Source organism: Pempheris klunzingeri, chromosome 5 (genome assembly GCF_042242105.1).
Source record: "Pempheris klunzingeri isolate RE-2024b chromosome 5, fPemKlu1.hap1, whole genome shotgun sequence".
In the NCBI taxonomy this organism is placed as follows: Eukaryota; Metazoa; Chordata; class Actinopteri; order Acropomatiformes; family Pempheridae; genus Pempheris; species Pempheris klunzingeri.
Genome location: NC_092016.1, coordinates 2,011,312 through 2,270,000, shown reverse-complemented (window position 1 = coordinate 2,270,000; position 258,689 = coordinate 2,011,312). Strand labels below are relative to the sequence as shown.

At 42.7% G+C, this 258,689-nt stretch overlaps 10 protein-coding genes and 3 pseudogenes across 10 annotated transcripts; 8 read left to right on the top strand and 5 right to left on the bottom strand.

Moving 5' to 3' along the window:
* Positions 1–87,426: 87,426 nt before the first annotated feature.
* On the bottom strand, positions 87,427–88,358 carry LOC139201164 (cyclin-dependent kinase inhibitor 1B-like). Its single transcript, XM_070830418.1, has 2 exons — positions 87,710–88,358; positions 87,427–87,542 (listed from the first exon to the last, which is right to left on the bottom strand). The coding sequence occupies exons 1-2, from the start codon at positions 88,290–88,292 to the stop codon at positions 87,427–87,429; spliced, it is 699 nt and encodes a 232-aa protein (XP_070686519.1). The 5' UTR covers positions 88,293–88,358.
* A 9,292-nt stretch (positions 88,359–97,650) lies between these two features.
* ptdss2 (phosphatidylserine synthase 2) lies at positions 97,651–122,087 on the top strand. The gene is made up of 13 exons (XM_070831536.1): positions 97,651–97,819; positions 98,238–98,621; positions 102,800–102,901; positions 108,511–108,593; positions 110,810–110,877; positions 111,691–111,825; positions 113,719–113,769; positions 114,571–114,684; positions 116,010–116,128; positions 117,036–117,150; positions 117,952–118,097; positions 118,857–119,042; positions 121,921–122,087. Exons 2-13 carry the CDS (start codon positions 98,398–98,400, stop codon positions 122,084–122,086), a joined length of 1,509 nt encoding a protein of 502 aa, XP_070687637.1. The 5' UTR covers positions 97,651–97,819; positions 98,238–98,397; the 3' UTR covers position 122,087.
* Positions 122,088–126,110: 4,023 nt separating this feature from the next.
* tmem168b (transmembrane protein 168b) lies at positions 126,111–130,837 on the bottom strand. Its single transcript, XM_070831534.1, has 4 exons — positions 129,689–130,837; positions 128,763–128,905; positions 127,876–128,150; positions 126,111–127,312 (listed from the first exon to the last, which is right to left on the bottom strand). The coding sequence occupies exons 1-4, from the start codon at positions 130,823–130,825 to the stop codon at positions 126,765–126,767; spliced, it is 2,103 nt and encodes a 700-aa protein (XP_070687635.1). The 5' UTR covers positions 130,826–130,837; the 3' UTR covers positions 126,111–126,764.
* Positions 130,838–132,567: 1,730 nt separating this feature from the next.
* On the bottom strand, positions 132,568–139,273 carry samtor (S-adenosylmethionine sensor upstream of mTORC1). Its single transcript, XM_070831540.1, has 5 exons — positions 139,055–139,273; positions 135,945–136,086; positions 135,690–135,818; positions 134,747–134,861; positions 132,568–134,104 (listed from the first exon to the last, which is right to left on the bottom strand). The coding sequence occupies exons 1-5, from the start codon at positions 139,212–139,214 to the stop codon at positions 133,472–133,474; spliced, it is 1,179 nt and encodes a 392-aa protein (XP_070687641.1). The 5' UTR covers positions 139,215–139,273; the 3' UTR covers positions 132,568–133,471.
* Positions 139,274–147,606: 8,333 nt separating this feature from the next.
* On the top strand, positions 147,607–175,096 carry lamb4 (laminin, beta 4). Its single transcript, XM_070831533.1, has 34 exons — positions 147,607–147,637; positions 147,876–148,042; positions 150,678–150,813; positions 151,483–151,556; positions 151,944–152,132; positions 152,241–152,304; positions 152,542–152,756; positions 153,948–154,068; positions 155,018–155,206; positions 156,970–157,125; positions 157,233–157,333; positions 157,496–157,575; positions 158,544–158,763; positions 159,490–159,621; positions 159,735–159,920; positions 160,240–160,352; positions 163,685–163,805; positions 164,291–164,471; positions 165,460–165,603; positions 165,724–165,955; positions 166,848–167,005; positions 167,151–167,375; positions 168,260–168,477; positions 168,729–168,825; positions 168,929–169,298; positions 169,427–169,587; positions 170,008–170,210; positions 170,800–170,997; positions 171,133–171,277; positions 171,512–171,719; positions 172,273–172,408; positions 172,517–172,687; positions 174,087–174,240; positions 174,421–175,096. The coding sequence occupies exons 1-34, from the start codon at positions 147,616–147,618 to the stop codon at positions 174,558–174,560; spliced, it is 5,427 nt and encodes a 1,808-aa protein (XP_070687634.1). The 5' UTR covers positions 147,607–147,615; the 3' UTR covers positions 174,561–175,096.
* A 3,457-nt stretch (positions 175,097–178,553) lies between these two features.
* lamb1a (laminin, beta 1a) lies at positions 178,554–208,272 on the top strand. The gene is made up of 33 exons (XM_070831532.1): positions 178,554–178,584; positions 180,685–180,884; positions 182,748–182,886; positions 184,265–184,338; positions 184,817–185,005; positions 185,105–185,168; positions 185,271–185,473; positions 187,459–187,579; positions 187,801–187,989; positions 189,242–189,418; positions 189,568–189,680; positions 190,217–190,296; positions 191,076–191,211; positions 191,607–191,765; positions 192,245–192,372; positions 193,175–193,295; positions 193,582–193,783; positions 195,510–195,653; positions 195,961–196,192; positions 196,882–197,045; positions 198,791–199,015; positions 199,685–199,902; positions 200,157–200,253; positions 202,104–202,473; positions 202,969–203,153; positions 203,741–203,982; positions 204,629–204,838; positions 204,922–205,066; positions 206,032–206,239; positions 206,417–206,558; positions 206,683–206,859; positions 207,034–207,193; positions 207,371–208,272. Exons 1-33 carry the CDS (start codon positions 178,554–178,556, stop codon positions 207,508–207,510), a joined length of 5,385 nt encoding a protein of 1,794 aa, XP_070687633.1. The 3' UTR covers positions 207,511–208,272.
* Positions 208,273–209,702: 1,430 nt separating this feature from the next.
* LOC139202064 (E3 ubiquitin-protein ligase TRIM21-like) lies at positions 209,703–212,233 on the bottom strand. Its single transcript, XM_070831535.1, has 2 exons — positions 212,212–212,233; positions 209,703–211,336 (listed from the first exon to the last, which is right to left on the bottom strand). Exon 2 carries the CDS (start codon positions 211,317–211,319, stop codon positions 209,703–209,705), a length of 1,617 nt encoding a protein of 538 aa, XP_070687636.1. The 5' UTR covers positions 211,320–211,336; positions 212,212–212,233.
* A 1,217-nt stretch (positions 212,234–213,450) lies between these two features.
* LOC139202061 (NACHT, LRR and PYD domains-containing protein 3-like) lies at positions 213,451–223,637 on the bottom strand (annotated as a pseudogene).
* A 4,664-nt stretch (positions 223,638–228,301) lies between these two features.
* LOC139200897 (gamma-crystallin M3-like) lies at positions 228,302–230,112 on the top strand. The gene is made up of 3 exons (XM_070830067.1): positions 228,302–228,334; positions 229,042–229,284; positions 229,834–230,112. The coding sequence occupies exons 1-3, from the start codon at positions 228,302–228,304 to the stop codon at positions 230,110–230,112; spliced, it is 555 nt and encodes a 184-aa protein (XP_070686168.1).
* A 4,143-nt stretch (positions 230,113–234,255) lies between these two features.
* Positions 234,256–235,488, top strand: LOC139202021 (gamma-crystallin M2-like; annotated as a pseudogene).
* A 3,488-nt stretch (positions 235,489–238,976) lies between these two features.
* On the top strand, positions 238,977–240,215 carry LOC139202022 (gamma-crystallin M2-like). Its single transcript, XM_070831483.1, has 3 exons — positions 238,977–239,009; positions 239,558–239,800; positions 239,937–240,215. The coding sequence occupies exons 1-3, from the start codon at positions 238,977–238,979 to the stop codon at positions 240,213–240,215; spliced, it is 555 nt and encodes a 184-aa protein (XP_070687584.1).
* Positions 240,216–243,827: 3,612 nt separating this feature from the next.
* LOC139201997 (gamma-crystallin M2-like) lies at positions 243,828–245,121 on the top strand. Its single transcript, XM_070831456.1, has 3 exons — positions 243,828–243,860; positions 244,466–244,708; positions 244,843–245,121. Exons 1-3 carry the CDS (start codon positions 243,828–243,830, stop codon positions 245,119–245,121), a joined length of 555 nt encoding a protein of 184 aa, XP_070687557.1.
* Positions 245,122–252,020: 6,899 nt separating this feature from the next.
* On the top strand, positions 252,021–253,429 carry LOC139201996 (gamma-crystallin M2-like; annotated as a pseudogene).
* The last annotated feature ends 5,260 nt before the right edge of the window (positions 253,430–258,689 follow it).

Here is a 258,689-nt window from a genome sequence, read left to right as displayed (position 1 = left end):
CTATTGTGTCTTTTAATCTGGAGGGCTCGTTGCCCTTCCTGGTAAATTACGATATCGTCCACGGTTTTTACTGTAACACAGCCTTTTTATTTACTATACAAGTCCCCCGGTGATGTTACACAGCGCGTGTTAAGTAAGTAAGTAAGTAAGTAAGTAAGTAATGCATAATGAAGTGAAATGGCGTTTCCGTTGGCCTTGACGATCACAGTATGAACAAGTGAGTCAGGGTTGTGCCGAAAAAAAGAAAATGCACACACCCTCCCAGAGATTTGGTGAAACACATATCAGAGTGTTAGAGGAGAACCTCCCTCCCTCTCGCTGACATGATGTAGTGTCTGTGTGGGGTTTACAAACCACAGTGCGTCTCGGGACCAGTGGGGCTCCTGCTGGTTGTTTCTCTACACGTTGTGTCACATATCTCAGCCATAATTTAGCTTTAATTACAGATTAACTATTGTTGAAACCCCACATTCACCGCACGCCTCTGTCCCCAGTGAGTTATTGCTGCTTCTTTGTTGTTGAGTGAACTCAAATTTAGCTGCACGTGTAGATAACATCTTAATAATACGTGTCATTCACATTCATACGGTTTCATACGGTCTCTTAACTCTGTTTCAGAGTGTGTGTGTTTTTTGGTTTACTGCTGTTTCTGCTCAGTGGCCTCACATTTTCCATGCTGCCACATGGGAATAACATCAAGTCTCTACTAATCACCAGCGAGTAGCTCTCCCAGATCATAGATCAGATGCCTCTTTAATAAGGAGCCACTGTTTTGCTTTGAGATAAGTGTTTGATGGTTTTCTTGTCTGAAGAAATTACCATCCAGCATGCTTTGCTGATTCTTTGCAGATGTCGTCCCTTGCCGGTCCTCCAGCTCCTCGTGAGGGGATCCTGCAACCAGCACCGTGAGTATAAACGGTAGGAGAGGGATCCTAATCAGGTTTCCTAACCAACCCAACCCTCCAAGAGGTCGTGGTCTTCTTCTAACCTGCAGGGTGCCGATGTGAATCCTTGAATATGTTTCAAAAGTTTATCACTGTGTCTCACTTTCATGAACACACACACATAAACACACTCAACGGGGCTGAAATACAGACCACTTTGTGCACATCGTGCCCTCGCTGTCATGGACACGGTGTGTACAAGTGTGAAATATGCATCACTTCTTTCCACGTCTCCCCCCCCCCCCCTGGGCCGTTTAGTGTGTGCGTCCTCACTCAGGTCCTCAGTGCACCTGCGTTGGCATCGACCCACACGCCTGATCCGGCCGCCGCACTGCACTGACATCACGCCCTACCGCCACATCCGCACGGGCCCGGTGCCACTCTGCCACTCCGCCGTTGCCCCCTTTTTGCAGAAAGGCCCGCTCTATGAGGGCTTTCATGTCTAGTGGGCCATGTCATGGGTTTAGCCATGAGTTCATTTCCCAGGCAGGGATCCAGGGGATGTTTAATTTGGCCCCCGAGCTCTAATCATTTCACTGAAGTGGAGGTGATGGCGACGTGTTTATACACTGCTCATTTAGAGGAAGTGTGTGGACTCGTGTTTGCCGAGGGAGCTAATGTGCACGAGATTAGAGGAGTTTGCACACGTTTAAAAAGCTGCGGTGAAAGTTGTTACTAGCTGTGTGAAGAGAGGAGAGGTGCTCGTTCTTCTCTAAGTTAGTGCGGTAAGCGCTGGGTGTGTGTCTAATTAAAGACTTAGAGGGTGATGTAATGTGCATGTGTAGCAAACCTGTGAATGGCAGGGGGCAAAGGTCGTGTTTTGTGCCTTGCAAACACACACACACACACACACACACTCACACACACTCACACACACTCACACAAACACAGTGACTCTTGAAATTTCCCTCCAATTTCCCCCTCCTTCCCGCCCTCAGCGGTTCAGAGAGGATTAGTGATAAGTGACATCAGGCTCAAAATGTGGACCTTGACCTCATGAGTCAACTGAATACACACACACACACACACCCACACACACACAAGCAAAATGTTGAGTCTTGCTTGTATAGCAATGCTACAGAGGCAACGAAAGATGACATCATCTCAAAGTGTGTGTGCAGGGGCAGGGGGGCAATTACAAGGGGTGCGGCTATTGTTTGGTATGAGTGTGTTTGCTGCTACGCTGTGGGGGTGTATCTGAGAGTGTGTGTGTGTGTGTGTGTGTGTGTGTGTGTGTGTGTGTGTGTGTGTGTGTGTGATGCCTTCACATCCGAGCTCTGCAGCTGTGTGTGACATGTCAGTGTGACTCAGAGGCTGCAGCTCTGACTCACCCGCCGTCTGCAAGAGGTGACTTTCCAGGTCTGTCTCAGTTTTCCCGCCAAAATAATCCCCCCCCCCCTGTTTTGTTTGTTCCTCCTCCACCCCCACCACCACCACCTTTCCCTCCCTCACCCCCTCACCATCATCTTCTCTCCTTTGGGCTCCATTCAATCAGTTGTGACCTCTGACCTCCTGCCCCTGTTGACTCAAGAGGCCAAGAGAGGCCACAGAGAGCTCCTCGTGCCTCTGGACAGAAATAGAGATTCTGTGTGTGTGTGTGTGTGTGTGTGTGTGTGTGTGCAATAAAAGGAAGGTGCCTTATAAAGTTTTTGGAGGAACACACAAAGTGATGAACAAAAATAGGTAAAAACGTCTTTTTTTTTACTCGTGTGGGAGATAATCAGCAACTCTTTTCCATTTTCTGCCACTTTTCTCTTCATTTTCTAGCCTTTCCTGAGCTCCAGACTCTTGTTTACTGTAAACTGTAGTCAACAGTATCTTCTTACAGCGGGGAAGCAATTTTGAATCTATTTTTCTTTTGTTTGAAAGAAAAAAAAAAAACAAGTTTAAACTAATCTGCTCCACTTAAAACCCCCCAAACAGTGAGTCTCAGATTTAACTCTTGAAGCAGACTCAGACTGTATATAGAGATGGATGCCATCTTGTGCTGGTGACTTCATTTGGAGGCAGCCGCCAGCCATGATCACTACTGTGCAGACTCTGGCTCCACATACACCCACCTGATCTAACCGTGGGCCAGAGTTGGCTGTTAATCATGACGCCACACCCTGTTTTATGGCATTTATAGCCTTTCTATAGCAATTAAAAGCAAACTGATCAGAAAAATGAACCCTTGAACAGACCAGAGTGATAAGAACAACCAAAAATCTGTCCATCTTTATATGCAGTCTATGGGCAGGAGAGGGGGAGACTATGGGGGGAGATTATGGGGGAGGAACTGGTAAAAGAAAGATAAGAAAAAGGGCAAAATTCTGACTTACCCATTCAAATTTCTGTTCATTTTTTCCAGGCTGTCAAAACAAACATTTAGCCTCGGAGATGCACAAGTTTCATAGTATCAGTCGTTGCATAATTATTCGATGACACGAACCTCAAACTATTCTTCCTCTTTGGTTACTGAATGGACTTGAAATGCAGGTGTGGAGAGATTTCCAAGAAAACCAAGTGAGCAATGAAATGAAACAAAGGACGAGGAAACTCATGAGGAGAAGAAACTTATGCAATAGGCTACATGTCATCACCGAGAGGCACGGACGCACTTTTGTTCCCGCTTGACTTGGTACAGTCTCACATTCAACAACAGCAGCAGCAGCAGAGTGTTGTGTTTCCAGGTCAGGAGTCAAATCTCCAGCATATACGTTTCATTTATGCAACACAAACACAGTCGGACAAAAGCTGAGGTTTTTGTTGGAGGGGTTGTTTGTTTCTCATCATCTTGAAGACGGATCCACTCGCAGAGTTTTGTGTCACAACATGTCTTGACAAAAGGGCGAATAGAAACTCACCCGAGTCCGGTCGCTGCTTCATTGTCATAATGACACTCGTGATCACATGTCAGGCTCCGTCGTGTCTTTTTATTACTTAAACTATTATTACTTAATGCTATTTCTCCTTGTTCTGATTCTCTGCTTTACGTTAAATGAATTGCGCCACACAAATAAAGTTTTATTATTATAATATGGACATTTTTACACAAGTATTGCGACAAATGGCTTCAGAGAGAGCTGAATCCCCTTAACCCTTTCATGCATAGAGGTCACTGCAGTGTACAGCTATTCAAAAGCTGTTTTCTTGTATATGCATGAGTTTTGATGGCACAGTTGCACATCAGCCACTACAGTGAAGCTACTGCATCATCTCATACACTGACTGCTACCAAGTGGGAAGCCATTGCAAGTGGAAAAAAAAAAAAAAGAGTGAAACCAAGATGGCCGACAGACAGCCAGAAACACCAAGTTGCTCTTTTTTTTCTGTTCAAACCTTCTAGAAAAAGAAACTATGCAGGTAAGAAAAATATGGTGACATCAAGTAACATCTAAGGAGTCATGCAATTGCTAAATTTTCCAAGTATTGATTATTTATATTGGGAGGAAATTATGATTAATCACATCATGCATCAGTAGCTAGATTTCAACTACTGGACATGTAAATATATCAGTATAAAGTTTGGGTTGAAAAAAAGTTCAAATCTTGTTTTTCATGCCTAAAGATGAATAAAAACACTTCCTGTCTGAGGTTATCATAATTTATGCATGAAAGGGTTAAAAAGACGTCACCTGAGTCATGTTTGAGTTTGCATGAACCCCCGTAGGTGTGGAGTTACAAAGAGGTGAGCTGACCAGACCTCAGGATGCTGCTCCAGGCCGCCAGGTTTGGGCAAAAAGAAGATCTCTGGTTCTACTGCATCAACTTTCATTAACTTTCTGGTGTTTGTTTCGTGTGGAGCCTTTTCTGCCTGGAGCTGTTTCCACCAAACAGAAGAGAGGCTTTATTTTCAGTCTAATCTCCAGGCATACACATCAGTGAAGAGCTCTTTCAAGGCTCTCACTCGTAACCTGCCAACAGTTTAAAGGGAATTAAGTGTTTGTTTTAGCATTCGTTTCTGGTTACTAAAAAAAAAAAAAAAAAAAAATCTCTATTTGCTGTTCAGCTGTTTGATCACATCACTGTGGGGTGAGAGTAAAACCTGCTTTAACCTGTTTTAATGTTAGAATAGAATTTGATTGCCATTTGTGCAAGCTTAAAACCATGTTAAAAACAGGTACATGTCCCTGAGTCAGTGATAATAAATAACAGACAGACAAACAAGCAAACAGCATTAAACACAATGTGCAAGGTGCGTAGAATGGAGAAACTTCAAATTGTAAAGAGGCAGTAATAAATAGTGTCTATTGCACATGAATAGGTTAAATGTTAATATCTATATTTCACATCCTCATCATCAGTCAGCAGCTGCATCACATCACTGTTCAACCTCTCACTTATACATTTGTTTTATTTGGCGAGTGTTTCAGACAGTAAAATCAAATTCAGGGGAGGAGAGCGGGAATGAAATGATAAAAGAGAGTGAAGTGATGAGACGAGAGCGAGCCTGAGCAGAAGGAGAGTCTCTGGGATCAGAAAGCGAGTCGTGAAGTGAGTAAACCACCTTATCAAATGATGTCATGGCCGAGTGAAGTGATAACTCAGTCGTTCTTGGAACGAGTGTCAAGTTAACCATCAACAGTGTTACAGGAGTGATGTCATTTTCAGGGACGAGGAGACAAAAAGGAGACAAATAAGTGTTACAAGACAGATAAAAACATCCAAACACACACACACACACACACACACACACACAGTGTATGACTCACATGACCACACACACACGGTGCCTCTCTGAGCAAACAAGCCTCTCGCTCCTCCACACTCACTCCTCGCTTGTTTGGAAAGTCCACTGAATAATCTTGACCTCCTCGGTTCACGAAAGACGCACGAGAGCCAGTCTCATGATGTCATCGGGGTCGAAGGGCAGGATTGTGATGCCTACACGGCCAGACTGCCCGCGGCCTTCGAACAAACCCCGACTCTATTCGTCCTGACCTACTGGTCCACTTACAGGACTGAAGAGAAACAAAGACGCCGGAGCCAGAAACACAGAATGGATCATTTTCTACTCAGCTGTCAAGTTTGTCGCCGGGCAGATTCACTGATGTTCAGAGTTACTTTACTTAACTTTTATCATTTGTGTTTCCATCAGCACATAAAACATATTTTTTATAGCAAAAACATGTGTCCCCATTGAAAGTAAAACATTATTTTATGGTGACATGTGAGTAAACGTGGTTTAAATGTTGCTTTTATTTATTCCACGCTCTGCATTCTGTGTTTGAACATTTGGGGAGAAACCTCACCGCGCTGCAACAAAAGTCCCCGCTTGTCGTTATCACAGTGAGAGGCAGTAAACCAAACGCAGTAAAGCAATAAAGAACTGGGAAAGCAGAGAAAGATAACTACAGACAAACATGGAGAAACTCACACAAGGTCTGTCACACAAAGAGACAAACAGAAGCAAATTAAAAAACCCAGTCAGACCAGATTATTTTCATGGCGTCGCTGTGATCAGTGGATTTGTTTGTCGGGGGGCGAAATACAGGTGTGATATTTTGTTGACAGCGCTGAGTGATGAAGCTGTGTTTGTCTGATGGCTGCAGACAGATAAGAGACAGTAATTGATGGAGCGCAGTCCCTTGAATAAACCGTGTTAGCTAGTTTATTAGCTGGGAGACCCTCCAATAAAGTGTTAATATAAAGAGCACAGCTTTTAAAAAGGGACGTTTCGCACTAATATCGGCACATTTTAAGGTTTTCATGTGTCATTTATCACCGTTTTCCTCATCCAAGCGTCCAAACGACACACTCAAGTTAGAAATAATAGATATGCAGGTGATGGAAAAAGTTTAGGTTTAGGACCCAAAGTTTAGTTGGTTAAAATGACTCCACGAGCTCTGTTCTCCTGTGTTGGGCTCATCTGGCCACCCTGACCTTCTCCCCACGCGCCTATCAGCACTTTGTCGCCACGTTCGTGTTGTTTTCTCTGAGATTTGTGTGTGAAATGATGCCGTCTCTGCACAATATAAGTCTGTAGAGACTAAATAGCGTGAAAAGACGTATAAAAAATGTGTAGCATGTCAACGCATCATGTCCTTGTGAGACGCTGTGAGCAGTCACTCTAATGCAGTGTGTCAGTGTCACTGACAACAAATGGAGTTTTCTGAGACAGTATCAAATAAAAAAAAGACAGAAAATCTTAAGAAAAACATTAAAATGTCACTTTAAAGCGAGAATAAACGTGGCTGAAACAAAGAATAGAGAACTTTGCAGAAATCTGACAGAGCAGATAAAAGCCAGAGCGATATAGGAGGAGGGTGTGTCCCGGCTCTCTCCTCACACAAAGTGCCTTTGTCCTCTGAGCCGCGCACACGTCAACAATGGGTTTGAGTGACAAGACGGCTCCCAAAAAACCTCAGGGTCCGCAATGGCGCCTTTGTTTCCCCCGGCTCACATTGTGGTGGACAAAGAGTGCACTGCAACAGGCAGCGTGGGGGGAGGCCACTCCGAAAGTGTAGTTTTACAAGCAGCCACTTCACGCTGGAAGGTCGGTCAGCAGGGGAAGAAACTGCAGGAGGTTGCGCCGACTTGGTTGCTGGATTACACACTGAGATTTGGGGAAGGTGACGGAGATGTGTGCACCTGAATGGTCTGTACATGTGGGTGGATGTGACCCAGACCGGGAGCAGTGGTGGAATGTAACTGGTGCATTTCTTCAAGCACGACACCAAAGTACAAACTCAAGGTGCTTTTTATATTTCATGCAACTTTATACTCAAAGTTCAATTCAGCTTAGTTAGATTACAGTTCTTCATCCTGCCCAGTGGAAGAAAAAAAGCATCTCCACATGTGAATAAACTGTTTCAAACCCTCCTGAATCTGCTGGAAACAGGCCGTTTCTCTGAGCTCTTTAAAAGTTTAACGACACAGTAGAGATGCGTGGTTCTCCCACTATAGTGACACGACTACCCAACATTATATAAAGTAAAACGTGCGTTATATATTATTTAACAGCTTCGTTCGACGCTGTGCAAGAACATCTTTCGTATGAAATGAAGAGTAAGTTGGGATCGCTGTCTGTCCATGCAGATAATAACGACTTGTCAGGACTTGGTCCTCCAACAGCAGCCTTATATAAAGCCTCTGCTCACACATGATTACCCCACGCAGGTGTTTTCACTTTTCAGGCTGATTACACCTCCTCTCAGGGCTGAGTGGGAACGTAATGATTTGACTGACGTGTCTGACTGCTGTTGGTTTTGTTACACATGTTAGGGCTCGACACTTTCAATCTCTCTTTGTAATAACGTGAGCCTGAGCAGAGGCCTCTCCACCAGGAAACGCTGAACACACCAGTGTGTTTGTGCAGGGGCATTTAAAATTAGAGCATCTGAGAGCGACACATCAATCTCAGTGGAGTTTGTTTGAGGGAGCAGAGTGGAGTTCTGGCACAACTCCACCTACTTCCAAGTACTGAGCGTCCAGTGTGTCGCGTGTGAAACTTAAATACAGTCCAGCTTTGAATGTAGAAGCTACAAACCTCCACGATGAAATAGCTGAACACTTTCACGGCAGCTGTGGTTTCCGGTGACGTCGCTGTGATGAAAGATGACTCGCTTTAAGTCAGGAACGCCCCTGCATGTCGTCAGGGGTGTCCGGCCTGTGGGGGCACAAATTTGTAGTAACCATCTGTTAAAGAGCATGGCTTTGTGTGTGTGTGTGTGTGTGTGTGTGTGTGTGTGTGTGTGTGAGTAAAACACCTTCACACACACTCAGTGACACTACGTGCATGAGTGAAGCCTCCAAAAAGATGCATGTGTTTGTACGTGGGGGACCACTTTGCTACTCTAGAGCTTCTCTTTTGATACCGGTCACTAAAGCATGACACAGCTGGCCTACGAAACCCACTCCCCCTTGTCCCCACTATCCTCCTCACCCTCCTCCTCCTCCTCCTCCTCCTCCCCTGTCTCACTCAACTCGCTGATCCTGTGGACACCGCCTGGGCAAAGTCCCCCCCGTCAGATGTGGCCCAGCCGAGTGTGGTGGAGCTTGCCTGGTTTAACGCGGCGGGGATCAGCGCAGGCTATTGTGCATAATCTTGCAGCGCAGCAGGTAGCCGGCAGAAGCCGCATGGTGGGAGCCTTTGAAGAGAAGCCAACAGGGGCCAAGTTTGTGGGGATAGTCGGGGTGTAGAGGAGAAAAGGAGGAGGTGGAGAGCCAGCCGAGGGGGAGCCCCAAAGCAGCAGTTTAATAAAGATATTTAATACCTCAGTGAGGCCCTGCTTTGACTCTTTGAAGGAACACGGGGATGAAAAAAAGGGGGCCAGACAGCTGATTGTACGCCCCGATTTAGGGAAAAGAGCGACAAATGAGCAGAGTGACTGTGGAGCACACGGCGAGGAGGAAAAATAAACCACAGGAGACTCAGGAGTTCAAACATACAGTGAATTTACATGCACCAGGTTACATCAGGTTATGTAGGGAATTCATTTACCTGCACTGTACATCCACATATACATGCCCCCCCCCCACATCTCTGAGCGTATTTAAGGGCAGAAACGTTTCCTACAGAGCAACTGTGTCAAACTGTCACATTCCCAGCAGTGCAAACATATTCTTGTCTCTCACAGAGACTCTGCAAGCTTCACAAAGTCAGAGGTGTTTGCTGCTCCTCAGTAATCATCTACAGGCACAAAGGTCTAAAAATCTTAAAATCTCTGGTCCATCAAAAGTTTTCCTCGGCAGCTCTGACGGAGCCGTGAAATAAACAGCTTCCCATTTCTGCATGGTGAAAACTTTAGTAGTATTTTTAAATACCTGACACTTTATTCTTATTTCACACGAGACTTTCCTCCTGTAAGTATCTGCAATTTCTTGCTGGGTGAGGATTATGTGTGTTTTTCTAAAATCCCTGTTAGGACAAATCCAGAGGCGCACTGATACGTGTGATACCTTCTCCTTTCATCCCGCTGCTCTGCTGTCTCAGCAATACCGGCTGAAATCTTTGCCATATGTTTGAAAGTCACGCTGATACATGGCAAAGACATCAGCTTTCTGCTGGAGAAACCCAGCTGGGGGAAACCAGGTTAATCCAGTCCCCCTCGCTCTGGATTATGGACACCACGTTTCTCATTTACTCGACATTCAAGGAATCGAAGTTTAGAGGGGAAGGTCGACAGTGACACATAAACCATAAATGCACTGATCACCTCTGGATTTGTGTGTGTAATCCTTTTCATGAATATGACAGCAAGTTCAGCGGCAAAGTGAGCAAACATTGGGTTTTTGTTTTACTGATAATTCATCCCTGGGGATCGAAAAGACAAACAGCTACCAGCCACTGTGGACCTCCAACTCACAGACTGAGGAAAACATAACTAGTGAGTTGCCAAACTGTCCCATTAACATTCACAGATTCAGTCAGTTTTTCTGCATTTAAAAAGCAGTCGTGATTAAACGACGATCAGCCGACTGCCCCGCGTTTCCAGGAGAGCTGAACGCACAAATACACAGACTTTGCGCTGCCAGAGAAGAGTCTGGGCTGCCCCGCCGGCTGAAAGACCCTTGTTGTCTCGTGGAGTGGCCGTGGGCAGAATTTTCAATCCATGACCGAGCCTGATGTGCAGCCTCGGACAGGAGCAGGGCATTGTGCCCCCAGCGCCGGCCCTCCTCCATATTCATACAACCAGGGTGGAATCTAATAAACGTGGGCTCAGGGGAATCAATTGTCTGACATGGGAAAAGCAGCTAACTGTGCAGCGTCACAGGCAAACAATGGCTGAGCTATGAGAGAGAGCCGATTCTGTATGTGATGCGTTCACTGCCGAGAACGTAAAGAACGCCGGCGAGGGTGGACGTGTCCGTGAGAACGGGCGTGTAGGCCGAGCTGTGCCTCAAGGCGGACATTTCTACGTCTTCAATACACCCTGTTCTCACGGTTCTCTCTGCCACACTTTTGCTAAATCACTGACGTTAAATGCTTTACCCACTATTCCAGAATTTAAATGAACCTCTCGCGGTATTAACGGAGGGTTTGAGGTGCTCCTGGAGCTCCTGGAGCTCCACAGGTGATCCTGGGCCTGTTTCTGCCCTCAAGTGTCACATCTGAACCGAGCGACACGACAACTCATCCGTTTCCTCCATCTCACGCCGTCCCGTGCAGAGTTATGTTACTCATGTGAGCGTGGGTTTGTTCGCTGCTGTTTGTTGTCATTTCAACTTTGACCCAGTGGAAACTTTCACCGCTGTCTGTTCTTTTGCCTCATCGGGAATAAACCATCTTCTCACGTGGAGATTACTGAATTCCCTTCAGGAGGAATAAGGAGGCAGAAGAATAAATAAAATCCAAGACAAACGATCTGGATCTTACTGTTATCCCCACAGCTGATTATCTCAGACGAATAAACATCAGAGCAGCGAGAGAGAAAACCAAATTCAGCATCTCTTGTGTTTCAGAGCTTCCTCTCCTGTGGGGAAAGCTGTTGTTAGGACCGAAACTCAAAGGTGAAACATGAAAATGAAAAACAATGTTGAGGTGGCTGCACTGTACCTGAATGTTTCCGCTCTCTTCCACTTTCTGTTCTCACTCCTACGCTCAGAGGGAAACCGTTCCATCTGCTCTACTTCGTCAAAGTCATTCATTTGGTATCTTATCTAAGTGTTAATGCTTCATTAATGAACGAGGCCATTCTGCACTAAGAGGAACTTTATTGTTGATGCTTTAAAGGGGCACTTCACAGGTTTTTTTTTTTTTACACATGCTGCCTGTTGTAGGACTTCTTCTGTGGCTCTGGAGAAATTAAGGTTGGAAAAAAAACCCCACCTCTAACGATGAAGGTCTGATGAAACATGGCCCCCCGCTGCATGATGGGAGTTGTTGTAAAAATCTCTGCCTCTAATATTTCAATTTTTATATTTCTTCTTCTATTTTTATTTTTCTTGTGAGCGCCTCAGCGCCTGACGACATCCAGCTCTTTTGGAGGTCTGACACACTTACTGTACGTTTCTACAACACATCTGCTAAATAAATGCAGAATACACGTCGCTGTAACTTTATTTAGTGCTCCAGTGCTTTGGTAAGTGATGTACTGCTAATTATGCTCATATAAAAGCTGTGGCTATGTTGTGCACCATTGTTTAAAGAGTGATTAGGAATATCCTGTTGTTCCTGATGTGTTGCTCAACACCTACAGCTTCCTCCTCTCTGGAATATTGGCAGAAGCCACACAGTTGAGTACCGCGCTAAAGGGAACATCAGTTCAGTTCGATTTTTGTTTTCTTTATATTTAGTTTTCTTTATATTTAGTTTTCTTAGATGTTCATACTGCTCTCGTGTGTAAATGTGTGCTGGTAGGACAATAAAGTTCCTTGAATCTTTGTATATGTGCAGATAAGAACAAGTTTCCCCGCACAATGACATTCTTGCTTTGCCCTTTCAGCTTCAATGTCGCTCCAGGATTTTTTAAAAAAAATAGAAAAATAAAGAGCAGCTATACAGAAAAACTATGCACAGTTGAAGTGGTAAGATGCCTTAAGATGCCTGAATACACCAAATCTGCAATAATCTCCATTAACTCTTTTATTTTTTTATTACTTAATTGGACAAAGTGTATCCATTGTTTTATTTTTACTGGAAATCATGTCAGCGCTGCCATTTAACACAGCAGTGAACATAATACAAAGCCACATAGACAGAAATATGACGTAAAGTCACATTTGCTATGTTATACAACCAAGTTTTAAGCCTCTGCCTTCTAAGTTTCAGCTCACTACACTGTAGCACGCACAAACTATTTATCACCCAGAGGATCTAAATGGCCTAGTTAACTGAGGATCCCATTACTGGCGCTGCTGCAACTCTCACTTTCCTCCCCTGTCGAGCTTTGATTTGTTACCTGGTAATCTGTCTCCCCAAGGCGAACATTCCCCCCCCACCCCCTGTATCATTTCTCCTGTGGTATGTGAGAATATGTGCAGCGTTACAGTTGTAAAAAATCTGCCCGTGTATGGAGGGAAGAGCTGGAAATCACACGAAAGGTTTCAAGAAAGTTTGTCTGCATCCTCGGACGGTGTTCTGTGAGACAGCACTGACAAAAGTTTTACTGTTTTATTGTTAAAGAGACATTATTATTATTATTATTATTATTGAATTATACAACAATGTGTCGGTATGTCACCTTTCTTAAATGTGATGTATACCTCTGCACACTTGCACTAGATAAATGCCTCCACTGTACATACTGTTGTTATTATGTTTCACAAGATGGATTAAAAACATATTTCTGTGGCACAAAATAACGTTTACTCTCCTCTCATGTCTTCTTATATCTTGTGAATTACCAGCCTGTTCAGGGCATCAAGTTATGACCCCTTATCAACGCCTTTTGGCATCCGAGGCAGACGGACAAACCGCCAACACGACCACCATACGATCTAATATTTGTGTTGGACATTCGTCATCACGGTAACAATAAAAAAAAAACATGGTTGATGATGGTTTGCATTAGTTCCACTATCAAGTTCACCTTCCTCTTCTGCTTCCTGAGTCCAGAGTTCAGTCCGTCCAAACACCCTCGGACCTCCAAACCCACACGTAGACTTTTATTGCTGTTTTATTACGGCGTTGCCCTTTAGTGTGTCTGATAGATGGACTGGGCATGGGAGCAATAGGCGCCAAAGGAAGTGATGTTTTTCTCCTTTTTCAAGTCTTTGACAAATGTTGACAAGGAAAAACAAGAGCAGAGCAAAACACTTTCTAGTCGAACTGGTTACAAGCAGAACCACGTAAAAACTGGCGATGAGGGAACGTGTTAGACGCCGACCTGAGCTACATTTCACCGTCAAGGCCTCCCAGACTTGACTGACACACCCACTCCTGCAGAAAGCCCTGGTTTTACAAAGTGTGCATTTTTCTGTCAGAGCAGCAGAAACCAACAGGTAGAAGGCCTCGCTTTAAAACGCCCTGATTACCACCAAAATACCTCTCTGACTCGTCAAGATGCAGCAGAGATACGGCAGCCTGAATGGCCCTGTGTCCATTGTGATTTTGGCTGCTGAATTCTCTCATTGTGGGACTAATGGAGGAAGAGATAAGATTTTTTTTTTTTTTTTTGGTGCTGTTTAACACCGCAGTCCCCCTGGCTCCAGCACTTGTGGCCGGCCAATGGGCTGTCTGGCTGGAGGCAGGGAGGTGTAGGGTTACGAGACGACGAGAACAATGGGGGCCGAGGGCCTGAGTCAGCACTATCTCCCTGCTACTCGCTCGCTTTTTATTTTTTTTCCCTCCAACAAATCTGGCCAACCAATGGCAGCTTTGTGCTGTGGAGGGAGAATACACACACTTATTGAAACACACACACACACACACACACACACGAAGAAAGAAGGAAGTCAGTGGGGGTTGGGCGGATTGTGAGGCAGAAAAAAAAACAAAAAACCCATTGCAGGCGCTATTGTCTGTGCAGATGTGAAATGGCCAAACTTTTCACTGTACGCTGCCATAACAGAAGCTGTGTGATAGAAATCTTTATTTTTCCATCATCTTAAATGAGGAATTTACTTTTTTGTTGTCTTCTAATGTGTTTCTTTTATTTTATTTCCTTCAAGTTTGAAAATAATGTCCATGTTTCACACACAGTGTTTCATGTTGTGTCCTACAAAACTACACTGTAACTACCAATAAAATGTTTTCTACCTCTTCTCATGAAATGATTGTGACAATATGATTTATTCTTGATAAATAAAGTGTTTATCTTCTCAACTTTATTGATCAAACTCTTCCACAACATATCACAGTGAAACTTAAACCACTTTGCAGACTGTGTATTCAGGCTTTAACTAAATTGGGGGTATTGAACAATTATTCCAACTTTATGGGCAACAGTGTACAAAAGATTTACCAGGAAATCTTTATAAAATGTGCGTCGTTGTTTGTTTTAAGTTGTATTTTTATTATTAATCCACTGTAAAATGTCCAGGAACAATCAGTTATATATCTATTTACTTTGTGGGACTTACCTAAACTACTAAAATACTTTAATTATAGTGCAAGATAAAGGCAAATTGAGATCTACACCTGATGTTTGGGGTTTAATTGGACTTTTAATTGTTCAGGACAAACCACAAATAATGGTAACGTGACACAAGAACAAGAATAATCCTGTGACCAGGTAATAAATTAAAGAAACATTTAGGAGAATAATATCATGGTCAGATACAAAGTGGGGCTCTCGGATTACACAGCAGACATGATGCTGCTTACAGACGATCATCTCGTGGTCGTTAAAGCGGAACAATCAGACCCGAAGCACCTGGCAGGAATCAGGGGGAGAATAATGGCCGACCATTTTAAACAGACGAGTGGTGAGATTTCAAGGCTCAACAGATATTTTGAAACAGTATCCACGTCTCCATGTGGATTTGCTGTATGAGGTTACATGTTTAAAGGCATCTACCCAAGTGTGTGCATACCATCTGCTGCTAAATGGAACCCAAACCCCGATACATATTGAATGTCCCCTACAGGAAAGACGAGCCGGCGAAGGTTAACAAAACAAATCTGAGCCGCCTCTCAACAAAGATATAATGTTAAAACTGAACATTAATATCTACAGCTTCTCTGTTATTTGATGTTTGATTCATTTCTTCAGTTATAGATAGTCTATTTAACTTTATGTTATTAGTAGAGATAATATACAGTATATATTTCTACACACACACACACATATAAACAACCACCAAAGTCATGACGTCCTCTTTCCTGCTCTGGAGCTCTGGCTGGTTTCCTGCACTCTGGATCTCCCCCCCATCCTCCCCCAAACCTCCCCCCCATCCTCCCTCCATCCAACCCCTGCTGAGTGTGTAATAAATCTACAGCAGCTCTTCCTTCCTATCCTCAGTGTGTTGGGGGCCACTAATAATACGAACTCTCTAAAAAGGAGACTTTTGGAAACGCTGCTGGACACAGGATAGTATTTTAGTCTGGAGACTTCTGAATACAATAGTTCCTTTTATTGATCCTTCACAGGAAATTGCTTTGTTGCGGCAGCAGTACAGACAGACAGACAGACAGACAGACAGACAGACAGACAGACACCCCACAAGACAACCAACACTTAAGGCACAAAAACAAGAGTAAAAATAGAAAATATGTACAATCTATAATAGAATAATATAACATAAGACCAGTATACATTATAAAAAATATAAAATATCTTGTGCAAATACAAAAACGATGACATAAACTCCTGCATTGCTTTTTTATTAGTTCACTCAGACACATCACTTTTATTAACTGGACACTGAACATCATGATTCAAGGATTCAAGGAACTTTATTTGTCATACCAACACACGTTTCCTACGGTGGCCGGGAGGTGCAAAACAATTTTACAATACGAGAAACACTTTTACAAAGCTGGAGACAAATTTACATTTGAGAAAACAAATTTACAAGACGTGAAACACTTTTACAAACGCAGAGACAAATTTACAAGTAACTTTTTCAACCGGAAAGGGAATGTACCAACTGTCGAGTAGAACCGGAAGTGATAAGGAGTTCATGGCGACCCACGATGGACGGCAGTCAAGCGGTCTTTTGCCCATTTTGTGGCGAACATATGAGCCGATTAACGCGGTACATTCCCTTTCTGGTTGAAAAAGTTACTTGTAAATTTGTCTCTGCGTTTGTAAAAGTGTTTCACGTCTTGTAAATTTGTTTTCTCAAATGTAAATTTGTCTCAGGACTTGTAAATGTGTTATGGCAATGTCATTCTGTTTTCTGATTTGTAAAAATGTTTTCTCAAATGTAAATTTGTCTCCAGCTTTGTAAAAGTGTTTCTTGTATTGTAAAATTGTTTTGCACCTCCCGGCCACCGTAGTTTACACATGGGGAGGTACGAAATTACATTCTCAGGTCCCGTTTTAAGCCAAGAAAACTAAATCAATATAAAATGAAATAAAATAGAAGTGCTTGGTGCAGGTAGGTGTGTAATAACTTGATCTATTATATTAGTTTTTTGTTGTATGTCCTGTATTTCTCTTGTGTTTCTCTGTTTCAGAGCAACTGTAGCGCCCAAATTAAATAAATAAAGTGTTTCTGATTCTGATTCTTGTTGATCCAAGCACAGAAATCTCTGGTCGTACTCTAAAACCATTTACTTTTCTTCCTCTGTTGTGTTTTCTGCAACTCCTACAACCTGTTTACACCTGCATGTGTGTGTGTGTGTGTGTGTCTTCAGTGTTTTTAGTATGGACGGAGTTTATTTCTGTAAAAGAGATTATTTTCCTTTCATAACACTGATGAAAAGTAGTGTGTAGTAGTGTTAGTAGTGTGGAGGGAGTGTGTGGGCGTAGTCTGAATGAAAAGGCTCCATAAATACAAACGTCTCCAAGTCCTGCACTCGGTGAAACATTACAGTGTTTATAGAGGATATTCTGAAATAAGGGACGTGTTAACCTGACCACAGCTTTTGAGCATCGCTGTGACTTTCCCTTTCCTCAGATTAAACTTTTACTGAGTGCATTTAACTCCAGAAAATGACCGAAGACACCAAATCCTGCGGGCAGCATGAAATAGCGGCGCCCGCTCTAACTTGAAATGAAGTTATTTTACTCCATGACTTAATGTGACTTAAAAACCCCGGGGAGGCACAAACTTTTGAGCTATGACATCATTCTGTTAAACTCTCTTTGCACTCAGGGAGCTTCAAACGGCAACAAGAGGCAAACTGTCGTCAAATTAGAGCTTGAATGCCCTGAAATCGCGATGAAAACTGTGTATTTGTGCCGCGATTTGTTTAAAAATGGAGCCTTTGTTTTGCTCTTATCACGTGAAGAGGACAGAAGAAGTTCATTTCATAACTTGTGACAAAACATTTGTGTAGATTAAATATAATAAATTCATTGCTGAGATTTTAACCTCTGATTTGCTGCTGCTCACGATACTCGAACATTAACAAAACACGGGGGGTTTATTCATGTCGTTTGTGGGTCAGAACACGTTAATCTGCACATGATTTGGTTCTATATGTGGTTATGGACGGTTTTTAAGCTGCAGACGGACCAAACTCATGCTCCCCTGCAGGTTTACTCCAGGTGGAGGTCATAAATCAGATGTTAGAAACAACACATTGTGAGTTAATCCCAAATGTTCTGTATTTGTTTAGCACTCAGAACTCTTTAACATTACATCTTCATTCGCAAAAGAGGAATCGAAGTTGGAGGAGACGCTTCTTTCCCACTCAAGTTGGGGTTCAGTGTCTTTCCCGTGTGGACTTGGAGGAGCCGGAGATCAAACCTGCCATCCTGCCGCTTGATGGACGGCCTGCCTCTTCCTCTGCTTGTACCTCTGAGCCACAGCTCACCTGACGTCCTCTGTGGAGGCAGAAGTGTATATGGTGTATGTCAATCAACCAATCAATCAATCTTTATTTATAAAGCGCCAATTCATAACAGCGTTATCTCAAGACTCCTTCCATAATTTCTCTGTTTTTTCACTTTAGACACTTTACTTTTTACACTTTGTACTTTAGATTTGTGTTTAATGTTTGTATTGTTGAGTCAACTGGGTCCTCTGGCAAAGCAATTTCCTTCAGGATCAATAAAGTGATCTTCTTCTTCTTCTTCTTCTTCTCATTATTATTATTATTCTTCTTATAAAGAGCAGCTCAGACCAAACTCTTAATTAAGAGAGAAAACCCAACGATTCAGGAATTCAAAGTTAAGGATTGAAGAATCCACCCACTAACAGAGCAGGGAAGTGGGATCCAATCACACACTTTGATTTTGATCCGATGGCCGGAGACTCATGTCCCTGCCGGGTATGAAGAGGGCCTCTGTCAGCCCGTCTGTCTGCCTGTTTATCCGACTGTCTGTCTGTGTGTTTAGCCGATTGTCCGTCTGTCTCGGGGGCTTATTACTAGTTGATGGTTAGCTAGCGGTGGAGCCAGCTGGACTCCGGCGCTGGCCTCCGCTCGTTGCCTCCAGCCTCCTAAATCAGCCCTCACACACTCCGGCACGAACACACAACCGTCACACACATTTCTCTGGCTGCCCGCGGTCCTAAATGAGCGCCATAAAGCAGAGAGGGGGTCGGCTCCAGCCCTCCCCGAGGGCCGCTGTCGCCTCCTGATACAGATTGTTGCCTCACCCCGACTAAGAATGCCTTGTTCAAACGCTGTGCGTTTATGGCAGGTGATACCAAGGGGAAAGGTCAGAGGTCGGGTCAGAGGGAGAGATTGTGTTGGTCAGTAGGAAGTAAAAGGCCGGCGAGCGAGTAAATACTGTGAGATGGATGTGGAGGCTTACATGCACTTAAATAAACCTCCCTGTGTCTGCGGTTGAGTCGGGTCGCAGTCTGAATAGTCTGGAGTGTAGGTGTGATAACAAACCTCTGTAGTCTCATTCATCTCTAACATAGATCTGTTTTTTATCTTCACAGTGAATCTTAAACAGCTTTGAGTCCTTGACACACAAAATACAGTCATCAAAGGTGAATTTACAATGAACAACCTCCTCTTCGTCGTCATTCGGTGTTTTTTTTTGTGTGTCTGTAGTTTGAAGAGTGTGTGTTTAAAAGATGAATGTATTCATCTGTATTATGTTTTATTGTGAGTTTATTCAATTTAAATGAACTGTAGAACTGAAGAAGCAGAATCAATCAGTTAATTATAGTGTATATTATTATAGTGTATATTACACTTTGTATTTATTTACCTTTACATTTTTATTTTGCTTATTTATTTGTTTGTATTCGTGGTGGTGGTCACTTTAACTTCTATCTATCTATCTATGTTTATATGTTTACTGGCTGTATCACATGACAGCAGCGGTGAAGACGAGGAGAAAGAATGAGTCTTATCAAGAACAAAAGGGCGTTTAAAATACATAAAAGGGAAGAAAAGATAACGGAGATCCATGAATTCATTATCAAATAGTCAAAAGAAACACATTATAGTGAACTTCTGCATCATACATGAATATTTTTCATCAGATAATCCTGTTTATATCTTCACTTCTTGGTTCCTGTTGGACCTCAGAGCTCCAGATGTGCCCGGCGGTTCACCACTACATAATTAATGTGCAGGCGAACATGAACACGCTGTAGATGTGTCAGGTAATATCTCAGCGTCTGTGCTCAGAGTGCCAGCGAAGGGAACAGTGGTACATTTGTCAGAGCTTTGACTCGATGACTTGACTTTTCCAGCCTGTAGGGGTCATTTCTACAGAGGCTTAAATCACAGGCAGGTTTACTGGTGAGGTGGGGGAGCCCACAAATCAGCCCCATAACACCACTTACATTATATCAGTCAATACGGGGGGTTTCTGAGACCACATGACATGATCAATAATTACCTGGAGGTCCCTAAAGGAAGGAGAGGTGTGTCATTATCAAACTGAAGTTCATGTTTGTACACGGTTTTGATTTATTCAAGTAATGATTAAAACTGACACACTTAGACATTTGGAAATCGGGACACACACACATATAAACATACGTGTGTGTGTGTGTGTGTGTGTGTGTGTGTGTGTGTGTGTGTGTGTGTGTGTGCGCACAACTGACAAAGAGCTATAAATCAATGCACAGAGTGCCAGTTTTCGAAAATCATAACGTAATAAATCAAAGCCAAAGGTGTTTGATCTTCTTTGAATGTACCGCATGTGACTAGTGTGTGTGTGTGTGTGTGTGTGTGTGTGTGTGTGTGCATGTTGCCAATACATAGTGTGTTGGCAAATGGTGTGTTGCGTCACCGCTGTGGTGTGGACTGATGCTGGGTCGATGTTGAGCGAGATGTCGCCTGAAACACAAGGTTTTAGTTTGAATTTTCACGGCTGCATCGTTCTTGAGACGTTTGCTTAGGGGTGTGTAAACACTGGAGCTGGTGTGTGTGTGTGTGTGTGTGTGTGTGTGTGTGTGTTAAAGATCACCCAGCTCTTTCCTTTCCTTCCCGGCTGCCCAGCTGTGTGGATACAACGCCGCGTCCAACAGCACTTTGTTGAATAACTGTGTGCTTTTCATGGTCACTTTGGATCTGAAAGTGTCACATTTGAGGATATTCACATCAATTCTGTTGTCTAACAGTGTTGGACTCATATTAGGACAGTGACCCTCACACATAGGGAGCAGATGACGATGATGAAGATCAATCAACTGACCTAAATCCACCTCAACATGTGTTTGACTTGCTGGAGACCAGATTGAAGGCGAAAAAACTCCCCGTAACTAAGAAGATCTGAAGCTGGCTGCAGTTCAGGCCTCGGGGTGACGACCCTGCTCGTCCTCGGTAAGAACAGTGTTTCTATAGCACTGATGTGCTTCTCCAAATGTGTGCACAATGAAAACTGTGCTCTAAATCAGCTCAGTAGATTCATTTACTGGAGCAAATCAAAAGTTGATTAAAACAGGAGAAGCTATAATAGTTTATTGTTACAAGACGAGAGACAAAAGTCCTGAGTTAAACTGTGTAAATTCAAGCGAGCTAATTAGTTTGCTAACTGTTCCTGGCAGGCTGGCATGTTAGCAGCCCTGCGAGTCGTCCCAGCGCCACTTCTGGTGTTACCGGGCCGTTATAGTGTGTGTAAAAACATGTGCTTCATACCACAGAATATATAACTGAACAATAATACAGCAATATCCCAACCAGAATACCAAAAAGAATCCATAATCCACATAATGGTTCTAATTATTGTATTACTTGTGTATATAGTGTTTCTTTTTGTGAATCTAAGGTTTTTCTGTATATATTATGTTTATTTAATCTTCTCTTTCGTTAACTGTGAGCCACATGTCCGTCCTTTGAGCTGCAATAACAGCGAACTTTCATCAATAAAAAGTTTTATCTTATCTTAAAAATAGAACAAAGCAGGAAGTAAAAGAAGTATGTGAAATAACAAAATAGAAAATATGTGTATATAAAGAATTGTTACTGTCCTCACAGTGTGTGTGTGTGTGTGTGTGTGTGTGTGAGTGTGTGTGTGTTGTCTGCATGCCAGTCCCAGAGCGCTGAAGCATTACACTTGGGTACACATTGACCAAGTGCCCAGCAGCCAACGCCCTGGAGAACAGACTGGGCAGTGTATGAGCCCTCAGGAAATGTGTGTGTGTGTGTGTGTGTGTGTGTGTGTGTGACTTGGAGAGAGGAAGTCAGATGGAGAGTTTGCACAGGTGTGTGAGGGGTGTGTGTGTGTGTGTGTGTGTGTTTGAGGTCTTGCAGCCGAGCTCGCCCTTTGAAAGTCCCATGTAATGCTCTCTCTCCTTCCATCTTTGAACAGATCCCGTGCAGAGGACCGCTGTGCTGAAGCCGAAGCCACAAAGAAGGGACTCTTTGTGCGTGTCAGCAGCTGCCCGGAGCCTCGCAGCAGCTCTAGCTCTGGTTACTGCTGATGTTGAAGCACAAAATCAAGGTGAGGGTCAGGAAAGTGAGCAGGAAACGCTCTCTCTCCTTCTGCTCACAGCTGCTGCGCTTCACATTCAAAGCGGCTCAAAAGCAGCAGATCCGTCTTGAGATGTCACGATGCGCTGACACTTCCTCACACACTTCCTCAGATCTAAATCATAACCATTTACACGTGCAAAAGCTGTTACAGAGTGTGTTTAGTGTGCTGCATCCACACATGTGGAGCTGTTTCCCAGGAAGCTGCAGGTGTGCTGCCACTCTCAGCTCCTCTGTTTGCTGCTGCTCTTCGTGAAATCAAGCAGCTCACACATTTCTGTGAGCTGCACTGTAACTTTTATTCTTTTTTTTTCTCATCTCTTCGGTGGATTTAGAATTGCCTTGTTGTTGAAATGTGTAATTATACGAATAAACTAATAACTAAAGTTAAATCTCCTGCTGTGGATTTCAACAACAATCTTTTTCGTGTTACTGTTTTTCCTCTTTTCTTTTTCATTCTGATTTCTGAATATCAGTAATATTGTAATTACATTTTGCTCGTGTGTTTAATAGTTATGCAGATATTCGCTATTTCTATTATTATTTTATCCGATTGTATCTTGAAATCCATACTAATGTCTTGTTTTTGTCCATTTACATTTCTGCTAAAACCCAATTTCCTGGCAGTGTGCATAAACATGAGGGACAAAAGAGAAATGTGTAGGTCAAAGGCAACGCTAGAGCTTAACAGGTTCACCAGAGGGGCACCAGAGGGGCAGTCGGGCCAATCGGAGTCAACCAAAGAGGTCTTTGGGCCAATCAGAGGGCATGTGGGTCCTCAAGTGACCGTCTGATGGGTCATTAGGGTGAAAATGAAGCACGGAGGTGTCACGTTAGGGCACAGACGTCCCCTACAACACCCCAGCTTCATGTCATCTCATAACTTTCAGTTTATCCTGACGACATTTTTTCACCGACCGTTTCCCTCCGTTTTAAGTGCCGTGCGTCGCCATGGTGATACAACGCGCCGCTCTCATCCACTCCAAGGACAGATTGTTGTCTTAGCAGTATAAACGGACAGGCTGGAGTGGACAGATAACACACAGCACAATGCAGTCTGCAGGCCACACACACACACACACACACACACACACAGCTGAACATCTGGGTGGTCTTTCAAGAGCTGTGAGGGTTAGTGACAGTCCTGTTTGGGGGGGATTGACTGCTAAGCCACAAATACACACACATGGTCATGTGGCCGTTCAGTCAGACTTTTTGCTTGTTTGCTTATTATTTTTTCTGTGTATTTTTGCAGACAGTTCAGCGTCAAACATTTCAAACATAATCCAGGATTTTAGATGAAGATGAACGATCATTTTATTGGAGAGGATAAAGAAAAGATGGTGAATTATCACTAAATAAAAGCTTCTCTTGAAGACAGTGGATCTGATGATGACGTCGGACGTGTGTGGAGGGAGCAGGGAGGGAATTACTAGGAGTTAAGCTGTTTTACACTTTGTCACATTGTCAGATTATCTGTTCAGATTACTGCCAGAGATCTCAGCTGAGGGTTCTCAATGTTTTGGCCACACTAAGCCGGCCAAACACTGAGCTTTGTTTGCAAAATGATGACACAAGTGAGTCCAATCATGGAGGAACATGTGTTGTGTTGCATATTTCAGCTTTTCCTTTTCCTAACTTGCTCCATCATCTCACATTAGAGACACACGGCTTGCTAAACTGGAAACAGGGCAACAAAAGGGGAATTCAGCTGTTGTAGTGTTTCAGTGTGTGAGTGTGAATCTCTGCGTCCTGTTCTCACACGTAAACAGCATTTTAAACACTCGATCAAAAACTCAGGAGGTCATCTGAAACAAGAGTGCAGATAGCGAGACAGAGCTGTAACGACGTGTAGACGCTGTGACGTCAGAGCGGCTTTATGTTTCCAGACATCACCAACCCGTTTGCACAAACTTATCGACAGAGGAGGCCTCTACATGCTGCCATATTAGTCACGGTGGAGGTGACGGTGCAGCCAGAGACACTTTTAAAACCAGCTGGAGCCACCAGACCATCCAGACTGAGCTGCATCTGTAGGAATCTGATAAATTAAACCACCTCCAAATGTGTTTGCTGAAATTTCATTTCATGTGGGGTAGAAAGCTTTAGAGAAAACAGCTGAATTTGACGAAATCTGGATCAGAAATGTGGTTTTACATGTTTTCCTTTTACTTTCTCACGATATGCAAGAGAGTTTCTTTATCAAACTGGGCTCAACATGCTCCCAATATATTATATTTGTACTTCTTCCTCTCCTGTCTTTAACATCCTGTGTTAAATCTGCAGGTTTTTACCAGCTCGTTCGCTGGTGAAGTCGTACAGTTTTCTGACAAGAGATGTTTTCAAATTGTACAAAGTGGAGTTTTAGCCAAACAATGTGACTGGTCACAGATGTGGTACCAGCTGTAAACCTCAGGGAGCTGTTGCACTGGTTGCTATGCCGACTCCACCGGTCGCCGTGGCACTACTGAGCGGTCGCTGTCGTCTCCTCTCTGTACATACTCACACGTACGTGCAGGTCTGCAGCACAGATGACTTCTTTGAGTCGGTAGCTGCAGATTAAAAGGATCTAATGTCTCTGTACTCTGCTGTGGTGTGAATATTGTGTTTTTTTATTTTTATGATAATATTTAAAACTTCTTTTACTGTTGTTTATTTGAAAGTGTAAAGAAAGAGGTGGAGGGGGTCTAAGATGACAACAGATGAATGGGTTTGTGTGTCAGCCTGAAAAAACAGCTGCGGGTTTTGTTTTGGGAACCAACATCATCACCACACACACACACACACACACGCACACACACACACACACCTCTGTACTAACACACTGACTGGGCCACAGAGCCAAGTCGCCCAAAAGGGGAGAAACAAGCTTGTCACGCACTTTCCCCACCCACTCCTTCGAAAAAACAAAAGCCAATCACTCTAGGTTTGCATTCACACTGAGGTACACACACACACACACACACACACACACACACACACACACACACACACAAACACAAAATACTTAAGGCCCTCTTGTCTTTCCCCTCAAACACTACGACATATTCTTTGCCTTTCATGCATACAAATGCACACACATGCAAACTCAAGCACGCCCCTCCCACACACACACACACACACACACACACACACACACACACCACAACATCCACAAATAAACACTCACTCTTGTTCCTCCATTCACTGACTCATTTCAAATAAAAGCTGTTGGAAACTCTAACCACGCAGAAACCCGCTCACTGGGATCACATCTCACTCGTTTTAATGAGCATCATCACATATTTTCTGTAGCAACGTGTGTTTTTAATTTGTTTGTCTGCAGGACGTTCAGCAAACACACTATTCTTAGCAAGGTTACAATTATATTTTGTGTGCGTGTGTGTGTGTGTGTGTGTGTGTGTGTGTGTGTAGGTGCCAAGGGCTGGTCCAGGGCTTGGTGCCAGCATGGATAAAGAGCAGATGGCGACCCTGACAGGGCAGAAAACCTCCAGTTCCCACATTCTCCTGCTCTATTCAGCCTTCACTCCTATACTTCCACTGGCAGCGTGGCATGTGTGACGGGGATAGCTTACATTTATACTTGAATGCACAGGAAACAAAACACTTCTACTATTTCTTTTCATTCAGTAATCATACAAGTTGTGTGGGAACGGGGCGATCTTAAAAACTAGAGAGACCCAGACTGCAGGTTGGCCTCTGTCTTTATTAGGAGGGGAGGATCAATGTATTTGTTCTGTATGATACACTTATTCTCTCTACTCTCTATATAAGAATATATATATATATATATATATATATATATGTGTGTGTGTGTGTGTGTGTGTGTGTGCAGATCAGTTTAGTCTTGTTTTGTAGCACACGTGGTGCAATTTGGAGTTAAAGGTGATTTTTACCAATCTCGTAACATATCTGACTATAAAACACTTTTTTTTAAACTATGACTAAAAAAATCAGGTGCTGTATTTACATTTAAGGCCTTGACATTAACATGTTGACCAAATGTGATGGTGTGAGCGTTGGTTAAGACCGATTACCAGATTCTCTGAATCTATAGATCTAGTTTCTTTTAGAGTTAGTCAGGAAAGGAGGGAAATACATCCCAAAAAAGGAGGGAGGAGCAGAAAGTGCTTGTGTGTCACTTTTACATGACGAGGAATCTAACTATCTCAAATTAATTTATTTATTTATAGATATATATATAACACAAATTAATATATATATAATACAAATACAAATTAAACATTGTATTATTATTTATCAGGCAAATAACACACTGGAACAACTAAATAGTCCTTATTCACATATTTTAACCCAAAATCTTAATATCTAGTTTGACCTCCCTGATTGTTTTCATGGACTTTTCCACCGTCTCTTTTGTTATTGAGCTCCAAATAGTTCCCAGCTGTTCCCACAGACTTGCTTTGGATTAAATGTGTGTGTGATCTATGTTTTAATCCAATAAATCCCAGATCTGTTCGATAGGGTTCAAGTCTGGACTTTGACTTGTCCAGTCCATCAGTTCCTCTACTCCAGATTCCTTTTCCATCATTTCAAATCCATCATTCTGATTAAAGAGCTGCACATACTGGAGGGTTAACCATCACAGGAACTAAAGGAATATTCTGGTATACAGTTAATTTAGGGCAGGGGAGGCAAACACTTTACACTGGCTGGAGGTCTAATACATTTGTTAAGCTCTGTATGTATATATTAGCCTGGTTCCAGCCTCTGAATCACCTCCTACATCTCAGATATGTTCAGGTATTCAGAAGTTATGTTTGTAGTCATGATTAAAACTGTGGATTTCTTTTTTGAATTTCTTTTCCGAGAACTGGATGATATTTTTCATTCAGAAATAAAGAGAAACACACAGGCAGCAATTTCCCAAAAATGTCTGTACAGCTTCTATCGCGGTCAGGAACAACATGCTTCATATTTAAAAAGGTAAGTGGGGGGTTTATCTCGCTGATCCACAGGCATCGCTTCACATCCTGTTGCTCTGGACAGAAGAGGGGGATCACTGGGGCAGACAGTGAAGAGGACACGAGAGATACAAGAGAGGAAATGAGGGATGTGTCCGAGGACGAGGACAAAGAGCAGAATGACTGAGGGAGAAGTGGATCGTGACCCGGCGGTCGGATTCCCGAGCTAAAAGGGCAACTTGTGCTTTCAGACGGACACAGTGATGTGTAACTTACTGCCACTTCACTTCACTTCACTTCACTTCACTTTTCAGGCACCTCTAGGGAGTTTCACTGTTCACACATGCAGCTACATTCAGGAACATTTGCCTTTTCACACACGCCGTGGCAGTAAATGGGGCAACAAGGGACAGCCCCAATCTCCATAAGACTCACCAGAAGAAGATAAAGCAAGGACGGATGTACGTGTACGGGGCGAAGAAGCATTTTCAGGAAAATTGTGGTTATTATGGATTTTGAAAGAAGACGTGGACACAAATCTGTTCGCTTGTTCCACCAGAAAGCATCAACGGACAAAACCCTTTACCTGAAGAGTTTCTAGGTCAGGAGCTGTTCCCATTCACACACACCCCATGCAGGGAAAGTTCCTGAACATTTCAGGGACAGACTGCATGTGTGAAAGAGGCTAAAGAGATTCTATGTTTTAGCAGTTGAATCTGAGCGACTGCAGTTGAGGCTCCACATCACAGCTGGTGTCAATAATCTGTCAGAAATCCAATCCAAATGTTGTGTGATGTGTTTTTTAAAACCCACTTCTCCTCACAACAACACGTTTCTTGATAAAAGCTCAGTAGTGTTTTCTACACCAGTGTTTCCTGCATGTTTAGACCCTGCTCCAGCACACCTGACTCTAATGCATGGCTCGTTATCAGGCTCCTGCAGAGCTGAATGAGGAGCCGATCATTTGAATCAGGTGTGCTGGAGCCTCTCGGAGGAAGACTGGGAAAAACTGGCAGTAATATTAAATAAATTCACTCACTTTTTAATTGTTGATGGACACTTTTTTCAACACATAATGGAAACTTAAGACACTCACAGCTGGAAAAAACACTACAAAAGACGAACATTTCTAATCACTATTTCTGATGTTTTTAAATTTGACATAAATGTAGTCTTCCATTGTCACAGTCTGATGATTGTATTTATTATTTCCACCACCTCCCACAATAGCTCACTGTCAACATTAATAGTCTACATTGCTGTATACGCAGCAAAACCAGCATTTTCAACCGTCAATTCTTGATAATAAAATGAAATCTGACATGTTTGTCCCGTTATTTTAGTTGGAAAAGTTTTAAAAAGGCTCCAGCCTTAAAATATAACTTTGGTATTTCTAGCTTTAGTATTTTGTGTGACATAAATATAATTTTGGATCTAAACTAACCGTTTAAAACACCAAAGTCACATCGTAACACAGACTAACTAACTGCTCGAGGCATCTGTACACCAGCAGCTTCTGTGCTCTGCAAAGTAAAATCCCTGTTTTTGTGAATGTAGTCTGGTGTGTGTACAGAGAGCGATATAACGGCTGTTTGTGGTTAAACCAAAAGGATCTTCCAGGTCTCTCTCTGTAGGGATCCTTTCCATGATGCTGTCACACACTTAGAATAACACTCTGAGCCTGTCAGTGGATCAAACAAGCTCTTTTAGTGGACCTACTGTGATCAGGTGCAGTTGTCCCAAAGGATCACATTGCAGCCCGTTTGGCGGCTGCCGGCTGAGGAGATCTACTGGACCAGTTCCACCACTTTTAGTACCAACCAGTCATTTAGACACCAGAGTGTGAAGTTACCCTGTAAGATTTGTTGTCCTCTTCATACTACTATGAAAAGAAGCACCATTATAGACAGCTTACCTTTACTATTAAACCCTAATTATATTTTCTTATATAACCATAAGAGTTAAAATAAAGTACTACATCTCTTTTCTGCACCTTTTCTGTCTCTTCTGCTGCAGTAACAAGTGAAAAGTCTCTCTTATCTTCTCTTAAGACTCTTAAGTTGACACCTGTGATCATAATGGCTGCTTTGCACCAAAGATGTGTTTTGGAGAAAATACCACAAGATCACATGTCTATGTATGTATGTATGTGAATCAAAGAGCACGAGAGAGAGAGACACAAAGAATCAAAGAACCAAGGGAGGAAAAGAGACAGACAGATGGCCGTGTACTGTATTACCCATCCAAACAGTGATAAACAATAAAACCATAGGCTCTTGGCATGAGGAATACCTAAAGAATCTGATTTGATGCCCGTGCTTAGGTCCCTCCACCCTTTGCTCCCCATCTGGCCTCTATTGTCTGGTAACCCTGAGCGACAGGTGGTATTGTTCCCACGAAGACAGTTGCCGTGGTGGCACACTCCTGAGGGTGTAGCCTGTCCACACACACACACACACACACTCACCACCCGCTTTACTAACCTGTTTCCTGTATGTGTTCCAGCCAGACGGGCGGTGTCGCGCCAGGAAGCGCGCCGTCTCACCAGGTCATGTTGCGTCTCATCAGGCTTGCAGGTGTCTCGTCGTGAAATTTCCCATGTGAAGCAGACGTGGCGGGATGTGAGTTCGTCTCCGCTGGTTTCCTCAAATGATCAAGCGGCTTTAAATTGTTTGGTGACGTTCTATATTCTTCTAAGTGACGCTTGAACAACATGTTTCCCATTTGTCTGAACATGGTCAAATAAACACAGCGAGCTCTTAAGATTAACATGCAAGGTCGACCAGCAAAAAGAAAACTAGCTCAGCTTATCGTTGGCGGTTTGAACCCAGCTCCTTCTGTCCACATGTTGACGTGACCTTGAGCAAGACGTCACATCACAAGTCTCCAATTTGCCTCCAGAGACTTTACACCCTCCCACTTCAGACCCTTTAACTCCCCCCAGATAAAGTGTGTAACAGGGACAAATCGTGGAAGCGTGAAAGAGCAGCGATCTTTCTCCCGGGACATTCAGACACGTAATAGATGTCGTGTGTGCAAACAGACCAACATAGTAGAAACAATCGGATTATTCCATATAATGGACTGTATTTGATTATCTCATGTCTTCTTGGGGCAACACGACCCCACCGATGCTGCCCCATGCTGTCTTTTAACACGAGGCTGAATTCTTTTCTGCTTTTTGGTCGTCTGCTGTTAAACGAGATGTTTCTCTGTGCTGTTGGAGAATTGGGTACTGATACATAGCATGTACGCATTTTACCTCACTTTTAAGTTCCAGCTAATGCACTAATGCCTCTTCAGCCGTCAGCTCTCATGATGAACAATGCAGAGAAAACATAACTCTCCTCGATGTGCCGAAGCAGAAAAGGCAGCTATGAAGTTATCAAGTGAGTGAACGCAGGTAAACTGAAGCTCCTGTAGTCAGCTGACGTCATGCTGTGATTTATAATATGATAAGACAGAAAGAATCATACCCAAGCTGTGTGTGTGTGTGTGTGTGTGTGTGTGTGTGTGTGTGTGTGTGTGTGTGTGTGTGCTGGTGTTGCAGCCAGACTGACTTTAGGCTGTCAGTGCTCATTAGGATAATGACTGTGGGACCTGGCAGGTGTCCAAACTGAGAGAGGGATGTTTGCAGGGAGGGAGGGGGAGCGCCAGTGAAGAGAGTTTTAATGGTCTTGGGGGGTGGAGGGTGGAGGGTGGAGGGGTGCTGCTTAATGGGATCACATTTCATCCACTCACTACCCCCCCCACACACACACACACACACACATTCCTCCTCCATTTTGTCTGTTATAAACAGACAAAGACAGTGACAAACTGTGATGCTCCAGCAGACACAGATCAGCATGAACTGTAAAGTACAACACGACAAACATACCATAAGATTTGGGGCTCGGTTTCCTCCTCCTCATGTTACCTGTGCAGCAGCTACACACCTGGTTTGTGTTACGATTCCTCATGGTGGTAACGTACAGATTAGATTAGATTGTGCAGCTGTGTCTTTATTATGTGAGGCAGGAAAAGTGTTTTTGAGACCTGATCTATATCGTTACAGACCTGATCTACATCTTTACAGACCTGATCTACATCTTTACAGAGACCTGATCTACATCTTTACAGACCTGATCTACATCTTTACAGACCTGATCTACATCTTTACAGAGACCTGATCTACATCTTTACAGACCTGATCTACATCTTTACAGAGACCTGATCTATATTGTTACAGACCTGATCTACATCTTTACAGAGACCTGATCTATATTGTTACAGACCTGATCTACATCTTTACAGACCTGATCTACATCTTTACAGAGACCTGATCTACATCTTTACAGAGACCTGATCTATATTGTTACAGACCTGATCTACATCTTTACAGACCTGATCTACATCTTTACAGAGACCTGATCTACATCTTTACAGAGACCTGATCTATATTGTTACAGACCTGATCTACATCTTTACAGAGACCTGATCTATATCGTTACAGACCTGATCTACATCTTTACAGACCTGATCTACATCTTTACAGAGACCTGATCTACATCTTTACAGAGACCTGATCTATATTGTTACAGACCTGATCTATATCTTTACAGACCTGATCTACATCTTTACAGAGACCTGATCTACATCTTTACAGACCTGATCTACGTCTTTACAGAGACCTGATCTACATCATTACAGAGATCTGATCTACATCATTACAGAGACCTGATCTACATCTTTACAGACCTGATCTACATCTTTACAGACCTGATCTACGTCTTTACAGAGACCTGATCTACATCTTTACAGACCTGATCTACATCTTTACAGACCTGATCTACATCATTACAGAGACCTGATCTACATCTTTACAGACCTGATCTACATCATTACAGAGACCTGATCTACATCTTTACAGAGACCTGATCTACATCTTTACAGAGACCTGATCTACATCTTTACAGAGACCTGATCTACATCTTTACAGACCTGATCTACATCATTACAGAGACCAGATCTACATCTTTACAGACCAGATCTACATCTTTACAGACCTGATCTACATCTTTACAGACCTGATCTATATCTTTACAGACCTGATCTACATCTTTACAGAGACCTGATCTATATCTTTACAGACCTGATCTACATCTTTACAGAGACCAGATCTACATCTTTACAGACCTGATCTATATCTTTACAGAGACCAGATCTACATCTTTACAGACCTGATCTACATCTTTACAGAGACCTGATCTATATCTTTACAGACCTGATCTACATCTTTACAGAGACCAGATCTAGTCCAACTTTTAATGAGAAGATGAAGACCATAACATCATCGTCACTTTCCTGTTGCCGCCGTCTAAATTCATCCAGTTTCAAGAAATGCAGCACTGAATTATTTCCTGACTGTACATGTATATAATTAACTGTACATATTGTAACGTGCTACATATGAATAGTTAAATATCCTTTGATCTTTCTATATACAGTCCTGCCAAAAAATCATGGAAACAAAACCTATAAAACAAATCAGTTCAGCAGCAATTCAGAATTGAGCATAAAAACTGTTGAGTGTGATTAAAACCTTAAGGATCTGTGTTTAGACAAGACATTCCTTGATGCATTTACATACCACCTTAAGTATTTGGCTCACGTTCAGGGAGCCGGCAGGTAAGTTCACGGACTTGTTGCAGAACAGAAAATCTAAAGATGTTTTGCTAATTCAGGGTTCAGAGTTGTGACCTTTGAGTTACACGATGGGCTCTGTTATGGATAACCTTCGCTGGGAGCTCTAAGCTCACACGCTGCACACCGACTGGTACCAGTCACACAAACACAGACATACAACCCCCGGGCTGGAGTCCAAACAAGACGGATAAATGTGAAACTCTAGTCGTCTCCCACGTCTCTTTGAAGCGGTTGTGTGGAGTCAGACGCTGGTGTGAGGTGGCGTGTTTGTCACAAAATCCTTCACCCCGGCGGATCAAGGGCGCTCGTCACACACTCAAACATTGCACATGTCTGAGGACAGAGGAATTATCTGCTCAAAACGAGAGGTCAGAGTGAGGGAGCAGCGCAGATCAATGGATCGTCAGGCACACAAAGAGGTTCAAGAGGAACAGATTACTTTTGAAGGGATTAGAGTCACAAGGAGCATCGTTGTATAGGAACGATGTTGTGTTGAACAGAAAACTGGTCTTTACATTATTAATCCAAACACAAACCTTTGTTTTTGTCATTTTTGCCGCATACATTTCTGACTTGATCCCACTTGCACTCTGTTTTACCCTGATAAGAGATAATAAACCTGATTAGAGTGATCTAATCCACTCCACAGAACCCTTGTAGCTGTCCTCCACAATAAGAAGCTAACAGCAAGGTCTGAACCACTGGGGAAACATCCCAAAAAATACCCCCCCTTCCCTTCAAACCACTGCTGGAGGACGAGTCCACGGTGGTGATGAACAAATCTGAGATGTCAGACAGCAGATTTTATTCTTTCTGTTAGGCTGTTATGAGAATTTCAACAAAATAACTCAGACTTTAATGAAATGAAACAACGTCCTGCAGTGCTGCTGTCGATTGCGAATCAAAGTGTCGTCACATCCCAGCAAGAATAAACAGAATGTCTGAGGTTTGGTGGAAAATGGGAAACAATACAAAGCTCAACAGCTCAAGAAATTATATAACTATGACGTGGTTCAAGCCAGTTTGGGACACACAGACAGGATTGTGCCAAGTGTGCGAAACACTTATATCAGCACCACCTCTTGCGTTGCCGTCTGTCCAAAAGCCTTTTTCATCACACATATTCGATTTGTGGCAGTGACGTCAACTAAAACCTCAAAAAAGAGGAAGAAGAGGAAATCTGGGTTTGTAAAATGAAGTGGAAATATGAGAAGAAGAACCTAAAAACCTCACGGGGTTTTTGAATGTCCAGGTGGTGAGAGGCCCCCAGGTTACTGCTCAGTAGGTGTGAATGAGATATTACTGTACAAATCACTTGTAAAAACTAGTATTTTATATCTAAATGTGTCTGATTTGTCATGACATCAAATCTGGCCCATGCATTTCATGATCATTGTGTGTGTTTTGATGCAGATGTGGATCCAGATGCAGATGGGAACCATTTGCTTGTCAGTGCAGGGATTCTTGAGCACTGTACTGTGCATAAACCATCTAACATTTACATAAATTCTTCCTTCCTCATTAAAAATGAGCTTTCTGTTTGAGTTCCAGAGAATAAATGACTATGAATGAGGCATAAAACTGCCAGGAATCATCTTGTTTATGCATTTTGTCGGCGTGAAGGTCTTTCAAATGCTTTAATGTGCAAACAGACACATGCCAAGTGAAACTGGCATCTTCCCACGAGTCCCTTCACGCCGCACAATGTATGCGAGAGCCTGCTCACCTCGTCTTGAACATCTTGATGGGTGTGTGAGAGAACGCAGCTCGCTCGCTGTTCTCCGCTCGAGCTGAAGGAAAAGCGATCTGTGGCCTCGAAACAATGGGGAGCAGGCAGAGGGGGTCAACCCATTAGCAGGTTAATATAGTGTGTGTGTGTGTGTGATGTGAGAGGGATGGTACGTGTTGTTACGTGCACGTCGCAGGCAGATTGTGAGGTTATGGGTGGGAGCCTTTTCTTCATTTAGACCCGGGTAAAAAACCCTTTTCTAACACGCCTCACTCTGAGAGAATAGTGGCGAGGTCTCCCAGGAGAGCTGACCTCTCTCTGCCGGTGGGAACCTATTTGTCTCCTTCCCTCTTTCTCTGCCGGGCTCTGAAAGGACGATGCTTTAACCCACGCTACACTAACTAGAGATCGTCTTAAGTTTCACCTTTCGCTGGGGTCCCAGGAGGATGCGCTCGGCTTTCTCAGGTTGAGGAAAACATGACAACCTTTTTTTTTTTTTTTCCGAAAAAGAAAATGAGCAGGACAGAAAGGGCCCTGACATGTGTTTGAAAGAAAGCATTCATTTACTGTTCAGTTCAACACTGCGTTTAGCTGAGTTATCTGCTAATAGGCAAACTAGTGTTGTAGCACAGGTGACTTACTGTCTGCCCTGACACCAGCGCTCCAATCCAACATTATTGTAAAGTTTGTGAAGAGTCATGGAGGAGCGACGTTCGCTGTGGCTGATGTTTCTGTGTACAGCAGTAGGCGCCTCTGATTTATGGTTCAGTGTTGGGTTTCACCTGGTGTTGACACCACCGCAGGTTGTACATTATCAGGCTGAATTGTGCTCTGAAGGATGTTTTTCATGGCTGACTTATTGCCCACAGCGCTCACATGTCCATAAGCTGCAGGTATAAACCAAAGTTACACTATTTCTAATACAAACTGCCCCCTTTGAGTTTCCCCGGCTGAGCTGCAGCAGAGTGACTCACCGAGGGGAGTTTAAACAGAAGATACATGCTTGATTTGACTGAGTCAGACCTCTGAAGTCTCATATTATCTTCAGCTGAACTTACATTTCTTCACAGAACAAGCGTCATAAATTCTGTCCCCCATTTCTTACACAAGGACGGGATCAGTTTACAGCCTTCTTCTTCTTCTTCTTCTTCTTCTTCTTCTTCTAACACCAGCAGACTCTCGCTGTGCATGAGGGCATGCGGGCATCGTGTTAAACTTGAAATTGCAAACCTATTCTTTATTTACACACCACAGTACATTGGTATGAACACTCTTTCATTCACACTGTGATGAAGAGGAATGATGGCAGCGGGAGCAGGAGGCGGTGATTCTTCATTCTTCATTCAGTCTCTACCGCCATTCTTTCAATCAATAAATCAAACTTTTATCTATCTAGCACCTGTCAAACAAATCAGATTCAATTCAAACTGCTTGACACGCAAAGACACTAATGATAAACAATAATAAAACTACAAGCTATGATAAGAGATAAGGAATAAAAGATGATACGAGCACTAAAGTGTTTTTCTTCCAGGTTATTAATTGCGTTCACAGTTTTCTATTGATTGCTGAAGGATAATCATGTTTATAATCAGTGTTTCAGTTCTTCTGCGCTGTAATATAATGCATACACTGAAATACATACAGTATCTATGAGGGGAGAAAAAAAACAAAACAACATCCAAACAAGAAGAAAAGAAGGGAAACTAAAGAGGAGAACAATTGTCAGCTTGTCTCTGGGGAGGTCCTCCAGTCATATCCCTGCCACAGACAGGAAGTCACACATAATGTTGGCCAAACGGAAAGATACCTGGGGTTCCCTGAAGGAAATCTGAGATTGCAGGACACCGGATCACCGAGGGGGCCCGGGCCTCCTTCTCTATATCTGCAGGCACAATAGAACCTGCTGCACTAAGTACCATTCACCACAGGTAAGGGATATAGGCCACCATGTATGCTGAATAAAGTAGACAGGTAAGTATCCGCTGCTCTGTATTCAGAGGGGATTATGTCATTGGCAGCGCAGGAAGAAAAGGAGGAGATCTCAGGAACAACAGTGTCTCTTTCACCTGCAGATGACATCACTGGACAGTGGACGCTCTTACCTGCGTCAAAGACTGTAAACAGGATCATATAATGCACTTATATAAGTTCTGGTTCCAATATGAAGCACTCCAGGTGTTACAGAGCTCTGGGTACAAAAAGAACCAGCCCCTCGTTTGTTCTGACTGACATCCTCTCTTCGTTTTTCCATCTGACAAACACTACAAGCACTGACACACAAGAAAAAGAGCCGTCTTGAACGTAACGTTACCTTTTAGCTCGTAGCCGACCACCGTCTAAACATTGTGCACAGTAAATCTGAAGTCACAGTCACAAGACGCAGTGAAATATAAATAAAAGTGGCATGATTTTTTTTAAAAAGTGGTTCAGGTACAATTTCTCACTGATATTAATCCTTGTTGAAACTTTGTTTAAGAATACTTTAAGATTACCAGTAACTGTTTTGGTCCTAATTTTATTAGGGATTATCAATAAAATAAAAAGAACCATCAGCACTCAGGTAGTAGGAATGAATTTCACCATATCAGGCATGTTTGATGCAAAGTGTGACTCAGTGATTGTGAATCAATGAGGCCGATCTGACAGATGTGTATTCAAGGAAGATGACCTGAGCCTCATGAGAGCCCCCTTTAGAGCTTTAATTCTTGAATTTAACTCCAGAAGTCCCTCAGTGACAGATACTGAGCTTCCTGACTAACACCTGAGACACAACCAGCTGATTTTAAATAGTTTTAGTTACTAAAAGGTGAGTTTGAAACACTTTAACAGCTCTAATCCTGTTTTTATATTATGTGAACCTGACACAACAACCTGAAACAACTTTGAAAAGTAAAGTAATGACATATATTTAACTTATTTAACTTTATCTAATTTCAGATTTTGGACAGTAGGGGTAGGATCTGTTCCTTGAATTTATCCCCCATAATCCACTGCTCACCTCCAGCAGAACATTAATTTCCTGTTAAACAAACAACAACAGAAGTGAGCTGAGTGTCTTTCTCCATCATTAACAACATTATATGAAGTTGTGTAATGTTTTCTTCCATCATTAACATAGCTGCCTTTAAATCTGTGCAGAAAGCATTTCATAAACACATGAAATAGTGTTCACGATGTGTGCGTCGTGCTCCTGTACCAAGCTGAGCAACATACCATCAGCCGCTCTTAACATCCAGCCACACTCGGCCTGGATCGTTAGCACCGATTAGCACGTGAAGCTCGTCGCCTGGATGACGACGGCGACGTTTCAAAGCGAGCAGCTGACTCCACCGGCGCTGCCTCCTCCTCTCACTTTTGTGTCAAACAAACGAGTCAATCAACGTCGCCTTTTGTCTCTGTAGTGAAAGTAATCATGTCTGTCACACTGTCAGACATTCCTGCATAGATAAAGACATCAGTGTAAGTAATGAGGTTCTATTTATCACAGCTAAGCGAGTGCCAGTAAGAACCCCAAACTGTCGGAAATAACACCAAACCACCACAGGCCACCTCTGGAACCTGTCCTGAATAAGCACAAGTAAAAAATACTTTAAGACAAAGGCGTCAAACTCAAATCTTGTCTTGTCTTTTGGGCTCTGGCCCATTGTGGCATCATTTTCAACATTTCTACAAACCAATCAATCAACTGTACACAATAAAAACGAAACAATAAAAGGCTTTACTGGTAGTAAACAGAGAAATCGTTCCGCTTCTACTTTTATCAGCCATGTTTTCCTGGTTATACCGACAGCAGCATCCTCAGTGTGGTGTTGGTGCTTCCTCCACCTCTGCTGCAGTCGTGTTTATTGGACGTTCTCTGTGGTTTGTCAAAGGGATTTCTGGTGAATCAGCGGCAAGAAATAAATCACAAGACCGTGTCAAAAAAGAAATCCTGGAATTCGAAGCAGAGCACAGATTGATGATACGCCAGCGCCTGAATATCTGAGTGTGATTCCTCTTTAAATCAGCAGTTCAGGCCGAGTATATAGAAGGATTATGTACTTGTATGCACACTGACCTGGACTGTATTGGAACAGTATCAGACTTTTGGATACCAGATTCCTGTTTTCTGACACCGACACACATCGCATGCGTTGAGGGATACAGAAAGTGAATGTGCAGAGGGGTTTTTTCTTTTTCAGGCAGCTAATGTTGAGATTATTGCTTTATTACTCACCACAGGCCTCTGGGTGAGGCTGCATCATGCTGCGAGTCATCATCGCGGGAACATTTGTGTTTTTTACGGGGGAGCAAACGTCGTGGACCGGACGGAGGAGAGGAGTGTCACTGCCGGGAATTTCCAGTCAAACTGAGTGATCAGAAAGTCCCGTCACAAAACCGGTTATCTGACATCTAAGGCTGGGTCTATCTCTCTCCTCTTAAAGTTCATGTTATACTGCTTCATTTCCTTCCACCTCCGCTTATCTCGTCCAATCTGCTTGTCCCTCCGAGCCACGAAGGCCTGTTTCCAGCTGCTGTGCACTCTCGTCAATCTGTCTGATTAATCAACTCGTGCAGGACTTTTCCCAGACTGAAGTTATCATCAAAAACCTCTCCCGTTGAGTGAAGTGTCGTCCAGCCTGTCGACACTTCAAGACGCTTTGGTGGTGAAGTTATGTGTCTCCCTTTACCGTTTTACACTTGGTTTTCTGTACGAATTAAACAAACAAGATTCTGTCTGACGTGTTAATCAGTGAGTTTCAGCGTCTTACAATCCCAGAATTGGATCGCAGTGTTGTTCAGCCCGTAAGCAGTAACAGAGCCGAGTCTGCATCTGTGTAATAAGGGTGTAAAGGACGGTTACCATGTTATTAAGATGGGTTCTCCAACTTTCTGTGAAACACTAAAATGTCCTGGGTTTCAACATTCAGCAAGAAATTGTCCAGATTTCACAATTAAAACAGTAATTGTAATGTTGTACCTGCTATACTAGATAGATAGATAGACGTGTCTCTCTCTACAAAGGACTTTTGTTCCTTTATTTAGACAAAACCAGGCTGTTTCCTCCCGTTTTCAGTTTTTGAGCTAAGCTAACTTAAGCTAAAGACATGAGAGTTGCTATTAATAGTAAACTGGTAGCCGGTCTGTTAGGTTCTTATATTGGCAGCTCAAGAACTCAACGGAGGTTTTCAGTCTGGTCTCACAAGCAGTTTATTCTGGTCACAGGAGTCACAGGTAAAGTACTCACAGCGCTGGGCTCATGACGGACCCCGAGGGGCCGGTCAGAGGAGCCCCCTCTGGTGTGTGTGTCCCTCTGGTGTGTCCTGTCCTGTTTCTGTTTCTGTTTCCAAACATCTCATGTTTAAATGCTTGTTGGATATCATAAAGTACGTAACCATTTCTGGTTAACTGTTTAGGTTGGTGCGTCACAGATAGCACGTTCCTGTGGTGATGTTATGGTAATCTAACAGTTGGATGTTGGTTGCAAGGCGTGTATCTATAATCAAACTTCAGAATATGTTTGCACAACAAAAGCACTACAATCAAGGTCTGTGTGGTACATTCTGGAGGTCAGATTGACATATTCTGTTCACTCTCATGAGGAGAGAGTAACTTTATTTGAGAAGGCCTGAAACATTCTATGGTCATATTAAATTCTAATTCAACAGGTCTATATTTCTATTGCGCCTTTCTAGCACTCAAAGCATCTAAATTGGAGATTATTCTTTCACACACACTGAAGCTGCTTCAGGAGCAAGTTGGCGCTCAGTGTCAGTGACACTTCGACACGCTGACTAATCCTCCGACTAAAGGCACTAAAGGCACTAAAGACACTCTGAGCCGCCCACAATGACGACAGTAAGCATATTTCCCCAAATGTTGAACTATCCCTTTTCCACTGAATGCCACGCTAGCGCGACGCGATCAGTCCAAACGGCACCGGTGGCCACGAGCTGCTTCAGAGGAACAGCTTTGACTTCTTGCTTTGGTATTTTTTCTACTTTTAGGCCTTTTTCCTGAGAGGAGACTCTCAGTAAACAGGCTTCAAAAGTCAAATATCTTAATGCAGTTTCAGTGCAGAGCAAAGTGCCGCAGCAAATTTAGATAGATTAGATAGATCTGATTTATGGTTTTTCTTTTTAAATTTGCTGTTGTGTAGCCTCAAAGTCTCCGGCAAAAGCCTGCCAACATCTAATCTTAATCACATCTAAATCTTCCACGGCAACTTCCCATCGAGAGGGAGCCATTTAGGCCTTGATGAAGTCATTAATCTGCCAACATCATGCTCATCCATGAGTGTTTACATTGCCGGGCTCCTGGGACCGACCTGCGGGAACCTCAGTGGTATTTTCGGCTCAGAAAACTGTACAACGGCTCAGCGTGAGGCTATTCTTCCTCATTCAACACAGAATTCATCATAATTTGGACAACTTAAAATATAAATTGACTCAGAGCCACCAGTCATATAATTATGTACAATCTTCCTCCATCTTTCCCTCCAAAGGTTATTGCACTATAAATCTTCTGTGCATCTGATTTATTAACAAAAGCCCATTAAGGACAGAGGCTGCAGCTCAGCTTGTGTTATAAACCTCCTGTTTTGGGACTATTTGTTGCGACGTGTGTTTAGATATCCATCTGTTTTCAAACAAACAGGAGATAAAAAGTCTTATCTTGATCTTTCTCTCTCGTCAATCTTTACTCCTGTCACTTCCCCCGTCTGCCTCTTCTGCATATACCTGCTCCCCTTCTTCTTCTTCTTCTTCTTCTTCTTCTTCTTCTTCTTCTTCCTCTTCTTCAGCCGCTCTTCTGGGCTCTCCTGTGCGTGTTGGATGTGTTTCAAAGTGCAGGAGTCAGCAGGAGACGGGGACTTTGTTTATTCTTGTAGGGCCTCAGGTGATCCAGCTGCTCTTAATATTAACTGGGAGATGTTTTTTAGCTGCATCACATCAGAAGTCTGATGTTGCTGACAGACGTTACTCAGGTGGGATTCTTCTGGCTTATGGCTTTAAAATCAGCTTCTCTTTTTCCAGGGATGCTTTTGGGATTTACATGTTTTTAGTGGCTTCCACTTTCTGGTTGCTGCTCGTTAATCTTACTGATGAGTGTACCGATGTGTAGAACTGGCAAAAGTCAGACTTATCATAGAGTAAAACACATCACCATCATGGTAAGCAACACAACCGAAGCCTTAGTGCATGAATCTGGTGATTTGATGTGTCACAGGAAACTAGGAGGACGTCACGACTGCTGCAGGCATCTGTGGCTCAGAGGTGGAGAGAGCAGCTCGTCCTCAGATCAGTCCTCAGATCAGTCCTCAGCTCCTTCAGTCCATGTTGAACATCACCTGTGTGAATGGTAAAGCCGACGGTGGTTAAATGGCGGTGACTTAACAAATATCTGCTGGAGCTGACAGGTCGGCTGATGAAGGGGAAGGGAGATGAGTAATCAATGAGATCTGAGGTTATATAGATCTCATTATTTGGCAAGCAAGAGGACGCAGTTGCCATTTTTATCTAATGTGTTATAAGAGTTTCATTAAGTATCAACAACATTTATAAATCCTTGATAGTTTATTCTTATAGTCTTGTTGTAATGTGGTACCAGAAAACATCAGTAGTTTTCCTGTGATTGTCAGTTTTCCATTGACAAAACAACCAGATAACTGAGCCTTTGACGAGCTGTGATTTGACGTTTTTAAAGTTTTGCGAAGGCATTTTGATCTTCAGTGACACTCGATCATCTGGACTTCAGATGCTGCTTCTGAGCGGAAACTAAATGTGGGATTTATTCTATTCAAAACAGGAAGCACAGACTGATTTGGGATCCAAGTTAATGAGCGTTGTGCACGAACGTTATCTTTACAGAGAAGTAAGAAGCCGAAGAAGAAGAAGAAGAAGAGTTTGTTATTCAGTCCAGAGGCGACGCCTGCGAGCACCCGTCAGTCACACAGATACTTTTTTATTACTTTTTATTGCTGTGTTTATGCCAAAAGCACATTTACAGGCACATATTGATGATGGGTTTGTCATTCTAAGTACTAAAAGACACTCTGAAGCTTCTGCAGCTCGTCTGCAGGTGAAAACAAAAGAATCAGAATCAATCAGCTGCACAATCATCAAAAGAGATTAATCAACCTTCACCTACTGTCTGTTACTGATAAACATGTGGCAGACATATTGCAACATGTCCACTTTAAGAGCAGGCTGAACACACACACACACACACACACACACACACACACACACACACACACACACAGATCTGGAATTCCCTCGTCTCCACCTCCAGTCGTAACTCTAATTGAAGCCTCATGCCAGCAATTGCTGCATTTGCTTTTATAGCCCTAATTCAGCAAATGATTTTAATGAGAGGGGGACAAAGGTTGAGTGATGCTTGCAGTTTAAAACTACTGTTTTAGTGGCCACTTGATTCCAGACAAATGTTTTTTATTCAGCTTCTCCCTCAGCAGACTGGGCTCCGTCTCACAAAGTAGAACATGGCGACTTTAAAAAGAATAGACGAGCACATAAACGAAACATAAAAATGTTCCCGACTCTGCTGAAGAAGCTCTACATGTAAAGTCTTTTCTTTTTTTAATTAGTTATTAATATTTTAAGATCTTTCTTTTGAATTCTGAGCCACTGAAACTCTTTTAAGTCAAAGCTGAAACGACCTCAAAGAGACTAAATGCCTGTTTTGGGGAGGCTGGTGGAGCACGGAGCACATTGGCCCCCGGGGGCAGCTCTGTCTGGGGAGGGCTGCGCTCCGGCTCCAGCGGTCTACAGTTAGCTGGGGAGTCTTCAGACAGATGTGGCGAGCTGCATGTGATCAGTGCCACTTTAATTTGAGTTTAGTCATCGTGTGGTGGTGAGCGAGGCCGACTGATGCCAGTCTGGCAGGAGGAAGGAGGACGGAGGAGTCCAGCTCTGCTTTCTCTACGAAGATTTGATGTTCTGGCTCTTTATTTCAAATGTAGATTGAAGTTGAATACAGTTTGAAGGCCTAGACTCTTCTCTTGGACAGTTATTCCATTCAGCAATCGATCTGCGATGGGTTTCCAGGTTCCTTTCAAACTGCCTCATCTACTTGAGTGATTCCCTTCATCCTTTGAAATGGAGGATTTTCCCTGCATGACTTTGAACACCGGCACAAATCTGCCAGTCTGGAGACTCTTTCATGCCTCTTTGATTCTGAGGGAGCGACTTCTTCCAAGTTGTTGACATAGATAAACTTTTTCTTCTGCACAATGTCAATACCACACGCACATATCGTAGACATTAACCCTTTCCCTGTCCCGGCAGAACGCCATGACACTGTCCGGTCTGTTTCACAGTCAGTCAACAATCAATAACTCCTGTAAAATTTAGTCCATCATCTGTCATCTGTCCTAATTAGGACCAAGCGGTTTAGAAGATGAATGAAGGGACGTATGTAATGAAGGCCAGTCTGAGAGCTGGATCTTCTCTGCTACGGGTCAGTTTCAGTTTATATCTACTAAATAAAGGGATATTCTGGGATGGGGAACAGGACAGGAAGGGATATTCGACTCCATTCAGTGCAGGTCATCAGAGGAAGGTAGAGACCACACATGTATTGAATGTTCCAGTTACTCTGGTCACTTGTGTGCAGTATTATAATATAATATATTATAATATATTGTGTGCATCACTGTTTGTCACCTATTTGCATTACTGCTGTTCATTTTTATGTGTAATACCAGCAGTTATGCAGCCAACATATATCGTATATATAAAGTATACTATATCAGTGTTGCACCCTTAAGACGACAGGACTCAGTCTTCTGTTTGGCAGCTTTATTCTCCTCGGTTCTGCATATTTTTTCCTACTAGTTTCTACAGTTTTTACAGAGAAGAAGACAAAAAAAAACACAAAAGGTGGCGCCCCCTAATGACATCGGTCGCTCACTGCTTATCACACTCTTCATCTGTACAAACAATGAATTAAAGCTGGACAATAAACAAAATCGAAATGTGTTGCTTTATGCACAACATTTTCAAATGTACTATGTTGCATATTTCTAGGTCGCAACATGTGTTTAGCATTGTTAATGTAGGTAGATCATTTTGACCTGGTCATTGTAAAAGTAGCTCGCAAGCCGACAAAGTGTGGGCCCCCCTGCCCCAGAGCCACCTCAGCTGGAGTCAGGCGTAAACAGCTAAACAAGCTGCCTCCCAACACCTCTAAAGCTCATTTATCAACCCAAAGATGTAAAAAGATATACATCCTCAAGACGACTGATCGCCAAGGAGTTCTTCTTCCAGCAAGGCCAATAAAGCAAATCCACATTTTTCTAAAAAATGTCCAACTACTCCTCTACATTTCCACTACGCCCACCTTCCTTCCGCTGTCAGGAGGCTGATGAGTGTGGGTGTCTCTGACCCTGAGTGAGTTACTCCTGTAATGACAAGGCCCTGCTTCAGCGAGTGGGAGGGCAGCAGCTGACCATGAAGCAGCGCCGTCTGGGTCGGCCTATAATTAGCACCTTTTGGCAGGTCGAAGTGGAGCGAGACGGAAGTGCGGCTGCAGCCTAATCAGCTTTACATCGGAGCGTGGGTGGTGCAAGGGGGCGCGCTGGATATATGGAAGGTTCAATTACAAGCTGCGGTTACATGCATCACACACACACACACACACATATACACGGGCCTGATCTCTGATCTCAGCTCACCTCTCAGTTTGTTAGTGTTACGTGTATTTGGTGGACTTTTGCTCTTCTTGGTAGCATCGTGAAGGATTTAAAACTAAGGAAACAGCCCAGTCTCGTCCTCTGTGGCCCTGCTCCCTCATACAGGTGGACCATCCTCCACTCTCCTGGTGTGAACTTGCTCCTCGGTCAACACTGTTGTTGGACAACGTGTCCAAAATGCCACCAGTGTAATTATGGATAGAGAGTCAAAAACAGGCTCCTCTCAAGGTTCATGGTTGTTTATTGGTCACATGCACACAGTGAAAAGGAGGAGATGCTCAGTTAGAGCAGCGAAAGGACAAACAACACTGGACATCAGAGCAAAGAGAGCCGCACCTTGATAGTCTGTGCTTTTGGTTTCTGTGAACATTAAAACATTACTGAATGTGATATTTATCCATCTGTGTTCTTTGCTCTCATGCATGTAATTCCCCCCTATTGTATAATCTTGACAAAGCACTATTAAGAAACTCCTCTTCCGTCTTTCGGTTTCATCCGTGTGACTGCGGAGGCGTCTGCCAGACCTCATCAGTCCAAACAGTCCACTGTGGGAAGCGTCTCTGGTGATATTTCGGGCCTCCTGCTGGAGGTGCCCTGCAGGGTGGGAAGACGTGGTGTGCTGGTGCAAACGGCAGCACAGTAAGGTTAAAGCTGCTCTGTGCCTGTTTATATCACAATATCATAATCTCCAATCACTGTTCTGGGTCTGATCTGTTGTGAATACACATTTTGTGCAGAAATAAAGAGTTTTCTTCAGTAAAATCCAGACTGATCTCACAGAAATACATGAAATCACCACCGCCCCACTGAAATATGTCACTTTATTTACCTTAACATGAAGTAAGTTACACAACTTTTAACCCAAACCATCATCTTCGCCCAAACTTGTACTTGTACTTGAAATCTGGTATTTGCACAAGATATTTTTTATTTTTTATAATGTATACTAGTCTTATGTTCTATTATTCTATTTTAGTTATCTAAAATATATCTATTTTTTGTTTTTGTGCCTTAAGTGTCTGTCTGTCTGTCTGTGTTGCTGCCGTAACAAAGCAATTTCCTGTGAAGGATTAATAAAAGGAACTATTGTATTCAAACTTAACCATATTTTCATATTTGTGTGACACAGAAGAGCTGGGGGGGGGGGGCAAAGCGACAATGAATGTGTACAGGCTGAAATAAAAGCCTGGTTGCACAAGGAACAAACTACTTAAAGGTGTTTACACCTGATTTGAACAGCCGCACACAAAATACCAGCTGTCATTTTGAGGAAGGAGGGGTGGAAATGTTCCAGAGAAAAGCTTAAATAAAAACAGAGGGTGTGTGGAAGAAGTTCCTGTCTTCCTGCCGGTTTCAGAAAGGTAAAGACGCAGCCCCCCCCCCTCAGGTGTGACATCAGGTAAGGTGTGGGGGGAGGGGTCTGGGACACTAAAAGGCACCTCTCCTGGGCTGCTCTGGCCCGTCAGGACTGTGATTGTTATGGTGATGGATAAATCTTCCTCTCAAGTGTCCCCTCGTGCCAACACAGCCTCAATCACAGTTGTTTTACTCCGGCAAACCAAATTACACTTGGCCTGCGACGCAGCGGTTCGATCTAATTCGAGCTATTGTCACATCGTTTGTGGACAGAGGATCATAATCATCACGTCGCTTGTGTGAACAACATGTAATCTGTGTGTTGGGGAAGGTGCTCGTTTCATCTGCCATAAGTTTAAGGAGGGAGGAGAAAAAAAAAAAAGAGTTATCCTCCCTCTCCCACCGTATCTGCTCTTGGCTATCACTTTCTCTGTATCTGTTACAAATAATCCTCTCTTACACGCTATCTGTGCACCATCCCTGCTCCCTCCCCCCTCCTCCCCCCTCCTCCCCCCCGTCCCCTCTCCCTGTTCACTGTGGTGATTGATGTTATCTGGGCTTCTGCAGCCAAAGTGGTGCAGAAGTAACAGCGCAGACAGAAGGTTTGATTGGCTCGGTGCCCTAAAACCAGAACAGAGCTGCGAGTGTGATTACAACACTCCAGCTTTGTGTGTGTGTGTGTCTGTGTGTGTGTGTGTGTGTGTGTGTGTGTGTGTGAGAGAGAGAATGTGTGAAATGGGGGCTGATTGGTGGAACCGGCTTCTTAATGTTTGCTCGGAGCGATTGGACATCAGCCAGGTGCCTTAAAGTTTAGAGTTACTGGAGAGCACTCTGACACTTAATGGGAGGATGCTTGTGTGTGTGTGTGTGTGTGTGTGTGTGTGTGTGTGTGTGTGTGCACCATCATATGCAGTATTGTGAGACAGCCACATTAAGTTAAACTGAAATTATGCTTCTGCAAACTTAAACTTGCCTCCAGTCTTCTGGGTGAACTGCAGGTGACACCTTTCCAACAGGTTGTTCAGACGTTCACATTAATATGAAAGCTGATCAGTTGTTTTATTGATTTTCTCCTGTGTGCAGCCCAGAGAAGCACCTTTTAGCCTTAAGACATCATGTGTTTCTCTTATTTTTGTTCTGGATTAAACAGTATGCTCATGGTTATAGTAACATAAGTGGATTAGGATTTCCTCTGCACAGTGTTTTCTCCTCTCAAACCGAAGGAAAAAAGTTTGTTAGCAGTCATTTGAACTCGTGGCTAATTTTAGCGGTTAACTGGGAGCACGACACACATCCTGGTGTCGTTGCTACGGGTATCTGTGGTTGGACAGAACTATTTTGGGAGCACCACTGCCCCCAGACGTGAAAGTCTCATTGTCTCTGCAGGGTGTCGGGTGAGTAACAGACAAATGACGATTTGGATTTACAGGATTGTTACATTATCTTTGTGGAGGAACATTCAGGATGTCGTTGAAATGAAAACCAGACTTTGGTATTTAAAGTGGGAAAAACACACCAGAAACGTAACACGAAGCACAAGTGCTGCTGCCACAGTTATCTGAAGCTTAACTGATCTAGAGTGGAGACGGAAAACTGAGTTTGAGGCGAGACAGTCGTGGACTTCAACAGAGACACGAGTGCAGCACGTCCATGCTCCTCCACAGACTCTACCTGTTCGGTGTTTTTAGGTTAGATTGTGTCTCATCCGACTGAACCGTGTTGTGATGCCTAACAGACCTGAAGGAAAAAGTCATCAGCCTGACTCAGTGCTGACACAGGGTTTCTCACACTGTACCAGCTACCGACCGACACAGTCAGTCAGTAGCTGACAGCTCCTAAATCCTCCCACTCGCACACCTGCACACCGACTCCCACAGAGACAACTCTCGCAGACACCCCCCAGCCCTCCCCTTCATCAGCAGGCTGACCTTCGCCCCCAGGGCCCGGCGGGGATGCAGCCGACAGGGGCTCGTCTGGACGTCTGGATGCTGCGTGAGTCACTCATAAAGCTCCGGCAGGGGGAAAACACTGGGCTGATTGTCCTCTGACTTCACCCACAGTTTACTTTTGGAGGCTTTGTTTAGGCTGAGACGTGTTACGCAGCTGCAGATGAACAGAGGGAAGAATTAAAGAGTCACAGTCCAGATTTTCCATGTGAACCAGTTGATTGATTGTCAGTTTGGGCTGAAGAGCCATTTATTTAAAAAGGGCTGCATTGTGGATAAAGACAAGACGGGCAGGTTTCTTGAGGGAAAGTAGCCAACTTAGAGAGGTATTTCGAGACCTGCAGCCTCAGTTATTCTTACAAAGACGGGTCGCTTGCAGCCTTTTTGGCTCATGAGCCCTTAAAATGAAGCAACTTTCCTCTTTTGACCCCTCGTCACAGGGTTTGGGGGTAAGTGTGGAGCATTTTTCCTCGTCAGAGCGACGTTATGCAGAGGATTTACGGAGGCCCAACCCCTCAGGTTTTCTGTAAATCCAGAGGTGAGAAGATGTGGATTTATTCAGTATAACAAATGAAATAATTTTCTGTAACAGATCTTTTTCTTTATCTCTTTAATTTCCTGGTGACTCAGATTTATTTTGGGGACTTCCTGTCTGATGGAAACATTTTAGTTTTATGACATTTAAATCATGCATGTTTGTGTTTTCCACAAGCTTAATAACGTTGGTGGGACTGAGCAGCTCGAGCTTCATCATCGTGCTGGATGTTCAAAGGACACACACACACACACACACAGACCCTGATGGCTTTGAAAACCTAAAAATTAGCTGCATACCATGCACTCATGTCCTTTTTTGTTGCAGGTTTTATATGATGGAAAAGGGTGGGGACAAATATGAGATGTTATGAGGTTATGAGTTTTATATAAGCCGCAAAGTTACCATTAAATATGAATATATAGTTTTTCCAGACTGTAAAGGGAGTTCAGTAAGAAAACAGAAAAACACAAGATATATATATATATGTAGAGCAAATGTCATTTCTCTTTGAATAAATGTAAAAATACAGAGAATAGTGAAGTGAAACCTCTTGATGTACTCTCAACATGAGTCAAACTCTAATGTCTGACGTTCGTAGTCCCACTCAGTAGATGAGCGGCTCAGATGACCTCTCCTGATGGCCGGGGGGTGGTGGGGGGGGGGTGAACAAACAGTGCCCCATAAATAGATTTCAAATATAACCAAAAGACAAACAAGCTGCAAATCTAAACATGTGTTGTGTGAAAGGCTGCATCACATCACAGCGTGTCCTGACGGGCGCTGTGGTGGAGCTGAAGTGAGACAGCGCCCAGATTAGAGCCGTGTGGGAGGATCCCACAGACGCTCGTTCCAAGAAAGAACAACGACAAAGTGGCTCCAGGAAACTTGAGTTCATAAGAAAAAAAGAGAATAACATAATGAAATATCGACACACGTGCTGTATCACTGGCACAACATAAAACCAGAGATGGAGTTTCCAAAGCTAACTCGATCCGTTTGGGCTGAGAATGAAGGATAGGATTTTAGTTGATTGAGGTGGATTCGTTAAATTGAATGTCACCTGGAATAAGTTACACATGTTCCCATCTGTGCACAAACCATGTTTAATCAGATTTATTTAGATTCACGCTGCCCAAATATAATCCAGAGCATTGATCAGGTTAGAGAATTAATGTTGGGATCTGTTTTAAACCTGCAGGTCTACGTCTTTGTACCACTCATTGTTTATGCTTAACCTTCACTGACAATTGATCGCTGTCTTATCAGATACGATCTTCGTGCAGATGGTGATTGTTTGTTTTGATGCACTGATTCACCAAACGGGCGTCTTCTTAGCCGACTCCTAGAAATATCTCTGTTTATTTAAATCATGTCTTGGTCTTTTCTACCTTGAAAAGAGAAACTTGATCTCTATGGGACTTTAGTTTAGTAAAGTAAAAACAAAAAGCTCTGTTTCATTTTCTGTTGTTGTGTGATGGACTAAAATGCTTTAAAGACTTAAGACGAGGCTCGTGTTGATGTTTTGGAGCATTAAATAACTCGTCATTAACGGGCCTACCGAGCCTTGAGGGGCCCCGAGGCTCAGGGGCAGAGCCTCTGTGTAAAGTCCCCGTTATTAACTTTTGGTCGCATAGTCAAAGGGCTTAGTGCTTCACGGCAATAACAGAGCCCCAAAAGTGCTGCTGCTGGAAAACTGAAGGAAAAATTCACTTTTAAGGCGTCACAAGAAAGAAACCATGACGATCTAAAGGGTTTTAGAGGTGCTGAGTGTCCGGACGCTCTGTCTGAAGAGGCCTTCAGGTACATGTGATTGTGCTCGGCAGTAAGTCAGCGAACCCGCCCTCCTGTCGCTTCACTAGTTCTCGAGATCCAGATTAGAAATATAATTATTTTACCGTTTGACTCCAAACGCCTCTGCTACCCCTCAGACTTTGCTAATTGCAGTGGCGGTCATGTGTGGCACTAATCCCGCTGTCTCTGAGGACAAGCGGTTACTTCTGGAGGGTGTCAGAGGGTTCATTTTTTTCTTCGCTGACCTCTGACCTTCTCTGAGAGGAGCTGGTCCAGGTTGCCTTGGCGATGAGGAGAGGAGACGACTTTCTAGACGCTTGTGCACTTGACGCTTTGAGCTGCTGCACAAATCAGGTTAAACTTTTTTTTTTTTTTACGTTGACCTCAATGTCCTCCGAGCGGTGATATTCGGTGACAGACGACAGGAAGCGGTGGTTTGGTGCGAGCCGACAGGAGCCTACAGGAGCCTACAGGAGCCTACAGGAGCCACGGGTTTACTGGAGGCTACTCATTAGCCCAGTCCTAATCACTCGGCTGGGTTTTCTCTCGGCTGGGGGGCCGCGTCTGTCTGTGTGTATATATATGAATTTGCAGGCTATGGAACAGTGGCTAGATATCTGCCCACCCGCGGTCGTCTAAGTGCTGCTATTTAGGGGTCTCCTGTCTGCTTCGGGGGGTTATTACCGTGGAAGTGGGGTCGGGCCAGAGCTGGGGGCGCGCTGCCAGATAATTGGGGTCCTTGTTGGGGTGGTCACGTTTTACTGAGTAGGTTCTAAATTGCTGACTATTTCTTTTTTTTAAAAATCCGGTAGAAAGGAGGCTGTGATTGTAATTATTTGATAGTCCACTAATTTAGCTGAGTTACAGTCCTCAGTGGGGTTGTATACTTCTGATCCACAGCTGCTCTGGAGCACAGTGTCTCACTTGTTTTCACTGTCGTCTGGGGGTCACGACATTATTAATGACGCTTGCGAGCCTTTAAGTGACATGGGTTGTATTATGGATTTGCTATGTTGAAAAGGAAAAAGGCTCCTCTGTGTATAGAAGCAGAACTAATGGAAAAGAAAAAACCCCACTCGCTGTGTAATCGCACCACCGCTTCAGTCATCAATACAAAACAAGTAACAAGTCGTTTTTGTCCCTTTAACAGCCTAAAATAAACTGATTTACACAACTGTAAGTTAAATGCTGCTGTAACAACAATGTTGGGCAAAAAGTAAGGGGTTAGTGAGAGAGATTATGATTTAGAAAGTATACCAGCTAAGGTCTGTTCGGCTTCTTTCCTCTCTTGGAATATTTTAAGTTGTTTAAAACCACCTTTGACACTTCCACAGAGCTGAGTCTACTTACGTGTGCTGTTGTGTGATTATTAATCAGTTACATTTTTCATGTCACTTGCTGGCCGGTGGTCGTCTCATTGGTGGCTCCTCTGCTCACGCCAGGCTGCTCAGCCTATCAAGATAAAATGCTGAGGCCTCTGCAGGAGAGCTGTTTCTGGGGTATTTTAAGGTCCTAAAAGCACCTTTGAGGGCTGTTGAGGTGGTTATTCTCAACCACCAGCTGTTTATCGAGTGCAAACACGCATTTGTGTGTGCAGGGAGATTCTGTGTGTTGACACTGTGAGCGTGCTGCAGACTTGCCTGTGTCTTTTCAGGCTGCATCCTTATTTTACTGAGTTTCTTAAAATAGCTCTGGCCCCAGTGTGATTGTGTGTTTATGTGTGACGGACACTTCTAAAAGCGCAGGGGGTGGGTGGTGGTGGTGGTGGGGGGGGTAGCTAGCCTGGCAGCTCGAGCTGTCCCGGAGCCAAACCTCCGGCTCAGTGTGTGGTTAGCCTGCACGACTATACTTAGCGTAGCGAGCCCCATGTGTGTGTTGGTGTGTGTACATGTGTGTGTGTGTGTGTGGTGTAGGGTCTGCCAGATAGAGACAAGGGGATGCCTGTGTCCACCCCAACCTATTAATTCTCTTGGGGTGGGGGCTGTGGCTAACGGTTAAAGCTAACCACAGCTAAATTGGGCTGTTTGTAAATCCAGGCCTAGAGCGAATTAGTGGAAGATATGTGTGTAAAACTGTCAGCTTAGTTCAGAAACTGTCTTGAGGTTGTTCGGTCTATTTATGTGTGGGTGTGTGTGTTCTGACTAAGGGTACCTTTGGGGACACATTTCAGGCTAAAAACAGATCGTCCAGAAGGGGACAGTAGCTGATCTTTAGGTCCATGGTTAGATTAGAGCCTTAATATTTCCATAAAGTGTTTTCTAAAAGAAATGGTCACTGTCTCTCTGTCAGGGTGGTCAGATGAACATGAGATGTGCCTTTGTGTTGAGAAGCAGATAGATTTTTAGTTTAGTTTAGTTTATTTGAAAGGGGACAATACGATTTCATAAAACACATGATTACACATGGTTAAAAAAGCCAGAATTAGCCAGAAGGCTAGTTTTCATCTGTAGTCCCCTGTAGTAAAATACATCTACAAGAGAAAAACATGGTTAGACGCTAATGTAAATAATAACAAACTGTTAAGAAAGCCCAGAGCACACAATACCTATACAATATAATACAAGATACAACACTTACTATACAATTAAGAGAGAACAACACACACAGGAGATAAAGATGTGATGTTCTTGATTGTAAGAAACAAAGGTGCTTGTTGGATGGCGCCTACGCAGACAACGCTGGCGGCTGGTGGAGACTGCGACGCACGAACCTCAGCGACCAATTGGTCATGACCCCAGCGCTGTATGCATGTGCATGTACTTTAATGTTCTGTACCTGTGACCCTGAATTAAAAACTTCTTCTGAGACCGACTGAACCCTCCGGCTGTGAATGATCTTGGGCTGTCAATGAGAAGGACGGGGCTCTGACATTAGGGTTAGGGTACGCCTGCGTCAACAGGAAATGAATGTAAGTCTATGAGAGAGAGAGTTTGGGAGTGGTATGCAGCATGTTTGTGTTTGGGTCCATATTTACAACCCATCGGGGAATCGCCGAGCGAGCAGCGTATGAAGAGACGCCGAAAGAGACTTCAAAGGAAACAAATAGCAGCACAAGATGAATGAGGGATAAAAAAAATTTTAAAAAACCTGAATGCTTCTCTTTCTGTCATCAAACGTACTGTATGTATGTTTTGCTACAGCATCAAAGGCATTCCAGCTCTTGTAGGTCAGCATACATGTTATGTGATAAAAGCAGGCAGTTAGGATGAAAACCGTAATGCCTCATTCACACACATGGACTAAACCAATGGAGACGTAACAGGATAAACATTAAAACACACATGATGGAGCTGCCCACCAGGACTCAAAGGCACCCGGCAGCACAACGTGGGGACGCTGAGAAGCTTCAAATGTCTTATTTCCTTTTCTTTATTTCTATGTGTGTGTTAGAGCCCCTGGTTTCTCTCAGAACATCAGCGTGAAACAAGGCTCTCTGTAACGTAGTCACTTAAAGGTTCCCAGTATGATATCTAAAACATTAAAATGGCTTTAAACAACTATTTTTATCTATGTAACATCTTACTACTGTTCTTAAACTTGAAGTTTGTCACTTTACACTTCCAGTACATTTCTTTTTTATAGTTTATTTTTACACTGCAGTGTTCATTTTGTACTTCTGTATATAGCATTTTGTATTTATTTACCTTTATGTTACTTATTTATTTATTTTTTTGCTAATTCTTATTGTTGATCTGGTACTTACAACATTTTTTTTACATTTTTTTGCTTATTTGTTCAATCAATAAAGTATTTCTATCTATCTATCTATCTATCTATGTAAGGATACAGTGGAGTAATGGTGGCCTGAGCAGTCAATGGCGCCACATTCACTTTGTGTGTGTTAAAGTGTGTGTAGCTTTGTTGTGGTCGTCAGTAAACGTCCACAAAGCGAATCCGTCGCATAGCAAAACCAAACCGAGAGAGCCGCTGCTCAGCGACAGACTCAGCGAGGCTACTGAGCTAGCGCAGTAGCACAGAAGCTAAGAGAGGCTGTCAGCCAGCGGTTGTGTGCAGAACGAATGAAGAATTGCCGAGAGACCTGACCGCGGAGCTGCAGAATCAATGCACTTGTTTTGAGTCCCGTGTGAACACAGAATTACTGCAATCAGCAGCGTCCCGATTCTGTGCATGAAGTATAATTCATCTGCAGTTGCTCACATTGTCTAATGAAAAATGCTTTTAACTAATTTAATTGTCCCACTATAATGCAAACGCATGCTGAAGACGTCCTTCGTGAGCTTGTTGTGTTGTAGCTGATGCTGAATGACGACATGCCAAAGTACTGTCAACTTGTTCGATGTAACAAAGACGGAGGCGGCTTGCTCTCGAAGATAAAAGCTGTGTGTTACTAATGTGGCTCCTCTAGTTTCTTCGTGGTTTAATATTTTGCAATAGGCTACTAATGAAACCCAGAATTTTGCTCTGACCTCTTTATTAACAACGAGGAATTACGCTTCATGCACGAACCTACAAACTACGGGAGCTTTAATATAAGAAACAACGCATGGAGACACACTGCAAGTTAAGTGACCTCATGTTGTGTTATTTGTTGTTGGATCAGGCTCCACGTTAGCAGGACTGACTGAGATTAACCAAACACAATGAATGCACGCAGATGTAGTGAGTTTATTGGAAGGTAAAGGTAATTTATCATTAGCTCAAAGCACAAAAGCAGTTATAATGTCCTTAAATCCTTAAACTTGAGTTTTTTCCTCCCATGCTACAAAGGCTTCATGTGGTTATTGCCAAAGCTGAATTACATACGATTGAATAATTATGTTTTACGTAAGAAAACTAAATAATCACAGGATGCAAATACACAATACACATTGAGTTGAGCTTCGACTACAACCACAGGTCACCTGATGTTTGCCAAGACTTGCACCACAAGCGTTCAAAAATGTAAGGTATGAGTTATTATAAGACAAAAGCAAATGAGAAGCAGGAGTGCGGAGAAAGAAGAAGAAAGTGTGAATTCACACGTAACGGGCTTAACACTTTTTAAGGCTTTGGCCCTAGGCTCAGGTTTAGGGTTAAGATTTGGGTTCATTTAAGGGTTTAGGGTTAAGGAAATGGGATTTGCTTCTAAAATAAATCTTAGGTTCGGACAATTATGTCTGTGCGAGTGTGTCTGTGTGAGTAATGTGCGTCTGCGAGGACAATGGCTGTTGCCTGCATGCCTTCACCTCGGTACAAAGTGTTCTGGGTCAGGAGCGCTGGCGTTAGACCAAGTCTTGGGACCGGAGTAACCTTACTACCCTGTAACTCCCTCATTCTGGCTTCATTATTACAGTTATAAATATCCACGTATGTAATTTTCTATTCATGTTTAAAGAACCAAATAATACAATAACATTTGTGTCTCTCACTCTTTCCCTCCTGTAAAGGCTTGTTCACTCTGACCTTTGACCCCTGCTGATGAGGGAAGTGAAGCTTGCTGCATTGTCTCTGCTGTCGTCCTCCTGGAGTCGAGATCTTTTCCTCTTGCAGTCAAACATGAGAAAACGCAGCGCTGCCTTTGACTTTAGCCAGTCATAACATTGTTCTTGGGTGGAGATGGAGCTAACGATCATTAATTCCATGAGCTGTACAATAAAAAATTCCATAATATGCTCATTATAGTTTAGACGCTGCCAAACATTTGTTCAGTTTGGAGGAGGAACTCTTCTTCTTCTTCACATCATGTAATCCTTTTATTTGTATCACCATAGAAGCTCTGCATCAGGAGTTCCCAGTGATTTTGGGTTGTGAAGCTCCTTTTTCTAAATTTCTGCGAGCCCCTGATTTACAGATTAAGTGCTGGTTAGTTCACGACACTTGGGTGTGCAAGAAAACAAAAAATTACATGTTTTTAAGACTCGTCTGGGATCCCAGGAAGATTTGCGACTCTTCATCACCGCAGGGAGTCACAGCAGGAACAGTGGGAGGCTTGTGGAGCAGCAGAGGGATACTTCATAATCACCCATTTACTCTGGCGGGTTTTGGTTGACCATTTTATAACTTCGGTGGCCCAAGTTGTGGATTTGTGAATGTTCCTCTTGTTTTGAACGGACAAGAGAGAGCAAAGGGTTTGACTTCGGTGATGGATGGTTGAGGTCTGGAGGCCGGAGGGTCCTGTGGTCCGAGTAAAGCCCCTTCCTCCTTTGCCATTAAACTTCAAAAGTAAAAAAGGGTTTGGTACATTCTTTGTGCTGAACAACTGTTGGTTGGAGCCTCCTGAATCTATGTGGTCCTAACCTATTGTCTCAACCAGCAGGGAAGCACTGCCGTGTTTTCACTTCCCTCTTGTATCCACTGGGCGAGCGGTGGTTGTGTGCATGTAGGTGGCCTGATGATCATCTACGTTGATGTTGGGGATTTCATCGTCTCCAGAGCGCTGACAAATCCACAGCAAGCTCGGAAAAAGGTCATTGATCCTCTTCTGTGCTGTGGGTGACGTGTTTGGCTCTCACTGCTTTCGTGTGTCTGCTTTAGACATCACTGGAGATCACCTGTCAGCGCCAATGACAAGTCAAGGGACCGAACCTTTACTGCACAAGTTCTATTATTAAATAAAGAGAGTTCACAAACAATCAAAGCAGCAACGAGAAATCTGTTAACACCTTAAAGTACACTAGATTTTAGCACATAAGGAGTAGTGTGTCAGGGTTAGGGTTAGGGTTAGTAGTGTGTCAGGTCATAAGAGCTTCCTGTAGCTTTGTGTGTAAATGTGGATGGATGTTGATGCATCATTAAACCAAATATACTGAGCCTGAATGAAGAAGATACAGCAGTTGTCTTCGTATTTTTGGCTCTAAGTAAGTAGCTTTACGGAGATCACAAAATAAAAGCTCAAATGTAAGGCAACATAAGGTAAACATGGATGACTTTTTTCTTTCACTTGCAGTTTGAGCACCAAGAGGAAGACTCACATGGAGCAATCAGCAACTTCCACATTCAGAGTCACTGGTAAAGCCGTAGATATTTTTCTCAATATATCCTTATATTTCAGATAGACGGTATAATTTATCCTGGATTCTGCCCAGTTTCTGTCGTCGTCTCCCTCCTGACAGAGCCATCCCTCTGAGGGGTATTTGACAGACGGAAAAACTGTGACTCTTCATCATTTCGGCTCTCGGCCCGCTACCCAGCAGCCACTGCAGCCAGGTGGGACACGAGCCTCCACAGACTCTCCTGTGTAGACGCGGCGCTGCCTCGGCCTGCTGTGCAGCACCAGGCTGCAGAGGAATTTTCATTATTTTCAAAGAAGGCTGCTCCTTCTTGGGTGGTCCTTCGCCATGTGTCGGCCCTCAGTATGTGTAAATATGTGCGTATCCGAGTGTGTTTGTGTGTGTGTGTGTGTTTTTGTGTGTGTCGGGGAGTTTGCGTCTTGTTGCTCGCACGCTTTGTGAATAAATTTTGTCCGTGTGGCTTTTGTAAGTGCGCGTTTTTTGCCCAAAACTGCACAAGTCACGGATTCCCTTCCCACGTAATTAGCCGTGTCTGCTTTTTACGAGGGTGATAATCTAAACTGGGCGGCAGCCAAGTGGTTAGGACACCGCTAAATACAGCTGTTGTCCTCAGCTTTTTCTTTTTTTCCTAGAAAAACCAAACAGGTATTTGACTAAAATCTGATTAAGATGCCGTCTGGTTTCACAGCTAAAAATAATACTGCAAATATTTACAGGAGGTCTTTACCAGGTGAAACTTACGACCCGTCTCAGTCTCCTCTGGGATAACCGCTCCCTTCTCAAAGAGAGATGTTGGGTAACATGTTCAGGGTGTTGGGAAATCAGAGTGTGTTAGATAGAAAAGAAGCACAACTCACCTATTTTTACAGGATTATAGTGATGATGAACAAATATGTGAGAACACTTTAGTGATGCTTCGTCTCCTGTGTGCACATTTCACTATAGATGTGCAATACCACAAATTTCCTTTACGATCCGATACCAAGTCAAATTCAGCCGATACTTTGTGCAGAAACTTAATGTGATTGGAAAACCAAAGTAAAAAGTAAAATGTATTTCATATTATAGCTTCATAATGAACGTAAGACGTCACATGACTCGTTCTGATTGTTTAATTATGAAGAATTATGATTCAAGAAAAACTAAATACTGAAAAGTTGCATGTTAATTGACGGCATCTGAGCATGAAGATCTTAAAATGAACGTTTTAACACAAACATTCTCACTTTTTCTACCTTTCCTCAGATTTTTCCTCATTTGAAAGTTTTTGTTTAGGAACATCAGCATATTTACAGTTTTTTCCTTTAAGTCTGCTCCGTTTTTTGGCTCACAACCTCTCTGGCCTTTGAAAAGATTTGTTTACACAGCCGTATTTCACACATGACTATGACAGGCGGAAGAGAAAGTAGTTCCTACCAGCTGGGTGTCATTTAGACGAGATCCTGATGTTAATGATGAACTACACATTTACTCCAAATGACTAAAATATCGATATTTTAATGTGAGAATTGACTCTAGAACATAAATATCTGGTATCGGAGGCATCGATATTTCAGTATTGATCCACTAGTACATTATTAAAAAGGTCTGGATGTGGTGTAATGATTCATCCTTAATGCCAACTCCTCCATGTAGCGCCTTCATAGAGGACGTCGGCAAAACTGTTGACACGATTCCAGAAAAGGTCAGTGATTATTCTTATTCTTTAAAACCTCAAGCACTTCCTTAAGAGCCCAGGAAGATCAATAATCAATCAATCACCTCAATGTAAAGTGTTTAGGGCGAGAGGTGGGGGCCAGGGAAAGCCAACCAGGAAGAGAAAACACTTGTGAGATGATCCGTCTTCTTGATATTTGTGTGTTAAATAACAAAAGAAGTTACCTATGAGCACTTGGAGCAGATCTTTGTCCCCTCTAACTCAGTTAAAATCCATCTAATTACCTCTTTAGTGCTTTATTTCATCATTCATTATCTATTATCTGATTTAAAATAGTCTGGGTATGATCCAAAAGACATTTAGCATAATAAAAGTCACGGCAGCTCTCTGATTTATGTTTTAAGTCCTCAGTTTGCTGAATATATGCCCAATAAGAGCAAACCATCAAATACCAAAATATTTGTGGTTGTTCGAGGCTCAGAGAGAGAAATCTGACTCTTCTGCTTCTAAATGATTTTTCCATTGTTTTGGCCAATTCCACAAAACAGGGAACCTGAGCCAAAGCAGCCAACTGTTAGTCCCAGTCAGGCTGCAAATGGGTATCCACCGGCTGCTTGTGCCATCGTACCATTAACTAAATACCAAAGTAGCACACGGAGAAAATGCAGCCAGCTTTCTTGTCCAATTTGCTAAAAAAAAAAAAATACTGCACATTCAAGCGTGGGAATAATTGAATAAGGATCTGAGCTGAAGAGTCAAACAATCTATTACAAGCATGAAGTTCTACCAAATATAAAAACTCCTCAGATACGACAGACCAGGTAAGAATGGTAACTAGCAGGAACAGATAACAGAAATTCACCTATAGAAACAAGAGACACAGCCAGTTTGTGCATGCCGAATACCAACTACAACAAACTGCAGACTGGGCCGATCAAACACCTGATGTGTGCTCCATTGTGTGACTGGAGACAACTCAAACTTAGACTCCCAAATATCATTTTGGAGGCCTCCTCTTCTTCTTCAGTGTCTCCAGAGGCTGGCTGCAGACTGAAGGCCGAATGAGAGAGGAGGTAAATGTGATAATGTTCACAGATATACAGTGAAGTATCTGACAGCAGTAATCTGATCCGGCACAACACTTTCTGCTCTTACATATCAAGTGTTATGGCCGCAGTGTGTGTGTGTGTGTGTGTGTGTGTGTGTTCCCTCCCCTCCCTGCAGCTGTGAGTGGTCACACACCTGAGTCCACTCAGTGATCAAGGCCTGCAGCATAAAGACTGGAGGGAGACTACAGATGTGGCCAGTGGCCTTGCTGAATCCCCTTTTCTCTCTTTTTTTTTTTATTTTTAGAAAGAGTTTGTTGTCTTTGTCGCCCCTTTAAGTGGGTTACTTTTAATTTCTTTTACTTTGATATCTCAGTTTCCTGTTCCTGCAGCATGTTAAAGAAAGTGGTGCACAGACAGCAAACCCACTGGTGGAATATGGAGAGAGTGGAGTGGGAGAAGCAGCAGTGCGACAGGAGAGACTGAGGGTGTGGAGCCTGCTGCAACAGGCTGGTTTACTGTGTTTAGCAGAATACAGAAACACGTAGGAGTGAGTGTGTGTGAGTTCGTAGGAAATGTTTTTCAGGTTTGAAAGTGTGCTCGTGTGAGTGTCAGTCTGAGTGAGTTTGTCCTTGTTTGTGCGAACATGCCTCCTTCTCCCCCCCCACCGGCAGGAACAATGGGCTGCGGTGAAGTCCTGAGGAGCAGCCAAAGCCAGGAACAATGCGAGGGGCGTCGCGTGCCTCAGCGGGAGGTGGTTCATGCCCGGGCCTCTTGTCGGAGGGCGGAGGGTGGAGGGTGGAGGGGGCATTGAGAGTCCCTACTAGAACCAGGTGAAATGCCTGGCATGCCACAGTCCCATCTGGCCTCTTCCTGCAGTGGAAACCCAGAGAGGGAGAAAGTGAGGGATTATGTTCACCGTCCAGCGGGGTGGAATGTCGGGCTGGGAAGGACGGAGACGAGCCAGCGGCACGCAGTGACCAAAGAATCTGGCTTTCACGTCACTACGGGAGGTGGGAGGTGGGGGTAAGAGGGCAAGGCCAGGATATCGACTCCGTCAGAACATGTCCTCCACCACACTGACTAATGGGCTGCATGTACGTTTTTGCTGAACTTGGAAATTAAGTTGATGAGTTCAAAGAGTCTCTGAATCAGTGTTTTCTACTTCATGGTTTCCATCCACCTTCTCTTTCTTTCTTTCTTTTTCTTTTTTTTTTTAAATGTGCATTTCAACTTGTGGAAAAGGCGGCACATCAATGGAGGATGCTGGAAACATCTTTTTCAAATAAACAATTTGTTTGGCAGTGTGACTCCTGCATCTGGTTCTGTTACCGCAGATAAATCACCTGCTTTTGAAGAAGGCCGAGAAAAAAAAAGAGTCAAAAGAGCAAAGCTGGGACTCACATCTACTGTGCAATCACAGAGTCCTTTAACAAACTAAATAGTTTGTCCTGTGGAGCAACACATGTTCTCTTCCTATCTGACATCCTGACGTTACTGTTGACCCATCCGTCCATCCGTCCATCCATCCATCCGCCCGCTTCCCTCCGTGATACGTTAGCTCGTTAGCTCCCATCACGCTATACGGCTTCGTCACCTGAACGTTTGTCATTGTTCTAGACAGCAGAGACTCCAACCATTATCTGATAACTGTGACTTAATGGTGACATTTACATTATTATGTGTCAATAAGACTAAACAAGTGTTAATGAACACTATGATAGAGGCTTTATTAACCTTAATAAGACACTCCAGCTGCTAAAAGCACAGTTAATAGCTGATAATGCATATCTGCTTGTGTATTAATAAAGCAACAGAAAAGTAAAGGTTAGCAAGACTTAAGGAAAAAATCTGTAATGCAACAGTTATAAGAAAGAAAGCTTTTATTTTAGATGTAATAAAAGTGCTCAGATTTTTAGTTACAGCGTTCATTATGCCATTAACACATAATAATGGTTATAAGTTACCTATTAATTAATACTTAATATAAAGACCTTAATATCTAGTGTTACCAATTTTCTCTTCTTTTTTAGTTTTGAGGCATGCTATTGCCAGAAAATAATGAAAATTAACCAACAAATAGACCAAACCCAAGGTGAGATATTCAAGTTTTGTGTGAGCAGCAGAACAAAGTCAAACGATATTCAGTTTATTTCTAAATGTGACAAAGAAAAGCATGAAACCATCACTTTTTCAGAGCCAAGTGAGCGAAAACACAGATGAACAATCAGCTCTCTCTGTCTCTCACCCCCACTTTTCATTTCATTGCTTTATCATCGACAAAGGGAGGGAGCGCCCGGTCTTTATTGCCCACTTGTCTCCCTGTAAACCTCCATGTATATTGCCAAACAGCTTTGTGTTGTTAACACACACACACACACACACACACACACACACAAACACATGAACGGGAGGCCTCGCCCAGCCCCCGACCACCACTTTGCTGATTTGACATAAACAGCTGAAAACAAGCCAGGACGCATCATGTTATGTGCTCACTTTTCCTTTTTGGCGCCGCTTCATGTCCCAGATCTCTCAATCATTCACACCGAGGGAGGACGAAGAAGGAAATCATTTGATGAAACTTTTTTTTTTTTTTTTACACTTTCCATCAGCCAGGACGAGTAAATCCTCCAAACATAAAAGCAAACTCAGTCAAACTTTTGACCAATCTTTTATTTCTTCTTTGGCCTTTTCTTGCTCTCACTTTTTTCCCTCCTGTCTCTTTCTCTGCATCACCCTCCGCGTCCTTCCCTAAAGTTTGAATTTTATTAAAACCACATGTGCTGCATCGGCCTTGAGACGTAGCCAGCTTTTTTTTTTTTTATTTTATATCATTTTTAATCCGTAGTCCCCGCAGAGAAGGAAAGAACGGGACGCCAAAAACACCTGGAATTGCTCTGAGAGTTTTAAGATGGACAGGTTGTGCTTTCAGTGCCAATATTCATGTGTGTGTGTTCTGTACATGCTTGTTATGAGCCATTATATCTCCCTCGTCTTGTAAAGTGCACTTGAACGCCTCTGTATTCGCTCTTTTCGTGCACAGCGGTGTCAAAATTACTGAAACATCGACGCAGTCAAGTCAAAAAGTCAAATTCAGTCAGAGCAGTCGGCCAGTTAAAGTATGACACACTGAGCTCTGGAGGAAAAGGAATACATGCATGAAGATCTGAACGTTTGATCTGACTGAAAGTTGAATCAACAGTGAGAAAAGAGGAGCAAATAAAGAGATTATTTTTAAACCGGCTTTGCACCCGTAACATGTAGGCAGCACATGCAAATGATCGATGTTTAACTTTCTCCCGTGTTGCCTGCAGCCGGAGCTGCTCTGTGGCTGTTGTTCATTTGAATGTCTGACTTAACGATAATGATTGTACAGTTAAGTCCTCATCAGGTTACAGTACGTGCTGAAATGCTTGAACATGGTGGCATTAATTTAAAAAAAAAAAGAAGCCAGTAGATGAAATAGGTTGTGAAAAAAAAAAAAAAAACAGCGCAGCCAAAATTATTTGGAAGAGAAAACCTGTCAGAGTTTACAGACTTCAGGCCTCCAGGTTCTTTTATTGTGCATCTGTTCCAAGTTTCATCCAGGTAAAGTGGCTGCAACAGAAAAGGGGCTTTAAAATAGCAAAGCCAGCAATTCTTTGACGAGTAAAAAGTTATTTTGCTCTGTGAAATGCTGTTTTAAACTAGAGCCAACGTGAAAACACGATCATCCTTTAAAATAAATGTGAATGTGTCATCGATTGTGCTGTTTTCTGATCATATTAACACAATACAGAAACAATATCCACCCGTTTCTGACGCAGAAACACTTCTATGCTGCAGGTTTTTAAAAAATGCAGACGGTTAGTGAGGAAAACACTTTTTTATATAACTGTGTTTCCAGTTTTTGCATCAAAGGGATTCTGTTTTATATATCAATGTTAGATTTGAATTTCAAAAGGAAGCCGCTGAAGCTCATTGACTTGCAGAGAATAAAATCAATGCATTAATTTGCATCACCAATGTGTGAGTCAAATTAAGCTGCGTGTTATTGGCACCTGTCCCTGAAACCCCAGCCGGTGATTTCATGGCACCGCTTCCTCTGAAGGTCGACCTTAAGAGGAGCTTTGGGACGTGTCGAACACTTCTGTCCCAGCGTCCTGGAGCCCCGGCTTTTGTGTCAAATCTCATTTAATCACCGTTATTGATTGCTCTTAATCACTGCTTTTGGTTTCATCTCATTATGTGATAGGTTTTGCAGTAACGATGATACGCCCCGTGCCATCTGTGCAGAGCGTCGGGCAGATCTGGCTGTCGGCCATGTGGTGCCGAGTCCCGGTGGACGTGCCGGCACGACGCCGCTCATCCAGTGAGGAGATCCTGCAGCCCAGCAGCTCACTGTGTCTCCTGCAGGATGTGTTCTAGTTCTTGGAGGGGCCCAAAAACTGGGAGCCCACAGGGTCTTGTGGGGACATTGTGTTGGACCCCACTAGGAGAACTAAACCATGTTGTTGTTGTTGACAGAGCATTTGTTAGGTTGTTAGGTTAGAGATAAGGAAGTATTCTTTAGTTAAAGTGTTGTGCAGCTTAGATTTTAGACACTAAATTGAGTCTCCATGTGGATTTCCTTTTGCTTGTGAAGAAATAAATAGAACATTTTTCGACATGTTGTTACATTAGAATTGAATATTACAACAAAATGTTTTCAATGTTAATTAAAACTTTAAATCATAAAGTGTTTCACATGTTTCTCAAACGTTGTTCAGGTCAGTGTGAGCTGACAGACTGGTGTCTCCTCTAGTGTTTTAAGCTGCCTGAACCCCAGCGTTGTATTGCATTGTATTTCAATGTGAATCTGAATTAAAGGCACTTCTGAGACCCGACTGAACCCTCCGGCTGATCTGTGAATAATCTCGGGCTGTCCATTAAAGAATGTGGGTTCTTTACAACGTGAAGCTACTGATTTGCACGGCTTGTGTTGTTGGAAATGAAACGAATCCCATTTCTGTTCCTTGTGGTGCTTTTTCTTTAGAAGAGCTTTCTACGGATGCCGTCTCCAAATCTCATTCATCATTGGATTTTTATGGCGAACCTTCAGTGCGAAGTGATAAAACGCAAAACCGGGGGGGGGGGAACATCCAAACTCCGTGGGTATCCGTCAAACAACGTTCCACAACAGAGACAAACAAAACAAGCCGCGGTGACGAGCAACTGAATTGTCATTTAGGGTGGGTGCTCGGGGCGAGGACACTGAGCTGATAATGGGCGCTCTGTACTGGGCCTGACGACCTGCAGCTTTACGGCCTGTTACTATCTGGTAACTCAGCGCCAACAGATGTGTTTACACAACCTTTATTACCTGCCATTAACGAGCTGTCAGCATGTGTGTGTGGAAACAATTGCAGGTTTGCCTCAGAGACACGTGTGTGCAGAGGTTGTGACTTAGAGCCGGTTTGTTTCTGTGCATCTGATCTGAAATAAGACTGAATATGATTCAAGAGGAAAACTTGAGGTTAATCAGCATCTTGGGAGATAACCTTGTCTACTCTCTGACCTTACATAAAAGAAGCTAACTGAAAATATTGATATCAATTTCATGCCTGTGCAGCCAGCAGAGAGGGCTGGGACATGTTTAGTCTTGCATTAGCTTGGCACAAACACTGGAAGCAGTCAGGAGAGCGTTTAAATTCAGGAAATTGACTGAAAGGGGGGGCTGCAAGTCTGAGATGTGAACTAAATCTGTCTCCTGTTGAGTAACGAGTGAAGCGACTGCATGGGGAGAAAGAAGACTGATTAATAAGGAAAGTGAGCAGCCGCAAACTGACGTGGTAGGTTTGTGTTTCATTTGGATCCTCCTGTAAACTTCAGTAAACATATTTGTTGCAATAACCTTGCAAAACACTATTTTGTTCCCTTTTTTACGAATGCAGCGTGTTGCAACAGGCTTTGTCTATGAAAAACATGATTTTTCACGTAAGCTTGGTTTATTTTTTCGTATGTAAAGGTTGTAGATAGTGTGCACATCCAACCACAGCTGAGTGCGGGGGGGCTGGGCACAGGCAGCACACAGTTGAGAGCTCGCATCTTCAGGGTCTCTCAGGAAAAGCTCTAATTTAATATGCATTATTCATCCTGTAGTAAAAAATTAAAGTCCCGCCCAGATACACTACACTGTCATATATATTGCACAATGTTTGTCTTTGTACTGTGTCTTGTGTGTTTTTATCTATCTATCTGTTATCAGTCTGTCCGTCTGCCCCCACAGTGAGATCAGAGTTAAGGGCTGATAAAGAGGTGAGGACGATACAAGAGACTGATCTCCACAATCACACCTGCACACTGCACAAGATTCAAGGTCATCGCATCGCTGCACCATTCACACTACACAACTTTCTGTCTCGTATCTGGAATCAAGAAGTTGTGGTTTGCCGCAGGAGTTCGCTGATGACGAGACCTCTTTCACCAGGAGGAATCCCAACAAGTCGGTCTGCTCTCCAAACCGAAAACACATGCGAGAAGTGACTTGGGGAAACCACGTGACGGACAGGAAACGTAAAAGTTCAAGTCGTTTGAGTGCCGATCTGCAGAGAATAAAGGAAGAAATCTCTCCTCCCCAGAGGACTTCAGCGTACAACACCCTCTGTCTGTAAGGTGTGTTTCACCCGTCAGAGAGCTCAGTGCTGATAGACTGTCCTGACGTCCTGATGTTGGTGTCTATGATATCACTGGTAGACCAGACAGAGGAGGAGGGGGGCTTGGACGTGATTCTACCTTTCAGTAAAACAGGTTAGCACAAGCACGAGCTCCAGTGAGCGCAAGCAGGATACTCACATGAATAACAGGATCAAATTCGAGCGAGTAACACTTTGGTGGCTTTAGATCCTTCACCTGGAGCAGAAAAGAGGTTTAAAAGAGAGAAACCTGAGGAAGAGCAGCAGAAGATGGATCCCTCAGGGGGACAGATACACAGCAGAGACCAACAAACTCACAGTTTATTAACAAATCTCCATGTAAGTTAGGAAATCTATGTGATGAACGTGGATCCAGGAGAACAGACCGGAGCCACAGAGACCAGGGAGAGGACAGGCCTCGCTCAGAGACAACGAGAGAAAGTCCCACAGCTTGGATGAGTGTGGAAACAGAAACAGAAACAGGGTGAGAGACACGCAGGAAAAGAAAGAAATTCCGAATAAAATGTGTGAAGAAATGATTCACAAGGACCTGAAAATAGCCGCGATGAGGGAAGTGAGAGCGTGACTGAGTTTCTGAAGAAGGAACTTAATGACCTGCTGCTACTGCTGTCGGCTACACAACAGCCTCCTCGTGTTTTCCGATGATTCAGTGTGATAAACTCACTCCATCTAACTCCAAAAATTCCTTTTTTGAACGTGACTAATTGCTCCTGTTGCACGCAATGTCCCGGCGCTGCTCACCTCTCTGTGCACACGGTCTGAAAAAACAGACAATCCTCTGAAAAGCTGCAGGGGGAAAAGGAGAGGGGAGGCCGTGCAGGAGAGACTAAAAGTGTCTGTTTATTTTCTGCCTGTCCAGAGTTTGTTGCTGTTTCTGGTTGGCTGCAGCCTTAAGCTTTGGAAAGGTCCACAGCTGCAGACTGTAGTGCACCGAACAGACCGCTGCAATCATAGTGGAGCATGTCAGCCAAGCAAACAGCTACAGTGGACACTCCAGAGAGTGTGTGTGTGTGTGTGTGTGTCTGTTACATTGTGTGTTTCATTATGGACAGCTGCCAGTGGAAGGAGAGAGCGGCGAGGGGGGCTGGTTGGATATCACTGTTTGCTCTGGCTCGGCGCCAAAAGACTCCTCTGTTTTTCTCAGCTGGCGATAATAAATGGAGAGGAGAGAGAGAGAGAAAGAGCGACCAGAAAAAAAAAAAAGTAGATAGAACAGAAGAGGAGAGGAAGACGGAGAGGGGTCAGGAAAAAGGGGGCAAAGACGAGAGAGAGAGAGGAGAGTTAAAACGCAGAGAAAGAGAGAAAAGACGTCAAATAACACTCAATAGAAGTGGGTTGACTGTCCTATGGTAGGTGGGGGGGGGGGGTCGGAGCAGCGGGAGGACGAGGAGGGAGTCAAAGGAGTAAGAAGGAGGACATGACAGGAGAGTGAAGAGCAAGAAACAGGAAGAGGAAAAGAAAGGGAAGAAGAAAATGGAGGAAAGGGAAGAAATCTGTTCCAGAAAGTTTCCTCAAACTGATGCTGAAGGCTGCGAACAGAGAAGTTTGTTTTCATCTTCATTTTGATTGACAGAGTCCATTTAGTTTACAGCTTCCCCTCCAGCAGAAGCACCGATGAGATGAGCGATGATGAGTTACAGTCGGACCGAACAGCAAGACGGCAAAACAAAGCATTTAATGTCTGCAAAGGCTTGAATAAGATATATTAGATATATTTAAATATATATATAATGGTTTCATGTCTATTATTTCATGTAATTGTAGTAACGCAGGTCGACCTCACGTAATTTCACCGTCCTGCTCTCACGCAGTAAATTGTGATCCGGCTCGCCGTCGACCAGCTGCCTGAATCCCTGTGAAGAGCAGCAGTGACCATAAAGTGTTGCAGTGCAGCTGCTCTGGGATCAGCTGCAGAGTGGTGCACCGATCCTTCATCCACAGACTGGAGAGGAAATTCATCACTTTTTGCTGATTCAAAACCATTTTGTCGTCTTGGTACGAAGCCTCAAAGAGTCGCAAGTTTGTTTTGTCAGGTGTGCCGAGATGAGAGAATAGTCTTTTCACACCACGAACAACAAACCCTCCAAATTAGAGGACAGAATATGTTATTTATCGCCCATGAATGTCTTCAAGAAGAGACCATTTCAACCACACCGGCCTCTTGTTTATAATGCTTTGTTATAAAAGCCTTAATCTGTGAGATCACTAATTAGTTTATGTGGTGTGACTGGGACAAAACCAGAAGAATACAAGCATCTGTGCTCTTTTCTCCACTGTTTTCTGATATTTCAGATATATGTAGTACTGATGTCAACGCAAAATCTTCTTCAGTTTGCTGTAAACTAAACTTCACAGTACTTTTTGCATCATTTCCTTCCTCCTGCACACTCTACAGTCGACAGCCAAGACACAGACGACCATTCACCCTCACACCAACGGGTAGTTTAGGGTCACCAATGAACCTGCATGTCTTTGGGCTGTGGGAGGAAGCCGGAGTACCGAGAGAGAACCAACACAAGCACGGGGAGAACATGCAAACTCCACACGGAGAGGTTGAAGGCTGCTGCTGTGAATCCAGACCATCTGTTGTGCACGACATACCGTGTCAGTGTCAGTGGTCAGACTCAGTCCAGCTGGAGGATTGAGTCCACAGTCCATCTTCACAACGCTCCTCCTCAAGGTGGGCCACACTCCCCAGCTTTGGTTAACAGGTGTTTGTTTGTTTTTATGTTATTGCCGTCAAGAAGGAGCACAGAGATTTGAAGCAGGACACACACACACACACACAGAGTGCGTCAGAGGGTGGCACATTAGCGTCATGTTCGCTCATCAAACTGTGCAGCGGCTATAATCATAAAGAAGCACAGAGACAGAACCCATACATTACCTCCTCTCTCTCTCCCTCACACACACACACACACACACACACACACACACATGCAGCACCAGACCTATCGTCCCATTTGTGACTTTGATGGCAGCGACCACAAATCCAGCCGGGGCGGTGTTTATAGGGTGTAGTTGTCGCCTCTGTGCAACTTTAGAGCCGAGGAGGAGGGCGTGGCACCGAGCGACACGACTTCCAACTTCATAAAGAGCAGCCAAGCGCAATTAGTACTGTTTTTACACTCTGGCACGGCTCCCCAGCAGCCCCTGGCCTTTTCATGTGGACCTCTGTGTCTGTCTCCGCTCAGAATGAGGGGGTGGGAGGCTGCGAACCAGCCACGCAAGCTAATTGAGGCCCACATCTGACAGAGGCCTCAGCGCTGATGTCAGATCCCAGCCCAGATGTGACGTCGCGGGCAGATGAAAGAGCTCGACAGACGTGATTTGTTTTCCATCCGCTGACAAAGAGCGAGCGGAGGATTTGGGTAGAAGAAGAGATAAAAGATTTGGGGGCCATAATGGCTCGATAACGCCGGACTCCTCCTCTTGAGCCACAGTCCCAACACAGCGACGGGAGGCAGATGAAAGAGGCTCCCGGGGTTCGCCTGGATGTTCAGGATGTTTGTTGTTGTTGGTTTTGAAGTTGAAGATAAGAGCGTCCTCTGATCATAAGGCCTCATTATTGAGCCGGCTCATTACGGCCATCTGATTAAAAAAAAAAAAAGAGCAAAACAAAAAGGCTGATTTGTGTTTTCATAACAAAAGATAAACACACAGCATCTCAGTCCCGGAGGCTTTGTTTGCTTGCTTTGCCTCCCCTCCTGTCCGCGCTGCTGCAAGTGTCTCTTGAGCCTGGCAGTGTCTAATTCAGGGCTTTAAACTCTTAATGCTCCGTCTTTGTTTTAATCAAAGGGGTGAAAATCCTCTTGGATGCAGGAGAAGCAGGGATTGGATCTGTTACTGAGACCGTCAACAAGCCACTCAGCCACCAAAGAGCCAAACCCTCCTCAGGAAAACAGCATTCAGTTAGTGCGCTGAGGGGAATGAGACTTTAACCCACGACTGCCCGAAGCACAAAGTGTGGCGTCTCTTCGGTAAATGTTAATTATCAGAAAAAGCCCCTGTGCTCCATCAAGGTTTAATGTTTTAGCCAGATTCCGGGCCAACAGCAGCTCTTTTTACTGACCATAACCACAATTCTTGCCCAATTTTAACCAGATGTTCAGTTATCTAACCATCACCTTCCCTTTATTTACCATAACCATGACTTTAGTTGCCATGCAGACATATTGTTTAATGTGATACTTCTAATTGACTTCAACAAAACCTTCAAAGTCATTTTGCAAATCATCCAAATACTGGCGACAGAGATGATGTGTGCCAACGTCTGCCGCAAACCTCAGAGTCACCAGATCTCAACCCAGCTGAACACCTGACAAATTCAGGAATATGTTTTGGGAGGATACTGTTCATGCCTCCGGCAGCGCTCCAAAGACAGGTGTGTTTAACCTCACTTCAGCTGTTCTGGCAGCAGCACCTCACTAACTTTATGTCGGTTTGTCCCTCGACTTGTCACCTGTGGCTACGAATGGTTTCTCCCAATTTGTATTGATCCTCGGTTTTGTCAAAATCTGATTTTCTGATTTTCCATCTGCAGTTTTTGGTGGTAAACTTAATTAGTGAAATGCTAAAAGTGCCAAATGAATCTAGATCTTTACTGTGGTGAAAGGGCCGAGGCTGCAGGGACACAGCAGGTGCACCGTGTTTGGAACATATTGTGTATATATATATTAGAAAACAGGCTCAAGAGAGCTGGTCAATGCATTATATCATAAATCACTAAGAGAGGAGTGAATGGTAACAAAAGAGTGCCGTATGAATAAGGTGCTGAGGGACAGGGAGACCTCAGCCATGGTGGCGATGAGAAGGAGGAGAAACCAAGAGAGAGAGACAGGTAAAGGTGAGGTCATATTGAGCTCAAACATCCTTCTGCTCGCACCCTAAAGGCTCCTCACATAACAGGCCTCTCCATCCCAGAGTCCCAGCACGTCCGTGAGCAGCCAGATCCGATCACACGAAGACACAAAGATCCCAAAACAGCCAAAAGTTATCGACATCAACAGAGAAACTACGACGGTGTGGAAGCGTCTCTGGTCCCAACTTTCTACTTCTCTCAGCCGTCACATGGGGGCATACTTGAACCGAAGGACTGCTCTTTCTCGTCCACTCTGGGCTGTAGTGACACACACACACACTCATGCACACACACACACACACACACACACACGCCTTCGCTCACAGAGGGCTCCGACATTCACTCTCACACAGGGAGACACCCCCTCTCTTTTGAAAATACACAATCACCATTCACTCTGCAAAATCCACACACACCACGTCCTGTCTGCTTGGGTACACTTCATCAACACACACACGCTCCCGCACACGCACACACACACACACACACACACACACACACACTCCACAGTGGGCCCCCCTCTCCTTATTGCCTCTCCATTTGGCTGGTGCCATTTGTTCCACACGTTTTGTCGCTGGCTGAGGAAAAGCTGCTGGGAGCTGGTGGTGCTGTGAGGCCGCATGATGGAGGTGTTCGTCCGGCCTCGGGGAAAAACTCATGGCGTGACTGAAAGTCTGCTTCAAATATAAAGAATTTAAACTCATCCTGCTGTTGTTTCTTCTGTCTGAAATAAAGCCTGTAGATAAAGGAGCAAACCACATGACAACACTGTCAAGTCCAAGCTCAACTTTCTGTCAAATCCATAAACAGATGTTTTATAACTGACCTGTTTTATATGAGAAGTTTATTCTACTGGTGTGTAATGTGTGATGGACGTCTGTCAGAGGTGGGCACGTCCTCTCTTAATGTGTTTAGGTATATTTATACATATGGAATCTTTGTACATGGATGAGTTTGAAGGTGAAAGGATCCCATTTGTGTGCATATTCAGGAATAAAGTTTTGCTTTTTAGACAGATCAAAATGATTTGACGTGTGTACGATATTGTACTGACTCTCCTCCACCATCATGCAGTTATGGGCCGTATTTAAGAACTATTTTTCATTTACATTCAATCGTTTTATCGTCATATGTGCAGATAAAAACAGGTTTTACCGCATAATGAAATTCTTATTTTGCCTTTTCGCCTTCAGGATAAAACAGAAAATGGACAGATCAATAGAAAAAGAAAGAAACATTTCCCTTTATGATTCTTATACTTTGAGAAAGTTTGTTTGTGCTGAGGTGATGAGTGTGTGGGGAATTTTTCTTTTGGACCTGGTGTAGTTTTTACCCCTGAAGGTATCAGGTGGTGGAGATGATGTGAGGAAAAGATGTTTCCAGAAGCGTGTATATGATGAGTTTGATCTGTTTGAATGGAGCTGGATTGAAGGTGCTTGTATCAGAATTAGCTTTATTCATGTGTGTGTGTGCACAATACAATTACACACAATACAGTTCTTACACAGAAACAGACAAACAAGAGCAGGAAAAACATAAAACATTTTGAACAAGAAGACAATGGTGCAAAGATGCTGGAATAATTATGGGATGCTAATAAACAGGATGAGGATGGTGGATATGACAACACGAGGACGTATACAGTAAATACAGTGTGCTTACATTTATATTTGACACTGCTGAAATGTTAAAAACTGTGTTTATAAACTAGAAAATATAATTTAGCATAAAGAAGTACAGCGGATGCCTGGTGAGCATCACATTAACTGAAGAAATGTGGAAATAATGGAGTTTGTTCACTCCTTAAGCTAAACTGAGAGAACGCAACCTTCCTTTAATTTAGTTTATTCACATTGAAATAACACTAACATCACCAGAATATACTGGTGTATAATAATATCATTATTATTATTATTACATAAACCCATAAATCCCATTCCACCTCACCCTGTTGTTGTTTTTTTGTAATTATTGTGCATTTAATTGTTTCTTTGTGTATACAGGTTTTTCCTCTGTATATATTATATTATTGCTATTTAATTTTCTATTTCTTTAACTGTGTGCTTCTGTTTGTCCCCTTTGAGCTGCTGTAACAGCAAACTTTCCCCACTGAGGGATCAATAAACGATATCTAATCTAATCTAATATTATCAGATGCACTGATGTCTGATCACACGGTCAGTTCGACTAAATCCTCATGGCCGGTAGTCTGAATGCTCACTCGGAGAAGCTCCTTGGACGGTCTGAGGAGTATAAAATTTCAGACGAGGAGGATCTGTGCTGCCAAATTTGTGTAACTTTCTGAAAACTGACAATGCAGCTGTCTCACCCAGTTTGGTCCCCAGTTTGATCATCGCTGTTGTGATTTCATGCAACTGGGAGGGAGGACTGCAACTGGAATCAAGGTCAACCTCTGGACACACCTGATGTTTCCAGCACATCCCCAGGAACTGTGGCTGAATCCATGCTGCCTGTAAATGTAATATTTTACTTTTTATAGTTCATTTATTCACCTGAATGTGTGTAGAAAACTCTGTAAAACAGTTTTTTTGATTCAGTGGATGCCGGGTCGTCCAGAGAGAGAGAGAATATTTGAGCGTCTTTAAACACAGCAGATGCAGCCTCGGTCTTATTTGTGGTTTATGGCTGCAGATGCATTTCTACAGCCTCACACACACACACACACACACACACACACACACACACACACACCATGCTCTCTCACTGCTTGTGGATGGAAAAGCTACATTTATTGTTTTCCATGTGTGTGTGTGTGTCCAAGAAAACCATCTGATTGTGCTTGCATGAACTGGACGGACCACACACCAGCATGCACATGTGGTGAACACACACACACACACACACACACACACACACACACACCTGAGCCACACTTGACTCGGTGGGTGGTGGGGATCTCACCAGATTTCACCTCTTTAAACAGCGCAGCAATGTGCAACAAGGTGGAGAAGGGTGTGCTGTTTAATCAGGGGCTTAAAGAGTGAGAGTAAAGAGAGAGTTGGCACTGCGATGAAGGTGGAACATGCTACGGCCTCCACCGCCATCTTTTAAGTGTTCCATCTCTGTGCCTTTCATGTCTTTCCAGCGGCAAAACTTGTAGCAACACAACCAACGCAAAGACTAAAGCTGCTGCAGAATCTCAGAAAGTCTGTGTGGTGATAATAATAAGAGGAAGAAGAAGAGCAATAAACTCTACAAAGTGCTTGTATGGTTGAAACAGGATGGAAAACGTGGCCTTTAAGATAAAAAAAGAAAGAATAAAACATTCAGTAATGGAGATAAGAACAGAACAGAAGTGACGGAGCTTCATGCTGAACCATGAAGAGCTTTAAAGGTGATCAGCAAAATCTTAAAATCAGCTTTTCTTTCCTCTGAAACTGTTTTTTGGCTCAAAAAGTTAGAGTGATGCAGCCAAGAGTTAAAAAAAAAAAAGGATCAGGGCCGGAAAGACAGGATGGAGAGTGACTACCGAACATCACATCCAGGTTTAACATTAGAGGACAAGAGGAAAAGGTTTAGTTGTATAATAAAGAGGAATACACTGATTTAACCCTTTGAGGGTCTTCCGCACTTTCTAGTGTGTTATGATTTTTATTTTTAGCATATTTTATCAGTTTTTCATGCATATTGCTTATAATTTTGCAAGATGGTGAATTTTTCAGAGTTCTCAATTTTTTTCATGTATTTTTTGTGTATTTTAGACCATAAAATGATGCGCATCATGACAAAAACATGGCAATTTAAGGGTTAATTTTTTAAAAAACTAATTAAAATTTGATATGTATGATTAGGGCTGATGCTGGTCTAAAAAACTATTTTAAAAAAATTTTAAAAAAAGAAAGATTTTTAACATTTTTATGGCTTGTTTTTATGCATACACATTTATGTGTGTAAGGATCTTTAACGTGATTATTTCTGAGGACCTTCAAGGGGTTAAATCTGATGAAATAAAGATTTTAAAGTCTGTCAGTCTAATTTTCAGTATTCAGCATTATACCATCTCTTGCAACATGTATTTCCAGCGGGTTTATATGGAAAATCAGGCCCCAGTCTGCAAACCAAGAATCCTGCTCAGAGGGCTGTATAGACTGAACCCAGTGACCCCGGGTCTGCACTGTCCCTGCTCAGAGTAACCAGTCTGTCTCTCTCTCTCTCTGTCCCGGGGTTATGTTTTCAGGATTGTCCTGCTCCCAGAGGCAGGACGTTTGCGAGAAAAGAAATGTGTGTTATTCAGATGTTTTTTAGAGTTTTATAACCAAAACCACCTCTAACCTCAAACCAAAGAGTTGAAGCTATCTGGCAAATAAAGTCTTTCGGGACTGTGTGACTTCTGCAGCACTGAGAATACAGTTATTTTGATGATGGCTAAAATGTAAAGTTCCTGGAGAGACCGATGGGAAAAGACACCACCAACATCAAATCTTAATGATCTTACTGGTGTCACCTGTTTTAAACTTGTTTATTCCTTTTTTTTTTTTAAACTAGCAAGAAGTAGCTGAGATTTAACTTTTGTCAGACAGTTGGAGAGCAGATGTGCCCGGCTGGGTTTTTTTAGATTCAGTGAATATTTACACCAAGTTACACTAACTTCTGTACTTATTTTATTTAATTTGTTAGGCACTATTTCTCTGTTTTTCACTTTTCTCTTTAGACACTTTACACTTTGTATTTAATGTTTGTTTTGTTGCGTCAACTTTGTACTGTACTCTGGCAAAGCACTTTCCTTCGGGATCAATAAAGTTGATCTTATCTTAAGAAGTACATATTAAGTAATACTAATACAACTTATTTCTATAATTTTGATACATTTTCTTGTGAAAAACTTTATACTTTGACCTGTTTTGGCCTTTAAAATCCCTACAGTGACACAGTAAAAGGGAAAAATTCCTCTTCACAAATGCACGTTGCTTAATTTTGAAGGCTTCTAAGAGAAAAAACATAGAGAACCATTGATCTACACTGTAATTGCTGGTCAAACATGTGCTTTTAATGCACAGTGTCACCTTGTTTCATACATTCCTGCCTGATTTTCTCAGGTGAAGAGTTAAACGATTGGTTGACATCATTTTAAACGTGACAGCTTTATTCCGGTGGAGATGCTGAACTTAACAAATCAGATGATGCTGATTCTTCCCAGCAGCCCCCTGTGACTCTCCAGGAATGGCTCAGGGATCACAAGGAGGGTTGAAGGTGTAAGGGGGGATGAATTTGGGGGGACGGACAGGAAAGGGGGGTGCCGGCGGTGTCTGGGAGCAGATGGCGTGCCTCTCCCTCTCTCTCTCTCTCTCTTTTTGGTGACGTCCGCTGGGAATTGGAGAGGCCTTTAAGCATTCCTTTAGAGGCCAGAGACAGATAAGTGAGTTATGCAGTTCGCCACCATCTGGGCTCAGACAGCGCCTGGCCTGCAGCTGACAAGTGTGTGCGTGTATGTGTGTACTATAGTAATAGTAGTGGGGAGGGGCAGGGGTAAGGGTAGGGGTGAGTTTCCATAGCGATAGGTCCTATTCCTGGAGAGAGGGCCGTGCATACGCTCGCCCTCCTCCCTGGTCCTGTGTCGTCATTGTAAACTCAGATGCTGACTTTGACGACGTTTTTTTGTTTCTTTCTTTCTTTTTTTGTCCTTTTTTTTTGTCCCCACCATCATTGTCAACAAATTTCAGTCCATTCTTGTGCAGCTGACAGTGTCTTCATGGAACATAGCATCTGTTGTGAAACAGAGGGAGGGAGCGAGGGACGATGGCAGGGGACCATGTTAGGTTTGCCAATTTCCCTCTTCCCATCGTTCACGGCTTTGTGTGCATTGAAAGACGCTGCGCTGTGCTGCCAATTCTGATCTGCGCTTGACCTGCTGCGTATCTGCCTGTTGTTATCAGTGTTAGCTCTTTTGTTTCACTCTGGGATAACATTGTGCAAATGCATGCATCTGTGTGTGTGTGTGTGTGTGTGTGTGTGTGTGTGCAGCTCTGGAGACTTTTCTTTCTTTTTTTTTTTTTTTTTAATTTAAATCTGCATTTTGTTCCTTACCTGCCTTGTTACTTGAAACCCTTTAACAGTTGCAGTTCCAGTGAAACAACAAAACAGCTGCAATCACCGCTGCTTCTAGTGCGGCTACGATCTCCACCCCAGTCAGGTGGAGCGTGACACCCTGCCACGACTGTTACATTAGAATTGAATATTACAACAAAATGTTTTCAATGTTAATTAGAAGTTTAAATCATAAAGTGTTTCACATGTTTGTCAGACGTTGTGCAGGTCAGTGTGAGCTGACAGGCTGGTGTCTCCTCTAGTGTTTTAAGAAGCAGATGTAACATCTTGATTGTAAGAAACAGAGAGTTCTTGTTCTGTAAACATATTCCTGCTAGACACATGCCTACGCAGACAACCACCGGACCAATCGAACAATGGTTACGTGTGATATTGTGATACTCTGCCCTTTAAAATCTGTTGGAAAACCCAGTTCTTAGCTCCTCTGGCCAGAACCTCCCCCCAAGGTCTGTCACGAGCCCCAGCGTTGTATTGCATTGTATTATTCCACCTGTGAACCTGAATTAAAGGCGCTTCTGAGACCCGACTGAACCCTCCGGCTGATCTGTGAATAATCTCGGGCTGTTCATTAAAAGAATGCAGGTCCTAACGTGACTGTAGAAACAAAACTTTAAATCCAACAGAGGAAACGAAGGAAAACGATCGTGAGGAAACCGTCTTCTTGCAGCATCTTCCCAGAGGACGAGGACAGCAGAGCGGTGCATGCTGGGAGTCCAGGTCTGAGCTTTTCAGCCTGGATGTTCAAAAGCTCTTAACATTGATTATCTCAAATCTACACCAGCTTTTTAAATTGATTACGTGGTCTTGCAAGAGACGGATTTGAAAGAAAACGATGTAGCTCTCTTGCAAAAAAAAACAACAAATCCTTTATGCAGATGATCAACAATCATCAATCACTCTGCAGAACAAAAGCACGGTCACACCCTCCGAGCATCACCCTGTCGTGGATCTGCATTGGAAAAATGTGGCCATATTCATCCTTGTCAGGCGTCTGCTGGTATTCTGATACAGTGGCATCTCTGTGGAGATAAGCCGCCCCTCGATACATTGATTTCCATGTACACAATGTGGAGTGAATGCCCACTGTGGACGTACAAAACCCCAAACACACACACTGCGACAGTTCCCCTTCAGGCTGCCTCTCTCCCTCTTTCTTAAGTCTTCTTCAAAGCAGCTACCGCCACATCACCTGCTTCTCTTTCCCTACTGAGCAGACTATTCATCCACCCATCTATAAACATTTATGTGTGTGTGTGTGTGTGTGTGTGTGTGTGTGTCCTGCTGTGTAATTGCAGGCTGCGCATCAGTCCAATGGTGTTTCCCTGCACGGAGACTAAAAGATGTTGCTAATCCGCCAACAGAATACAGCAGGTCAAGCAGCCAGCGGCGGCTGAATTCAACCGCAGGACCACAGCCACAAATTAGGACGGGCTGACAAGGCCCCGCGGCATTCTGGGTATTGTTGTGAGCTGCCAACAGGCCTCCAAAGCCTCTGGCCTCGAGTGAAGGAGCAGCCAAGGAAAGGTGAAGATTAATAGTGGCTTGGTGACCTTGGGGGTACGGCTGTAAATCTATATCGCCACCAGACGCTCAGTCATAGTGCGTGTCTGTCGTACACACACACACACACACACACACACACACACACACACACACACACACACACACACACACACATCAGCACAGATCAAACTTCCTGCAAACAAAACAAGAACATTTTCTGACATTTCAGCATCTCCTCATCAACTTTTCTCAGCTTGAAAGTCGCCGTTTTTTTCAAAAAATAAAGTTTCCACGTCCGTCCACGGATGCTAGCAGAAGCAGCCGAGGGCTCGCTAGCGGGACGAGAGCAAGCTCCTCGGCGCTCTGCTGCCTGATGAATGATGGTCCTTTGTTGTGTGTCTCATAAAGGCTGCCGTGGCCATCCCTTTTCACAGGACCTGGCGAGCAAATGTGAGGCGTGAATAGCATTAGTCCGAGTCAGTGCACCCATAGCGGTGTAGCCAGCCCTGAAAACACAGCCTGCTCGCCCTCCTCCCCAAGTTTTATGAGCCAAGATGATTGAAGGAGAAGAAAACTGCCCTGCCAATGGGAAGGGACAGGGAGGAGACAGAGGAGCGAGGAGGAGAGGCGTCAGAGATGGATGGACGGACAGATAAAACAGAGACAGCAGCCGCTCAACAGAGGACTCACATCCCGTGCAAAGGAAGGGATGTGAAGGGGAACAGGTTTGTTTCAGAGGGCCTGAAAAGCATCCAGACAAAGGGAGAGAGGGGAAGAATGGAGGTGGAGGACTCTGGCTGTCAGGACTGGCGCTGGGATGGAGTTAGATCTCATTTCTCAAGTGTCATCGCACTATCTGTGTCTCCTCCTCTCTCCTCTCTGTCCAATTACCGCCACAATGAGGCAGGCCCCTTCCTGCAGAGCTGCATATGGCTCTCTGGTTGTAAAGCCATCGCTCCCGAGTGCAGCTATGCGGCCCGTGATAGGTACAGTGTGTGCGAGGCTCAAAGGGCCGCAGTGGGCCGCATGTTGTCGGCCTGAGCGTGGGCCGCCGCTCTGACGGCTTGTCTCAACATGACTTCCTGTGAACGCTGACATGCCGCCAGCCTTTCAGCGACCACAAGCAGCACAGTCGGATTAAATCATCTGCTGTCAGCTTCGGCCTCGGAAACTCTCATTGTTGAGGTTTCTCCCGTGCAAACAGCCTCACGATGCAGAAACTGACTTTTGAGAGGAAGTTAAAGATCAATCAATCAATCAATCAATCAGTGGGAGCTATTAGTAGATAACACAGGGCTTTTTTTTTTTTCAGGAGCATCACACTCAAATTCAGAGGCCTTTTCTTGAGCTTCTCTGTGTGGTTGGTGTGAAAAGGAAGAGCAGGTTTCAGCGGCTGCTCTGCACCTTCATGTGTCAGCTGAGACAAATTTACGTGACCTCTGTGCTGCGAAGGCGTTCAATAGTCGCGCTGTGTGTCCGGCGTGGGAGTCCAACACTCACCAATGTATTGATGGAGCCACGGAGGAGACCAGTGTCTGTGTGTGTGTGTGTGTGTGTGTGTGTTTACAGCTGACTGGGGTGTTAAAATGTTGACATATTTCTAATCAATCAGAATTATATTTCTGTGATCTCTCGTGTGCTGCTGTGAAATATTCAGGATATTATAAAAACACCTAACAACACAGATAAGCAGCCATTATATTCCTGTTTTTCACATTTTAACTTCATCATCAGGTGAAAAATTTGCAGGTGTGGCTCATAACATTAAGATGGCCGCATTCCATTTAGCTGTTTTTATAGTAGACCCCTGTGATGCCTCCACAGTGTGTGTGTGTGTGTGTGTGTGTGTGTGTGTCTTCAGACTTTTGTCCATTTGAATTATAACAAAATATATAGATTTTTTCCAATATTTCAAAATGTTTTTGGGCGCTTCAGTGGCAGATCTTTACTGCTGTTTGGCACCAAATCCCCAACATGATGCTCTTTAACCTCTTTAAAAATGTCCACCTTAACCCTTTCATGCATGAATTATGATCCTTTACTAAGTTTTTCTCAGCCCATATTTTATAAAGATATATTTACACTTCAGTGGACATGTGATTAATCATAATTTCCTCCCAAATTTTAGCAGTTGCATGACTCCTTAGATGTTACTTGATGTCACCATATTTTTCTTACCTGCAGGGGTTTCTTTTTATAGAAGGTTTGAACAGAAACTCTGTGTTTGTGGCTGTCTGTCAACCATCTTGGCTTCACTCTGAGTGCATGAGATGATGCAGTAGCTTCACTGTAGTGGCTGATGTGCAGCTACGCCATCAAAACTCATGCATGTACAAGAAAACAGCTCTTGAACAGCTGCACACCGCAGTGACCTCCATGCATGAAAGGGTTAAGTTAATTAAACTGGTGTGGAAATCTCTCTCTCTCTCTCTTGTGTCCTTTGGTTATAATTCTGTAAAAGTTTATCTTAATCTGCCTCACAAATAAAAAACTCAGCATGTTGGAGAGAGAAACTGGACCAGAACACACCTCTCTTTTGTTTTGGTTTTTGTTTTTTTTGCAGTGTGCATGCATTCATTTCAAATTCTTGCAGGTCAGTGGTGAATCATTTCAAATGGAAAACCTGCAGAGTTAATGCAGACTCTCTGGGGCCTTCCAGCCACTGGTGATGAAACGGAATTAGTGGGGGGAAAATACAAAAATGTTAATTTCAATGAGTCCAGAAGGGGTTAAAAGTCGTTCATTCATCATATCCTGCATCAATAAGAACATTAAAGGCTCCAGAAGTATGTGAACATGTGAATCAGTGTCACCTCTCCGCCACCAGTCGGACCTGCAGCCCAGACTGGACGTTAAGCCGCTCGCGTTGTGAAACACTGTAAAGGATCTGCTTTTCTTCTGGGCAGCGTTAAATCCGATCCCCTTGATGCGTGGGGAGAGCAAAGTGAATTAGAGATTGAGGTGGGAGGCTGATTAAGCCTCCTCCTCCTCCTCCTCCTCCTCCTCCTCCTTCTTCCAACCGAGACCAAAGTCGAGATGCAAAGAAAAGGAGGAGACAGAAAGAAGATATTTGAAAAGCTGCCACGAGTTCCCTGTCACACCGCCTCCTGCGTGGATTGAGCCGCGCTCTTTGTTATCCACGGGCATGAATACTGAGTGGATGTAAAGGGAGAAAGGCCCAGGAGAGGCGAAGAAGAAGAAGAAGAAGAAAAAAAACACAGTCTGCATCCAGAGGAACCAGAACTACCCTGACCTGCTTCCTTATCGGGACTTTTACTGTCTCCGTGATAATCACAACATGTGGAAGGTTTTTTTATGCAGAGCTGATGTTTCCTGCAGGGTTTGTTGTGTTTTAATCCACTGATGTGTTTAGTGTTAAACTCCTGTGATGCACTTTAGGTGCACTTTTTGTTTTTTTTGCGCACTCTCTCTCTCTGTCTCTCTCTCTCTCTGTCTCTCTCTCTCTCACACAAAGAAAGAAAGAAACACACAAACAACAGATCCCTCCTCCGGATACAATCACCTTTATGCAAACACGTGGGCCTCTGTCTGCCCACTTCACTCCTGAAGTGTGTGTGTGTGGGGGGGGGGGGTCCACAGGTGTCCAACACCCCCCTCTGCACACACACACACACACACACACATCACCCACTTTCATGTCATTGGCTGCAGCATTGACGCAAACAAAGCGTTTGGAGAATGTGGATGAACTAACATTATTATCAGAGAGTGAAGTCTGATCAGAGTCCTTTATTAATGTTATTTTTACTCCTGAAAATCAGAGCCAGGAGGAATAATTAGCTTTATTTGGCGTTAATAACTCAGACAAACCTGCAGAAACAGACACCGTGACTCTGAAATTCTCATTTAATTGAACGAAAATCAGATAATTGGACGCAGAATCAGCTGAGTTTGCTCTCTGCAGTGAATCACTTGTGGACAGTTTTGATCTGAAGACACTCAGACCTGAGCCCAGGCCTCCATCCTTCACACTATAGGTTAAAAAAAAAAGTCTTTTTTTGGGGATGGGGGGGTAAAGGGGGTCAGGGAGCTTTAACTCGGTGACAAAGCCTCATTTGCAGGTCAATGCGATGGCACACTCGCCTCTCCTCTCCATCCTTTGTTCCCTGTCGCCTGCGCCGATGCCAGATGGTCATGGAAAATGCTAATTCCCCCCCCACACACACACCCCCCACCCCCGGCTGATTTTCCTCCTTTCTATATTTAATTGCAGTCTTTGCAGACCGTCCTGATAATTGTGTGTTTTGGGAGGAAAATGTGGTTTTCTCTCTCTCTCTCTCCCTGAAATTATATTTTTAGTTGCAACATTTGCATGAAGTCCTCTGCTGCCCCCCCCAGCACCACCACCCCCCAGGCCCGGAGAGGAAGCAGCGTTTTGGGGGAACAAGCGACGCGTTTTATTAAACACTGATGAGATTTTATTAGATTTCAGCCTCTCTCTCTCTCTCTCTCTCTCTCTCTCTCTGACACTGATAAAAGGGGAATTAACAGACTCAGATGTGAATTTATTCGTTTCTGTTTCTTTTTATTACTCATTTCCAATAAATAAAAACTGTTTTACTTTCATTTGTGTGCACAGTTTAAACGCCTGAAGGCCTGTTAGAAGCTCCAGAGCTCATGTGTAGATTTATTATAGTCTTATTTTAACTGATTAATCCCAATTCAGATAACATCAGATTGGGATTTTTTTCTTTCCCCCTGCTGACTGAGACAAAGGTCACCAGGCTGATTCTCTCCATCAGCAGCTGCTTGGGTTGATTCTGTTGTATTGTGCTGGGCCTGGTAATGAGCCCTGTATGTTAGCTGTCATCTTTTTCCTCCGTGTCCATCACACATACAGCAGCGGGGCTGGATGAAGTCATAATTGTCATGCAGCATATTCTGTGGAGTGTGATGAAGATGAAGCTCTGGATCATTTGTGACAAATCCAACTTATCATGCATGAGCGGCCTGATGAAGATGATTTACTGTTTTCTCTCTCTCTCTCTCTCTGTTTAAAGAGAAGCTTACTGAGCTGAATTTCAGGCCTTAACCTGCGACCTTCCCAGTGGCTCGAACTCAAAACCCTCTTTTGAGGAAACCCAATGCGATTTTGAGTTCTATTTATTGGGGCAATTTCTATATAGTTGCACAGCTGTAGGGACAAATAAAGGCAGATGACCCCTTTAACTCCGAGGGGGGACCTGAGCCCTTGAATGTGTCCAGTCTCCAACATAGACGGGACTTCATTAAAGTAACACATGAACAGCTGTTGTCTTTAACATGTAAACTATTGAGAATTTAAAACTACACTGAATGGCCCCCGCAGCTCCCCGCGGGCATATGGGCGTTAATTAGCTGGATATAGCCATAGATTAATTATAATATTTTTTTCGCCCATCCGTATCAATAGAGCAGCCAGACAAAGTGTCTTTTGTTCTGTGATGCAGGACATTCTGTGGCTGACTGAATGGGTCTTGGCTATGTCTACATGGATTTGCCATATGGCAACAAAAAGGAAAGAATGGAGCCGGAGAGCGCTTTGTGTTGGAAATCAGAACAAGCCCGTCGGAGCTTATGGCTGCGCGGAGCTGACAAAGTCACTCTGGCCCATCAAAAGTCTCCATTTTCATCCAAACACTTCGTGTCAGACAAGTCGGGGCGACTCGAGCACACGGAGAAACTCGCGGAATAAAATGATGAAATGCGCCTTTTGTTTTGAGCCGCGCACTGGCACACGGTCCGGGGGGGCTGCTGCTGCGTTTGGCTTCTTTCAATTAAGGGTAAACTTGCAAGTATGACCTGCTGAATGGTTTGTTTCAATAGACGAGGACAATTACAAAGACTAGTAGTTTTCTTTCTGCAGCTCTGGCAGGTGGCCTCCACGCCCGGTGTGTCCACGGAGGGGTAAACACTGTGTGTGAGTGGGTCTTTAGAGGGCTTGTTGAGTGCGGGTGGATGTGGGGGTGTCTCCGTGGCGGACAAAGCGGGGATCCAAAGGCAGCTGCTGCTTCTTTAGAGGGGCGAAAGGGCCTTTAAATCCCAGCCTATATCCCGCAGCTGCCACGCTGCACGTCTGAATGCGTTTTCCCCCCGCAAGGTATATGAGAGCCCACAGAGGGAGACAGATACAGGAGGAGCTCAGAGAGAAGTAATGTACCTGCGTCTCCCCCCTCCCTCCCCAACCTCCCACCACACCGGGGGAGGGCAGTCATACGAGTCTGTGATAACACTGCGTGGATTCATTGTGCTTTTCTTTGCAGAAACATCATAAATCACCTCTAAAATTAGATCCACTGCACATCAGGAGCCAGAATCCACGAAAGAAAGTCCGAAACAGTCTCTTCTTCTTCTCCATATGTTAATAAATACACATACAGGAAACACTAAGGCTGATTTAAAAACACAAACAACAGGCTGCTTAGAGTTGAAGTGAAAAATATTTTATTCTCATCTTTTGCGAGACATAATTAGGGCACTTGTATGAAAACACACACACACACACACACACATTTGCATACACACACACACACAAAACGGCTCAGAAACACAAAAGAAACCTATTTTTCAAGTGTGGACTACTATGAAGGAGGGTGGGGGTGGGGGGGTGAGCTACATGATTGCAAAACATCACAATACAAAAATAAATGGAAATAATAAAATAAAATAAGAATAAAAATAAAAATAACAACATGCCCTTTGGCTAAATCAACAAGGCATTGAACAAATATAAAGAAACATAAATAAATTATAAGTTAGAATAGTCTTAAAAATATACATTTACAGGAGAAATAACAGAACTGAACAGAAATAAACATTTATAAGCTACTGTCTCTATAAAGCTGTACACTTTTGGCCAGTGTAGACAATTCTTTTAAAGTAATTTAGGATTGCACAGATGTTAAAACATTTAACACTGTCGAGTGGCTGTATGCAAAAGCAACAATGAATGCTACATTTGTACTGGATAGAAGTCAATTTCTCTCCCTTCCCTTCCCCTTCCCTCCCCCAAACCGTTCAGTCCTGAGAGGCTGAGGCTCCGGTGCTCGAGGCTACGCTCCGCCGGGGCGCACCGAGCCGAGGCGGCACCAGCAGCAGCCAGCCGGTCGGCCGGCCGGTCGGGCTCCGTTCTCCCACACCGTCCCCTCTTTTCTCTTAGTAGCAGGGAGACACGTCCTCAGCGTGGTCCTCGAAAGAAAATGCGCAGGAAAATAGTGCAAAAAAAAAAAAAAACACCTGGAGGGAGAAAGGAAGGAGAGAAACACGGTGAGTCTGCGGCTCAATCCGGAGAAAGACGCGAGTCAGTCTTCCGAGGAAACCGGAGACGTAACCTCAGCAGCAGGCGTCACCCTTTACCCGTGCCTTTTCCCGCCACATCGTGACGCACGTCCCCCCTCCCCCAACCAGCAGTGTTACTACAGCTACTACTATCACTACTACTGCGATTTCACCACCACAAACCTCCCCCCTCCTCCCCTCCCTCCCTCCCTCCCTGATAAGACAGCCTGCGCTCTCTGGATCACTTTTACATTTTACGCATGAAAAACACAACAGAAGTAAGAATTATTACAGAGATGTGTCGTCCTCTATAAAGAGAGACATCTAATAATGAACTGTTTGGTGTGTAGAGAAGCAAAGCTGCCACTTAAGATTTGATTAAATGGGTTTTAAAAAGAGAAGAGAAGCTTCGTACCTTCAGCGGATCCTCTTCCGTGGAGTCTGCTCCACCGGGATTGGAGACTTGGAGAGGTGGCAAGCGCTCAGATCATTAGGTTTTCTATCAGCGGCCCTCCTTCGTTTCACGAAGAAGTCTGAGGGGAACCAGAGAAGCAGGGTTAGGACACAAGAATCCACTTTGGGTGACACCGAGAAGAGCGTCAGACACACTGGGGGAGGGAGGGAGGGTTTGGGGGTCATCATCTGGACACGGAGCGCAGAGAGCGCACAGGTTCCAAATGTGAGGCTTCACCATATTTACCTGTGATGTGCGTGTTGCTGTCAGCACTGGTCGTCCTCTTGCGTCTGGCACACTGTCTGTGAGGCGGCTTCCCTGAGTTCAGCTTGTCTGTGCGGTTCTCCTGGTTGACCTCCGCCGGGCACGGGCTGCTGCTGCTCTCGGGCAGAGCCAAGCGCTCCAGTACATCCATGCGGGGGCTCTCCGGGAGGGCAGAGTCCGAGGAGGAGGAGGAGGAGGAGGAGGAAGAAGAGGAAGAGGGCGCCTGCTTGACGGGCGTCGCGGGCACCCTGGTCCTGTCGTCCTGTACAGAGTCCTGATAAAACGCCGGGCTCTTTTCCACGGGCACCTCTTCCCACTCGTAATCCCCAACCAGCGGGGTGTTGGCCTCGAAATTAAAGTTCCATCTCTGCTGGTCCCGCTCGGAAATCTCCCGCAGCTTGGCTTTCATCTCCCGGTTCAGCTCGTCGTGGTCCACCGGGCCGAAGAGGTTGCGGCAGACGCTGGTGCGCCTGTGGAGAGGGAAGGTCCTCCGGGCCACCAGCCTCTCCAGCGCGATGCTCGATAACTGGACGTTGGACATCTCCAAAATATCTCCAGCAAGCATCCAACAAAAACAAAAAACAAACTCCCTGATCGATCCCTGATCGGAGAGAACCAGGTGGTGTTGTTGTTGTTGCTGCTGGTGTTTGTGGTGCTTCTTTCTCCTCGTCTCTCTCTCTCCGTCACTCAGTCCCGTTTAAATGTACCTCCGTGCTCAGAGGTGGAGTATATAACCTCAGGACAGCTCGTCAGTCAGAGCTGCTACCTCTGGCCACTTTCTCATTGGCTGCCTGAAGCCCGACCCTCTCCAAAAAAAAAAAAAAAAAAAACACACGCACAACCCCCACCCTGATTTCCCATCGGCCCCTGGTGTTTACTTGGCTGTGCGCCGAGTGAAGCGCAGCGTTTTGATTCCTTCTCTCAACCTTCTCTCTCTCTCTGTCAGGACTTTCCCGAAGTCTCCGTCAAAGTGATGAGCTGCAAGTTTCAGGTCGCTCTCTGGGGGGGGGGGGGGGGGGACCTGTGGTTCCTCTGCACCCATTATCGGACACGGCTGTCCCATCAAACTTCATCCATTTTCTCCATCTTGATAGAAACAAATCTAAAAAGGAACTTAACCTCCTTGGATGAAACCTCTGTCCGATGTTTGACCCCTTACTGTTGCTCCACACATGCACAGTGCATGCACCCTCCCCTCCTCCTCCTCCCTCTTCCTCCCCTCCCTCACCACAACAACACCACCACCTATGAGCTCTTCGGGTCACGTCTTATCTTCACTCAGGACTTTCACACCAACATCACCGCTCTGGCTTTTACGCACAAGCAAGAGCGCAGAGCTGCAGTGAGAGGAAGGGAAGTGACAGAGAATGAAAATGAGTCAACAGGATCGATCTTAGATTGTGATCATTTATGTTGTTAGGGTCAGATTACTGTAATCTGATTAAACTGTGAATCACAACTCACTTCCACACACTGACAGACAAAGAAACGCAGCTTGAGATGTTCACTTCTCTGTTCAGCTCTCAGGTGTGAATCACCACTAATGTGTGTGTGTGTGTGTGTGAGGCCTGGAGGAGGATCACGGGCTGGGACGTGGATCCTTTCGATCACTGATCACTTACTGGGCTTCAGCTCACTGTGGGCTGAATATCACATCAGATAAAGTTAGAATGAGCTGCTGATCTCAGGTCAGACTGTGGTGGGTAATGAGGCCACAGCGACCTGAAGTGGCTGGAAACAGAACTGCAGCATCAGTGCTGAAGTAAAGACTTATTGTTTTCTTTATTGATCCTCCATCAGAAAAATTAAGAAACAGAACACACAGGAATGAAAACAGAAAAAAATACATCAAATAAGTGAAGTGAAGCCAAACAGGATGGTAGAAAGTACAACCATCAGGAAAAAGAAAAGAAAAACTTAAAAACAATCTGAAGAAAATCCAAAAACCTGGAGATGAACTGAAACAGGAAGGAAACCTGAAGAAACAACAGAACAAAAGAGAGTAAAGGAAAACTAAAATAATAATAAGGATATTAATAAGAATATTATTAAGAGGAAGCTGAAATAGAACAATGGACAAGTAAGACTTTAGACTTTTCTTTATTGATCCCCAAAGGGGGAATTCAACATGTTACAGCAGCAACAAGTAATAGAAAAATAAAGAAAGAATAAAGAAAACAACAGTAGAAAATAAGCAATAGTAAATAAATATATGTTGTAATGATGAATAAATATTTACACAAGTCTGGACAGGAATATGAAATGAGTATTGATCCTGATCTGATCACGCTTTCATTTAACACACTCTGGTCTTTTATAACATGCTGCATAAGATAAGATAAGAACTTTAATGAATAAAATAAAGATCAGGTAAATAAATAAAATAGAAATGAAGCGAACTCAAAACTTAAATAAAATAAAGTTTAAAGTACTCAATCAATCCACGGACAGCTGTGCAATAATCAATAATCCACATAATGTTTCCATCCCGTCCCACCCTGTTGTTGTTTCTTTATAATTATTGTATTACTTGAGTAATCATCATGGTAAAAACACCTGGACACACACAGAAGGACTCATCGTCCGAGTGATCAGTAATCAATAAAGGAATCTCCTGACGTCATTGATCAGCACGTTGGCTGATGAGACATGATCAGGTTCTTCTACGTCTTGTTTTCTTCATTGTTGCTGCTCTTTTATTGATGAAACTGATACGATCAGACTGTCTTTGTTCATTAATCAGTGATTAATGTCTGAAACATCACACACACACACACACACACACACACACACACACACACACACACACACACACTATGTGTTGTGTGTTGGCTCCCTCTAGTGGTTCTTACACGTTAAAGCAGAGTGAGTTTTCAGTGAAAATACATTTTATCTCATTGATTATGAAATAAAATATCCACTTTTATCCCTTTAATATTCCCTGTAATTACTCTAGTAAGAGTCAAAGACATCATTTTATAATTTACTGCTCAGTTTTTAGTTTTCTGGGCTGTTTTACTTCCACGACTTTCAAACTAGTGGAGAGAAAACATCCAAAATACACATTTAGCTGTTTATTTTACTTAACTTCATCTGTTTGTCTTTGCTGATTTCTTCTTTTTTTTCCCAGCAGAACATGCAGACACCAAACTCTGAAGCTTTATAAAGACGGCTTTGCTCACAGCTGAGTTTGAAAAACATTTTATTCCTAAAAACAGCGAAAACTGTATTTTTTTTTTTTCTGATTTATGGATGAAAACAAGAATTTGGAGCCTGTTTTTATCTAATGTTCAGATTCCTGTTGTGGAAATGTATGTAAATTATCATTATCATTAAATAGATAATACATAACTTGCATATTTAATCATTAGACACAAAAAGTGATTGTAATAATGTAAAGAATCAAGTTAGTCAGACTTCTGTTCCTCCTTTATCAGCTGAAGGCCGTGAAAAAAGGGAGAGAAAGTAAAAAAAAAAGCTCAGATTCCTGAAGTTCAACCTGCCAAAGATGATGATGATGATGAAGGTGCACTGCTACACCTCCACCACGATGTCCTTCCTCACTTCCTCTGTCACCAGGAGGGCAGATATGGTTCCCCCTGCTCCAGTATCTACCTCACTACCTGCTCACCTGTGCAGCGTTCGACTCATCTGTGCTTGTAGTAAGAACCTTTGTTTTCTTAGTGTAAATAGATGATTTTCTCCTCCTGTCTTTCTTTTAGCCCGGGGAGGCAGCTCTGGAGTGTGTGTGCTTATGGGATTAGTCAGCACTCTATTTTTCAGGATCTAGGACTCTTTGGTTTGTTGTTTTGGCCTGTGTTCACCCTGCAGCCAGTGCTTCCTATTCAGTTGTTCCTCCTGTAATAAATGATCTAGCTTGTTGTTTAACAGTTGCTTCTGTAATTGGGTCGGGGAGGGAACATCTTCTTCCTAGACGGGGACTCGACACTGTGCAGCATCAGGCTGGTGAATGTGTGCTAAATATCTCTATCTGATGATGCATATATAATTTGCTTGCAATGTGAAGACTTAGTGAAGCTGACAGTGATTTCAGATGGGAGATAATGTCAGAGCTGTCAGTCAGCTCCGACCTGCCTGGATTCTTTTGTCTTTAAACACACACACACACACACACTCATACCTCCACTGCCTTGAGGGTTAAACATAAACCAAAGACCCAAAAACAGGTTTGGACGGCGTGTATCTGAAATCAAAGAACAAGTTAAAGGTAAATCAGATTCACATGAAACATTCTGCTGAACAGAAGCTCCTGTTGGGTTCAATCACATTTCTTTTTATTCAATTTAACGTCCAGTAAGTTTCCCCGATGACTCGCTGATGAACGTGCACGTCGTTCTCTGTTAGGATCGACAACAGGACGAAGGAGAGAACACAGAGTGCATGAAGCCACGTTTTCAGGAGAAAGTGCTTCATATATGAGAAAATAAAGTAAAGTTTTGTTTTTTTTTAATGTGAAAACTGGCTTGTGTAGCTTTTCTCTACTGTGTGTGTTGATGCTGCCGTCTTGTCCAGGACCCCCTGCAAGAAAACATGTTGTATCTCAAAGTGGGACCTTCCTCAAGGGATAAATACACACCAGAACATCATTGGACTCCCACTAACCACACTGGATGACATCTTCACTACAGACTCATCAGAGGAGCTTCAAACTGATTCAAACATCTCATTTTTAAATGCTTGTTGGACATCCTAAAGTACGTAAGCTTTTCTGATGTGCTGTTTAGGCTCGTGCGTCACATCCTGTAGTGATTTTATGGTAATCTAACTGCTGTGGGTGTTGTTTGCAAAGGCGTGTATCTATAATCCAACTTTAGAATATGTTTTGCACAACAAAAGCACTACAATCAGGGTCTGTCTGGTACATTCTGTCCATCTGCTTCTCAAAACAATACAGGAGAAGCCACTTCTGTGACCTTATCTTAGTAACTTATTTGAGAAGGCCTAAAACATTTTATGACAATATTAAAATTCTAACTCAACACCACCATCCACACACCTCACAGGTGACCTGTGGTCACTGTGTGCAATAAATAAATATGAACATTACAACACTTGCACCACTCACTGCTGCTGCTCTTTTATTTTTATTGTTAGTTATTATTGGTGCACAAGTGAATGAGTGAATGTCTGTTTGTATGTGTCTCATTTATAAATATAAAAATAAAAGCAAACAGAAGCCACTTCATAACTTTATCTATACGGCACCTCTCATACGTAAAACTGCTTTACAAGCAACTAAATAAAATCAATAACACAGGTATCAAAAGAAAAGACAGAAGAAGTAAAACATGTACCAATAAATAAGAACAATAAAACAGTAAAATAAAAAAGGTCAAAGTGATTCAAAGCCAAGATCCTAAAGATAACGTCTGATTCTGAGGTTAGTTTTAGCAGACGGCTGCTCTCTGAGGTTCATTTTTAGTAAATCCAGGACAACATGACCTGGAATAAGGTGTGAAGGTGCTAAAACACTGCACAGACTTTCAAAATCAGCCCCCAGTGTTGAAGGTAATGATGCTAAAAGTGCTCTCACGTGTTCTCTCTTCCTGGTTCTGGTTAGAGCTGCTGAAATCTGTGCAGGCTGCAGCTTTGTTAGAGCATCATTATGATCCAGGTGAGAAAACACAGAAGCATCCTCCAGGTGACAGGAAGTTATTCTGTGGAGCCAGACTTCCTACTTTGTACCACTTACTAGTATTTCTCATTTAGCTTCATTTAATTTAAATCGTTGCTCATTAACTGTTCAACTCTTCATACAGTCTCAGAATCAGCTCACACACCTGAATGCACCCAATAACCAACACCAACATCATCAGGGAGCTTTATCTGTGAAGTTTAAAGGATTTTTTAAAGATATAAATCAGTAAGAAAAACATCTTTTCCCTCCTCCAACATCCTTTATTTCCCTAAACTTCTGCATACAGTCGCTCACTTTTGGTAAATGAAGATAATACTGACAGAAAACCTGTGCAGTAAAATCCCTCGCGCTGTGCTTTGGTCTGTTTCAAATGGTTATCATTTCATTTCTGAGCGAAGATTCTTCTAAGATTTTCTGTATATTTCAATCTGGCTCCTGCAGAAATGCACAATAGTCTGTGTGTTTGCATGTGTGTGGATTTTGGGACACATGTTTTGTGGAAGCGCTGAAACCAGACTGACGGTTTGTCCACAGTGTGACTTCAGTCTGAGCCGCAGACAAACTGTCAGGTGGTGTTTTAAAACTAATAATTAAACTCTTTCCCAGAGTTGCTCATGTTTTTCACCTGTCAAGCACTGAACTAGAGGCCCCCACCCCCCACCTGGACCTGTCCCCTGAACCAGCTCCTCCTTTTGATGTCTCAGAGGAGCTGCAGGCGTCGCCACAGGGCCCTTTAGGAAGAAGATAAACGGCCATTTGATCCCACAACAATATGAGGCACCTATAAAACAGTTTTCTCTGCGTGCTGCCTCCCAAGTTTGAAGCTGGCACACCCGACCGCAGTGATTTCCTGGATGAGTTAGCCACTGTTTCCTCCCTAATGATGCACTCCGCCTGCAACTGAAACATTTCACTGAACAGCTTCCAAGTTGTAGATCTCCTTCAGATTAATGTCTCTCCTTTGTATATATTCTCCTCTGCTGTGCTCATTTTCCACTGTTTTTTGGGCCGAAACAGAAAGAAAACTGATTGATTTACAGTCGAAACTCAGTTAATTGTAGAATACACACAGTGTATGGTGGTGGCAGATTGTTTCAGTGCACATATACGTCCTTTAACACAACGTATAACACTGCTGACGTAGACTTCAGCGAACATGAAGCCCTGCAGCCACATTTCTGTGTCTCCTCTTGGACTTTCATGAAATCACTCTGGATAGTCGCCTGTTATTTGACACAATAAAACTAGAACAAACGAAGCTCTTACAACACTTAAGGACGGTAAAAGTCATCGATTCTTTCCAACAGCTTCAGTCATCATCATTCACCAATTAAACCTTTTTCCAGTTGTTCTAAATCACTCATTAAACATCCAGCGGAGGGGGGGGTGTTTCAGCTCTGAGACGCAGCAGCCTGCAGAGTGTCCAGTGCCTTGAAAACAGCTGAAAGTTAGCTGAAAATAGCTCTTGGGATGTGTTGTGTAACTCTTTTTCAGAGGCAAAGAGCCAAACTGAAGGAAATAATGAGAAGGCAGCTATGTGCTGGTGCAGGCAGCACATAGCTGCGTGTGCTGCTCCTTTTGAAGATAAGACTTTATCTGTGTGCTTTTGTCTCGCTGTCCCTTGAACTAGATCTGAACTCTATTTTAGTTCCCTTTTACAGTGTGTGAAGGCCACATTTGTGGTGTTGGAAAGCTTTGAGATTTCTTTGTAATTCAAGAAGCTGCATGTTCTGCTCTGAATCACAGAGACTGTCGGTATATTAAGAGAATATTCGTTGTTCAAAGGAGCAGCGTCTGTCAGGGCCTTTGTCTCTGAATGCTAATTGTTTTATAAGTCACATAGTCAAACATTGTTTAGACAAATCCTTAAAGCCTCGGGCTTCTCCTGCCATTCATTCACCTTTACAATAACCAAACGCCTGTTCTCACTGTTTATGACCCACAGTGGTTCTCAGGCCTCCGTCTGCCTCATCCAGCCTGCAGAGAACGTCGCCTTTGGCACACTCACACTCACACACACTGGCAAAGGCAGTCATGAAGCAATATGCAAAATAAACTGCTTTGATCAGTGGCTGAAAAACCATTTGAATCCTATAAAAGCAAAGCAAGACAACTTTATTTCCAGAGCACGTTTCATTAGAGTGAAACTAAATATGCTTTACATGTAAAAAGAGACATAAACATCAAGCATTTTGAGGACAAAAGAGAACAACATCAATACACTAACACTGCTCGTAGGCCTGAGAGGACAGGAGGGTTTTAGGTTTAGATTTAAATGTACCGGTCTACAGTAAAGTAACTAAAGGCACCTTTTTAGATATCAAATATGAGCGTTGAATTAAAAAATGCATTACATGTACAGAAGTATTCGCAATGAACTCAACTCATCTACACCTGAAAGTATTTTGGAGAATGTTTTTTACACTTTCAGAGTGTAACATTGAATGATGGATGCGCCCTCTGAGTGGAAAACCTAATCTAACCACCAACAGGCCAAAGTACAACATTTTCTCAGCAGATGCAGACGAGTCAAAGTATGAAGTCTTCGTCTAAAATAAGAATAAGAATAAACACTTCAGAGCAGAGAGCTTTTGTCTTGTCACCTCTGGCCTGGCCTGGAGAGATGAAGGTGGTTTTGCCATGTGGTGTCAGCTGAGGGATTTTCCCAGCTGGAAAATGAAGCCTCGAGAGGAATCCTCTGAATGAATCTTTGAAGAACCGAACTTGGTGTCTAATCGACAGTTACGGTGACTGTGTGGAAATTTCCTCAAAGCACAGAAACACCTCGAGGCAAATCAACCTGCTGAAGACGGCTGGGTGAGTTTTACACCGTGTGATCTTCTCTGACACTGAGGGGAATAAATGCTGTAATCACAGCGCTGCAGTGCCATAAACATGAAGTCAGAGCGCGCTGTAAAGGGTTTAATGATATCTCAGTAACTAATTGCTTTATTAATAGTCAATAAATCACTTTTAGCCTTGTAGATCAGTCATAAGGCCTTTATGAAAATAGTATTTGTGTTGCCAGGTTGTGAAAATGTGATGGGTGTTTATATTCTGCAAGCACAAGAAATGCTTTTAGCTTTTTGATAAATCAAGAAATCAACCTCAATGTACAAATTGATAACTATCTTAACGAAGCACATTTATCATTAGAAAGTGGAAGACCTCTGAGCGTTATTGATTCAAACATTTATCAGGTTAAAAAGCAGCTAAAAGGGTTCTTTACAACCTGGCATCACTAAAGCTGCTTTTATCATTAGACCTCTAACTGATTCATAAAGTGTTAGTAATTAATATAATAATCATCAATAAAGCCACTGTTTATGACTTAGAACCCTTATTTAATATTTATTATTATTATTATTGCCCATCCTGCACTGTGCCTTTTTTCTGATTCTCATGAGTATGATGATAAAAATCAGCAACTGGGTGGTATCATTATAATCATTTATTACATATAGTATAATAATAATATTACTTAGATATATTAGATAATAATTAGATAATAAATACTACTTGTTAGATTTATTTCTAAAAATGTATTTGTTGTACTGAAAATGTATAGAATGAATTACCAGTCTTATTGTTATTTAATTTATTACATATAATGATACTAATATTTATTACATTATTAGATAATAATTAAATAATCAACAATACATATTAGATTTATTTGCTTATTTTTTAAATTTATTTGTTGTATTTAACAATTATAAAATGGATCATTGGTGTTATTCTTAATCATTATTATTATTTCTTATTATTATTCGTTAATGTGTTTATCATGGCTAATGACGTCTGTGGCGGAAGTGACGACACACAAATGACCCAAAACATGTTGCAAAGCGTCGGTTATTTTTAACAGCACGTTTTTAACGGCTCGGCCCGTTAAACGGTGCGTTGGCGGCGGAGTTACTTGCGTGTCACGTAAAACTACTGCGGGACTTCAAAAAAGTTGAACTTTACCGCATCGGCTGTGACAGAACGAGGCGCTTTTAACGGACGATCCTCGGCTAAACCCGCCACACAGCTCAGGCCGTCAATACACACAAGATGGCGGAAGTAGATGCAGTGCGACTTCCGTGTAGCGATTTCAAAATAAAACCACTTAAACACGACAAGACGGCTCTCTTTTTATTGTGAAGAAAAACAACCGGATGCTGTACGGTTGCTGCTGCTAGCTTGACATCGCAGCCTCCTGCCCCCATGTGATGTGTGTCTGGAGTGAAGCCTGCTCAGTCTGTGGGTGTAAAAAGCTTGTTGTTCTTCGTGTATCTGCGGCACAGGCTGTCTCCAATCGGACCGGGACACACTTTACCTTCCTCTCTACCAACAAAACGGACTTCCACCATTTTTTCCCCGCACTGATGTAGCGTTAGCAGCGGCTGAACTCACCCGGACCTCAGTCAGTAATCCTATAAATTCAACTGGTGAGTAATGTTAGCTTAAATTTAACAGATAGCGAAGCTAGAGGCACATTTTAAGGCTTAAATTATGAGGGGAAGGTCTGGGGTGGTGGTGGGTTTACGTCGGTTAATTGTTAACAAGCTTGTCAGTTAACTTAGCCTCGATAGGAAGGTCAAATAGTCCCAAAAACAGATAGCTAGCGCAGTTAGCCGAGCTTCCTCCCATCAAGTGCTGCTGCTGTGATTTGTTTACCACCTTAAAGCCATTAATGAGTTGTGCTAAAACAAGCTACATGTCAGTGTACGGAGCCGTGCTGCGTTCAGGGACCAGCCTCTAAAACAACACCGGGTGGTGGTGGTGTTTTTTTTTTTTTTTTTTTTTTTAGGTTGTCCTCTCCTCCCTCGTAATGTGCATTTCGTTTATTCCCACTGACCGCCTCAGGATGCTGACAGCCACTTGGGTGGGGCAGACGCGGATGACAGTACTGAGGAGCAGAGCCCACGAGGATAAACCTTAAACCCCCCTCCGGATCCGTTTGCAGCACCGAGGAGGCGGACGGTCGGGTCGGGTCGGTCGGTCGGTCGATCGGTCGGTAAAAGCCATGACCAAGCCCGAGTCGAAGAAGAGCAGCGTGTCCGCGATCAGCGCCGCCGGCAAGTGCGCCACAGCCGCCGAGCAGGTGAAGAACGGCTCCGTGGAGCCGGGCTGCCCGGACCAGAGCAGCCAGATCCGAGCCAGCGTGATGAGGCAGACCTCCAGGGAGAGCCTGCACCGGAGGAACACCGAGTGCGAGGTCTACGACGACGGAACCAACACCTTTTTCTGGTGGGTGCACCTCTCCCTGACAATGTCAACAGCATGCATGTCATATATAGTCATATAAATATATATGTTAAAGTGACCGTGTTCTGATCAGTGGCTGCAGGAAAACACACAGTTCCTGCAGGAAAAACAGGGTGTGTTAGAGGTTTGAAGGTGAACTGAAAGACGAGGCCAGGTGACCTCCATGATGCACAATAAATACTGTGACCCTGCTCCACATAGGAAGTCTGAGCCTTAGCTCTTTTTTTTTTTATTTGGGTGAAATTGCTCGAATGTAAAATGACCCACCAGCCTCCTCCACAAGGTGTCAGCTGTAAAGGTGCTCCGCTAATGTGTGTGCCAGGCTGCCATGGATGCTTACATTGCACGTCCGAGCTCAGGGCTCGCTGGTGACGAGCCAGGAGCTAATATCCCAGGGCTGCACCTTCAGCAGAAAGAGCTCCTCGACAGACCTGAAGTCAAAACAGATATTGTGTCCATGCGGTTAACTGGAGGAGTGAGTTCTGTATGCACCCACTCATGCACACACACACACACACATGCAGACACACACACACGCAGACAGAGTGAGCGACCATGTCGACAGATGCAAGGTGCAGGTGGAGTGACGTGAGGGAATGAGGCTCATCTGGAAAAGTGACATTGTCTCTTCTGCAGTTCTCTTGAATTTACAGCTACAATGGCCCTTCAGCCTGTCGCTCCAGGAATATTTAAGCCGGAGTAAGTGTGTGTGTGTCTGTGTGTGTGTGTGTGTGTCTGCGTGTGTGTGTAAAAAGCACGGGACATTGAGAATCTGCTAAGCTATCCAATATCTCTGGCAGCAGAGGAGGCTGGTGGTCCCAGAGGGAGATGTTAATGAGAAATTCTCATTACTGTGTTACAGCCTTGCCATGCAGGTTTCCTGTTATTCTGATACTCGGCGGCTTTAAGAGGACGATGCTAAGATACACGTGTCTGTTCCTGTAGACCTGCAGCATGTAGAGGAGTCTCTAATGTATGGCCACGCCAATTATATCAATTATGGTAGATTAAATTCTAGTTTATGCAGTGTAATTCAGCAGCGGTGCAAAGTACAATTAGTTAGTTTTATCCTGGTGTACCTAATAAACTGGCACCTCAGTGTTCAGCCAGATAACAAGCTCTGACTAGCACTTCTGCAGAGTTTTCGGTTTGATACTCCCACTTTGTTATAATGCAGAACTGATAAGGAAGAATGGCTTTGTGGAGCTGTGTACCTTGTGGTCAACAAGGAAACCTGCAGCCGCCATGAATCACACGGCATCCTGGATATTCATTGGGCTTGTATCCAATTAGAGCTGCATCAAGAGATTATTTCTACAGATTAGTCAAAAAGTGTTGTTTTCTCCGTCAGTGTTTTGTCCTGGAGCCCAGTGTGACCTCTTGTCTGACAAATAGTCCAAAACATGAATTCTATTATAATACAAAACAAAGAAGCAACAAAGTCTTCATATTTTGAGAAGCTCGAACGATCAAACTTTGGGAGTTTTTGCTTGAATTTTGATTTTTAGCTGGTCGATCATCTGACTAGAGGCCAATTCATTTTCTGTCGGCTCGCCTAATGGATTAATCGACTAATGTGTGCTGCTCTATGCAGAAACACTCTGAAAACAAGGGGGAATGAGATAAAAATACATCTGTGGAGCATCAGAGTCATGAGGGAAAGTTAGATACAAACCAGGACCTCAAATTCAACCACGATGGACAGATTTTAAGAGCTGACTCGAGCAGACCGCACATGTAGAAGAAGTAAAGAGTGAAAACGCTGGTTGCTTGTGGTGGATTCCTGATGAGTCTCCTGAGTGTTACAGAGATGGTGGCAGCCTCCTGTGGTTGTTAACCCTGTGGCATGAAACCTGCCTTATTAGCACAGATTGGAGTTGAGGAAGTGTTTTTTTTTTGTCTGAGAAAAGAGGAATAGCTTAGATAGACCATATATAGAGCTCGGCCTGATGAAGCACAATTTTGTGCTGGTTCACTGCTTTTCATTTGTCCTTAAATAGCATTGCTGCCCACACATTTCAGCTCTCAGAGCCTTCTGAGAAAGCTTTGTGGATTGTGACGACAGACAGTATGTTGGAAAAAAGTTTTATTTTTAGATGCATTTTGAGAGACAAACTCTCAAGTTGGGGTGGTTCTACCGCTCAAAGGAAATCTGAGCTCTTAGCGGGATTTAATGTGATCCAAGTGTCACAAGGCCGGTGAACATGTGGCGTAACAAATCGAGATCATGGAGGCCAGAAGCGACTGTGGCAACATGCTGCGTGACACTGACAATCGAGCTTGTTGTATTAAATAAAGTCACATTCGGCATCAGGACAGCGTTAGGCTATTTTTCTGTGATTGGCTGTTGGACTTTCTTCCACCAGCAGCTTTGTATTTATCTGGATGCTCAACCTCAATCGCTATAGAGCTGTACGTTTTCTTTGTAAGCACCAGGCAGGTATTTCCTGTGCTGTGTTTTCTCTCCCGGTGGTGTTGTGCGGTTGTCAGGGCAGGGAGAAGCCAGGCCCTCTCCCGTGTCTCCTGCCAAACAGGTTGGGTAAGGAGGTGGAACAGGGAGAACATGCTAATGACACCCGGCGTGCCGTCCCTGTGACTCAGACTGTGCGCCAAAGGGCTGGCAGAGCGGGTGACAGTCTTCAGTTTGACGGATGACAGATGTGGCCTTAATACAAAATGAGCGTTTTAAAACCACGGCTTTATTTCATTATTAAGATCCTTTAAATAATGACTCTTGTGATGTTTTTATCTTTTTATTACCAAGTCTCCTGAAGCGACTATTATCTGTGCAGCTGTAGCGGCCGATGGAGCGGATGCCTCCGTGCCTCTGACCTCGATCACCATCCCAAAAGTGTCAAAAACGGATAAAACGGCCACACGGTTGCACCGGGTGACATTTGACTTAATGGCAGTAAGCGTGGGCAGTGGTTTTGTTCTGAAAATGACAGCATTGTCCATCCCTGGAGAGTAGCTGTGTCAGGAAAATGTCACTGAACATGCTCGGGGACGTGGTTTCGTGTTTGTGCATTGCTTTGCTGGTTTGATGAGGTGAGGGAAATGCTGACAAGTTTATTTTACAGCTGTGAAATGTGTAGTTTAACATGTATTGGTGAGGAAAAAGTGATATTTAAGGAAGGCTGATGTTAGAAAAAACGACTAACCAGACTAATTAGACAAGATGCTGAGATTCAGCAACAGTTTAGAGGTGTTTTGCTCCTGCGACATGTTGCTTTGTGATATTCTGTAACAGCACATTGTCATGACATGGGGGTTGACTGACGTTGCTGGTTGCTGTGTTTTTACTTCACAGTTCACGTACAGGTCACACCCTCACAATGCTGTTTGGTGTCAGTGTTTTAACTCCGCTCAGGGGGGTGTTTTTGACAGCTGGCATACCCCAAGCAGGACAAATACGGGGCCGGTAATAGGTCAGGCGTTTAAAAGTGCCTGGATGGGCCCTGAGCATTGGCCTTTGGGACGCCCCGAATCATAATAAACACTGGCCGATTCATTTGGTCGGTCTGAGCGTCCCAAGTATAGGATTAAACCGTGAATCCCACTCTCACAGTTATCTGCTTCTCAGCTTTTCAAATCCCATTCGAGTGCCGAATCCTGTTCCCCTCTGGCTAACTGAGAATTCGGCTGGTTGTCCGTATGCATGCTGTATGTTCATGTGACTCGTATCGGTAGGCAGACGCATAAAAACTTTGCCCCTTTTGTCGAGATAACTCCCACAGATAGCCGAGCCAGTGTAGTCCGGTCAGAGGCCAAGGTCTGCTCTCTGGGAGTTAAACTCCAGTTCAACCTGTCGAACAAAGTATACTAATTGTTTTTTAGTTCAGAGGGTCAGATGCATCCTGCTGAGGATTTAGTCTGTTCACCTGAAAAGCTTTGTTTAACTTTTCCTCTCCCATTAAAGAAAAAGAAAGAAAGAGAATTCTTTTGTTGCTCACACTTTTTGTAACTCACATTATATTTACTTGTAATAATTATTAGAGGTTTGTCAGTCATAAGCTTTGTGTAGTAATCTCTGTTTAGTAAATCTCAGACTACAATGCACTGACACAGCTAAGCTCCCCTCATATGGTGGCATCAGGTAGCATCTGTGGATTCTTCTCTCCTTACTGAGTTTAACTTTGTCCCTCTGTGTCCCTCTGCAGGAGAGCCCACACTGTGACCGTGCTGTTCATTCTGACCTGTGCTCTGGTCTACGTCACGCTGCTGGAAGAGACCCCCCAGGACACGGCCTACAACACTAAGAGGTCAGTAGGCCGCGCTCGTCACTTCCTCTGTGTGCTCAAAGCTGAAGCGCTGCAGGACCCAGCGGGCAGCCCCCCAAAAATTCCATTTGATCCCCTGTGATCTTTTGAAGGGACTGAAATAATCGTTTCAGCAGCAGAAAACTTTCATCTTGTTTTTATCAGTAATCAGCGACACGAATAGTGAAATGATTTGTATCCCTGCCTCAAAAGAGTTGACCCCACTTTTGTCCTTCTGTAGCAGCCAGAGCTGCACAATTAATCACATATTCATCTTGATCAGGACTTTCAGCTTCCCACAATTAAATGCGATTACAAATGTGTGCTCTGCTCTGCTGCATATCAAATCAGAACTTCCTAAATGAACAGTCAGCAACGGGCGGTCAAGCTGCTCCGGCTTCACTTTTTTGGGGAGCTGTCGTGCCGCTCCGGGGGGGCGGGTAGAGTAATGTCCAACAGAGACTAGACGGCCAAAACCAAACCAAATGTCTGGAGCAGAAGGTGAAGAGCTGAATCTTCAGTATTTCAGATTTAGGACAAGTATTGAAGCGGGAACAAACGGTGAAGTGCCCTAAAGCTGCACAGCATGTCACCAAATCTGTTCAATTTGAAATAAAAAGTGTTTGTGGCAACTTTATTCATATTTCCCTTCCAGCAGACACCCTGTCGATGAGGAGCAGCCTTACTTTTATGCATCAGCAGCAGTGTAGCCCAACATGGAGGTGAAAGGCTGTTCTGTTTGTTTAAATGTTAAAGTCCAAAGAAATATCTTGTCCCTCATTTCAATTAATAATCATGATGAATAATCAGGATCTAAACAATCACGATTATCATTTCGATTATAATCGTGCAGCCCCAGAACTCACAGATTAGAAGTGATTAAAGGGAAAAGGCAATTGAATAGTGTGTGTGTGTGTGTGTGTGTGTGTGTGTGAATGTTTTGTGGGTCACATTGTCATTCAAAGCCCGGTGAACAGAACCGGCCAATGAGAACCGCACTGTTTATCTCACCTTTGACACCATTTGGCACGAAGCCGTTCAGCCGCGGCGAGGTGCACAATTCATCGCTTGAAATTTAATTACCTCCGTCTTCAGTGGCGCTCACCTTGAGCCCAGCTGGCCCTCCGCCGAGGACACGAGCGGTCAGATGTTGCTTTTCACAGAAACATGAAACCCTGATGTCGTGTAGCACTGTTTATTTCACCATTGTATCTTAAATATTAAAACTAAGAGATGAGAAAGAATTATGGATCGACGGCTGTTTATTTTTTGGGAGGCAACGTGTTCCAGCTTGGAGTTTAACAAGTAAAACTTTCCCTGTTGGATAATATAAGTAAAACTGTATGAATTAGAATAAAAGCTCAATCTGCGCAGAACAATAAAGTTATATATGCTGGTGGAGCAAAAATCTGTTTCACATGTGTGGTTGATCTCCTGCGTAACACGTGTTGCAGTGTGTGCGGGTTAAATTACAGATTTTCTGCCTCGGCATCCTGTATGCTGCAGGTTCCCATGACAACGCGATGCTACAGTTTGCACTGCTGTAACTGCACGGCTTCGCTCGGGGGCGTCACTAACGTGCGGCTCAATACGTTTGTCTGTCTGTAACTTGTTCCTTCAGGCGGGAAGCTAGAATATCATCATGGGAAAGATGGGCGGCGCTTTTTACACTTTGATTTAAGATGAAACTCTTAAGCTGGTTAGCATCAGTTACCATGGTGATCTAAGCAGTTAAGAGAGAGCCACCCGCAGCGTATAAAGTCCGGTCTTGTCTCTACGGACAGATGTTAGCCCTGTTGTGTCGCCTCCCTCAGCTGTCTCCTCGTGGCTAAATTGTTCGTGACCCATCGATCAAACTGTACTTGTTTGCGTCATCTGATCATCTCTTCTGATTAGCATGTAACGAGACCACTAATCACACAGTTTAGTGCGAATATCAATCGATAAAGATCTGTGGCAGATTGATTTGAGCACCCTTAAATACCGTTTGATTAGATTAAGACTTGGCAAATAGGTTTCAGCGCCCAGTCAACACATTTTGTTAGATTGTGTTGTCTGTGCTTCCTGAAAAAGATTTTAACTTCGTCAGTAAGCTCACAAATGTGCCGTGTGACTACTTCATGCAAGAGCTGTTGTTGGTTACGGCTAATTTTGTTTGTGGCAAAATGGATAATGAAGAGGAAAGCTGCCTCTAGTTCTGCTGAGCAGCGTTTTATCAAATTAGATGTGTGTGACAAAGCTTCTTTTATTATGAATATCTGTCTGTTCCCTCAACTCCTGAAACATGTGTGTCAAAGTTCACCAGATCTGACACAGTGGAAAGCAGCAAGCAGGAGGAGGAGCAGGAGGAGGAGGAGGAGGAGGATGAAATGAACTGAATTTGGTCAGAAATGGTGCTGCTGTAAATGCTGGTGTGTCTGGATGTTGCTGAGTGCTGCAGAGATGACGTATTTTTGTAGGCAAACCCAGAAATTAGCAGCAAGTTACACTTACATGTTTTGTTCTGCAAGATAATCGTAATACGTTTTGTTATTTCATGAAGCGTCGTCACCAGAAGTAAAACACCACAAGTTGATAAGTGGGAAAGTTTGAGTTAGAAAAGTTTGCAAGAGCGAGTGTACAAACACCTCTAGAGGCTGTGAAGGCCTCACGAGTGAGGTGTTTCCTGATGTGTTTTATATTGTAGAACAAAATAACGTAAGAACCTCAGAAGCCTGTGTCGGCAACAGACCTTTAATTTCAGGCATTAGAGCCCACTGACGTTGAGACGAGGGCAGCGGAAGTGCAAAAATACCAACTCACTTCCAGGTTTTAGGACTCTTTCCTGCAGCACTCTATTGTGGTCCAGCATCCCTTTTGTGGTAAGGCGCCATAAAATTACACAAGTCTGTTCCTTCAGCACACTACTCTACTACTAGAGTCCTGCTTTGTGCTCCCAGTGGTCCACACAAGTCTGCTGACCGCTGACTGAGCTCCTGTCTCCAAGGAGAGTTTAGAGTTGTTTAAGTTAAATCCACTTTGAGGATATAGACTTTATTGTGATTTAATATTCAGTAAAGTAGATTCTCATAGGATACCCCACTTATTTTTAATCCTTGGCCCCTGGTTTTACATATTTTGTGTTTTGAAATGACTGGTTAGTGCAAGAACCTTGGTCCAATAGATATCCTCATCCAGCAACTGGAAACGGAGCAGGCAGTAATCCTTTAGGGCAACTAAACCTGATCAAAGTAGGTCCACTAAAAGTGCTTGTTTTAGCCACTGACAGGCTCAGATTGTAGGGATCCTTTCCATAATGTTGTCAGACACTTCAAATAACAGAGATAGACCTGGAAGATCCTTTTGGTTTGACCACAAACAGGCGTTATGCCGCTCTCTTCAAAGCCACCGGACTCCATTCACAAAAACAGGAATTTTACATGGGAGTTACTTGTCTACTGCTGCCATGATGGGATGTCTTATTTGTGTTATTGCGTGACTTTGGTGTATTAAAGGGTCAGTTCAGATCCAACACAATATTTGTGTCACACACAATAACGCAAACAAACTAACTGATGGAAGCAGCAGCAGACCAGCAGCTCCTGTGTTCTGTGAGGTAAAATCCCTGTTTTTGTGAATGGAGTCTGGTGTGTGTGCAGAGAGCGATATAACGTCTGTTTGTGGTTAAACCAAAAGGATCTTCCAGGTCTCTCTCTGTAGGGATCCTTTCCATAATGCTGTCAGACACTCCTCCATTCACAAAAACAGCAGTTTTACCTTGCAGAACGTGGGAGTGGCTGGTCTGCCAAGTTTGTGCGTTACACAAACATTTAATAGGATCCGACACTTTGAAATATACTATAAACTCAAAATGATACGTTTCTCTTAAGCAATAGTGGCTGTGTATTGGAGCGTAATTAGAATAGCACAAGTTATGCCAAGCACAAGCAAGCTGTGTAAATGGTGTGTGAGTGAGTGTAGGTTGTGTTCATGTGTATGTTGGTGTTTGTTAGGGATTGAAGGATGGCTCTTAACAGGATTTGCTGCAGTCAGCGCAGTCCGGCTCGCCGGGATAAAGACCCTTGAGCTTCTTCCTGGCGGTGGAGCACACACACACACACACACACACACACACACACACACACACACACACACACACACACACACACAGTCTGAGTCTTACTCATGTACTCATTCACACACTGTTGGATACACTCCTTCTTTAACATCGTCGTCTGGGTCATCAGTCACCCTCACCAGTCTCACCCACACTTATTTTCCCACCTGCACACACACCCCCAAGCTAAACTCTCATTGTGTGTCCCGTTGCTAAGCTTCCCCTGTTCACCTGCAAGTTCAGAGCAGCGTCCTCGCCTGGTCTCCTGGTTTTCAGATCTCAACACAGCAGCGATTTAAAGGAAACACAACCTGAGAGAGTTCGAATGGCCTCAATCTCTCAGTGAGCACACGGGGCATCGTAATGAGCAGTAATTACCTGTGGTCGGCTGCTGAGACGGGGCCTCCAGATGGATTTCCCCCTCCTGCTCTTTCTGCTCATAATTACGCTCAGACCGCCGACATCACACGTTTTCAATTAGCTTGGAGCTGCTCTCAGTCCACAGAAAGAAATGACTGATTAGTTTATAGAAAGAAACACTGTCGTTAATCTAGATGTCGCCGTCTGTCCTGCAGACGTAGTCATCAAATTACCTGAAAATACACGTTGTTATCTACAAAACTTAAACTTCTCCGTGAAGTTTAGTCCAGTTTTCAGCAGCTCCAACGACAAACTGACAAGAAAACTGAGAGTAAAAGCCAAAAGCCTCTGCTTCATGAAATAAATGTAATTTCACTAAAACACCATTTCTGTTAAACCCTCACGTTTAAATCGGATTCTGAGTAGACGACTAGTGTCTGTCGCTCACTTTTATTTAATAAATGACAAGTCATGTAGGTCTAATTCACCACTCCCGTGCTCCTCAACAGTTTTTTTTTTTAATACATGATGTTTTGTTATTGATTAAAATACCCAATAATCAGCTCTTTTGTTGTCATTTTTCTGTGTCTTAATATTTTGTGGTTGCAGCTTCTCAGATGTGAAGGTTTGCTGGTTTTCCGTTGAATGATTTGAATCGTCTGACTCTGTTTTTAATAACGTTTGGACTGTTTGTTGGCTCACTGCGACGCCATTTCTCACTGTTTTTACAAACCGAACAATCAGTGGATCGATGGAGAAAATAGTCAGCAGATGAATCCAGAATGAAAATCAGTGAAATCCTGCTTTTCCGTGATAATAATGAGGACTAATAATGTAATTTTATAATAGTACAACAGTCTTTTCAGCACTTAAACTCTATTTTCCTCATTATTCTTCTACTGATTTACAGATTTTTTGCTTGTAACAGAGTATTTTCACCGTGTGTTGTTAGTACCTAAAGGATCTAATCACCACTACCTTCATCTGTTGGAGGAGACAACTGCGATGACCTCAAACATCTCTACTTGTACTGTCCACATAAATATGTTCGGTCATAATGACGCCACCGCTTGAGAGCACGGCTCGTAAATCAGCCGCTGGATTCGTCTGCAGATTCGCATTAAGTGGCGTTTCTTCTGTGTTTGTGGTTCTTCAGGGGGATTGTGGCGAGCATCCTGGTGTTCCTCTGTTTTGGAGTCACACAGGCCAAAGATGGACCCTTCACCAGACCACATCCAGGTAAGAACTCTTCCGTGTTTTATTATTTTAAAGAATGTGAGCAGCTCAGGTGTTCACAGAGCTGTTTTATTGTCAACGTGACATTTGCTTGCATTGTTTTAACTTCCAGATAAGTGAAAAGGTTAAAGAAAGCACTTGTTTACAAACTGAGATATTGGAAACACATCTGCCGTCACAGTAATGGACGTGAAGGTCACACCGTCTTCAGTGTGGAGTCTGACTCTTAATGGCACATTTACTGTGTCTTTGTTGCTGTAAGAGACAATTAACGCAGAGCGCCTGAGAGCAGTTACCTCTAATTGGATCAGTAGCAGAATTTGAGAACGTCATGTTGGCTCCTAAGATGAAACAAAGATCCTCTGAGTGCTGGGAATCAATGCGCACGATGGATAGAGAAATGCATATGTCATAATAAAGGAGACGTCGGAGTAAATGGAGACTCCAGGGATTGTTTTCCTGCCATCGTTTAGATTGTTTGTACCATGTAAGGTGCTATATATAGATATTATACGAGCTATTATTATTATTATCATCCAAGTTTTCCACAAATACTGAATCAGAAAGCTGTTTGAGGACTTTATAGCAGTGTGTGTTGCACATAAATACACAAATTAAACCGGACGGTCCCTGAACACAGCACAGCATTTGGATTTCTCTGTTAATAAATTCATATGAGCCTTTATTCAGGAGTTACAGAGCACCGTTGCTCTTGATGAGGCACGTTGGGCAGAAGACTTATCTTGTCACAAAACACTAACTCTAGTGGGAAAAGAAGGGAGGAAGATAGCAGGGTTTGGAGGTCACATGGAGACACACTGTGAATGCTGTTGAGTCTTGAAGGCGTGAAGTGTCCGGGCAAGAATTTGGCCCGCTGTCGTTGCATTACTTCTGCCTTCTTCCCCCCCCCCCTCCCTCCCTCTGTGCAGTGAAAGACAAGGAGGTTTTGTTTGATTGTGTTCATAAAAAGAGAGAGAGAGAGAGAGAGAGTGTGTCGTGCTCCCTGACCTGTTGAGCCAGCCAAGTAGGTTCGGCTGTTGTTCACCTTGTTGCAGCCGAGCTGAACCTCTGTGGGAACAGACCCCGGGGGCATTTATAGATTTACTACCTGCTGCTCCCCGCTGGATCGCCGGCTGGGTGTGGCTCAGCAAACACACATCCACAAGAAATTAGAAGGAGGGTAACAGGTGAATTGAATCCTTTCTGTGGGGCGTTTATCACGAGGTGCTGCTCTGACGGCTTCCTGCTTTTACCACGTCGAACTGTTAGTCCCTAAATGTGACTTTAGAAAAGAGATGGAAACCAGATTATCTGTTGAAATCCCTCTGATTGTTGCACTTAATTGTTACTGAATTTCCCCGTATTCTTAATAAGAGGAAAGTCACGCTGGGATTTATGTTTTATTTATTAAGATAAAATTCAGGGAAATTCTACAACATCAGCTAAAAGACTAAATGTCAAAGTCAGGATCAGAACATAGAAGAAGAAGAAGAAGAAGAAGAAGAATATCTTATCCTCGTTCAAGTCTGTGCAATACTGCTTTTCTGCCTGGTGCAATAATTCATCCCATCATCCGTTCTGCTACAGTGCAGTCTCTCTTTTTTTATTCTATTTATATTATATTCTACTTATACAGGCACCTGTTGTTTAACTTATCTTTGCACTGTTGTTCGTTTTCCCCCAACGTAGGACGAATAAAGGTTTATCTTATCTTTTATGATGTCTTTTTTTAAAATAGATATATTGAAGTGTTGCCTAGCGATGGCTAGACTTGGAGAGAAGATGATCTTCTCTCTTTTTCTCTTGCTCCATCTTTCAGTAAATATATGTGAAAATGCTCAGTTTAGAGTAGATTTGGCTCCCTTTGTGATGTCATGTTAGTGTTTTCTCCCCCTCACTAACTTCAGCTCCTGGTAACACGAAGCCGAGAGCGAAGCAGCAGCCATGTCTGTTTAAAAGAAATAATGTGTTTTATGTAGAATATATGGGACCTTTGAGGTGACATAACCTTCACAAACTACTACTCCAGACTGTGTAACCTCTACGTTACCTTTGACCTGCTCCCTGTAAACAGCACGCAAACTATAACTAATCTGTCCGTTAACATGCTCTCTCTCTCTCTCTGTGTGACACACTGATGTCCTGTAAGCCAATTAGCCACACATGCTAACGCTTCCTTCTCTCTCTCTCTCTCTCTCTCTCTCTCTCTCTGTCTGTAGCTTACTGGCGGTTCTGGCTCTGCGTCACCGTTGTCTACGAGCTCTTCCTCATCTTCATCCTGTTTCAGGTTGGTGTGTTGATGACACTGGTGCCTCGATGGGCTCAAACACTTGCATTTAAAACATCGTTGCCGAAGGGAGATCCATATAGCGATCACACACATGCACGCAGAAAGTGCGTCAGTTACCCAGCATGCTCGTCTTCCTTGGGGGTTTTACTGGACTATTTTGGTGTCGCTGGCAGCAGAACTCCTGCTCTGACGTAGCTACATCCTTGAAAAACAATGTGATGGAGCGCATAGAGGCATCCTAAAAACGGGCCCGAGCACCGGCCAAAATGTCGGATTTTACTGCTCTAATATCTTTTCTGCTGTGATCCTCCTACATCTGGAGCCCTGGAAGCCTCTTTGCTCTCCCCCACTTTAATTAAAATGTCACTGAGCCAGACCCTTTTTTTAAAACAGCAGTAGTTTACAGCTGCTAAACTCTCTCTTAATCAGGTCTGGACACTGTGGTGGGGGGAAAAAGTTTAAATGCGTAAGCCCTCTTTATCATGCGAGGAAAATTAAAGTTGTAGCTCCATTTAAAAACTGAGATGTTGAGCCGCAAAGATTCAGTTTAAACACATTGAAGTGTCTGTTAATTAGGAGATGAGTAGTTTGTAAAAGTGACCTGCAGCCAAATCTACACAGAAAGTCTTCACAGGTGCAGCTGAACTTATTTTGGCTTTGCTGCCATCATGGTTGCTTTGATCTGTGGACAGTATGATTCTTATGACGCTGAATATTTGGAAAGTCTACCTGCAACATCCAGCGTCTCAGTTTCACTTCTAGTCTCCTGTTCAGTGGACGAAGTGCTGATTTCTGTTTCTGTGTGTCTAGACGGTGCACGATGGGCGACAGTTCATGAAGTACATCGACCCCAAGCTCGGGGTCGCCCTCCCGGAGCGGGACTACGGAGGAAACTGCCTCATATACGACCCCGGCAACGCCACCGACCCCTTCCACAACATATGGGTGAGTGTTAGAAAGAGCTACTGACCAAAGATTTTCCTACTTAACTAGTAATCTTTAGTTCAAGCCTTTGATATTTCTACATTTCTGATGTTCATTTCATTTTTTGCACAAGTGTTTTTTGGCGGGTATCACAAAATGGTTTGAGTTCCAGAGCTGAGAACAACTTTACATTATAGAGAAACACAAAACCATTAAAAAAAACTATACGTTTTACAAGCGCAGACACAAAGAAGAGCCTGGTGAGAAAAGTGAGAACGACTCTGAACATTTTGTTGATTTATTTCACCACAGTTTCACGTCTGGAACTGATCCCACAGGCTGGATTTCAACATAAAACTATCTGTAAATAATCATCTTATAACCGCAGGGAAGCACTTATGTCAGTCAGTGTCGCCACTTCCTGCGACACGAGGTCCTTCCTTTCAAATTAAAAGCCCTCTAGCATAAGAGTTTCGGACATAATTTATTACAGTTACAGCGCCTGAATGGACTTTGACTTGTTTTGCTTTTGCAACCAATTAAAACTTGGTTGATTAAGACTCGACTATCAGCTCTACATTGAGGTAACAGCTCTGTTGTGCTCTTTGAAATATATGATGAAGTACCTTCATACTGACAACAGATGTTTATTTTCTGATTTACTGGTCATTTCTCTTGTGCTCCATGCTGCCCTCACTTATTACTGATAAAGACCTTAAATGGTCTGGCAGTCTAAACCTTCTGTGTTACTGTGAAATAGATAAAATCATCTCCTCCTCCTCCTCCTCCTCCTCCTCCTCCTCTCATGTGTGCTGACTGGCTCCAGAGGCTTGTGTCTGGTGCAGATTATAGCCCGTCAGTAGAATCAGGCCGCCCCCCGCTCCCCGCCCCTGGGGAGGCAGTCTGCTGCTGCTGCTGCCTCCGTGACCCAGACCCCGTCTCCACAGTTGGCCTGATTTCAGTCTCTCAGAGTGGGTCGAACCACCACGTCCTAAAACTTAATCACACTCCGCCTGTGTGAATAACCTTTTATTAAAAATCTCAAATTGTGGCCAGATGATATTTAGAAAGACATTTCATTTCAAAATAAGACGTTTTAGGTAAAAGAGCATGAAACAGGCTGCACTGATGAAGAACTGAACACGAGTGCTTGATGGCTGAACTGGTTTAGGATGTGTTTTATCTCTGTGCCTTATGATGCCCGGCCAGGTTTTATTCTGCTCACTGACCCAGTACTCACTGTGCTCATTTCTGGTTGGTACAAATGTGGACCAGATACTTTATTAGACCACAAGAGACTTGTGATTAACAGCCGGGCTGCAACTGCATCTAATGATTATTTTCACAATTAATTAATGTGCCAATTATTCCCTTGATCGTGGTTTGGTTCATGAAATGTGTGTAAAAATAGTGAAAACTGCCTTTAATGCCTTAGAACTGCTCACAATCCAATCGTTTTTATTTGACCGTATGTCCAAAACTATCATATATGACAAAAAAACATATAAAATCCTCCCACTTGAGAGGCTGAAACCAGACTAAATAACTAATTACAATTAATTATCAACATTTTGCAGATGAATCTTCAGTGTCAGATACTATTTTAGTTTCCTAATGCTTAGTTACATCAGAGCCAAAACTATTTCAGGAGTAAAACACAAAAGGTTTTGTGGTGTCGGGGAATAAAATCCTCATATTTATCATGACTGCATTGCTTTTATTAAAAAAAAAAGTAAACATTTCAGTCTCAAGGATCTTTTTTAAGACATCTTGAGGTGATACATAAGTGTGATAATTGACTTTTCTGTAAATGAGCTGCGTATTTAATGATCTTTGTGTGTAAGGACGTGATGAACAGCAGCTTGTTTGTGAAGAGAACTTGTTGTTAACTTAACTTGTGGTTTGTCTCTACAGGACAAGATGGACGGCTTCGTCCCGGCTCACTTCCTGGGGTGGTACATCAAGGTGGGCATGAAGTAGAACGCTGTTTTCACTGAAATACTGAGAGATATAATAATAACACAGTTCTGAATTATCAGAGAGAAGTAAACATTCAGACCATAGCGATAATTTAATTTGGACAAACGTATACTAAAGCTGCAAACAAAGGCGGTTGCATGACGTTATTAAGTATAAGTTTGGTAGTTGTGGACTAGCTAATGTTAGTTTTCTGAATTTGGAACAAGAAAAGGTATTTGTGTTGATTTTCAGTGGAAAGTAGTTTAAATGAGGTTTTTCCTGCACAGTCTGACGTCTCTGCTCCTCTGTTGCTTCGGAAAAAGCTAAAAATACGACACGGGTTCCATATGAACGCTGTATTTCAGCATTTTGCCCCTTTTTCTAAAACAAACTGACCTCAGTGAGATGACCCAAAGCTTCTCAGGCGTCCCACAGCGGTGGATAACGTAGGATTGGACAGCGGCGGTTTAGCGATCTAAACTAAATCAGTTTCAGTTTAAAGGAGCTGAGCCTGTGACAGAGATGAGAACGTCAGTCCTGTTTGCACGCCGGGCAAAAGTTTCAGAGCGATTTAATTCCAGAAAACAGACATTTAAATATGATGAAGAGATTTTAATGAATCTGCAACCATCTGAATCATTAAGTACAACCTCATATTATTAAACTATCATCATCTGTCCTTAACTAACAGCTCTGTTGCCTTCGCAGCAGTGAAAAAATCAGTTTCTTTCTTGTCTTAACCATCTTGCCGACCTCCTCCTCCTCCTCCTGCTCACTCTCCCTCCTCTGCTCTCGTGTCCCCCTCAGACTCTGATGATCCGGGACTGGTGGATGTGTATGATAATCAGCGTCATGTTTGAGTTCCTGGAATACAGCCTGGAGCACCAGTTACCGAACTTCTCAGAGTGCTGGTGGGACCACGTACGTACAAACATCACCGCTCTTCTCCTTCACCCCCCTGCAGGTCAACAGGTCGAATCAGAAGGACAGAAACACTAAACTTTACAGGGTCTCAGCTTATAAATGAATGAAATACATAACACACTGTCACACTAATAATAATAATGTAGATAAATGTGTCACATGACTCTTTTTGGTGTCATATTGGGCATTAAACACACTGGTGAATAAAGCAAGTTGTACTGAGGAAAAGTTGTACAAACATTTTCAGCTATTTTGACTTCATTTGACGAAAAGCTGCTTTCATTTTTTGTTTTTGTTTTTTTTTTGACTTGGATTAACGCTCTCGCTGATTTTTTCCTGATGAGTTTCTGATCTCAGTCGCTAGTTTACAGTCTTCTTCAGCACAGCAGGACGTTCATTTAGTAAATTATGGTCCATTTAGAGGAAAATATGATAAAACACACATGCTTTAGGGCAGGGCTACCAATCACTTCTGGCTCCAGAAAAACCAAGATGGCAACCGCCTATGAAGCCAAATTTGAAGCTTCATCCACCTCTCATAAACCGTCTGTGGCTCCACCATTTTTACCTCTGTGGACAGTCCGTAAAGTAGCAACCAGAGAAAACGCTGCCCCTCCAAAACACTGTCAGATGTGCATTTTTCAGAGTTTATTTTAGCGGTGAAACAGACGTAAACAAGCCGTTTTGCAGACGTCAGAGGGCTGCGGTAAAGCGAACAAGGCTGCGCTGTGACGATCACATCCAAACCTGCGATTTGTGCTCTTAAGCAGCTGGAACTCGCTCTCGTTTTTTTTTCCGTGAGCTGTTCAGCAGGACAGGTGCTGCCGGGCTGCTGCTGCTGCTCTGTCGTACATGAAGAGCTGAGGAAGCAATGTGATTCTGTAACATCCTGGCACCTGATGCCGGCTGCTGCAGCATTACAGCCGTTTCATTTTAGCCGCTGAGGTTTATGACGGCAATTAAATGGTAATTTGTTTGCATGATGTTTATGGTAAGATCCTTATACCAGTGAGGATAAGTGATAGCAGGGAGGAAATCATGAGAAAAGCAATAAAAGGACATTAGAAAGTATAAACAGACAAATAGTATCATAGAAGGATAAGCTGCTGTCTCTAAAAACATATTAAGTAGACTGTGTCAATAGAAAGTAAGGGGCGTTAGGGTTAGGGTTATATGTTTGTCTTTAAGAATATAGACAACAAGGTAAAAAGTTGACAGTAAAAACAAGGCCCAGCACACACACTGGGCCTTAAGAGCAAACACAAGTGGGTGGACCACGTTTTTAACCCTTTAATAAAGTTGTTGTGCTTTTCTCTCTCCAGTGGATCATGGATGTGTTGGTGTGTAATGGTCTGGGGATCTACTGCGGCATGAAGACCCTGGCCTGGTTGTCAATGAAGCCCTACCAGTGGCAGGGCCTGTGGAACATTCCTACATACAAGTACGACTTCATGTGCTTCACGCTGTGTGTGTTTCATTAAGGGATAACTGGGGGAAAGGATCATTTTGAACCCCGCCTTCTCTTTTTTTGGGATATTTTGGGTTCGAAAATGACTCTGAGGAACTTTTGGAATTGGTCCAGTAGATCAGCAGGCGGGAGAGAACAGCAAACAGGCTGTAATGGCTGCGGTATAATCCTTGGGGATAAGTGCAGCTGATCAAAGTAGATCACCACTAAAAGTGCTTGTTTTAGCCACTGACAGGCTCAGATTGTTATTCTAAGTGTCTGACAGCATTATGGAAAGGATCCCTGCAGAGAGAGACCTGGAAGATCCTTTTGGTTTAACCACAAACAGCTGTTGTGTTAAGCTGTTCAAACTGACCAGACTGCATTGACAAAAACGGTAATTTAACTGCCCAGAATATGGGTGTTGCTGCCCTCAGTCAGTCAGTTCGTCTGTGTCACTGTGTGTTGCACAAGTATTGAACTGCATCGTTGTGTTTCAAGTCGCACAGTAACACAGACAAACTGACTGAGACGGTGGACACGGTGGTGGTAGACCAGCAACTGCCATGCAAAATTACCGTTTTTGTCAATGGAGTCTGGTGGTTTTAAACCAAAAACTGTCAGACACTAAAACAAGCACTTTTAGTGGATGCACATTTAAATTTTGCAGCTGCCCTGAAGGATTACATTAATTGTAGCTCGTTTGCTGCCTGTTTTCGGCTGCTGGCTGAAGCAATCACTCCAAAACCAAGATATTAAAACAAAAAAATAGGCTTATCCTTAAAGGTAAACTGTCCACGTTTGAATAATATTGACTGCTCTTGAAACTGAACTTGTTTAACCTTTGAAATGGATGTGAATTAATGGGCCTCTGACTCCATCTCTCCTGTCTGGCTCCCAGGGGGAAGATCAAGCGTATAGCATTCCAGTTCACTCCGTACAGTTGGGTGAAGTTTGAGTGGAAGCCAGCTTCAAACCTCCGGCGCTGGCTCGCTGTGTTAGGCATCATCTTTATGGTAAGAAATGAGATTAAAACACAATGATAAATCACATACATGTCCTCGACATATCACCAGGAATGAGTCCGTGTTAAGCTTCTTAACCCCCAAATGTCTCCTCACCATGATGAGATATTAATTCATACTTACATAGTGGAAGGCAGAAGTCTAATCCTGCCATCTTCAGTTTATTAAAGGGAAATGGCTTTGTGTCGTTACAGCGTGGCTGTTATGTGCAAGTGTGTGATGTTTAACTTTAACAGTTAAACTCCATGTTGCCTGCAGCCAAAAGTTCCCCAGTCGGTGTTTACAGGTTCAAGTGCTGCTGCATGATTGAATAACTGACTTAACAGTAAAATAACAGCAGTGATTTTATTGCTATGTCAGTTATTCAGTCGAACAAGGCCTTAAAATGTGTTTATTGAATGTGATCTACAGTCCACTAATGTAATGTGGGACATATTAATGTCTTCGACTCTTCGGCTGTAGGACAACTGTAGTGATTTAATATCATTAAGGACGAATATATTATTTTCACATTGATGAACATATTGCAGCACATGTTCTTTAACTGAACCAGTTGTTGTCATTTTGTCCTACTTAAACCTTTTGTCCTGACAGCGTCTGCATTTGTACGACTACATTTTCACGTTTTATTGCAAAATTGGCCTTAAATCTAATTAACTGGTGGATTAAAACGTCTTAAAGCCTTAAATTCCACTTGCAGATTCATGCAGACGCCCTGGAGACATTGTTCATTTGTATATACAACCCACGTCTCATCCTATGACTCCTCTATTCATCTCCTCCACTCCCCAGTTCCTCCTGGCAGAGCTGAACACCTTCTACCTGAAGTTTGTGCTGTGGATGCCCCCCGAGCACTACCTGGTGCTGCTCCGCCTCGTCTTCTTCGTCAACGTGGGGGGTGTGGCCATGAGGGAAATCTACGACTTCATGGACGACCCGTAAGTAGCTTGGAAGTGCAACACAAGTCTGTCCATCATGTTTTAGAATATTAGAGCGAGAGCTGCACATGTAAGAGGATTTCTAACATTACAAACACAAGAAGAGTGAAGAAAAGATGAGAAAAAGATTTATAGATCTTGGAAACTCAACATATAAACATATAAAGGGACATTTCACAGACAAATATCTGTACACAGATGCTCAGCCTGTGCTTTTTATCTGTGCAGGCCATCAGAACTCACATTTCCAGTTTAGTGCTAAGAGAGAAACCTTTAGCACGATGCCTTCATGTGTCCGTACGAACTGCACGACTGTTGCTCCTGTTGGCAAACTCCCAGAGCAGCTCTTGGGAAGGGAGCGTGTTTACAGACCGATAGCACGAGCCTCTAATCACATCTGCCAACAGCAAGCGAGCATTTCTTTGTTTGTCTGACCGACGTGCAAACAGTGTTGCACCACCTTTATTTTGATTGGAAAGGCTGCACGGTTTTCTTTAAAGTCATCCGTGTGGAAAGGTTTTTACGTTTCCCGTTGTCACAAACACACTAAAACTAACAGAATGTCACAGAAACAGTTGCTGCTGTCAGTCCACATGTTGTATTTTATGTTACTGAGTGTTGTGTGAGTCTAAATTAGAGCACCAATATGGTCTAATGTGTGTTTTCACACTTCCCACGGCACAAGCTCACCTTTAAACTGTACAAACATCCTCCCAGTCACGTGACTTTTCCACAACTATGTGCACATTTTCCCATCAGGAAGTTCCACAAGAAGCTGGGCCAGCAGGCGTGGCTGGTGGCCGCGATCACGGTGACCGAGTTCCTCATCGTGGTCAAGTACGACCCCAACACCATCATGCTGCCCATCCCCTTCTTCATCATGCAGTGCTGGTTTCTAGGACTCGTCCTCATCTTCACCTGGACCCTGTGGCGGTTCTTCATCCGGTAAGATGAAGATGGCTGCTGTTCGTTTAATAAGCCAGGTTTTATTTTTTTTTCACTGTAAATACATGAAGGGGGAATCATAATCTGATTCCTTTTTAAATGTTCAGTAACGTCTGAATTAGCTGAGACGAGATGAAAACCAACTTTACCTGAAAGGATAACTCAGGTGTTTTTAACCCTGGGCCCTTTTTTCCCACATATTTTGGTTTTGAAATGACCAGTGGGCACAAGAAGTGTTGGAATTGGTCCAATAGCCTCCGCTGGCAGCCGTGAAACAGGCTGCAGCAGCTGTAATGTGATCCTTCAGGGCAAAGTGTGTCCAGATAGATCAGTAAGATCCTTTTTGTTTAACCACGAAGAGCCGTTAAAGCGCTCGCTTCAAAGCCACCAGACTCCATTGACAAAAACGTTAATTTTACAGGAGTGGCCCAGCTGCTTGGCTAGTTACTGTAACTTAAAAAGAAGAGAAGAGGTGATGAAAAACTGGTTAAATTGCTGTTTTAAAGGATCTTCAGCACCTTAAATCTTCAAATACAGGAAGAGTTCAGCTGCTGTTTTTCAGTTTAAACATGAATGAATTAAAAACAGTTTGCTCGACTGTAGCAACACGGTTTTGGGTTCCCTTTGGTTCCTTGGGTCGAGCGGTGTTCCTGCAGCCGTGCCGCCGCCTCTTAAGCTTCTCGTCTATTTTCTCCCCCTCCTTGCCTCCCCCATCCTCCCTGTCGCTCTCCTCCCTCCCCTCTGGCTCACGCTCAGCAGTAATGTCCAATGAGGTAGGTACAGCAGAGACTGGCGGTTGTTTCATCTCTAATATTTCACTGTTTGGATCCATAACTACCTCTGGGAGATGTTTGGGATCCTCCAGAGGGATCCAATATTTCTCCACACGCTCTCCCGCATGGCACCTCTCAGTGTTTTTGCTGTGGTGGATTTTTATCTTCTTCTATTTAACCTTTTCCCCTCACGTCATGTTTTTATTCTCAGTAATACAGAGCGTAGTGCTGACACACAGTGCAAGTGATAAAGAGCCCAGACACACACTGTTTACCAGTCAGCATGCTCTGATGACAGCCAATCAGATCAGCTCTACCACTCACCACAGAGCGCCTCCACCAGTCGCAGTGCATCGTGGGCACCAGACACTAAAGCATGTTGTCCCACAGTCAGATCTGGGTAAGATGGTATTTGCTATTCGTTTGTTTTAGGTTTCCCCCAAAAGATAAACGGGACACTCGACTGTCGTTATCAGTCAAACCAAATTCAAGCAGCTTAAACTAAACGGAGAGCAAAGAATTATCTGCAAATACTGTTTGACCCAGTGGTGCAGGTTCAGGTGTGTGTGTGTGTGTGTGTGTGTCCCCTCCTCCGTCTCTCTTCCTCCTCCATCAGCATCAGCAGGTGGAGGTGAGTACTGAGTCTTGAAATGGCGTCAAAGCAGGATCAATATTTCTTCAACAGCCACGTTAATGAGACTTTTCCCCACAAACTTAGAGTCTGAATGTCTGAATGTGGTTCCTGGGACATTATTTTACCCCTCAGACGGTTCCTGCTCCAACAGCTGGAGCTTTTTTCACACTTCAGACTGCAGCTGAAGTAAAATGCTGCAAGCGTTCAACCAATCAGAGGCCTCAGACCGTCTGGATGTTCTGTAGCGATGCTGGACACGTGATTTGGCGTCTGAATGGTCGTTGCAGGAGATTTCTACAAACTCAGGACACCAGTGGGATCTTTCCAGTCACGTTTGTAGATGAGACCAAGTTAACGGATCCTGGATGGATTATAAGAACGAGTGTCGGCTCGTTGTCGTGACTGAACGCTGCTCTACGAGACAGTTTTATTATTTCAGCCACTGCAGGACGTCTGCTATTAATCAGAATCTTTATGATTTGATCTGCGGTCACTAAAGTTCAGTTTATTTCATGTGAATTTGTGCTCAGAAACATCAGCATGACGTAAAACCAGCCGTTTATTTCTCAAACAACAGCAGAACAGTGTGTCTGAACTCTCTTCAGACCGCTGAAGGAACCTTTTAGTCCCTTTTTTAAAAAGTTCAGGGCTCTTTGGGTGAAAATGCGTCTGTAAACGGACACGCCGGAGTTCCTGACCTTCATCGTGACCTTAAAGGAAAGTAATCATGGCTGCTGGAGCAGATAAAAACAGTCTCGTGGATTATTTCCACACGCAAACAGATGCTTCACATTTCTGAGAGTTCAGGTGACCTGATGAGCCGAAAGTCCAAACCTACAGACGCTTCTTTTACTAACTGAAGGAACACAAGGAGCTTTCAGTCCTTCTGGAAACCTCCAGGAGTCGGCTGCTCACTTCACGGCTCTGCAGAAACACTTAATGAGACTCTAAAACTTTAATAGATTTTGTTAAAGTGTTTATTAACGTACAGCGTTTGTCAGTTATGATGTTTAAATAATGGCTCTTGTGTTTAAGTCGTCCGTTTACATTTGAATGTGCTATGAACCTTTTCTGAAGTGTTGTTATCGTGCTCATGGATGCTAAATGGCAGGAAGATGGACAGAGAAGCACAGGGAGTAAAGGGCCAGTGTGGCTATTTGTTGGAGCATGTTGGACATATATAACCCAAACCATCATCGTCAGTAGTTCTGGTGCCTGAATCAAACCAAACTACGGCTCCAAACTGATAATAAGAAGAGAAAAAAGTCCACACATGATATGAAATGCTGTTTTCTCTCACAGGATTTTGACCCTGTCCTCTTCCTGTGACTAAACCATTCACCGCACTGCGTGAGTTTTATGTTTTCAGACTCTTCAGGGATGAGAAACGCCGATAAAAGTGAGTGAAATAGAAAAGAAATGATCCCGAGCGTCTCCATTAACTGTGTTTCTGTGTTTCCCCCCCTCACAGTGACATCACTCTCCGCTACAAAGAGACCCGCCGGCGCAAACAGGAAGTCCCCACGGACCGGGACCGGGACCGGGACCGCCCCCTGGGCAACGGCAGCACAGCCACCCCGTCCGGGAGGAGCAAACTGAACGGCAGCTCGGAGACGCTGCGGCAGAGGAAGTCCTGAAGGGGGGAGAGGAGGGAGAAGGATCAGGGCTGATGACTGAAGGAGGGCGGGGACACGTAGAGGCAAAAAGATGGACACATGTTCGTGATGTGTAGACTTTTTTTGTGCCTACATGAACCAAGTAGTTATTCAGCAGAGGGAGGGAGGGAGGGAGGGGGTCATTCGGTGCATTGTCTAGTTATTGTCTTACTACAGGGATTTACCTCATTCTGTTTTTTAGGAGCGTTTGGGGAATCACACACAGGACAGGATACATGTTTGTGTTATTTATACTTTACAGTGGCGATAAGGGGGAGAGAGAGGAGAGAGGAGAGAGGAGGGGGGAGGAGAAGAGACGTAGACACTCCGGACCAACGATCGACAGCAGTTTCCATTCTCTCAGCTGCACGTGGTCTGTAAATAGGCGCCGCTCTTGTCGTGCAGGTGAGAAAAAGGCGACTGGTGTTGAGAATCAGCCGAACAGAGCGAAGGACACAGTTCACTTGTGCTCAGACTGAACGACAGCTCGTCTGTGTGGAGTCGTTCTCCTGCGTTTTCTGACAGTTTTAGAGTTCTTTTTTCTTAGATTTGGCTCCTGACACGTCGTTTACTTGTGTGTGTTTTGGGGGGGGAGTTCGGGGCTCTCATCCCTGGAAGCGCTGAGCCTCCAGGTCCTGGATAGCTGCTAGGATTCCTCCCTCAGTCCGACTCAGAGAGGAACAACTGGCCAAAGCCTTTTCTCTCCTCTCGGTTTGTAAAAAGAAGAAAAAAACCAAGATGTACCATATTCTAGGTATTTAACTGCTGATGCTCTACATGATATATGGGATATAGTTGGGGTGTTTTTTTTTTTTTTTTAGCTGTTCTGTCATCACTATAGTTGTTTCTTTAGGGTGAGTTGATTATGAACACTAGGTTGTACTCTGGTTCCTCTTTGTGAAACGGGGCGCTGACGGATCTGCAGCTCTCTGATGAACACGTCCGCGACAATCACAGTGACAGAAAGCTGCGCCGCCTCCCGACCGAGACGCTCTCATACGGCACGACGGGCACGTAAGTAAGGCGAGCCGCAACCTGACGGCTCATTCAGTCACATCAGAGCGTGAAAGTCTGATTCCTTTTCCTGCCGAACGTGTGGGTTTTTTTTTTGTTTTTGTTTTTTAATGAAAATGTTCTGCAGTGTCTGAATTAGACGAGACAACTGAAAACCAGCTTTATCTGAAAGGATAACTGGTTAGTTTTAAACCTGGGCTCTATTGTTGCATATTTTGAGCACGAAATGAGAAGTTGGAACAAAACATTTTGGAGTAGGTCCAGTGGATCGAAACTTTTCTTTGGGAGAACTGCCCCTGATCACAGTAGATCACCACTAAAAGTGCTTGTTTGATCCACTGACAGGCTCAGAGTGTTATTCTAAGTGTGTGACAGCATCATGGAAAGGATCCTTACAGAGAGAGACCTGGAAGATCCTTTTGGTTTAACCACAAACAGCACACACACCAGACTCCATTCACTAAAATAGTGATTTTACTCTCTCAAAACAGAGGAGTTGCTGGTGTAGCTGCTGTGACTTTTGGTGTTTTAGCACATTAGTTTGGATCCAAACTAACCGTTTAAAACACAAAAGTCACACAATAACATAAACAAGCTAACTGCTTGAGGCAACAGCAGACCAGCAGCTCCTGTGTTCTGCGAGGTAAAATCCCTGTTTTAGTGAATGTAGTCTGGTGTGTGTGCAGAGAGCGATATAACGTCTGTTTGTGGTTAAACCAAAAGGATCTTCCAGGTCTCTCTCTGCAGGGATCCTTTCACTCTGAGCCTGTCAGTGGATCAAACTTTTAGTGGACGAGCTTTGAAAGTGTCCAGAGGTCCCAAAGGATCACGCTGAAGTGATCTGCTGGACCAGTTCCATGTTTTGTACTGACTCATCATTCCAAAGCCAGAACATGTGAAGAACAGAGGTTTAACTGAAGGTTTAAGGTCGGTCGTGTTTCCTCTCCAGCTCTGTTGGGTTGCCATATTGCACATGCAACAAGCCAAAGCTTCGATCTCATTCTCGCTAAAGCCATAAATGCCACCCAGACCCACTGGAGCCACTCAAACAGCTGTTCAACCTCACTAAGATCCCTTTTAATTTCAGCCAAAGCAGAGTCCCAAAGCCATCGAGATCAGCCACATCAGCGCCCGCACCGACGGTCACGGCATCGAAACCAAATTCACTCGAGCGTAGAAGTTATGCCAACTCCCATTTTTCTGCAGCATTGAACGCCTCTCAGATGCACAGCTGTTAAACGTAAAGCTGCGGCGATCAGTCAAGAGTGTCGATTTAATATTGTCAGTGATTTGTTCCAAGCAGAAACGCCAAAAATCCTCTTTGTGTTTGTAGTCTTGTGTGATGTTAACTGAAAAACTTTGGGTTTTTTGGCCTGTTGGACTCAACAACTAACTTTTTTTTATCCTTCTTAATCAGTTAGCTAAGAGAATAATCAGTAGCTGCAACCTTAGTTAGAATAAAAGCTTTACACTGATTAAAAACAATCCAACATGTCAAAGTGACTCTCCGGTCGTCTCGTGGCTGTCGGGGTTGTAGATTCGTGTTTCTCTTCGTGTCCCAGTGGCTTCACACTAAAGTAGACGACATCCGTGACACCAGAAGCTCCCGTCGTGAACTAGGCTGATGTTTAATGACGCCGTCGTAGCTTTCTAGTGAATGTAACTCCAGCAGAATGTGCTGCTCAGTTTAGTGTTTCTGGTTTTAAAAAGAAATAGAATAAAAAACAACAGATCCACGACGAGCAGACCCTCCCCCCCCCGTCTGAAAGGCTCGTTCTCCAGGCCGCCGCTGTTTGCATCTCACGCCCTCTTGTTTGATTACAGATTGCTGTGCAAATGTAAAACCCTAAAAACAACGTGTAGCTGATAAGTCTGTACTTGTTATCCTGTGCTGTGTACATTCAGTCGCTTGTGAACTTGGTAGAAGTTCAAGAGGGTGTTTGTGGTTTGTTTTCCTCCCCCTTTTCTTTAAAAAAAAAAAAAAAAAAAGAACAGAAGCTTTGTAGACGTGGGGCTGAGGATTCACTGTGTTCGTGCCTTGGATTGGTTTTTGTTCATCACTTCACTTGGACCAACCCAAGTCACGACTCTGAAATCACCTCGCAGTGAATTCGGACGGTGTAACTGAGGAAGGAGCCTTTTTTTTTCCCCCCGTGGTGCGTTCGAGGGCTCGCTGCAGTTCCACCTGCGGCCACACGGCGGCGGCACACTTTGTGTTCTGGTCTCCTACAGACGAGACGATCGCTCGCAACTTGCTGTAAAAGCCATTTTCAACATGGTTTGTGTAAATGTGAACATGTTAAAGATCATAAAAACTTAAATATGCTGCTGCACCACATAATTTTATAATGTTTTCAATAAAATCAACTGAAAACCTGAATTTCACACAGTTTTATATATTATTCTAGTCTCTGTTGTGTGTATGTGGCAGTGAGCATCTTTACATTAGTGCAACAGTGTCCGAATGTTTCTGTGCCTGTTGAAACTATTTCAAGTTCCTCGATTTCCTAACAAGTTTCCTGCCAAGTAAATATGTAACGTGGTACTTTTTCACGTCGCTGGTGAGTCGTTCACTCATCAGAAGAGTTATGGCTCAATTCCAGGCTCCTTACAGACACTGAAACCTGTTAGTTTAGTTAGTTAACACCTCAAAAATGCTTAAAAAGTAGTTGGGGGCTCAGTTTCGTGTGTTCTTGTGCGTCCTAAAAGCCAAAAACGTGTATTTAGTAGCATGAAAACTCAGAGCTCTGTTGCTCTGGAGCACCTGGTAACGTCCCATCAGACGAGAGAGGCTCCACAGGAAAGCAAACAATTAAAGTGATAGGAAAAATAATAAATCAACAACTCAGCAAAACTAAATTAGAACTTTGTTTTTCCAATAATTAGCACCAAGTTTCTTTTGCAGGTTCAATAAAATTTTCAGCCTCAAAGAAAATATAAAAAAAGATCAGATTCAGTCAATAGCAAAATGAATTCAATGTTTTGTCCCATTTCTGCTTTTATTGCATAGTTTCATCCACCTTCTGCCTGACACACACACGAGTGATTAGAGTGAACTTGTGTATCCCAGTAAACTTCATTAATTAAACTGAATTCCTTGAGTTTATTGTGACGTGAATACTGTCGTTCTCACTCATCTGCAGAACGGTTAAAACAGAAAAGTTAAGGACTCCCTGAAGCAGCCGGAGAGTCTTTATAAATAAGACAAAGCTCAAACGTTACAGTGCACTGGATATCATCAGTGGAAGATGCATAGCAAAGTCAAAATACAAGAAGAGTTCTAGAAACACGCTGCTTATTTATGCCTGAGACAAAAAGGTACCGCGGCCACTTTGGTTTAAGGTTCAAAAGATCAGAAGATCCGGCCGAACAGCTGGAAGCTTTTTGGTGATTTAGGATTTAAAAAAGGCACAAACGCTCTTAAAATCACGCCGGAATCAGAACTTATGATGCAAAAATGTGCAAAATGGCGTCAGTGTGCTCGGCGACGTCTCTGTTCGAGGAACAAACATCAATAGAACAAGTTGCAAAGACTATAAAACCCAGTAAAAACAGTCAGTAAACTAAATAGCTGCCCACTCGGAGGGTCGCTGGCTTCTTAAAAAATATTCTGTGTGGAATCGACCGAAGATAAAAAACCGTGTTTCTAAGAGCGCACCAGTTTGAAGCCCTGGCCCGTGTCCAGGACCGCTGGTGGGAACCAGTTCAGTTTGACTCTCCTGAGGCACCGTAGGCAGACGCCGCAGAGCCACAGCAGGTTCAGACCGCCGCACCACAACGCCAGCTGCACCACCGGGTAGGTCACCCGGGGGAAGTACAGCCTCCAGTGGTTGGTGACGTCACTTCCTGTGGGCAGGTGCAGCGTGTAGTCGCTCCAGTGTTTGGAGACGCCGTAGGCGGCGCAGACCGACCTGCCCCTCTCCGCCCACTGGATGCTGGCGTCGGGGTTGCAGTTGTACTCCACCCACTGAGAGGTGAAGTCTCCGAGCTGCGGGGGGTCCTGCAGCTCCACGTCCGTCACCCGGGCGAGCGTGGCTCCCTGCACCGCCACGTGCACGCCCTCCACCCTCCGCACCGCCTTCACCCACGGCAGCGAGTCGTCGCAGTCGAGCACCAGGATGAGACGCGAGCAGAAGCCGGCGTTCTTCTCCCTCCACCAGTCCAGGACCTGGTCCAGGCGGAGGACGTCTCCTCCTGGTGGCAGACAGAGAAGGAGAAACTGAAACAGCGCCACCTACCGGGCGGAGGTGGGACCACAGAGTGACCAGTAAGACTGCAGACGTTTTTCTCCCTCATTAACCATTAAAACTGTATTTCTCTTAATTTACTGATTTAACCACACAGATGGCAGGTTTTCACTTCTCATTTCAAGCCGCCCTGCAGAAGCTTCGCCTCCGTCTTCTGGCAGTGAGAGAAGAGAGTGGCATTTTATCTGCCCCGAGCCTTATTGTAACTGAAACACTCACTCTCGTTGTGAGTTGCTTTGTGTTTAGCTCATTTGTTACCAGGTTTCCTGTGTTCAAAATACTGTTTGAGACTCTTTTCCACTGTGAAAAGTGGAAAACTGGAAACTTAGAAAAGAATAAATGAATAAAAAGCCAAAAAAAGTTATTTATTTGGAGTAATATTTTTAAAAAAAACTATATTATCCTGATGATGAAGCAGAAACAAAACATTACACCTAAATCCAGATTCACTATGAAAGCCAAAATTCTGATCATGAAATAAAAGAAACTGAACCCGACGCCTCAGCTCACCTGCCAGCGCCCACTCCCCGGAGCGGTGCGTGTGCCCGCTGTAGAAGATCACGTAGGTGTCGTGGCGAGGCCCGTCGGCCGTGCGAAGCTCCAGGAAGGATCTGATCTTGGCCTGCAGGGCCTCCAGGGTCACGCCGCTGGTGGAGTAGTCGCAGCCGAACGTCTCGATCAGGTGGTGGGCGAAGAAGCGCTGCACGTTGTTCAACATGCCCGTAGAGCGCCGGTTCAGCTCCTGCACCTGGCCGGGAGGCAGCAGGGTGGGCTGACCGTCGGGACTGAGAGGCAGAGACAACACAGGAGGAGGGTCAGTCAGTCAGTCAGTCGGTGAGGCAGTCAGTCAGTCAGTCAGGCAGTCAGCCAGTCAGTCAGTCAGCCAGTCAGTCAGTCAGTCAGTCAGTCAGTGAGGCAGGCAGCAGTGATTTACTGACCAACACACCAAACACACACACACCCACAGACGTACAGACACACACAGACACACACACCCACCCACACACAGACACACACACACAGAGACAGACACACACACAGACACACACACGCACACAGACACACACACACAGAGACAGACACACAGAGACAGACACACACACAGACACACACACACACACAGACACACACTCACAGAGACAGACACACAGAGACAGACACACACACACACACACACAGACACACACACGCACACAGACACACACACACAGACACACACACACAGAGACAGACACACACACAGACACACACACACACACACAGACACACAGAGACAGACACACACACACACACACACAGACACACACACACAGACACACACCAAACACACACCAAACACACACACAGACACACACACACACACCAAACACACACACACACACACACTCCCTCTCTACCTGCAGTAGTTGGTGGGGATGACCACGGCGTAGCCCACACAGGTTCCTCCCAGGCTGGTTCCCAGCTCGTGGAACAGCCCGTGGAACAGAGACTCCAGAGGGAGGACGAGCAGGAAGAGGCTCACGAAGGTGCTGCTGGAGGCCTGCAGAGCAAATAAGATCAATAAGTACTGAGAAGAGCTCGTACTGTTGAGTTCGATTTATAGGACTCAAAACACAGAGGAAGCTCAGGAAGTGTGAATGAACTGGTTTCCAAATTGAGGTCCGAGACCCCTAAAAGGGTCACAGGATGATTAACAGGAGAAAAAAATCTATTTCTGCAAAAATAAAGACTTTTCTCAAATCAAACACTTGTTTAAAGGGTTATTCTCTCAATCAATCAATCAATGCCAGCTGATATTCGCTCTAAACAGCTGGATTGTTGGTTTCCTATAAACGCTGACATGTTGCTTTTATTCTAGTTTCTATTTTAGAAAATGTCATTTATTTTATCCCACAGGAAAGTTTCATCATCCGGGATGAGTCTTGATGTTCATACTTTATATACACTGCTGTTCAGAATAGTTTAAAAAGAAGTTTTAATGTCTTTCCAACATGAATACGCGTCCCTGATGTGTCTAAAGACGAGTGACAAGACCTGTAGCTGCCACGTCTTCTGAAATAATGTCGTTTTGGAACATTAAACCTGCTACATGATAAATAGAGGGATCATATTGGTGATCAGCCTGAAAAATCCAGACTCTCTCAGATGTTGTGGTTGAAATGATGTCAAATAAAAGAGCAGCTGGGGATCAGATATTAGTTTTATCCTTCTGTGTGTGTGTGAGATGCTTTGCAGCACATTGGATCCATCGATCCTGTGACATCCACTTGATCTTGTGCTTGATGTCTCCACCAACAGACCGAGGCGGGAGCCGTGTGGTTACCTGCCAACAAAGAGCGGCCACGGCGGCGGTCGACAGCAGCGTGAAGAGCACCAGGCGCTCAGAGATGAGGCAGAAGTGTCTCATGCCCTTCGAGGCCATCACCTTGTCCAGGCCGCTGACCCCTGACCCCTGGGACAGGCACAGCCGCTGGCAGTCGCTGAGCTTGGTGTGAAAGCCCCACACCGTGATGACAAACACCATGTGGCAGATGGCCCAGAAGAGCAGGCACACCACAAAGCCGGGGATCATCAGGTACCACTGCTGCAGGTCGGCCAGCTTCCGGGAGGCCGCGGCGACGAAGGCCACCTCCACCCCCAGCAGGGGCAGCAGGGACAGCCGGCGCCACAGGCCCCGCCACAGCAGGAAGGGCTGCCAGCGCTCGGTCACGGAGAGCCCGCTGAAGTAGACGTCCAGCAGGGGGTCGCAGATGAGCTGGCTGAAGAAGCAGCCGAGGGCGAAAGGGTTGGTGGTGGTGCCCAGAGACCGGAAGAACAGCAAGGCGGTCGTGACGGCGAAGAGGACCAAGTTGGGGAGAGCCAGGAGAGCCTTCATCCGGAGGGCGACCATGACGGCGGCCAGCGCCACCACCAGCACCGTCACGCTCAGGGACTTCTGGATGAGCAGCGCCGTGCTGGCGGTGGCGAAGCCCGCCAGCTCCAGCCGCTCCGCCCAGGTGAGGAAGGCGGGACGGTACCTGGTGCAGCCGAGCATCCGGTCCAGCAGAGCCCACAGCGTCCTCAGAGCCACGCTGGCCAGCAGCAGGTAGTTGGCCGCCCGCTCCTTCGGGTCGCCCTCCAGGCCCGGGCTGCTCAGGAAGCACTGCAGCCCGAGCAGGAAGCCGAACCACAGGTGCAGCAGCCCGAGGCTGAGCCGCTCCAGGCTGAAGTAGTAGTACACCACGCTGGCTACCCCGAGGACGACCAGAGCCAGGACGAGGATGACCAGCAGGGTGGACTCGGCGGTGCGCTCCCAGCGGGCGTACAGCCCCAGACACAGGGCGACCAGCAGGTTGAGGCCGGACAGGTAACCCAGCCACCGCACGGACGTCCACATGCTCACCTCCCCGTTGACCTCCTCCAGCCGGGTCATGGCTGCCCGGAGACAGTGGCTGACACAGTAGCGCAGAAAACGACACATTTTGAGCTTTAACGCCGCGAAACTTCACTTTTTCTGAGTATTTTCGGTTTAGCCGCGACACCAAAACAAAGTTTAGCTAGCTAGCTAACTTGTTGAAAGTAGCTAGCTTAGCCGCTGTTAGCCACCGGCGCTGCATCGTCAGCGCGCGTGAACGTTCAGCCGGTGACATCCTGTCGGTGGAGAGGTTTTAATCCGGTCATGTCTCGGTAAAAAGGAGGTTAAACTCGGCCTGGGAGCAGCTGTCAAGGTGAGCAGACATCCGTTCAAAAAGTTTGTCACGTCAAAAGTTTAGTATCAGGTGACCGAGGGTTTCTACTACGGTGAGCGCCGAGGGTCAAAAACGCGTCGTTGCAACGTTAAAGGTCCAGTCCGTGTAAAACAATGACTACTTTTAGTCATTTTGTTGATTTTAATCAAGAATAAGATTGTTTTTTTTAACAAAATGTTCATGTATGAGCGTTTTTACTATAAGATCTTAGTTTGAGTTGTTTTTTTGTGGATCACAAATTAACTTTATCTCAGGTAAAAATTTTTAAAAATAAGTTCCTATTTTTTCTCATATTGTACTTTTTAACTCCACCGCATTTAACTGATATACATGTTCAGACTAACACTGTAATCTATAATCAATTAATTAAGTACAGTGATAATTTACCTGATGTTTTCGTGCAAATGTTTTAGAGTACAAGTACCATAAAAGTATGCAGTTTACATTCAACCCTCCTGATTTTAATTGTTAAAAAATAAAAACACACAGACGTCTTACATTTACTTTCATTTATAAAAGAGAAATACAACCATACTATAAGCACACATTGTTCTGCATTGTTGAAAATGTTGAAAAATGAAGATGAACCGTCTCATGCAAATGGGCGAAAAAGAAACACTGGAAGACAAATGCACCAATTAAATCACAAAAACACGCTTCTTCAAAGTCTGAATATGTGTAGTACTGTGAAATGTTCTTTTTTTTTATATATATATCCCCTTTAAAAACCAGAAATACCAGCAGAGAGATGTGTGTTAACTTGGAAATGATATGGGAATGGCGACCACACACTGAAATACACCAAACACTTGAGTTGCTTCTGGATATATACGACAAAGTATGTGTTTGTATGTGCTGTTTGGCCGAAGAAGCTTGAGATCTTTTTGTTTAAAAAGGTCCGAGTTTCATTTTTCTCCAGGGGGGAACGAACGTCTGCTTGCAACACACATTTAAAAGTGAACAAAGAAGGCACCTTAAACTCACTGGTATCATCTTACGGGCCCATCGTACTGTCATCGTAGGAAAATAATTACATTTTGTGACACCCTTTGGGATCAATGATAAAGTGCCACAGACAAAAAAAAAACAAAGTCATCATTCCTTCATTCACACTGACGAACCCACCCACACATTCAGCCGGGATCACACGCTAACATTTCAACCGGTAGTGTCTTCAGCTAAACCTGCACGTCTGGTCTCGCTTGCTATTGCTAAAAGCTAATCGTTTCTCACCTTTCCAGAGGTTCTGTACGACAAAAACAACAACAACAACAAAAAAAACCCAGTCAATTAGTGCAAATCTTGAATTTTTCTGATATTTTTTGGAGTATTTTTTTGGACACTGACTTGCAGTGTTGTGTTATTTCTCTGCATTGGAAGTCTTAACAGATGCTTCAGTATTTAATATTTGTGAGGATAAACGGAGAGAGAGAGAGAGAGAGAGAGAGAGAGAAATAAAAGGTGTTATACCTACTTTTAAAACACTCGTACCTTGTTACACAATGAGTCAACACAGTTACAGCTTCACATTAGTAAACCTAGTAATACTCCTACCGTATGGTTCTGAAAATGTTTAAAATGCTACAAATACCACTTCCTTGTAAAAGATACACAAATCATTCAGGAGGATGCCAAATTAAAATGGCATTGCCGACACGTAACACTGGACAACACCAATGTTTTGTTTTGTTTTGTTGAGAATATATATTTCAAAACAATGAACTTCTTCTTTTCTTTTTTTCTTTTTTTGTTTTTGTCTTGGAAAGCTAAATGCACATCAAGAGTTTTCCGGAGAGTCTAGCTGCACGGCCGTGATAGAAGCAAGCGTACCGGTCCAGTCATTCCATCTCAGTCTCTCCAGTGCAATCAAACTCCAGCCACACACCGCTCCGGCCGCTGTAGTCGTCTGTTTTGTACTGAGCAGCAGCTCCGCTAGCTTATTCGAACCGAGACTGAGCGCAGAATGTAGACAAGCTGACTTTTGTTATTGAGAGCTGATTGGAAGATGGGGGTGGAGATCGAGGAGAAGGGAGTTTAGATATCTCAAGGGCATTCGCTTTCCAACTCTTAAAAAACCTAGATATTTATCAAAATATATCCATCTTAGTGTGTGCTATGTGTGTGTGTATATATATATATATGTGTGTGTGTGTGTGTGTGTGTACTCTCAGAGGAGTGTGGATATGAGAAAATAATCTGTAAACTTCTCTCTTTCACACTGTGCAAACTGCATTATTTTGAGGGGAGGGAGGAGGAGTGGGAGAAGAATGCAGCAGGTTACATTTGGCAGCGCAGCAGTTGAAGGGGAGGTGACAGTTACGTAGAGGAGGAGGAGGAGGAGGAGGAGGAGGAGGAGGAAGAGGGGTAGCTGGTGTAGCCTAGCTCTGAAGCAGGATGGGGTCTTCTAGCTCGTGGAATCCAGGCACCGAGCTGCTCTGGCTCTCCCCAGAATCTGAATCGTAGGGCGTGTCGGGCAGCTCCGTGAAGCCCCAAGCCAGCTGGTCATCCTCAAACTCGGAGCGCGCCTGCACGGGCACCTCGGCGCACTCTTCCTCCTCGTTGGAGTGGAAGTCCTGAGGGATGTAGAGCATCTCAGGATAGTTGCGTGACACCAGGTCGCTGGTGGTGGCCAGACACACCTTGCGGAAGGCGATGAGATGCATGTGGGAATACTTGACGTATTTGTAGCGCTTGAAGCCCAGCGACTCCACGGCGACGCGCCAGCTGCGCATCATCAGGGCGTGGCGGTTCTGGTGCGAGGAGTCGGGCGTGATGATGAGCAGCAGGCCGTGCAGCTCCAGCAGCTCGTGGGCCTTCTTGCAGCAGATCCAGCGCTGGTATGGCGAGGGGAAGTAGGACAGGAGCAGGGAGAAGACCACCACGTGGAACAGCTGGGCGGGCAGAGTGTCGATGGGGTTGTGGAGCTGGCGGAGGAAGGCCTCCACCGCGTCGCCCGCCAGCTGGAGAGGCTGCTGGAGCTGGAGGTTGAGGAAATCACACTTGTACACACTCTGAAGGAGAGAAAAGAAGAGAGCTTACTTCACTCCGATGCATTTTTTGTTATATTTGTTGAAATTCTGGTAAAAGAATGACAGCAACCGATAAATCAAGTGGTTTGACAGAAGAAAAACATCCGGTATCTGTGCCAGTCTACCTGTCCACGATCCCTACCTCACTACAGACTTCCACGAGGCTAAAGCTAGCATGATTGTTGCAGAGAAAGTGCAGCCAAAATTTGAGTCGGGGCTCACAGCCACAGACGAGACCTTATCCAGACAGACAGACAGACTGTCGTTCGGTGAGCTAACCTGTGTTTATATGACTGTGGCATTTCACAGAGTTGTTTCTATGTCATGTAAAAAGCTGAGAGACCCGACTGTGGAGCAAAATCTAGCTTCTTTTCTAGTTTATCTAATGTTACTGCCACCGTCATCCCACCGGTGGCGTCTCTTTACTTGCAGGACGCTTCTTGTTCTCTGCTTTCTGCTGAATGTGTTCACGCAGACGGTCTAACCACAGCGCTGATGCCCCCGCATGAGTCACTTCCGCTGTGTGATGCCAGCACTGAGGCACCAGACAGGAAGCCCTTGTGCATCTTATTTGCATCAGCGAGGATGCAAAACAGGTTTTTGTAAGAAAATGAGCACTCGTACCTCAACTGCAGGCACTATGTCAATACCGACTGTAAGGAATTCATCAAACTTCAGGAAAGGGTTGAAGCAGCTTCCAACGTCAAGAAGGCGCATTTTCCCCAGCTGAGAGATCGAACTGCGACAGAAATGTGGAAGAAGTGTCAGGTGTGTCAAACCAACAGGTAACTTCCAACAGAACAACCACAGTGCTGAGTTTAAATCCACAGATGATTTGCATTTCTTCTTCCACAACAAACAAGTGCAACATTACCTGCACCGGCCCCTCACACTGTGGCAGCTACAAGCAACGAGAACGTATAGGTGCACAATAATAAAATATAATATATTATAACACTATTTCATACCTGCCAATAATAATATAATAGCTAATAATACTATAGTTATAATAATATACAACAGAAGATTTTCTACAACTGTGTTTTGGTATTGAAGATGATTATTATGACAAATATATGCAGCAACTCTCACATTTAAGTTGTGATTTAAACAAAAGCTTTTAGCAAAACTTTTTTCAGCTCCGTCAAAGATAATTTTATTTTCTGTTTCCATCACATCACTGATTATTTTCATGCCGCCTGATTGATTAACGTGACGATCGTGAGATCAAAATGATATGGACGTTTAGGTATTCGTCACTTTTATACAGTGTTTAATTTACATCTCAGGGCTTCATGGAATCGTAGACTTGCTGCGAAGTTCGTCTGAAGGAGCTGAAACTGAATTTTTGCATTTAGGTTTTGTAGAAAACCTTTTTTTTAAAAAAACTTTGCTTTCTTTTTCAGAAGTTTGGTTTGTCGTAAAAGCGGTGCAGGTATTGTTTTGTTTTCTGTCGCTATGAAACACTATAAAGTCTGTGGATTTTCTTGAACATTAACAACAAGAGCAGCAGACCACACAGGTTACTCTACAGTATGAAACTGGGACAGCTCTTACTACGTCTCACCTGGGGATGGTGCTGTACGGCTGGGCACTTACAGACGCTGCAGTCAGACCCATGGCAAGCGTGGCACTTTTCTGATCCTTTTCTAACATTCGTTTCATCCCGCCGTCCAGAAAATATTCCTGACAGACGCTGTGGGAAGTGGAATCAACACACCTCGCTGTCAAAGCACCAACGACACGTCACACTAAAGCACGTCCTACGTCACCGGGCCGAGAAGCTGCAGCTGAAAGAAAACACGTCTGGCGTCGGTCGTACCTGCGGCACCATTCGATGCGTCCCTCTCCTTCGCAGTTTTTGGTCCAGTGGTTGTCGGCGAGGTTCTTCATGGCGAGGGCGTACTCGCTCAGCGTCTGCTCATCCTCGCAGTGCTCGCGCCAGATCTTGTCAAAGTCGCCCACTGAGGAAAAAACAAAACAACAAAATAAAATCAGGACAGAATTAACAGCTAGAAACAACACAAGGCCTTCAGAGTGAGCTCAGCCTGATTCCAGTCTTCTTTTAGCTTGACACGACTTTCTGCGGCAAACATTCACCACCTACTTGCCACCTTCGGTCATCCCCTGTGGCACCAAAACATGACAGTCCTCCTCTGGAAGTAGAAAAAGCTCAAGCAACATTTGCTGCTACATTTCCTGCACGCTCGCTGCTCCCTGCACAGCACGCAGGTGAAGCCGTTTCTCAAAGCAAAACCATCCTCCAAAAAGGATGGAGGATATAAGTGCAAACTGCAAAAAATAAATAAAATAAAATAAAAAATCCCTTCAGCACATCTTCTCAGTTGCTCAGAAGTTTACAGCCTGCGGTAAAGAAGCAAACACGCTGGTAAAAAGGAGAAACCCCATGACCGAGAGGAAAACCTCTCTGTCAGATTTTGCAGAAATGAAAGGACAACAAGAGGAGAGTGGTGGTAAACAGCAGCGCTCTGGAGGCATGACCGCTGTGACTCAATGCCAAGCCTACCAGATCATGCTTTACTTATTAACCAATCATGAGGTCTGCTAGCAGGACGGCTTCTCTGTGCCGTCCGGGCCTCCAAAAACAACCAACTATAGTCTCTCTTACTCTCAACGTCGTCTGATTTAACATGAGAGTCTTTTAAAGGTGGAAAAGAAGGATGTGGCCGCGTGTGACTGACTCCACAAACATTAATCAAACTCCCTTTTTGCAGCGTTTGATCGTTTTAACCTTGCAAACATCCTCTCCTTCTGCTGTTTCCTTTGAGATTAGAGAGCGGCGAAGTGCCAAATGCGTGTTTTTCGGTTCAGGCGCAGTCAAATGAAACAATCTAACCAGGCAGACAACCTAAATCACGACATTTGTGCCTCCACCAACGGTCACGTGAAGTCAAATAAATCCTCGAGGCTAAAAACCGTCCTGCTACAAGTGTGCCAAACTTTGTTCCCCAGGATGACAACCCTCCTACACAGTCTGCATTCATTTCCTCAGAAAGAGAGAAACAGAAATGAACAGCACAAAGCCTCTGTGTGGGTCAGCTGTGGGGCTTTTCTTTCTTTCTTTTTTTAAATCCAGGGCTCTTCAGCGTCGCTGTAGGCATCTTTAACTGCAAAACAATTTTCCAGCTTTGAGCTCGTCGCTGCCTGTCAGAGCTGGAAAGTCAAATGTCAAGTTTGTTCTTGGAGCCATTAAAGATGCCGACTGACACCCAGATGTCACACGTCAGCGCTCATGTGTTGCAAAAGGGATTTTCCAAACTTCCCGTTTTACACCATGCTCTCATCCAGCTTGACTCAGGATGGAGGAGAAGCAGACAGATGTTTGTGCTCATCACAGCAAACAGCTGCTGATGAATCCAGCCCTGATTCAGCCTTCGCAGCTCTGAAAAGATCCATTAACTCGTTCTCACGTGAGAAGGTGAGGCTGCGGACAGGCTCATCGTGGTCTGTGTGATTTAATTAGCAAATAGGAGGTGATCGAGAGCAACTTAAACATTTTGTTTTGGCGTAATCACAGTCTGATCTGCTCCTACTAAGCCGGTTACACTTCTGCTTTTTTGCACTTCCCCAAAATCGAAGAAAAGCAGAAGAGAATCCACCCGAAAGTCGTCTCCCGAGTGTCGGTTTGGGCCTTAATTTCATTTATGTGCAATAAATGGAGAACACTGGCCGAAAGAGCAGAAACAAAGAGCAACAGCTTTAGTTTCTGATCTGAATTTAACTTTACTTTCTCCTCCTGCCTCTAAAAAGATTCTTTCATGTGACATAAGCGATTAATTTTCCTCCTATGAACACACGTGAACCGGGTCATAAATCAGACTTATGGTCGGTGCTAATCTTAAGTGTGACCACATGTAAGTAGATATTTATAAACCTCACTTTGACGTGGAAACGATCTTATCTCTGCACAAAGTCTAGACTATTGACGCACGTGAGTTTCCTGCAGGTTATGGATCAATGTTAAGTTTCAGACACACATTAATTCACCAAACTACTAACTCTTCTTTTGGTTCATGGCCATTTCTGACTGAACCCTCATTTAAAGCTCGCTATTTTAAGAAGAAACAGCTGATTGGAAGGCAGATGCTGTCAATTTTAGGCAAATTTTAGATTCACAAAGCCACAAAATGGACTTCTTAGAACCTGCAAGAGCAAGATTCTTCTGGTCGGTAACTTTTTATGAGTAGGAACTGATAAATACTGCAGATATACCATTAATTTGTCTGAAATCGGCGAGAAAAGACTGCTTTAAAGATGCAACACGGTTTCTTTTACAGGTCAAACCATCCAGTTACTTCATCTATAACAAGGTTTTCCACATTACGATACAAGTTATTTGTGTTTGGAGCTGTTCTGGTATTTAAGACCCCTTTTTCAGCACACCAGTCACAAAATATCTACCTCAAATCACTTTTCTTACCCTTCATGTCCTCTCCTTTGGAGATTAGACCCACTTGCTCTGCAAAAAACCACCCCCCAAAAACTGTAAAGATGTTTGCTCAGTGCACTGAGGGCTCATTTAGAGGCAGTTCAGGGTCAGTGAGAGGCAGCAGACTGGCTGCAGCTAGTGTCTCACATTAGTAACCTATTAAAAGGTGGGAGGTGCACAGGCTCCAGGGGGGAGAGATAATGTGTTTATGCTACTTTATGAACATGCAATAACACTTAGAGTAGTGTTGTTACTGTAAGTTTAGCTGTGAAAGGCCTTGCCTGCTGGATGTGACCCTCATTACTGGCTCCACTGCAGCCAGCCAGCCCTGAAGACCCACACCGTTAGCAAGCAGCTAGCATGAAGAACATCTTTACCGAGATTACGTGTAAAATAAAGGGTTTAATTATTCTTTTTTTTTTAACAGCTAATGTTGAAGCTAGGAAGGGGCCGAAGGGGCCCACTGAGGCTGCTCAACGAACCCTCTCTGTATTTCCTGCGCAGTTTTCTGTGGACGTTTTTGACGACCCCCGACAGCTTCTCCTGCTCCCGCTTGCAGGGCGCCTCGTCCGGGATGGGCACGTAGAACAGCTCCGGGTGGTTTTCCGTCTCCCCCGTCTCGACATTGTCCCTGAGGTCCATAGCACCGCACCGCACCGCCGATGCTGCCTCCGCCGCCAGCTCGCTTCCCCCTTTCTTTTTTTTTTTTTTTTTTCTCCCAGCTGCGAGCCGACCGGCGAACCGGCGCACCGGCCAACAACACGCAAGCTGATTGGTCGACGGTGACAGGCGTGCTTTAGAACTGACAGTCCGTCGTCCAATCACAGGCCTGGAAACGGGCCAGAACCGGAAACAGTGCCGCGGTGCGTTTAAGTGCACCACGTAAATGCCACAGCTCCTGGTGACTGTATAGATAGATAGATAGATAGATAGATAGATAGATAGATAGATAGATAGATAGATAGATAGATAGATAGATAGAAATACTTTATTGAAATTCTGGTGTTACAGTAGCATAGAAAGTTAAAATACAAACAAATAAATAAGCAAAATAAAAAAAGAAATAAGGTTTTGCAGGTAAATAAATATAAAATGTAATATACACTATAAACAGTACCAAATGTAATATGGAAAATAGAATAGTTTATTTTATTTTTTTTTTTTTTTTATGAAATGAAATGTTAAAACCCAACTGATGCACCTTATTTTTTATGTTTTATTTTTCCATGTTTTTATTATATTTTCTACAATTTTTAAAATTTTTCTGTTTCTATTTTTTTCAATTTCCATCTATACATCTCACATTTTAGCATTTTAACAAATATATTAGATGGATTTTCTAATATTTATATTTTATATTCTTATATTTCAATCAATCTTTATTTGTATAGCGCCAATTCATAACGCTTTACATAAAGAGCAGGTAAAGACCAAACTCTTTAATTAGGAGAGAGACCCAACGATTCAAAAATTAAATATAAATAAAAACCCCACATGACTGACAGCTTTGCATAATATTTATATTCTATATTTATATTTCTTATTTTTACTGTAACTCTAAATATAATCATCAATGGCAGCTAGTCTTTTAGCAGTCTGCTACCCTGTATTTCAATATTATTTGCATTATGTGACAAATAAAAATGTTTTTTGTCACACTCCCTCCCTCCCCCCCCCCCCCCCGGCATTGTTGCTCTACTGTTGTAGCTTTGTAAAAAATTTAGAATAAAGTTAATTAGGAATAAATAAATAAGTGATACGACCGTGTCTATATGAGTTTTTAAATCATTATCATAGCAAAAATCAACATAAAATAAAATGTTTACTGAAACAAATGAGTCATACTGTAACCTCTGTGTGCAGCATAATCATAATTCAGCAAGTTATCAGTTTGGTCGCCTTCTTACAAAGTAGCTCAGTACAGAAACATGCTCAATAACAATAATAGTTTGGCACAGATACAGAAGCACAGTGAAGACCGACCGCCTCAGCTGGTGAGATACAGGCCCTGAGGTGGACGTCGTCTGCACAGCAGGACGAGAAGAACGTGGTGTTTTGTCCCGTTCTGCAGCAAAAGTGTGAAGAGAAGCACCTGGAGAACCTTGAGAACCTGGAGAACTAATGCTGTGATTAGTGCTCTGTGATGTGTGGACATTATATGTGTTAATTTTGGGGTTGCTGATAATTTAATGTGTTCATACTTGTTTTTGTTTTTTAAAATCAGCCTCTCTCTCTCTCTCTCTCTCTGTCTCTCTCTCTCTCTCTCTCTCTCTCTCTCTCTCTCTCTCTCTCTCTCTCTCTCTCCTCTCTCTCTCTCTCTCTCTCTCTCTCTCTCTCTCTCTCTCTCTCTCTGACATGACCAGCCTCAGGCTACGTTTGTCTCAGGTTTGCTGGTACCTGCCCAGGTGTGTTCATTCCTTCAGGGTGGCAGAAGAAGCAGGTAGGCTCACATTCGCTCTCTTTTTTTTTTTTTTTTTTTACACATTTAAGATTCTGTATGAATCCAAACTCAAACATTTTCACTGGAGAAGTAAAACAGTTTGACTTTGCTGTGTTTTATGACACGAGTGTATTGATTATAAGTGTTATCTTTAATATTTGTATTATTTGACATGTTGGATGTGCTGCCCTGCTCCAACCTGCATTTGAATCAGCGATGCCTGACAAGAAGTCTTAACTGTAACTGTGCAAGCGAATGTGTGCTTACAAACTCTATTTTTACATTTAGTTCAGTGTTAATTGCACAAAAAGAAAAATCATGCATGAATTCAAAGTGCTCTGAAGCCACCAGCTTACCTGCTGCTCCTACATGCAAGATATGCAAAGCTGTCAGTCATTTCACAGTCATATAGCCAGGCTGCAGGTGAAGGCAGCGCTGAAAGCTAAAGGATGCTAACCAGGTAGCCACTTTATGAAAAACTGATGGAAAGAGAAGCAAAAACAACAAAAGGAACAGTTACTGTTGTGACTAGAAGGTGTAAACCGGTGATTTAGAGACAGATGCAGAGAACAGATGGTCTTGAAAAAGCAGGTTACTTTCAGTAGCTTATTTTGTGGTGCAACCGCTTCCTTTTTAAAAAATAATGTTTAAATAGAAACCACTGTTATTGTGAGGCAGTTTAAATTGTATTCACAGACGTATGGAGGTGTGATGTTTATCAGCTGACTGACATGGATCACCTTCACTTAGGGCTTTCATTATATTATTAATCTAGTTTTGTATGTTTCTAAATATCTAAATATTCCCAATTGAACTAAAGCAAAGTCATGAAGAACCCTTACTCGTACATTAAACATGGATGTTCATCTCTCAGACATCCAGGGAGCAGCTACTTCTGCCTGTGACTGAAACATATCTCTATATATAGTGTAAGGAAACCCATCCATCCATCCATCCATCCATAATCTATACAATTTGTCCGTCAGGGTCACAGGGAGCCAAGAGCCAATCCCAGCCGACCTTGGGCTGCTCGCCAGTCAATCACAGGGCCGACACACAGAGACAGAAAACCATTCACACCAATTTAGAGCCACCAGTTAACCTGCACGTCTTTGGACTGTGGGAGGAAGCCAGAGAACCCAGAGAAGAACCCACACAAGCACGGGGGGGGGAGAACAAAGTTCAAATCTGGATTCAAACCTGGACACCCCCCACAAGACAACCAACACTTAATGCGCAAAAACAATAGTGAAAAATGTAAAATATGTACAATCAAGAATAGAATAATATAACATAAGACATGATATAAGAAAAAATATCTTGTGCAAATAACAGATTTCAAGTACGATGTGCAAAAACTGTCTGGGGGAGAAAAGAGAAATATACATATTTATAACAGAGATATAAAATGTGAATGAATGCACTTTAAGAATCCTAAAATCAGCTTCTCTCTGGTGCTGCTTGTTTAGTTTCCCTCTGAATCTCTGTGTCTTGGTCCTGTGAGCACAGAGCAGCCAGTAAACTCAAAAATAAGAAAATAAGATCCACGCATGGAAAGAAACGAGCGACGCAGATCGCGTGAGACGTGACGACAAGATCTGACACACGAGCGGCGATAAAAGATCTGTTCGATAAAAAAACCACAGAGCGAGAAGATCTGATGTTTAAGAGCTCGATAAAACAGCAGAGATCGTCTGAACACAGATCATATTGATATTTATCTCCTTTCTTTTTCTATTTATCTATTTTTTTAAATCCTGAAGCGTCACTGAAGGCGAAAGGACAGAGCGAGAACTTCATCGCGCGGTGAAACTTGGTTCTTTTTTTCTGTACATGTGACAATAAAACGATTGAGCTGATCTGAGAGATAAAAGTATTTATGTTGCTGCATTTCTGGTGATCAGAGAGGAAAATATCCTAAAGTCATATTAAAGGTGTTCAAAGTGGAATTCGAAGGAGTGGAAGTGGAAAAAAAAGGAGGTGAAACTGAAGTGTTTATAGTATAAAAACCTCAAATATGCAGTTAATCACAGCCCCGATGAGACGAATCTGTCTGTGTTCTGCTGAGCTGCGTTCTCATTTTGCTTCTCTCTCACAGTCCAGACTGCACATTAAGAGCTAAATCTGTCTGTTTGAAGTCTGCGGAGCCGCCACGTTCTTTGAGGAACGCTGGAACTGCAGCAATGCTTTGTTACTCCAATGCTTTTCAATGCAGGGCCTTGTTGGTAGTTAATGAGGTTCCGGGGGACGTTGGTGAGGTTCCACTGTCTGTTAAAGAGGTTACATTGGTCACTGATGAAGTTCTAGTGGTCACTGATTAGGTTCCTACTGGTTGTTGATGAGATTTCACTAGTTGTTGATAAGGTTCCACTGGTCATTATTGTGGTTCCAGTGGTCGTTGATGATGTTCTGCTGGTTGTTGATGAGGTTCTAGTGGTCAATGATTAGGTTCATACTGGTCATTGATGAGGTTCCACTAGTTGCTGATGTCGGTTGATGAGGTTCCAGTGTTTATTGATGAGGTTCCACTGATCATTGATGAGGTTCCAGTGATTGTTGATGAGGTTCCAGTGTTTATTGATGAGGTTCCAGTGGTCATTGATGAGGTTCCAGTGATTGTTGATGAGGCTCCAGTGGTCATTGATGAGGTTCCAGTGATTGTTGATGAGGCTCCAGTGGTTATTGATGAGGTTCCACTGATCATTGATGAGGTTCCAGTGGTCATTGATGAGGTTCCAGTGGTTGTTGATGAGGCTCCAGTGGTCATTGATGAGGTTCCAGTGGTTATTGATGAGGCTCCAGTGCTTGTTGATGAGGTTCCAGTGCTTGTTGATTAGGTTCCACTGGTCGTTGATGAGGTTCCACTAGTCGCTGATATTGGTTGATCAGGTTCCAAGGTTCTAAGGATCCTTGACACCACTGAAGAGACCCATGAGAAGATCTGTATGGTTTTGATGTTGGCAGTATTTTCCTACAATGCAGTAGAAGTTGAAGATAATTTGTTCTCAGCTAGATTTTAGAGATCCGTTCTAGCTCGGAGGTTTAGTGAACTCTCCACGGTCTCACGGGTGTCTGTGTCATGTATGTAGTGTGAGAGTGGGTGTGGTCCTCACGGTGGAACAATGACTTCGGTCTCACAATAGATGATGGAACATGTGTGGAAACAGAACAACATGTGAAGGAGACTCCGGTATGACGGAGACGTTTTTAAGGTTCGGTTGCACCAACAAAGAAAAGATATGGAGCCTGATTAAATTGTGGTTTAACTATAAATAATGCTGCTTAAAAACTCTCTTAAAATTAAAACAGATTGAATTTAAACCTCTTTTGCTCTAAACCTGGATTAAATTAGGTCTAATTCTGTTACACCAAAATTTAATATTCCAGTTTAAAATGTGATAAATTTACACTTGAGGAGGTTTAACTTTTAAAATGGCCGCCTTTTTGAGATGATTGAGAAAAATAATCACGTTTGAAGGACAAACTCAAGTTTTATTATGTATAATGCTGATTTTTTTCAGTTTTTCAGTTTTTTTTCAAGTTCAGCTGCTCCACCAAAGCTGCGTTGAGTTTGAAGTGAATTTATTTCCATTAATTCGGCGGACAAAAGTTTCTCAAAGACAGAAAAAATAAAATGTTCTCATCATGAGTAGCCTTTTAGCTAGTTAGCAAACAAAGACTTGATAACCGTTCCTTCACTTACTAGAACTCCACCACACACAAATGCATTTATTTTTATTTATTTAGCCTTATTTATGTATTATTCATTTTAATTTGGGTAAGCAAGCGTCTCCATATTGATTATAGAGTTTTGTTAAAGTCTCATTAGAACTAATCTTAGATTAAATTAAGCATTTTTGGTGCAACCCAGTCTATCTGAGATATTTTAATTTCTACACACATAATTTACCCCCTGACCAGACCTGCATGCATCCAAATATCATAATATAATGTTATATGGTTATATACAGTATGTGAGTTTATAAATTATAAACAGAACCTTATTGTTTTTCTTTTAATCTAGTTTAATCTAGGGATTAATCTAGTTTTTGTATTCAGCGTTCTCGTCAAAGCTGCTAAACGCTCTCACAGCTGGAGTTTTAAGAGCGTGAGAGAGTTTTAATCTAATTAAATTGATAATAAACCACCCACAGTGTCAGAATAACATAGTTAATATATGATGTTACACCTGTAGGGAATTAAAAACATGTTTACAGTTAAAAAAATTTGCAGCACCATTAACATACAGCAGATTTCACCTGGATTATCTAACATATAACATCAAACTAATTATATAACATGGGTATAATCTAATAAATAATCTACTGATGGTGTCTTTAAATCTTCTGTTTCATTGCTGTTGTTATGCTGTTTCACACTTTCATGATACATTCATGTGAGCGTGCACATGCTCGGTATCCTTGCAGGTACGTCATATATATACGAGATTATACATGGGATGTCAGGTTCCTGTTCCCGAGAAATTAATCCCTGAAAATGTATTTTTACTGTCTGTTTGTGACGGTTTCATGTTTGATGGCGGCTTTTTAAGCGAAGTGTCAACATCAACACTGTATGCACTTAGTCTGAGACTGTGTTTTTACCAACAATGACAACAGCCGTAAGCAGTTAATCTCTGCCATCAGTCGTCAGTGTGTTTCAAACTGCTCGCCTGATATGCCGGTGAGCTTCCTGACATGTTTCCTCTTGTTCTATCTACCGCACGGATACATGACGATATCAGTGGTTTTATCTCCAGTTAACAAAGATAAGATCCAAAAGAAAGTCTAAAAATAGTGTCTAAAACCATGAAAATGCCAAGAATCCTTGCACGTACATGTTAAATTAATTCTGTGGATTTTCTTTTCTGCTTCCCTCTCTGGTGTGTTTTCCTCTGCAAGCAGCCATACGATGTTTAACATTTCTGCACTTAGTTACAGCCTGTTATTAGCCGAAATGCTGTACATGCATTGTCTTAAAAAGCGAGAGCAGTTTTGCACTCAGGTTCAAGTGAAAACACAGTGCTGCTCTGCAATTACTGCTGAGGCCCATACATTCCCATGAAAGTTCAGCAGCCCCTTCAGGGTTCACAGTTTACGGCTGTGTAGGCGGGGGGGGGGGGGGGGGGGGGGGGGGGGGGGGGGGGTGGCCAGGGTCGTATTTAACCCAGAGCCCCACAAACCAAGCGGAAATGTTATTTTATTTACCGCTGAGATAAAGTTATTAAAACGACAGAGTTGTTAAAACTTGATTTTTGATACTGGTGCTCTCTAAAAGACAAGAAGAAAACCAGGAGCCACCTCAAAACCTTTGGCATTTCAGGACAAGAGGGCTGTGGGGGTCTGAGAGTCTTTAGGTCTGGTTCTTTAAGTCTAGAGGTCTGGGGGTCTTGAGTTGTGGTGGTCTTTAGATTTGAGGATATTCACTTCTGGAGATCTCTGGTCTTTAGGTCTGGAGGTCTTTAGGTCAAGAGGTCTGGGGGTCCTTAGATCTGGAAGTCTGTGTGGTGGTCTGGGTGAGTTTAAGTCTAGGGGTGCTAAGGTCTTTAAATCTGGAGGTGTGGGGGTCTTTAGTTCTGGAGGTCTTGGGTTCTTTTGGTTTGATGATCTGGGGGTCTTTAGGTCTGGAGTTCTGGTAGACTAGGTTTAAGGGTATTCAGTTCTAGAGATCTCAGGTCTTTAAGTCAAGGGGTCTTTAGGTCTGGAGGTCTTTAGGTCGAGAGTTCTGGGTTTTTTTAGGTCTGGAAGTCTTGGGGTCTTTAGGTCTGGTGGTCCTTACATGAGTTCTGGTAGTCTTTAGGTTTGAGTGTATTTAGTTCTGTAGATCTTGGGTCTTTAAGTCAGGGGATCCTTAGATCTGGAAGTCTGAGGGTCTTTGAGTCTAGTGGTCTGGGGGTGTTTAGTTCTGAAGGCCTTTGGTCTTAAGGCCATTAAATCTGGAGGTCTTTAGGTCTAAAGGTCTTGGGGTCTTTAGTTCTGCAGGTCTGGTGGTCTGGGGGTCTTTGGCTCTGGTAGTCCAGAGGGTTTTGTAGGTTTTAGGTGTGGTTTAAACCACAAAGAGAGGCAATCAGTCACCACACTGATCGTCATCAGTCTTCCTCCTGCAGATGTTTTGACGTTTTCTCCTGTGTTAGCTGTTAGCTGTTAGCCGTTAGCTGTTAACACTGTGCTCAGTGGTTCAGTTTGGCAGATTAGTGCCGATTCATGAAACTGCCAGGAGGGAATTCCTGTTATTCACACACACACACACACACACACACACACACACACACACACAGTTACACACAGATGAAAGTGTGTTTGCGTTTAGTTTTTTATGTCTTAGTTTGTTTCATTAGTTTGAGAAGATAAAATCTGGTAAAATCTGACCTCAAATCAGCCACCAGACAGTCAATCAAACACTGTTTAACTCATCATGTGTTTGAATAGATGTTGATTTTTTTCTTTCCTGCTCCATCAGAGTGTGAGAGAGTCCACCTGAGACCAGCAGAGTCCACCAGAGTCCACCAGAGTCCACCTGAGACCAGCAGAGTCCACCAGAGTCCACCAGAGACCACTAGAGTCCACCAGAGTCCACCAGAGACCAGCAGAGTCTCAACACAACATGATTTTTATCTGCTTCATTGGTGAGTAGGAAGGAAGGAAGGAAGGAAGAGGAAAAGGATCCAGAGGTGAAGAAAGTTGGGGCGTTTGTGTAATATCATTTTAGAAATCTGTTTATCACCCAGGTAGGAAGTATCAGGTGTATTGATCCAGGTATCAGCTTTCTATTGAAACTCTCTGATGTTTCCCCAGAGTGATTTATTTTAATATTCTTTATGTCTTCCGAAACATTTCAGATTCATTACTTCTGTCCCTCTGCAGCTCTTCTTCCAGCAGCTCGGCTCCAGGACCCCCAGGACCGGTGCCCCGATGGCTCCTGTTACCCCCAGCTCGGTGACCTGATGGTGGGCCGAGCGTCTCAGCTGTCAGCCTCGTCCACCTGCGGCCTGGACGGACCCCAGAACTACTGCATCATCGGATACCTGGAGGTCAGGGGTCACGTTATCAGAGATGTGATGAATTTAGACAAGCTGAGGGACCCTGGCAGAGACGTGAGGTCTTGCAGTGGTCTTGCAATGGAAACAGTGATGGGACAGATACGGGCTCTGCATCAGATGTGCAGCGAGTGGCCCTGTCCTTTAGTAATACTGACCTGTCTCGCTGTACATTATCAATACAGGATTGATATTCTTACTTTATTAATGACTTTATTGTTCTGTGCTGTCAACGTCAAGTCTTTTTCATCTGCTTCATTGTCTGTATTTCCTGTGACATTTCTACGACTTATAAAATTACCAAAGTAAAACATTCTCTATAGAAATGATTTAAAAATGATCAAAATAAAATATTCTCTAAATCATAACAAATTTTTAAAAAATCGCTGCAGTGAAGAAATTATCAAAATAAAATATTCTCTAAATTGTAAAAAAAAAAAAATTTAATCACTGCAGTGAAGAAATTATCAATTCCTGTGTTCCTGTGTTCCTGTTCCTATGTTCCTGTGTTCCTATGTTCCTATGTTCCTGTGTTCCTGTGTTCCTGTGTTCCTGTGTTCCTGTTCCTATGTTCCTGTGTTCCTGTGTTCCTGTTCCTATGTTCCTGTGTTCCTGTGTTCCCGTGTTCCCGTGTTCCTGTATGTTTGTACAGCATGCAGCTGAACTCTTGTTCTCTTTGTGTGTTCTACCTGACGTGTTCCTGGCTCCGGCTCTGACTTTCATACTGGAACATGTTCTGATCTGTCACTTTATGATCCGACGCCGTTCTCTCCACCCTGTGGAATTGTTCCTCCTCCTCATTCCTGCATTTTTCCCCCCTTCTTTTCCCTCCGAGCTCGTCTCTGCAGAATTTACTATCTTTATTCTATTTCTTAACGTTCCCCCGAATTAAACACTAATTTGTAGGATAATTGATCGGACGGATTAGATTCAGGTTCCACTCATTGTTTCACTTCTCTGACCAACAGAACTCTGCTTCAATTTAAATGATCCACTGCTTTCAGTCAGATAAATATATGACTGTTCTCTACTGCTCTGTTCTTAAATAGTCTCTACTGTTCTGTTCTCTACTGCTCTGTTCTTTACTTCTCTGTTCTCTACTGCCCTGTTCTTTACTGTTCTGTTCTTTACTGTTCTGTTCTCTACTGTTCTGTTTTTTACTGCTCTGTTCTCTACTGTTCTGTTCTCTACTGTTCTGTTCTTTACTGTTCTGTTCTTTACTGTTCTGTTCTCTACTGTTCTGTTCTTTACTGTTCGGTTCTTTACTGTTCGTTTCTCTACTGTTCTGTTCTCTACTGTTCGGTTCTTTACTGTTCGGTTCTTTACTGTTCTGTTCTCTACTGTTCGGTTCTTTATTGTTTGTTTCTTTACTGTTCTGTTCTTAAATAGTCTCTACTGTTCTGTTTTCTACTGTTCTGTTCTCTACTGTTCTTTTCTTTACTGTTCTGTTCTTAAATAGTCTCTACTGTTCTGTTTTTTACTGTTCTGTTCTCTACTGTTCTTTTCTTTACTGTTCGGTTCTTTACTGCTCTGTTCTTAAATAGTCTCTACTGTTCTGTTCTCTACTGTTCTGTTCTTTACTTCTCTGTTCTCTACTGCCCTGTTCTTTACTGTTCTGTTCTTAAATAGTCTCTACTGTTCTGTTCTCTACTGTTCTGTTCTTTACTGTTCTGTTCTTTACTGTTCTGTTCTTTACTGTTCTGTTCTCTACTGTTGTTTTTTACTGCTCTGTTCTCTACTGTTCTGTTCTCTACTGTTCTGTTCTTTACTGTTCTGTTCTTTACTGTTCTGTTCTCTACTGTTCTGTTCTTTACTGTTCGGTTCTTTACTGTTCGTTTCTCTACTGTTCTGTTCTCTATTGTTCGGTTCTTTACTGTTCGGTTCTTTACTGTTCTGTTCTCTACTGTTCGGTTCTTTATTGTTTGTTTCTTTACTGTTCTGTTCTTAAATAGTCTCTACTGTTCTGTTTTCTACTGTTCTGTTCTCTACTGTTCTTTTCTTTACTGTTCTGTTCTTAAATAGTCTCTACTGTTCTGTTTTTTACTGTTCTGTTCTCTACTGTTCTTTTCTTTACTGTTCGGTTCTTTACTGCTCTGTTCTTAAATAGTCTCTACTGTTCTGTTCTCTACTGTTCTTTTCTTTACTGTTCTGTTCTCTACTGTTCTTTTCTTTACTGTTAGGTTCTTTACTGCTCTGTTCTTAAATAGTCTCTACTGTTCTGTTCTTTTGTCTGCTGTTCTTTTAAATGGCCTTTACTGTTCTCTACTGTTCTGTTCTTAAATGGCCTTTACTGTTCTCTACTGCTCTGTTCTTTACTTCTCTCTGATGTTCTTTGCTTTACTGTTCTGTTCTTTAGTGGTTTGTTCTGTACTGCTCTGTTCTCTACGGTTCTTTACTTCTCTGTTCCTGGTCTGTGCTGTTCTATTCTTTAGTCCTGTCAGATTTTATTTATACAGCACAGAATAACGAATCACAGCCTTCTGTTCTTGGACCCTTATTTCAGATCATATATAATAAATAACATCAATTAAATTGTAAAAAGTATATAAAGTCAAATATTCTCTGCTCTGTAAACATGATTTGTTGTGATGAGTCATTCAGTTTGGTTTAACGTGTCTTCGTCCACCAGGGGGAGCAGAAATGTTTCACTTGTGACTCTCGGCTGCCGTACAATCGCTACAGCAACCCCGACAGCCACCTCATCGAGAACGTCATCACCACCTTCGACCCCGAGAGAAAAATGAAGTGGTGGCAATCTGAGAACGGTGAGTTTAGAAAAAAAAAAAAAAAGAACGGTCCAATCAGAGCGCAGGACGCCTCAGAAGCAGATCAATCGCTTATAAAATATGAATCACAGTTTTCAGTTGAAGACTGTTTGTAAAATGTGGAAGTAGCCAACCGCCATTTTGAAGCCTCGAGTGTCGCTTTACGGCGGCAGCCATCTTGTTTTTTTGGAGCCAGAAGTGACATTCATACCACGAAGTGGGGAGTTTTTACTCGACAGTGTCGCCTGATGCTGATGTTCTTGAATCGCTGTGTCTCTCTTAATTAAAGAGTTACCTGCTCTTTTAGGATGAATTGACACTATGTAAATAAAAACTGATTAATTGATTGATGACCACCTCTGATTGGTTAGTCTTAACGTAGCCCCGCCCTAAAGCCCTCCCCGCTCTTCTTGGTCTATTTTCCTCTAAATGGGACCATAATTTACTTTTCGGAACTAAAAGCTTCGTCCACGTCTTTCCTGCACTCTTTGCTCTAAACACTGCGTTCACTGTGACGTCTGGGAAATGTAGGAGCATTCAAACATCAGGCCAATAGACCCACTGGTCCACTGTAGGGGCAATAAAGACCGCAGCAAAGGTTCATTATATTATAATGAATATAATAATTATGTTTACTGCCTCATGTGTGTTGACTGCTGTCGTCTGCAGGAGTTCATCAGGTCAGCATCCGGCTGGATCTGGAGACCATGTTCCAGTTAAGTCACCTGGTCCTCACCTTCAAGGTAAAACACCAAACACCTTTACATTATGTAAATTTACAGGTGGTGACTCAGTGACTTCTCCAACTCTGATTGGCTGATGTGATGTTTCACTCCTCTAGTTTCTCTTTGACTTTTCGATATATCAGGATTACTCTGTTTCTGTTTTTAATGCAAATATTTCTAAATTGTGGGTCAGCGTGGATGTCATCTATGTATAAAATGTTTAAAAATGTTTATTTGATCTCATCACACAACATGTCGGACACCTCCGTTTGATGTTTATATTGATTTTCACACTTTATTAACTGCTGACTGAACATGATTCACAGCTCAAAACACAACCAGGCCTGAGCCAGAATGCCGGTAGAGAGACCCTGTGATGTCACTTCCTGTGCTCTCTGTCTGCAGAGTTATCGTCCGGCGGCCATGTTGGTGGAGCGTTCAAAGGATTTGGGACGCAGCTGGAAGGTTTTTCGTTACTTTGCAGACGATTGTTCGCTTCATTTCCCCTCGGTGTCGGCTCAGCCGGCCGATAGCATCGACGACGTCGTCTGCGACAGCCGATACTCCGGATCAGAGCCGTCCACTGACGGGGAGGTAACACGTTCAACTCAACTTTATTCATACACAGAACACACACACACACACAGACAGACATAAATCTGTGTCATATTCAGAGGATGTGTTGTTCTGTGTGTCCACCAGGTGGTGCTGAAAGCTCTGGATCCCATCTTTGAAATTGGAAACCCGTACGCACCAAACATCCAGGGTGAGGCGACATTTACTCCAGAGAATCCCGCTCTCTGATTGGCCGTCAGATGGGCGATAAAATCATACACAACGAATGGCTCAGGTCATCAATTAAACCAACATAACCATAGAGTTTACTCACCCTAACCTGACTACAGACAGACTTTAAAACAACCACAGCGATTTTCATGTACACTGAATACTATTACTACTACTGTACTCACTCTAAACATGTTTTTCTAATGGTGCTCCTCAGATCTGATCACCCTAACAAATATCCGCATTAACTTCACGCATCTCTTCACGCTGGGCGACACTCTGCTGGCTCGAAGACGCAGGAACCCTCAGGACAAATATTACTACGCTCTTTACAACATGGTGGTCCGAGGCAGCTGCTTCTGTAACGGACACGCCAGCCAGTGCACACCCGTGGATCCAGGACGGGGGGACGTGTTCAGCCAGGCTGGCATGGTACGGAACAGCATTAGTACGATGCTGAGCAGGTCTGGGTTAGTTTACGATGTGTCTGCACTGGTTCTGATCAGATCTGTGCCGATCAGTCTTGCAGATCCCTGTGATCCTCTGAGGTGTTTCTGGGTGTTAACATGTGAACTCCTTCACCTTGTTCACCTCGTGGTGCCTTTAGGTGTCTGCAGTTATTTAACAAACTGAGTGAGAAAAGACGACAGAAACTGTAAGAATATTAACATAAAGATAAATACGCTCATTTATTGACAATCTAGCATCAAACACATCAACGTTTTCTGTGCCGATTTAAATATTTCTCCCGATCGGAGAGTGTTTAAGTAGTTTAATAGTTACATACATGAACTTTTTACTTTACACCAGCGACTCCACTGGCTCCAAACAGAAGTCTGATTGGATGGAAGTCAATGAGGATGTTCATTTAGTAAGTTATGGTCCCATTTAGAGGAAGATAAACGATATCTTGTGGCTAACCAATCAGTGGCAGGTCATGCCTAAACCTAACCAATCAGAGCCAGGGGGCCAAGTCTGGCTCCAAAGAAAAACCAAGATGGCGACGCCTATAATGCCAAATCAACCCCCCAGGAGGTGCAACAGCCTGTGAAGCCAGTTTTCTTCTGGGCCAAACCATGTAGTTACAACAATAGCATCAGTCACATGATGGCATTGAGCTTAAGAAAACGTTTTCCCATAGACTTAAATTGTTTTTGAGGATCACAATCCCTTCAATATAACTCATTTCACCATCCAAGTTTGATCCATTCAGTATGATAACCTGTAGAAAGACTGGAGGAGTCTCCTGATTATATAATTTTTTACATCTGTCCAAGTTAGAGCACAGCTAAAGCGGGAGTTAGCTAGCTTGGCTAACTCTACGGAGCCCTTACTTCTGCAGAGAATATGCAGTGCCTTTCATCCAGATAATTTCTTTACAGTTTACTTTTTAGCTTCATTCGCCGCTGAGTAACTTTAACAGGAATGAACGGAGACATTTTGTGTCCAGTTGTTTTTATACATCAAGATGGCAAACGACAAACCAAAAGTATCTAAAACCAAATGTCCACTGTTGTTGTGACATTTTAGAGTCGAGGACTGATCAAATCAAACTGTGACTGCACGAACACACGCGTTAAAGCTAGCTAACAATCCACGTAAAGATGTTTTTCTGTTCTTCAGGTTCATGGCCGATGTGTTTGTCAGCACGACACGGCCGGAGAGAACTGCGAGAGGTGTCAGGACTTTCACCACGACTCCCCCTGGAGGCCTGGAGGAGGAAGCACAGCCAACATCTGCAGGAGTAAAAAAAAACATAAAGAATAATTTTCTTTTTATGGTGATAGAAAACCTAAAACAGTAGAAATCAGTAGAATATAAGATATAATCTGTAGGAGAGAGAGTTATTTTTATATTTTACAGTTTGTAGAGCTGGACTGTAACTAAGTACTTAAGTAACTAACAACTTTAAAGTGTCCTCCACTACATCTCACTACATCTTTTTACCGGACTACATCTGTCTGGCAGCTTTGGTTAGTTTACAGTTGACAGTTTTTTCACCCCCTTCATGTCAGATTGTGAACGTTTGTGATAAACTGAAGTATGAACCAAGAATTCTCCTCCTTAAACTAACTAATAGCCTCTTGGTCGACTGGAAAATGTTTCGTCACTGAGCTGAAAACAGCTGAAAGCAAGTTTTACGACTTTTCAGAGACTTTTCTCACATGACAGCGACGACACAAACATGTGATGATCCATGATGCACTGCTGTAGATTAAACTACCCAACAAAGTAGTTAAAATTAACTCGACTTTAAACAGCAATAAAATGTGACATGGACATTAAGGCAGCAGAAATATTAATCCACAAACATTTTGTTGATGATACTCACCTTCAGTACTTTTGAATGCAGTACTTGTACTTGTAGTGGAGTATTTTGGTATTGTGGTATTAAAATATCTGAATATTTCTTCCACCACTGATAATTTTTATGCAGTACTTTAAATATATTTTTATTTTTCAAATAGTTTGAAGTCTAAAATCAGAACTACATCCCTCAAAAATAATTTGGTTTTTTTTCTTTATTTAACTTATTTAATCTTTTTTCTTCTTACAAAAGTTTAGTTTTAGTAGTTTTTTATCAGTAATGACAAAATGATGAATGTTCATTGTTTTTTTAAGTATGAATTCATCTCGTTTTCAGTTTGTAATCATGTGTTTGGCGTCTCTCTCTCTCTCTCTCTCTCTCTCAGGGTGTAACTGTCACGGCCACTCGGACTCGTGTCACTTCGACGCCGCTCGTTTTGCAGCGACAGGAGGCACGAGCGGCGGCGTCTGTGACAACTGCCGCCACGACAGGACGGGGCCTCAGTGTGAACAATGTCGGCCATTTCTGTATCAGGATCCACAGAGAGCGACGGACGACCCACACGCCTGCATACGTACAATTCAACTGCTTTCTTTGTTTTTTACTCTAATGCGTTTTACAGTTTACTTTATTCAGACATACAAAATCCACAATAAATAACGCTTACACCTGAGAAACACATTGAAAACTGTTTTCAAATATATAATGTAGTCTGAGTTTGTAGGTTTAGCTCGTAGCATTAATGTCCAAAACATTTACACTACTCACAAAAAGTTAGAGATATTCGACTTTCAGGTGAAATATATGGAAAATGTAAAAAGTGAATGCTACAGTGATATTATATCATGAAAGTAGGACATTTAAGTAGAAGCATGCACTGGTGATTTTATTCATCTTAAACAATGTATTTAAAGAAAATCTACCAACAGTGGTAGGTATACCACAACAAAACATGTTCAGTGTCTCAATAAATTGGGATGTGGCCAAAGGACGTCCACTCCTCTCCTTTCTGTGACTCTTCCAGTCTCTGTATCACTGTTCCAACCTCCTGATGACACTCTGTGACCCTCTAAGCTCAGTGAACACCTCCGTCTGAGGACTTCCTGTTTGAAGCCTCCAGTGTTGAGGTGCTGCTGATCAACTGTTAGGTGTCGTCTTGGTCTCATGATGTCAGAATGTGAACAGCAGGATGAGGAGGACTGTTTAAATACCAATTCTAACTGAAGCAGGAAATGTATTGGTGGATTCATGGATCAAACCTGTTGTGAATGTTGCTGTTAAGCTTCTTGTTAGAGAACAGCAGCTGGTGCAGAAAGTACTGAGACACTGAACAGTTGGACATGTGCATTCAAAGGTTTAGAGAAGGTCACATTAAGTTCACCTGGAAAGGTTAGAATGCATTTTAGGTTCATCCTGAAATTTCACCTGAAAGCTGAACATCCCTAACTTTTAGTGAGGAGTGTGTGTCATTTATGTGTTATCGTTATTTTACTTTGTAACTGAGAGTATAATGATCGATGACTCCAGGATAAGAACACACGTAGAGCACATTTGTCCACAGAGAAAAACCAAAAGACAAACAAACATTTCTCTGAATTAATAAAAAACAAGATTAAACATAACCGTGAACACAAACAGGTGGATCAACACGACTGGAGGAAATCTGTGTATGAAATACCCAACGTCGTGATGTAATATGACCATCGATGTTGTTGCTGCATTGCATTTTCTTGTGTCGTTAAACTGACCATAGCATTGTTTTTAGCAAAACTTTGTGGATAATAACTGGTATCTGGTACTTTTTTTTCTGTATGACCTCCATTGAGGTACCAAGTGAGCTGAGTTTTCTTATTCACTCAACCCAGATTTTTAAAGCAATGCCAGCCTGTAAAACTACACCGTGTTCAACTGATGAAGTGCATGCATGTAAAGAGCACAAACCCTTCGATATGCTGTTTTAAGAATAAGAGTAGAGCAGCTCGTTTAAGGAACAGGGCAGTGTCTAAGGAGTGTGTGGTTGAGCAAATGAGTGATGTGAACAAAGCTGTCAGATTTGGCGGTAAATGTAGAGTGAAGGTTGCTCTCTGTCGGCGAAGACAGGAAGTTAACACCTCTGTTGTTCCTGTGTGGTCGTGTTGTGCTGGCTACTATCTACTTTATCTAAGTACCTGCTACTATAAGAGCCGAGTTGAGCTGTATCATGTCGTGCAAACAGCATTATAGTGCAGCACGTTCTGCATCTGAGGCCACAGTTTTGTTTATATCTGGTCTTGACAGTTGGTGTAACAGATCCAAACAGATTCAGAGCTACACTCATAACCTTTTCCTGTGCTTCAGCGTGTGACTGCGACCCCGCCGGTTCTCAGGGCGGCGGCCTGTGTGACCCTCTGCGCGGTCAGTGTATCTGCAAAGACAACGTGGAGGGTCAACGCTGCGATCGCTGCAGACATGGCTTCTTCAGCCTGAGGCAGGACGACCCGGCCGGCTGTCAGGGTGAGAAGGGACATCCATTTGACCTATTTTAGCTTCTTTTTTTTATATAAAAGCAAACAGAAAGAAGCTCAATGTTCATCATGTTTGTCTGACTGTGTGTTTTTCAGAGTGCAGGTGCAATGTTTTGGGAAGTATCGGGTGTGATCCGGTGACAGGAAGCTGTGAATGCAACCGTTTGGCGACTGGACCGCAGTGTGATCGATGCCTGGTAGGTTCCATCTTCAAGAACATCTGCTGCATGTTTCTCCACATAAAAAGTGAATAAATACTGTTTACATTAACTGCAGGAACATTTTTACAGCCTACAGATGTTTCGGTAATTCTTTAAAAAGTCATATTTTAAATGCGTCTCTGTGTGTTTTGTGTTCAGGCAGGTTTCTGGGGTTTGGGAAACTCCGCGGTCAGATGTTCGCCCTGCGACTGCGACATCGGAGGAGCTCAAGGCACCATGTGTGTTCCTGCTTTTAAGAGATATATATATATATATTTTAAGATAGATTAATGATGAAGGTCAGGTCAGGTTTATCCCTAAAGTCTGCAGTTATGGTGACAACAGAAACTCAACAATAAAAACAGGATGAACCCCGAATTTAATCCTGTAACTCACTGATCTGTGTGGTGAAGTGCTCAACAACAACAGATAATAACCAGTTAATAACTTAGTTTAAATGTTAATAATCACTTTATAACAGTAAATGAGAGTTAATAATCATTATACAATCAGTTTATAACAGTTTAAAACAGCTATTAATCAGTTTATAATAGCTAATAGCAGTTAATAATCAGTACATAATAATCTAAAACAGTTTATAACAACATCGTAGTTTTGAACAGTTGATAACAAACAAATGACAATTAATAATTACAGTTAATAACAGTTTATAACCAGTTATTAATCTACTGTTGCCAGTTTAAAACATTAATAGTTTTTACTAACTTTATGAGCATTTATTAATAATTTACAACCAGGGCAGTTTACAACAATTAATAATAGTTTATAACAACTGTACAACCAGTTTATGACCAGTTAATTATCAGTTAATGACTAACCGTTAGTAACAGCTATTAATCAGCTGATAACAGTGATAACCAATTAAGGACCGTTTATAACGTTAATAATAGTTAATAAGCAATTTATAACTAGTAAGTAACAGTTTGTAACAGTTAATAATCATTCAAACTGAATTAATAATCCGTTTATAACCAGTAAATAAACAGTTTATAACAGATTATTAACTGATTAACTGTCATAAACTGATTAATAACACGTAATAACAGGTAATAACCAGTTTATAACCAGTTTATAACTGAGATGAGCTGAAAACAGATCCAAGTGAACAGGAAGGATCATCAAAAAACAGTTTAAACTGATCCAGTGACTGAAAGCAGCTGAAGTGTCTCACTTCCTGTCTCTTCAGGTGTTCACCTGAGGACGGACAGTGTCGCTGTTTAAACAACATGGTGGGTCGGCGCTGCTCTGACCCCGCCCCCGGCCACTTCCTGCCTCCACTGGACTACTTCCTGTATGAGGCGGAGCTCGCCGCGCCGCTGTATGGAGGAAGCTCTTCTTCTCCTCCTCCTCCTCCTTCTCCTCCTCCTCATCCTCCTCCTCCTCCTCAGTCTCTCTCTTCTTCTCTGGTAATGATGAGTAAATGTGACAATCAGAGAGTATTAGTAGAATTAGTATTAATGAGTATACTAACAGTATTTATGTGTATACTAACAGTATTTATGTGTATACTAACAGTATTAATGTGTATACTAACAGTATTTATGTGTATACTAACAGTATTTATGTGTATACTAACAGTATTAATGTGTATACTAACAGTATTAATGTGTATACTAACAGTATTAATGTGTATACTAACAGTATTTATGTGTATACTAACAGTATTAATGTGTATACTAACAGTATTAATGTGTATACTAACAGTATTAATGTGTATACTAACAGTATTAATGTGTATACTAACAGTATTAATGTGTATACTAACAGTATTTATGTGTATACTAACAGTATTAATGTGTGTACTAACAGTATTTATACAGTATTAATGTGTATATTAACAGTATTTATGTGTGTACTAACAGTATTTATGTGTATAATGTGTGTGAGCAGTATTTCAAAGCAGTAGTATTTGTAGCAGTAGTATTTGTGTGTAGTTTGCATGCAGTATTTGTGTGTTTTACATGTAGTATTTGTGTTTTACATGTAGTATTTGTGTTTTACATGCAGTATTTGTGTGTTTTACATGCAGTATTTGTGTTTTACATGCAGTATTTGTGTGTTTTACATGCAGTATTTGTGTTTTACATGCAGTATTTGTGTGTTTTACATGCAGTATTTGTGTGTATTTCCAGGTGAGCCCCGGTGTTCTACCAGAGTGTGAGCAGTATTACAGAGCGCAGGGTTACGACTTTAAGTTCTCTAACGGACGAGTCGTTTTGGTTCGGAGGAGTCGCCGACTCGCCCGCCGGAGGAGACAGGGACAGGTGAGACACCTTTGATCAGGTGGGGGGGGGGGGGCCCAGTCTGACCTGTGAGCCAATCAGATCGTCCTCCTCGGTTCTGAGTATCACTGATGTTGGTTTCCGTCCCGCAGCAGAGCAGCATCCCTCTGGATCCGGGTCACGCCCTGCAGATCATTCCCCGTCAGAGGACAGGTGATCGGCCGATCACCTGGTCTGGCCTGGGATTCGTCAGAGTGTTGGACGGGGCGGGGCTTAGGTTCACCGTGGACAACCTCCCAACATCGATGGAATACCAGATGGCGATCCGCTACGAGCCGGAGGTTAGGATTTTCTGGTCCTGGTCCTGGTCCTGGTCCTGGTCCTGATTCTGGTTCTGGTCCTGGTTCTGGTCCTGATTCTGGTCCTGGTCCAGCTTCTGTGCTAACTGAAGGCTAACTGCTAAGCTAACACTGGCTGATGAGGACCAGAGCTTTAATTTTCAGATATTAAATGATGAAAATTCTTTTTAAACTATAAACAAAAAAAAGGAAAATAACAAAAATAGTATAAGATTTAAACACTTAAGACTTTAGAGATATTATTTAATGTTAAATCTTTCTTCCTGTATTTCGCATAACGTCAGCTGATCTTCCTCTGCAGTCTCCATCTGATTGGCTGGCTTCAGTCAGCATCATCACACTGTCGCCGGGCAACGGCGGCTGCAGCAGCGACCCAACAGGAAGTAAAACTCTGATTCTCCCGGGAAACTCCAGGTGAGGCGCCGTCAGTATTCAGCAGAGACTGTTCACCTGCAGAAAAGGTGACACGATGGCAACAAAAAACAGCTTTTCCATCGTTTCAATGTTCAGAACAGCCTGCTGATTGGCTGGTAGGAGGTCACATGATCAACATGACATCACATTTTATGACATCACAAAGGGAGCCAAATCTAAACAGAGCGTTTTCACACACATTTACTGACAGATGGAGCGGGAGAAACGGAGAGAGGACGGTCTCTAAAGGTCTCTAAAGGTCTCTAAAGGCCCCGGGGACACGTATATATGTTGAAAAGACATTTAAAAAGTGCATTTTGGATTTTAAAGCATGCACACGTCATGAATCATGACCTGACAAAACCTGTCACCTGTCAGCAGGACGCTCCCTCCTTCGTCTGACGCCTCGAACACTGCACCCTGAATTGTTTTTCTGCTGTTTATTTTCTGCTGTTGTCTCTGTGATAACTTTGTAGTGTGCGACTATGTGCAGCGTTATGGTGATAAACCTTCAAACACGCTTTCTCTCACTGTGGTAAATAACTCCACCTTGTGGCCGGAAACAGTGAAGAGTATTTATCACGAATCACTGTTATAACTACTGCTGTTTCCTGTTTATGGTTAAAAGAAACCACAGGCTTTGTTCCAGACTGTGTGACGCTGCCAAAACCAAAAATGCATAAAGAAATAAACACATGACTCAATAAATAAATGAATACACCAATTAATATCATCAAAAATGTTATTAAATATGTGTTGGCTTTGATTAATATATAAGCTGTTACATAATTTAATATTTCTATTTATTTACTTTCCCATTTGATTTCCATTTAATTTAATCTATTAATTTATTCATTTAAAATATATTTATTCATGTGTTTCACACCTATTTAATGTTCCAGTATGCATTTCTGGCTCATTATGCAAATAAGCGGTCTGTGATGTTGATAAAAATAATTAGTTGAATAGATAAGTAAATGGGAAAGTCAATAGAGGAATGAATAAATACAGAAGCAAATGAAAACAGAAATATCAATTTATGCCGGATTATATAAATTAATCAATGCCTAAATTTATTTCTACTCTCATATTTTGGTCTATTTAATGGAATATTAATATATTAATATTAATATATTCATTGAGTCGTATATTTATATATTTTTGATTTTGGCAGTTTCGTTCCTTCGGTTCACAAACTGCTGAGGAAGGTCTTATTTTGTTTTTAAAATTAAAAGGACATATTTTTATCACCTTCTAATAACAATTATTGATCATATGTCATGTATTTGATCAGACTGAAGGGTCAATACTAGAGCCAGAGACCAGCTTGGGTGTCATGTCTTCACTGAGGTCTTCACTGAGGTCTTCACTGAGGTCTTTACTGAGGTCTTCACTGAGGTCTTTACTGAGGTCTTCACTGAGGTCTTTACTGAGGTCTTTACTGAGGTCTTTACTGAGGTCTTTACTGAGGTCTTTACTGAGGTCTTTACTGAGGTCTTCACTGAGGTCTTTACTGAGGTCTTCACTGAGGTCTTCACTGAGGTCTTTACTGAGGTCTTTACTGAGGTCTTTACTGAGGTCTTTACTGAGGTCTTCACTGAGGTCTTTACTGAGGTCTTTACTGAGGTCTTTACTGAGGTCTTTACTGAGGTCTTTACTGAGGTCTTCACTGAGGTCTTTACTGAGGTCTTTACTGAGGTCTTTACTGAGGTCTTTACTGAGGTCTTCACTGAGGTCTTTACTGAGGTCTTTACTGAGGTCTTCACTGTGGTCTTTACTGAGGTCTTCACTGAGGTCTTTACTGAGGTCTTCACTGAGGTCTTTACTGAGGTCTTTACTGTGGTCTTCACTGTGGTCTTCACTGAGGTCTTTAATGAGGTCTTTACTGAGGTCTTCACTGTGGTCTTTACTGAGGTCTTTACTGAGGTCTTCACTGTGGTCTTCACTGAGGTCTTTACTGAGGTCTTTACTGAGGTCTTCACTGAGGTCTTTACTGAGGTCTTTACTGAGGTCTTTACTGAGGTCTTCACTGAGGTCTTTACTGAGGTCTTTACTGAGGTCTTCACTGTGGTCTTTACTGAGGTCTTCACTGAGGTCTTTACTGAGGTCTTCACTGAGGTCTTTACTGAGGTCTTTACTGAGGTCTTCACTGTGGTCTTTACTGAGGTCTTTACTGAGGTCTTTACTGAGGTCTTCACTGTGGTCTTCACTGAGGTCTTTACTGAGGTCTTTACTGAGGTCTTCACTGAGGTCTTTACTGAGGTCTTCACTGTGGTCTTCACTGAGGTCTTTACTGAGGTCTTCACTGAGGTCTTTACTGAGGTCTTTACTGAGGTCTTCACTGAGGTCTTTACTGAGGTCTTCACTGTGGTCTTCACTGAGGTCTTTACTGAGGTCTTCACTGAGGTCTTTACTGAGGTCTTCACTGAGGTCTTCACTGTGGTCTTCACTGAGGTCTTCACTGAGGTCTTTACTGAGGTCTTCACTGAGGTCTTTACTGAGGTCTTCACTGAGGTCTTCACTGAGGTCTTCACTGAGGTCTTTACTGAGGTCTTCACTGAGGTCTTCACTGAGGTCTTTACTGAGGTCTTCACTGAGGTCTTTACTGAGGTCTTTACTGAGGTCTTCACTGAGGTCTTTACTGAGGTCTTTACTGAGGTCTTTACTGAGGTCTTCACTGAGGTCTTCACTGAGGTCTTTACTGAGGTCTTCACTGAGGTCTTTACTGAGGTCTTCACTGTGGTCTTCACTGAGGTCTTTACTGAGGTCTTCACTGAGGTCTTTACTGAGGTCTTTACTGAGGTCTTCACTGAGGTCTTTACTGAGGTCTTCACTGTGGTCTTCACTGAGGTCTTTACTGAGGTCTTCACTGAGGTCTTTACTGAGGTCTTCACTGAGGTCTTCACTGTGGTCTTCACTGAGGTCTTCACTGAGGTCTTTACTGAGGTCTTCACTGAGGTCTTTACTGAGGTCTTCACTGAGGTCTTCACTGAGGTCTTCACTGAGGTCTTTACTGAGGTCTTCACTGAGGTCTTCACTGAGGTCTTTACTGAGGTCTTCACTGAGGTCTTTACTGAGGTCTTTACTGAGGTCTTCACTGAGGTCTTCACTGTGGTCTTCACTGAGGTCTTCACTGAGGTCTTTACTGAGGTCTTCACTGAGGTCTTTACTGAGGTCTTCACTGAGGTCTTCACTGAGGTCTTCACTGAGGTCTTTACTGAGGTCTTCACTGAGGTCTTCACTGAGGTCTTTACTGAGGTCTTCACTGAGGTCTTTACTGTGGTCTTCACTGTGGTCTTCACTGAGGTCTTTACTCTTGCTGTTGTCTTCAGAGGGGCTGTTCTGGACTCTCCAGTGTGTCTGAACGCAGGCGGCCGCTACTTTGTGGACGTCATCTTTCACAAGCAGCAGCGATCTGACGGCTCCTCCAGCTCACACGTCCTGATCGACTCGGTGAGGAGGTCCTCCTCTGTTCACCTGGAAACTAATCCAGTTCACACTTGTGGTGCAGAGACAGTAAAGCAAGAATTTAAAAGCTTCAGGTGGAGTTTAATGATGCGTTCAGGATCCTGCTAAAGAGTTTAACTCATATGTTTGTGACGAGGAATGTTCTCACTTTTCAGGCTGTGTTAAGGAATTTTATGTGCTAGTTTACGAAATAATAACAGGCTTATCTGAGTCCACAACACTGCTATCGTTGTTTTCCTTGTGTTTTATTATGTTTTTATGTAGTTATGGACTAATGTGTGTGAAGTAAAGTTATGATGATGATGACAGCAGCTGTCCAATCACAAACAGGGTCCATTTATCACCTTTATAGATTAAGAACACATGAGTAAAGGAGAAAGGAACTCATTAAACAGAGCGTCTGTCCAACAAACACCAGTTAACATCACGTGGTTTTTAGTAAATATGATGTATGTTGTTTTTTTTCTCAGATGGGTCTGATTCCCAGTATCGAGTCTGTCCGAGACTTCTGCTCCCAGAGTGACCTCGACTCTTTCCGCCGCTTCCGCTGCACTGGGTTGGCGGCCGAGCTCGGGCCACAGGAGGCTCTACCGGAGGTCTGTGAGGGTCTCATCGGGAGCATGTCGGCGCGAATCCACAACGGAGCCGTTCGTAAGCAGTTCAACACATCGACACAAATCCTGTAATCATTCACGAGTGGTCAACACTTAAACATCAAGTCCCAACGGCGACAGAAAGCTGCTCACCTCTGGGTTCTGTCTCAGGTTTCTTCCTGTTAAAGAGGAGTTTTCTTCTTGCCATTTTCTCCTCTTGCTCATGTTGAGATTCTTGGATCCTCAATTTTGAATTCTTGAATCACCGAGTGTCCCTTAATTAAAGAGTTTGGTCTTTATGAAGTGTCTTGAGATAACTTTTGTTAAACACAAAGTAGATCAACATTTAGACATGAATACGGAGCAGAGCTGTTTATAAGTAGTTCAACACAAATCTAATCTTTCATAAGTGGTCAACACTTTAACATTAAGTCACAACGATGCTGTTCCTAAGGTTTCTTCCTGTTAAAGTCTTTTCTTGCCATTTTCTGTGGAGACTCTTGAATCCTGGGTGTCTCTCCTGCTCTTTATAAAGTGTTTCAAGATATATTTTGTCATGAATTGGTGCTAAATAATGATTGATTGATTGATTAAAACACAAATCCACAACAGAACCACCACAATCCAGTCGATCGTAAGCATTTAGAATAGAATAGAATAGAGTTTATTGCCTTTTGTATGAGTAAGACAGGTACATGGGGATTCTTGTGCGTGTCTCTGGATCAATTTAGTAACAAAACAAAACAAAAGGTGCAGAATAAAAAGTAAAAGCAGCAATGAAAGTCTACATTTAAACACATGATCCACAGCTGAAACACTAGTGGATCAACATGAATCTGGAGCAGAGGCATTTTTAGTTTTGTGGTTCAATACATTGATACAAATCCACATCCTAATCATGCATAAGTAGTTCAACACTTAAACACAAATACATAACTGTTGGTAAGTAGTTTAATCCATAACTAAATCTTCAGTCACACAAAACACCACATTAGTGATATTTAATAACTTTTAACATTAATTTCTGTTGGTTTCCGTCTCGTCAGCTTGCAGGTGTAACACCGTCGGCTCTCTCGGACCGTCCTGCTCTAAACTGGGAGGGATCTGTGAATGTAAACCTAATGTGATCGGCCGCTGCTGTGACACCTGTGCATCCCTGACGTTTGGCTTCGGACCTGCCGGCTGCACACGTGAGGATCTGGCACGACCGCATCCCCAAAACCACCTCTGACAGGATGCACCACGATGACGGTTGTATAATTTATAGGACCATGATGATTTTTTTTCTTTCTCTGCTGTTGTATTCGCAGCATGTGAGTGTGACTCTCGTGGTTCGACGTCGCAGCTGTGTGATCAGGTCAGAGGTCAGTGTGCGTGCCGTCCGGAGGTAGCCGGTCGGCGCTGTGATCGCTGCCAGAGAGGTTACTGGGGTTTCCCGCTATGTCGACCCTGTGAATGTAACAGACTGTCGGAGGTGTGTGACGAAGAGACCGGACTGTGTCTGAACTGCAGGGAGCACGCCACCGGACCAAACTGTGACAGGTTATATATTTATATATCATAATATACCTGGAAATGTATTTATATATCATAATATACCTGGAGATGTATTTATATATATCAGAATATACCTCATAAAATACCCACCGGACCAAACTGTGACAGGTTATGTACATTTATATGTATCATAAAACCCCTAAAAATATATTTATATATATCAGAATATACCTCATAATATACCCTCTGGACCAAACTGTGACAGGTTATATATTTATATATCATAATATACCTGAAGAAGAGATACCTAAAACATTATTATTAGATATCATAATACACCTAAAATATGTAACACCTGACCACACTGTTACAGGTTATAGATATTTATATGTATCATAATATATCTGAAGATCTATTTATATGTATCAGAATATACCTCATAATATACCCACCGGACCAAACTGTGACAGGTTATATATTTATATATCATAATATACCTAAAGATTTATTTATATATATCATTATATACCTAAAGATATATATTTATATATCATAATATACCTAAAAGTATATACCGTGGAACCAAACTGTGACCGTTATAGATATTTATTTATCATAATATACCTGAGATATATTAACATATATCAGAATATACCTCATAATATACCACCCAACCAAACTGTGACAGGTTATGTATATTTATATGTATCATAAAACCCCTAAAAATATATTTATATATATCAGAATATACCTAAAAGTATACACTACTGAGCCAAACTCCTATTACTGGAGTGTAATATTTTATATATCTCATAATATACTTTCCAATAATTAATCCATATCAATAATAAAGAAATGACACCTACTGTTACTAACATCCTCATGACATCGTTACATGTTCTCCCTGTATGATGACACACCTGTGTTGCTGATGCAGGTGTTTGGAGGGTTACTATGGTAACCCCGTCTCCAGACAGCCCTGTCAGCCCTGCCTGTGTCCGGACGTCCAGGGCAGCGGACGGTTCTTTGCCACCTCCTGCCAAAACAACCCACAATCCCGCAGTTTGATCTGTAACTGCAGAGAGGGGCACACAGGTAGGGGCCGACCTCTCACCTTTTTCTTTTACCTGTCCGTGTGTGACCTCAGAGAGTCAGTGTGCAGGTGTGTGAGAGCGTTTGACAGCAGAGGGCAGCAGAGCGTGTCCCAACGATAGGAAAAGACTGACTGTGACTCCCTCAGGTCCACGCTGCGACAGGTGCAGCCCTGGTTTCTATGGCGACCTGCTGTTGCCAGGCGCCCGCTGCAAGGAGTGTCCCTGCAACGGCAACATCCGACCTGACGACCGTGACGCCTGCGACAGCCTGACGGGGGAGTGCCTGCGGTGCCTGCACAACACGATGGGACCAAACTGCCAAAACTGCAAACCTGGTTACTACGGCAGCGCCCTGGTGCAGGACTGCAAAGGTAAAGAGTATTAAAACACGATGACCATAGAAGACGAAGTGTTTTAAGGACTGGACGTGGCCTCCAGGTCCCAAAGGTGAAGCCAAAGCTGAGGAGTCTTTCCAACAGAAGGCAGATTGGATGGAAGTCGACTTCTCGCTTGATTTATTTGCTCAGTGAACATTTTGCTAATGAGTTCATGGTCTCAATAGTTTCAAGTCTTCATCAATACAGCAGGATGTTCTTTTAGTAAATTATGGTCCAATTTAGGGTAAAACAGATCATAAGGTGGGGGGGGGGGGGGCTTTAGGGCAGGACGACCTTGTGAATAAGCAATCAGAGGGGGGGGTCAGGCCTAAACCTAGCCAATCAGACACAAGGGCGCCTGACAAAAGGAGCGTCTGTGCTCTCAGGAGTTTGGTTTCTAGAGCTAAAATGAGCCTGACTGTCATCTATTTGGCTCCAGGACCCGAAACAAGTCCACCTCCTTCCAGCAGAGCCAGTTTTTACAGTCAGGGATCGGCACATTAAGGCCCCCACCATCACCAGGCTGGGGTCTCTGGCCACCATCTCCTCCCAGAAGGGGGCCCCGATCTCCCTGTTCTGAGCAAGGTCACTCTATCACAAAGTCGCTGTATCATAAATCGGCTTTCATATTGCTCAGTCCGACCCCTTGCCCCTTAAAACACAGCTCCCATGATTATGGTAGAACATTAACCCCCCCACCGTGTTAAGGTGGTGATAAAAAAATACCCAAAACACTGAAAACATTCATACATGAATCAGGAAAACAAAGGATTTAAAGTTCTTGCATGTTGGATTTATACATTTTGTGTCAAACTGAATATTTCCACGTGTATCTGATTGAGGATATATGTAATATATTCATTGTGTGTATTTCCCAGAGTGCTCCTGTGACCGGCGGGGGACGGCGGTGACTCAGTGTCCTCTGGGGAGTCCCTGTTTCTGCGATGAGAAGACGGGACAGTGTCCCTGCAGGAGGGGGGTGGTGGGCGTCCTCTGCGACGAGTGTGAGGACGGATACTGGAACCTGAACGGGACGTCGGGGTGTCAGCCCTGCAGCTGTGACCCGGCGAACTCCCTCTCCAACGTCTGCGACAAGGCAAGCAACCGGCTGCTGTTTACATCACAACACACGATCACATGAAGCACACTTATGTTGTGATGTGTAACCAGAAGGGATAAAAACAGGGATAATAAGTTTATGTAGCTGAAATGTGGCCTTTCCAGAGAAGTTTTTCACAATAAAAGACAAATGAGAGACATAAAATGGAGACACGCTGTAAAAGTAATAAATAGTAGATGGACGACTGGTTATAAAACATTGAATTGATGAAGTGGTGATGCCTTCAGGTGACGGGACAGTGTCCGTGCCGTACTGAGTTTGGAGGAAGACAGTGTGACGAATGTGGAGAAAATCATTTTGGGAATCCAGACCTGCAGTGTGTCTGTGAGTGAGGACGCAAACACACCTCCAACGTCATCTTTGACCCTTTTCTGTGACAGACGTCTGTGTTGTTTTTGTGTTTAAACTCGCCACTTCTCGTTCTCAGCGTGTGACTGCAACACGGAGGGTACCGAGCGCCCGTCGTGTGACCCTGAAACCGGCGAGTGTATCTGTCGAGAAGGCGTCACCGGTATCCTCTGTGACGAATGCGCCCCCGGCTACAGCTCGATGTTCCCGGCCTGTGAGAAGTGCCACCCCTGCAACGCACTCTGGACCGAAAACGTCACCGACGTCCGGCGAGCCGGCCAGAGGATGAAGACCTTCATCCCTCGCCAAGGCGATGACCTGCATCCCGGAGTCAGTCGTCAACGGCAACAGATGCTGGAGATGCACTCCAAGCTGGACGGCCTCGCCAACCTGACTGGACTCTCTTCACCAAAAGTGGAGAAGATGGAGAAGCTGTGTTTGATGATCGGGTGAATTCTCCAGTGATCAATTTAAAGGAACATTCTGTAGTTTTACAGCCTCAATAAACCCACAAATAAACTTCAGATATGAAAGAAGTTGAACTCATCGAATAAAACATTTTTAAACGTCCTCACAGGAAGCTGAAAGACACCATTGACCCGAACACGATCCTGATGGACCCGTCTCCTCTCCTCAACACTGAAATCGACAACATTCATCAGGAGTTCAAGAAGCTGCTGAACAATCTGAAGGAGAAACTCATCGAGGATCCGGACGATGACGACGAGTACCTGGAGGGTACAGAGATGTTTGTCTTGTAATATTTTAACTTATTTAAAAGATAAATGGTCCCTGGAGTTTTTTCTCCTGCCTCTGATTGGTTAGGTTTAGGAATGACCCACGTCTGATTGTTTACAATGTAGTCCTGCCCAAAATTATAATTCAACATCTGTTTTACTCTAAATGGGACCATAATTTACCATATGAACACCAACCAGCCATTGAGACCACAAACTCGTAAGAAAAATGTATGTTCAGGACCAGATGAACTCCAGTCAAGTGTGACAAAAATTTCACAAGAATCAAAGAAACCGGAAGCATCTGAGCTCAGATTCTCCTGATTATATAGAAGGTTTTCTGCATGGAGGGTTGATTACAGTGAGAACAAACTTCTTCTTTAGTTTATTTCTGACCGCAGTGTCTCCTCTGATTCTGTAGAGCTGCTGGATGAGATCGAGAAGCTTCACAGAGCCTTCATGTCGGACGAGAAGAGGGTGAGAAACGCCAACAAAGCTGTGGAGGACTCCATGGACACCAGGCAGGAAGTCAAACACAAACTGAGCACGTGTAGCAGCAGAGGAGACCTGGCGCAGCTGGGGAAGAAGGTCAAAGAGCTCAGCGTGGAGAATCTCAACCGGAAGGTGACATATATTTAAACCTGGGTCCTATTTATACACATTTTTAGTTTCAAAAATAAATGGTAGGTACAAAAAGTGCTTGTTTTAGCCACTGAAAGGCTCAGATTGTTATTTTAACCTGTAAGATCCTTTTTGTTTAACCAGAAACAGCCATTTTATTGCTTGGCTTAAAGCCACCAGACTGCATTGAAAAAAATATAAATTTTACCTTACAGAACACAGGAGTTGCTGGTCCACCACTACCCTGATTGGTTAGTTAGTTTGTGTTATTGTGACACTTGTGTGACTCTATTTAAGTTAGTCTGGATCCAGGCTAATGAGTTAAAACATCAAAGTCACTGCAAGTAGACTAGCAACTCCTGTGATCTGCAATGTAAAATCCCTGTTTTTTTAAATGGAGTCTGGTGGCTTTGAACTGAATAATATACAGCTGTCTAGTTAAACAAAGAGAATCTTCCAGGTCTATCTCTGTAGGGATCCTTTCCATAATAACTCAAAATAAGTAAATATAGAGCCCCTATCCTTTCATAATCACAGTCAGGCAAGTGAGCCTCTTCGTGCCTTTTAACCAGCATGTTGTGGTCTGGTGCAGGTCTGTGGAGGACCAGGTAAGAACGACTGTTCGGGATGTGGTGGAGCTCTGTGTGGTCTGGATCAGGGGAAAAGGAAATGTGGAGGTCCAAACTGTGACGGCGTCGTTCCTGTTAGTCAGAGAGCTTCAGACTTGGCAGAGAGAACGAGGGACCAACTCATCTCGCTCCCATCCAGACTGCAGGAGTCCAAGAACAAGGCAGGTTTACACTGGGAGGACTGGGAGGACTGGTGTTGGTGCAGTCCTGTTTTTTAACAAGGGTGTTTGAAACCAAACGGTCAGTAATACGTGGATCAGTCGACATAAACGTTATAACTGTTCATTCTGTGTCAGATCAATGATGCCAAACAGGTGGCTCAGGACACCAAAGACAAGGCTAAAGACCTGCAGAACCGGATCAACGACGGCATTGACTCCTTCGAGAGAGAGAAGAACAAAACCAAGGAGCTCATCCAGCGAGTCAAAAACTACCTGAGAGGTCAGTCCTCACCTCACCTGGAGGATTCAGGTTCAGTCAGTTTAAAGATGTTGAGATTCTCCTGATATAAGCAGTCAGTGTTTTCAGATTGAGCTCCAAGTCAGATATGATGTTTGCAAGTCTAAAACTGATGAATATAGCAACTCGAGTAAGAGTTTCATACTGATATTGGACTGTGACAACGACCTTCGTACAGCTGAAACATAATTATTCTTCATATTTGCTCCACGGCAGATGAGATGGTTCCTCCAGCCGACATTGAGAAAATGGCCCAAGCCGTTCTGAAAATCGAGCTGCCACGATCCCCTGATCAGATCCGATCAATGATCAAGGAAATCAACGATCTGCTGTCCAACGTTACCAGTTTCCAAGACAACCTCAAGAACCTGGAGGAGCAGGCTGCGGCCGCCAATGACCTGCTGAAGAAAGCTAAGGAACTGAAGTCAGTGCCTGAAGCATGAGATAATCAATTATCAATTAGAAGAAACTTAGAATAAAACACAAAGCTTAGAATAAAGCATGAAACATCCGTTAGCTCCCTGAAACCACTAAACATCTGTGACCTCTGTGATGTGTATAATAAATATGAAACAAAGCATTAAGCTTTAAATAAAACAGGAAACTTCACACTCAGCTGTCCAAAAAACACAAAACTTTAAAGCAGCAGTCTCGTAGATCTCCAGTTTGGTCTGTTTAGCCGCGCATGTGGTGATAAGCAGGAATCGCAGAGGTGTTTTTGGACCTCACTGCTGCTGTCAATAAAAGGGCCTCAGTCACCGTCACTGGCCGATAGATGGTGACCTTTATTTAGATTTGTTTAATTGAAAATCTTTTCTTATAATAAATAACACATGAAATATTTGCTAAAAATGAAACACAAAGCTTTAACACAACCTCTGTGGCGGATGGATCCTTTCGGTTTGTTTTGGCCTCCTGACTTCATCGAGAAATCCTGGTATTTTGAAGCTGTGTTGTTGCCGTTTCTTGTTTTCTAGGGAGCGGACAAAGAGCATCGACGCGAAGAAGATCAGCAAAGAACTTTATGACGCAGAGAAAGCTCAGGAAAAAGCCAACGACGACCTGGAAATAGCCAGCAAGGACAGAGGCTTGACCAAAGACCGAGCCCAGAAAGTAAAGACTAAAAACATGTCGTGCATCTCAAAAATCATTTGAGTTCATCCCTGTTCAGCCTGTGGTCGATGTGTTTGATCATGTTTTCTTCTCCCTGTCGTGTTTCAGATCAAAGACAAACTGGACGACATCGAGGCGAAGCTGATGAACCGTCGACCTGAAGATCTGCAGGACGAGATCGAAGCTCTGAAGAACAAGACCGCACAGAACAGAGAGATGGCCGGAGACGCTCTAGTGGCTGCAGGCGCTGCTTTAAACAACAGCACTGACACAGAAACAGTAAGATTGAAACTACAGTAAGATTTAAACTACAGCAGTGACACAGAAACAGTAAGATTTAAACTACAGCAGTGACACAGAAACAGTAAGATTTAAACTACAGTAAGATTTAAACTACAGTAAGATTTAAACTGCAGCAGTGACACAGAAACAGTAAGATTTAAACTACAGCAGTGACACAGAAACAATAAGATTTAAACTGCTGTAAGATTTAAACTACAGCACTGACACAGAAACAGTAAGATTTAAACTACAGTAAGATTTAAACTGCAGTAAGATTTAAACTACAGCACTGACACAGAAACAGTAAAATTTAAACTACAGTGAGATTTAAACTACAGCAGTGACACGGAAACAGTAAAATTTAAACTACAGTAAGATTTAAACTGCAGTAAGATTTAAACTACAGCAGTGACACGGAAACAGTAAGATTTAAACTACAGTAAGATTTAAACTGCAGTAAGATTTAAACTACAGCAGTGACACAGAAACAGTAAGATTTAAACTACAGTAAGATTTAAACTACAGCACTGACACAGAAACAGTAAGATTTAAACTACAGCAGTGACACAGAAACAGTAAGATTTAAACTACAGTAAGATTTAAACTACAGCAGTGACTCAGAAACAGTAAGATTTAAACTACAGTGAGATTTAAACTACAGCAGTGACACAGAAACAGTAAGATTTAAACTACAGTAAGATTTAAACTACAGTAAGATTTAAACTACAGCAGTGACTCAGAAACAGTAAGATTTAAACTACAGTGAGATTTAAACTACAGCACTGACACAGAAACAGTAAGATTTAAACTACATTAAGAGATACCGTAAGATTTAAACTACAGCACTGACACAGAAACAGTAAGATTTAAAGATTCAAACTACAGTAAGATTTAAACTACAGCACTGACACAGAAACGGTAAGATTTAAACTACAGTAAGATTTAAACTACAGCACTGACACAGAAACCGTACGATTTAAACTACAGTAAAGACAGAAACAGTAAGATTTAAACTACAGTAAAGACAGAAACAGTAAGATTTAAACTACAGTAAGATTTAAACTACAGCAGTGACACAGAAACAGTAAGATGTAAACTACAGTAAAGACAGAAACAGTAAGATTTAAACTACAGTAAAGACAGAAACAGTAAGATTTAAACTACAGCAGTGACACAGAAACAGTAAGATTTAAACTACAGTAAAGACAGAAACAGTAAGATTTAAACTACAGTAAAGACAGAAACAGTAAGATTTAAACTACAGTAAAGACAGAAACAGTAAGATTTAAACTACAGTAAAGACAGAAACAGTAAGATTTAAACTACAGTAAAGACAGAAACAGTAAGATGTAAACTACAGTAACATGTGCTTTAACAGCAGTGTGACTCTTAACAGGAGCTGGACAACGTGAAGAAGCAGTTTGAGCTTCTAAAGGAGAAAAATGCGAATAAGACGGATCAGGGTGAAGCTGAAAAACAGCTGAAGAACATCATAAAGGAGGCGGAGAAGATGAAGAAACAGGTGGAGGACAAGCTGAAACAGATACAAGGTAGTATTAGTACTTTCATTAGTATTGTCTTTATATTATCACTGTTAAAGCAACAGAATCAGCGAGAGAAATAAATACTGGCAGCATCAGCCGAGCTGCGGTATTATCTAAAGACTACAGTCGTAGTATGTGCAGTACTAGTACACATTGTGTGTATATTTGTGTATTCTGTGTTACCAGATCTGGAGGATAAGATAAAGCAGCAGATCAAGAGCAAAGAGGACAAAGCAGCTGAAGTCTCCAAGTTGTTGGAGGCGGTGGATGCACTTCGACAGGAAATCTCCAAACGAGCCGAAGGATACGCCACCTGTAGCTCATAGATACTACAAAAAGTACCACACACTGAAACACAGGTCCTCATAAATACTACTGAGAACTACATACTGAAACACAGGTCCTCATAAATACTACTGAGAACTACCTACTGAAATACAGGTCCTCATAAATACTACTGAGAACTACCTACTGAAATACAGGTCCTCATAAATACTACTGAGAACTACATACTGAAATACAGGTCCTCATAAATACTACTGAGTATTACATACTGAAATACAGGTCCTCATAAATACTACTGAGTATTACATACTGAAACACAGGTCCTCATAAATACTACTGAGTATTACATACTGAAATACAGGTCCTCATAAATACTACTGAGAACTACATACTGAAACACAGGTCCTCATAAATACTACTGAGTATTACATACTGAAACACAGGTCCTCATAAATACTACTGAGTATTACATACTGAAATACAGGTCCTCATAAATACTACTGAGAACTACACACTGAAACACAGGTCCTCATAAATACTACTGAGAACTACATACTGAAACACAGGTCCTCATAAATACTACTGAGTATTACACACTGAAACACAGGTCTTCAAAAGTACTACTGAGAATATATATATATATATATATATATATATATATATATATATATATATATATATATATATATATATATATATATGCTTATGGGGAACAAATAGTATGAAAACAATTTCAGAATCTGGCGTTCCTCAGGGATCAAGTTTAGGACCCTTGTTGTTCCTATTAACATTGAGGTTCTGCTTAATGTTCGTAAATCATTTTTTTACTGCCACAGAAACCTGCATATCATCACATATCTAAATGCCTTAAAGTATAACGTGTAAACAGAGGTTATAACTTTATTCTATTAAAATAAGACATTAATACGAAACTTTTTGTTTTTATAGATTTTCACAATAAAATGTGAACGGGTATGATCCCTTGTGTTGGTCACCTTTGTCTTCAAGCATCAAACTTCAAGCCATCTTTGTTTAATTACTCTGTTTTTAATGATTCTTCACCTTCACCTGAACACAGAAAACAGTGTTTGTATTGTTTTAAACAAGCTTCTGTTTATTTGTAATGAAACTATTCAAACGCAGATCTGAACATTCACAGATTTGTATGTTTTCATACATTTAACAGTTGTTTTTTTATGTATTTCGTGGTAAAAAAAAATCTGTGAAAACTGGAAGATGTTGAATTTTTCATTTTCACAAAATGAACTTCTATAAAAATCTATCTGCTGAATCACAGCGTGTCCATCAGTTTGTTCTCCCGAATCAAATCCGACTGTTTAAATCCCGGCATCACTGACAGGTGAGGTCAGGTGAGGTCAGGTGAGGCGCTCCGTTCCACCTGTGGCCACCCAACAGTGATGTCACAGCACTGGGGGGGGTCAACGGAAACATTTACATTAGTTAAAGTTATTCTTTAATAATGTTCACTGTGTTTCACATCAACAAATATTACAGGTATGTATTTCAACATAAAGCTTTTGTATTTTTAGATATATTTGAATTGATTAATTGCAGTGAAGATCAATTGAGATAAATAAACAGTGTGTGTTTCTTTGTTTAGTTTAGTTTAGTTTTACTCTGTAATTCCTTCAGGACTTTTGCAGTTAATTTACCTTAATGGGATCAATAGTATCTACCTGTCTGTCTCCACTCTATGGTAGTACTTCTTATCAGAATTAGATTTTTGAGTGCTTCATTTCAAAAGACTTTTATTTGTTTGGCTTTTATTTTACAGAGGTGACATTTCCTGTGTGTGTGTGTGTGTGTGTGTGTGTTAATACTGTCTCCATTCAGTTGTTAATGTTTGTCCTCAGACGGAGGAGTTGATCTCTGATTGGCTGACAGCTCAGCTTTGCAGGCCACCACACGTTCACAGTCATCACCCACAATGCACCACCAGCGGGGGCACTCAGTCCTGAATGAGTCCTCAGATGTTCAGGTGGGGGGTCTGATTCCCAAACACACACACACACACACACACACACACAAATTCCTCCCCCACAGTTAAACCTCACCTGCAACAACAAAGGAGGAGGTGTGTGTGTGTGAGTGTGTTAGTGTGTGTGTGTGTGTGTGTGTGTGTGTGTGTGTGTGTGTGTTGGGGGCCAGCCAGGAATGTCTTTTGTCTGCAGAGCCCTGAGGGGGAGGAGGAGGAGAGAAGCCACATAGAATCTCCTTTAAAATCCACCAAATTCCTCACAATTATGGACGAAAAATCACTAAATCACTTAAAAATCAGCTTATAGTTTAATTCTAAAAGAAGAAGAGATAGAAACACACTTCAGATGACACTGAGAACTGGATATCAACTAGAAAACTTTTTCAAAACTATCAAAAATATCGAGTTTTAACTTTGAAAGTGACGACTGAGTCATTATTTTGATTGTAAGATAATAAACTATAAATTCTGTTTATTCTCTTACAATCTGTCGTCAACTATAAATTCTGTTAAAGTCTGTTTACTGAATCAAACACGTTAAAATGTCAGTGTATCAATATTTAATAATATATGGCCAGAAGTACATACATGGAGACTCAAATGCATCCGCTCACTATCTGAGCTCCTCTCAGGCTTAAATCTGCAGTTTTTCAATGGAAGTTCTGAATTGGGTTTTACACCTATACATAAAATAGACTATGGTGCTTTTAACAAAAAGTTTTAATTAATTTCCTCTTTTTTATCAACTTTTATATATATATATATATATATATATATATATATATATATATATATATATATTAAACATGGCCAAAAGTATGTGGACAGTATGTTTCCATCAGATTAATAAAGATTCAGTAGTTCACTTGTCTGCTGCAGCATTAAGATGTTACTTCACTGCAATTAAGAGACCAAACAAAGAAACTCAGACAGAGACCAAGAGGACATTAAAACCTGTGGAGGGGGTGTCCACAGACTTTTGGCTACATAGCTGTGATTGTGGGAGGGGGGGGAAAGGAGCCAAACAGGAAGTCAGGTCGGATTATTTTCAGAGTAAAAGCATCAGGAACTGATCTTTTCACATGTTGGAGCTTTTTGTCTTTTTGTGATTTTAAATGATTTTATTTTTTATCTCTCTTTTATTTCAGTGCCTAAAAGAGCATGAAATATTCTACAGTTGTTGTAGTTAAAGTTTGTTTCTGATTTTCTCTGTAATAAAACTGTTTTAATTTGTCTGCCACAGTTATTTAGGCCTATCTTTAAATCATGCTGTCATTTCCGAATTATTGGCACATTTTTGTATTGTAATTTTAGATTTGTCTGTTAAGTGCTTCACCTCTTTGTTTTTATATGATGCGAAATTATCTGGCAAAGTATATTCATATATATATAACTGGGGGTATTTTAATTAGCCTATACTTGTTACTTTGAAAAATAAAGAAACTAACAATAACTATAGTAATATAATGCTGATTTCATGATTAAAAAAAGTCACTTCTTGATGTAATTTCAAGATGGTTTGACTTTTCAGCGTAATTTCTCTCCAGTTCATCAACATGATTTCTATAAAAAATGATTTATTCTTATATATTTCTTTAAAATGTATTGCTTTTCTTCTTTTATGTTGTATTCATCTACTCATTTCTCTTTGTTGTTGCACACGTTAGTACAAAAAAACATTTCAGCAAGACACCACAGACTTTATGAAGGAGTTTTATTTTGAAGGGCAGCCCGGATGTGTGGCCCTCAGGTCTGCAGGGTGCCGGTGGGTGAGAGGAGGCGGAGTCCGAGGAAGTGTGAGGAGTCCTGGGGAGGTCTGCAGGGTTCAGGGGGTCTGGAAGTCTCTGCGGGCTTTCAGCAGGTCCAGACGGTCTGAGGGGGTGCAGGTCTGCGGAGGGTGTCACGGCTTGGAGCTGCAGGGGGGTCCCAGAGTCCCAGAGTCCCAGAGTCCGGGGGTGTCGGTCGGTCTGAGGATTTCTTCTTCTTCTTTTCTGGATCTCTGCAGTTTTTCTTGAAGTTTTTGAGGATCAGCAGCATGTGGGAGCTTCAGCTCGCGACTCTGCTCGGTGAGTTATTTAACTGAAATACTGTAGTACTTTAATCCTGCAATGATACTGCAGTATTTAGATATTTAATACTACAATACTGCAGTATTTAGATATTTTATACTACAATACTGCAGTATTTAGTTATTTAATACTACAATACTGCAGTATTTAGACATTTAATACTACAATACTGCAGTATTTAGGTATTTAATACTACAATACTGCAGTATTTAGTTATTTAATACTACAATACTGCAGTATTTAGACGTTTAATACTACAATACTGCAGTATTTAGGCGTTTAATACTACAATACTGCAGTATTTAGATATTTAATACTACAATACTGCAGTATTTAGACATTTAATACTACAATACTGCAGTATTTAGACATTTAATACTACAATACTGCAGTATTTAGATATTTAATACTACAATACTGCAGTATTTAGACATTTAATACTACAATACTGCAGTATTTAGACATTTAATACTACAATACTGCAGTATTTAGACATTTAATACTACAATACTGCAGTGTTTAGGTATTTAATACTACAATACTGCAGTATTTAGGTATTTAACACTACAATACTGCAGTATTTAGACATTTAATACTACAATACTGCAGTATTTAGACATTTTATACTACAATACTCAGATATTTAATACTACAATACTGCAGTATTTAGATATTTCATACTACAATACTGCAGTATTTAGATATTTAATACTACAATACTGCAGTATTTAGGTATTTTATACTACAATACTGCAGTACTTTAGTTCTTCATGTTGATACTGATCAAACTGTGAAACTCAAACAGTTAAATGAAGTTTAATTTCTCCTCTTCAAAAGTTTTCCAGTTAAACATTTGATTTCACAGTAACTTTGAATCTGATCACCTTTGATTGGAGAAAAAAAAAGCATTGATTTATGATTTATGAAAGCTCTGATTTATCTTCTCCGTGTTTAAACTTAATTTTCTAACAACATGATCAATAAAAAGAAAAGTTTTCATGCCAAAAAAAAAAAAAATCAGATCAGAGGAAGTTTAGATTTTCTGGAGCAAAAACTGAATCAAGAGAAAACTAACCGACTCTTAAATCTAACTAACTAACTAACTAACTAACTAACTCAAACTAACTAATTCATTCAGTTAAACTTGTGAGTTTTAAGTCTGAAAGTTTAAATAAACTGTGAAGTTAAACTCTTCTCACCCAGAGTCTCAGTTTCTGCAGTTTTAAATCTCAGTAAATTCACTTTTTTCAACTTACACATCACTTAAATTGAAATGGAATAAACCTTTTTTTGGTGGTTTGATGAGTTCACGGGTGAAAATGTTCGGAGGGAGTCGGGTTTCATCAGAGAGCTGCGGTGAAATCTGATCACAGATCAATCAGAGTCTGTTTGTGGTGTGAATGAGCTCAGAGACTGTGATTAAATCTTCACTCGTCTGTAAACTCAGTCTGAGTTGATGAGTAACGAAGTGAAGCTGGTGGTCACTGATTAACATGAACAAACACCAGCGTCTTTATTAAGAGCAGCATTATTATAAAACCTGAAAAAATGATTATTGTCATTACTGATTGATTCATTATTTAGTTTTAAAACTATTAGATTAAATTAATAATTGTTAATTGTATCTAATATGTTTTGTAATGTGATTTTTAATATTTAATTTGAAATTATCAAGTCTCTAAATGTTCAGTTTTTGACTTGTTGAAGGTTAAATTAAATCTAATGTGAAACAGAAAAAAATAGAAAATAGTCATGATAAAGAAGCTGCAGCCTCAGAGCCGGTGGAGGTTTGATTTAAATATTGATTAATTGAAGTGATTGCTTTTCTGCTGATTAACTAATCAGTTCTTGGACTTGATGTTTCAGCTCTGATGTAAAAAAAGTTGTTTCGTCCGTCGTTACATCAGAGTGAAAAACAGAACACTCTTCTTTGTTGGTGTCATTGTGTAGACTCACCTGTCAATCAAACAGGGGGCGGGGCTTCCACACCTGAGGTTCCATTTGACGTCTGATCTCAAATCAGCTCTGAACGTTTTCATCAAACTGTTTTAACTCAGACTCACTGAAGACTTTCACAATAAGAGCCTCTGCTCTCAGCTCTGCAGGTGTTTACCTGCGCTCAAGAGGGCGGGGCCCACGATGATGTCGTCCTCCCGGAGTTCAGCGACATGTGCACAGAGGGCAGCTGTTACCCGGCAACAGGAGACCTTCTGATTGGCCGAGCCCACCAGCTGTCATCCACCTCCACCTGTGGACTTCACCGTCCTGAGCCATTCTGCATCGTCAGCCACCTGCAGGTAAAAAATCACCTGAACAATCCAACATTCCCATGAACGACACCTGAACGAGACCATACGCAGGTAAACAACACCTGGACAGAACAATGTAGTGTAGTTATAGCTGAACCTCGATGCTAATGTTGCTAGCTGTGGTTTTGTAACAAATCTGGTGGTGAATGTCTTTCTGTGTGGGCTGATCTGAGGTCAGTTTGTTGTTGTTAAGGTCCGGGAAATCTCTCCGACACACACACACACACACACACACACACACACACACACACACACACACACACACACACACACACACACACACACACACAGCTGATTTCAGTCTGTGTGATTAATTCCTGCAGTGTCTCTGCTTTTGCTTCACTCTGACTGGACAGTGAATGTGTTTAGTTTAGTTAAGTGTGTGTGTGTGTGTGTGTGTGTGTGTGTGTGTGTGTGTGTGTGCAGTCTGCAGTGTTTCCTGTGTAAAACGACCTCCCTATAAGGAAACACGGCGCTCTGGCAGCAGGCAGATGTTTGTCCAGATGTTTCTGTGGAGAACACACAGGTCAAATAAAAGGTGTCCAGTCACATGGAGGGAGTTTACTGAGCGCGCTCAGTGCGAAGACGCTGCTTCAGGTTTTTCTGTCCGAATGTTTGAGTCAAAGTTTGTGTGCAACAGTTCGGACTGATCTCTGAGCTGCTTTCACTGCGTTCACTGCGTTCACTGCTTTCACTGCAGCTGTAAACTGTAATCAGTCAGTGTTTAGTTTACTTGTGGTTCTCAGGCTGAACTCACATCAACACACTGACCTGAAACAGCTCCTCTGTCTGTCTGATCTTCATCCTGAGAGAGAGAGAGAGACAGGCAGAGAGAGAGAGAGGGTAGAGAGGGAGATAGACAGAGGGGGGGGTAGAGAGAGACAGGCAGAGAGAGAGAGAGAGGCAGAGAGAGACAGTCAGAAAGAAAGAGAGACAGGCAGAGAGAGAGAGACAGAGAGGGGGGTAGGGAGGGACAGGCAGAGAGAGGGAGAGAGAGAGAGGCAGACAGGCAGAGAGAGAGAGACAGAAAGAAAGAGAGAGACAGGCAGAGAGGGGGGTAGAGAGAGACAGAAAGAAAGAGAGAGAGAGAGAGAGACAGGCAGAGAGGCAGACAGACAGAGGCAGAGAGGGAGAGACAGAAAGAAAGAGAGACAGGCAGAGAGAGAGAGACAGAGAGGGGGGTAGAGAGGGACAGGCAGAGAGAGAGAGAGAGGCAGGCAAACAAAGAGAGAGAGAGACAGTCACAGAGAGAGAGAGAAAGACAGGCACAGACAGACAGAGAAAGAGAGACAGGATGGCAGACAGACAAAGAGACAGGTGGACAGAGAGACAGACAGGTGTCTGAGGTACATCAGACTGAATGAAGCATTAACTCAGCAGTCAGATGAGCTAAAGGAGGAGCTGTGACTGAACACTGTAATATAACCATCTACTGAGTTAGTGCTTCAATATTAAACACAATGATCTGATGAACAGCTGATCTGATCAGTTAAAACGTTATTGACGTGTGAAATAAAGTCACGTCTATTAAAGGCTGCAGGATCCGTCAGTCTGTCTGTTTGTGGTGACAGTAACACTAATTCTGTATAATAATATTAATTTAAAATATTTAACAACAGGAAACCTTAAACTTTATTTTCCTCAACATGTCGTCTGAGTTTGTCTTTACAAAAAGATTTAATGTGTTTAAAAGCTTCAACAGAAGTGTGGTCAGACCGTTTCCTCTTATCTCTGCTGACTGAGAGCACAGAGGAATCCCAAGAATTTGCTCCAGCATTAACCCTTTACTCCCCCGTCTCCCCCCCACACACCCGCCTCCCCCCTCTCTGCTGCCTGCCTCCCACTGACCAGGAGGAGAAGAAGTGTTTCGTGTGCGACTCTGTGGACCCGTACGACGAGCACGGCAACCAGATGAGCGGCCATCGCATCGAGAACGTCGTCACCACCTTCGCCCCCAACAGACTGAAGACCTGGTGGCAGTCTGAGAACGGTGAGGGAGACGACGCACAGGGGTCAGAGGTCAGGGGTCAGTCAGGGGTCAGAGGTTAGTCAGAGGTCAGGGGTCAGTCAGGGGTCAGTCAGGGGTCAGAGGTCTGGGGTCAGTCAAGGTTCGTCAGGGGTGAGAGGTTAGTCAGAGGTCAGTTGGGCATCTGTCAGAGGTCGATCAGGGGTCAGTCAGGGTCTGTCAGGGTCCGTCAGGCATCAGTCAGAGGTCCGTCAGGGGTCAGTCAGGGTCTGTCAGGGTCTGTCAGGGTCCGTCACGCATCAGTCAGAGGTCCGTCAGGGGTCAGTCAGGGTCAGTCAGGGATCAGTCAGGGTCTGTCAGGGTCCGTCAGGGGTCAGGGATCAGTCAGGGTCAGTCAGGGTTCAGGGGTCAATCAGGGTCAGCCAGGGTCCATCAGGGGTCAGGGTCAGTCAGGCATCAGTCAGAGGTCCGTCAGGGTCTGTCAGGGTCTGTCAAGGGTCAGGGATCAGTCAGGAATCAGTCAGGAATCAGAGGTGTGGGGATTCTTGAATCCTTCATTTTTAATTCCTGAATCGTTGGGTCTCTCTGCTCTTAATGTAAAGTGTCTTGAGATGACACTGTTATGATTTGGAGCTATATAGATAAAGATCTATTGATTGATATTAATAGATATTTTATCTGTGAGAGAAGCAGCCTGAGGTTTGTGTCTGACCAGTCAGAGACATTCCTGTTTTTTGCTCAGTCTTTTGCTAATCTGGAGGCTAACAGCAGAAATACGTCTAAAGTTGGTCCTGGTTTGTGATTTTGTTTTTCCTGGACGACCCTGCAGGGAGTTTTTCCGGTGTAAACGCAGCCTCAGGTCATCTTTTCTTCAGGATCAGTAGTTCTCAGGATGTGGAGCGTAGAGTCATTACAGGGGGGAGTGTTGGAGGGTATGTTTAACCTGAGGGGGTAATAAACAAACTCGATGTTTCCACTGCAGGAACTTTCTCGCGAACCAAGAACATTCATTAGGAGAACTCAGGAACTAAACCTGAGTTTAGACCCATCAAGGACTACATTTATGTGTAAAAGAGCTCCGGGTAATTTAACTTTCCTCAGGAAGCTCTGGAGGATCTCGGATCAGGGTCTTAATTAAGTCCTTTACCCCCCAAAACGTCCCTGCTCTGGGGGAGCTAATAACGATAATGAAACTTTATTATCTGATACTTTGATGTTGGTCACTAATCAGACTCTTAACGATTTCATTCGTTTTTAATTAATCATCAGTCTGTTCTGTCTAATTGTCACAGTTCAGATGAACAAAACAGAGTTTATTTTGAGTTACTTCCTCACTTTAGTATAATGTATTTGATCTATAGATGATTGATTATCTACTGGTGTGATGCTCTGCTGTCTGCAGGTCTGGAGAATGTTACCGTCCAGCTGGACCTGGAGGCTGAGTTTCACTTCACACACCTCATCATGACTTTCAAGGTGAGCTCTACGCGCGTACACACAGCAGGGGGATTCTGGGTAATCACAGTCTGATGCATGACTTTGCCTGCACCGGGACTTAAAGGGACAGTCCACAGATCTAAATGTCATAGATCAGTTTGCTTTGGAAAGTTGCACAGATGACAAATGTATATTAAATTGTGATTAAATCTCTATTTAAGATTGTAGACTGTAACCTTTATTTTCATTGATGACCATATTTTGTGACCATCACTGTAAACATCCTGCTGTCTGCTGGTCTGGCTCATCGGGATGTTCAGACTTCAGAGAAAATTTAAGATGCTTTGGAGTTTAACAGCAGGATTATTGACCTGTTTCTTCTTCTTCTTCTTCTTGGATCTTCATTACAACACTGTTTAGATGTTCTTTATTTGTCCTTTCTTGTTGATTCTCAGTGGGATCAGCAGAACTATCTTATACTTAAATTGTGTTTTCTAACATTGCTCTCTCTCCTCAGACGTTTCGGCCTGCTGCCATGGTCATCGAGCGATCAGCTGACTTCGGGAATACGTGGCAGGTTTATCGCTACTTCGCCTACGACTGCGAGTCCTCCTTCCCGTTTGTTTCCCGTGGTCCAATGCAGAAGGTCGATGATGTCATCTGTGACTCACGCTACTCCGACATTGAGCCGTCCACTGAGGGAGAGGTACCCAGAGAAATGATGTCATAATGCACCTGATCAGACGTCACTGTGATGTCATTTTTTTCTGTTTTTAATTACAGTGAAATGTCCCTTTTTTCCCAGGTGATTTTCAGAGTTCTGGACCCGGCATTCAGGATAGACGATCCCTACAGCCCCAGAATCCAGAGTACGTCTCTTCACATCGAATAATTACTACTATACGATCTGCCAGGGTTACTGATCAGTCATTGATCTATCACTGATCACCTGTTGTTGACCTTTTGTTCAGACATGTTGAAGATCACCAACCTGCGGGTGAAGTTCACCAAACTGCACACGCTCGGAGACAACCTGCTGGACTCCCGGATGGAGATCAAGGAGAAGTATTACTACGCCATCTACGACATGGTGGTCCGAGGAAACTGCTTCTGCTACGGACACGCCTCAGAGTGCGCCCCCATCCAGGGGGCCGGCCAGGCCAGGGAGGGCATGGTGAGTCCTGAAGGGGTCAGAGAGAGTCTTGAGAGGCTTAAAGGAGACAGGGTGAGTCTTGAAGTGTGATAGGGTGGGTTCTTGAAGGGGGGGGACAGGGTGAGCCTTGAAGGGACGAGATGAGCCCTGAAGGGACATGGTGAGCCCTCAAGGGGATGGGTGAGTCTAGAAGGGGACAGGGTGATGCTAGAAGGAGACTGGGTGAGTCTAGAAGGGGACAGAGTCTTGAAGTGATAGGGTAAGGTCTGAAGGACAGCGTCTTGAAGGAGGGACAGGGTGAGTCTTGAAAGGGAACGGGTGAGTCCTGAAGGGGAAAGGGTGAGTCTTGAAGGGGACAGGGGGAGTCCAGAAGGGGACAGGGTGATGCTAGAAGGAGACTGGGTGAGTCTAGAAGGAGACTGGGCAAGTCCTGAAGGGAACAGAGTCTTGAAGTGATAGGGTAAGGTCTGAAGGACAGCGCCTTGAAGGAGGGATAGGGTGAGTCCTGAAGGGGACAGGGGGAGTCCAGAAGGGGACAGGGGACAGGGTATGTCTTGCATGGGACAGGGTGAGTCTTGAAAGGGAACAGGTGAACCCTGAAGGGGACTGGGTGATTCTAGAAGGGGACAGGGTGATTCTAGAAGGGGACTGGGTGATTCTAGAAGGGGACTGGGTGATTCTAGAAGGGGACTGGGTGATTCTAGAAGGGGACAGGGTGATTCTAGAAGGGGACTGGGTGATTCTAGAAGGGGACTGGGTGATTCTAGAAGGGGACTGGGTGATTCTAGAAGGGGACTGGGTGATTCTAGAAGGGGACAGGGTGAGTCTAGAAGGGGACTGGGTGATTCTTGAAGGGGACTGGGTGAGTCTAGAAGGGGACTGGGTGATTCTAGAAGGGGACTGGGTGAGTCTAGAAGGGGACTGGGTGAGTCTAGAAGGGGACTGGGTGATTCTTGAAGGGGACTGGGTGAGTCTTGAAGGGGACAGGGTGATTCTAGAAGGGGACTGGGTGATTCTTGAAGGGGACTGGGTGAGTCTAGAAGGGGACAGGGTGAGTCTAGAAGGGGACTGGGTGATTCTAGAAGGGGACTGGGTGAGTCTAGACGGGGACGGGGTGATTCTAGAAGGGGACAGGGTGAGTCTAGAAGGGGACAGGGTGAGTCTTGAAGGGGACTGGGTGAGTCTTGAAGGGGACTGGGTGAGTCTTGAAGGGGACTGGGTGATTCTAGAAGGGGACTGGGTGAGTCTAGACGGGGACGGGGTGATTCTAGAAGGGGACTGGGTGAGTCTAGAAGGGGACAGGGTGAGTCTTGAAGGGGACTGGGTGAGTCTTGAAGGGGACTGGGTGATTCTAGAAGGGGACTGGGTGAGTCTAGACGGGGACGGGGCCGACTGTGGTGGCTCAGCGGTGGATCTTTCTGTGGGAAACAGTCTTGTGAATGTTTCAGAGTGAATCTACCAGCTGAGGTCTGTTTGTTGTTTGACCACAGAATGTTAATGAGCTGCAGATGATGGTTTTAATGGGAACCGTGTCTCTTCAGTCTGTTCAGATTCTGTCTGTGGTTTGTTGTGTTTTCATTTTTTTTATCTTATTGGACTCAATTTTCATTGTTTCAGAACTTTATAAAAACTGAGTTTTAATCAACTTTTAAAAAACTTTTCCTCTCAGAAAAACACAAGTCCTGATATCAGTAGAATCGATTTCCACCGATAATTATATGAGTTGTGTTCTGTGGTATCTGCAGGTTCAGTCACTGCGTGTAAATATTGACTGATGATTAAATCAGTTGATCAGATGTTCACTCAGACTGTATATAAAGGTGGACGATGCGTCTCTGCTTCCTTCCACTGTACAAAAAATGAAGCCAAAACATCTGAGTGGATTTGGCCGCCGCCATCTTGTGCTGGGGACGCCATTTTTGGGGAGCCGTCATGTCGTCCATCGTTATGTGCAGTCTGTGGATATATATATTTATATATGACACTTGGTGCGTTTGTGTCTTCAGGTTCATGGTCACTGCATGTGTAACCACAACACGAAAGGTCTGAACTGTGAAAAGTGTCAGGATTTCCACCACGACCTGCCGTGGAGACCGGCCGAGGGACGTAACACCAACGCCTGCAAGAGTGAGTCTATACTGGTCTCTGCCAGTTTCTGCTGGTTTTGATTGATCTCTGCTTCTGTCTGCTGGTTTCTACTAGAAGAAAACCAGAACAAACTCCTTCTCTAACTGGTTCCTAGTGGGCTGGCACCAGTTTAAATCTTCTGATAGCAGAGTCTTAATCTTAATATAAGTCTTTGCATTTGTTAACTGTGTGAATCTCTTCTTCTTCTGTGGTGCCTGCAGAGTGTAACTGTAACCAGCACTCGTACTCGTGTCACTTCGACATGGCCGTGTTCGTGGCTTCAGGAAACGCCAGCGGAGGCGTTTGTGACGACTGTCAGCACAACACGGCCGGACACAACTGTGAGCAGTGCAAACCGTTTTACTTCCAACATCCAGAGAGAGACATCCGAGACCCCAACATCTGCCACCGTGAGTCCAGCCTGTCTGATGGGCTGTGTGTGTGTGTGTGTGTGTGTGTGTGTGTGTTAGGGTTCAAGCCAATGGGCTTGGAGCTGAGACTCACAGAAAGGAAATCCGGAGGTTTAAAGACTAACATGTTGGTTTGAGTCCAGACACGAAGGATTTCGTGATGGGAAGAAAAATCAGACTGATCCTTTAACCCTTTATCGGGCAAGGGACCATATTTGGTAACTTAAGCAGGAGTTCAAAATGCCCCTTGCCTCACCATGAGGCAGTAAAACTACCAGATTTCCCCAAGCCAATCAGAAACAATCAGGCTACATGACAGACCAGCAAGAAACCATATATGGTAACTTCACTGACTTTGATTTTCACCATAACATTAAAATTGTTTTTGAAAAACTCACAAAACGTCTTGTAATAAGCACCAGTAATGGTCTAGTATTTCAATGAGTGCCCTATAAAGGGTTAAAATGCTCTGGAGGCTTCAGCATCTTTATATTTCTTCTTTCCTCATCAGTCCCTCAAGGTTCAATAAACACAGACGTTGTTTTGTCTTTGTCAATTCAGAAAACACCTGAACAAAACCTTGATGAAACTGATGTTGTTATCTTAAACTGTGCTTTTCCTGCTTTGACGAATCCCTGAGAAAAAGATCTATTCTGATATCAAACATTAACTGTTACACAGCCTCTGATATCACTCTGATGGATCATTTAAACAGTTAATGACAGCAAACTGTAGATTTGGATTTCTATGAACAATAAACTGTATATAATAATCAATCGTGTATTTAACAATTAGACTGTGGCAAAACCTGTTTGTATAAATTGAGCACTGAATTTTAAATTTTAAATTTTAAATTATGAAAAGTTGCTGAAACAGACTCCAGATGAACTTACAGACTGATGATACTGGACTGTTTAATACTGGTCAAGTTTATACTAGACTGGTTTATACTGGTGCAACAGACAGGAGTTACTGTGTTCAAGTCTTATCAGGTCCTTTTTGGTGAAGTTTAGTTTTTTTTTTTTATCACTGATCACCACAAACTTGTCTTCTTCTCTGTTCAGTCCTTTTTTTACATGTTTTACATGTTGATGTAAAACTTGCTGTTATGTCCTGTAGAAGTGACTTTATTTAACCTGAAGTCTCAGTTTAAATCGATTTCCTGTCTGCAGATCCTGATGAATGAATCCATCTTTGTCAAACCTCTGCTTTTATTCTCACAATTCATTTCATCCTGTATGTGTTTCCACAGCCTGTAACTGTGACCCTCTGGGCTCTCTGAACGGAGGAATATGTGACGGGATGACGGACGTTCGAGCCGGTCTGATTGCCGGTCAGTGTCGTTGTAAAGTCAACGTGGAGGGAGAGCGCTGCGAGCGCTGCAAGGAGGCGCATTTCGGGCTGAGCGACGAGCCTGAAGGCTGCAAGGGTACGAAATTATACAAAACACCTGCTGATCAAGGACCTGAACATGATACGAACACGTGTATTTACAGGCTGAGTGACAAACCCGGTGGCTGCAGGGGTACGAAATACTGCATAAAAGTTATTATTATTGTGTGTCTTACTGTGTTTTAGCGTGTACCTGCAGCCCTGTGGGAACACTCCCTGGAGGAAATCCCTGCGACAGTGAAACAGGAAGTTGCTTCTGTAAACGTCTGGTGACCGGACGAGACTGCGACCAGTGTGTGGTGAGAAAATACATTAAAATACATTTCCTGTTATCATAGTAAATAACAATAGATGCCAAAACATGGGATTTAAAACAGCCAATGACTTCAGACCAGAAGTTCAATCCACAGATCAGACTGGAATTAGATAAACTTAAAACATGTCTGAGGTTTACTTTCTCCTAATGTATAATATCCTCATCATATAATAATATATGAGAAGCCAGATTTCTGTTCTTAAGAAGTCAGAGCTGTGCAGAAAGACAACAGAGCTGGTTACCAAAGAGACGGTTAAAAAACACTGAGTGTGTGAAGACCTGCAGCTGTGAAACTGTGGGAGGTCACATGTGTGTTTATTGTGTGTGTGTGTGAAGGAGATGAAAGCCTGAACGACTTCCTCTCACAGCTTTAAATCAGGTTTTTACAGACCGAAACAAGCTGGGAGGTCAGAAAAGTACTTAATGACAAGTCTCACAACATCTGCTGTGTGTGTGTGTGTGTGTGTGTGTGTGTGTGTGTGTGTGTGTGTGTGTGTGTGTGTGTGTGTGTGTTCTCAGTCTGAACACTGGGGTCTCAGCAATGATATGGATGGCTGCAGACCATGTGACTGTGACCTGGGAGGAGCCATCAACAACCAGTGAGTTTACATCCAAATCCCTAAACTCTGAACCCTGCATCATCTTTTGAGACGTTCATAGTGTCGCCGTCAGCTGTTCACATGAAAAGTGACAGAAAATGTCTGCTTGTAGTTATTTGTTTCATAGCTGCGACAGAGAGAGCCTGAAGAACAGATCGGAGGGTTGGAAGATAAACATGAAATAACTTATAATGCAGAAATAAATGACTTAGAATGAACACACATCCATTTACTATAGTTGCTAATTGGCACTGTTCTTCACTCATATCATTCCATTCATTTCATATTCCTGTCCAGACTTGTACATTTATGTCCATAGTGTAAATATTTATTCATCATTACAACATATATTTATTTACTATTGCTTATTTTCTACTGTTGTTTTCTTTATTCTTTCTTTTTTTTCTATTACTTGTTGCTGCTGTAACATGTTGAATTCCCCCTTTGGGGGATCAATAAAGAAAAGTCTAAAGTCTTACTTGTCCATTGTTCTATTTCAGCTTCCTCTTAATAATATTCTTATTATTATTTTAATTTTCCTTTACTCTCTTTTGTTCTGTTGTTTCTTCAGGTTTCCCTCCTGTTTCAGTTTATCTCCAGATTTTCAGTTTTTCTTCAGATTGTTTTTAAGTTTTTCTTTTCTTTAGTTTTTCCATTCTTTTTTCTGATGGCTGTACTTTCCATCATCCTGTTTGGCTTCACTTATTTGATTTATTTTTTTCTGTTTTCATTCCTGTGTGTTGTTTCTTAATTTTTCCCCACCTCCCGTCTTCCTGCAGGTGTGATCAGGTGAGCGGTCAGTGCGTCTGCAGAGATCACATGTTCGGTCGTCGCTGTGATCAGGTCGAGTCTGGTTTCTACTTCATCGCTCTGGATCATTACACCTACGAGGCAGAGGACGCCAAATTTGGTCCTGTGAGTCATCTTTTTAACCTTTTTAACCCTTGATCGCCTGGAAGATTCTCCCCAATACCGTATACATGAATAGTATTTATTACCTGACGGCACATTTCAATGTCCAGCTTTATGCTGATGATGCCATCTTTTATTATTGACTCTTTGTGAGTCGATAAAATAGAAATAGAAATAAATAGTAAGAAAAGAGTTAAAAAAGTTGTTGTTATGACTCACCATGAGTATTTAGATTTTCTTTAGGACTAAAAATTGGTCAGTTTTCTTCTTGGTGAAAGTAGTTCCATGGATCTCTTGTTGTTGAATTATGGGAATCATAAAAACAAAAGACTTGAGGACCACATGAGCTTGTCAAAGATCATTTCATCACTTTTCTCGCCATCACCTCATTTCTTAAGGGGGTTACGGTGGTGCCGAGGCCCCACCCTCAGGATCGCAGTCCCACCTGGACAGGAATCGGTCTGGTCAACGTCCCAGAGGGGGCCTTCCTGGAGTTCACTGTAGACAACGTCCCCCACTCCATGGAGTACGACATTCTCATCCGCTATGAACCTCAGGTAGGACACTGTCAGCTAGACGTAGTCCAAACCATATGACTGTAGTGCAGTTGTAATACATAATACATGGACTAGATCCTTTTATGTGGTGTACCATCCTCCGTGTTTCATTTGACAGGTCTTTGAATACAGGAACTGTTAAGAAGTAGAAAACCAGAAAAAGGGTTTTTTTTTTTACCAGTGCAAAACAACAAAACATTGCAATATACAAAAACAGACAATAGATATGACATACAAACCAAGCAAGCTGTAAAAATTTGGTCAATATCATTGGGTCCGGATTTGCTCAATGTAATACTAATACTAATGCTAATAGTAAGGCTAATGATAATACTTTAAAGAGAAATATATGACAATAAGTAATAATTATCAAATGTTAAAAAGATCAACAAATAAAAGGAGCAGAGCGATAATACATGTTGGTATTGAAGTTTAAAGTCTAAACCTTGAAACGCTGGGTGTGTTTGTTGGTTCTGCAGCTGCCGGACCAATGGGAGGAGGTTCTGATGACGGTCATGAGACCTGGACCAATCACAGCAGACAGTCGCTGTGTCAACACTGTGCCCGACGACGACAACCAGATGATCTCACTTCCTCCCGGCTCCCGGTAACGTTGAGCAGCAAACATAGTTTCCTATAAAATACGTTTATAAACATCTTATTTTCAGCAGGAAGTGTGTTTTTAGGGCACCGGGATGACGCCAACATTATTTGTTTAGATCTTTTGCTGTGTTCAGGTTCAGGAAAGATGGAGGTCTTTATGGTTAAATATTGAAACATGAAGCGTAAAACAGGATGAGTTGACCTTTCCATTACTGAACCAAAACCACCATCTTTCCTGAACCTTAACCAAAGAGTTTTAGTATCTAAACCAACAGCAGGTGGGACTAAAAGGTTTTGAACTGTGAAAACAGGAACTTTGCAAGTTTATAAGTGGGAGACAGAGTGTCAGACCAGTCAGAGTTCATGTTGTAGATTTTAAAATCCTGGCAGGAAGGCAGGAAACTTTGAGTCCTTTGAGGTCAATAAGAAGCTTTTAAATTATCTGCATCAGAGTTTTGTGCTCTTTTTTTTATGGACATTTGGTAACAATGAAAGGAACAATTCATTAAAATTTCTATATGTAAGCTGACTGCTTCATTACAGACGGTTTTTGGAGTTCAGTTTGAAAGTCATCATCTGTTTGGTGGTCCAGTTTCTAATAAAGTGTGTTGAGTGATGGTTTAGAGTGTCTGTTGCCCCGAGGGATGAGTTCTGTTCTCTGTAAGGTCTTGTTTTATATGTATTTGTTTCATGTGGTAGTTTGAAAGTGTTACTGGTGTGGCAGTTTGTCTTTCATATGTTGTCTGCTGACGCATTATAACCAGATTACAGGAGTGTAAACCACCCTGTCCCATCTGTCTCCTCAGGTACGTGGTTCTTCCCAGATCTGTTTGCTTTGAATCTGGTCTGAACTACACAATCCGCCTCAGTCTGCCGCTGTACTCGGCCCTCAGCGATGTCCAGTCTCCGTACACACTCATCGACTCGGTGAGGAAACTAAATAATTACCTGTTGACCAGAAAGTGATGAGTAACTTCACAATATCTTCTCTTTAATACACTGTTGAAAGTTTTTACTCATTTACTGACTAGACTTAACTAGTCTAGTAGTTTGTCTACCAGGTCAGGTGTAATAAATCATTATGACAATGTAGAATATGGAATAAGCACCGGACTCGGCACAGCAGAGCGTTGGGGAGCGACGATGGCTTCCTGTAAGAACCTGAGCATGAACACACCTGTAGAAAGTGTCTCGTCCTTTTCTCCACGCTCAGATCGTGCTGATGCCTCACTGTAAGAACTTGGATATCTTCACGGCCTCAGAGGGAGGAGACTCCAGCGGGAACAGCGGCTGGGAAACCTTCCAGCGCTACCGTTGTCTGGAGAACAGCCAGAGCGTCATCAAGTCGCAGATGACTGACATCTGCAAGAACTTCATCTTCAGCATCTCCGCCTTGTTGCACCAGGGAGCTAAAGGTAAGATAAAAAATCTATATGCATTGACCTTATCACCAAGCTCAGGGAGTGATGCTAATAACTAAAATCACATTAGATACAGAGCTTGATGCCAGAATCTAATAGGCATGTACAGTTTGTGCACCAACCACAGATTGGGGAGTGATGATGATTTAAAAAATAGTTTGTGGCTCTATCATGTGCTAGTTCAGCAGTAAAACCTTCTAGCAGATGATAGACTGTCTGGCACGTTCAAGCACGCTGAGAGAAAACTTAAACTTGCACTAACTTGTGTTTTTATTTGGCCGCATGTTTTCAGCAGAAACAAGTAGTCAACACAGCAGTGACATATTAGGGCTGGACATAACTTTTCAATACCGATACCTATCCATTGATCTCCTTACTGGTATATACATACCAGTATGGTATGTATGTACATACCAGTATGATACATTACCAATGTTTATCTGAATTACTGCCAACACATTGGTTGATTGGTTTAAAAGGGGGCAGTGGAGGAAGAACACTCACAACACGTTAATATTAGCATCAAAAAATACACATCAGTACAAGTATCAAAAGTAAAAGGACAATCTATTTCAGAATGATATTTTATGATGTAATATTTTATTATTATAATATTATTATTTATATTATTTGATTCTTATTATTGGTGCATTCATGTGTCCGTCACTTTGTTGTAGCTAGCAAAGGCAGAGCTCATTTTAATGACTTTTGAATATCCTCCCACCTCAGGATCAGCAAAGTTTTATCGTTGTTTACCATAAAACATCATGATTTTACTGGTTAATTAAATATTGTATCCTAATCTTTTAATTTGAAAAGTACCTAAAGTTATCAAATACATCTAGAATAACTTCAGTAAAGTTAAAGTGCCTTAAATGTTTTAGTTAACTACAATGCTACAAGTTGATGTAATTAGTAACTTTCCAGTCGTTCACGTTTGATCAGAGAAGAGCGACGGTTGTTCTCTCCCTTCACTTCTTCTTCTTTTCTGAAATAACAAACAGTCTGACTCTGCTGCTGACTGCATTCCAGCAGTGACCTTTGACCTCATCATCATCAACATCATTATCATCTCTTCTCTCCTCTGTAGCAGTTTCATAACACTTGAATCATTCTCTCTTTCCCCTGTGGCATTTCTATGCAGATGACACCCTGATTTATGTTCCCATCCTGCCTGCAGACACAGACTGGGCTTGTAGACTCGGTCACTGTTTAATTGAAGATCTTGGCTGTCAAGAGAACTTCAGATGAGATGAGATAAGATAGGATAAGCCTTTGATCTTCCAGAGGGGAAATCCAGGTGTTCTAGCAGCACAAGGACAGACATAAGTATAGATAAATAGAGACAGGAAAAATGAAGGAGAGTAGAAATAATCACAGGAACTATTCAAAATATCTCCCTTAAACAAAGACAAGATGGAAAACATGACCATGGAGCAAAAAAAGCATCAATCCAACGTTAACTTCTTCACTTAATTCTCTGTTATTTTTAACATCTGAGTGATGTCACTCACCGATTTCCATCCTGTTGATCCTTGACTTCCTGAACAAGACTCAACTGGTTTTCTTCTCCACATTCCTCAAACATCCTCCGACCTCCATAAATCTGTCACCATGAGTCTCTCAGACAGGATGTGCTGAGAATGTATTGTTTTCCTACACTGTTGAAGCTTGTTGCTTGTCTTAACGCTTCTCTCCTGTTTTTGACTCAATTTCCCAGAATGCCAGTGTGACCCTCAGGGCTCGCTCAGCACTGTGTGTAACCCCAGCGGGGGTCAGTGTCAGTGTCGTCCCAATGTGGTCGGCAGGAACTGCGACCAATGTGCTCCGGCCACGTTCCAGTTTGGACCCAACGGCTGCAGAGGTCAGAGCCCTGATCAGTTAATAATCAATACACTCTATACTGATAATGATCATCATTATATACAGCATATATAGTAGGATTTATAGTGATAACATACTGTGTATGTGCTGCAACCTTGTTCCAGTTCAGACCAAACTTCTGTAGAAGTCACACTCATTCAGATAATACGACTTATAATTTAATAAAGTTTAAAAAATTCTAATTATATGATTATATTGATATTATATAATGATATTTTCAGTGTTTTCCTGCAGTGATGAACGTAGAGTACACACAAACAGTATCTTCTTGGTTTCTGTGTTTGCAGCGTGTGAGTGCGACACTCAGGGTTCACAGGGTCCGTTGTGCAATCAGCTGACCGGTCAGTGTGATTGTGTTTCGGGGGCGTACGGGCGGCAGTGTGATCGCTGTCTGCCAGGTTACTGGGGCTTCCCCGCCTGCCGACCTTGCTCCTGCAACGGGCACGCCGACGACTGCGACCCCAACACCGGACGCTGCATCAGCTGCAGGGACCACACCACCGGACACACCTGTGACAGGTAAGATTAAACTGAAAAGATGAAAGAACTGGAAGCGCAGCCCTCTCAGGCCCAACACTGTGGGACCCCAACAGGGAAGAATCTACAAAGAGGAGGGGTGGTTGTTTGTGATCTGAGGACTTGAAAAGGTTGACTGTCAAGTAGGCAGTTACCTTCTGGACTGAATATCAGGGACTAGCAGCAGAGGTCGGGGACTAACTGGTTTAGGTTTAGGGACTAGTTACAAGGTCAGGGGACTTCCTGCAGAGGTGTGAGAACAAGTTACAGAGATCTGGGAACTAGGCACAGAGGTGTGCTGACTAGTTATAGAGGTCTGGGAACTAGGCACAGAGGTCTGGGGACTAGTTATAGAGGTCTGAGGACTAGTTATAGAGGTCTGGTGCGAAGGTCTGAGGACTAGTTATAGAGGTCTGGGGACTAGCTGTGGAGGTGTAAGGACTAAGCATAGAGATATGGGAACAAGGCACAGAGATGTGTTGACTAGTTGCAGTGGTTTGGGGACTAGTTGAAGAGGTCTACTGATTAGTTGTAGAGGTCAAGGGACTAGTTGTAGTGGTGTGTGGACTAGTTGTACATGTTTGGAGACTAGTTGTAGAAGTCTGGGGAAGACGTCACACCTGTGATGATGCTGTATTTGAATCATTAAATCAACTTGCCCTCAACACTTCCTCTCCCTCCGCCGTGCTCAGGTGTCTGGACGGTTACTATGGCGACCCAGTGCTGGGGTCAGGTGACCACTGTCGTCCCTGCATGTGTCCTGACGGCCCCGGGAGCCTGAGACAGTTTGCAGGAAGTTGTTACCGCGGCGATGAGTCCCAGCAGGCCATCTGTGTCTGCAACACGGGATACAGAGGTAAAAACTTTATTGACATAGGGATTATTACAGAGGTAAAAACTTTATTGACATAGGGATTATTACAGAGGTAAAAACTTAATTGACACTCAGTTGAAAACTTTATCAATACTGAATTCAAGTTTTTATAACAAAAACAAAAAATAGCAAAACGTTAATAATTAGGAAACAGGAGTAAAAACTTTATTAATGTTGGATGATGACAGAGGTAGAAACTTTATTTACACTGAATTCGGCACAAGTGGTAAACTGATATATTTAAGACAGATTAACCCTTTTTTTTATTTAAACTGTTCATGTCCATGTTATTTTGAAAGTTTTATAGTATAAACAGAATAAAAACAACCAGATGTGACAATAAAATACAGTAGAGACCCAGACAGAGTAATTACAGCGTCAATGTGAATTCAGCCTGAGGTTATTTTCTGCAGGAAGTTTTCAGAGTGAAATAATCTCCCGTATTTCTTTTTAGTGTTTGTAAGTAAAACAGCAGCTGCCAGGGTTTTAATTTACAGAGAAGAAGCTCTGTGATTTAATTTGATGTAAACAGAAGCAGGAATGTGACGTGACTCTGTTATTACAGCAGGAAATTAGATGTTCAGGCTGAAATCAGCTGCTGACGGACGCATGAATCACCCACTTTCTCCTTTTCTTTCCACTCCGACAGCCTGAAAGGAAAATATTCCTCTGACACGCCAAGACCTACCGAGTTTATTACCGTACTTAACTATATAAAATTACAGCATGACGACACTGGCCTCTGATTTTCCCGTGAGGTTTTAAACGTGTACGACGAAACACGTCAAACAAAGCAACAGAATAGCTGCATTTTGTGAAGAAAACTGAAGTGAGCACTGTAAACAGGTTCGAATGTCTAAAAATCTCAACTGTTTTCATGTGAGATGTTTTATAAGAGAATTAAGTTGAAGTTGAAGCACTGAAATAGTTTGAAGTGCTGAAAACGAAAACTGTAAATTTGAATGATCACTTTCTATGTAAATACTGAAAGCAGTTAAACTGTGGGTAGGAGAAGGTTGACGCACCTGAAATTAGTTGATGCCTCAGCTGTTGAAATGTTAAAAAGGGAGTTGAAGTGTCAATTGAAGTGTGAACTCTGAGAGCATCCATGTTAGCCATTGAATTGTAAGTTTGTAAACAGTAAAAGCAGTTGAACTGTCAGCTGAAGAGCAGAGCAGGTAAAACCATCATCGATTTCTAAAGGGTGAAAACAGTTGAAATGTCTGTTTTAAAATATAAGAACTGTTCAGTAAAAATCGGTTCGGTCAGTCGGTATGTGAGTCAACTGCAAAGTAGGTGAATGCAGTTAAAGTGTAATTATGAAAGCAGTAAAATGTAAAAAATAGATTGTAATCAGTTGAAGTGTTAAATGTCAGTATAGGAGATTAATGTAATTGAAGTGTCAAGTTTGAATTCTCTTTTACTGACACTGTAAAAAGTGTCAATTTCCTTTTTAAGTGGTGAAAACAGCTGAAATGTCAGCAGTAAAAGTAATTGAAGCGTCGGTTATGAGAGCAATAATACTTCACGGGAAGTTAGAAGTTAAATGAACTGAAGATCTTCACTGTTTTTGTGAACAACAATAAAATAAAGAAAGTGTGGGAAGTGAAGCGACGGTCACCACGAAAACTTTCTGATCAAAATAAGAAATAAAACAAAAATGTTAGTTTCATAGAAAACAGTTCGTATCATTTTATGTTTTAAACTTGTTGTCCGTCTCTCTGCAGGCGCTCGCTGTGACGAGTGCTCACCTGGTTACCATGGAAACCCCGGAGAGGCGGGGGGGCAGTGTCAGCCCTGTCAGTGCAACAACAACATCGACATGCTGGACCCGGAGTCCTGCGACGCCCGGACCGGCGAGTGCCTGCGCTGCCTTTACCACAGCGAGGGTGCCGCCTGCCAGAGCTGCAAGCTGGGTTACTACGGCAACGCCCTGCTGCAGGACTGCAGGAGTGAGTAACACCTGGTTTGTCCCGTCACTATGGCAACTGGCATCGCTGCTAAGACGAGACCCAGAGACATGGCTGGAAAAGAGGCCAGTAGGGACCAGTAGGGACCATCAGGGAGTAGTAAGGACCAGGAAGGACCAGTAGGGATTAGTAGAGACCAGTAGGGACCATCCAGGAGTTGGAGGGACCAATAGGGACCAATAGGGACCAATAGGGACTAGTAGGGACCATCAGGGAGTAGTAAGGACCAGGAAGGACCAGTAGGGATTAGTAGAGGCTAGTAAGGACTAGTAGAGCCCAGTGAAGGTCAGTAGAGACCAGTAAGGACCAGTAGAGCCCAGTGAAGGTCAGTAGAGATCAATAGGGACCAGTAGAGGCCAGTAAGGACCAGCAGAGGCCAGTAGAGGCCAGTAAGGATTAGTGGGAACTAGCAGGGACCAGTAGAGGCCAGTAAGGATTAGTGGGAACTAGCAGGGACCAGTAGAGGCCAGTAAGGACTAGTGGGAACCAGTAGGGACCAGTACATCAGCCATATGTAGTCAGATGATGTGACAAGTGAACAAAATGTTTACAAATTTTGAATAAAATTTGGATGAAATCTTAATGAACTTTTGCCCCAAATCTGGATTAAACTCTTGATAAATGCTGATGAAGTCTGGTTCTTGTCCACAGAGTGTGTTTGTAACCAGCTGGGCAGCGAACCCTCCAGCTGTCCGTCGTCTGGGGACTGTCACTGCGACAGCAGCAGCGGACAGTGTCGCTGCCTCCAGAACGTCGTCGGTCAACACTGCGACCGCTGCGCCTCCGACACCTGGAACATGGCGAGCGGCCGCGGCTGTCAGACCTGCGACTGCGACCCCACACACTCGTACGGGACGTCCTGCAACGAGGTGAGCGGCACGCCGTGATGTGACGCACAACGAGCCTCAGAATTCAATAATGTGATGTTTATGTTTCTACTTCACTCAAGTGAAAGTTTTAAAATTCAAAGGTTAACTAACTTTGTTAGTTAAAGTTAAAGTATGATCAGCTCTGGTGTTCTCATGACTTAAGTTATTACATTTTAAATAATCAGCTCCTGGTTTAGTATTTTGATGGTTTCCCTGCTGGACTTTTGGATGTAAACAGCTTGTTTGGTCCACAGATCAGCGGTCAGTGTTCCTGTCAGCCCGGCTTTGGAGGAAGAACATGCAGCGAGTGTCGAGAGCTGTTCTGGGGAGACCCAGAGGTCAAATGTCACGGTACGTTCACCGTATGTTTGTATGGTCACTCGTATAATAATGTGACGTCTGTTCTCATTCACTTTTCCTTTGATGGGAGACGCTCGGTGTGAACAGAACAGACTCAGACTCAGTTCAGGTCTTTGACACGTTCAGAAACAGGAAGTAGAAGAAAGCAACTCTGAAGCTCCATGAATGAACAGAGTCGTTCATCTGCCGCCCCCACTGCATCGTGGGAACATTCCTTCTCCCAGCATCCTCTGCTGCGATCTGCTGTGCCTGATATTAAGTCCAGATGTGTCCCGAGGCTCGGCGGCCCCGTCGCCATGGAGACGAGGCCGGAGATCTGTCTGAACCTCTGAATATCTCTGAAACCCACAAAGAGGCTTTGTTAGTGTGAAGCAGAGCTGAAGGTCAGAAAGTGGACCTGCTGAGAGATAGAGGGGGGAGACAGAGGGGAGGATGGAGGGGAGGGAGGAGGGGGAGGGAGGAGGGGAGGGAGGAGAGCAAGCAAGAAAGAAAGAAATGTGGTAAGAAGAGAAGGGAAAAGATGAAACGATGGAAATACAGAGGAGGAGGAAACACTAAAAGTTTAGAAGAATGGAGAGAGTGAAGCAGGAGAAAATAAAAGGGAGTGAAGTGACAGAAGAAGAAACAGGAAGTAAAACAAAGTGTATCTCTATGAACGGTGTACACAGACAGACGTGTCCGTCCATCTGTCTGCTGTTTATATGGACTTTAAACAGACTAAACATGTTTCTGGATTACAGCAGATCCTGAAACGTCTCTTCTTCGTCTTTTTCCAACAAAAACTGTTGATAAAAATCACCTCAGGCATGAGGGGGTCCCCCCTTGACTTTCTTTTGCCCTCCCCCCCTCCAACTCTCCCTCATACCCCCTGCCTCTGTTTGCCCCCCCCGATGTTTCCTGTTGCCCCACCGGCAGGACAAACTGCATCTCTACTGTCTGTCTGTCTGTTTTCATTCTGAGTGAATCAAAGGAAAATCTCAGTCTGGTTCAGGTTTGTTGTTTCTGTGTTTTGAACCAGTTTCAGCTGAGTTTGATTAAAACCAGATGTGTCACACACACACACACACACACACACACACACACACACACACACACACACATACACACACACACACACACACACACACACACACACACGTTTGTTAACAGGAAGTCGGACGTTTTGTCTCCGACTCTTCCTGCAAAATGTTTTTACAGTAAATTAAAGCTTAAAGATTCTTAAACATTTTGAAGGATGAACTTCATCCAAATCTGACCTCAGTCTGCAAACACTCTGTGTGTGTGTGTGTGTGTGTGTGTGTGTGTGTGTGTGTGTGTGTGTGTGTGTGTGTGTGTGTGTGTGTGTGTGTGTGTGTGTGGTCTCTGGAGTCTGATTGTGAAACTCCTGTCTTTGTTTGTTAAAGCTCTTTTAATTATAAACGGTTTCTGTTTCCACTCTGAGTTTCTCCCTAAAAACTGTGTGAATCATCGAAGTCTTTCCTCATAAAATAGCTGTTTTAAATCTGTTTTAAATCCTGAGCGTGTTTACGAGCTGACGGACGTGTGTGTTCTTCTTCTTCTGTCTTCGCTACGTATCTTGGCGCTTTACCTCCTGCTGCTGATCAGTCAGCTCACAGGGAACCTTTAACTCACCATCTTTGTTTTTTAAAGAATTACAATTAGATTCACACGTCAATTAAATGCTCTATTTGATTTAAGTTTCTATAGATAAACTTCTACGTAAGTTTAAATCATTCTACTCATTTTAAGCCCAGTTTTACTAAACTCTGAATAGAATTAATCAGCTTTAACGAACCCAGTTTGACAGGATGAAGCTGTAACCGTCAGTGTGTGTGTTTCAGCGTGTGACTGCGACCCTCGCGGTATCTCGGAGCAGCAGTGCAACAAAGCCAGCGGCCACTGCGTCTGCGTGGAGGGCGTGTCCGGTCCACGCTGCGACGTCTGCGCCCGCGGGTTCTCCGGGACCTTCCCGGACTGCCAGCGCTGCCACCAGTGCTTCGCCGAGTGGGATGACATCATCGGTCAACTGACCAACCAGACGCACCGGCTCGTCAACAAGGTCAACGCAGTCAAAGCCAGCGGGGTCAGCGGGCCGTACAGGAAGTCCATCGAGAGCATGGAGAGGAGCGTCGCCGACATCCGGGTCGTCCTGAACCAGAACCCGGCCTCGCAACCACTGACCGAGATCCAGGAGCTGCTGCAACAGGCCAGGTGAGATTAACTTTAATCCAGAGCCTAAACCTACTGCAGTAAACCAGGTGACATTAACTTTAATCCAGAGTCTAAACCTACTGCAATAAACCAAGTGAGATTAACTTTAATCCAGAGTCTAAACCTGCTGCAATAAACCAGGTGAGATTAACTTTAATCCAAAGTCTAAATCTACTGCAGTAAACCATGTGAGATTAACTTTAATCCAAAATTTAAACGTATTGCAAAAGGGGCAGGTGAGATTAACTTTCATCCAGTCTAAACCTACTGCAATAAACCAGGTGAGATTAACTTTAATCCAGAGTCTAAATTCACTGCAAAAGGGCCATGTGGGATTAATTTTAATCCAGAGTCTAAACCTACTGCAATAAAGCAGGTGAGATTAACTTTAATCCAGAGTCTAAACCTACAGCAACAGGCCAGATGAGATAAACTTTGATCTGCAGATTAAAGCAGCTCAGATCAGTTAAACTCTGACCTCTGTGTGACCCCCAGCGACCTGATGGGGACCCTGAGCCTCATGCTGAACCACACTGAGGAGACTCTGGCCCAGGTCGAGGACTCAGACGCGGCTGCAGAAGCTAAACTGGACTCTGTGATCTCGGACTCTCAGAAGCTGGAGCGGACGGTGAAGGAGCTGCTGGATCAGGTGGAGTTCATCAAGAACTCCGACATCAGAGGTGAGAGGGGTGAAAGGTGAAAGGTCAGGGGGGGGGGGGGGGGGGTCACAACCAGTAACTAAGGTCCTCTTACTCACTTGTTCTGGAGCTTTCAACTGTCTCACGCAGTAATTAAGGAGTAACTTCACACCCCTGAAGACTTGCTATTGTCTCAGTGATGTAATTATGCACTTCAGGACGCTGTGACATCACAGCTGGGCGTGGTTACAGGTGTAGCTCACCTGACCTCAGCTGCCAGAGGTGAGACGGTGCCGTTTGTCCTGCTGTTAAAGTTTCTCTTTGAAGTTAGTCTGAACATGCGTTTCACAAAAAAGGAGAAAACTGTCAATGAAGGCCATGTAGCACAGTTGAAAGCTGTGGAAGAAGCAAGTAAGTGGACCTTGAGTTGATCTTGTTTTGTCAATAACAATGTGAATGAAGTTTTTCATAACGTTTATACAGGAACTGGTTCAGTCACGTCACACTGAGAATTAGTTATTAAATTATGGGATTATTTTAGATTAGCCCACAGACCTTCAGTAGAATGTCAATAAAGTTTCCATTATTGATGATCTCTCAGCTAAATTGTACTTCCTGTCTGTTGTCAGGGGCAACCGACAGCGTCACCAAGTACTTCCTGCAGTCTCAGGAGGCTGAAGCCAGAGCGAACGCCTCCACCATCGACCCCGGCAGCCCCGTGGAGGCCTCGGCGGCTCTACGGCGACTGGCAGAGGACAAAATGAACCAAACCAGGGAGGAGTTCCTGAGGAGACACACTGAGCATGCTCTGAGACTGGACGAGCTGGCGGGAGAGCTGCAGACTCTGGACCTATCAGAGATCAGCCACAAGGTGGGAGATTACGAGAAGATTTTTTTTTTAAGGTGTTTGTCGGGTTTTTACGATTTTATAGTTTGAAATTTCAGTCAGAACTTGTAAGAAAAAACGTCAGTAACACGTTTGACTGTTCTGACTGATAGAACAGTTTCTCCTCGTAGTTGATAGACAGCGAGGTTTGTTCTGTACAACTCTCTAAACCTTGTCCTTCGTCTCTGCTGACTCCTTCTGATTTGAAGGTTGTGTCTCAAGGAAGAAAAACTTTTTAGTGTCAGGTTTTATTTACAGAGTTTGAGTTTTGTGAGAAAAAGTTCTTCATTTGCAGTGAAGTGTTTTATTTTTTAGTTTTTGGTGTCCTGTAAGTTCACGTTATTGTAATTGTGCAACATTGTCGGAACAATATTAAGCAATTAAATGCAGTTTAGCAGCTCTGCTGGCAGCATGAAAAGATAAAATACAAATAAATAAAAAATAAAAATGATAAAATATAAAATACTATGTACAGTAAAAACAGTGCAAATAGGTGAATATAAATAACAGAACTAACAAACTATGAAAAGAAAAATAAATATGAGCCCCATGAAATGTAATCTGATATTTTAGTGAAATAAATCAGGTTGTATCTTTGCATTAAACTCTTTATCCGTCCTGATTCTTACAGACCTGCGGCAGTCCACCATCAGGCCAGGACTCGTGCCAGTCCTCTCCCTGTGGAGGTCTGGGCTGTGTGGACTCGGAGGGTCGGACCAAGTGTGGAGGTGAAGGATGCGACGGCGTGGTGACGATGGCCAACGGCGCCTGGAAGAAGGCTCGCGACTCCGAACAGTCAATCACCAGCGCCATGGAGGAAGTGGAGAAACTCTCCAAGATGGTGAGTCTGGCCGGTCCTGGTCTGAGCCGGTTCTGGTTCAGATGGGCTGCAAGTGGAGTTTCTCACCCGTGTTTTGGCTGCAGGTGTCGGAGGCCAAACTGAAAGCGGACGAGGCGAAGCTGAGCGCTCAGGACGTCCTGATGAAGACCAACAGAACCAAACAGAAAGTGGACCAGAGCAACGAGGAGCTTAGAGGACTCATCAAACAGATCAGAGACTTCCTCACACGTACGTCTCTCATTTCCTGCTTAACACAACTGAACACTGAAACCAAGAAGTATCAAAACTTCTCAGTCAAACTACAGAAATGCAGGATTCAGTCCTTTTTGGACAAAGATGTACTATAAACTATTACTGTCGTATGGTTTTGCTCACAGCCGATCTCCGAGTGCGAGTTGGCAATTCAGAGTGCTGACTTTCAAAAGTATGGCTATACTGCATGTGATATTTGATGAAAGTAAAAGGCATAAAATACAGATTATTTCAGGAAAAATGATAAAGCACCTCATCAACCACGGAGAAAACTATAGGGTATCACTTTAATGGTCATGTGATTGGTACTGGTGCTTTTAATTGATACCTATCCCTACTTAACAGTCAGTCTTCAGTGAAATTACAGGAGTCACTCTGGTTTATTAAGGCACATTAACTCTGTTATGTTGTCCATCATATTCATCAACGAGAACAACTAATATAGTCTGAGATCTGCGAGCATGGTGGCATCACAGAGGAGAGATTTAAACAACGATATAAAGAGCTAACTCGCGTGATAACCTCCAGCCGGGCGCAGAGTCAAAGGTCTTAATTGGTTGAGTCTCTTCTGGTTTTCAGTCTTGGCCTTTAGAGCTTAAAGGAGAATCGTCAGCGTAGAAATGAACACTGGTTTGATGCTTTTTGGAACATTTGAGCAAAATGTAGCATGTAGATAGAGAATAGTAAAAGGACCCAGGACTGATCCCTGTGGTACTCCAGTCATGGATGTACAGTCCATTATCGTCACGCAGAAGTTCCTGTAGTCAGATAGTTAATAAAAACAATGTAAAACAGTACCAGATAGGCTTATGCTGTGCAGTAAAACAGATGTTTGGCCACTCCAAGAAAGGAATTACTTTCAAACAGACCTGTCTAAGGTAGTCTGGTGGATCAGATGATCAGACAGGTGAGAAACAAACCACCTGCTTCTGTTGTTTCAGAGGACGCTGCAGACCTGGAGAGCATCGAGCTGGTGGCCAACGAGGTTCTGGCCATGCAGATGCCCACCACACCTGCTCAGCTGCAGAACCTGACCAACGAGATCCGAGAGAAGGTGGGAGAGCTGGGACACGTGGAGACCATCCTGCAGCAGAGCGCCGACGACATCCAGAGAGCCGAGAACCTGCTGGATCAGGCCCGGAGAGCCAGGTGAGTTTTACATGAACAGTTATTTCTGTTTCCAAATCTAAATACGACTTTAACAAGGTTCTGCAACACATTTTAACCTTTAACCCTCAAATCTTCATGCTGACTTTTATGTTTAAAAGACTCACCTCAAACAGCCTGTAATAAGTTGATGAAATGTGACTGCCTTGTGTTCATCAGTGGGGAGGCGGTGGATGTGAAGGACTCTGCAGAGAAGGTGAAGCAAGCTTTGAAAGAAGCTCAGCGAGCTCAGACCGCCGCCAGCAACGCCATCCAGCAGGCCACAGCCGACATCCAGAACACCAACAAGCTGCTGTCCACCGTCAGTCCTGACCCACAGTTTACTTCACTAAGATCACGTGGAAATATTGGAAATGTGTTAAATGTTTACTTCACTGACGTCAGAAGCATGAAAGTAACATGTAGTCTGTCCACGCTGCATTCAGGTGGAGTCGGAGACGGCAGACGCAGAGGTGAAGCTGAACAACGCCACCCAGAGGCTGCAGCGGCTCGAGCAGGACGTGACGCAGCTCAGAGACAAAGCTCTGAACGTCACTCTGAGCACCGAGCGGATCAATCACGACGCAGCGAGCATCGGAAAGATCGCAGAGGAGGTCAAGAAGGTGAGTTCACCTGTCAGATCGTCGGTCTGCAGATTATTTTCAGTCGAGTCTGCTTGTGTCGATCGGTTCTCTGCAGGAGCTCAAAACTAATTCATGCAAACTCAAAACTAATTCATGCAAATGTTAATAAGCTTGTGTTTTTTTGTGTGTGTGTGTGTGTGTGTGTGTGTTTAGGACCTGGACTCGGAGCTTAAGGATAAATATGCCACAGTGGAGCAGCTGATTGGTCAGAAGGCGGGGGGCGTGGTCGATGCCAAGAAACGGGCAAAGTTACTGCAGCAGGAAGCCAAAGAGCTGCTGCTGAAGGCCAGCGACAAGCTGCAGCTGCTCAAAGGTGAAGTTACAGTGACGCCACACAGTGAAACAGTTAGCAGAGCAACACGTGGACGCTTGAACAGTCCAGCATTAGACTTGTTTATGAGTAATGGTGATTATTCCAGGTCCAGTTTCCATTCAGATGTAACATTCGACCATCCTTCAGCAAATCTAACTGTTTTCTTCTGTTTTTCAGATCTTGAGAAGTCTTACGAAGACAACCAGCGAACTCTGGAGGTGAAGGCGGAGCAGCTGGTGGAGATGGAGGCCGCCGTGAAGGAGCTGCTGCAGGAGATCAGCCACAAGGTCACCGTCTACAGCACCTGTCTGTTCTAGGGTCAAAGTTCACATCTGAAAAAGGTCAAACTGGGCTGAATTAAAAAGGAACATGACTCATATTTTTAACCTGAATCTGTGATGTTAAATCTGACCTTTTCTTAGTAACCAATCAGAAGTGAGGACGTTGTCTTCTGATCATATAGTTTCCACTGAGACAATCAGAAAAAACAAAAAGACCAAAAATTAAAGCAAATAAAACATTTTCATTCCAAACTTAGATTCTTATGTTTGAATGAAACCAAAGATTTTATATTTTTTATATGTATGAAACCACTCTGACAAAGATAGTGAATGTTTAATTTTCAGCTAGTTTCCATATAACATGGGATGTCTGAGTGTTCTCGAACGCACCATCAGGTTGGAACACGCAAATATAACAAAACTATACAAAACTGTAAAACTCAAAGTCCATTAAAATCTGAGTTTGGAAGAAGGAAAAAAAAAACAGCCGCTGAAACTAATCAAACGACAAAAAAATTGATAATTTTTAATCTAAACTTTCAGTAAAGTTTAACCACTGTCAAAGTTTTAAAGTAAATTTTTTTTGAAATCAGCTGAATGTCTTTGTGAATGTATCAAAATCAAAGTGACTGTCGATCGTTTGATTCCACTTTAAAAGTTTAAAGTTATGAAACGGTGAATGTTTAAACCATGTGACTGCAACTTATTTTAATTCCTCATTTTGTACTCCTTTTGTTTTTTTTACATGGCCAAAACTTTGAACCCAAAATGATTTTTAATAAAAGCTTCCAGTTAAAATCTTGTTGTGTTCACTGGTCTGTATGAAAACAGGTTTCTGGGCCTCCAGGGTGGAAAAACACGACATAACTTTGGAGCGAGATGAGTTTTTCCCCTTTATTCTTTCCTTTTTCCTACAGTGGACGTGCACAGCAGCCAAAGTAACATACAAGATATTGAAGAAGAGCATACTGTATCCTGTGATCAATGGGCTACGACGCTCCCTGAACAGTCAACACGCGTAATTTCAGTTTTCTGCCGCTTTCCAAACTGTTAACCGTCTTTTCTTTATGGGACAGATTTCTTACTGATCACAGCACAGGTGGGAAAAGTTTTGTCACCGAGGCAAAAGTATTAAAGTAAAATATTGGTTCCAAAGTATTCTGAGGTTTGACTAAAAGCTTCAGGCGCATCGTCACTTTCTTGCAGACAGGTGCATGGGAGAAAATGTTCAAAAGCACTCTCCTGTTACTTGCAAAAAAGTTATCTGAAAAAGATTTCAGCTCCTAGATTTCCATCAGGGAAAACAGAGGAACAAAGCAGTCAGTCTACACCTGCTCAGGTGAGGCCGATTAGGGACAATGAGCTGTCCGGCAAACAGTCCCACAGTCTGTTTGTATTCAACCAATCGCAAGGACCTTCCACTTTACCTGATGAAGGTACAACACTATATTTTCAATAAAGGTTTTTGCAAGTAAGAGGACGGCATGCAGGAGCTTTTTCTTCCATTTCTATTGCATGTATAATTATCACTTATTCCTGTGTTTGATGGACATTTGAAACTCCAGGAGATTAAGAGTTTATTTAACTCACCAATGATGTTCACCTGAAGACGAAATCCACCTTCCAGTCCTGTTGGATGTGTTTTTTTTTTCATTAACCAGATCACAGAGCTGATGGGCCTTTTTCACAGGAGACATTTTTCTTTGTGACAGCAGGAAAAGCACACAGGTGTAAACAAACAAATGAGTGATGGCTGAATTCCATTTAGCTGCTTCAGTTTCAGCTTACTGGGACAGAGCCATCGTTAATGTTATTAGCAACACTAATTGCTTTTCCTACCTGGACAGGTCTGGTGTGAAAAAGGCCCATCCTTGGATTTCACATCCAAAAGAACTTGTTTATCAATAGCAACATAATCTTACAAGCAACCTTTTATCCTAGAAAAGTGAATTTGTTTGTTAATTTGCAACAGCAAGTAGGTATGTACAGCAATGTTGATACTTAACATATCAATGTATTTCATTTGTTTAATATCTGATCTTTCCATGCACCATCTGCTCATAGTGACTAAAATATTCTGCTTTTTAACGGTTATGTTTAGGCACTGGCGGCACTTGGATACGATTATGGACAGATAACGTTTTTGTTTAAGTCTGGACGTGAACTCTAATAATAATAATAAATAAACAATAAATTTAGGACATTAAATGGATGTGAATGAATTGGCTCTACTTCTCAGTGGGACCGACAGGACAGATGATCAGAGGAGCAGAGTTTTTACCGCCGTTATTAAGACACGGACTAAAGTACGGGTAGAGTTTCTCAGTGAAGCAGCAGCCAGTAAAGGAGTAGATGAGAGCTGCAGCATCTACGTCATAAAAGGAGACCAGACCCTCCTCATAATCCACGAACACCCCCACCCTCTCAGGCCGAGACTTCAGGAAGAGACGAACATCAGGACCAACACGAGCATAATACTCGTGTTCATCCCTCAGCCATATTGTCCAGTATCCCCTTTGAGGGTTCAGAATGAATTTTCCCTTCCTGTCGACCGACTCTTGGGCCACTCCTACATCCCAGTCGGTCTTCCCTTTAACCTGAACCTGGTAATAAAACCTTCCAGAAGAGAAACTCTGCTTTGCCAAGACGATGACGTAGCTATCAAACCTCTCAGGGTTGTCTGGGAGATTCTTCTTCACGTCACCGTGTTTGACCTGTTTTCCATCGTCGGACAGGATGAGTTTGGGCTGCGCTGTATCGGGATCGAGTGTCACGTCCACCGCATCCCGCTGGACCCTCTTCAGCTCAGCCTCAAGCAGCTTCTCCTTCTGCTCGCTGAGCGTTTCCTCCAGCCGAGCCACAGCTCTCCACGCCGTCCCCTCATACGACGGTGGATGGACGCCGACTTCCGTCCAGTCCTTGCTGAGTGGAGGAGCCTTCAGGGAGCTTCGGAGCAGGTGGAGGTGGTCTTCAGAGCGTGAGAGCCGCTCCACCTCACGGCTTCTTTCCTTCAGCTCGGAGATTTCCTGTTCCAGCTCTGCGATGAAGCCTTCAGCCTGCTTCTCTGCCTCTCTGAACTTTTCTTTGATGGCGTCAATGAGCTCGGCCTGGCTTCTCTCAACAGCTTCTCTCAGAGCGGCGAAGACCTGAACACCATCCGCTATCTCTGTGACGGCGGCTTCCTCGCTGAGCTCCACCGAGCGTTTGATCTCCTCGATCTTCAGTCGTCTCTTCTGAATCTCAGCCTCCGTCCTCTCCAGCGTGGCCTCTGCTCCTTCATATCCTGCTTTCAGAGGAACAAACTTGTGCGTCTTGTGTCCTGAAACAGTGCAGAGCATGCAGACACACGTCCGGTCGGTCTTACAGAACAGCTCCAGCAGTTTATCGTGTTTCGTACACATCCGGCCTTCCAGGTTCTCCACAGCGTCGATGAGCTGGTGTCTCATCAGGGCCGACAGCTTCAGGTGAGGCTCCAGGTGAGTCTCACAGTAGGAGACCAGACACACCAGGCAGGACTTCAGGGCCTTCAGTTTTGGTGCGGCGCAGACGTCACAGGGAACTTCTCCCATTTTGGACACTCGCTGCTCTGAGCTGCTGCTGGCCGCTGACCGTCTGAACTGAGCCGCCATCTCAGAGATGAAAGTATTGACCCGCAGCTCAGGTCTTCTTTTGAAAATCATTTTACAGTTAGGACACCGACACGGGACGTTAATATTCCAGTGTTCACTGAGGCAGGTTTTACAGTAGTTGTGTCCACAGGGTGTGCTGACTGGATCGGTGAACACGTCCAGACAGATGGAGCACAGAAACTGATCTTCAGTCAGCAGGCAGCTGGCAGCAGACATATCTACACTGTGAGGACGAAAGGTGGGGAACAAATTACTCTTCTGTTTAATGTGATGTTGAGATCAGCACAGAGAAACAGATGGTTTCAATGTGGAGCTTAAGGAGCTTAAATTACCTCCACCTTCAGCAGCTGCAGTGATTTAAACATTAATGCATCAATAATTATAATCCACCAATATAATACATGTTATTATTCTGCATAAAGAGTATTTTAACTTTGGTACGAATATTTGATGATGTTAGTAGTAATTATACCAAAAGTTTGCTTTACTCTTGATAGACTTTAACTTTACACTGTGGTATTACTACTTTTACTCCACTAGTCAATATTGATGTAAATCCAGCTCAAACTCTAGTGTTGTTGCAGCCGGCAGTAAAAGTACTGATAACAGTAAGTAGCTGTAAAAATCATGCATTGAAAGTGTTACTACAGAAAAAATGAGACTGTTGTATTATTATATATTCTATATTTGATTATTATTCCACATCATTCATGGAAAAGCAGGATTTTGCTGTTGGAGCTGGTTTTAAACGTATTATTTATTATTTTCTCAATCAATCCATTGATTGTTTGGTTTGTAACAATAGTGAGAATTTGTGTCACAATGAGCCCAAAGTGACTCTTGTGTCCAACCAGCAGTCCAAACCCTCAACATTATTAAAATTTATTGCAATTATTAAAAAGAAAACTAAGAAATCTTCACATTTGTGATGCTGGAATGGTCAATTGACTACTTGATTAATCTTGACTGTTGGGTAATTGCATTTATTTTCCAAAAAAAACATTTTATAAACTCTTCTTATGTTTTGTAAAAAAAAAAAGACTGTCAGTTAAATGTAGTGAAGTAAAAAGTACAATATTTCGTTCTGTTGCATGTGATTAAAATACGAATACTATAGATACTAACTGAAGCACAAGTACCTCAAATTTGTACTTCAGTTCAGTACTTACGGCCACGTTCCAATTCAAGTTTAATGAAACTAACCAAAACTCTTCATCCAAATTACAATCGATCTAATAATCTTTTCTTTTCATCAGACCCACCACACCCCTGCATGCTTTTCCTGTAAATCCCATCTGCACTTTGCTTCCTGGGATGCTGTCAGTGACTCAGGATGAGTGAGGAAAGTATTGATGTGATAAATGTGGTGTCTGCACTCAGTGGGAACATGTAGGATGAGACAGCAGGGCTACAGTAGCTGAAGCTAAAGCTAGCGGTGACTGTAGTCTGTCTAGTCAATGTCAATGTGCTTTGCTAAAATGGCAAAACATGTTAAAAAAAATAATAAAAAAAAGTCATATTCTGGTTTAAATAAACTAGTCAGAGCATCTTTAGTAGGGGAGTGTACTCACCAGTGTTTGGACAACCCTGATGGACTCAGTTGGGTTTTTTCTTCTGAGAGAAACTCGTCTCGACTGCAGCTTTACTGTTTCAGACCAGCTTTCACTTTCATCCGAAGGGATGTGATGCTGAAGCGCTCCTCTTCCTCCACTGCTCCTCCTCCTCCTCCTCCCTGAGGCTGGGTCAGCAAGGAGACGTAAATGTGGCTTGGCCTTAACATGATTATACTTCTACTATCTTTAAATCCTCTTGTGAATAAACAACAGGAGTCCAGTTAGAGACGCCTGCTGCCTCTCTCGTTAATCACTATTCTGCCAGTAAAACTAGTTTTTCTGTGCGATCACGTGCCAGCTGACTGGAAAACATAGAATAAAAGTGGAAAGAGGAACAAAACAACAAAAATTAATCAACCTGCTCTGAGCAGGCGGGCTTAAAAACCCTAAATTTACTCTGCACCCGAAGGATTTGATTTTAAAATACATTTATAACCAAACAGAATCACCATCTCTATAATACTCAAACTGGTCTAATTGGTTAAACCATGAATATGAAACATGATTGTTTGAGTTATTCTCTGTAATGAGGTAAAATGAAGGAATTCATAGTGTTCTAGGTTTAATTAAAGCCATAGTTTCATAATAACTCATCATGAATATAACATCTAATCTAACAAACCCCCCCTGAGCTCCTGAATAAAAGGTTTTATGCTGCTGCCACGTCTTTAAGCTAGTAGACGTAAAATATAAGCGGTTAATTTCCTCTTTTCAAGAAATGTTTGATCATAAAATGACTGATTGCCACAAAGTTTTATTGCAAAAAACAACAGCGACATCAAAATTTACTCGAACTCATAAAAATAAAAAGTCTCCTCACCTCAGTTTTTTGAGTTTTACACACAACCACCAGATAGAAACGAGCCTGACGTCACACTAAATGTTTGATATCAACATCATGATGAAACAGCGGCCTCTAAGTTTGTCTGTAATAAGCAGCGTGACAGCCGACCCCGCTCTCCCCTACAATGTTCAGCATCATATTTTAGCATGTTAGCTAATTAGCAGCAAACACAAAGTACAGCTGGAGCACACGCCAAAGTGCTCAAACTAAAATGTTGAATAAAGTTATTACACATGATTGCGTGTCGATGGTAACCACAGATTTGTCATTGTGTATCTTTAACCCAAACCTACCGCTAAAACTTAACCATAAGCCGAACCTTGACCCGTTCCAACTGCTACCATCAGGAAGACAATAAGAGCCAAAACAAATAGACTGAAAAACAGCACATATCATAACACTAAACAGTGACACATTCCTGTTTCATCTATATTTAACAAACTGTTCCACAAAAAAAAAAACTGCAATACTGAATATTGAATGTACATATCCTTTGTGTCTTCTTCTTTTTGTTTTTAATGCATACATATATATTTTTTTAATTTTTATATTCACTTTTGTATATATTAGGGTTGGGAATATTTTTATTTATTTGCACTGGTAAATGTTGAGTGAGTCTTTCCTTTCCTTTCTTTTTTTTGCACTGAATAGAACTGCACATAATTTCGTTTTACTCCTGTGCAATGACAATTAAAGATTCTGATTCTGATTCTGAACTGCTGTGATCCAGGTCATAATGTACATTTGGATGTTGGCGACCAACCCCACTCCTTCTGCTTCTCAGCTCCCAACTGGACCCCTGCTGTGCCACCTTGTCTCTTTCGAGGTGACTTTAGATTCACTGCTCTCCAGTGTGATTGTAAATGTAGACTAAAACATTTTGTTTTCATCAGTTAGGAAGTTTAGTTGATGTTTTGTTTACCGTTTTGGCCTTTTCTCACCCTGAAGCTGAAAACTACCTGATAATAATAAATCAATTCTGTTTGGACGGCAACAGGTCGTCTTTGGGAGCAGGAAAAGAGAGGAGTCGCTGACTTTGTGGTGCGCTCAAGAACCTCTTCACACTCCCCAAGACGCCTCCTCTGACAGGATGTTTAACAGCAACCGATCAATGAATGAAGGATTCTGAGAGGGGAAATTTCACAATAAAAGTCCAGTGGAGTGTCTGATTCAGTCCTGTCCGTCCCACAGGGGAGCGATGGTGATTGAGGAGTCAAACAGGTCCCGCACAGCTCCGAACACCGGGTACAAAGGTTCAGTGAACGTGGTGCTGAAGGTGTGAAGGTGGATCAGGCGATCAGAGGACACCCTGTAGAAGGACAGGGTCCCGGCAGGATAGTCCACGAACACGGAGGCTCGGCCCGAGGACGAGGACGACCAAGATGAGAAGAACTTCTGGTTGTTGTACCAGACGCTGAAGTTCAGACCAGAGCAGTCCAGACACCAGGAGTAATCGTTCCAGCCCAGCCGTCCGTCAACATCCATCCCTCTTTTTATTCCTTTGTAGGTCACTCCGATGTGAACCCCTCTCACCCAGTCCACCTCCCAGTAACAGCGACCAGTCAGGCCGTTGCTACACATCACGTTGGGCATGAAGTCGAAGCGGTCTGGGTGGTTTGGATACGCCTGCTTCTCTCTCACATGTTTGATCGTCCTGTTGTTGTCGGACAGCTGGAGCAGTTTGTGAGTGGTGTTTGTGTCCAGGTCCAGTTTACAGGAATCTGAGGGGCGGAGGACGACAACACGGCGGCAGGTAATCAATTAAAATCACATGACGACGTTGGTTAGTTTATTTACCAACAACATCACTGGGAATGTCATCATTTTAGCCAGCTGTGATGAAGCTAATGGAGTGAAAGCTCCACCATATTGGTTTAATTTAGATGATATATGGGCCTTTCCCACTACAGGAAAAGGTTCAGGTTCTAGTTTCTGCCGTGTTTTCTCTGCCTTTCTCTGATGTACAGTTCCTCTCAAAATTATTCATCACCCATTGCAAATTAGGTGTATTGGCTGTGTTCAATTGAAATAGCTCAATACAACTAATATCACAGGTGGTTTCTCCAAATTCAACACAATATGCCACTTTTAATGACCTCTGCATGCATTTATTTTACTAAGCTGTACTTATGTATTTGAATACTTGCTGTTTTTAAAAAATCTTTTAACGCATTTTTTTGCTTGTGACCGAAGAATTATTTACAACCCCATACATACACGTATGAGTATTTCACAGCTTATTTGGCAGGTGCATGTTCGCTAAACACTTACATTTCCTCAGACCGGGAGTCAGCCTCTGCTTTCCACCATGCTCCACCCTGGAAGAAGAAACACAAACAGACCAACATTGTTCTTTTTGTTTACATTTTTATATGATATATCCCCGTTCATCTCTGCCCTGCGATTGACTGGCGACCAGTCCAGGGTTTATCCCGCTCCAGCCCCTTAAGGATAAGCAATATAGACAATGGATGGAAGGATGGATGGATATCCTCCTTTCTCAGACTTCTTCTTGGCTTCACAACAGTCAGATACTAACAAATATTAAAAAAAGTTTCTATCCTGTCTATCCGTACCTGAGAGTGTCCAGTCTCCAGTGCGGATCTTCTAGTCCAGCAGACAGCAGTTTCACTCCCGAGTCTCCTGGATGATTGTAACTCAGGTCCAGCTCTTTCAGGTGGGAGGGGTTAGACCTCAGAGCTGAGGCCAGATATGTACAACCTTCCTCTCTGACCAGACAGCCTGACATCCTGCAGGTACATACACACATATACACACAAGTGATAGATTCTTTGCAGATGATGTGATGATATTTTCGGAAGAACCTCTCTGTCAACTCTCACCTGAGAGTTTCTAGTCTGCATTGTGGACTCTCCAGTCCAGCTGACAGCAGCTTCACTCCTGAATCTTGCAGGTCGTTGTTACTCAGGTCCAGCTCACTCAGACTAGAGGACTGGGATCTGAGAACTGAGGACAGAGATTCACAGCTTCTCTGTGACAGGCTACATCCATCCAGCCTGAACAGGTATAAGAGATATTAAAATGTTATTGTCTTAAAGAAACTTTTAAAAGTGCTCTTATTTCAGTGGTTATGTTTAGGAAACTGGTAATGTCATAATATTGAAACACAAAATAAGATGTGACATCAGCTCCAACAACAGAGTCTATGTATTTTACTGATTAACATTTTTATCGGTTAATCAAGAAAAAGATCTACAGATTTTTCAAAAAGATGATCAAAGATAATCGTTAGTTGGAACCACCACACATTTCCATAACGTTGCCTATTTCCCACTCAGCTCTAAATTACTGAAGACAGATTATTACTGTTGTCTTTTGTGAGTTAGTGGCAGTTTTCTCCCGGCCTTCATGTTCCTACTGGTTGTTCAGACAAATCTGAATTGCAGGTCACCCTGTTGGTTACCTTTGGTTATATGATAATATAAAGATGATATTCATAAGTTTAAATTCTCATTGTGTCAAATAATTTCAGGAAATTGTTCGCACCTGAGAGTTTTCAGTTCACAGTTTGGACTCTTCAGTGCAGCTGACAGCAGCTTCACTCCCGAACCCTGCAGGTCGTTGTCACTCAGGTCCAGCACTCTCAGACTAGAGGCCTTGGAGCTGAGAACTGAGGACAGAGCTCCACAGCTTTCCTCCAAGAAGCTACATCTATTCAACCTTAATAATGCACAAAACACATGCGAAAACATTACAAAGACATTATCACTCATTCAGTGTCTGTACTTCGTCTGAAACTACCTACAGTTGGAGAAGAAATAAATAAAATGGTTCTGAAATACAAATTATAGATTATACGCAAGGCAGAAATGATGCATGAGGTCCTCCCCATCTCTGATTGGTTAGGTTTAACCATCACCCGCCTCTGATTGATTAGTCACAAGGTAGTCCCACCTTAAAGCAAACCGCTCTTCCTGGTCTATTTTTCTCTAAATTGGACCATAATTTACTAAATGGACACCCTGCTGTGTTGAAGAAGACTGTAAACTAGCGACTGAGACCATAAACTCATGAGGAAAATGTTCACTGAGGTAATAAATCAAGTGAGAAATAGGCTCATTTCCTTATAGACTTCCACACAATCTGACTTATTTTTGGAGCCAGTGGAGTCGCCTCCTGCTGGACATTAGAAAGAATGCAGGTTGAAAGCACTTCCCCATCGGTTCTATGAACAGTGTCTGAAATAGTCATTATCTGTCACCACCAACACCAACATTAGCCTGCACAAAGCAGCATTTGTAGTAACAGTCATCAGTTTCACAAGCAGCTGGATCCTGACCTAAGGAAAAGTGATCTGACCTGAGAGTTTTCAGTCTACAGTGTGGACTTTCCAATCCAGCAGACAGGAGCTCCACTCCCGAGTCCTGCAGGTCGTTGTTACTCAGGTCCAGATCTGTCATTTTAGAGGACTGGGAGCTGAGAGCTGAGGACAGCGCTTCACTGCTGCTCTCTGTGAGGTTACAGCTGCTCAACCTGAAGAAGAATTTCAGCCAAGACATTTTATTAAATTAAAAACATTTCACTGGCAAGGACTGTGCCACAGCACAACAAGATATAGTATAATCAAAGTTATTTAGAAGGACAAGGAGTCAGATTGAAATGGAGCTACGGTAAGCATGAGTGTGATGGAGATAATTCAGACTGCTGTGGATTTTGGAGAGATATGACAGGGATACAGAGGGAATAGCTGAACTGGTGCTCTGAAAATACACCAAATACAGAGGTACTGGTGAAACCAGAACTGAGCGGCAAGTCTTCCTGAATCATGAGAAAGAGCAGGTGTGTGGGATGAAATAGAGGTCTAGACGGGAAATGCAGAAGATGAAGGAAGCTCCCAGTTGGTCTATTTTACTTCTCCCTGACTGAGATGAAGAGAGGGATTATATTAAGATGAAGTTTGGGGTGAAACACAGACAGAAAGAACTTCTAGAGGCAAGCAGACATGAGGAATGTGTAGCATGAATGTGTAGCATGAGGCCAAGATGTGCAGGATGTGAGTCTTGTTTTGGGAGCGGGTTCAAACTGTTTGTCAAATCAAACTCTAATACACTGTTTCTTTTTCTTCTTAAATTATTCTTCGGTACATTGCCTTTTTTGTATTTATAATTGTTTTTGTCTATGTGGAGGGAAACTAGTAGAGTAAGAATTTCATTGCTCAGTGTTACCACCGTGTTTTTACTGTGCACATGACAAATAAATATCTTGAAATCTTGAAATAAGAGCAGGTTGCCCCTCTGGTTCATACAGACCCTTAAAAGATTCCCTCTTAATGTGCTTCTTTTCCCACTTTGTCTTGGGAGGAACAGTGTGCACATACAAGTCAGCAGCGTTACAAGATCAGTGGAGAATAACTTACATATTTTTGTACTGTAAAGCAAATAACAAGCAAATTAGACTACAAAGTTCAGGGTCAACACAACGGTGCCCTGCAGGGTCACACACACCTGAGAGTTTCCAGCGTGCAGTCTGGACTTTCTAGTCCAGCAGACAGCAGCTTCACTCCTGAGTCCTGCAGGTTGTTGTTACTCAGGTCGATCTCTCTCAGACTCGAGGACTTGGAGTGGAGAACTGAGGAAAGAGCTTCACAGCTTTTCCTCGACAGTTTACATCCACTCAGCCTGAAGAGGATTTACAGATTTAGAGTTAGTGACCTCACATCACAGCATCAGGTATAAATGAATTACATAACTTTGTTGAATCCACTTACAAAGCTTTGTTGGAGTCTTTGACCACTGGCAACAGCCTCAGTAGAGCCTCTTCTGATGCAGAGTATTTCCTCAAGTCAAACACATCCAGATTTTTGTCTGACGACAGTAAGATGAAGACCAGGGCTGACCATTGAGTGGAAGAGAGTTTATCTGTGGAAAGACGTCCTGAACTCACGTACTGTTGGATCTCTTCCACTAGAGAACGATCATTGAGTTCATTCAGGCAGTGGAACAGGTTGATGCTTTTCTCTACAGACGGATTCTTCCTGATCTTCTCCTTGATGTACTGAACTGTGTCTTGATTGGTCTGTGACAGCTGGTCTCCTTTCGGTCTCAGCAGATCTTTTAGAAGTGTCCGGTTGGTGTGTAGCGAAAGGCCCAGGAGGAAGCGGAGGAACAAGTCAAGGTGTCCATTTGGACTCTTCAAAGCTTTGTCCACGGCATCTTGGTAAAGGTATTTTTCTGCAGATCTGTTTAGAAATCGTGCAAAGAAGGACGGCTCTGCCAGGAGATTCACCCCATTGTTGATGAAGGAGATGGTGACGTGAAGAGCAGCCAGAAATTCCTGAACACTCAGATGGATGAAGCAGTAAATCGTGTCCCCAAACATCCCGCAGTTTTCCTCTTTAAAGATCTGTGTGAACACTCCTGAGAACATTGAGGCTTCTCTGATATCGACGTCGCACTCCTTCAGGACTGATTTATCGAAGATCAGGTTGCCTTTCTGCAGCTGCTCAAAGGCCAGTTTTCCCAGAGACATAATCATCTTACTGCTCTCCTCATCCCAGTGTAAATCTTTCCCAGCTGGTTTGTCGTACTTGATGTTCTTCATTTGAAAGTGAAACACCACGAGGCGGAGGTACATCTCAGTCAGGCTGTTGGGCAGTTCTCCACTCTCACTGCTTTTTATTATACACTTAAGAACCGTAGCGGTGATCCAGCAGAAGACCGGGATGTGGCACATGATGTGGAGGCTTCGGGATCTCTTGATGTGGGAGATGATTCTGTCGGCCTGCTCCTCATCTCTGAATCTCTTCCTGAAGTACTCCTCCTTCTTTTCATCGGTGAACCCTCTGACCTCTGTCACCATGCCAGCATCTTCTGACCAATAGGATGCCAACAGGATCTGATCGGCTGCTGCAGGCCGTGTGGTTATCCAGATGCGAGCGGAAGGAAGCAGATCCCCCCTGATGAGGTTTGTCAGCAGCACATCCACCGGGGCGGGCTTTGTAGCATCAGTCAGGATCTCACTGTTGTGGAAGTCCAGAGGAAGTCGACACTCGTCCAGACCGTCGAAGATGAAGACGACCTGGAACTCGTCAAACCTGCAGATTCCTGCTTCTTTGGTTTCAGTGAAGAAGTCGTGAAGGAGTTCCACCAAGCTGCACTTCTTCTGTTTCTGCAGATTCAGCTTTCTGAAAGTGATTGGAAACACAAACTGTATGTCCTGGTTGGTTTTGTCTTCAGCCCAGTCCAGAGTGAACTTCTGTGTGAGGACCGTTTTCCCGATACCGGCCACTCCCTTTGTCATCACTACTCTGATTTGTTCATCTCTTCCAGGTGAGGATTTAAAGATGTCTTCACATTTGATGGATTTCTCTGGTCTGTCCGACTTCCTGGATGCTTTTTCAATCTGTCTGATCTCATGTTCATCATCTCCTGTCCCTCCTTCTGTGATGAAGAGCTCTGTGTAGATCTCATTCAGAAATACTGCCTCTCCTGTTTTTGGAATTCCTTGAAACACTTTTTGAAACTTCTCCTTAAGCTTGGATTTGAATTTATGTTGACATTTGTCAAAAGATTCTGGAAGAACAACTACCAGAGAAGATACAGCAGTAAGCAAGAGTAACACCTTTTGAACAAACCTCATGGAATCTGTCCACACAAGCTTAACACTACTGTCTGGATACATTACAGGTAAAAATCTAAGTTCAGGTAAAACTAAAACAATTCGAGCATTTTATTTTCCTTAGACTGACCTTCATTCCCATTGATCTTCTTTAAAACCAGCTTTGTCACCTTCATGGCGTTGTCACCGTAGACCTGCACCATCAGGTCCACTGTCGTCAACCTGTCTGCGTCCTCCAGATAGGACTTTTTGATTGGTGGGCAACCATCCAGTAAATCCGGCAACTGCAGGTACCACTGGAAGAGTCGCAGTTGCTCTTTTGTCAAATCGAGCAAAGTTTCCAGCAACTCCTGCTCCAAAGGCTTCGCCATCTTTCCTCCCTGATGAAAACAAACAAAACAATGTTAGTTCAATAATACGCTCTAACCATGAAGGACTTAGAGCTTTAACTTAAAACAATGAAGATGAGCTGGAACGTTAATTGATATTAAAAAAAAATAATTAGTTGATAAAAAAAAAAACAAATGAGTGGCAACTATTTCGATACCTGATCACTTGAGTCATTTTTCAAACAGAAAAGACATTTGATGGTTCCAGCTTTTGTCTCTTGTGACAATCTGAATACATTGTCTGATTCAATGGGGGAAAGTCCTGCAAAAAAAGTTTCTACTCCAGCGTTTTGGAACAACTGTGTTTACTGCAGAGCGACCTGAGCAAAGGAAGACGGACTCATCAGACAGGAGAGGAGACAGTAAAGGAGTCAGAGTCCACCAGAAGTCTCAGAGATAAAGAGAAGTTCACCATGAAGCTGCTGCCTTCATGTTCCTGGAACATCTGGATGTGCTGACAGGGTTTGTCAGGTTGCTTAGAAAGATTTACCATGAAAACAGGGAATAAGTGGCTCTGTTAGCCTTCGGCTAACCGCATCCATGGTCTTTGTCTAATTCCATTTCATGTTCATGAGGCGTTAGCAAATGCTAGCTAACGTTTTAGAGTCTCATTTTTCCTGAAGTGGCGCTGAAGGCGAAAGGACGGAGCAAGAGGTTAATTGTGCAGTGAAGCTTGTTAATATCTGTACATATGACAATAAAACAGTTGAACTGAGTTGAATCAGAGTCAACTTTATTGGCCAAGTTTGTACAAGCAAACAAGGAATTTGACTCCGGTGAAACATGTCTCTCTCAGTACAGTAAGAAAAAATTAGGTTGAATCGTACGTGAATTCCTAAGTCTGATGTTCAGTGTTATGTTGTTCATACATTTTTATAATTAATGAATAATCAAAAGGGAGGAGTGTGATGGGAAAACATGGAGGAATTGTTTCTCACCACTCTCTAACCTTGTCTTTGCACAACTATCTACAGTGTATTGTCTTCTCTGTCTGCTCTGCAACCATACACATTCCTTGACTGCAAGGTATCCCGTTATCTCGTGGGAGCAGTCGCCTCTGCTCCCCGAGATCCTCCTTTCTGTATCACAAAAAAACTCCTGTGCTGCAATAACATTTTGTCTTGCTCTCTGCAGACTGCTGTGCACTCTGTCCGATTGTCTGACCTTCTTTGCAGAGAGGAGGCGGAGAGGGTCTCCTCTGGGGACCCACATTTCAGAGTCACTCACATGGACTGTCAGCACCACGGCACTGGCAAAAAAGGCTCAACAGCGGCTCTACTTCTTGAGGATGCTCAAGAAGACCAACCTGTCTGCACAGCTGCTTAGAGCCTTTTACCAGTGCTCCATCGAGTCAGTACTCACATACAGCATCACAGCGTGGTATGGAAACTGCACCGGAGGCGACCGCAGAAATCTCCAGAGAGTAATCAAGACATGCCATCCAAATCATTGGACTCCCACCACCCTCACTGGATAACATCTTCATAACAATAAAACAATAACAACATAATACAATAAACAATTAAAGCTGCAAGCAGCATATAAAGCTTTTGATAACTTTTCATCTTGAATAGTGTTCCTACCAGTGGACCGAGTTTGAAGTCTATCGCTTCAACCCCCTCGGACTAGTTCGCTCATTTACGACCCCTATAAACGAATTTGGCTAAAATACACGTATAATATGTTGTTTTCACCACTGGTGTGTCTCTAAAGAGGAAATGCTGCCTGTAAATCAGTCTGAACTGTGAACTGTGTCTCTCCTCAGCACAGTTCACCACAACTTCCTCATTTCCCACACTGCAGACAACCAAGCTGAGCTTTGACGTCTCTGACAAACTCGAACCAAAGACAAAGAAAACCCAGGTAGCTGCTTCAGGCCCGAGTCAGTCTGAGCTGAGGAGCTTTAATCCGACTGAAGAGTGAGGATACTTTTATTCTAAAGAGAAGAAAGTCAGAAACACTCACACAGGAAGCAGGAAGTGAAGATTGTCTTGCAGGTTTAGCAGAAGATCAGATGGGAAACAGCAGGATGGATCATCATGTCTGGATCTAAAGTGTTACTGACTGTTTGGAGGATATCGAACCAGATATGGATAAGGTCTCTGCTGCTCTGATGGTTTCACTTCTGTTCACGTCGGTGGCGTCAGCAGGCACTTCCTGTTCCTGCAACTTCCTGCAACAGAAACACTGCTGATCTGAGAACAGCTGCCTGCTTCTGTTGGACAGCTGTTACAGCTTCAGTATAAGATAGTTGATAATGTGAAAGGACCAGTTTTAATCAGGATTAAAACAGCTTTACTGCAGCAGGTTTGGTTGTGCACATAACATATACACATATTTTTATATACAGTCACTGAGATTTAGCTCACTTAATGCTCCTTTATTACAGTTCTACTGCAAAAAACTGTATTTATATATTATAAATATCTCTATTTTTATATTTTACATTTATGTATCATTACAAATTCCATGTAATGTGAGAACTTATGTAGCAATAAACCTGAATCTGGTTCAGAAATGATCAGACCAGCAAAACCACACATACATTTATCTTAAACTTGGTACCAGTTTGCTAAAAACATGTTCACACACTGATACTCCGACACCAGAGTTCAGTCACTGATGAATTTAACACAAACAGCTGATTGATTGAATGACTTTCATCCCTAATAAAGAGCACTAGAAGGCCTTGACACCATCTTTGGTAAATAGAAGACATTAACAATATCTATATTGACCGGACTGATCATAGCTGTGACGATGTTAACACTGCTGTATCATTCCAGGTATCAGAGGCCTAGTTGTCAGAGCTATTGATAAATCTGTTTCTGCCCAAATGTTATCTGTACAAATTAATTACGAGCCTCTAACTGCCGATCCTGATGTTTTTATTCAGGTTCCTCTCATTCAGACAAAGATTCTGCTACTGATAGTTCGGACTCTTGCTCAAATTCACAGGGACGTCTATGTTACATTACACATATATGACGACTTAGGTTGAATCGTACGTGAATTCCTAAGTCTGATGTTCAGTGTTATGTTGTTCATACATTTTTATAATTAATGAATAATCAAAAGGGAGGAGTGTGATGGGAAAACATGGAGGAATTGTTTCTCACCACTCTCTAACCTTGTCTTTGCACAACTATCTACAGTGTATTGTCTTCTCTGTCTGCTCTGCAACCATACACATTCCTTGACTGCAAGGTATCCCGTTATCGCGTGGGAGCAGTCGCCTCTGCTCCCCGAGATCCTCCTTTCTGTATCACAAAAAAACTCCTGTGCTGCAATAACATTTTGTCTTGCTCTCTGCAGACTGCTATGCACTCTGTCCGATTGTCTGACCTTCTTTGCAAAGAGGAGGCGGAGAGGGTCTCCTCCTTTAAGTTCTTGGGGACCCACATTTCAGAGTCACTCACATGGACTGTCAACACCACGGCACTGGCAAAAAAGGCTCAACAGCGGCTCTACTTCTTGAGGATGCTCAAGAAGACCAACCTGTCTGCACAGCTGCTTAGAGCCTTTTACCAGTGCTCCATCGAGTCAGTACTCACACACAGCATCACAGCGTGGTATGGAAACTGCACAGGAGGCGACCGCAGAAATCTCCAGAGAGTAATCAAGACATGCCTTCCAAATCATTGGACTCCCACTACCCTCACTGGATAACATCTTCATAACAATAAAACAATAACAACATAATACAATAAACAATAAATAAATATGAACATTGCAACACTTGCACTACTTGGTGCAATGACAATAAAAACTTTCTGATTCTGATTCAGTTCTCACCAGTAGAAGAATTTCCATAACAACGACAAGTTTACTCATAAAGACGAACCCCTTAAAGGTCAAGCATTTTATTTTGGAGGGGGTCCTAACATGCCATACAAACAATTAAGAAAAACAGAAGAGTAACGACAAAAGAATTCAACAGAAAGAGTAGAAATTCAACTTCAACAATCAACATACAAAGAAAAAACTGAGTCCATTAGCTAACACAACCCCAAAAAATAAGAGAGAATAAAGAATTAGTATATAAATGAGTGTTTTGCACATTGCATTCAGGTGTAAAATAAGAAGACAACCAACTTTTAAACATGTGAACTGATGTAAAGGATCTTTGGGTGTTTGACGGTACATTTTTTTTGCTTTATTTTATTTGATAGGGGCAATGAAATTTGCAGTGTTCATTTTGTACTTCTGTATATGGCATTTGGTACTTTTTATAGTGTATATAACGTTTATTTACCTTTATTTTACTTATTTATTTACCTTGCACATTTTTTTGCTAATTCTTATTGTTGATCTGGTACTTACAACATTTTTTTTTTTTTTTTTTTGCTTATTTGTTTGTATTCATGGTGGTGGTCACTTTAACTTTCTATGCTGCTACTGCAACACCAGAACTTCCCCCCGGGGATCAATAAAGTATTTATCTATCTATCTATCTATCTAAATTTAACATAGTTCCAGTACAGCAACACATTAAACTGATGTGATGCACAGAGAGTTTATAGCTTAGGCTAATTTTAAACTCTTGCAGGGCTTTTGTGTAGTTAAATTATACAGATGTCAGTATATATATATATATATATATACTGATAATAAATATATTGTTTCTGTTTCTTGTTTCTATTTTATACTCCCTCTGTCTTAGCTGTACATATTTTTTATATCTCCTCCTGTCTGCTGTGACACTGTACATTTCCCCGTCGTGGGACTAATAAATGAATATTTTATCTTATCTTACAAACAGCATCTGCAGAGTCAATAAATGATCATTAAAAGCTGTGAGGGAACTTTCTTCTAACCACAGAAGATCGCCTACCTCCAGCTGACGACCAACACAGTTTATTATCTGACTATTATCTGATTATTCTCTGACTTGTGTTCATGTGTCTCCAGCAGGTGGAACCGTTTCTACGGTTTGACGGGAGCGGCTCAGTGACCTTGTCTGCAGAGTCGGTCAGTTTGGTCACTTTTACTTTGTAGAAAACAGGAAAGTATTCCTCATTACGATGTGGATTTTGTGTTTTTGAGTTCGGCAGGCAAAAAACGTCGCCTGCGTCTCTGTGTGTGGAGAATAAAGAGGTCCAGATGTCATTTTTCACTTGTTTTTAATCTAAAGTTGCTGAAAACATGTTAAAAAAACAAGATTTAAACATCTGATAAATGGAAAACTCCATCTTCAGAGGAAGCTCATGTGATAAATGGTATCTTTTAGCATTTAATCAGGATCGCAGGTTATTTGTGTCTTATTGTTCAGCTGTGTTGTTGCCTGTGTGCCTACATGTACTGAACAGTGGAGATTGTTGCCGTATTGTCGTTCTCATGATGTTTCCTGCCATTTTGTCACTGTTGTTAGAGTTTAAAGTCACTTCACTGGTTTCTGACTGCAGATGGAAGTTACCCAGGAGTACACAGAAATGTTCAGTAACATGTCCAGTCCTTAGAAATAAAGAAATAAAACAATTTGTTTGAAAACTCCAGAACTAAAACGCAAAGTTTCTTCAACTTTCTTCCACTTTATTTACGGGATGGTTGCAGTGTTTCTATCTCGAGTTTAAGCAGCTGCTTTTTATGTTATTTATTTTTTTTACGTCAAAAGCTTCACAATCAGTCAGTCAAATGGTTTCAGTTTATTCATTATGTACTATAAATAGTATAGATATTATATAATATTTTACATAATATAAAAGGAGGAGTGGAGCAAAACCACTACTCACAAAACAGCATTTGCTCTTTCCTAATTCAAGGCCTTCAAATTTAAAATAAAAACATTTAACTAATTTTAAAGCTTTCAATACTGAAACAAAAGTATGGTTTAATCAGGAGCAAATCTGGGAGTTATACAGCGTACATGCTGCCATTGCCTTTTCATTTTATATAGGAACCTTTTCGCACAGTTACATCACACATATTTTTCATAATAATGTTTTTCTCATATTCTGTAATTCAATAATAGTCAGTCATTTCTGAATCATTCTAAATGAAGTGGTTTTCAATCATAAATCATAGATGTTACCCAAAAAGCTTCACATATATTGTATATACATGTACTGTCTTTAGATTATTTCTAGAAAGTAAAAGAGACAAATAGAGGAAACACAATCCACCTTAAATTAACAGTTTCAGGTCAGCTGACAACATGAAAAGGTGAAATGTGAAACATAAAATTCAACATACATGAAGAATAAAGCTTCCAGTAATAAATGAAGAATAAACTGAAGGCTTGAATCTACATTTTTAAAAGTCCCACAATGCAGCAGCTCTGCCTTAAGCCCTAAAAGTCAGAGCTGAGATAAAAATATCTGAGTGGGACGCCTGAAACAACACATTCACACTTTTAATCATCATCAGTGTGTTTATGTGATTGTTTCATGAAAAGAAACCAGATTTAGTTTGTGGTGAGAAGGTTTTGTGAGCCAAGTGTGAACACGATGTGTCTCCTCGAAGCTGTAATCTAAAGGTGAATTTACACGAAATGTGAGAGTTTAAAGGTGCAGACAGGTGTGTTTTTTTCCTATTTGAAGTGAAACGGGTTAACAAAGTGCTGGTGTTGGTGAAAAGCTGCAGGAGGCCTCACGCAGCCATTGTTAACCCTTTCAAAGAGGCTTTGTGCGTGGGACAGAAACACATGCGCTGAATCGGCGCTCTGGAGCACAAAGCAGTGAGCGACACTCAGGTGTATAAAAGCTGTGAGCCCACACAGGTATGTAGGCAGTCCACCTCCGTCAGCGCAGAGCAGAACAACAACGACACTCCAAAATGTCCGCCACCGACATGAACATGATGAGCAAGGTAAGTCCCAGCATGCATCGCTTCTCCAAAACACACGACACAGCGTCAGACAAGTCTCTGGTTCACATCCTCCAACCTCAGAGGATCAGAGTCCGTTCAGCTGTAGTGGAAATATCATTATGGTAATGATTTATTTTATGGGTCAATCATTTCTAGATCAAGTCATTTTTCAACCAAAATCGTTGTATGCATTCACTGTCTTTAGATTTTTAGACAGTAAAAGAGATTAATAAAAGAAATGCAAGACAACAGTTCATTAAATCCACCTTAAATTAACTGTGACAGCTCAGCTGAACATGAAAAGTAAGAAAAGTAATAAATATATACTTATGTATTATATAGTTAATTATATACCTATTAGAATCATACACTATACACTAAAATGAATAAACAGGGAGAACTTGATGAACTGTATGTGTGAATTGAGATAAGTTTGAGTCTTTCAGACTTTGAAATACTTTGTGAACTATTTAAACAACTTATTATAATCATTATTATTGTTCTTACTGTTAAATGTCACCATCAACCAACAACATTTATTCATGTTAACAGGAGCAGAAATTAAAAACTTCCCATAAACGTCATGTTGTTGTACGAACATCTAAACCAGTCAGCTCTTAGATCAGCCTGGTGTTTCCCATCATGCACTGAGCCTCAGACTCCATCAGCCAATCCTCATCACTTTCTGTCTTCTGTCTGGTGTTCAGATCATCTTCTACGAGGACAGGAACTTCCAGGGTCGTTCCTATGAGTGCATGAGCGACTGCGCCGACATGTCCTCCTACATGAGCAGGTGCCACTCCTGCAGGGTGGAGAGGGGCTGCTTCATGGTCTACGACCGCACCAACTACATGGGAAACCAGTACTTCATGAGGAGGGGCGAGTACGCCGACTACATGAGCATGATGGGAATGAGCGACTCCATCAGGTCCTGCCGCATGATCCCCATGGTAACCACACAGCCAATCACAGCACAGCACTGAAACACTCTACAAACCGTTTATAACATTACTGGAAATATGTATCGTTGTCTGACGTATGAGATTGTAGGTAATCATACCGACAGTATTCATACCTCTAATGCTAATTTAGAGGCAATAACCAACTCCCAGGTGTCATTATAGAGACAATGATACAAATAATAATAAGAAAAAGGCAAAGTAAATGGAAAAATTGGAGAGAAACAACATTACTGACTGCCTTAAAACAAATTAATTTACACCTTAAGGTTCCTGTAAACAAAGTCAAGAATTAGAATAGTGCCTGTAATTAATGACTGCACACTCTGCAGTGTAACCACAGCAAAACATCCAATGTAGTAGGTGTGTTTTCAGGTTTGAATTGTAAAAAACTGAACTCCTGCATTGTGAATATGAAATTAGGCTTCTTATAAGAGAAAAGCCAGACCCAGTCCTTATTTTGAACCTGAGCGCACTACACAAAACTGTTCAGGTGTTGTAATGAAAGCTGACTGATTACTGAATATCGGTGTGTTTCAGTACCGCGGATCCTACAGGATGAGGATCTACGAGAGGGAGAACTTCGGAGGCATGATGCACGAGATGATGGACGACTGCGACAACATCATGGACCGTTACCGCATGTCCAACTGCATGTCCTGTAACGTGATGGACGGACACTGGCTGATGTACGAGCAGCCCCACTACAGAGGCAGGATGATGTACATGAGGCCCGGAGAGTACAGGAACTTCATGAACATGGGCATGGGCAACATGAAGTTCATGAGCATGAGGCGCATCATGGACTCCTGCTACTAAACACCGTCAACACCTGAGAAACAATAAAGTTTTGTTTCAGTAACCACAACATGAGGAAGTGCTGTTTGTCATTCATATTCTGGTGGTCTGATGTGTCACATGGTGAATTCAGTTAAATTTAGCACTAATTCATCAGTGCAATAACTCAGTATTTGTTAATTTACTGGTTTCTTTAATATCTGCTGAGCTCTCATTCATGAAACTACACACTTAACAGATGTTTCACAATAAAAAAAAGTTTATTTATGTTGCACATTTCACACGGCAAAAAAAAACAACAAAAAAAAAAACATACGATAAGAAGGTATAACCTAAAAAACATACAAGATGAAAACATAAAATAAGAAGGTATTACAATAAATGGGGAATAAGATGTGTTATTAGAACTATCAAAAAAGGGGATAATAATGATAATAATAATAACGCAAAGATAAAAGTGTAATTTGTTAACCACACTTTAAACTTAACTAAAAGCTTGCTAAAAATTAGTTATTATTAGTCATTAGTTTAAGACGTTGCACAACTCTTCTCACCACCATTTCTTATTCATCATTTTCTCCAAACATACTATATGAAACTTCTTTTTAGTTTAAAAACTCTTTAGATCTGTGACCATAAATACAGAGTGTAACATCACAATCAATTTATCACATTAGATTCTAACAAAGGCACGTTTTCATCTCAAGTGGATAAAAATATCAAATTTTCAATACAAAAAAAATAAAGTCTGTATCTTTCAACTCAGTTATCCAGGTGACTTTTTCCAAATGTGCTGAAAATGGAAACTCCTCATCTTTTATGTTCAGCTGTCCTTTGTTTTGGTTCCCATGATGTTTGTCCTTCACATTCTTTTCCAGAAGGACGTCCCTTCATCCCTCACCTGTATGTGAGGGAGGAACCAAGTTCATGTAGTTGTGTTTTTACTTCTACACACCTGCCAATGAAAACCCTTCTACATGACAACCAATCAATACGACTGCACGGCAACCAATCATAATAATTCTATACGCCAATCAATCACAATAATTCTACGTGACAACCAATCTCAACAATTCTACACGCCAACCATCACAATGATTCTGTACGCGAACCAATCAGAACGCGACTGCACGCCAACCAATCAGAACATGACTGCACGCCAACCAATCACAATAATTCTACACGCCAACCAATCAAACCGATTCTACACGCCAACCAATCAGAACGCGACTGCACGCCAACCAATCAGAACATGACTGCACGCCAATCAATCAAAATGATTCTACATGCCAACCAATCAAACCGATTCTACACGCCAACCAATCAAAATGATTCTACACGCCAACCAATCAAAATGATTCTACACGCCAACCAATCAAAATGATTCTACACGCCAACCAATCAAACCGATTCTACACGCCAACCAATCAGAACGCGACTGCACGCCAACCAATCAGAACATGACTGCACGCCAATCAATCAAAATAATTCTACACGCCAACCAATCACAACAATCCTACACGCCAACCAATCAGAACACTCAGAGTCGCAGGGGTGACGGTGCTGTGACCCCGTCATGTATTGTGGTGGCTAAACATACACATCCTGTAAAATGTTCCCATATGAATAATTAATGAACTGTTGATATCTTAACAAGATGGTTACCAGAAAAATGATACAGCTTTTACATTAAATTTTACTTTAAAGGTTATTGATGTTGTATCGCGCTGTGCAGTCGTCAGGAAGTTCATCTGTGGGTTTTGGTGATTTATTTTGTAATGCAAGTATCTTTTACAGTTATGCAATGTATATTTCTGGGCTACTTTGTTTGGTTGTTAGATATGTATTCTGATTTTATTTTGTGTTTCTGTGGATTGTCATAGCCCACTGCTATATTCTGTTTTCACAGTAAACTCATTTTTGTTTCAAAAACTGACACGAACTGTAAAAGCACCTGAGCTGTTCTCTAAATGACCCAGTAACTTACGTACTCTATTAAAATCATCAATAAAGTGAAAGCTACATGAACTCCTGAGGTAATTATGTCCTCTGTGGCATCTGAATCCACGGGCTGCAAAAATAAAGTCCTCATTTCACATTTATGTTAAAATACAAACTGTGTACTTCATTGTAAAATACACACTCATACACACACACCTGTCTCTGTGTTTGCTGCCTGTTAAACTGGACGGCGTGTGATCAACAGAAAAACATCTGAGATAACATCAAAAGAAAGAAATTAACGTTATATAGGCTATAAAATGAAGTAAATACATAAAAATATGAAATGTGAACATTGAAAAAGAAATGGATACAATTTTGTCAAAATGAGTAAGTAGATGAAAGTAAAGGTGAGAAAAAAGGAAACAAGTCATAAAAAGTTCCTTTTATATTTGCTTTATTCTTCACAACATACATATAATGTACAAATACTAATTTATACATAAATACACAGTAAAATATTTGTGTCTCGCTGATCTGGAACATCAGAAATACATAAATCATATTTATGCTCACAAGTTTAGATTATCTATCTTTTGTTTTTATGTATTAAACTTTTGTATTAATTTCTGTCGACTCTTCTCGTTTCTGTTGTGGCGTTAAAGATACTTCTAGTTCACTCCAGTTTATAACTACCAACACATTCTGTTTTACATTTTCAGTCCATGAAATAATGTTTGAAATTACAATTTGTGCTACACATTTCCCTTCTTCAGTAAGACACATTTTATGATAACTCATGAAAATACATTTCCACATAAATGTAGAAGGTAAATGTAGGTATTTCTAAAAACCATAAAAAATTAGTTAATTGTTTAAACACATCTCACAGATAAATTACAGCAGTTTAAAGTGTTAAATAAGTACAATAATAAACAATTAAATATTTCTGTTTACTACGGAGCCCCAGAGAAAAAAAAAAAACATCGAACCCTCGTTTTAACACATTTAGCACTCAAATGTTAATGTGGCCACATTAAATATAATTCGTCCTGTGTCTTATGCTGCTGGGTAAGGACTTAAGGTCATGCTACGATAATTCACAATAATTCGGGGAACAAATTCACCAAAACAGGGGAACAAATTAACAAACACGGGGGGATGGAATTGTATCTTGTGGTCACGAATAAATGTTTCTACAAATTAAAACACTGAACAAATTCACCAAAACGTGGGAACAAATTCACCAAACGTGGGAACAAATTCACCAAAACGTGGGAACAAATTCACCAAAACATGGGAACAAATTAACAAACACGTGGGAACAAATTCACCAAAACGTGGGAACAAATTCACCAAAACATGGGAACAAATTAAACGTGTGGGGATGAATTGTATCTTATGGTCATGAATGAATTAAAATATGGAACAAATTCACCAAAATGTGGAAACAAATTCACCAAAATGAGGGAACAAATTGTGTGTAATGCACACACAATAGCGTTTTGAATGCTTAATGTGGTAAAATCTGGCTTCAGTGTATATTTTTCTGTCTGTGGCCACTATGTTACAGCAACATTATAAGTTTATTTAAGTTTTACTGTTAAATCTGTTAATTCATTTGATTTTCTCTAATTTTAAACATTTGGATTCATTTGGTCAAAGGTTTACTTTCACTTCAAAAACAGTCCAGTAAATTAACTTGTAAGCTCACAGCAGATTTTACAAATCGTGTGTGACCTGTAGCTCAGTTTTTAATTCTCATGTCTCTTTTTCGACCAGCTAACAAATAAGATTAATAATAAAGATTTCCATCCTAAAATGTTATATTTTTACATTTGTGTTACACCAGTGAGATCAGTTCAGCACTCTTATCTTCATGTTTTAAAACTGTTTTTTTCAAACAAGAGAAAGAAAACAGTCTTTTGTGTGAATTTATGCCACGTGTTTCAAATCCCAAAGCAAATATTCAAAGAATGTCGTGTATTTTGTTAATTACTCTGCTTGTTTCAGAGCAGAAACAGTCAGGTTTGTGTTGGGACAAAGTTAAAGTATTTGGTAGAGTTTTGATGTTTTAAGTCAACAGTTTAAAACTCTATGTGACATAGTTGTTTTGTTTTATCTTCAGGTTTTTGTTCCAGAAAGCGTTGTGCACAGAGTGAACAGAGGACTGAAGGAGGCACACAGCTGCTGTCTGTAGCTCTTTGTCTGTAGTGAAGAGAAATGCCGAACACCGAGCGTCTCTTTTATTAACAGCTGCTGGCTCAGGCTGTTTTGACAAAAGGCTTCAGCTGCTCAGGTACTATAAAGAGCAGCAGCTGCTCCACAGGTAACACAGTCATCCACCACCAGCAACAGCAACAACATCAGCAACCAGCTGAGCAACCAGAGCAGCAACATGACTTCCAGCAGCATGAACATGATGGGCAAGGTGAGAACGCAACCAACAAACACTACACAGGTTTCATCTGTTTAAAACAGGAGACCTCTCACTAAATTTTCATCTCTACAGAGAGATTTTTTACAAAAAAAAAGTTCAAATTTTTGTAAAAATTCACACTTTAGAAATGGTTTGCAGGTCACAACCATCATTTTGTACTAAATCTTTAGGGTTTTTTTTAATATAGTAAAACGTTTTGAATGACAAATTCAGTCATCCTCACCCTCTGTGGTGTTGGTCACAACCATCTAAACCAGTCAGCTCTTAGATCAGCCTGGTGTTTCCCATCATGCACTGAGCCTCAGACTCCATCAGTCAGTCAAAACTCATCACTTTCTGTCTTCTGTCTGGTGTTCAGATCATCTTCTACGAGGACAGGAACTTCCAGGGTCGTTCCTATGAGTGCATGAGCGACTGCGCCGACATGTCCTCCTACATGAGCAGGTGCCACTCCTGCAGGGTGGAGAGGGGCTGCTTCATGGTCTACGACCGCACCAACTACATGGGAAACCAGTACTTCATGAGGAGGGGCGAGTACGCCGACTACATGAGCATGATGGGAATGAGCGACTGCATCAGGTCCTGCCGCATGATCCCCATGGTAACCACACAGCACTAATGTCCTCAGCATCATTAATGTGAATCAGTTTGGGCAACATCGACCAATCAGATTCCACTCATTTTCATTTAACAAGACATAGCAACAGTACTAATTATTCACTCTGGATGTTTTTCAGCACCGCGGATCCTACAGGATGAGGATCTACGAGAGGGAGAACTTCGGAGGCATGATGCACGAGATGATGGACGACTGTGACAACGTCATGGACCGTTACCGCATGTCCAACTGCATGTCCTGCAACGTGATGGACGGACACTGGCTGATGTACGAGCAGCCCCACTACAGAGGCAGGATGATGTACATGAGGCCCGGAGAGTACAGGAACTTCATGAACATGGGCATGGGCAACATGAGGTTCATGAGCATGAGGCGCATCATGGACTCTTACTACTAGAGTCACCATGAAAACACTGAGAACATATCAATAAAGTTATGTTTGACTTAAAAACTTTTGCTGTCTCGTTTGTTGGAAAAACAATGAACTTAGTTTTTTTTTTTCTTTTTCTCATAATTTCTCATAATCAAGGTCAATTTTAGAAATCAGAGCCTGCAAATTAAAGTGTAATTATTTGGTTTAAATGAAGTATTTGTACAAATAAGTACAAACGGAAAGAAATGACACAGTAACAACTTTGTACTTCAGAGGTAAATAAATGACATTACTCAGCATCTATTAAGTAATTAAGAGGGTACAACGGGTTTTGTATATATTGCAATGAAAGTAGTGATGGCATTTATTTAGACATCAACAAAAAAGTTTTGAAAAGTTAAAATACAGATTATATCATTGTCACTATCAGGATGGCTCCACCTCTGTGGCCATAGTTAATCATATGTATGTTGTATTTATATAAACTACTGAAGAACACTAATGTAGTTTTGAAGAAGAATATAAACCAGTTGTCGTGTCAAGTCATCATCAGATCATATTGTAGCTTAATATATTATCAATACTTTCACAAACAGACTATTGTGACAACATACCATAAAGGTGTGTTCACAATGAAAGGCAATGAATCATTTCATATTGGGGCTTAGAACATATGTTTTTATTTAATGATGAATAAGAGGTGCCAAATGTAGGTTGGTCCATGTACATCCAGGAGGGTGATATTTTCTTTGGTTTGCCAAATGAGCATGAAAAGTAAATGTATTTGCGCACTCATATATTAAATTCCTATTCCACCTGTATATTGTCAATTTTGTTTGTTGTGCTTGTTCTATTATTTGCTTATTAGAATATAAAGTCTGGTTTGACTGGTTGTCGTTATTTCAGCTTTTGTGCCAACAGTATTAAGATTTATTTTTGAAAGAGTGAAATTCTGTTCTGCTTCAGTCAACAGCGACTCCGAAAACTCCATCCTAGCATTGCTTCATCTCACTGCTGCCTTTGACACTGTTGACTCCACGTTTCAGTCGGTTTACCCAGCCCTGCTATTATTAACTGGTTTTCATCCTACTTAAAAGGACGGGTGCTTTTGTGTTGCATTGCATAGTTTTAAATCTGCAGAGGCAAAAATTCTCTGGTGTTCCACAAGGCTCAATCCTTGGGCCACTGCTTTTCAATTTATATATGCTCCGGCTTGGTATTATAATAAAGAAACACAACATACACATGGACAAAATTGTTGGTACCCTTCCATTAAAGAAAAAAACCCCACAATGGTCACTGAAATAACATGAAACTGAGAAAAGTAATAAATAATTTACTTACTTTATCAGACATTGCTTTTGAATTGTGGTTCAACAGAATTATTTTAGAAAACAAACCAATGAAACTGGCCTGGACAAAAATGATAGTACCCCTAGAAAATATTGAAAATAACTTGACCATAAGGGACATGTTAAACTAAGGTGTGTCCTGTAATTAGCATCACAGGTGTTTTTAAACTTGTAATCAGTCAGTCAAGCTTATTTAAAAGGGTGAAAAGTAGTCGTTGTGCTGTTTGGTATCATGGTGTGTACCACACTGAACATGGAACATAGAAAGATAAGAAGAGAGTTGTCTCAGGAGATTAGAAAGAAAACTATAGAGAAGCATGTTAAAGGTAAAGGCTATAAGACCATCGCCAAGCAGCTTGATGTTCCTGTGACTACAGTTGCACATATTATTCAGAAGTTTAAGGTCCACAGGACTGTAGCCAACCTCCCTGGACGTGGCCGCAAGAGGGTAATTGATGACAAATTGAAGAGACGGATAATACGAATGGTAACCAAAGAACCCAGAACAACTTCCAAAGAGATTAGAGGTGAACTCCAAGGTCAAAGTACATCAGTGTCAGATCACACCATCCGTCTCTGTTTGAGTCAAAGTGGACTTCATGGGAGACGACCGAGGAGGACACCACTGTTGAAAGCAAATCATAAAAAAGCGAGACTGGAAGTCACTAAAATGCATATTGACAAGCCACAAAGCTTCTAGAAGAATGTCCTTTGGACAGATGAGACAAAACTGGAGCTTTTTGGTGAGTCACATGAGCTCTATGTACACAGACACAAAAATGAAGCATACAAAGAAAAGAACATTGTACCTACTGTGAAACATGGAGAAGGCCCGGTTATGTTCTGGGGCTGCTCTGCTGCATCTGGCACAGGGTGTCTTGAATCTGTGCAGGGTAAAATGAAATCTCAAGACTATCAAGGCATTCTGGAGCGAAATGTGCTGCCTAGTGTCAGAAAGCTTGATCTCAGTCACAGGTCACGGGTCCTCCAACAGGATAATGACCCAAAACACACCTAAAGACACCAAACAATGGCTAAGAACAAAACATTGGACTATTCTGAAGTGGCCTTCTATGAGCCCTGATCTAAATCCTATTGAACATCTGTGGAAGGAGCTGAAACATGCAGTGGGCCAAAATACCTGTCGACAGGTGCAGAAGTCTCATTGCGAGTTACCTGAAATCACTTGATTGTAGTGATTGTAGTGATTGTAGTGATTGCCTCAAAAGGTTGTACAACAAAATATTAAGTTATGGTTACCATCATTTTTGTCAAGGCCAGTTTCATTAGTTTGTTTTTTAAAATGATTCTGTTGAACCACAATTCAAAAGCAATGTCTGGTTTTCATTAAATAAAAATTTACTGAAAATTAATTATTTTGTCAGTTTTAAGTTATTTCAGTGACAATTGTGGGTTTTTCTTTCTTTTACGGAAGGGTACCAACAATTTTGTCCACATGTGTATCCCACCAGGAGTTATTAGTCTTTTAGTCGTACTACATAATATCCAGGACAGCCTTTATGAAAGAAAATATCTTGTCTGTTTGTCAACAGGTTTCTGTAAATCTCTGTGTAAAGACAAAAAAATATCAAGTTAAGGGTACCATCATCTTTGTCCAGGCCAGTTTCATTACTTTGTTTTTTAAAAATGATTCTGTTGAACCACAATTCAAAAGCAATGTCTGATTTTCATTAATAAATAAAAATGTACTGAAAATTAACTATTACTTTTGTCAGTTTCAAGTTATTTCAGTGACCATTGTGGGTTTTTCTTTCTTTTACGGAAGGGTACCAACAATTTTGTCCACATGTGTATCCCACCAGGAGTTATTAGTCTTTTAGTCGTACTACATAATATCCAGGACAGCCTTTATGAAAGAAAATATCTTGTCTGTTTCAGTAAACCTCTGTGTAAAGACATACTCACAGATTCAGTTAGTTACTGCTCCAGCTGTGAGTGTGTCTTTCTACAAAGAATTATCCTCACGTATCCATTGTGGTGGTGTTTTCTATGAACAGGTGCTGGCTCAGGCTGTTTGGACAAAAGGCTTCAGCTGCTCAGGTACTATAAAGAGCAGCAGCTGCTCCACAGGTAACACAGTCATCCACCACCAGCAACAGCGACAACATCAGCAACCAGCTGAGCAACCAGAGCAGCAACATGACTTCCAGCAACATGAACATGATGGGCAAGGTGAGAACGCAACCAACAAACACTACACAGGTTTCATCTGTTTAAAACAGGAAAACCTCTCACTAAGTCTCTACAGAGAGATTTTTTATTTTAAATATCAGTTTTCTGATTTTTCTAAAAAGTCACACTTTAGAGATGGTTTACAAGTTTTAACCATAATTAGTGGTTACTAGATTTTGTGCAAAATCTTTATTTTACTTAAGTTAACATTAATATTTCATGTAGATGTTCTTTTCATCTATTTACACTCTCTAGAATGATAGGATATGTATGATAGACTAGTTTCAGAATAAGTTGGGCGATTCAGAAATACCACCAGTTATCATGTAAATCATACCAGACAACATCCAAGACAACTTCTGTGAAAGAAAATATATATAGTAAAACGTTTTGAGTGACAAATTCAGTCATCCTCACCCTCTGTGGTGTTGGTCACAACCATCTAAACCAATCAGCTCTTAGATCAGCCTGGTGTTTCCCATCATGCACTGGGCCTCAGACTCCATCAGCCAAAACTCATCACTTTCTTTCTTCTGTCTGGTGTTCAGATCATCTTCTACGAGGACAGGAACTTCCAGGGTCGTTCCTATGAGTGCATGAGCGACTGCGCCGACATGTCCTCCTACATGAGCAGGTGCCACTCCTGCAGGGTGGAGAGGGGCTGCTTCATGGTCTACGACCGCACCAACTACATGGGAAACCAGTACTTCATGAGGAGGGGCGAGTACTCCGACTACATGAGCATGATGGGAATGAGCGACTGCATCAGGTCCTGCCGCATGATCCCCATGGTAACCACACAGCACTAATGTCCTCAGTATCATTAATGTGAATCAGTTTGGGCGACATCGACCAATCAGATTCCACTCATTTTCATTTAACAAAACATAGCAACAGTACTAATTATCCACTCTGGATGTGTTTCAGCACCGCGGATCCTACAGGATGAGGATCTACGAGAGGGAGAACTTCGGAGGCATGATGCACGAGATGATGGACGACTGTGACAACGTCATGGACCGTTACCGCATGTCCAACTGCATGTCCTGTAACGTGATGGACGGACACTGGCTGATGTACGAGCAGCCCCACTACAGAGGCAGGATGATGTACATGAGGCCCGGAGAGTACAGGAACTTCATGAACATGGGCATGGGCAACATGAGGTTCATGAGCATGAGGCGCATCATGGACTCTTACTACTAGAGTCACCATGAAAACACTGAGAACATATCAATAAAGTTATGTTTGACTTAAAAACAATTACTGTCTCGTTTGTTGGATCACTTGGGAAAACAATGAACTTTTGCTCATAATCAAGGTCAATTTTACAAATTACAGCCTACAAATTAAAGTGTAATTATTTGGTTTAAATAAAGTATTTGTACAAATAAGTAGAAAGAGAAAGAAATAACTTCAGAGGTAAATAAATGACATTACTGAGCATCTATTAAGTCATTAACAGGGTACAAAAAAGGTAAAAAAGGTACCTGAGTAGATATTGCAATGGAAGTAGTGATGGCATTTATTTAGAAATATTAACAAAAAAAAAGTTTTGAAAAGTTAAAATATAGATTATATCATTGCCTGTGGCAAACAAAACATGGAAGGGATGGCTCCACCTCTGTGGCCATAGTTAATCATATGTATGTTGAATTTATATAAAACTACTGAAGAACACTCATGTAGTTTTAGGATACAAAATCTGACAATCAAAACTGAGGAAGAAGAACAACATAAACCAGCTGTCATGTCAAGTCATCATTAGATCATATTGGAGAGCTTAATGAATTATCAATACTTGCAAGTTTTTTCACAAGCAGACTATTGTGACAACATACCATAAAGGTGTGTTCACAATGAAAGGCAATGAATCATTTCATATTGGGGCTTAGAACATGTGTTTTTATTTAATGAATCCAGGAGGGTGATATTTTCTTTGGTTTGCCAAATGAGCATGAAAAGTAAATGTGTATTTGAGCACTCATATTAAATTCCTATTCCACCTGTATATTGTCAATTTTGTTTGTTGTGCTTGTTCTATTATTTGCTTATTAGAATATAAAGTCTGGTTTGACCCTCTGGTTGTCGTTATTTCAGCTTTTGTGCCAACAGTATTAAGATTTATTTTTGAAAGAGTGAAATTCTGTTATGCTTCAGTCAACAGTGACTCCGAAAACTTCCATCCTAGCATTGCTTCATCTCACTGCTGCCTTTGACACTGTTGATCATGACATCTTAATTCACAGTCTCCACGTTTCAGTCGGTCTAGTAGGCCCTGCTATTGTTAACTGGTTTTCATAGTTTTAAATCTGCTGAGGCAAAAATTCTCTCTGGTGTTCCACAAGGCTCAATCCTTGAGCCATTGCTTTTCAATTTACATATGCTCCCGCTTGGTATTATGATAAAGAAACACAATATATCCCACCAGGAATTATTAATATCGAGGACAGCCTTTATGAAAGAAAATATCTTGTCTGTATGTCAACAGGTTTCAGTAAATCTCTTTAGAAAGACACACTCACAGATTCAGTTAGTTACTGCTCCAGTTGCGAGTGTGTCTTTCTACAAAGAATTATCCTCACAAATCCATTGTGGTGGTGTTTTCTATGAACAGGTGCTTTATATTGGGGCTTAGAACATATGTTTTTATTCAATGATGGTCCATGTACATCCAAGGAGGGTGATATTTTCTTTGGTTTCATCACACCATAACACATTTTCCCCACATGCTTTTGGAAGACTTCAATTGTGTTTTTGCAAAATTTAGCCGGGCTTTGAGGTTTTTCTTCGTAAGAAAAGGCTTCCGTCTTGCCACCCTACCCCACAGCCCAGACATATGAAGAATACAGGAGATTATTGTCACATGTACTGCGCAGCCAGTAGTTGCCAGAAACTCCTGCAGCTCCTTTAATGTTGCTGTAGGCCTCTTGGCAGCCTCCCTGACCAGTTTTCTTCTCGTCTTTTCATCAATTTTGTAGGGACGTCCAGTTCTTGGTAATGTCACTGTTGCGCCATATTTTCTCCACTTGATGACGACTGTCTTCACTGTGTTCCACGGTATATCTAATGGCTTGGAAATTCTTTTATACCCTTCTCCTGACTGATACCTTTTAACAATGAGATCCCTCTGATTCTTTGGAAGTTCTCTGCGGACCACGGCTTTTGCTGTAAGATGCGACTAAGAAAATGTCAGAAAAAGCCTATAAGAACATCTAAACTTTATTTGGGGTCAATCAGAGGCACTTTAAATGATGGCAGGTGTGTACTGACTCCTATTTAACATGATTCTGAATGTGATTTGTTAATTCTGAACGCAGCCACATCCCCGGTTATAAGAGGGTGTGCACACTTATGCAACCACATTATTTTAGTTTTTTAGTTTTATTTTCCCCCCTTATAGATTTCAGTTTGTTTTTCAATTGGGTTGTACAGGTTATAAGTCACATTAAAGGTGGAAAGAGTTCTGAAATGATTTCTTGGTCTCATTTTTTTACATCACAAACCTGTCATTTTAACAGGAGTGTGTAGACATTTTATATCCACTGTATATTGTCAATTTTGTATGTTGTGCTTCTTCTATTATTTGCTTATTGTCACTACCAGGAAGACTCCACCTCTGTGGCCATAGTTAATCATATGTATGTTGAATTTATATAAACTACTGAAGAACACTAATGTAGTTTTAGGATTCAAAGCCTGACAATCAAAACTGAAGATGAAGAAGAACATAAACCAGCTGTCATGTCAAGTCATCATTAGATCATATTGGAGCTTAATATATTATCAATACTTTCACAGATTATTGTGACAACATACCATAAAAGGTGTGTTCACAATGAAAGGCAATGAATCATTTCATATTGGGGCTGTTTTTATTTAATGATACTTTTTTTAATGATCAAATAAGAGGTGCCAAATGTAGGTTGGTCCATGTACATCTAGGAGGGTGATACTTTCTTTGGTTTGCCAAATGAGCATGAAAGAAAATGTATATTTGAGCACTCATTAAATTCCTATTCCACCTGTATATTGTCAATTTTGTTTGTTGTGTTTCTTCTATTATTTGCTTATTAGAATATAAAGTCTGGTTTGACCCTCTGGTTGTCGTTATTTCAACTTTTGTGCCAACAGTATTAAGATTTATTTTTGAAAGAGTGAAATTCTGTTAAGTTTTGAAATTCAGAAAAAGGCTTCAGTCAACAGTGACTCAGAAAACTTCCATCCTAGCATTGCTTGATCTCACTGCTGCCTTTGACACAGTTGATCATGACATCTTAATTCACAGACTCCATGTTTCAGTCGGTCTAGTAGGCCTTGCTATTGTTAACTGGTTTTCATAGTTTTAAATCTGCTGAGGCAACAATTCTTTGGTGTTCCACAAGGCTCAATCCTTGGGCCACTGCTTTTCAATTAATATATGCTCCCGCTTGGTATTATGATAAAAAAAACACAATATATCCCACCAGGAATTATTATTCTATTGGTCGTACTACATAATATCCAGGACAGCCTTTATGAAAGAAAACATCTTGTCTGTATGTCAACAGGTTTCAGTAAATCTCTGTGTAAAGACATACTCACAGATTCAGTTAGTTACTGCTCCAGTTGTGAGTGTGTCTTTCTACAAAGAATTTGCCTTACAAATCCATTGTGGTGGTGTTTTCTATGAACAGCTGCTGGCTCAGGCTGTTTGGACAAAAGGCTTCAGCTGCTCAGGTACTATAAAGAGCAGCAGCTGCTCCACAGGTAACACAGTCATCCACCACCAGCAACAGCGACAACATCAGCAACCAGCTGAGCAACCAGAGCAGCAACATGACTTCCAGCAACATGAACATGATGGGCAAGGTGAGAACGCAACCAACAAACACTACACAGGTTTCATCTGTTTAAAACAGGAAACCTCTCACTAAATTTTCATCTTTAAAGAGATTTTTTCCCAAAAAAAAGTTCAGATTTTTCTAAAAATTCACTTTAGAAATGGTTTGCAAGTCATAACCGTAATTTTGGACTAAATATTTAGTTTTCTTTTTACCTAAAATAAATAAAAACATTATTTCATGAAAAGTAGGTATTTTTTTAAATCTATTTAGGCTCTCTTCATTTACAGCCTTATTTCACTTTACATATCAAGTATTCTTTCAGAATAAGTTGGGCGATTCAAAAATGCCACCAGTTATCATGTAAAATTGTACCAGACAACATCCAGGACTACTTCTATGAAAGAAAGAGACAGGTTTCCATCCCACAGTAAATCTCTGTGGACACTTTTTTAAATATATATAGTAAAATGTTTTGAGTGACAAATTCAGTCATCCTCACCCTCTGTGGTGTCGGTCACAACCATCTAAACCAGTCAGCTCTTAGATCAGCCTGGTGTTTCCCATCATGCATTGAGCCTCAGACTCCATCAGTCAAAACTCATCACTTTCTTTCTTCTGTCTGGTGTTCAGATCATCTTCTACGAGGACAGGAACTTCCAGGGTCGTTCCTATGAGTGCATGAGCGACTGCGCCGACATGTCCTCCTACATGAGCAGGTGCCACTCCTGCAGGGTGGAGAGGGGCTGCTTCATGGTCTACGACCGCACCAACTACATGGGAAACCAGTACTTCATGAGGAGGGGCGAGTACTCCGACTACATGAGCATGATGGGAATGAGCGACTGCATCAGGTCCTGCCGCATGATCCCCATGGTAACCACACAGCACTAATGTCCTCAGCATCATTAATGTGAATCAGTTTGGGCAACATCGACCAATCAGATTCCACTCACTCATTTAACAAAACATAGCAACAGTACTAATTATTCACTCTGGATGTGTTTCAGCACCGCGGATCCTACAGGATGAGGATCTACGAGAGGGAGAACTTCGGAGGCATGATGCACGAGATGATGGACGACTGTGACAACGTCATGGACCGTTACCGCATGTCCAACTGCATGTCCTGCAACGTGATGGACGGACACTGGCTGATGTACGAGCAGCCCCACTACAGAGGCAGGATGATGTACATGAGGCCCGGAGAGTACAGGAACTTCATGAACATGGGCATGGGCAACATGAGGTTCATGAGCATGAGGCGCATCATGGACTCTTACTACTAGAGTCACCATGAAAACACTGAGAACATATCAATAAAGTTATGTTTGACTTAAAAATGTTTACTGTTTGATTTGTTGGATCACTTGGAAAAACAATGAACTTGAGATCTTTGAGTTTACCTGCAATTAATTGTGCTATTTAAATAAGATTGCCATTCATGTTGCTGCTTCTAAGAGAATTACAGAACATCATCATTAAAATCATGGGTTCATTGAATTAGAACAACTTTAGTGAGACAAAAAATGACAATCAACTCATGGTTGTTTTACATTTGCAGGACACAAACTATTTGTTTTGGGATTTGAGAAAAAAATTACTTAAACTAATTACATGAGAACACATTGTGGCATGAATGTATCACAACTATGTCTGTTTTTTGTGGAAAAACAAGTTTACAAACAAGTTTATACACAATATACACATAAATTAAGCTATAATGCGCGAAACATAAATTTCCATCTTTAAGCCGACAGTAACATCACATCTGAGATCTCAGGATCGAGGTCAGACGAGTCAGTCTGCTCTCCAGACCGAAAAAAAATGTGAAAACTGACATGGAAAATCATGCAATACAAAGTGTGGGACACACAATGGATGTTTGAGAGGAATGTGCAGTCCCAGTTTGGGAATTTGGGTTTCCAGCTGCTGCTTTCTTGTAATCTGGGACTTTTGACAGTGATCTTCAAAAACTGTCGGCATTGGTGAGTAAGTAGTCTCGATCTTACTATGATTTATGAAGGCAAAGTATGATTCTGCTGTCTAAATTGAGTGTATGTCGTTCCACCACCAAGGAGGCACAAAGAGTTTGGATTGAGAGTTCCTGTCCCAGCATGGTCGTAGGATCATTCAGAAAATGTTCATATACCTAAACAGAAGAACTCTGGTAGGTGGGTGCCATGCCTGTGGCCACTCCATAGACAAGAATTAGTGAGTGGCATAGAGAGACGGGTCAAAACTCCTCAAATTACATCAGCATGTTAAATGTGCCACAAGGGGAGAAAATACACTGGACAAGGTTTATTCCAACATCAAGCTGAGCTTTAGGGCTAAGACTTTATCTCATCTGGGTCAGTCAGATCACATGTCCCTGCGCTTGATACCAGCTGTTACATGCCAGGCTGAAAAGGGGGGGGGGCACAGTGCAGTTGTGTTTGTGTGTGGTGCCATCAACCTGATTGGCCTGCACCTGTGTAGTGTGGGTACTTCCAGACTGGCCAATCACTGCCAGGGCTCTTATAAAAGGACTTTGCCTGCAGTGATCGCGTGGTTGTGTTGTTGAATGCTGCCAAAGACAATCAAAACTGATGAGTCACTGTGGTTGTGGCAGTAGGGGAAAGATGATTTTCAGTTTACAAGACTTTATTGACAATCCTACTCTTGAGAAGGTTGATGCATGCCGTAAAGATGATCTGTTGTGTATTGCAGCACACTTTAAAGGGGAAATCAAAAAGAGGGTATTGGAAAAACTAATTGAATTAAAGGCTATTGACATTTCTGATATCTCAGCCCAAAAGGTGGATGAGGTTTCAGTTGATGATGTTCCTTCTGCTGGACCATGTGCTTCCCCTCATGTAGACGGTAAGGGGAAAGAGGCCAACCTGGCTACACCCCAGGGTGGTGTGCTTGTGCATGAGGCTCCCCCTACAACGTTGCCTCATTTTGAACCTCTCTCCACAGTCGAGTGGTTCAGGTGGGGATGTCAAAATTAAGGTTCGTTTAGCCCGCCTTCAGCTAGAGGCACAAGAAAAGGAGCGTAAAGCCGATTATGACCATAGACTACAAATTTGTAGGCTAGACATAGAGGCTGAGAAAGAAGTCAAGTTTCGGCAGCTTGAAGTGGAGGCTATGAGAATCTCTTCTGGGCAGACAGCACACACATATGATAATCCTGCACCCTCACGGACAAACCTACAAAAACTAAAAGTTAAAAATATTGCTTTAGTGCCAGCTTTTCGGGAGTCCGAAGTTGACTCCTACTTCAATGCATTTGAAAGAATCGCCACAGCACTGGACTGGCCTAAAGACATGTGGCCTATCCTACTCCAATGCAAGCTAGTAGGGAGAGCACAGGAGGTTGTGTCATCTCTCCCTTTAGAGGACAGCTTGCAATATGATGTGCTGAAAGAAGCAATATTGCGTGCTTATGAGCTTGTGCCAGAGGCATATAGGCAAAAATTCCGGAACCATAAAAAGGCCGGTGGACAAACATTTGTTGAATTTGCCCGTGAGAAAGAGATTCTCTTTGACAAGTGGTGTGCCACCAATGGGGTCAAGAACAGTTTTGAAGTCCTTCATCAGTTAATGCTCTTGGAGGACTTTAAAAGTGCCTTACCTGAGAAAATGGTGATGTTCTTGAATGAGCAGAAAGTAACTTCATTGTCCAAGGCGGCTGTGTTGGCTGATGAATTTGTGCTAACCCATAAAAACGTGTTTGTGTCTTCTCCTCGGTCGGACAGGACTCCTGTTTCACGTCTCTCAAGGCTTGAAGCTGGCCATTTTGCCCCTGAAATGGCCAAGGGAACCGCATCTTCTCCGCAGGAGAATCGTGAGTGTTTTTATTGCCACAAGAGGGGTCATATCATTGCCGACTGTCTGTCACTGAAGCAAAAACAGCAGTCTCAGCCGGTTACACAGAAAAAGGAAGGAAGTTTGATGAAAACCGTCCAAGCACTTGTCACTGAACAATCTGTTGGGAGTGATAATGATCAGCCCGATCCTTGTTTTAGGCTATTTATTTCAGAAGGTTTTGTTTCACTGACTGGAGACTCAAAAGATCGGAAATCCGTCACTATACTGAGATTGAGCTGGTTCTCAGTCGTGCATTAAAGAGGGCATTTTACTGTGTCGCATGAAACCCGGTGTCATTCAAGGGTGCGGGGAGTGGGGAAGTGTCCTGAAGTTGTGATGACTAGGTCAAAAGGTCAACCTGAGGCTGAACTTGTTGACACGGAGCAGTCTCCCTCCAGTTCGGTGGTTGTGGAAAAGGGTGATGAAACTCTTTCAAAATGTTTTTCCTCTGTTATTGACCAGGAGGAAGCCAGGAAGAGGAAGGTGGCCTATGCACTTGATAATGGCTTGTTGATGCATCACTGGGCTGGTGGGGTTTTGGAAGATGTGGACTGTGCAACTTACCAGGTTGTTGTGTTTACAACCTACTGTTCACAGGTGCTGTCTTTAGCTCATGACCACCCATGGTCAGGGCACATGGGAATCACAAAAACTTATGACAGAGTCCTTAAACATTTCTTTTGGCCTGGACTCAAGTCGGAGGTTATTCAACACTGTCGTACTTGCCATGTGTCAGGTAGCTGGAAAACCAAACCAGGTGATTCCCCCCAGCTCCACTCTGCCCCATTCCTGTAATGGGTGAGCCGTTTGAAAAAGTGATTGTTGATTGTGTGGGACCGTTACCAAAGTCCAAAGCTAGAAATCAATTTCTGTTAACCATTATGTGTGCCTCCACCAGATTCCCTGAAGCCATCCTACTACGAAAGATCACCGCTCCAGTCATTACCAAGGCCTTGGTGAAATTCTGTTTGGTCTACCAAAGGTGGTGCAAACCGATCAAGGCACCAATTTCAAGTCCAAGGTATTTGCCCAAGTACTGAAAACCTTAAGCATTACTCATGTCACATCTAGCCCCTACCATCCTGAAAGCCAGGGGCCGCTAGAGAGATTTCATCAAACCTTGAAGTCCATGTTACACAAGTACTGTCATGAGTCACAGAAAGATTGGGATGAGTGTGTTCCACTTATTTTGTTTGCTGCTCGTGAAGCGGTACAGGAGTCTCTAGGCTTCAGTCCAGCTGAACTAGTGTTTGGACATGAGGTTAGGGGCCCTTTAAAGGTCCTCAAGGAGCAACTGGTCATACCAGAAACAGGAGTCCAGAGCATTCCAGAGTATGTCACCAAGCTCAAAGATCACCTCCAAAAAGCCTGTTCTTTGGCCAAAGATGCCCTGGCCTCTACCCAGACAGAGATGAAGCAACACTATGACAGGAAGGCAGTAGCCCAGTTGTTTCGGCCAGGTGTACCTGGTTCTGCCCTCTCCACAAAATTTTCAGGGCCTTATTGTGTGTGTATAAGAAACTCAGCAAAACCAACTATGCTGTCAAAACCCCTGACTGTAGGCGACAGACCAGAGTGTGTCATGTCAATATGATGAAGCTGTACCACTCCCGTGACGAAAAAAGTGAAGTATTTGTTTGAGTTTATTTGGCACGACCCCTCATCCCACCCTCTTCCTCCACACTTGTTAATTTTGTTCGTAGTAGTCAATAAATCGTTATATTTGTGCCACACCTACTCTGACTCCATCTCTTGATTGTCATGTTGATGTCTCCTTTCCATCCTTCAAAGGAGATGTAACACCAGCATATACCCCCCCCTCAGGAAAAGTGCTCCTACTACACCCATAACTGTTAAGACCTGGCCCGACGGTGCGTCTCAGCAGCTGCAGGATTGCTTTGAGACAACAAACTGGGATGGGTTTGAACATCAGGACCTGGAGCAGTATACAAAAGCAGTCTTGGACTACATAAAGTTCTGCACGGACATCACCACTGTGGACAGGAGCATCCCAGTTTATCCCAACAAAAGGGGAGGGGAACCAGAGAAGCAAAGGCTGCATATAAGAGGAGGATAGAGGAACAGCTCCAGGCAGGTGTGGCGAGGGGTTCCACCACATAACAAACTACAGACCCAGCAGCCTGTCAGCTGACGATGGTGGCACCTGACTGGCAGAGGAGCTGAACTGCTTCTTCGCTCGCTTTGAGGTGCTGTCACTAGAGACGGTCTCACCACATCCACCAGCCCACAGCAGCAACGCCCTCACGGTGGTGGAGCACCAGGTCAGTTTTCACAGTCTCAGGAGGGCACAGCACATCCTCAGGGATCCAACCCATCCTGGCAATTCACTTTTTGAACTGTTACCCTCTGGCAGACGTTTCAGGACATTAAAGGCCAGAACAAACAGACTAAAAAGCAGTTTCCATGCAAGAACCATAATTGCACTAAATACTGTCTGACTTGAATCTTGTGCAATGACGTGTTGTTTGGGTGTGGATGATATTTCTTTTATATTGCACTTTGTACCTTTCAATTTTGTTGTACTCGTTACAATGACAATAAAGACATTCGTTCATTCAAATGTGGAGTGCCGTGAGCTTATTTCTTCAATGAGTTGCCCCATTTTGGATCATTTGCAGAGGTTTTACTGCGAAAGCTGCCAGCTCTGCCAGGAGGGTGTTGCAGTCGTGAGACGCCCCTACAGCTGACATCACCTTCAGCGCCACAACACATCAACCACACATCTTGCTTTCATTGCTGATGTTGCTAATCAACAAACTCCATTGTTCATTTGTGATAACCATTGTTAACTAGTAAATCTCTTGATGAGCATGAATGCCCTCCCTGTTAAATTCCCTCAACTAGCAGTAAACCTGACTGGTAAAGTTTGACTCTAGGTGAACTCCTTCTGTCTTTATGGTAAGGTTTTTGGAAGGTTTATAGATCTGCTGTTCAGACTTGTTTCTTTGGTTACTTTAATAGAGGTAGTTTCCCATTGAATGTTTGAAAAGGAGCAGCACATTTTATTCACAATTTGTTCAATTTTCAAATCAATTTGCTTGAGATTCAATATGCATGTTTTTGGGCTAGTATAGCCACATCAGTTGGCTGCTATTAAAACTAGATTGGCTCCTTTGATCAATGGATAAATGACAATAATCACCCCCTTGAGCGAAACTGCCAGAGACCATTTTGCAGAGGCTTTACTGTGCATACTGGCTGATGGAGGTTGCAGTAGTTAGAAGAGTGGTGGAGCAATCAGAAGAAAGTTACAGTATGCAAAAGGGTGTTACAGTCAGAATGAAGTTACAGTGATCATAAGCCTGTTATAGGAGGTCAGACAGGCATTGTAGAAGTCAGAAGGTTGTTTGAAAGGATGGTACAGTAACCAGAGGGATGTTAAAGTAATCAGAAAGAAGTTACTGTAGATGGAAGCACGCTACAGTAATCAGAAAGACACTATGGTAGTTAGGATGTAACGATAGTAAGATGGGCATTACAGTCGTCACAAGGTTATGATAATCAGAAGTTACGGTAATCAGAAGCGGGTTATATTAGTCAGACGGTCCTTACAAAGATTGGTGCAGTAGTCAGAAGGATTTTACAATAATCAGAAGGATGTTACAGTGATCAGAAAGGTACTACAGTAGTCAAAAGGATGTAATGGTAGTGCAAAGGAAGGAAGGAAGGAAGTTAGAGTAGTCGGAAGCACATCATAGTAGTCAGAAGGTCGTTACAGAGTAAGATGTAAGGAATTCAGATGGGCATAATAAAAAAAAGAGTTACAGTAATCAGAGGTGCATTATAGTTGTCAGGCGGTCGTTACAAAGATTGGTACGGTAATCAGAAGGATGTTACAGTAATCAGAAAGGTACTACAGTAGTCAGAAGGTCGTTACAGAGGATGGTACAGTGACTGAAACATGTTCCAGTAGTCAGAAAGACACTACAGTAGTTAGAAAGATGTAACGATGGGCAGATGGCCATTACAGTCGTCACAAGGTTATGATAATCAGAATGAAGTTATAGTAGTTAGAAGGAAGTTACAGTAATCAGAAGCACGTTATAGTAGTCAGACAGTCGTTAGAAAGATTGGTGCAATAGTCAGAAGGGTGTTACAGCAGTCAGATGGGTTATGATGGAAGTGCGTTATAGTGGTCAAAAGGTCATTGTAGTGGTCAAAAGGTCATTACAAAGGATAGTGCAGTAGCCAGAAAGGCGTTAAAACAGCCAGAAGCGTGTTATAGTGGTCAGAGAGCCATTATAGTAGTAAAAAAGGCGTTACAATAGTCAGAAGGAAGTTACAAGGGCTTTGTCTGTAGTTTCTAAGAGAAATGCCGAACACCGAGCGTCTCTTTTATTAACAGGTGCTGACTCAGGCTGTTTGGACAAAAGGCTTCAGCTGCTCAGGTACTATAAAGAGCAGCAGCTGCTCCACAGGTAACACAGTCATCCACCACCAGCAACAGCAACAACATCAGCAACCAGCTGAGCAACCAGAGCAGCAACATGACTTCCAGCAACATGAACATGATGGGCAAGGTGAGAACGCAACCAACAAACACTACACAGGTTTCATCTGTTTAAAACAGGAAAACCTCTCACTAAATTTTCATCTCTAAAGAGATTTTTTCTAAAAAGTTCAGATTTTTTTAAAAATTCACACTTTAGAAATGGTTTGCAAGTCATAACCATAATTTTGTACTAAATATTTAGCTTTCTTTTTACCTAGGCTCTCTTCATTTACAGCCTTATTTCACTTTACATGTCAAGTATTCTTTCACAATAAGTTGGGCGATTCAAAATTGCCACCAGTTATCATGTAAAATCGTACCAGACAACATCCAGGACTACTTCTATGAAAGAAAGAGACAGGTTTCCATCCCACAGTAAATCTTTTTTAAATATATATAGTAAAATGTTTTAAGTGACAAATTCAGTCATCCTCACCCTCTGTGGTGTCGGTCACAACCATCTAAACCAGTCAGCTCTTAGATCAGCCTGGTGTTTCCCATCATGCACTGAGCCTCAAACTCCATCAGTCAGCCAAAACTCATCACTTTCTGTCTTCCGTCTGGTGTTCAGATCATCTTCTACGAGGACAGGAACTTCCAGGGTCGTTCCTATGAGTGCATGAGCGACTGCGCCGACATGTCCTCCTACATGAGCAGGTGCCACTCCTGCAGGGTGGAGAGGGGCTGCTTCATGGTCTACGACCGCACCAACTACATGGGAAACCAGTACTTCATGAGGAGGGGCGAGTACTCCGACTACATGAGCATGATGGGAATGAGCGACTGCATCAGGTCCTGCCGCATGATCCCCATGGTAACCACACAGCACTAATGTCCTCAGCATCATTAATGTGAATCAGTTTGGGCGACATCAACCAATCAGATTCCACTCATTTTCATTTAACAAGACAAAGCAACAGTACTAATTATTGACTCTGGATGTGTTTCAGTACCGTGGATCTCACAGAATGAGGATCTACGAGAGGGAGAACTTCGGAGGCATGATGCACGAGATGATGGACGACTGTGACAACGTCATGGACCGTTACCGCATGTCCAACTGCATGTCCTGCAACGTGATGGACGGACACTGGCTGATGTACGAGCAGCCCCACTACAGAGGCAGGATGATGTACATGAGGCCCGGAGAGTACAGGAACTTCATGAACATGGGCATGGGCAACATGAGGTTCATGAGCATGAGGCGCATCATGGACTCTTACTACTAGAGTCACCATGAAAACACTGAGAACATATCAATAAAGTTATGTTTGACTTAAAAATGTTTACTGTTTGATTTGTTGGATCACTTGAAAAAAATGAACTTCACCAGTGAGTGATTAGGAAATAAGAAAGTAGATATATGTTAACTGGTGGCAAGAGAAATGGGCCTAGTACCATTCCTTGAAATATCCCGGTAAAGAAGGAAGTGATGCTTGGATATTTGTGGCCATGTCTTTGATTTTTTTCTCCTAAAAGTGGAATCAAACTTACCTCAGCATTAGTATGGAAACATTTCAAATGACACCTCACTAAACTCAAACCTCAGTCTATGCAGTGGTGGACAAAAGCTGTAACTCTGCGCTACCTGTGACTGTTACAGTGAGCTGTCACAGAGGAGGAAACACAGGTGTTAGTGATGGTCTTGCCTGAGCAGATGAGAAATGTGAATGTACACAATGCAGCTCTTAGCAGCCTTCGTGGCCCAGTCCACCACTGGTCTCCACTGTCCCAGATGTTTCTCCTCCCATCAACCTGATCGGCTCTGAACGGAAACAAGAGTGTCATCAATAAAAGAGCAGAACAGAAGTGCAGCTCTTCTACCTGAGAAGGTGAGTCCAGGTGAGCAGGTGTTTCTGCCTGAGCTTCAACAGTCCAGAAGAGCTGACTCATTGCCTCCACACTGGAACTCTTCTCCATGCAGCGCCCCCTGGAGGACAGAAGGAGCCCTACAGCCAAGCCATAAATCTACATTAAAGCCCACTGATCAGTTCAGACTTCTCCCTGTTCAATTCAGCTTTTTACAGTGACTTCAGAGAGACACAACATTACCAGTATCTTCTGAAACCAGTAACTTCTCTTTGGCTCTCACCACCAATATTTGGCCAGTTAACAAACTGCAGTTGCCACTACAAGGTATTTCAGGTACATCAACTCAACGTACTTTACAACGAAAGACAAATATAAAACTATAAGCATAAACATTAGAACTTTGGTAACATATGCATCATAAATATGAAAATAAAAGCATGAGCAAAAATCAACGCAGCATGCATCCAACATGCATTAAACACACCCAACAGTAAAAAACAAAAACATGAACACAATGCAAGAGAAATCTCTGTCCTAGAGCTGCACATGTAATAAACTGTGAGAGTCAAGTGTGACAAACTGTCATGAACCTTAAACCTGGGAGAATAAGAAAGTTTTGAGAGTGCTTTTAAAAGTTGTACCACTCTAGCAGCTCTGTGAGTTCACAGTGGTGCTGTGAGCTTATTAACAAGCTAATGTTAGCCTATTAGCAGTAAACACTACGTAGGCCTGTAGCTGAGGCTGATGGGAATTTCATTGGTTTTGCAGGTGTTTGGCCATGAACCAAATTGTTGGACAAGTTAAAATGTTGATGCTGGATGAAAATAGAGGCTCTCCAAAGCAATTCCAGTTCAGTCTGGACCAAAGTGGTGGACTGACAGATACTGACAACCATGCTGCCTCTGAGGCTACAAAAACATTTACAAGATGATGGCGCTTCAAAACCTTGGTAGGAAACTCCTGACTTTAATTTGAAAAAAAGAACAAAAAAACTACACCTTTGTTCCATAACAGTACTAGTGCTGTTGTGAATGAGCTCCTGGCCTGACTTATTATGTCTCTGTTTGACTCCCTACTGGAGGATTAGGGTGGCCCCTGCCCCAGTCAGTCCAAGAATGGATGCCCCCCCAGTAGCATTGTTTTGACTTGAATACCACAGGGGGCTGGTGTGCCCGACTGCTGAGTCATGGTAGAAAGGATGGATGACTCAGTAAATGAGTCGTAACGTCACAACCGGACTCTGAGGCATGAATAGTTAAAAAAAAAAGTTAGAAGATAAAAAGCATTTAATGAAAAGTTCTCTTTTAATCACTCTTGCAAGGAAACATTAATGAATAGAAAACCACTCTTAATGAGGGGGAAAAGGGATAAATAAACTCAAATAAAAAAAGAAATCACTCTTATAGTGGAAAAACATGGAGTACAGAGGATAATATGGCTTAAAGATCTTACATAATCACAGGGAATTGACTTGCCAAAACACTGGCTCTCTGACACATTGGACAAGACAAAGAGAGACGTGGACTAAATATGCACACAAGGTAAGTGAACACAGGTAGAAACAATCAGGGCAGAGCAGACAATCACACAGGTGGAAAAACACATAAAAGCAGGAAGTAATGCTAACATTACAAAGAGACTGAAGACTGGACAAAATAAAATGATATAATTCACTAGACATAACAGTTTAGATGTGTGATTAAGTAAAGTAGTGTCCTGATCAGAATGTGTAATCCCATATTAAACAGTTTGCAGGACGCAGCACCACATCTTTATGTGAAGGCTTTATGTGTATAGGTAAATAATAAATTATAGGAACAAAGACTGAGTGTGTATGAGTAGTTTAAATCCCATGATGATCAATGGTATTCAGAGAAATGTTAGTGAGACAGAAACAAGAGCGTCATCAGCAAAGAAAAGTTATTTCTACATAGCAGCCACAAGTGAGGGCTTTAATACCAAAACGATCTTTTTCCACTTAATACAGATTCATCATCACTCACTGTAACACTACCAGACTTGTGATGGAGCCTCCATGAATGTGTTTACATAGACATGAGCATAAGCACAAATCCCTTATCCTGGTTTTGACAAACCTGGATATGCCCTGAAAGAAACCAGGCTAGCGTTATTTGTACACATCTTATCCAGGTTTCTGGTCACTCCCAACAACCTGCGCAGTCACGGCCTCAGCCAAGTGACGCAACAGAAACACAAACAAAGGTGGCAGTGAAAGCATCTCGCTTCTGAGGCGACGAAGACGCACAGTTTTGTCTTTTGGGAATGAGAGAGATGGATTTACTTGGTAATTTAGGTGCGAAAAAGTATTGAAACGCTGACCTATTCAAGTCTGTAGCGCACAGGTCACAGGACAGGTTACGATTTCAGTACTGCTGGCTTGTGTTGCAAATATCACAGGATTTATGTGTTCTGTGTAAATGCCATATCCCAAATAATATACAAATTGGCCCCATAACCAAAGTACCCATGTATATGTACCCTGTGTTCTCAAGTCAACAATTATGGTATTTAAAGTAGAATTTTGACAGAATTTATTGGATATCAGGAAATCAACATAAATCTCTTCATTTACAACAATTTTACTGTGAAATCATTGTTATTATAAGTGTCACACAGGTATAATCTGATGATTGTGGGCAGATTATGCTGGTTACTCCAATGCTACCATGTTGTCATTCAATACTTTGCCCCTTTATAACTTTATTACATTTTTACCAAGTGTTACTCTGCTGTTTCAACTTTTGAATTAAAAAAAACCCAATATTACCACTTGTCACTTAACATTAATATATATTAACGTGTTATTCCAGAGCTGGAATATGAACAGCTACATTCATTAATAAGATTTTCTACATACCTGTGTGATTGTGGTGTTCTTCTACTCTAAAGGTGGCAGAACATTAGAAACATGAACAAACACTAAGGCAGAATTACAGCCATATGATCATGTTTTATGTTTTTTGACCAAAAGCTTGGAAAGATCAGAGCTTAACCTCAGATATTTGTACACTAAACATCATAATGGAAACAATCTGGTTCACATACAGACTGATTCATGTCAAGTTAACTGAACACGGGAGCGGTTGGCAACCTGCCACCAGTGTGTGAATGGTGTGTGAAAGGGTGAATGTAGTGTTAAAGTGCTTTGAGTGGTTGAACACACTAGAAAAGTGCTATACAAGTGAGTCCTTTTACCAAATACCAACAACACAGTCTCACTCCCAACATGTCAAGCGTGGCAGCTTATTCAGTGGCCCCACGCTTCAAACTATGACGCTGTGGGTGTCCCTCTGGTTTTGTGTGTGCAGCGCGAGGTCAAGGTGGTCAGGTTAGCGACAGTACACATGCAACATCTGGTTAGACTTTCAAAATAAAGCATTTTGAGTTTATGATGTGTAGCATATGGCAAAGTCAGGTCATCATCTTGGTAAAGTTAAGTCAGGACTTTCATCATAATGGTAAATCAGGTAAAGACAAATAGCTTTAACCAGGTACATCTGATTTCAACAGTGTTTAACAAATGACAAATTAACAAATGAATACAAAACATTAGATCTGAAAGAGATCTGGTGTAAAATGACCCAATCACCCGATGATTAACATATCAAAAGCTTTTATTTTACAGTCCAAACATAAAGACACACAAACATTAGTTGTCTGCTTTACACGTGTATAAAAAATAAATCATATCTACAAATCTAAAACACAGCTTTCATTTACAGGTGTGGCACGTCACGTTCTGAATTTCAAAATAAAAGTAGATTTCCCTGAAAGTTTTAACCCTCCGCTGAGGAGGAGATCCGAGCTTGAACCGCAAAACTTCTCTTGTTTTTATCCACCTCGGTTGTGTGAATGTAAGAAGACGAAGAAGAAGAAATGAAACAGCTCCAGTCTTGGCTCGGACAACAGTTTCAGTTTGCTTTTATATCCACACGCCAATTTTTACACCTCACACTACCCGAGACATACATTTAGAGGTTATTTTCTAATTTCTTCTTTAATGCCCAAATTGAAAATGTGAATAAAAACGGGAGGACGGAAACACTTTGTATTCACTAAATCCCGATGATCTGTGTGACCTGGAGTTCATGTGTTCATGAGTGTAAAAAATGTCCACGTGCATCAACTTTAAACTGACTTCGAATGATAAAACAGCTGCAGAAGAACCAGACAACAGCACATCTGGGACCAAAATGAATTTCATCACAGCAGAGTTGGCTGATGTCACCTGTAATCAATGTGTAATACCAAGGTAATCATCCACCTCAGTATTGATAAATATTTTTTTAGCGTGTTTAAGTTTTATTCTGTATTCAAACAGCTGACTTTTCTTCAGACTGAGCGCTCAGGATTAATGAATAACGTGAACAAAAAGCAACTAAATGGAGCGCTGCCAGCTGCACTGTCTCTGTTTGGAATGGAGCCACAGGCGGAGGCGCTGGCTCGCTGTGATTGGTTGGTTTCAGGTCACTTTTAGGTGCATTCGTTTAAGGCCTGAAGGAATTAAAAGATCCAACATACTGATGTGTTGGTTCAGCTGAGCTCTGACGTCTGAAACTTCTTCTGAATGTCGGCTGTTTGCTGCAATATGCTTCTCAATGATTGGCTCATTCACAGCCGTGTGGAAAGTCACATCCAATCACACTCGTGCAGGTG

What these genes read in the sequence shown, in the direction of transcription:
- LOC139200897 (XM_070830067.1), top strand. Translation starts at nt 228,302, where the DNA reads ATGTCCGCCACCGACATGAACATGATGAGCAAG. An exon ending in ACATGAACATGATGAGCAAG is followed by an intron (nt 228,335 to 229,041) that starts GTAAGTCCCAGC and finishes TCTGGTGTTCAG; the next exon opens with ATCATCTTCTACGAGGACAG. An exon ending in CCTGCCGCATGATCCCCATG is followed by an intron (nt 229,285 to 229,833) that starts GTAACCACACAG and finishes GGTGTGTTTCAG; the next exon opens with TACCGCGGATCCTACAGGAT.
- lamb4 (XM_070831533.1), top strand. Translation starts at nt 147,616, where the DNA reads ATGATTTTTATCTGCTTCATTG. An exon ending in GCATCATCGGATACCTGGAG is followed by an intron (nt 148,043 to 150,677) that starts GTCAGGGGTCAC and finishes TTCGTCCACCAG; the next exon opens with GGGGAGCAGAAATGTTTCAC. An exon ending in TCCAGACCTGCAGTGTGTCT is followed by an intron (nt 168,826 to 168,928) that starts GTGAGTGAGGAC and finishes TCTCGTTCTCAG; the next exon opens with CGTGTGACTGCAACACGGAG.
- LOC139201164 (XM_070830418.1), bottom strand. Translation starts at nt 88,292, where the DNA reads ATGCTTGCTGGAGATATTTTGGAGATGTCCAACGTCCAGTTATCGAGC. An exon ending in CAGCAACACGCACATCACAG is followed by an intron (nt 87,543 to 87,709) that starts GTAAATATGGTG and finishes GGTTCCCCTCAG; the next exon opens with ACTTCTTCGTGAAACGAAGG.
- LOC139201997 (XM_070831456.1), top strand. Translation starts at nt 243,828, where the DNA reads ATGACTTCCAGCAACATGAACATGATGGGCAAG. An exon ending in ACATGAACATGATGGGCAAG is followed by an intron (nt 243,861 to 244,465) that starts GTGAGAACGCAA and finishes TCTGGTGTTCAG; the next exon opens with ATCATCTTCTACGAGGACAG. An exon ending in CCTGCCGCATGATCCCCATG is followed by an intron (nt 244,709 to 244,842) that starts GTAACCACACAG and finishes GATGTGTTTCAG; the next exon opens with CACCGCGGATCCTACAGGAT.
- ptdss2 (XM_070831536.1), top strand. Translation starts at nt 98,398, where the DNA reads ATGACCAAGCCCGAGTCGAAGAAGAGCAGCGTGTCCGCGATCAGCGCC. An exon ending in ACCCCTTCCACAACATATGG is followed by an intron (nt 111,826 to 113,718) that starts GTGAGTGTTAGA and finishes TTGTCTCTACAG; the next exon opens with GACAAGATGGACGGCTTCGT. An exon ending in TGGAACATTCCTACATACAA is followed by an intron (nt 116,129 to 117,035) that starts GTACGACTTCAT and finishes TCTGGCTCCCAG; the next exon opens with GGGGAAGATCAAGCGTATAG.
- samtor (XM_070831540.1), bottom strand. Translation starts at nt 139,214, where the DNA reads ATGGACCTCAGGGACAATGTCGAGACGGGGGAGACGGAAAACCACCCG. An exon ending in GCGCAGGAAATACAGAGAGG is followed by an intron (nt 136,087 to 139,054) that starts GTTCGTTGAGCA and finishes TTTTTTCCTCAG; the next exon opens with TGGGCGACTTTGACAAGATC. An exon ending in CCGTACAGCACCATCCCCAG is followed by an intron (nt 134,862 to 135,689) that starts GTGAGACGTAGT and finishes TTTCTGTCGCAG; the next exon opens with TTCGATCTCTCAGCTGGGGA.
- lamb1a (XM_070831532.1), top strand. Translation starts at nt 178,554, where the DNA reads ATGTGGGAGCTTCAGCTCGCGACTCTGCTCG. An exon ending in GCCAGGCCAGGGAGGGCATG is followed by an intron (nt 185,474 to 187,458) that starts GTGAGTCCTGAA and finishes TTGTGTCTTCAG; the next exon opens with GTTCATGGTCACTGCATGTG. An exon ending in ACGGGACGTCCTGCAACGAG is followed by an intron (nt 199,903 to 200,156) that starts GTGAGCGGCACG and finishes TTTGGTCCACAG; the next exon opens with ATCAGCGGTCAGTGTTCCTG.
- tmem168b (XM_070831534.1), bottom strand. Translation starts at nt 130,825, where the DNA reads ATGTGTCGTTTTCTGCGCTACTGTGTCAGCCACTGTCTCCGGGCAGCC. An exon ending in ATCCCCACCAACTACTGCAG is followed by an intron (nt 128,151 to 128,762) that starts GTAGAGAGGGAG and finishes TCTGCCTCTCAG; the next exon opens with TCCCGACGGTCAGCCCACCC. An exon ending in CGGGGAGTGGGCGCTGGCAG is followed by an intron (nt 127,313 to 127,875) that starts GTGAGCTGAGGC and finishes GTCTGCCACCAG; the next exon opens with GAGGAGACGTCCTCCGCCTG.
- LOC139202064 (XM_070831535.1), bottom strand. Translation starts at nt 211,319, where the DNA reads ATGTCTGCTGCCAGCTGCCTGCTGACTGAAGATCAGTTTCTGTGCTCC.
- LOC139202022 (XM_070831483.1), top strand. Translation starts at nt 238,977, where the DNA reads ATGACTTCCAGCAACATGAACATGATGGGCAAG. An exon ending in ACATGAACATGATGGGCAAG is followed by an intron (nt 239,010 to 239,557) that starts GTGAGAACGCAA and finishes TCTGGTGTTCAG; the next exon opens with ATCATCTTCTACGAGGACAG. An exon ending in CCTGCCGCATGATCCCCATG is followed by an intron (nt 239,801 to 239,936) that starts GTAACCACACAG and finishes GATGTGTTTCAG; the next exon opens with CACCGCGGATCCTACAGGAT.